Raw genomic sequence first — 288,358 nt, forward strand, 5'->3', positions numbered from 1 at the left:
CACAACAGAGAGTAAGAAATCTCAGTTTGTTTCCTGGTCCTCTTCCATCTGTACCTTTCATTACCACAAATCCTTTGGAATTTTATGAGAACAAAAATCTGGGGAATGGATGCACTTCTTTCCTTCCTTCCTTCCTTCCTTCCTTCCTTCCTTCCTTCCTTCCTTCCTTCCTTCCTTCCTTCCTTCCTTCCTTCCTTCCTTCCTTCCTTCCTTCCTTCCTTCCCTCACAACTTATTGCTTATCTGCTGAATTTCCTCTCTGATTCATGGATGCAGTTATTTATTTTTTTTAAGTTCTTCTTGCCATTTCAACAACTATATTTGTTCTCAAGCCTGGTTACACAGGTGAAATTTTTGTTTTCTTTTGTTTTAACAGTTTTGAGCCAACTGAAATTATTTCAGACTTTTCCATTGATTGTAATTGAATATACTTAATCTAGAGTATAAGAATCTTAATTTCTCATTAAATAGGCAGAGCAAAACTTTGCATTTGTAGTTTATTTGTATAAAGAGTTATATCTGTCTATGTCTTACAAAGAAATCTTTGTAGGGCCAAAGGTATGGCTTCAGTTAACATGTCTACACATCCCAGATCTTCTCTAGGGTTTTAGGAACTGGGAAAATCCTTCCAGTCCAGAGCAGCCAGCTTTGGAAGCAAGATTCTGTTTCTGAGCTAATCGTTTTCTACTACCACCTTTAAGACCAAAGAGTCATACTTTGAATTACAAATTTAAGGAAAAATTTCTCCTAACAGGATTGAATAGAGGACTATTTTGAAATTAAGAAAGTAAAAATTGTTGAATTTTTCAAATATTGGCAGACCAAATATTTATTTAAAACTAGTACAGGTGTCTGAAATTTTTTTTTTAAATTTTATTTATTTTTAATTAGAGAATCACCGTGAGGGTACAGTTACAGATTTATACACTTTTGTGCTTATACTTCCCTCATACAAAGTTCGGGAACCCATCCCTTCACCAGTGCCCATTCTCCACCACCCGTAAACCCAGCGTCCCTCCCACCCTCCCCAATCCCATCTCCCCCCCACCCCACCCTGCCACTGTGGCAAGGCATTCCCTTCTGTTCTCTCTAATTAGCTGTTGTGGTTTGCAATAAAGGTGTTCAGTGGCCGCTGTGCTCAGTCTCTAGCCCTCATTCAGCCCGCAACTCCCTTCCCCCACATGGCCTTCGACTACAATGTAGTTGGTGATTGCTTCTCTGAGTTGACCTTTCCCCGGAACGTGAGGCCAGCCTCGAAGCCATGGAGTCAACCTCCTGGTACTTATTTCTACAGTTCTTGGGTGATAGTCTCCCACTCTGTTATTCTATATACCATAGATGAGTGCAATCTTTCTATGTCTGTCTCTCTCTTTCTGACTCATTTCACTCAGCATGAAACTTTTCATGCCCATCCACTTAACTACAAAATTCTTGACCTCCTTTTTTCTAACAGCTGCATAGTATTCCATTGTATAGATGTACCAAAGTTTCCTCAACCAGTCATCCGTTCTGGGGCATTCGGGTTTTTTCCAGATTCTGGCTATTGTAAACAGTGCTGCGATGAACATACATGTGCAGATGTTGTTTCGATTGTACTTTTTTGCCTCTCTGGGATATATTCCCAGCAGTGGTATTGCTGGGTCAAATGGGAATTCAATATCTAATTTTTTGAGAATCGTCCAAATTGTTTTCCAGAAGGGCTGAACCAGTCGGCATTCCCACCAGCAGTGAAGAAGGGTCCCTTTCTCCCCACATCCTCTCCAACAGCAGTTGCTTTTGTTCTTTTGGATGTGTGCTAGTCTCTGTGGTGTGAGGTGGTATCTCATGGTTGTTTTGATCTGCATCTCCCTGATGATTAGTGATGCAGAGCACTTTTTCATGTGCCTTTTGGCCATTCGTATTTCTTCCTTGGTAAAGTTTCTGTTCATTTCTTCGCCCCATTTTTTGATGGGGTTGGATGTTTTCTTCTTGTAGAGTTCAACCAGTGCTTTATATACCATTGATATCAACCCCTTATCTGATGGGTATTGTGTAAATATCCTTTCCCATTCTGTGGATAGTCTTTGGATTCTGGTCAATGTATCTCTTGCGGTGCAGAAGCTTTTTAGTTTAATGTAGTCCCATTTGTTGATCTCTGTTTTTACTAGATTGCTTAGTTCCGTGCCACCTTTGAAGATACCTTTATCTTCAATATCGTGGAGGGTTTCGCCGACATTGTCTTCAATGTACCTTATGGTTTGTGGTCTAATGTTGAGGTCTTTAATCCATTTTGATCTGACTTTTGTGCATGGTGTCAGGTCAAGGTCTAAACCCATTTTTTTGCATGTGGTTGTCCAGTTGTGCCAACACCATTTGTTAAAGAGGCTTTCCTTGCTCCACTTCACATCTCTTGCTCCCTTATCAAAGATTAGATGGTCATACATTTGGGGTTGTGTGTAGGGATATTCCACCCTGTTCCATTGGTCTACGGCTCTGCCTTTGTTCCAGTACCATGCTGTTTTAATTGTTACTGCTTTGTAGTAAAGTTTGAGGTTGGGGATGGTGATGCCTCCCATCATCTTTTTCCCAAGAATTGTTTTAGCTATCCTTGGACGTTTGTTATTCCATATGAATTTAAGGATTGCTTGATCCATTTCTTTGAAGAGTGTCATGGGTATATTTATAGGGATCGCATTGAATCTGTATAATGCTTTAGGGAGTATTGCCATTTTGACAACATTGATTCTCCCTATCCACGAGCAGGGTATATGTTTCCATTTCCTCATGTCCTCTTTGATTTCATGGAGTAGCGTTATGTGGTGTCTGAAATTTTAATGAAAGTAAACAGATCTTTTTTTGGGTCTATATGTTTGTCTTTCCTTTATGTTTTTTTTTTAATTTGGCTGCTAGATAACATACTTAGAATTAATTACTATATGTTGCCAATTCATATTCTAAATTTAGAAATGTAATAATAACAAACCTAAAGGTTTTTGGAAAGGTGATCTTGATAATTTTGGTAAATAAAAGCAACTTTAAAATTCAGTGGTTTAGTTTGAAAGACCTATGTCTCTAAAGTTTTAAAATTGGGTTTTATACTTTTGGTTGTCCTCATTTAGTTTTGATTTTATTCATCATAATTAGCTTGTGTTAATCATGTAAAAGCTATAGGTCTTTCTGTGTTTAACCAAAGAAAAATATAGTAAAATATAAAAAGGATATAAAATATAAAAAGGATATAAAATATAAAAAGGATATAGGGGAAATAGAAAATCATGTACAAATATACAGCACTTCAAATACAAAGCACTACAAAAACAAAGTCCAGAATTACCAGAAAGTTTGGCCTATAAGTAATTAAGACTGACTTGGGGAACTAAGACAATGAGATGTAAAACATAAAGGAAAAGTTAAAGATAAACTTTAACTAAATTAGGGGTGCTAGCAAGGGCAGGATAAGCTTCTCTGGGAAAAGGAAAAGGGACAATTCACTGATGAAGCCTAGAACACTTTGGTTTAATATCCAACAATGGAACTTATATGGAATTGAACCCAGATCAGCCATGTGCAAGGCAGGTGCCCTACCCATTGTACTATCACTGTGCCCTCAGCTTGTTAATTTTTATTTTTTTAATTTTTTTGCTTTTTGGGTCATACCCTGGCGATGCACAGGGGTTACTCCTGGTTCTGCACTCAGGAATTACTCCTGAGTGTTCAGGGGACCATATGGGATGCTGGGATTCGAACCTGGGTCGGCCGCGTGCAAGGCAAATGCCCTACCCCCTGTGCTATCACTCCAGCCCCCTCAGCTTGTTTTTTTTTGAAACCAAGGATTGAACTTATTAAGTAGATTGTAACCTAGAAAATTGTACTATAACGAAGCACAAATAGAAGTTATGAGAATTTGTTAGCTTGTAAAGATACTGGTGCAACATAATATTTCACTTATGATTTGAAATTAGAAGTTAAGGTTTTAAAGTTTCTTCTTTCTAATAATCTTGTGAAATCTCCACCAAGGACAATAGCAAAAAAGAACTCTGATTATAAGACAGTAGTGGTATGTTTTAAGTAAGAAAGGTATAAAGAATAGATTTTTTTTTTTTTACTGAGAGAATAGAAGGAATTGTGTCTCAAAGGGAAAATATACCATGGGAACTAGAATGCTTCCTGAAATTTTTTTAAAAAAATTTTGTTGAGGGGCTGGAGAGATAGTACAGCGGGTAGAGCGTTTGCCTTGCATGCGGTTGACCCAGGTTCAATTCCTAGTATCCCATATGGTCCCCTGAGCACCACCAGGAGTAATTCCTGAGTGCAGAGCCAGGAGGAACCCCTGTGCAACGCCAGGTATGACCCAAAAAGCGAAAAAAAAAATTGTTAAATCACCATATGGAAAGTCACAATTCAGGCTTAAGTCTCAGTTATACAATGGTCGAACACCCATCCCTTCACCAGTGCACATATTCCACCACCAAGAACCCCAGCCACCCACCCACCCACCTGTGTAGCTGATAATTTTCACTTTACCTTCTCTATACTTTGATTACATTCAATATTTCCACAATTATTGTCTGGAGTTTCCCCTCCACCAAAATCAAACCTGCTGAAAAGGAAGCATTTGATAATTTGTTTCCATTGCTGAGTATGAAGAGACATGAGGTCAGCTATCACGGCAGCGCAGTTTTGGATTTCTGCATTCTAGCATTTTAGCAACTAAGTCCAGGGAAATCTCTGCCAGAAATTGCATTATTGCAAGCTCGTATCTCTTTAGTGGTGCGTATAAGATGGCAGTCGCCACACCTTCCCCTCCCCCGAAAGGAAAAGTGGAGAGAGAAAAACCTTTCCCCTCCTGGGGTGGCATGTGACTGTGGCTCAGTTCACAGTCTAGAGACATTTCTACAAGAAACTGCTAGTACCAAAAGTAGTTTAGCTGGCCTCCGGGATCATGGTCATTCAGCAATGGAGAGGCTGCACACATGTGGCCACTCAGGTCACATCTCAGCGGACTGAATTTTTCTAGTATTTTACTATGACTTTCCAAGTTAACATTTCAAGTTTTTCTTGTTGACTTGTATTGGATAAAAACTGATATTGTTCTTCTAAAAAAGAAATGCAAGCTAGAGATGAAGAGCTTCATAAAACCTACAGAAAGTGATTATACCTGGACAAACCCTGTGTTGTTTTCCCATATGTCTGAGGACATCCACAACACTGCAACCCAAGACAACCTGTCATCTGAAGCTATGACTAATATCTAGAAATTATTCTCCAATGGAAATTCTCAGAGCCCTTAACTGATTTTTGGTTTGCTCAATCCCTACCCCGCACCCCATTGAGAGACTGGTTCTATTAAATAACTTGTGAATTGTGGAATGTCTTAAGTTTTATTGAAACTTAAGAGGAACAAAATCTAAAGTCTGCAACACTTTGGAGGAACAAAATCTGCCACTACCTCCTCCCCCAATATGTCTTGGGTAAAAAGATGATTTTATGGATGAGGCCCTGAAGGGACATTGGAGATTACTCTACAAGAGAAACTTTCCCTCCAGCAGGTCAGTTTCTTCTGTTCAACCAATCTCACTCCCTTCCCCATTACAACCCTGCTCAGCAGGAAGTAGCCTGATCTGAAGTGGTGCCTCACTTTCTACCGTATTGTAGAACTATCTGACAGTGGGGACTTGAAAGAGGCCAAGAGGAATTAATAGCCGGATTTAAAAATTAAAACCAGAAAACTCCTCTGAACTTGGGACGGTAGAGAATGCAAAGAATGTTTCTCTTATCTTGTCTTTCCCCACAAAGTCTATACACGGTGATATTAGGATGAACTGTTAATCATAAATGCCTCAAAGGACCAACCAACAAGAGAATTTATTGACCGTACTGGCACCTACCAGTCTTCAACCTACCTGTTCCTAAAAATATACTTCTTGTTTTTTTCTTATTTTAACTGTCCCTTATGAGCAGGAAAAAGAGATGGCTCTTTAGAACATGAGTCTGCCAATTTTCAACTAATCTGCATGTTGCTAAGGACTACAATATCCCAAAAGAATAACAAATATCTTCCACTGATCTTAGCACTATCATTAAAAACAGTAAAAAATTACAGATAAGTCAATATTGAACTCAATATAGTAGAAAAGGGAAAAAATATGAATAAAACCAAACCAAATCAAGGAAATAAAAAATACTATGGGGCTAGAGAGATAGGACAGTGGGAAAGGCCCTTGTTTTGCACACAGCCAACCAGGATTTGTTTTTTGTTTTTCATTTGAAATTTAAATTTATTTTTATAAAGTTGTCACAATAATTTATTATTTTATTACATTTAATATTCCAATACAAATCTTACCACCATTATATCTTCCCACCACCATATTTTGACTGTTTCCACCCCGACTCGCAAAGCTTGCCCCCCAAAGCAGGATCTAATTAATTTGTTTTGTATTGCTTGTTATGAATAATCCATTAAAAATGATACAAAGAGTTTCCTTACAGGAAACTGTGTGAAGATTGTTGTATTTCACCTTGGATCAATTAAGCCCTTGTCTTGGTGGTATATGAGTGGTGTAGAGTATGAGATGTTGCTCCAGGAATTCAAAAATTTTAAATATGGTGATACAGCTGAGGTTAATTAATTTTTTTTAACTGAATGTATAGACTTTGGGGTCCAGAGGCATTTCTGCAGTGTGTTGCTCATGTTGCTCTCTTTCAAGAGATTTATTTCTGAGTCTCTAGATCAAGGCCATTAATGAGTTCTTATGGCGCCAGAGGAAGTTTGTGGGCATGACTGCACAGGGAAATGGGGGGAGATCGCCCATTCCCGACTCCACATGAGCCTGGAGATTTCAGTCACAAGTCCCACATATCTTTTTTTTTTTTTTTATCAGATTCACTCATGAATGTGGCTCATCTGAGCCTGTAGAATTTGGCTGTGAGTGTAGCAGTGATTGAGTTCTGGAGGTTTTTCTGCTACTGGAGCTCTATTGGGGCAAGTGGGGTGACTCATCTACTCCCTTCAAGGTTGCTCCCAACGCGACAGCCTGGCACTGGTCCAGAGGCATCTCTGCAATGTGTTCCTAGCCAGGATTTGATCCCTAGCACCATGTATGATCCTCTGAGCATAGAGCCAGGAGTAAGCCTAAGTATAGCCAGGTGTACTGGCTAAGTATAGCCTAAGTAGAGCCAGGTGTACCAAAAACAAAACAAAAACTTAATATAAGAGCAAAAGCAAAATATATATAAAAAAAACTATAGAGATAAACATTTCCATAGCTCTTTTTTCCTTTTAAATAGGCAGACCTCTAGCAGATGGACGCTACAAGTAGTAAGAATTAGAAATACAGATTTGGGATTTTCAAAAGTTCTTAAGTAATATCTATGCACTTCTGGCTAGTAAAATTGAAAATCTACATGAAAGGAAAATATTTTGAAATATCTAGTGAGCTGTTGAATATTTGTGTCTGGAATTCAGAAAAAATCAAGCAGAAAACTAAGTCAGTAGAAACAAATCATTATTAAGGTTTTGGAGGCAGAATTGATGACAGTTTCCTTAAGAGCATCATTCATTTTAGGAAAGAGAGATAAAGAGGAGCTGTGGTGGTGACCCAGGATAAACAGTGACACAGTAAAGAAGTTCGTGAGAGGATCCAAAAGACTCAAGAAAGACATGTCAGGGAAATGTCTTAGCAGCGGAAAAAGAGAAGCCCATGCAGTGTCACTTGAAAGAGACATTAGATGTTCCAAGGATAAAGTGCAAATTGCCCATTGGAATTGAATGGCTTGAAATGACCTTTCTTATAGCACAGCTAGTGCCACCGTGTGGCAACAGAGGCACTGATGTTAATCAGGGAACCTGTCAAAGGATAAATTGCAAACTTAGGTGGCTGATGGAGAGGACAATGTAGGACATAAAAGGAGGAGGACCAAGAATGAGAAGAATGAGAGCAAAGCAAAAGACAAGGATAGAGAAAGATGTGGTTTGACAACACAGGTGCAAGGGGAGAGACCCTTGAAAGGTGGATAAGATGCTTCCTCCTGTGATAATATGGGGAAGTGATGAGTCCAGGAGAGGCAGGAGATAAGTTGTATAGGGAGGGTACAGAAACTTGAGGGAATTCTGGCTAGAGACCTGATTTCCTGAAGAGGGGATGAGATGAAGATTCGCTGAGAGAAAGAGGGTGGGTCCTTGGATAGAGGATGAAAATAATTGCTAGAAAAATCAGAAAATGGGATTTTTGAGTGCAGGCAAGGGCATCAGGAGCCTTTTTGGCCCCTGCAGAACTAACACTCTCTGATCTGCACTACCACCAGGACCCTGGCATCTGATTTGTGGACATTTTCCTTACATTGCCATTAAATCTAGTTTTCTAATATTTTATGATGATTTCTAAAGATATGGCTAGTCAAACTTTGTCATAAAAGATAATCACTTGTATCACTTGTCATCCCGTTGATCTTCGATTTGCTCGAGCGGGCACCAGTAACGTCTCCATTCGTCCTGGTCACGTGCTAGTGTAGCCCAATGATATTTACTTGTTCCAGGAACAGGAAGAGCCTCAAACCATTCATTCAGGGTTTTGACGAAGAAGTCTGACCATCTCGTTGGTGGGCAGCCACGCAGTCTTTTGACATCCCATGAAATCCAGTCGGTAACAGCTCTAGTCCAGCGGTCGTCTCTGAATCACATTACATGTCTGGCCCATCTGATTTTGGACTCCTTGGCAAACGAGACAGCGTCCCTGATTCTTGACCATCGACGAAGGTTGGAACTCCGGATTCCTTCTCTCACTTGAATGAAACGTGATACTCCTAGCATTGCTCTTTCAATTCCTTTTTGGGATACCCAAATAGCCTTCTCATCCTGTTTGCGTAGGGCCCAGGTCTCTGAGGTGTATGTTAGTACAGGAAGAACGGTGGAATCGAAAAGATGTGCCCAGAGCCGGAGGTTTTTCGTCCTCTTAACCACTTCTTCGATGCTATTGAAGGCATAGCATGCTGCTCTCTGCCTCCTGCACAGTTCTGGCCCCAAGTTGTTCCTCATGTTGAGTTCTCGACCCAGGTACACATAGCTCCTTCATTCAGAGATGTTTGTTCCATTGAGAGCAAATGGAACATCAGGGACTAGTTCGTTTTTCATGAACATCGTTTTGCTGAGATTCAGCTGCAGTCTGACCTTTCCACACTCACAGTTGAAGTCAACCAGTATTTGTGCCTCTTGGCTAATGTTTGGTGTTATGAGAATGATGTCATCAGCGAAGCAGAGGTGGTGTAGTTACCGACCGTCTATCTTCACTCCCATTCCTTCCCATTCCAGTCGTTGCATGACATTCTCAAGGGTGGCACTGAAGAGTTTCATTAAAATGGTATCACCCTGCAGAACCCCTCTCTTTATGTCAATGATCACTTCTTTGTAGAATGGTGAGATCCTGGTGGTGAATCTGTAATACAGCTTGCAGAGGATCTTGATGTACTGAGTTTGAACACCCTGTTTGGCTAGGGTTTCGATGACTGCTTCACTCTCAACAGAATCAAAGGCCTTCTTTAAAATCAATGAACGTGGGGCTGGAGCAATAGCACATCAGGTAGGGCATTTGCCTTGCATGTGGTCGACCTGGGTTCAATTCCCAGCATCCCATATGGTCCCCTGAGCACTGCCAGGGGTAATTCCTGAATGCAGAGCCAGGAGTAACCCCTGTGCATCGCCGGGTGTGATCCAAAAAGCAATAAATAAATAAATAAATAAAATCAATGAACATTAGACAGAGCAGCATCTTGACCTCTTGTGAAACTTGAGTGAGCTAGCTCACTGTGTGGATATGGTCGATTGTGCAAAATCGTTTTTGGAACCCGGCTTGCTCGCATGGTTGTCCTTCGTCTAATGTTCTGCCTATTTTATTCAGGATGACTCGAGTGAACAACTTATAGATGACGGACTACGGGCAGATTGGGTGATAGTTGCCAATGTTGTGATATCTCTCTCTTTGTACAACAGAATGGTCCTCTGGTTTTCCATTGGGACGAAGCCTTGCATTCAAACAGGTAGCAAGTGAAGAGCCAAGCCAGTGTATTGACAAGTACTGGCGGCAGATTCTTCAGGTGTTCGGGTCTGACTTGTCTGGAACCGGTGCTGTACGCATCTTTACCGATGAAATGGCATGTCAGTTTTCGAAAGGGAGGATGTTGGGAACGACATATCAATCCTACGGAATTTGGTACCTGGGCAGGTGGACATGGCTGTCAAAGAGATCTGAGTAGAAGTCGTGAATATTCCTCTCCATTGCCCTTCTGGAAGATGTGATAGATCCATCAGGATGTTGGACGGCAGTCATCTTGGTCTTGTAGTTGGTGAAGGACAGGAGGGCATTGTGAATACTTTTCCCAGCTTCTGCTGCATCAGCCAACACTGCTGTTCTTCTCTCTTTGAGGTCTTCCTTTATCGTTTCTTTGCACAGCTTTGGGAGCTCGGACATTAGCTTGTGTTTGCCTGAGGCTCATGACAAACCATGTTGGCGAGTGAGCTCGAGAGTTTCCGAAGACAGGTGTCTGTTTTTGTGCACTCTTTGCACAATCATGGAGGTGCTGAACCAGTCGATCGTATTCCTCGTTGATGTTGTCAATGACAGCATCTTCCCACGTTGCCTCAGTAGTGCCAAAGAGCTCCCAGTTGGTGGTCATTCTGAGAGTTCTCTTCTTAAACTTAAACTTTGCAGACCTTTCTTCCCCCACTGTGAAGTAGAATTTTGCATGAAGTAGACGGTGGTCTGATCCCATTTGGAATTTTGGGACAACAGCAACATTGGTCAGGCAAAACCTTTGATTGAATATGATGTGGTCAATTTCATTGTGAAACTGTCCACTGGGAGACTCTCACGTCCAGCGTTTAGATTTGGCCTTCTGGAACTGTGAGTTACCATAGATGGTCTCGGTCGACATGATGAACTCAGTCTCTCAGCCTGTTCATTCCATTCTAGGTCATGGGACCAATGTGGAGTTCTTCAGGCAACCTTCTCAGTCCTATCTTGGCATTGAAATCACCAATAATGATCTTGTAGAAGGTGTGGTCTTCTTTATAGAACTTTTCCAGATCCATGTAGAGCTTCTCAATTTCTTCTTCATCGTAGTTGGATGTTGGTGTGTAGACGACAAAGATAGAAACTGCAAGCAGTGAGTCACATCTAATTCAAGCATAATCGTCTGATTCGGGTTGCTAGATATTCTAATGAATCAATGCTCATGGCCATTGACATGGACATGTTGACAAGGACACCGACGACATCGATGCCTCTGTTGTCACATGTTCTGAGGAACAGTTCTTCTCCAGTGTTGAAAATGGCATGATGTGATCGATGCCTTCTCATTTCGGTCAGACCAATGATATCATACTTGATCTTCTGCGCTTGCACCATCAGGTCCTCGATGGATACTTCTGATGCCAGCATACTTGTGTTGAAAGTACAGACAATCATTTTAGTCTATTGTTGTTTTGGTAGTCTAGTTCGTCCCAGAGATTTTATCAGCCTTTCTTTGTTTATCCTTCTTAACGCTGCCATATTGAGGGCTCTTTTGGTGTCAGGCAAATGCGGCCCATTGTTGTTACTGTTTTTGCATGTCGAATACGCCACGGGTAGCTTGCCAGGCTCTGCCGTGTGGGCGGGGTACTCTTGGTAGTTTACTGGGCTCTCTGAAAAGGGATGGAGGCTCTTAGGGCAGCCTCCAATTGCCCTTACAGGTTTTCCCATGGTTCACACCATATTTAAAGCCAAATATGGTGCGAAAATTATGGGAAAATGGGTATTAAGTGTCTTATGTGGCCACACGGTCTGGAAATTGCCTGGAGCGTGGCGGTGCCTGGGTAGTGGAGGTAGTGGAGGTCTGCTGGTGAGGTATTTATCTGGCTCTGGTAGGGTGGGTCGTCTGTGTTTGATCCCTGGGTCGGGATGCCGGAGATTGGGAGGAGGCAGACAGAGGATCTTGTTTCTGGGTCTCATTGAGCCTGGAGTCCAAGTTTGTAAAGTTCTGCTTTATCTGGTTTTTTTTCTTTTTTTTTGATGTTTTTATTTTATTTTTTATTTTATTATTATTATTTTTTTATTTTTGTAAATTCTTTTATTGATTCACCATGTGGAAAGTTACAAAGCTTTCAGTTTACCTGTTTTTTTGGGACTTCACTCATGCGTGAGGATCGGCCTGAGTGTCCGGAAAGAGGCCTAGAGCGTGGCGGGTGCTGGGTAGTGGAGGTAGTGGAGTAGTGGAGGTCTGCCGGTGAGGAATTTATCTGGCTCCAGTAGGGTGGGTCATCTGGATTAATAAACATAAGAATGACCTTTCAGTTATCCACATTCCTATATTAGTAAGGACATTCCTTTTTTCCTTTTCAGTCTCAAAGTTTTCATTCACTTGAATGGTAATTATTGAAAATCATATTCAAATTGAGATATGCTTATTTTGAACACATTCTATCTCAATTCTAATGGAAACTTATTCTGTGTCTTGGGACTAGAAAAGGTGTAGAATCCTTTCTGAATTTTGACTTCTACAATGTGGAATATAATATATTTATATATAACATATTTTCATTGTGTGTGCTTGGAAATTCACAAATTTATAACAGATAAACCAAATGGGTACAAACCATAATGCCCAGAGAGAGAGAGAGAGAGAGAGAGAGAGAGAGAGAGAGAGAGAGAGAGAGAGAGAGAGAGGTGCCTACCACTGAAGCAGGTGGGCCAGAAGAGATACTGGGGACATTGGTAGTGGAAAATATGCACTGGGGGACGGAATGGGTGTTGGAACATTGTATGACTGAAATCTAATCATGAATAGCCTTGTAACTGTGTATCTCACAGTGATTCAATTTTAAAATCAAACAAAAAACAATGGGGAAAGTTAAAGTCTACTACAGCGTAGGAACAATTACATTCAATAATTATATGAAAATAAAAGACCTAATCTTTATTAGAATTTGATGAATTGTTTAAACTTCTGATACCATTTCCTGTACATCTTATTTAACTCTGCCCTTTTTATTGAGGTGACATTGGTTTACAAGGTTCTATACATATATACATTTTTGGCGGGGAGTGGGGGAATTGCAGGTAGAAGAACACATCCACCATTGCGCAGGACTTATTTCTGGCTCTGTGCCCAGGTCTTACTCTTGTCTCCATGCTCAGAGATCACTCCTGGCAGTGTCAGGGGACCATGTGCAGTACTGGGACTGAACCCAGGTCTATCACATGTAAGACAAACTCCTTAGTCCCTGTACTCTAAATATCCTAGAAGTACACTTTCAAAATACACATTATCACACCTACCACTGAAATACCAGTATCATTCCTTATAGTCCATTAGGTTCCCCCTCTGCTCCCCCTTACAGTTCTCCTTCCCGTTCCCCTCTGGACATCTAGTTCTGTGGTCACAACCAGAGAGTTTATTTTCATTTGTCTTTATTTCCATTGTTGTTTCTTTATACCCTACATGTGAGTAAGATCGTCTAGTTCTTCCTCGTCTAGACCCCTAACAGTTCTCTCATGTTGTTGCAAGTCAATTTTTCATCTTTTCTTACAGCTGAATAGTATTCTATTCTGTAAATATAGTCTTTACACACTTACTGCTAGTGGGTACTTGGGCTGTTTTTATATATTGGGTATTACAAGAGAATTAAAGGAATATAGAAGTGCAAATATATCTTTGAGTTAATATTTTGGTGTACTTTGGATAGATACTTAAGGAGTGGAATTTCTAGATTTAATGATAAGTCTATTTTTATTTATTTATTTTTATTTTTTTGAAGTAAATAGATTTTATTCAGAGGTTTCTGAGGGAGGGAAGAAGGGAGGAAGGGATAAGTGGGAGAGAGAAAATAGTAAGAATAACGCGCTCATGAGAGAATGTAGGCTTCTCCAAGGGTGGAGGAAGCCCCTACACATAACCGAGCTTTAGACACAAAGGTCGGTTTGAAAGCATGAAAGTACACATCTCAAGAGGGGAGATGCAGGCGACACATGTGCTCCGGTGACACATGTGCTCGGCCACGTGGGCACAAGCAGCACATGAGCTCAGGCAGCATATGCACCGATAAGTCTATTTTTAATATTTTGAAAAACCTCCATACTATTTTCCATACAGGTAGGACCAACAGTAAACAAGGATTTTTTTTAACACCCCCACTAATACTAGTTGTTTCTGGCCTCTTTAATATAACTGGCACTCTCTATTTTTAAGAAAATATTTTAGAATAGTAAATTTACTATAATGTGCTAAGAAAGTACTTTCAAAGGAAGGGAAAACTTAAGCTAAAAGCATAATGTATTTTCTTAATGAAAGATGTAAATAACTAAAATGGAAAGAATTATTGTATCTTAACCTTGAACAAAAAATGTAGTGCAAGTTATTTATAGGAATAAGAAACTCCAGTGAAAATGGCTAATTATTTATAAAAGTGGGGAGTAAAATAAAACTTTGCCAATCTCCAAAAACTATAATATTAACAGATAATACTACATAGATATAAAACCATACTGTGAAACCTCACTAATCTTGAAATACTTATTTAGAATTCGTAACAATTCTGACAAAAGCTTAGCAGAAGTTTACCTTTTTGCCATTATTAATTAAATGATAGTACAAACAATATTCATAAAGTTAATGTTTAAATTACTTTAGAGAACAAATTATGTTCATCATACCATACTTAGTAACATTTTACATGTGAATTATAAACATTTTAATCTATTTATAAAGGTAGTTTTCTTTAGGAACTCTACTATTTCTGTACTTGTTTGATCTTAAGTAAAACTCTCTTTAAAGATATTTATCATTCAAATTTTAAATTAATTTTCTAAGCTCTTCTTTATCCAAATTTTTATTTATATAAAATAATTAAACATGATTAGTTTCTTTTGTTCAGTTTGGTCTTCTATTTTATCTTAAAATAGCAAACAGAAGAAATAAATCATGAGAAAAATTACAACAGTTTTTGGACTTCTAAGAAACAACTAATATGTGTGGCATTTAAAATCATTGTTATTCATCTTTTCCCAAATGTTATAAGAGCATATTTATTATTGTCATTATTTATCAGATGAGTAAAGAAATATTTTTTAAATGGCGGGGGGGGGGAACTTTTTTCTTTATAAGCAAAAAACAAACACCAGGCTGCCAGTGTAGCTCACGTGAGCAGAATTCAGTCCCGAAAGCTATATTGTTTGGGACCTGTAGCACCACAACAAAGGATACAATCTCCTGCCCCTCCACGCCAGGAAGTCAGAGGGGGTTGCACCTCAGAGGGGGGGTGGGCTGTTTCCCTCTCCGCCCCAAGCAGAGCCCCGGCAGCCGGAAACCTTCGGAACCCAGCCACAGCCATGCTCAAGGTCACTCTTCACACACTTGGAGGAGCCTCATCCATGAAGGAACCACAGAAGAACCCAGGTATGCGGAATCCATGGCTGAGATCTCCTAGCCTGCTCCCATCGGGACTGCACCTCCTCCACCCAGGTCCCCAGTTTTCCAGTAGCTTGGCAGCTATACCCACAAACTGCCGTCCCCCTCCTCCACCCCCACTCTATGTAATCTAATCAACAGCCAAGATCCAGAGACTATGAAACAAAGCTCCCGGAAGAGGGCAACACAGAATCTCGCAGGGCAGAGCCTAGCAAGCTACCCGTGGTGTATTAATATGCCAAAATAGTAACAATAATGGGCCTCATTCCCCTGACCCTGAACACGGCAGGGACGACGAATGAGATGTTACTGGCGCCCGCTTAAGCAAATCGATGAGCAATGGGGTGACAGTGATACAGTGACACAATGATTATTATATTTAGGTAACTTGGTTTTATTTTTTTTTATTTTTTTATTTTTTTTGCTTTTTGGGTCACACCTGGCGATGCACAGGGGTTACTCCTGGCTCTGCACTCAGGAATTACCCCTGGCCATGCTCAGGGGACCATGTGGGATGCTGGGATTTGAACCCGGGTCGGCCGCGTGCAAGGCAAACGCCCTACCCGCTGTGCTATCTCTCCAGCCCTAGGTAACTTGGTTTTAATAGTGTTTGATGTATGAAGTTACTGCACGCCTCACCATTAATGTGCCCAAATCCTCCACCACTCCATTTCTTCTCTAATCCATCTCTTCACCTCCCCCTGATCCCATCTTTCCTCAGACTGCTTGGTAACCTGAGTTTTGTATTTCAAGGCCGAGGGAAATACTATCTATTCCCTCGCTTATTTCTATGCTATGGTTGAATGAAATCATCCAGTATTTGTCCTTTTCCTTCTGACTTATTTTGACACTATAACTGGCACTTACATCCACATTGCAGCAGGATTTTGGAAAAGTTTCATTTATTTATTTTTAATAATCTCCCATTAAAATTATTTTATTTGCTTCCCAAGGTCCAAAATATGTCTGAATTTCTAACTTTCCTATTTTCTATGAATTTCATAGTTTTTATGTATCTATTCAAAACTACATTGTGCTTGCATTTCATGTCAGAGCTTTTGAGTCAAAAAATTATCCACTCTACAATATTTTCCTTAGGGGTTGGAGAGAGATTAGAGACTGTACAATGTTTGTTTGCTTGCAAACTGCCAACCCAGGTGTGATCCCCGGCATCCCAGATAGTCTCCCCCATACTGCCAGGAGTAACTTCTGAGTGCAGAGCAAGTAGTAACCGGAATAGAAATAAAAACTGAGCATTTCTGGGTATGCCCCCCAAAATAAAATGAAAATAAACCTTTTATTTTACAGCAATGATAGTTGGATCTAGAGATGTTAGAAATCTGCCCTCAATTAGACAAACCTACTAGCAAAACGGGAGTAGGGGAAAATTTTATTCATTACCACATTGCGGTTTTGCTCATCTCAACACACTAGAGTACAACAAAGCCATATGAAAGACGAAGCCAAAGTAAACCCCTCTTTTTGATGTCACTACAGAAGATATACATTATGCCTTGCAAACACCAGGCTGCCAGTTTAATCCCCAGTGTTTCCCATGTGAGCAGAATTCAGTTCTGGCAGCTCTATTGTTTAGGACCTGCAGCACCACAACGAAGTATACAATCTCCACAGCAGAGAGTCAGATGTGCAACCCCTGACGGGCAGGGGTGAACACAACCAAACGTGTGTAACACCACAACAAGCATGACAACCAGAATGTGGTTGCTGCATATTTCATTGTGAGAACATTTAGTTGTTGCAGAATGCTTAGTGGCAAGAGCATCACAGCTAAAATAGTGCAACCTTGGCAAATGTGCGTGAAAACACCACAATTTTATATACAATGCCCACGAGCACCACTACCAATTTTTCAAGAACCATAGCCAAGTGTATGTACAACTTTTGGTCATTGCAACAATGTCAAAGGGAAGAGATGGGGAAAGGGAGGGCTCTAAAATATTTAAAATTTTAGGTTAATGGTCTGAAATGTCCAGGTATAATACATCTGAAGTGTAGTAGGAAAACAATCCTTAATTTGGAAGAGAGGGGCTGGAGCGATAGCACAGCGGGTTGGGCGTTTGCCTTGCATGCAGTTGACCCGGGTTCGATCCCCAGCATCCCATATGGTCCCCCAAGCACCGCCAGGAGTAATTCCTGAGTGCAGAGCCAGGAGTAACCACTGAGCATCGCTGGGTGTGACCCAAAAAGCAAAATAATAATAATAATAATAATTTGGAAGAGACCTGCTGATCTCCCCAGATCATGATAAGGAAATTATGGTTTATCTTGTGGTGTGCCCAATTCCTCAAGCTGAGAGTCGGGAGCCATATTTCGATTTTCCTTGAGCCTTGTCTTTTCACTGAGCTTGAAAAGAGGCTCAGATATCAGTCCTGAGTGGTCTTGTAGTGGGCTAAAAGTTTCAGACTGATTCTCTGAGTCGTAAAACATCAAATAGAATAAAATGCTGACTCTGAACAAACAGAAAAATAGCTCTCAATCAGCATCCCCATTTCAAAACCATAATTTTGTTTAAATAGAAATACTGACAAAAACCATAACCTGTTAAAGACCAAAACTTACTTCTTCGTCCAAAAAACTTTTCAAGCAGATCTTAACGTATAATCACATCTTAGAGGATGGAGACACAGCACCTGGTGTCCATTACAACTTCATTAGTCTTTTTAAGGGATCATAACATTTTTGAGAACTTGCTTATAGCACAATGGTTAACTCAGGCAAGCAAGACTTTTTCTTGTCATTTGTGGAAGATCGTATGTGGAATATGAAGTGATTACGGTGACAGGTATAAAAGCCAAGATCCTTCTTGAAAAGCAAGATCGTGCTCCTGCCATATTCAAAGGCTTGATTTTCAGTTCGGGATACCGTCAATGTATGGGGATCTTGAGGTGCATTACATACAGTTTCTTTTCCTGCTCCCTTTGTAAGTATTTCCCTCTATTATTAACCTCCTTTCCTCTAATTTAGTCATTTATTGACTGCTAATTGCTAAGATTTTGTTACAAATATGACAACTAGACTTTTTCTTAAGAAATTCATAGTCAACCTCGATAATTCTCCAAGTTTAATGAGCATGAAAATCAGCTAGAGAGTGAGTTGAAGTGAAAAAATTCAAAACCTCTCCCTATAATATTCTGATTCAAAGGTCTAAGGTGAGGCCTCGTCATCTACCTCTACAAAAACATCTCAAATGATTCTGATGTAAGAACCCACTGCTCTGGAATAAAGAGCATGTTTTTCTCATTCACTAAAAACTTAACCATCCTTAGAAACTCTTCCCAATGAAGTTTCCTATGTTCATCTTTCTTTATCCATATCTCTCATAATATTTCATCTTAAATATACCATAGATGTTCCTGGAATGTTTCTGGAATGTCATGTCTCATCTATTAGGCACTTGGCAAGGGGACAGTATCTAACTTTCTGCAGTGTTAGCACAAAATAATTATGTAAGTCTTTCTTGCTGTTTCCTTATTTTTTTTGTATTATAACACCATGAATTAGCAAGGTTGTTCATAATACATTTGTTTCAGGCATTAAATGTTTTTTCAGTCCAGTCCCACCACCAGTGTGACAAAGAGGTTCATTTCTAAATGTAAAATTGACATGATAAATATGCTGACGTTATGGAGAAAGAAGTATCTTTGAAAGGTGAAATGCCAGGACCAAAGCTTCAGATTGGAATAAGCAAGTAACACCAAACAGCCTTGCTGAAATGGAGCAAGGGGAGCTCAAGAAAGAGGTGGGAGTGGGCAAAATGCAAAGTGCTGGTGGCCAGTACAGTTGTTGGGAGGTATTCTGACATAGAGCAAACCGAGATGGTTAGAGATCTAGGTATTCTAGCGTTCCAGTAAGCAATACAGTTGACCATTACTCTTCCAGTACCCAGTACTGCTTGGTTGGTCTTCCTGTACTCAGGCTACTCCCTTCCTGAAGTCCCCAAACTTATCCTGGGATCCTTTCTTGATATGACTGCTGGAAATTCTGAAGGCACTGAGCTGGAAAGACCCCAAAGTTTATTTATCTTGTTGTTTTCCTTTCTGTCACTGGTATTCCTTGCTACCCTGGATGTTTTATGTTGGAGCCTGGCATGGAGGAGCAATAGGGGACATGGGAAGAGACTTGGAGGAATCTTACAGATGGACTATAGCAGTCCTTACAGAATGGAGATGGAGGAACACAGAGAAATGTGAGATGAACATCAAAAATAGTAGCGAGTTTGGTAGATGAAGGGTTGAGAGAAAGAATAGAGGCAGGGGAATTTAAGTGGTTTCATCTGTAAAAAAGTGATATTAGCTCTATTATGGGATGAGGATGAAATAAAACAGTTCTTCTGCAGACTTATGCAATGTGAGTGCGGGGTACAGCAGTTGCTTCTGTGGACAGGGAGGTTGGTGCACAGTCTGGAGACTTGTTTGCCCAGTCAAGGCATCATCACCAGTACGATCCAATCTGTCTCAACTACACTTCCTCTTCCATACTATTTCCTTCTTCCCACAGCCTGTGTCAATCCTCAACTCCTCCCAGAATTGCTTATGTTCTGATGGGGGAGGGTTTGAGTGATGGGGAGCTACTTCTGGCTCTGTTCTGGGGGGTGGCTATCAGGAACCATATAGCGCCACGCATTGAAATAGGACCAGCTGCTTACAAAGCCAGTACCTTAACCCCTGAACCTCCGGCACCTTTCCAGAGCTTTTTTTTTGGGTGGGGGATCACACCTGGTGATGCACAGGGGTTACTCCTGACTCTGCACTCAGGAATTACCCCTGGCGGTGCTCAGGGGACCATATGGGATGCTGGGACTCGAACCTGGGTCAGCCATGTGCAAGGCAAATGCCCTACCCGCTGTGCTATCACTCCAGCCCCCCCAGAGCTTTTAACCAGAGAAATTCCTGTTAACAGATGATCTACTTATGACCACAACCTTCTGCTTTTGTATTCTCCCATATGGGTACTAGAGAAGGTGCTACGAAAGAACAGGATCATTTGGTAAATCCTGTAAGGGTTCAATCTGCACTGAAGGGGGAGGAGCTAGAATGTGATCTTTCAGGATCTCTCCTTAGAAGGGTCTTCTATAGGGGCACTGGGCTAGCTTTCTCAATGATGACAGTCTATGACTTTGGTGCATTATAGCTAACATTGTAAGTTGAGGTTTTGTGGCTTTTTTTTTTAATCTTGTGATACATCTCTTAGAAAATGCTTGTGATAAAATTCACATGACATAAAATTTACTGTCCCTGGAGCCAGAGCAATAGTACAGCAGGAAGTGTGTTTGCCTTGCACATGGCCAATTCAAATTTGATCCCCAGGATCTCATGTGGTCTTCCCTTAGCACTGCCAGGAGGAATTCCTGAGTGCAGACCCCAAAGTAACCCCTGAGAATTGCTTGGGGTGGTCCAAAAACAAATAAGTTTGTTGTCCCAATCATTATCCCTTACATAATTTAGTTTCATTCCATAAATGCACGTTATTGGCAACCATCTCTAGAACTTTATTTTTCAAACCAGAAAATCTGTAGCCAATAGACTACTGTAGCCAAGAGACTACTTAGTCTCTTCCCAGTCCAACCTAGTGTGACCCCGATGTTATCAACCCTGTGCTTGCCCATTCTGCTTTTTCTGTGAATTTGAATACACTAGGTAACTCACAGAAGTGGGATAGTGAATTTATCTTTTATGTGACCAGCTTACTTCATGTAGCATAATGCCACTGGAGTTTATTTCTGTTGTAGTATGTATCCCAATTTACTTACTCTTGAGGACTGAAAAATAGTCCATTGTTAGTTTATATTATGCTTTGTTTGTGTATTCATCTGTTGATGGGCATTTGGACTGTTTTCACTGTCTGTATATGGTGAAAATACTGCTATAAACCTATGTGTGCAAATACCTGCTCAAGTACTTTCTTTAAATTTTTTTTGGACTCTATACAGAGCAGAATTGCTGCGTCCTAATTCTATTTGCTTTTGGGTTACATCGGAGTGTACTCAGGGGTTACTCCAGACTTTGTGTTCAGGAATCACTCCTGGCAGGAATTAGGGGACCATATGGGATTCCAGAGATTGAATCAGAGCCATCAATGTGTAGGGTGACTCCAGTATTTTCTATCTTTTATACAAAATTCTAATAGCCACCCTAATGGGTATGAAGAGTCCTATTCTTTATTTGAATTCTCTTAGTGATTAATGTTGGCGAGCACAGTTCCATATGCTTACTGATCATTTGTATATGTCTTTGGAGAAATGTTTAGTCAAGTCATTTTCCTATCTTTGAAGTGGGTTGCTTTTTGGTAGTCTATAATTTATTTTTTATTTAATTTTTTAAAATCAAATCACTGTGAGATGCACAGTTACAAAGTTATTCATGATTGGGTTTCAGTCAAAGTTCCAACAACTGTCCTTTCACTAATGTACATTTCCCACCACCAATGTCCCCAGTTTCCCTCCTTCCAGTCTGTCTTCCCCACCCCTAGTTTGCCTCTAAGGCAGACTCTCTCTCTCTCTCTCCCTTTTGAGCATTATAGTTTGCATTACAGGTATTGAAAGATTATCATGTGTATTCCTTTACCTACTTTCAGCACTCAGTTCTTGTCCAGAGTGATCATTTCCAACTATTGTTGTCTCAGTGGTGTCTTTTCTATCCTCTTCCCTCACTTGCCGCAGGTTTCTAAATGTGGATAAGTCATCCTGGCCATCATTTCTACTTTCCTTGTGTAATAATCTCATGCTATTTTTTTATAAACTTATTTATTGAATCACCATGAGAACAGTTACAAAGCTTTTGGGTTTAAGTCTCCGTCATACAATTATGAAACACCGGTCCCTTCACCAGTACACATTTTCCACCACCAAAACCCACCAAATACCCCCCATCCCAAACCTTCCCCCCGCCTGTGTGGCAGATGATTTCCACAGTATTCTCTCTATACTTTGATTACATTAATATTTTGACACCAGACTCACCATTATTATTTGGGATTTCCCCCCAACACTCAGACCTGCTGAAAAGTCAACATTAGACAGTTTGTTTTATATTGCTGATTATGAATAGCATATAATGTCACACGGCCACGATAGAGGCCATACAATTTTGGAATTCTGAAATTTTAATAATTAAACCTGGAGGGATTTCTGCCAAAAGCTGCTGGGTTCCGAGTTTTGCTTGTGTGTCTCTGGGATCATGGCTGTTAAGCAGCTTGATCAGTATCGAGAGGGACTGTTAGTGGGTGGTGACTCAGGGGTTTCTTTGTGGTGGGGGAGGAGAAGGGCCTGCTCCACCCCCATCCCGTGAGGCCCTGCGTGTCTCCTCACTACTGGCCCATATCTGACTGTCTCATGCTATTTTTTTATATCCTACAAATGAGTGCAATCATTCTGTATCTGTCCCTCTCCTCTGGCTCATTTCACTCAGCATGATACTCTCCATATCCATCCATTTGTAAACAAATTTCATGACTTCATTTTTCCTGGTGGTTCTGTAGAATTCCATGGTATAGATGTACCATGGTTTCTTTATCAGTTTGTTCTTGGGCACTTTGGTTGTTCCCAGATTCTGAATATTGTGAATAGTGCAAATGGCATTTCTGCTGCATGTTTTTGTGGTCTATAATTTATTATATATTCTGGATACTAAGCCATACAGCCATTCATACTAAACCATTAGATATATAGCTTGTAAACTATTCTCTCCCAAATATAGGTTTCCTGTTCATTCTATAGATAGTGTCCTTTGATTCATAGTTAGCAATTTTGATGAGGAGCTGGAAAGAGATCACAAAGATTAAAGTGTTGCCTAATATGCATCTGTGACTCTGATTTGAATCCCAGAACTGCATTTGGAGCACTGGGGTAGCCCAGGAGAACCACCAGGTGTGCCTTCCCCCAAAGAAGACCAACAAAAGCCTCTGATGGAATCAAATTTATCTATGGTTTCTTTTTTGTATTTAAGGTATTTTTGATATTATATCTACAGCTCTCAAAAATGATTTAAATATCAAATACTGGAGCCAAATTTCCCCTGTTTGGTGTGGAAAGATGACTACCCAATGAAACTGATGGATTTATTAAGGTACTTGCCATGTGTTGCTCCTTGGCAAGTAGTAAAATCTCAAGCAAGATTTTACTAACCACTATTGGAATGGAGTAAGTCCATCAGAGCTGGAGCAAGTCCTCAGTGGAATTTCAGAAAAACCCTGTAGCTACATGGACCCGTAAAATGAAAAAATATGAAGTGCCAGTTTCCTAAGTTTAAAAAAAGTTTAAAAGTTCCCTCTAAGTTTAAAAAAGAACATTTTTGAAATGTCTGTAGGCTAACGTAGAACAAGTTCATTTCTGGGCGCTGTCTTTTACTAGAGCACAGCGTGCTGGTTTTAGAATGACTCAGTGAATGAGATACACTGTCTTTACCAGGTTCTGGGAAGAACTCTAAGGAGCTGCCCCCTTTGCCAAATTAGAATGCCACTGCTGGCAGTGTTATCTTTCATCTGTTTGTTTGTTTGGGGGCCACACCCGGCAGTGGTCAGAGCTTACTCCTAGCTGTGCGCTCAGGGGACCGACCATATGCGGTACCCAGGATGGAACCTGGTCAACACAGAAAAGGCATGCGCCACTGTACTATCTCTCTGGCCCTTTGATGTCATCTCTATTGAAGAAAATTCCTTTACTTCTCTCGCCACCCGGCTCCGTTCACCAGTTGGTTTGTGTCTTAAAGCAATAAAACAAGGGGTCTGCTCAGGAGGTTTTCTTCAAGAAAAGCTAAACACGGCTGGCCACAGGATGGGCCGCAATGAAAGGAACTTAGCAAACCGCCCCGTCGGTCAGCCTCCTCTCCTCTCCGCTTCTACAGCGGTGCCCCCCCCGGCCACAGCTCCGCGGGGGGTGGCGGGGGTCTGGACTGTCTCCCGCACGGGTCGTCGCGCACGCACCGAGCCCTGATTCTGCAGGGGCAGCGTCGAACGGTCACTTCGAACTTAGCGTCAGGGAAGCGCGCTAGGATACCCGGCGCGCCCACCGGCGCACTTGTAACTGAGCCCGGGAAAGTGCCGGCCCGTTTCACGCTTAACCCCGCACACCCAGGGGCCCCGGGGATGGGGAGGGAGGGCGCAGAGACCTTCTCACCTCGCCGCCCTCGCGCCGCCGCCGGCCCCCGGGCTCTGCCATCGCGGCCCCCGCCACCCGCTCGCGCGCAGCCGAGGCCGCGGGCGGGGCGGGGGCGTGGGCGCGGCGGCCGGCGCGGCCCGCGGCCCAGGGGGAGGGGCGCTGCGGCGGCGCCTCCCGCCGGCGGCCCCGGGCCCAGAGCGCCGAGCGCCGAGCGCGGGCCGGCGGCTGCCATGGGCGCACAGTGAGTGGCTGCGCAGCGCGGACTTCCCCGGCGGCGCCGAGCTCCTCGGTCACCATGAAAGGTAGGGCTCGGGGGGAGACGCGGCCGAGGCGCATCCCTGCAGGACCTTCAGCGGAGAGGCGCGCGGGGGGACCCGAGCCGACGCTTGGGGCGCTCGGGGGCTCCGAGCTTGGGAACGGCCGGAGGACTGGAGGTTTGGGGTTTGGAAGCCCGCGAGGAGTCTCTGCTCCCCGTCGTGCCTCTGCCAAGTAGTTTGAAGCTCTAAGTCGTTGTTTACGGATTCCAGTTTCCAACTTTTTAATTGGAAAAGTATGTGGAGGAGAGTGGAGACATCATCTCCCCCACTTCCCCCCATTACCCCAATCCTTTTTCCCTCTTCTGCTGCGCTCCCTCGCACCCCGGGGCTCCCTTTTCTCTCGGTCTCTGTGATTTCCCGGCCGGAGATGCTGACGTGCGGCCGGCCGGGGGTTTTCTCCCGGACTGGGGATGTTCTGGGTGCGCGCTCCCCACATCTGGCCTTGATTAGGTGCCCGCGGAGTTCAGCTGGCTCGAGCCGCGCGTTTGGCATCTTTCTCCATCAATCCTTCGCCTGGAAAACAACTGCTCTGGCTTCCGCGTCCCCGGCGTGTACCTGCCTGCGGACTTGGTTTGCCCACGTGCGTCCGGTGGGTGACACCGACCGTTCCCGTTAATCGTTCCCCGGGCGGTGCCCCCTGCAGGCGGGTTGGTGGAAGTGCCCGACGTGCCCGGCTGCGAGAAGGGCTTCGCAGGGCAGTCCAGTTCAGCAGACGCCTGCGCTTGCCCAGCGGAGTGCTCCTTTCTTTGTGAGATAAATGATTACAGCTGAGGCGTCAAAGGGAGTGGGCCAGCGTGGTGGTGTTTGCACTAGACTCCGTTCCTGGTTTGGAACTCCAACAACACGTTTCAGCCTCCGCACACACGCTGGGCTTAAGCGAGGGATGTGGGTGCGGGAGCGCTCCCCTTTCACCCTCGACCAGGGTGCCGCTGATCACTGTGCAGAGGTGATCGCTTCGACTTGGCAAGCGTTGCTGTCCCAGGGACGCACGCAGGAGCTAACTTGTGACTCTGTCGGTGGGGGCTAAATGATCTTGAAGTCCTACTCTTTCGTGCTTCCGAGGCATTTTGTCTCCACATCAGGAGACCCTGGGAAGCGAGGGCACTGAGCGCCAGGTGAAAAAAGTCGCCCCTGTCCCCGCGCCTCCCACCCTGGGAAGAGAAACAAAAGTTCAACTCCGGCTGGAGAATTTCAAAACGGGGCGCTGTCTGCTGCTTCTTGCCCCATCTCGGGTTCTCTTCCCTCATTTACATGTTAGGCAACACACAGGAATGAAAGGATCCACTCCAGAGGAAAAAAAAAAGAGTCCACATGCCTAAAAGTTACTCCGTGGCTCGGTTACCATGATTTTATCCAGAATTAGATATCTTATTGCTAGCTATTGAGGATACTGGTTTGGGGGCTCTTGGAAAGCCAAGCCAGCAACTCGACCGCGCAGTTCCCACGTGGGTACCTCCGCTCTGAAAATCTTGTTATGCTTTCGACTGGGTATTGCTGTCTGGGTACTTTTCAATGCTAATTCAGACTTGTAACAGGAAAACACACCTAAACGTTCCAAACATTTTTGTGCTATTTGTGCACTGGGTTCTGGATCCACTTGTAGGTTTCTTGCAGAAGGTTCCTTGCTTACCCCTGTGACCCTACCTGAAAGATTTTACTGGACTTCTGCTCCATTTGGGGCCTGGGGACTGGGAACTGTGGGTTCTTGGGGACTTTGAAGGTCTCTTTTAAAATAAAATATTCTGGGGCTGGAGAGAGTACAGCGGGCAGGACACCTGCCTTGCTCGCTGCTAAGTTTCAGTTCCCAGCCGCCCATATGCTTCCTCAGCCCAGCCAGGAGTGACCCCTGAGCACAGAGCCAGGAGTAAGCCCTGAGCTCCACAGATATTACCTTAAAAACACACACAAAAAAACAAAGAGATGAAATGCAAGCATGAAAATTTGTAAGTCTGTAACTGTACCTCACAGTGATTCACTAATAAAAAGTTTTTAAAAAAAGAAGAAAATAAACAGAGAAATATTCTGCTTCTGTAAGACCTTTGCCAGCCGACTGTTACCATGTAATTTGCATTCATTTGTCTGGTGGGTGGGGTGGAAAGGAGAGGGGACAGTAATGAGGTTTTGGTACTTACTGAAGGGCAATCTGTACTGTAGCGTGTTCAGACACTGTCTCGGGCTATCTTAAGTCTGTGGAATAGGTGTGGAAACTGAGTCTAGGAGGAACTGGAACTGGGAATTGGAGGATAGACATCTCAAGACAGACTCTGCCAGTTCCTCGGTGTTACTTGGAGAACCCTAGCATATCAGATATGATAACCTCTGGCACAGCCTAGAAGAAAAGGGAATCTCAGACAAGCAGATAGCCAAGTTACCCGAGGTTAGTTTTGCAGCCAGGAAGGGGTGGAGCTAAGAAACTGAACACAAGTCTTCTGAGACTCAGTCAATGCAGATTCTAGCCAGAAAGGAAAGCCGCCTTTACCAAGTGGAATTGGTTTGACAGTTTGCCATAGGTATTCCACCCAGAGTTTTTGCTATTATACCCCATAGCTATTAACTCACAGTAACTCAGAAAGCTAGTGCCTTTGAGTCTCAACATGATAGAAGTCAAAGAGAAGCCTTGCAAATGCTCAAAAATTTGTGTTCATCAAAAATATTCTTTAAGTAAATGGGAAATTAGTGGACATCTTAGAAGTTGCAGAAGTTTATTTAGCCAGGCAAAATTTGGTTTCCGTAAGAGTCAGATGCCTTTTTCAGTTCCTGCTTGACTTTGTAGTTCTGATGTTTGTTTAAACCTTGGGCTTTGGACAGTAATCCAGGCTTCCCAGAGTGATTCCACCGCCACAGCGCCATCTATTTGGTGTGTTCAGCAAACCTCTATCTCTGCTTTATTTCCTCTATCCCTGGAGTCATGAGTACCAAAATAATGACATCATTATATATTTTCCAGAGGAACATTGCTTTCCCTATTGCTGCAATACTTAAAGTCTTCCAAACTGTTTCAAACATAAAGTTGGTTTTAATTTATTTCCAGCTTTATATTCAGTTAGCTGTACTGCACCATAAATCTCAATATTTTGAAAAACTGTTCCTTTTTTTTTAAGTGAAGGAATCTGACTTCTCTAGAGTTAGTGTCACTACTAAACCACATTTCTGGTTCTGAAATTGGAAATTTGGGTGAGTCTCCATCAAGCAGCACATGTTGACTAAGAGACAACTGAAAACCCCCAGGGGCACACTGAATCTGAGACCAAGTGACCAAGAGTCTTGGTCACTGTGATGGTTTAACACAGGGAGAAGGTTGTTGCCATCAAAACATAGGGGTTCAGTAACTTATTTCTGTGTTGTTATATACAAGCATTTCTGAAAGGCTGTTTGGCAATAATACTTCAAAAATGTGCTAGTAAGCAGTGCATATTTACTGCTTGTTGTTTTTCTGCACTCAAGATCTCCCTGTTCTCCTGGTGTTGCTTTAAGATTGTTTGTCCTTCACAGGGAGAAACAAACAAGTCTGGGAGGGTCAACTGCATTTCACATGAAGGAATCATGTTTTCTACAGGAAAAGGCAAACAAACTAAAGCCTTTTCCCCTTTCATGATGTGGAATTGGGCTGCCTTTCTTTTGGGAGGCAAATTTACAATCTAATTATACTTTGGACTTTTCATTAGTTTGGGGATTCTTAACATTCTTAGTCTGAGGTTCAATTATTGCTAAGTATAGATCTTTTCTGCGGTCTCCTGTGTACTTTTCCAAGACTGTTCCCTCCCCGCTCTGCCCGCCTTCACCTCCACTGATAATGGTGAGAGTGGCGAAGGTGTGCAGGTGAGAGCTCTCAAGCTTTGTCAGAACTCAGCGTCTAATTTCCTAAATGAATGCTTTGTCTCATTAAAATATTTCAAAACATCTGATGAAGCCCTTGCCAAAGGAAGCTAAAAGGCTCCTGGAAGCATTAGTTTCCAAAGGGCAGACTAGATATTTAAATGTTGTGATGGAAAAGGCCTTGGGTAACCCTTTCACAGGGGTGGAGGTGCAGAGAGCCTGGCACCCACTTCTCTCCTTGGTGGGGAGAGCGGGAGGAGCCCCAGGATAGTCAGCTGTACCTGACTTCTGCTAGTATGTGGGGAGTTTGGGTCCCTATTGCTTTGGAGCTGGCTGGTGGGTCAGATTGAAAAGAACCAGCAGCCGAATCTGAGTGTGGAGATGGCATTTTTGTTCTCTGTGAAGAGCATCTCCCCTCCATTAGGGACTTGGCTCTGCCAGGTTGGCACCTATACCCTTTCTTCCTCTCTGAGGGCAAAAGTTCACTCAGCTGTCATTGGCCTTGAGACTGGCACAGTATCACGTAGGAAGATAGATGCCAGGGTCGAAGTGGAGCTGTACTTAAGATCACAACTTCTTCCAGATAACTTATGGGCCACTCACTGTCCCCACTTGTTCTTTTTATTTTAATAATAATGAACATTTACTAGATACTTGAAGACATGATAAGTCATCTTATCTCCTCATTTTACAGATAAGAGAACTTAAGTTTACAGAGGATGAGTTACATTTCTGAGGGCATTCAGTTAGACATGAGGAAATTGTGGTGTCCAAACTCTGGCAGTCTGACAGAACACACGTGTCACACTCCCTCTTTGCTTTACCCTAATAATTCACTCAATGAATAATCTTTTAAAAGCACCTACTGTGTAGCACGGAGTGAACAGAATAAATGGGGTCCTTACAATCTGGTCTGAGATTTAAAATAGTCTGGTCTTAAAGTTCTGAAGAATTTGATATGATTTTCAGCTAGCAACTGAAGGAGACTCTTCAGTCTGGAACTCTTGTAAAGGTGACGCTGATGCCAGGGTTCTTGATGTGTGCATCTCCTCAAAAGCGTTGTAAGCGTTACAGGGATAGTGAATGCTGAAGAGCCTTTTATTATTGCTGTCAACTTGGAATAAAAGCCCCTGTACCAATCTTGCTGACGGTTTTCCCATGATAAAATAAAACTTTGTCAGATGTTCCATTTTTAAGAACTGACTCTAACCACTGATAGATGCAATATGCTTTAATTTATTTGTGGTGCTGGTGGTAGGGGATTGGGACCATACCTGGAAATGTTCAAGAGCTACTCCTGGCTATGTGCTTAGGGTGTCATGTCTGGTGGTGCATGGACTGCAGTGCCATGGATCAAGTCAGGGTGGACCATGTGTAAGGCCACATAGCTTACTCTCTTTACTATCTCTCAGCCCCCAAATATATTGTAAACAATAGCTTTATAAAATGGTTCTTAATACAAAATTTTTATTCCTTACTGCTAATAACAATTTTATTCCTTACTTCTAACTACAGAAAGCATCCAAAAATTGGGAGAAGTATCTTTCAATCAAGCAGTGATTTGATTTTAGTTAAGTCAATGATATTTGAAGATACAGTACATTGAAATGGTCTTGCCAAATGATTGCCTCAGGGACATTTGTAATTACATAGAATTGAATACCTACATATGAATACCAAATTAAGATTTCCAAGAGATCGTAGGAGTTCTCTTACCCCCCAAATTTATCATGAATCAATACTGTTGCCCTGGTGACCCCAATCTCTGGTAGGGTAAACTTCTGAAGTTCTGGTGGCGTGACTTTTACTGACATTTCTCCATTTCTCAGGAATGGGAGACCTAGAGAATTCTAACTTAAATATGGAACTCTTGAAAAATTCTGCTAACCAGAGAGTGTATTTTGGGAAAGGTAAATGCCTTTGTAGATTGAAAAAAACAACACAGTATTATTTTTAAAAAAAGAAATGTGCTATTAAACAGGAGACATTTAAAATGAAATATTAAAATGGACTTAGATATATTAATTATAATTCCCTTAATATTCTTGAATGACTTGGGCTTATAATTCAATACTATATGATAATTACATGAGGTTGTATTGGACATCTGCTATTCTGGGTAAAAAACTAATTTGTCAGTGATTCTGTGGAAGAAACCAAACTTAATGAGGCCTCAATCACTTAATTGTGATATAAAACTGTTAGGAAGCTAACTTATGCTTATACTGGGATTAATTCTCCAAAGATAAACTAGTTCAACTTTATAGTTGATTAAATATACTTTCAAATATGGCCATTTCATAATATGCAGTGATAAATAGTAATCCCAGGAGTTGAACCTGTGATTTTAGTGTGATGACAAAGAATGTGGGGTATTAAAATGAGAGGGCGTAATAATTGAACCTAAGTAGACTTATTTTTTTTTCTTTTTGGGTCACACAGAGGTTATTCCTGGCTCATGCACTCAGGAATTACTCCTGGCGGTGCTCAGGGGACCATATGGGATGCTGGGAATTGAACCTGGGTTGGCCACAGTTAAGGCAAACGCCCTACCTGCTGTGCTATCGCTCCAACCCCCTAAGTAGACTTGTTTTGAGAGTTACAAGTTAGTATAGATTAGTAGGTTAGAATGGTGTCTAGCACTTAATGAGAACTTAAGACATTTTTCTGAGTAGACTACTCTATGTTACTTCCTCCCACCAGTAATGCAGTCACCAGTTGAGAACCACTTATGTTACAGTAATCAAGTGATATAGTTAAAGTCATGAAGGTAAAAGTTCAGTTTTGAAATGAAAGTAATTTTCCAATTACTGGTGTATTCACAGCTGACCTGAGAACTAGAAGGGAGCCGTGCTCTCCATGGAGTGTTAGTGTTGGCTGAGCTCCAGCTTCCAGCTCTTGTTACTGCCATTATTGTAACATAGTCAAAAGTCAGCTCTTCCCGAAATGTAGGAACCACATTTATTGTGAAGCTTATAGTTATAGTGAAAGGGTAACATTTTCTCATTAGTTATCATGGTGACATAAAATGGGTAAATAGTTTTTAATTCACCTAGAAGCACTAATTTCAGGGGTCCTCTATTCTTTGAGTGCCTATGGATGATAACATAACATTTTAAAATATTTGTATCTCAGATTTACTGTGCACTTTTATCCAGCAAGGATGTGACATCAATAAGTTAAAATCTAAAGCTAACTTGCCTCTAGTTAACTTTTAAGACAGATGTATGTGTGTGGATTTTTTTCTATAGAGCATCGTGGCTATTTCCTATGGTGATAATTTTCCATTAATCTGTCATATTTCTGTTTCGTTTATTTATAATTGGGTCACCAGGTCCTAACTAGCTTTTATTTATATTTATATAGCTTGTTATTTGAATATATTCAATATTTAGCCTCTGTCTGCAAGGAGCTTACAGTTTGCAAGGAGGGAGTCTGATTGGCTGGTACTTGGGATTTGAGGGAGAAGGTAGGAGGTGTCCTCTTTGAGTTTGTGACAAATGCTGCTAGAGGACCCAAGAGGAGAGGACAATGTGTCTAAAGACGGAGTATGTTTATTTGGAGGGGAGATGTGAATTATTCATTAACTTGAATTGTATTCCAGATGTTAGATCACATCACACAGCTCTCGGCATCTGTGGGGGATTGGTTCCAGGACCCCTATCAGTTTCTCAAGTCTTAAATAAAATGTGATTTGCATATAATCTTCACATACACCCCCATAATCTCTGAATCATCTCTAGGTTTCTCACAATCCTAAATACAATATAAATGCAATGCAATATAAATAGGGTTTTTTTATGATTTTGCTTTAAAAAAAGAAAGAAATGTCTAGACCAATTTGATCCAGATGAAACCATCATAGGACTCTTAGCACCATATTTGTATTTGATTGTGGCTGGTTGACTACAGGTAGAATTCGGATATGGGGAACCAACTCTGCTCTAACAGGATGAAGTACTTAAAGAGAAAAATGGTGCATCAGAGCATCCCTGAAATCTTCAGGCACAGACATTTTTAGATGAGAGAAAATTGAATTCAGTTTTCTCAAACTTTGTCTGCTTACATTAATTAGCTTACATTAATTAGCCCATCATTTATGAATTATATTGCTTTGAATTATAGTATGTGAATTATATTATTTTGCTTTGGCATTAGTTGTTTGAATAATCCAAACATGACAATTTTTAAAGATAAGAAGATGTAGCTATTTCATTGATTAGTTAATTTGAACCAAGATCATTTTGTGTGTGTTTTCAGAGACAGAGGAATTAGCTAGGTTCATTGTAAAATCTGAGACAGAGACCCAAGTCTTCATCCAGACTCTCTTATTATTAACATGACTACATGAATGTCCCTTTTGGAGGAAAGGAAAGCACATCTGCCCCCTGGAGTTAGCCACTGATAAAGGAGAGGTGGCCACAGTTTGGAGTAATATGATATTAACTTTTCTTCTATTTTAAGCTAAGGTTGGTTTCTGGGGAAATTTTTGTTTAGCCTTATTTACCAATTTTGGGGTAGAGCTAATAAAAATTCTTTTTAATTTTGTTGGGCTGTAAAGGAAAAAAGAAATAGGAAAAAATTATTTCTCTTTGTCCTGGAAGTAGGTAGCTTTAAGCATGAGAAATACAAATGTCTGGGAGGCAATCCCAATGAGAAAGCCACAGTTAAAGAAATCATTGCTGAAAAGTTCCCAGAGCTCGAACAGGCAGATGTTCAGATCCTAGGAGCCAGAAGGGTGCCAGCTAGAAGGGACCCTAATAAAAAGACTCCAAGATATATCATAGTCAGAATGATGGATGCCATGGATAGGGATACAATACTGCAAGCAGCAAGGTCAAAAAAAGAAATCACATACAAGGGAGCACCCCTTAGATTCACAGTAGACTTATCATAGGAAACCCTCCAAGCCAGAAGACAATGGTGGGATATAGTGAAAAAACTCAATGAAATGAACGCCTCACCAAGAATACTTTATCCAGCTAAGCTCTCACTGAAACTCGAAGGAACCATACACAATTTCATGGATAACCAACAACTAAGGAACTTCATAGACTCAAAACCAACCTTAAAAGAAGGACTAACAGGGCTTTTGTAAGACAAGGAAAAACCCTACAAGAACAACAAACCCCACAGAAAAATGACACAAAATCCCATGACAATAGTCTCTTTCAATGTCAATGGCCTAAATGCACCAATTAAAAGTTGGCAAAATGGATTCGGAAACAAAACCCAACATTCTGCTGCCTACAAGAAACACACCTGAACAGTCAGAGCAAACACAGACTCAAAGTCAAAGGATGGAAAACAATCCTGCAAGCAAACAACTCCCTCAAAAAAGCTGGGGTGCGGCGCACCTTCCGCCCAGAGATGAACCAAGAGCCGCGGCACGAGAAGCAGAGCCTCCCGCCTACTGACTGTGATCCTGAGGTCTCCTAACCCATTTTGGCACCAGAGCAGATTCTTGCAGCCATGCATTTTGACTGTGAACTGAACTATAACCTCGTGAGCCCGGGGAGGGATTTTTTCCCCTCTCCACCCCATTTTTCTGAGCGAAAATGGCGGCAGCGGCAGCAGCCACGCGGTGAGAGCCACCCTCTAAGACCCCTCCACCAGGAGGTAGGACTTTCTTTAGTGACGTAGCCTGTAGGTGATCCTGGGAGGGGAGGTGTTCCCGGCGCGCCTTCCGCCCAGAGATGAACCAAGAGCCGCGGCACGAGAAGCAGAGCCTCCCGCCTACTGACTGTGATCCTGAGGTCTCCTAACCCATTTTGGCACCAGAGCAGATTCTTGCAGCCATCCATTTTGAATGTGAACTGAGCTAAAATATTAGAAACCCAAAACCGCGCGGCCGCGATAGACTCAAAGTCTTCACTTTTACCAAAGAAGAGAAATTATTAGATGACGCTTATTCAGCAGGCCTGATTGTTGGGGGAAATTTCCAATCAACAATAGTGAGTTCTGTATGGAAATATGAAATGTACTCAATATATAGAGAGAATAATGGGAATATCATCAGCTACTAAGATGGGGGGTGGGGTGGGAGGGGGGTGTATTGGGGTTATTGGTGGTGGAACGGGTGCACTGGTGAAGGGATGGTGGTTTAATCAGTATTTGACTGTGACTTAAACCTGAAAGCTTTGTATTTTTTTTTCTTGTTTTCACGGTGGTTCAATAAAATATTTCTTTAAAAAAAAAAAAGCTGGGGTGGCCATAGTAGTATCCGACAACATAGATTTCAGGTTGAAAAAGATTAGAAGGGACAGCGAGAATCACTTCCTATTTATCAAGGGATATGTACAATAGGAAGAAATCACACTCTTAAACGTATACGCACCTAATGAGCGACCAGCTAAATACTTAAAACAAGTCCTAACAGACTTTAAGGAGGACATTGCTAGCAACACAATAGTAGTCGGAGACTTCAACACCGCCTTATCACCTCTGGATATATCGACAAGAATAAAACTCACCAAGGAAATACTGACAATGAAGGAAAAAATAGAAGAGGGAGACCTAATAGACCTATACAGGGCTTTACACCCCAAAAAGAAAGAATACACATTCTTTTCCAGTGCACATGGAACATTTTCCAAAATAGACCATGTACTGGGCCACAAAACAAACCTCAATAGAATAGGAAAAATAGAAATTGTATCAATTACCTCCTCAGACCAAGATGCGCTGAAGATAGAAGCTAACCACACACAGACGCAGAGAATCAAAGCAAACACCTGGAAATTAAACAGTTCAGTGTTGAACAGTGAGTGGGTCAGGAAGGAAATCAAGGAAGAAATCAAGAGATACCTCGAAACAAATGAAAATTAAGACACAAGCTACCAAAACCTATGGGACACAGCTAAAGCTGTGTTAAGGGGAAAATTTATAGCTCTGCATGCATTTCTTAGGAAGGAAGAAAGGGCCTACACAGATAGCTTGACTTCACAGCTCAAGGCCTTAGAAAAGACCAGAAAAAAGGAACGCAAACCAGAGCAAAGGAAGGAAATAATAAAAATTAGAGCAGAAATTAATGACATGGAAACCCAGAAAACAACCCGAAAGGTCAATGAAACCAAGAGCTGGTTCTTTGAGAAAATAAACAAGACTGATAAACCGCTATCAAGACTCACAAAGAAAGAGAGAGAGAAAACCCTAATAAACTGAATCAGGAATGAAAAGGGGAACATCACAACAGAAACCAATGAAATTCAAAAGATTATCAGAGACTACTTTGAAAGTCTATATGCCACGAAACAAGAGAACCTAAAAGAAATGGATGAATTCCTTGACTCCTACAATATCCCAGGACTGAACCAAGAAGACTTGGAATACCTGAATAGACCCATTAATATTAAGGAAATTGAAACTGTAATCAAAAGTCTCCCCCAAAACAAAAGCCCAGGTCCAGATGGATTCACTGGCGAATTCTTCCAAACATTTAAAGAAGACTTGTTGCCAATTCTCCTCAAGCTTTTCCAGGAAATTGAAAAAACAGGAACTCTCCCAAATAGTTTCTATGAAGCACATATATCCCTAATACCAAAAGCAAACAAAGACACCTCTAAGAAAGAAAATTATAGACCAATATCCCTGATGAACACCAATGCGAAGATCCTCAACAAAATATTAGCAAATAGGATCCAACAACTCATCAAAAAGATCATACACCATGACCAAGTGGGATTCATCCCGGGGATGCAAGGATGGTTTAACATTCGGAAAATAATCAACATAATCCATTATATCAACAAAAGTAAAGATAAAAACCATATGATCATATCAGTAGATGCAGAGAAAGCATTTGACAAGATACAGCACCCGTTTATGATGAAAACTCTTGCCAAAATGGGTATAGAAGGGACTTTCCTCAAGATAGTCAAAGCCATCTACCACGAACCTATGGCAAGCATTATCATCAAGGGGGAAAAACTAAGGGCCTTTCCTCTAAGATCAAGGACAAGACAAGGATGCCCACTCTCACCACTTCTCTTCAGTATAGTCCTGGAAGTACTTGCGATAGCTGTTAGACAAGAAAAAGATATCAAGGGCATCCAGATAGGGAAGGAAGAAATCAAACTCTCACTATTTGCAGAGATATGATACTATATCTAGAGAAGCCTAAATCCTTTACTACTTAGATACAATAGACTTGTACAGTAAAGTTGCAGGCTATAAAATTAATACCCCAAAATCCATGACCTTCCTATATGCAAACAATGAGACAGAGGAAAGGAACATGAAAAAAGCAATCCCATTCACAACTGTGCCCCAGAAAATCAAATACCTCGGAATCAGCTTAACTAAGGAAGTAAAAGACCTCTACAAAGAAAACTACAAGACACTACTCCATGAAATAAAAGAGGACTTGAGGAAATGAAAACATATCCCTTGCTCATGGTTAGGGAGAATCAACATTGTCAAAATGGCAATACTTCCCAAAACACTGTAAAATTCAACACAATCCCTATAAGGATACCCATGACATTCTTCAAAGAAATGGAACAACAAATGCCCACGGATTGCTAAAACAATTCTTGGGAAAAAGATGATGGGAGGCATCACCCTCCCAACCTCAACTTTACTGTAAAGTGGTAATAATCAAAACAGCATGGTACTGGAACAAAGGCAGAGCCTCAGACGAATGGAACAGGGTGGAATATCCCTACAAACAACCCCAAATGTATGATCATCTAATCTTTGATAAGGGAGCAAGAGATGTGAAGTGGAGCAAGGAAAGCCTCTTTAACAAATGGTGCTGGCACAACTGGACAACCACATGCAAAAGAATGGGCTTAGATCTCGACCTGACACCATGCACAAAAATCAGATCAAAATGGATTAAGGACCTCAACATCAGACCACAAACCATAAGGTACATTGAAGACAAGGTTGGCAAAACCCTCCATGATATTGAAGCTAACGGTTTCTTCAAAGATGACATGCAACTGACCAACCAAGAGGAAACAGAGATCAACAAATGGGACTACATTAAACTAAGAAGCTTCTGCACCGCAAAAGATACAGTGACCAGAATACAAAGATAGTCTACAGAATGGGAAAGGATATTCACCCAATACCCATCCAATAAGGGGTTGATATCAAGGGTATATAAGGCACTGATTGAACTCTACAAGAAAACATCCAACCCCATCAGAAAATGGGGTGAAGAAATGAACAGAAACTTTCCCAATGAAGAAATACAAATGGCCAAAAGGCACATGAAAAAGTGCTCTATATCACTAATCATCAGGGAGATGCAGATCAAAACAACTATGAGATACCACCTCACACCACAGAGACTGGCACACATCCAAAAGAACAAAAGCAACCACTGTTGGAGAGGATGTGGGGAGAAAGGGACCCTTCTACACTGCTGGTGGGAATGCTGACTGGTTCAGCCCTTCTGGAAAACAATATGGACGCTTCTCAGAAAATTAGAAATTGAATTCCCATTTGACCCAGCAATACCACTCCTGGGAATATACCCTGAAGAAGCAAAAAAGTATAGTCGAAATGACATCTGAACTTACATGTTCATCGCAGCACTGTTTACAATAGCCAGAATCTGGAAAAAACCTGAGTGCCGGAGAACAGATGACTGGTTAAAGAAACTCTGGTACATCTATACAATGGAATACTATGCAGCTGTTAGAAAAAATGAAGTCATGAACTTTGCATATAAGTGGATCAACATGGAAAGTATCATGCTAAGTGAAATGAGTCAGAAAGAGAGAGACAGACATAGAAAGATTGCAATCACATGTGGAATATAAAATAACAGAATAGGAGACTAATGTCCAAGAATAGTAGAAATATATACCACTAGGTTGGCTCCATGGCTTGGAAGTTGGTCTCACATGCTGGGGGAAAAGGCTGCTTAGATAGAGAAGGGAACACCAAGTAAAATGTGGTTGGAGATCCCGCCCGGGAAGGGAGATGTGCGCTGAAAGTAGACTAGAGACTGAACACAATGGCCACTCAATACCCGTATTGCAAACCACAACACCCAATTGGAGAGAGAGAGATCAAAAGGGAGTACCCTGCCACAGAGGCAGGGTGGGGTGGGGGGAGATGGGATGGGGTATACTGGGTTTATTGGTGATGGAGAATGGGCACTGGTGGAGGGATGTGTTTGTGAACATTGTATGAGGGAAAAACAAGTTCTAACATATGTGAATGTGTATCTGCACCCTCATGGTTATTCACTAATTAAAGAATAAAAAAGAATTCAATGGTGAGAAAGATATATATATATATACATATGTATATGTATGTATATATACATATGTATATATATGTATATATATACATATGTACATATGTATATATACCAACAGTATCATAAGCTCAAATGAAAGTGTATGATTATTATGTGAAATTATAAAAGCTGACCAAAAAAGCATGAACTGCAAAATTAAAAGAACACAAAAAGGAGAAAAAAAAGAAATACAAATGTCAGACATATGTCTTTATAAATTTAACTTAAAACAAAAAGCAACCTTGGAGAGAATGAAACTTTTAGTTGAAAACTTAATGGAGTGGATATACTTGTTGAACTGTGATGCACAGCTGAAATTTAGGGTTAATTCAAGGTTACCTAATATCTGTCATCAATTTTTACAGTCCCAAATACATTGAGACAAATATTCAGTAACAGATAAGCATGTCGGTGTCAACTGGTTGTCAACCAAATTGAACCCACATCATACATTGCTCTGTGACTAAATTAAACCTCCCTACTATTACCCTCCCCTGAATTCTCACTTTGGATAGTGACTTTATATCTTTTGAAACAGTGGTCTCTATGCAGACCTAAAGCTGTTCTGTATTTTATAGACATTCAGATCCTGTGGTATTTATTTTGTACTTCAAAGCTTCTATCACCACCTCTGCCCAGATACTCACAAAACCTTCCTGTTATTAAGTTCCTAGTATGTGTTGAGTGTTTTCCATTTATCAGTTCACTTTGCCCTTCCAACAGTCTGTAAGATAGGAATTAATAAGCCCCATCTTATCTGACATTGAGAGGCAGACAGGGTTTATACTCCAGTGCATTGGTAAAGTGCAAAACTTGTCTTGAATTACAAGGCTCTTGGGAAGGGGCTTCCCAAGTGGTGCTCAGGAGGCCTGGAGACCCCACCTGTGATTCTCAGCCAACCAGGCAGGTTTGGTGTGAGGGACTGAAGATGTAGTGCTCAGCTTCTGCTGTGCCGGGGATTGCCTAGGTCATCCCCATGGTGCTTGTGGGCCTCGGGGTTGCATATGATGGTGCTTGCTGGGGACCATGTAGTGCTGGGATCAAACCAGGTTGGAAGAATGAAAGCAGTGTGTTTTAACTTAATCCCTGTACTATTTATCTGGCCCATGTCTAAGTCTTTTCCTTCCAAAAGCCAAGCTTTACCATTACTCTGGCTTCTGACCTTGGGAAAAGAATTCTTCAAGATATCACAACTAAGGGGATGCCCAGATATTTCACTACCTTGGTGGCATATTGTGCAGGCCACAGGTCACACAGATTTCCACATGGAAGCAACACCTTAGCAGATCCCACAGATTATCAAATTGAACCTTGGATCTCTGGCCAGCAATGTCTCGTAGGAGACTTGGACCCAGGTGGCCCTGAACATTTGACCAAGAAGTATCAGGGCAGACTTTTCTGATTCTTACCACCACCCAGGCCTGTGACTGTAGGTAGTGGTGGCAGGGCAAGTCAGGACAATTTACAAGATTGCTCAAAGCAGAGGGTATTTCTCAGCCTAAAATTTTTTTAATTAAAGAACTGTGATTTACAAAATTATTGATAGGTAATTTTGAGGCATACAATTTTCCAACACTAATCCCACCACCAGTGTCAACTTCCCTCCACAAGAGTTTCCATGCCATCTTGACAGGCACGTTTCAGAGTTTGGTGGTTGTAGTTAGGTTTCATGATTTCATTGTTGTTGAGTGTGTGCTTTGGATATGTAGCAATACCACTCTTCCACATCAGCAGTACACCCAAAGCCTCTGATCCCTGTTCCCCCATTACTTCCTGTTCTTGCTTCCCCCGCCGTGAGTTGATTCCTTTTCCCAGCTCTTTTGGAAGCAATGACACACCTTTACAGTGGATTGGACATAAGTGTTTTGTTCTATCAGTAAAGGCCATTCAAGAGCAGAACTGCATCAGGGCAGATGCTAGATGGAGCAGCATATGGCTATTCAGTAGCACCAAGAACAGCTTGGAAGAAAGGTGGGAACTCAGTCTAGCCTCTGTCTGAAGTCCTTCACCAGACTCTTGGGAAACTCTGAATAAACTTGTTCTGTTCAATTTGTCATTTTCACTGTCAGTGCCAATATTAAAGGCTCCAAGTCCAAATACCTTTTATTTTGTTGTTTGAGATTGAAATTCTCAAAACACACACCCTTAGGAGCATGGAGTCTTTGCTGATTCTCAGGTTGGCTGCGTCTGTGCTGTCTTCTCTCTCTGAAAGTCTCTCCCTCAAACTTTGGCAGTAAATTACCTTGTTTTGTTTTACTTTGCTTCCCTCCCTGGTTTGGGGGGAGGAGGCACATCCAGTGTCACTCAGAGCTTACTGGTGGCTCTGTGCTCAATGATCATTCTGGAAGTGCTCAGGGTAGAAATTCGAGTAGACTGCACATAAGGCAAGTGTCTTACCCTTAGTACTCTCTCTGGACCATTTTACTCTATTTTTGATTGTTGTCAAATTAGAGATGAATATACTTGAAAGAGCCAAGGCCTTTCAGAGATTTATTATGAAAAACAGCCCTTTTCTCCCTGCCCTGCCATCATTTCACCATTTTCAGTTTCCCAAAGACTTCTTTACTTATTTTAAAAGCATTTTTATTTTGGCATTTACTTGTCTTTCAGTTTTCTTTCTTTTTTTTTAACTGAATCACCATGCGATACAGTTAAAAAGCTTTCATGATTGAGTTTCATGAAAGGATCAAACACCCATCCTTCCACCAGTGTACATTTTCCACCACCAATGTCCCCAGTACCCCTCCCCCCACTCTGACCCCACCCCCATACCCTGCCTCTATGGCAGACAATTTCCTTCTTATTCTCTCTATTTTTGACTATTATGGTTTGCAATGAAGATACTGAGAGGCCATCATGTTTGGTCCTTTATCTACTTTCAGCACACATCTCCCATCCTGAGTGATCCCTCCAACCATCATTGACTTAGTGATTCTTTCTCTATCCCAGCTGCCTTCTCCCCCAGCTCATGAGGCAGGTTTCCAACCATGGAACAATCTTTTTTTTTTAATTTTTTAAAATATTTAATTGAATCACCATGTGGAAAGTTACAAAGCACTCAGCCTTAAGTCTCAATTATACAATGGTCAAATACCCATCCCTTCACCAGTGCACATATTCCACCACCAAAACCCCAGTATACTTCCCCTCCTAACCCCCCACCCCCCGCCTGTGTAGGTGATAATTTTCACTACTTTCTCTTTACTTTGATTACATTCAATATTTCCACCAAAAAAACTCACTATTATTGTTTGGAGTTTCCCCCACAAAATCAGACCTGCTGAAAAGGAAGCATTTGATAATTTGTTTTCCATTGCTGAGAATGAAGAGATATTGCGGCTGCGTGGTTTTGGATTTCTGTATTTTAGTATTTAAGTAACTAAGTCCAGGGAAATTTCTGCCAGAAATTGCATCATTTCAAGCTCATACCTCTCTTTATTGGTCCTTATAAGATGGCGGTCACCACGGCTTTCCCCTCGGAAAGGAAAAGCAGAGAGAGAAAAACCTTTCCCCTCCTGGGTGGCATGGGGCCATGGCTTAGTTCACAGTCTAGAGACATTTCTGCAAGAAGCTGCTGGTACCAAAAGTAGTTTAGCTGGCCTCCAGGATCATGGTCATCCAGCAACGGAGAGGCCGTACACGTGTGGCCACGCAGGTCACATCTCGGCGGAGAGCCCATGGAGCAATCTTTCTGGCCCTTGTCTCTGCTGTCTGTGGGTGTTAGGCTTATATTATGCTATTTTATATTCCACAAATAAGTGCAGTCATTTTGTCTGCCTCTCTCTTTCTGACTCATTTCACTTAGCATGATACTCTCCATGTCCATCCACTTATAAGCAAATTTCATGACTTTATCTTTTCTAATAGCTGCATAGTATTCCACTGTGTATATGTACTATAATTTCTTTAACCAATTGTCTGCTCTCGGACACTAGGGTTGTTTGCAGATTCTGGCTATTGTGAAAAGTGCTGCAATGAACATACAGGTGCAGATGTCATTTCTATTGTGTTTTTTTGTGCTCCTGGCATGTATTCCCAGAAGTGGTCTTGCTAAGTCATATGGAAGCTCAATTTCTAGTTATTTTAGTAATGCACATATTGTTTTCCATAAAGGCTGGCTATTGGCATTCCCACCAACAATAAAAGAGTACCTTTCTCCACACATTCACACCAGCACTGCTTGTTCTTGTTCTTTTTGATGTGTGACAGTCTCTGTGGTCTGATATAAGATGAGGTCTGATATATGATATAAGATGATATATCATTGTTGTTTTGATTTGCATCTTTCTGATGATTAGTGATACAGAGCATTTTTTAATGTGCCTTTTGGCCATTTGTATTTATTTTTTGAGAAAGTTTCTGTTATTTCTCTCCCCATTTTTGATGGGACTGGAGGCTTTTTTCCCTGTACAGTTCTTCCAATGTCTTGTATACCCTGGATATTAACCCCTTATCTGATGGGTATTGGATAAATAATTTTTTCCATTCAGTGGGCTTCTCTGTATTTTGGTCACTGTTTCTTTTGAGGTGCAGAAGCTTCTTAGTTTAATGTAGTCCCGTTTGTTGATGTTTATTTCCACTTGCTTGGTCAGAAGGTTTCGTCCTTAAAGTTGCCTTTAGCTTCAGTGTCATGGAGGATTCTGCCTACATTTTCCATTTTCCTCCATGTATCTTATGGATTCATGTCTGATATGGAAGTCTTTAATCCATTTTGATCTGACTTTTGTGCCTGGCAGTAGACAGTGGTCTGAGTTAGTTTTTGTGCAGGTAGCTGTCCAGTTTTCCCAGTGTCATTTGTTTAAGAGGCTTTCCTTGTTTCACTGTACATTTCTTGCTCCTTTACCAAAGATTAAGTGATCATATATCTGAGAGTTGTCAGAATATTCAACTCTGTTCTGTTGGTCTGCAGGTCTGTTTCTATTCCAATACCGTGTGGGTGTGATATTTTTGGTAGCTTGTCAGGCTCTTTCGATGAGCAACAGGATGACAGTGACAGTGAATGTACATATAGTTTTCATATTTTTACTATCATGAATAATGTTGCCATAGTTGATCCTCTTATAAAGGTTTTTATATAGATATACACCTTACAGGTATTTTTCTAGGAGGGAAATTGCTGGATAATATTGGTAACTTTACGTCTAACCTTTTGAGGAGCTTCCAAGCTCTTTCCCAAAGTGACTGCATCATTTTCTTTTCCTACAAGCAGTATATGAGAATTCTAATTACTGCATATCCTCGATACTTACCTACCTTTTTGACAACAGCTTTTTTTTTGATGTAGCGGAGCCATACCCAGTAGTGTTTGGGGCCAGGTGCCACTTTGGTGCTTGAGATGGTTACTCCAAGAGGTCCTTGGGGGCTTCATGCTCTCCTGACAGACAAACCCAGAGATTCAGCAATCAGAGCCTGTGATCCAGACATTTAACTACCTCCCTAGCCCTTGCAGCTGCTTCTTGAACATATACTCGAGGAATCTTTCGTCAGCCTCACCTTTATTCTCCTTTCTAGAGTGACCTGTGTTGCAAATTCCTGAGCCTTTTTTTTTTTTTTGCTTTTTGGGTCACACCTGGCAATGATCAGGGGTTACTCCTGGCTCTGCACTCAGGAATTACTCCTGGCGGTGCTCGGGGGATCAGTGGGATGCTGGGAATCGAACCTGGGTCGGCCGCATGCAAAGCAAACACCCTACCTGCTGTGCTATCTTTCCAGTCCCACAAATTCCTGAGCCTTTTCAGGGTTCTATATAGTAAACCATTGCTTTTTAACTTTCTTGCTGGCACAGGCTTCAATTTCTTGGGTTTGTGGGTCCAGTGACCATCATATGATAGAACTTGAAAGCTCCACTGGTCTGGATCTGTGCTCGTGACCTAACTATTCACAATGTATGAGATGTTGAGTCAAATTATATAACCTCTCTGAGTCTCAGTTTTCTCATCTGTGAGACAGAAAAAAAACTCAATGAATGGGAAGTACTTGATGCTGAGTATGTGTTGACTCTTAGTAATCTCCCCAAAATATGGTGGACAATCAAAAATAGGAAGATTTATGGGCTGACATGATAGTACAGTGGGTAGGGCATTTGCCATGCACACAGGTGACCCAACTTTGATCCCCGGCACCCCACTTGTTTCCCCAAGCCTACCAGGAGTAATCATGAGCTCAGAACCAGAAGTAAGCCCTGAGCATTGTCAGGTGTAACCAAAAAAAGATAGAAAGATTTAACTTCTTTCTTTCAGGAATTCATGAACTAGTGGTAGACTCAGCTTAAGTTCACTGTCTTTTAATGCCTATAATGTTCCATAAGATTACTGTTATTTAGGGTATGGTGTAACAGATTTTCAAGTGGTTTCCATCTGGTAGAGTGACAGTAGAGCAGGAATATAAGCAGACAGAGCTCAGTGTTTTCACACCAATACAAAGCAAGCTCTGGGGTGATAGCAACAATTTGGGCCACAGATTGAAATTTTGTTGTTGTTTTTTGGCCTTACCCAGTGGTGCTCAGGGATCACTCCTGGTGATGCTTGGGGAACTCCAGGTGGTACCAACGTTCAAACAAAGTATGGCCGGGTACAAAGCAATACCTTACCTGCTGTACTATCTCTCAGCCCTAACTGGAAAATTTTAATATGTATGACTCTTGACTCTCTAAGCCAAGTAAACTAAACTTCCCTTGAACTCATGGAACTCTGAAATATCTCAGAGAATAAATCAGCAGAAAAATTCTGTTCAACCTTCTCTATCACAAAAATCTCTGGCCAATGTGGCACTGTGCCAGTTGTCAAGGAAAGTAAAATCAAAATCAAAATCATATTTTGAACTGTGCAAGCGAATATAAAACTCATGTATTAAAAGGAAGAATGAGAAAGTAGGGCTGTGGGAGCCAAGAAAGCACAAGCCTGTGGATACGAATCTTGACTTAAACACATTTTGTTATACAGTAAGTTAGGGTTACTGCTTCCTTGAATACAAAGTATTCTCAGAAGCGGGGATCAAGTATGACCACCCCAGAACTTAAAGACTCTAATTCTTAACCAAATCCTTGCTTGTGGAATTGTGTGGCTTTACTGGTATCAGAGTTTCAAAAAGTGACAGGTTGCTAAGGAGATGGGATATTTTCTAGTGATGATGCCCTTATTTGAGTGTTTCATCTTTGCTAAACCTGGTGCTCTAATCAAGGGCGATGTCTCCATTGTATGGAGAAGGTTTTGAGAAGCGAGTATAGCCTGGCACACAACATCTAGGCAGTTTGTGTTCCTCAAACCTGTCTTTAAATCTTTGTGGCCTCAACATAGTCTGGCTCTCTCAAATATTTAGTGTTAGGCTCACCCTGCCTCTCAGCCACTCTGTCTCGCCTCTCTCCTCACGGGGCTCGCCTGAATCAGGTCTGCTTAAACGTTTCCTGTTCACATTCCTTTTTTTTGCCCCAGAAAATCACCAGTGGTGAGCATTGTCATAAACAATGCTCAGATTTATTATGCTGTTGACTTTGAATTAAGTTTTGGTTGTCAGAATTTTTGGTTTTGTTCAGAAACATTTTGCTGTTGTGAGTTTTTGTACCCCCCCGCCCCCCAGTTCAGCTGTGTGGTCTACCACCTGGGTCACAAGCCCAGGTTAAGAAAGTTGGGACAGTGTGTAGGGCTCTTGCTTTGCATGCAGGTCACCAGTGTTTGATCCTGGCACCCCTTATGGTCTCCTGAGCTCACCAGGAATGACCTCTGAGTGAAGAAATAGGAATAAGACAACCCGAATAGCTGGGTATGCCCTTCCACTCACCACCCTCCCCACACACACATACACACACAAAAGAAGTTGTGACCTATACCAGTGGGTTTTCAACCTTTTTATTTATGCCTAAAAACTAGCGGTTGAAACCCATAAGCTGAATGAGAAGGTCTAGTGGATTTCAGAGGTTTTTTTTTTAATGCCTATGGACTGGCATCAGTTCTTGACCCAGCATTTAAAACTCCTCATCTGTGTCAACATAAACCTGATCATGCCTTCTCTATCCATAGTCTGAGCTGACTGTTAACTGGATGGCTGGTGAAATTTGGCATTGAACCCAGGGGAACTCCAGTACTTATAAAGAACTGTATTTTCAGTATCACCTGCCCTACCTCTACCTAGCTTTCAAGACTATAAAAACATGATTCTAAAGTCAACATTTAAAAACACTGAGTCAAAAAAAGTTAAACAGGTTTTGTTTTTCTTCCTTCTCTCAGCATTTCTTAAAGCCTATAATAGTTCAGAAAACATTCTGAATTTCCAAGAGTGGGATATAGTTTTGGAACTGTATATTTTGCAGTATTTTCAAGATTCTTCTCTCCAAAAAATCATTAAGATATTAAGATTGATTAGAGAGAAAGAGAGAGAGCACGCTCAAAAGGCTGGGGCTCTATGCCTGGTGTGCAGGAGGCCCTGAGCTTAGTTCCCTGCACCGAGTGGCCCTGAGCACCGCTGGCTGTGGCCCTGGTAACCTCCAACACTGCTGGGCCCAAGCAGCTCTATATTACTGGGTTCAAGCATCGTAACTGGGCCAAGAATTGTTGAGAGTAGCCCACTGGCCCCCTGAAAACTGCTTTGGAGGGCATACTCTACCCTCCTCCCCACCACACCCAGCCAAATTAAAAATTCTTTGGGGATGAGGGGTTAAGAGAGTAAGTAGGAGATCCTCTGTGAGTTCTATCAGGGGTCTCTATTAAGCCTTTGTTTTCCTAAACCCTATTAGGGACTTGAGCATATTCATTTGGAGGCAGAGCTCAATTGCTTTATTTTTAATTAAAAAAATTTTTTTTGTCTTTTTGGGTCATACCTGGCAATTCTCAGGGGTTACTCCTGACTCTGTATTCAGGAATTACTCCTAGTGGTGCTGGGGCAGTGGGGTGAGGGGGTGGGGGCGGCACATATGGAATGCTGGGGATCGATCCCAGGTCAACCACGTGCAAGGCAAATGCCCTACCTGCTGTACTATCACTCCCGCCCCAGACCGGAATTCCTTTAATAACGAAAATATGAGATATCTGATGTCCCCAGGGAAATTTCAGGAAGGAGAGACTAAATTCTTAATGGGAAAAAAGATCACAGGGAAAGAAAACAAACAAATAAGCTAATGGTAGGCCTGCTGTAAAAAAGCTTGGGGGAGGGTAATAAAACTTCTAAGGGGAAATTTTAAGCTATTTTCTGTCAGAGGTGCAATATAAATTCTTTGTTTCTGGTATGAAATTGTCATTGATCATCTCTAGCTGTCAATGTTTTCATGTGATTCCTTTGCAGATGTGGCCCTGGGGAAGGGGAGGGTGGGGGGGAGGGAACTGGCAGGGAAGCTGGTCCTGAGCACCATGGTTACTATTATTCAGGGCATCAGCCCCACTGGGCTGAAGCAGGTATTTGCTAAATGAATAAATAAATGGTTTTTAAAGCAGAAGCAACAGATAAGGATTTCTCTTTACCTGAATCAAACATATTCTCTCAGCCATTCCATAACACTCCCTAACAAACTAGTGTTCCGAGGCTCACCCTCACATACTATTAATATATAATAGTTTAATTTTCTATTACATTTCAGAGATCAGCACTAATTGTTGAAAGTTGATACAGAGACTTTTTCGCACCCTCCCCAATCCCTGCCTGCTATATCCTCTTTTATGAAAGCCTGTCACCTTCTGAATGGAAGGGACAATTTCTCACCTATTTCTGAAGCTCTACTGCTGGGAAGTCTGAGAAAAGGCAATTAAAATCATTTTTCTTTTATTTCTCTTTTTGGTGGGGGTTGAGGCAGACACGCATGACAGTGTTCATGACTCATTCCTGACTCTGTGCTTAGGGCTTGCTCCTGGCTCTGTGCTCTGGGGCCTATTGTAGTGCTGGGGATTTGATCTGGAGTTGGCCATATGCAAGGCAAGCACCTTAACTTCGGTACTATCTCTCTCACCTCTTTCAAATCATTTTTTTAAAAGATTTTATTTCTTTTATCTTTTCCTTCCTTCTTTCTTTCTTTCTTTCTTTCTTTCTTTCTTTCTTTCTTTCTTTCTTTCTTTCTTTCTTTCTTTCTTTCTTTCTTTCTTTCTTTCTTTCTTTCTTTCTTTCTTTCTTTCTTTCTTTCTTTCTTTCTTTCTTTCTTTCTTTCTTTCTCATACCGGCAATGCACAGGGGTTACTCCTGGCTTTGTACTCAGAAATTACTCCTGGCGTTGCTCAGGGGACCATATGGGATGCTGGGAATTGAACCCAGGTTGGCCACGTGAAAGGAAGATGCCCTACCCTGCTGTGCTATTGCTCTAGCCCCTTTCAAATCTTTTTGACTGAACTTCTGAAATAAAGCTCAGGTTCTATGCAGTAATTCTGACCAACTCAAAAATAATTGGTCAGAGTTCCCTGGAAAAGTCAGACGTAGACATATTCACTTGTCAAAAAGTCTCCTTTATTTGCACAATACATTGCTAATTCATACCTAGCAGAACTGTGAAATGAGAGGTTCTTTAGCAACATGATAAAGAATTGCACTGTGTCCCTGGGAGCAGTTGAGTCTTTTCTGACCCCACTCTTCTGGCCCCCTCAAGCTTATCGTGTATCTTTTTTTCTCTTGTAGACGACTTCGCAGAGGAGGAGGAGGTGCAATCCTTCGGTTATAAGCGGTTTGGTGAGTTCTAACAAAGCTCTTTTCCTTGTCAACTTACCAACAAGACCATTGTTGGACCTTTGAGGCAGATGAATGTGGCTCTGAGTCCCAGTGTTTGTAGAAGGTTGAGTTTCTGTATAATAAATGGATGATTTCTCACAATGTTGAGGGAAGTGAAATAGACCTGTGCCCAGGAGTGGGGGAAGTTGGGGGAAGTGATGAGGTGTTACAGGGCGGGTGGGAGTGTTCCAAATACAAACTGGGTAATTGGTAAAGGTGGTGGAGAAGAAAATCGGGACCAAATCCTGGGATTTCTGGAATATTTTAAAACAAACGTTTTTACTGTAGGGTTTGCGTTTACACTGGTGGATTAGTGAGAGGAAGACTTTTTCCCCCAGGAACCACAAAGACACAAGGATTTCAAGATAGGCTGAATGATGCTCCCCTCCCTTCTCTAACCCCTCCCCCCCACACACACCTGAGTTGTTCGGGTCCTCATTTCTCAAACCTGGATCTTAACATTTTAAAGCAAAATGGTTTTGCAGATCTCATTAAGTTAAAGAGTTTGAGACAGAGTGATGGTCCCAGGTTACCCAGTTGGACTCTAAATAAAGTCGCAGATACCCTTATAAAATGGAGGGAGAGGAAGTTTGACTACCTAGAGGAGATGGTGATGTGATGATGGAAGCCAAGGTGAGAGGGATGGACTCTGAAGATGGAGGAAGGGGTCACAAGCCAAGAAATATTGGTGACCACTAGAAGATGGAAACGGCCAAGAAATGGGTTTCCACTCAGAGCTTGTTTAGCGAGTGCAATCCTGCCAACATCTTTATTTCCACTGACTGAGCCTACTTTCAGACTTGTGGCCTGTAAAATGGGGAGACAAGACATTTCTTTGTTGTTTTAAGTCATCCTGTTTATGGCAACCTGTTAGAGCAACCCAGAGAACTAGTAGGTACATCTCTGCCTCTTCCGCTGAGGCATCTGGGTGTTCTCTTTGGGATCGTGCTTTTCATACTTGGCAATTTGGCTTTGAACTGCTAGTGGAACATTCCAAAGTTTCCAAAGACAGTTCAAGGGAAAGGGGAGATGAAGAGGGAGAGAGAGGGAGAGAAAGAAAATGAAAATGAGAATGAGTCTATTTCCTGTTGTTTAAAAAAAAATTCTGACTGGACTTTGATTAAAGTTAACAACCCCCAGCTGCTCTGGCTCCCTCATCGCTTTAGCATTTTTCCTTCTGGACACACACTTCTGCATTACTTTCACAGGGAAAAATAGGACTTTGAAATGGGAACGCAACAGCATCAAACTCATAGCTCCCCATTTAGATGTGGGTAGAGTGGCTTATACTCAGGATACTTTTTTCCCACCTTGGTACTTCTGTTCTTTTGTCTTCACAATTATGTGTTTCTGAATTGTTTACTTAGTTGTACTGATTGCCCAGGAGGTTTTCTCTGAAAGTGATAGAAATGAAGACCAAAAATTACAAAAGAAAGGATATATAGAACAAAACCAATCTTGAGATGCAGAAATAAAGAGAAAATCAAATTTGTAAGATTAAGATAAAATTAATGTTGAAATGACTATGTATGTTGGGAATTAGTAGATTTAAAATATGTATTTGAAAACCAGTGCAACTCTACTTTGGAAATCAGTAGAAATATGGAGAACCAAGAGAAAAGTTTTCTTTAAAAAAAATATTTGAGAGTGGCTTGGTTGATAGTATAGCAGGTAGGGTATTTGCCTTGCACATGGCCTGATCCCTGGCACCTTATGTGGTCCCCTGATCCCACAAGGAGTGATCTCTGAGCACAGAAAAATAGTAAGCCCTGAGCACATCCAGATATGGTCCAACCACCCACCCACCACCAAATTTTATAAAAAAGAAAAGGAAAAAGACACCAAGAGAATTTTTATTCAGAATTTTATGACTGATTCGTTAGATGAATGGAGATTTGGTGAAAATACACAAAAAGTAGTAAGTTGACAAAGAGATAAAATTTATGATGGTTAAGTTATGTGTAGAAATCACAAACTGATGACTGAGGAGACATGATAACTTACGAATGCTGGAGAGTCTAAACAGAGGCTTGTGGAGAATGATACTGACTGGTACAGATAGAGAAAGGGAGGGAATTAATGGGAAGTCTCAGAATAGACTATCAAAGAGATAGTTTAATATTGAGAATTTTTAATCCAACTTAAGAAAAGTGATAGATGTCCAGGTTAGAGTAGAATTTTGGCAATGGAAGAGCCTTTTCAGTGACTTAAATCAGCCTTTACTTTTATAGATGGAAAAGGGGAGGCCCAGACAGATTGAGTACTGGCCAAATAAAGTTAGCTAAGATTTCAAAGAAAGCTCACTCTTCTGACACCCAGTCTAATGCAATTTAAGAAAAAGCCCTTGAGATTGAGGTGACCTTTCAAGTAGAGGATATTCTCAGCTCTGGAAAACCAAAGTAGGCTGGGCAGGGATTTGGCCTCACTACTAGGCTCTGTCATTTTTATGGTTCTTTGAATCTGGATTTATAAAAGGTAAGTGGGCTTTTGGTTCCTACAAAGTGGTCAAAACTGATTATTGAAAGCAGAACCCAAGAACTCATTCCTTGGTATGATTACACTTGCACCATTAAAGGGAGACAAAATTGGTTAAGGTCATGGGTGGGAGTTGTTCAAACAAAAGACATGGCTTTGGCCCTTTTTGTACTCTCAAAATTTGAAACCAATCCCTTAAAATTAGGGGTCTCAGATGCTGTCTCTGACTATTGAAACACTATGGCATCTGCCAAGATAGTCAAGTCTCACCAAACTTTGATGAGACTAAAGCATGCCAATAGAGTAGTGATATGAAGGTCCATCCCTATTAGAATGCAAGGTGAGTAGGTACACTGATGATAGGTGTGGTGTTGAAATTTTGTGCATGCATACCGCCATTAACAGTATTATAAGTCACAGAACTTCAATCAAAAATAAAAGGTAAAAATAAGATATTTCATTTTTAAAAATGCAAGGTAGAATTATCACTCTTCTACAATTTGAAACATGGCAATTTGGTGGATTTACATAGTCAAACATCAAGGGTGACAAGTCTAAATCCTCATTTTTGAAATATAAATTTGTGATTTCCTCTGAACCTGGAAAGACAACATATAGAATTTAGTTTCTGTATGATTTTATGTATGTCTTATTTATGCAAGTCCAGTGACTACAACTTTAATTTAGAATATAGATGAGCCAGGATTTAATTATCCACAAGACAAAGGGACCAGTACCCTAGCAGACTGTTATTTGGTGGGTTGTTTCCAAAAGTTATTCGTGAAAATTTTTCAGCAGTATTTGCTATATGAAGTTAAGGCTGTTTACAAAATAACACTGCACTTTACTTCAAATTTATCAGAACAATATAGAGCAAAAAGCTTGATCTCCAGCAATCATCGTCCCATGATTCATTATTCTTTATTAACCAGTAGCTTCCCACATGCCCACCAGAGATGCACAGTTGTATTTTGGTGTCAACCAGGATTTTGTTGTTGTTTCATTGTTTCAGTTTCTCTGTATGTCATGCTTATAATCCACTTTCCCAAGATTCTGATAGGTCCCTGGGGAGGACAGAGATCGAATCTTACAGGCTTGCCTGTTTTTTCTCTCTATGAAAAGTTTCCTTGAGGAAAATATTTGAAAAATGAAGTGACCAGTATCAAGCTTTAATCAGACCCAGAGGGTCAGTGCTTCTTGGCCTCAGCATGTAGTGCTACTGATCTCAGGATGAAACTAAAGTTATGATTTAGCAGTGTTTATTCTCTACGACATAAGATACCAGTATATTAATTATTATGCTATTTAGATAAAGTGTGACTTATACCAGAGTTTCTTAAACTTTTCCCACTCACAATTCCTTTTTCCTCTGAGAAATACAGCATAAGTGAGAGCTGTCTGAAACACCTTAGATTCATTACACAATTGATTTTGAATTAATTTTTGGTCATTGTAGGTTCAGAAACCTTTTATTATTGCCAAAATGTTTTGTTACCCTCACTTTCAGCCATGTAACCTATACTTTAAAAAACGAGAATATTTCTACAATGACCATCTTACCACGAACTTCAGTTATTTTCTTCCAAAATACATTGCTTGTGGTCCTAGAATACTTTATTATTATAGTTAGTGAAAAATTATAAATGATATTCTAAGGGATTTCATTCTATATTTTAGAATTTGTATAAAATTGGTTTAAAGAAATATCTTCAAAAAAACCTACACTTCTCATATCATTAACATGAATGCATTTGGTTTTGTTAAAATAAATTATTTTTCATTAAATGATATATGGAGTATGTGGAAGAAAAAACAATGTCATTTCAGTTCCAAGGGATTAGTGCATCAAGATTCCATCAGAGGAGGGGAGAGGTGTGGGGAAATGGTGAGTTCCATATCCTGCTTGTTAACCTACGTAGAAATGATCAAATAGATACAGACCACACTTCTATGTCACTTTCATCTTTCTTAAGAGCTTACGAACTTAATTTTTCTTCCCAACAAGTCTGTGAGGTCAGCAGACCAAATGTCCTCTTCTTCATTTTATGCCAAATTTTCATCTTTCCTGGAAGCAGTGGGCTGTAGTGACTAAGTATGTACGAGTTGTAGGGATTAAGTATGTAAAAGTTGGAGCCATGTGTGGGTTTAGATTACAGTTACACCACTCGCCACCTTGGGCCCATTATTCTTTAGCGTTATGAAGTCTCTACTTCCTCACTACAAAGTGTGGGTATGAGTGGAGCCCATAGAGTTGTTGTGGAGTGAAATGTGATGCCCCTTTATTTAGTATCCATTCTTGGCACAATATGAGCATGCCTCAAGTGTTGCCCATTATTCTAGCATTAGGTTCCTTCCCCAACTTTTTGGTCCTATTGCTTTGGGAACAGTGCTTAGGCTATAGAAGGACTCTGGAACTCTGGGTGAGAAAACCCAGAACAGTGACTCATTGCCCCAAGCACCCTTTGCAGGCACTGCCCTAGATGTTGGGTGTCATGACTTTATTCCTGTTCTGTCCTGGTAGCAGATACTAGATCTTCTTTGTCTTGTTGGTTGCCTTCAGTTCCCTTGTGTTGTCTTTGAAATATGACTTGGCGTCATAATAGGACATCCAACATTTGGAATGTTGGAGGAGCATGAGATGTATGATTCTGCCTGTGAAAACATGGGTAGATCTTTGGATTGCCACTGAGCAACTGGGGACAGCTAGAAACATTTGTTGTTTGTGTATTGACAAAACAGCGTTCTTGGGGGGCTGAAAGGGAGCTCAGTATAGAGATTACTAATAGCTACAAGAGTGAAAGATCTGAAACATTGCAGACTCTGACAGCAGCAAAAGGTGAAGAAAGCGTTCTCTATCAGTGGAATGCAGGTCTTTTGTAAAACACCAATTTTAACATTAAGAGAACTAACTGAAAAATCATTTAGGGGCTACTGCCCCCAAAGAGACATGTGATGCCCTTTCCTAAGTTTGTTTCCTAAGAATTGTTCACCCATGACGTGACAGGCCCTCTGATACCTCTGGTTGCAGTCAAATTGGGCTTTTTCTTTTCCCTTTCTCCCCTTGACAGATAATTTCAGATTAGCAAGATTTTTTAAAGGCAGTTTAAGTTGTGCTGGGCATATTGAAGCAGCATGAGAAATATTAATCAGTTGAATAGGGCTCTGAGGATGTCCTGTATTCCTTCACCCTCCTGTCCCTTCCCAAAATTATCTTCACAGTGACAAACATGAAACTTGAAATTGTTTTATTTTTTTCCCACTTTTTTGGTGGGTGAGTTGAATATCTAAAGGTAGAGAGGAGTAAGCCAAGAGATCATTTAGCAGTTGGGGCTCACTGCCCAGGTTTGATTCCTCACATTGCAGGAGGGTCTCCCACCAAGCACTGCTGGGTGCTGCCCTGGAGGTCCCTGCATTGCTGATGTGGCCCAGGTATCCCCCAGCATTACAGGGTCTGAACCACATTGCATTCTCATCCAAACTCTCAGATTGATTGAGAGTTTCCTGTGGGAATGCTATGTCTCCTGAGAACTGCTTAGAAGCTCCCCCAACCCCAATAAATTAAAGTATAGAGGATTATTTCATTTTCTGAAAAACAGGCAATCCTATCTATACTTTTCCCAGTAACCCAAATGAAAGATTTTCTCTGGGAAACATGGTGGGTTTCTGCTTTCAATGAAGTGAGGATCAAAGAGTTTTCTAGGAAGAGGAACAGTCTTGGGGAAGCCGCCCATTGGAACATTCTGTGTCTGTTGTCTTGGACTTTGGGGACCAGGTCGCCTGTCTCTCCTGTCCTGAGACTCTTCCCAGAAGCCTTGTTCCATCTTTGGATCTGAAGACGGTGCCACTTTGAAGTCATCCGTCTCCAAGAACAAAGGAGAGAAGCACGCATGCTCCTGACAGTCCTTCAGATCAGCACTGACAGGATCTTTTGCCCCTGTCTCTGATAAGAATGCTAGGAATTCCCATAATTTCCTGTGGGGAATGGCTCTATAAGCCCAGCATGAGCCTGTTCTTTCAGCAGCACCTCTTCCAAAAATTTCTAAATGGAAAGGGCACAACTTCAGGCCAAGGACTGACCCTGTCCGGAGAGATAAGTTAGGGGCGGGAATAAGAGTCCAGCTTAGTAACCCTCTGGGATGTCTGTGGAATGTCGAAAGTCATTTACATCAACGTAATTGCATAGAGCAATTTCGCCCCACCCCCGAAATCTACCTTCTTTAAATTTCGAAACAGAAAAGCACTTCCCTAGTTGTACTGGAAGCTGCTGGAGCAGGTCACTCTGGCGCCCCCTGGGTGTGGCATAACTCACTTTGGGAAATACTAACTTGGGAGGGTTTTATTTATGTGGTGTTGGAAATACTAATGGAGTTGGTAGTTTTGATTGCATATAATTTTGACATAGGAAGGAGTAGGTGGTGGTGGGGGGGGAGATGGCAGAATCACCTTGGGGGAGCGTCCCAGAATGGCTCACACAGCATCTGCCATCCTCTGTCTCCAGTCTGGCAGCGGTTCCTGAGACCTGAGCAAAGGGAGTCCACCAGCCATTGCTATTTTTTTCCCTTTTTTGGGGGGTTACACCCAGCAATGCACAGGGGTCACTCCAGGTTCTGCACTCAGGAATTACTCCTGGAGGTGCGGCGGACCATATGGGATGCTGTGAATCGAACCTGAGTTGGCTATGTGCAAGGCAAATGCCCTACCCGCTGTGCTATGGCTCCAGCCCTGAGATTTCTAAACTTTTACCATGCTCTCTGGCCAACAATGTTTTTCCAGGTTTCATTTCTTCTCTCATCTTACTGGTTAGGCTAGATTATCAGTGGAAAATTGTTTAACACAGTATTCCCATCTGATTATGATTATAATTTGGGAGTGGGGGCACCCAGTTTAGAGACCCACAGGCCCACTCCATAGGATACTTGGCATTGTCTAGTGGGTCAATGCTCTAGCCCAGTGTGTGGCCGCCAAGACTCCGCCATTGGTAATTGGGTGTGATGGGCACATGGGATGTCAGGGACCAAATAAAACCTTCTGAGTGATTTTCTTGGTCCTGATAATGATGATGAGTATTAGTTATTATTATTACTATTAGCATTTTTATTGGAAAGAAATTATTAGGCATCTCTGCTATGTATTAAGTGGCTTCCCACTTTAATTCATTCAATTCTTCCAGAAAGTCTTGGAGAAAAAAAATCGCCTGCAGTTTCCAAATGATGAAACTAAAGACCTACGGCTGAGTGGTGACTTGACTTCAGTCCCTGCTGTTGTATCCCTTCTGTGTGAGGCTGACACAAAAACTGCTGTCCATTCTCAGAACATCCTAATATTTTCATGGAAAAATAAATGTTCATGATATGAATAAAATCCAGAGCAGTTTAAAGACTTATATGTCATCATTTCATAATATGTGCAGATTGAACACTTGAGCTCTGAATTTTTAAACCATTTTAAGTCTGACTCCTTCCTCCCTCCCCCTTCCTGGTTTTCATTCACTTCTGAATCCTGGTAAGGGTGTTGGGAGGGAGAAGAGGAAAAATATTTTGTTTTTCCTACAGTTGGGTTAAAGTAGAATGTGGTTTGTTTTTATTTTTGGAAAAACTGAAGAAAATAAAAATCTATGTGGCCATTTTTTTTCCTACTAAGACAGCATGAAGACATTAGGTTGTTTCCGATGTTTGGTTGTGGGGGTAGGGTGGGAAAGAGTTATTCCTTAACTCCAAGCAACCTAAAACAGATGAACTCTGAAACTTTCCTTGGGAGATCTGGGTGGTTCATTTGGAGGCCTCTTTGGGCCTCTTTCATTTTGAGGGGATACCGTGGTCCCCAGCAGCACTGTGGGGTGGTGTTTCCTTTTTCCTCTCACTCCCTGCTTGTGCCTTGGGTGTTCAGGGCAATTTCTTCTTGCCCTGAATTTCTTCTTGAAGCAAGAAGCTTTAGACACAGAAAGCCCTGGTCCATATTCATCTGTGAAATGGGAATGGGAATGGCAAGAATATCTTCTTCTCAGGATCAATATAAACTAAAATAATTGATCTGAGGGACAGATCTCTTATAGGTTCGCACTAAACTGGGGCTGTCATGGAACTACTGAATCCCCAAAACCTTCTTGCTCTCTTCTCTTCCCAGACCCCCAAAGCCTTAATGGCATTGTCTCAACTCTCCTTTGGCGAACACTGATTATTCATCCTCGGACACTCTGTTCATTCTTCCCAAGGTCTCTGCCTCCATCTGACTTATGCTGCTGGTTCACTCCTGAGTTCTCTATCTGTGCTGTACCAGTGAGCTTGATCACAAAGGAGTTTGTGTTCTAAACAGGGCGCAATTTTCTTTTAAGTTTTGGTGACCACTTGAAAAGAAATACATTATTTTTATTGTAAAATATACACAACATCAAACTTAAAATATTAGGTTTCAGAATGAATAGTACGGGAGGTTCGCATTTGCTTTGCCTGTGACCGCTTTAGACCAACTCTGGTTCACGACTCCGCCAGGGGTCACTCCTGAGCGTAGAACTAGGGTTCCACCAGGTGTGATTCAAAAACCTAGAAAAAAACATTTTTTAAGCTGGTTTTATTTGTACAGGTTTGAAATTCTAAATTTCAGAAATTTGTGGCATTAAGCATGCATTGTTGTGCAACATTTACTGTAAAAATCTCCACTCTCGCACGCGCGCGTGCATGTGCGCGTGCATGTGCGCGTGCACGCGCACGCACGGAGCTGTGAAAATCCCCAAGCACGCGCACGCACGGAGCTGTGTAAACCCCTCAGGCGCCGGGGATGACACGTGAAAGGATGTTCGCGGACTCTCCGGGATGCTCTCTCGCCACCCGCGTTCGGCTCTCTCGAGCCGCTTCTCCACCCGGGACGGCTGTTGCCTTGGACGAACGAAGGAAGAACGAGAGCCAGGCTGGTTGCTGAAGTTGCCGTTTATTCGATCTCCCGTCTCTCCCAGGTCTCTCCCGCCCTCTCGGTGTGTGTGTCTGTGTCTAACCGCGCGATTCCTTCTTCCCGCTATATCCGTCACCTCTATCTCTCTCTGCGTCTCTCCCTCTCTTCTCTCCTCCTCCTTCAATCCTTCTTCAATCCATCAATCCATGAATTCATCCAACAATCCAGCAATTAATCCAACAACAATCCCCTTTCTCCCCGCAGCCAACTGCTCTTTTAATTCCCCGCCCCCCCACCACGCCTCCCCTTGGGAAGTGCAATCAAAAATGTTTTTCCAGACTTCCCGACCACCTGCAGCCCACAAGGGCAAAATAGTCCTTAAGGTGTGTTTCTCCTCTCCTTAGACCTGCAACTTAACTAGCATCTTTAATTCTCCTTCCTAATATTTACCATTCTGTATGGACACAGTAATAGACACTTTTAGGCTTGTAGGGTGACTCTCCTGGGGACATCTTACCACAGGCTCAGACTACAGTGCTCAGGCCAGATCAATCATTCCTAACCCAAACAGGGTACAAATTTAGTTAGTACTTTTGGTTCATGACAGAATTTGTCCATGACCAAACTCTTAACTTATAGTTAAGCATTAGGGCACTTTGGCCAGCCCATTTTGATGCCAGGGTCGCCTATAGCTCACCACTTGCCTGGTCCATTCAGTCCCTCATCGGGACCCTGCTTTGGGGGAAGTAAGGACAACTGAGGTTTAAGTTGAGAGAGTATGGGGGACAATTAGCAAACACAAGCTCCTAGTAGCCAGGAAGGAAGGGCAAACCAACTTTATCCTACAATTCACAACCATCCTAGATGAGATACATACAAATGGTAAAAATATAATTGACTGGAGTTCTAGGTTGCATTTTGTTTCAGAAAGGGAAGTTTGTGTCTCTTGATCCCTAACATCCATTTTATCCACCCCTGAGCCCCACCATTCTAACATCTGTTCATCTATTGATGGAGAAAAGAATACATTTTTTAAAATATATATCTTTTTCTTTTTTAGTGGTTTAGTCTGCCTTTTATTCAAATCCACTTTCCTATCAATTGCAAAACATGTTATATCCTGAGAATTAAAATTACTATATAAAGCAAATTAGTTGGAAAGAATACCTTTTAAGGAAGACAGCATAGACTGATAGCTAAGACAGTTTTCACAGAGGAGTGATACAGCATCACAGCTAAGATCATAAATGCTGGAACTGGACTTTGGGATTTATTTTCCAACTTTTGTCTTTTACTCATTAGGTACTTGAACATTTTGGATAACCTCTGAGTGCCTCACCATCCTTTAAAAAAGTTCAGAGGTAGCTATAAAACCTATCGGCAGGGACATTGTAACAACCAAGTGAAAACAGAGCAACACCTTGTACCTGCATTATGAGTGTGGCTGTGACAGACAGAGAACTGTCTCTTTCAGCCATGTCGTGTTACAGTGCCTTCTTCTTGAAGTAAGGACACTTTCCTTGAAAGCCTTCAGTAGATTTGTCTTCATGTGTCATTGGCCAATATTGACTCACTGGTCTTTTCTCAAATAATTATGAGCAAAGGGAACAGTCTAGTTCTGGTTAGCTTGGGCTAATCTTCATGGATGAATTTATGGTGAACAATTAAGGACTTTCACCACCATTATGAGTAACAGTAATATTCATCATATGCAATATGGCTTAATTATATTTTATAATGCCTAATACTGTTTTATTTATAAATCAGTATTAGAAAGTGATTAATAATTAAATGAAAATGTAACCTAATTATAATATTATTATACTTATTTTAAAGTTGTCCCACCTATGAAATTATCATGTTTACATGACACGCTGAAAAATTGTTCACAAAAGTACAAGTTTTTTATTTTATTATTTTATTTTAATATTTTAATTTTCAAACCATATTTATTTAGGTCCTAGGATTTGCAATATTGTTATTCAGACTTTTCATGGATACCTCATTTCCAACATCACACCCACCACCTAGAGAGCCTACTTCTCTCCACCAGTGTCCCAAGGACCCTCCCCACCCATGTAAGCTTAGTTCTGTAGACAAAATCTTCAGTTCTGATGACATTGACCATTTGTTTTTCCTTACTGTGTTTTCCTTTATCCCATATTTGGGATAGATCTCTCCCTCTGTCTCTGTCTCTCTCCTTTTTTTAAATTATGGAGGACATGACACATACACCCATAGATGAATAAAGCTAAAGTCCTAGAATTTCACAAAATTGTAAATGATAAAATATTTTTTAAAACTATATTTTATTAATATGTAAGTTAATGAGTAATATTATAAATCAATAATCATTTTAAGATTTACATTAATAGATAAATCCTACAAATGTAAAGTTCAATATGACTGATGTAGTCTTTTAGTCAAGAAAAATTAAAGAGACGAATCTCAATAGGCCTATAAAGAATAAGTGTGTTTTATCCTAAGAAAAGAAATATTAGCTTTATGTAAGAAAATATTACATATGCTGTTTAAGTGTCTACGTTAATAAATAATGGGTTATAATAAAAATTCCTATGGATGTAAAAAAACCCGATCAGATGTATAACATTTGATACAAATGAAGTGTTAATTTGTTATTGCAAATGTATAAAATCCCCTAGCAAGATGGGAAAAAAAATCTTTCTTAATCTAGTAAAGGGCAGCTCTAAGCCCCAAGAGTATATGATGTGATACTCAATTCCCATTGCTGAGAAGTTTGTCTTGCTTTTTAAAGAAACTCCTTTAATACTCCTTGTAATACTAGTTTCAAGGCTATGGATTCCCCATGATGTTGCCTGTTCTTGAAGCTCTATCATTCCTTGAAATCTAAATGGTAAACTAGTGGGATAGAGTACTCTTGGTGATATGTTCAGTTCATTGAGTTTTTGTATTAATCTCTCCATTCACTTCTGGCTCATGGAGTCTCATTTGATAGATCTGCTGTGAATCCTTATGGGCATTCCTCTATATGTAAGTTGCCTTTTTTTGATTTTGCAGTTGTCAATATGCTGTCTCTATCTTTGGATTTTGTCATTTTGAATACAATGTGTTCTGGAGTTTTCCTAGTTGACTATTTTTGCTGGCACCCCTTGGGCCTCTTGGATCTCAGATCCTGTATTCCTCAATTCTGGGAAATTCTAATCTATGATTTCTTTAACTATTTTTTCTTTGTCAAATTTGTCATCCTGTTCTTCAGGGACTCTGATGATCCTTATACTTTTCCTCTTGAACTTACCCCATAGCTTTCTGGTGTGCTCTTCATTTCTTTTCAAACTATTTTTTACCTTGTGTGTTTTTTTTTTCTAGCGGTTTTCCCTCATTTCATTTTGGAGCTCCTTTATCTTTTCCTTAGCTGCTATTATTCAGCTGCTAAGAGCTTCTATTGAATTCTTTATGTCACTTACCATAAAGTGACTTACCATAAACTATTCATTAATGCTTGTAGTTTTCTCATTTTAGCACTCATACCCTTCTATAGTTTGTTGACTATCTGTGCTGTGGTTTCTTTGAGGTCATTAAAAATCCTTACAATGGTGTCACTACAGTCATTATCTGAGGGTTTACTGAGCTGATTGGTGCTGGTTGAGCCTTCTGTGTTACTGTTTTCACTCAATGAGCTTGGTGGTGCTAAGGGCGACTCTTTGTAGTTAGCACCCCTGACACTTCTGAGGAAATAGGCTGGGAGTTGCTCTTTTCTTTTATTACCTCTCTTCACCCAGTGACAGGAAGTATAACTGTGAGCAGTGTAAAGTTTGATGAGGCACTTTCTGGAGCTGTGGAGCTGGGCCTTTTGAAATGGTGGAGATTGTGAAGGCTACTGGGGCCGAGCTGGAGGGGAAGGGAAGCCACCCTCCCCCAGCTTGGAAAAGGAGTTGTCAGCTGGAGATTGATCTACTGGTAGGGTGTGGCAGTGAGCAGACATTGAGGAGCCATGGCGCTGAGCCTCTTGAAATATGCAAGTTTGCTTTTAGTTGATTTATAATTTTTTTTCACAAATGGAGCTGCAAGGTGTTGAACTCATGTCTTAGTTTATAAAAAGAGAAAACTTAAAAGAGACATTAAAAAATAAAGAAGAGAAAAAATGAATGAACAAAAGTTACTTTTGCTTTCTGAAACTTAATATTGTCAATAGTGTCCAGCATATTTTGAAGAAACATTATTTTATTTTTTTCCTCCAGAAGAGGAACTAAAAAAAGAAAAAGAAAAAAAAAAGGAGAAAGTTCCAAATCTCAGTGAATACAGCTCTTGCCACAGGAAGCATTGTGAAATTGGTCTCCTGGTATGAGTCATAACCAATAAACACTTTTTGCTTCTTCCAATGTTTCATTTTTATCCTTTTAAAAAGTTTTTTTAAACTGATACTTTTCCCTGATTGAAGCAAGTTTCTCTTTGTATGTGCTAGGGTAGATTTCTTTTTTAAAAAATTGGAATGAATATTCTCACAGATGAATATCTTTCACATGCTGCAGAAGATGAGTTTAGAATTGTCAGAAAAACAGGAAAATTGAACCAGAAGTTAGCAAACATTTGGACCAAACTCCACAATAAGATTATATTCCAAACAATTAAAGATGTTCTATATTCTCTTTTTGAAATAACTTCTATAAATGTTTTTCTTGTTCTTTGAAGCAGAAAAATGCAGAAGTAAATCAGTTCTAACATTAAAGCAATTTTTTAAATCTAAGTTGTAGTGGGCTGGAGCAATAGCACAGTGGGTAGGGCGTTTGCCTTGCACCCGGACGACCAGAGTTTGATTCCTCCTCCCCTCTCAGAGAGCCCGGCAAGCTACCAAGAGTATCTTGCCCACAAAGCAGAGCCTGGCAAGCTACCATGGTGTATTCTACATGCCAAAAACAGTAACAACAAGTCTTGAAGTGGAGGTGTTATTGGTGCCTGCTTCAGCAAATCAATGAGCAACGAGATGACAGTGACAGTGACAGTGACAGTGATATTAAGTTGTAATATTCATAGCAATATTGGTTACTATAACCCTCCCCCCATGCATTTTATTTTGTATTTGCAAGGGAAGGTCCTCATGATATCCCAATTTGTCATTGATTATTTGATAAGCAATGTCAAATTACAGCAATTACCCAACTTCACATTTTACATAGAAATCTTACTGTTGAATCACTTTTGGAAATAAGGGAAAATAAAAATATTTTATAATCACTATTATTTTCTTGGCACAAGAAATATTTTATGACAGTCAAGTATTGTATGTGTTATACCTTGTTAATTGGGTTCCATCTTGAGTATTAAAACTTGTTTTTCAGGCCAGAGTGGAAGTACAGTGGGTAGGGTACTTGCCTGGCACATGGCCAACCTGGGTTCAATCCCCAGCATCCCAGGAGTAATTCCTGAGTATATAGCCAGTAATAACCCCTGAGCATCATCAAGTGTTGCCCACCTAAATAAATGAATAAATAAATAAATAAAACTAGTTTTTCTTACAGAATGGAACTGTTTGTAAATAATATATACATTTTTAAATAAAAATTTTATTTTAGGCACCATGGTTTGCAAAACTGTTATTAGTAGGATTTTGTGCATAAGCATTCCATTACCACAGTATTCACTAGAGTGTCTGCTTCCCTCCACTGTTGTCCAATCTCCCACATCCCTGCTATGGTAAGCTTCCTACTGAAGACCAATTTTCAGCTTCTGTTGTCTTTGGGTATCTGTTATTTCCTTACTATGTTTCTTTATATCCCAAACATTAGAGAGATCATTCTGTCTGAGCTTCTTCTGACTAACTTCACTCAGCTTGATACTCTCCATATCCATATATGTAGCAGAAAAATGCATAATTTCATATTTTCCCCTTTTTGGGGGGGCGGGGAGCTTACTCTGGGCTCTGTGTTCAGGGATTACTCCTGGCAGGCTCAAGGGATCACTCGGGGTGTCAAGGAACCAAACCCAGGCTGGCTGTGAGCCAAGCAAATAGCTACCTGCTGTACTATTACCCCAGCTCCCGATTTCATTTTTCTTACTGTCAAGTAGTATTCCACTGTAAATACATACTAGTTTCTTTCTTCAGTCATCTGTTCTTGAACATTTGGGTTGTTTTCAGATTTTGGCTTTTGTGAAGAATGCTACAATGAATGTTAAGAGTGCATTTCTTCAAAAGAAATAGACCAAAATACAGAAAGAGCCCACAGAATGGGAAAGAATATTTTCCAAATACTCAATCTGATAAGGGATTAATATCCAGTATATAGAAGACACTAGTAGAATTGTACAAGAAAGAAACCTCCAACCCCATCAAAAAATGGGGAGAATAAATGAACAGAAGTTTCCTCAAAAAAAGAAATACAAATGGCCAAAAGGCACATGAAAAAATGCTCCACATTGCTAGTCATCAGGAAGATCAAATAAAAACAACAATGAGATACAATCTCACACCACAGAGACTGGCACACATTCAAAAGAACAAAAGCAACCAGTGCTGGTGTGGACGTGGGGAAAAAGGGATGCTCTTTCACTGTTGGTGGGAATGCCGACTGGTCCAGCCTTTCTGGAAAACAATATGGACAGTCCTTCAAAATCTAGAAATTGAGCTCCCATCTGACCCCGCAATACCACTTCTGGGAATATATCCCAAGGATGCAAAAAAGCACAGTAGAAATGACATCTTTACCTATATTCATTGCAGCACTGTTCACAATAGCCAAAATCTGGTTATTGTGAAACCCAAGTGCCCTAGAACAGATTACTGGTTAAAGAAACTTTGGTACATCTACACAATGGAATACTATGCAGCTATTGTGGGAAATGAAGTCATGAAATTTGCTTTTAAATGGATAGACATGGAGAGTATCATGCTAAGTAAAATGAGTCAGAAAGAAAGGGACAGACATAGAAGGACATACACTCATTTGTGGAATATAGAATAACATCACATGAGGCTGATACCCAAGGTCAGTAGATATAAGGGTCACAAGGATTTCCCCATAGCTGGAAGACTGCTTCATGAGTGGAGGGCAGAAGGCAGCTGGAATAGAGAAGGGATCACTAAGAAAATGATGACTGAAAGAATCGGTCGGGATAAGAGATGTGTGCCGAAAGTAGATAAAGGACCAAACATGATGGTCTCTCAGTGTCTGTGTTGCAAGCCATGATACCCAAAAGTAGAGAGAAAGCATGGGGAATACTGTCTGCCATGGAGGCAGGGGGAGGGTGGGAAAGGGGGGTATACTGGGGATATTGGTGGTGGGGAATGTGCACTGGTGGAGGGACGGGTGTTTGATCATTGTGTGATGGTAACCCAAACATGAAAGCTTATAACTATCTCACAGTGATTCAGTAAAATTGAAAAATAAAAAAGAGTGCAGTTGTCATTTCTGAATAGAGTTTTGGGGCCCTTAGGGTAGATATATATGCATATATTTTTTTCTGACAAAAAGCCTGTAATTGTCACCATATATTAAAATATGTGAATAAAAATGTGAATGATTATTATTTTACCCTGTTTAATATGAAACAGCTTCTCTCAAAAATTACTGATAATTATAATAAGCATCTATCGATTGAGAGAAAATAAAACAAGATCTATAATCTTGACATTTTTGTTAATGATCATCAATGTCTATAACTTTTCATTTTTTTAAATTTTCCTAGAAAAAAGTTATAAAACCTTCAAGAAAATAAAAATATCTTTCTAAAAATGTCCATACTAGATATAGCCTAGACAATAAACTTAACCAAAGGCTTCCCTAGAGGACTGCCATTTTGTATAGAAGTGATATGAACCTGATTATCAGGAATTCATATAGGAAGAAAAGAGTAGAATAGATGGGAGTGAGAGTAAGTCCATTGACCCAGAGAAAAGGTGAATGAAACATAGAATATGCAGAAGAGATTCAAGCATGGAAAACTGGCCTTAAACAGAGTTGTTTTCTTGAGAAGTGTGTGCGCTTTATGAGATGCACTGAAAAATAGAAGCAACCAAGATTCATGGGAAAATGTCATTCTTAGCCAATACAATGTGAAAATGATGAGACATTTATTAACCACCAATAATGTGTTGGGCATCATGCACAGTAAAGAAAGAAGACAAGGCCTTTTGCTTTGGGAAATTGCAGATTTAATGGAAAGCAGACAGTTTTCCATCAGTGGGGCATTTGCATAAGAGAAAAAAATATTAACCAGCTCTACAAATTGCTTCCCTCCCACCCACAGAGTTTTTAAAGGCACAATGGAGGGCACCACATGCAGGATGGAATGTCAGCCGCCTCTTTCTCTCTGTCTCCAGGGTTGTGAATTCAGTATTGTCAAAACGTCAATGGTTTTCAGATAGGACACTTTGCACCTGCCAGTCCTGTCAGTGCAAGTGAAGAGGGCATATATGGAGTCCCTTCCCTCCGCCTCACAGACAAGGCTCGGACAAGGTGTGAGAATCTGTTTGATAGCAAAGCCTGTGAAAGAAGGTTGGGAGGTACTTTCTATCACCATATGCGGTATTAACTATTGACCACATCTGTTACAAACTGTTGACATATAAATCCATTCTACTTATTAGCAGCAGCTATGATAGTTTAAACACAATCCAGAAAGTGTATAAAAATAATTAAATTTGGAAGATCTCAATTTTTGTTCTACTGAGAGGCTAAAATGAACCTTCTATGAAGAGTAAAGAGATAAATAAGGAATCAGAAGGCCCTGGTCAGTTTAGTTGAACATGAACATTTAAACTACCAAGCCTTCATTTTCTTGTTATGGAAAAGCGGATAATAAGACAACCTATATTTCATGGGCATTGTGATAATTACTTAATGTGAGTATGTAACACAATGCTTAAATGAGTGCTCACTATTAATCACAAGATTGAGAGGGGAAGAAGTGGATTTTTAAGAATTGAGTATTTCATTTGAGTTCTCTCTTGTCTACAAACACACAGATACACAAGTATGTGTGTACTATCTACATAGATAGATAGATAGGTAGGTAGGTAGATAGTTAGATAGATAGATAGATAGATAGATAGATAGATAGATAGATAGATAGATAGTGCTTAGGGCTTACTCCTGGCTCTGTGCTCAGGGATTACTCTTGGTGATGCTGGGGATCAAGACCTGGCTTGGCCACATGGAAGGCAAGGAACCTACCTGCATTATTATCTTTCTTTCCAGCCATTTTGAATTCTTTTCATAGACATGGAGGACTCTGTTCCCTCCAATATTCATAAAACTCAGTGGGTAATTATTCACATACACATTCCTGCAAATTTACTAAAAAGCATACTGTTTCCATTAATAATCACATGAAAATCTGACCGTTTCTCTGAATGATCTGTTTATGTTTATCATATTATGAATTTTTCTTTGTGCTTCTTGTGTTAATGAAAGGCATATTAAATTAAAACATAAATCCACTAATTATTAACAAAAAGAAAAATAATTTTTAGCTCCTTATAGGGATGGGCTGGAGGGATAGCACAGCGGGTAGGGCATTTGCCTTGCACACGGCCAACCCAGGCTGACCCGGGTTCGATTCCTTCATCCCTTTTGGTAGCCCAGCAAGCTACCAGGAGTATCTCACCTGCATGGCAGAGCCTGGCAAGCTACCCATGGCATATTCAATATGCTAAAAACAGTAACAACAAGTCTCACAATGGAGACGTTATTGGTGCTCGCTCGAGCAAATCGATGAACAACGGGACAGCAGTGCTACAGTGCTACCTTGATAGGGATGAGGCCTCTGAGGACCTGTGACCTTCTCACCTTCTGGGATTTATTGACCAGAACTAAAGTTAAAATTCGCAGCTAGCCTTGTAATGTTTAGTAGCTTTTTTCTTCCTCTAAGATTGAATTTAACAGCTTGTGAGTTAGTCTTTGTCTCAGCTGGGAAGTTACTAGGTCAGTTCTGTCTCTCATTGCTCTTTCGTAAATCATTAAACTCACTTTGAAAATTGTGACTGAGCCAACATTAGAATAAATGGAGATGGAAGTATGGAGCAGTAGCATGAAAAAGTCTTAAGTACTACCTTATTTTTAGGAAGGGGGTCCCCCAAGCTGTGCATAGGGGGCCCAGGGACCCTTCCAAGCAGTTCTTGCTCAACCAGACAAGTAGTTCATTGCAAGGGTCACAACTTGTGAAGTGCTGGTTGGGCTCTGGTGCGGGGAATTATCATGGTTGCCCCTGCAGTGCTCAGGGGACTCTGCAGCTGTGCCCACTGATGCTCTAAGGACCATGTGCTGGGGATGGAACTGGGGTTGACTGCTGGCAAGGCAAGTGCCTTAACTTCTGTGCCATCTCTTTGATTTCTTAAGTAGTGCTCTTATGGAGAAATGGGCTGGGTTTTGTACGTAGGAGTGAAATCTGTACACACCCACATGCGGGGATGGTGCCCTCTTCCCGCAGTGGTTTTCAGTCGTAGTCATGAAATGCTCTGGCAGATTCAGAATAGTCAGTCCTGGGCACTGTGCTCAAGATGGTTGTGTGAAAGTTACTCACATAAAACAAAGTCAGTAGATCAGTAGGGATTTGTGGTAAAGATGAGCCCAGTTCAGAGGAAATCCAGAAAGGGAAAGGGAAAGGAAATCCATTGCAGTAGCTGGGGACCTGGGTGAAGAAAGGCAGGATTTAGCTTGTGCATGTGGGGATGGGGAGAAAAGACACTCAGAGTCAGAAACAGAAAACATTCCTGGAACTGAGGTATGTACTGGAGGCAGGGAAGATGGGGCCAGGCTAGGGAATTGAAAATCAGGCAAAAGAATTTAGGCTTGAAGGATTGAAGAGATAATTAAGGGCCTAAGGAACATGCATTGCTCGCAGCCAATCCTTGTTTGATTTCCGAATTTACACGGCTTCTCAGGCGTTGCTGGGTACAGGTTTGAAGAATGGTCCAGGTGATGCCTAGAACTGTAGGGCCTGAGCAGTGCCACATCTTTGAGACTTTGCATTGGTCTGCAGCCAGGTTGCCTGAAAATTGACAGGAACCCTGAATTTTATTTTTTTCATTTTATTGATTCACCGTGAGATATAGTTACAAGCTTTCATGGCTGAGTTACAATCACACAATGATCAAACACCCATCCCTCTGCCAATATCCCCAGTATACCCCCACCTTTTCCACTCTCTCCCTGCCTCCGAGGCAGAAAGTATTACCCACACTCTCTCTCTACTTTTGGGCATTATGGCTTTCAATGCAGATACTGAGAGGTTATCATGTTTGGTCCTTTATCTACTTTCGGCACACATCTCCCATCCCGACCAATTCCTCCAACCATCGTTTTCTTAGTGATCCCTTCTCTATTCCAGCTGTCCTCTCCCTACCTGCTCATGAGCAGGCTTCCAACTATGGAGTAATCTTCCTGATCCTTCTATTTACTGCTCTTGGGTGTCGGTCTTGTGTTACATTGTTTTATACTCCACAAATGAGTGCAGTCCTTCTATATCTGTCCCTCTCTTTCTGACTGATTTCACATAGCATGATACTCTCCATGTCTATCTACTTATAAGAAAATTTCATGACTTCATCTCTCCTAACAGCTGCATAGTATTCCATTGTGTAGATGTATCAAAGTTTCTTTAACCAATCATCTTTCTCGGGCATGTGGATTGTTTCCAGATTTTGGCTATGTGAACAGTGCTGCAATGATCATGTAGGTACAGATGTCATTTCTACTGTGCTTTTTTGCAGCCTCGAACCCTGAATTTCTTAGCACTACTTAGAACCCTGTCCCCTAACCAAAAAATAAGTTCAGCCTGTTTCAATGCAAACAACTGGTCCCCCAATGTATTATAACAGTCCATGTGGCAGCTGTGATATTGAGAAAAACTGGTGTGTTGTTAAAGTAAAGAATTAAATAAAAAGAATAAAATGTGGAAGCTAGGAAGCAGAGAAAGGCCTATAGCCATCACCTGGGTGAATAAACTGATAATAGATTCATGACAAACAGAATGAAGTGAGAGGGAAGAAAATAGGAAAGACATGACTATATCTGTGTCTCCAAGATGTCTCTTACTCTCACTGTGGTCACTCAGTGCATCAGCTGGGAGGGGAAGGTGGGGAGGGCATGCAGAACAGGGGCCAGGGGGGAGGGGAGATTCAAAGGTCAGGGGGGCCCTAGCATGGGCACTGCTGTTCAACCCAGGAGCTCTCAGCATTTTCAGGAGGAAAATGTACACTGTGTGCCACACATGCTGCCACCTTTAGTTGCATTGGGACATGTGTGTGTGTTCACTTTCTTGATTTTGATTAATCTTTGGGTTTGGTTGGTTATTGCCACAGGCCTTTAAAAAATGTAAAATCACACATACTATCAAGTAGCCCAGAAATAGCATCTGTTGTTTTAAGGGTGTGCCAAGTGGTGGTAGAAAGACTTATTTAGGAGTCAGAGCAGACAGAACAACAATAAACCAAGCCTAAAACAAAGCATTGTACAAAGAAGTCTGAAACTGGATATCAACAGGATTGGGACTCTGCCAAGACCAGGTTTCTGAAAAGCTCCTCGGGTCACTTTCTGGAAGAGCTGATGCTGAAGATGTGTCTAGGGTGGAAGTCACTTTAAGACTGAGCCCAGAAAGGACTTAGGGCTGAGCTGACCCAGATACCAGGTGAGCTTTGGGATGGCAGGAGCTAGCAGGCCACACATGTTGAGCCCATGTTTCTGCAAAACTTGCCATATCTCCACAAAAGCACAGCTCTGGAAAGATCTGTCTCTTCCTTTGTGGCTAGTGAGGACCTAAAGCTGAGTTTGTATATTAGACATGACACACTCTGACTAAAAAAGTATTAAACTAGAACTCATCTTCTTTACCTTTGCAAATAAAAAGAGCATACAGGCTTCCGCTGTCCACCCTGGGTTGTAGAATGTCTGGATAGACACATTTGGGGTCACTGCCCAGTCTTGAATGAACTCCTGCTGCAATATGTGGTGTGTGCAGGTGCCTGGGCATTCAGGAAGCTCAACTTCTTCACTATTGTATTTTTAATCACACTTTTATTGACTTAATTCAAACACCATGCACTTCACTGAAGTATATAATTTAATATTTTTGGTGTATTCGGAGATGCATACTCACCACCACTAACTTAGGATACTTTTTTTTTTTTTTTGCTTTTTTGGGTCACACCCGGCGATGCACAGGGGTTACTCCTGTCTCTGCACTCAGTAATTACTCCTGGCGGTGCTCAGGGGACCATATGGGATGCTGGGCTTTGAACCCAGGTCAGCCGAGTGCAAGGCAAACACCCTACCCGCTGTGCTATCACTCCAGCCCCATAAATTAGGATACTTTCTATCACCCCAGAAAGATATCTTATACCCTTTAGCAATTATTCCTTATTTCCCTCCAACTCACCCAACTCTTACCCTTCAGTAACCACCAGCCTACTTCTGAATCTATGGATTTTGCTGTTCTGGACATTTTGTATAAATGAAATCATATAATATGTGGACATTTTTGTCAGTTTTTTTTTTTTACTTGCCATGATGTCCTGAGGGCGCATCTACATTGTGCATGTGTTAGTCTTCATTTTTTTTTACTGAGTATTATTCCATTGTATGAATGGTTCACATTTTTTAATTAATCCATTTATTGATAAGCATTTGAATTTTTCAGCTTTATGGCTGTTATGAACAACACTGCTGTGTGCCAAATTTTTGTGTGAAAATATTTTTTCACTTCTCTTAGAATGAACCTAGTGGAATTGCTGAGTCATGGGCAGCTCTGTCTGCTGGCTGCTTTTACAAAGCCACTCCATGACTCCTTCATGGAGTAATTCCACTTTTTGTACTCCAAAGGGGGGAAAATGAGCTTGAATTTTTTTTTATCACGAGGGATAATGTATATTAAATTTTAATAAAAATAATAAAATTATTTTAATAAAAATAATATACATTTATTTCTTTTTAGAAATAAAATTAAAATAACCTGAAAGTAGTCATAGCTAGAGTGAAATTTTTTACAGTTCACTAATTCTATATTCTACCCATTTAACAGTCAAACTCTCCTTTTCCTAATATCTCATTTTAAGTCAGTATGGGTTTGGGGTGATGCTATACTTGAACTTGCCTGAATAATATCTAGGAACTCCCTGTTGTTAGTTATGAAAACTTACTATGAAAGGATATAATTATATCATACTAATTTTTAGATGGCTGTATGTTAAAAAGATAGATCTGTAGTCTGTTGAGTTAGATAAAATATATTGTTAAAAATAAATTCACTTGTTCCTCTTTACTTTTTCTAACATGGAAGAAAATTTTCAATTACTTTTGTGTCTTGCATTATATTTCTGTGAGATAGTACTATTTGATACTATTTTCATATCTTGCTGTGAGAGAAAAAAAATTAACTGTCCTGTTGGTAAACTCAGATGCTTAATTGCACATCTTTTTATCATTGGAGAAAGACCAGCAATCCATTTGCTTCTTGAGTGAGAACAGCAAGTCAAATGAATGCCAGTCAGTTTTCAGCAATAAGATGTTTTTTTATATAGCTTTTGGGCCATTTCTGCCTGTTCTCAGGACTTCTGGCTCTGCTCAGGGATCACTCCTGACAGGGTTAGGGAAGCATATGAAGTGCTGGGTTTCAAACATGGGTTCACCAGGTGTAAGGCAAACACCCCTTGCCATACTCTGTACACTGTACTCTGTGGTCCCATCAGCAATAGTTTGTCAAGAGACTGACCAACCAACTTTCCTTCAAAGTTAATCCATCACCTCATCCAACAAAATAATACAAAGCCTCTATAGATATAAATTTGACCGTAAAGACATTCAAATAGCATCACGTGATTGTTTAGTTACTTCATTGACCCTCCCGGTAATGGGATGATAAGAGACAAACCTGTGAGAATGACCGATTCACATGGCAGAGCAAAAAAATAAAACATGGGAACTATGAATCAGAATGTTAGGGAGAAGTTGGAGAAGGATGGTCACTGGTCATCTTTCAACTAATGCATGAACAGGACTTCCTGATAAACAGAAGTTGACTTTAGGCATCTCACCTGCCTTTTTGGTTGAAAGTCAGTATTTAATTAACTATGGAAAGAAAAGCTATGTTGAAGGTATAATATACTTGGCAACCCTCTTTTTGTAAAGTTCACATTATGTACTGGTGTTTTTAATCTGAAATATTTAGACATAAGGTTACCACTAGTGATTTCATGATTCAAAACAGAGAACAGACCTGTATTTTGGCAACATCCCCAGGTAACATAATTTAGCTTGACTCCAGACTTTAAGACAGATAAATTCCTGTATTTCTTTCCAAGGGGAAGGAAACGTCCCCTCTGGCTGAGGCTTTTGCTGATGTGTAAAATGAGACTGGAGTGATTGTGGGTGAGGGTGGATTCAAAGGTCAGAAAAAAAAATCATAAAACTTTAGGCATATAGTAAATGGATCACTCTTGTGGTCAAGTGGCTAAGGGAAAAAATAATTAAAATAGGTAGGAGCACACCAGGATTTTATTCTTGGATGACCGCAGAGAGACTCCATGTGCATTGAAATGATGGCTCCTATCAACAGCATTCTTGCTGTGTTACTGATGTTGCTTACTTGAGCTCATTGCCAGCTCAAAATAGCTGAGTTTGTTTTCTTTATTCTCTCGGTGAGATCTTAAATCTAGTCAGTCCTCACTCATCACTTGCCCATTTTAAAGGAAGAACCTGGGGGCAGTACACTAAGAAAGGACTGAGGTCATTATGATTTGCTTTTTTTTAAAAAAAACATAATTAAGAGAGTCTACACTATGGTTCAATAAACTAATTTGTGTATTGGACACATTTGTTTTGTTTTGTGGCATTTCCAGACAGATTTCAGGGTCAACCTTATAAACAGTGGTCCTCCTTTGAGAAGGTCCTCTGCATCCTTTTATTTATTCTCATAGCTGAGAGACATGGAGAGTCCGGAGATTGTATCCAGGCCTCGCCTACACTTCCACCATGAAGCTTCTGGAAGGTAGAGAAAGGAATAAACAAAAGCATTTCAGCATGTGGAGGACACAGGCTGTCCTTGACATGCAGCGAGCATTCATCTCCTGGACTTAAAACTGTAGGTAGATAGCATCATGAAAATACTTCTTAGATCTCAAATCCTTTACCCAGTCTGTATCTTCCAGGCTTTATTCCTATTTATTCCCTGAGCTATCATGTAGGATGAATGTCTGATATTTAATTTCACTTGTAAATTAACTTAGCATTTATGTACCGAGCACTATGCATGCTTCCTCTTTCAAGTGATAATTTAAAAATAATCTCTTGGGGCTGGAGAGACAGTCCAGTAGCTAAGGTGATTGCTTTGCACATGGCTGATCTAGGTTTGATCCTTGGCATCCCAGTTAGTCATCTGAACCCCACCAGGAGTAATCCCTGAGTGAAGAACTAGGAGTAAACCCAGAGCACCACTGGGTGTCACCCCCCAGAACTTCCCCCTACACACTCACTTTTTGACAAGGTACTGTGTGACACCAAAGAACACACAGCAGGTAACTTTCCAGACTAGTTTTTTCCAGGGCATGTTTTACTGGTAACTTCTAGTTTAATGAAGAAACCTCTGCATGTACTGCAGGGGTACCCTGACTATAATCAGTCCAAACGCCTCACTGAAGTTTTGGGGATCGATTCTCTCTACCAGTCATTCATATGGCAAGTGGAAACTCTCGGAGTATTCCCTGTGAAAAGGGAGTATTCTAACAGGTGCCGTAGCAGGAGAGAGGGCTCTGGGAGAAACCACTTCATTTAAAAAAGACTAGTGGAGCAGTCATCTGCGAAAGAACCAAGAGCTCATAAATCTGGGTTGAATAGTCATTTAGAAGCAAGATGCCTAAAATAAGGAGGGGCTTAAAATTTGCAGGAGAGTTTTTGCTCCAGTGCTCAGGAATCACTCCTAGTAATGCTTAGGGGACCATATGCAGTCCCATGGACTGAACTGAGATCACCTCACTCCCTGTACTATGTCTCCAGCTCTAACAATTTTTTGAAGAAACTTTAGTTTAAAACATCCCATGGGTTTCAGATGTATGAAATTAAGTCAACATCTGTATATACTATATTATAGTCACCAACAAAAACATGTTTTCTGTTTTTCACTGTACAGTTGGCCCCTTTAACCTGATTTACCCAACACCCTTCCTACTTCTTCTGTGCTGGTAAAGTACTATTTTATTCTCGTCATTCAAGAATTTTATTTGCTCCCTGCTTTTGTTTTTTCCCACCTATGAGTCAAATCATGCAGTGTTTGTCTGACTTATTTTACCAAGCTTAAATACCCTCAAGGTCCACCCATATTGCTGCAAGTGTCAGACTTTTTTATTTTTTACATAGCTTAGTAGTATTGTGATTTATGCATATGTCACATCTTCTTCGCCAGATTACCTGCTAGTGAACACTTAGGCTGTTTCTAATGCTTGGCCAATGTAAATAACACTGCAGTTAACATAGGGAGTTATGTATACATATGCACATATTTAAATTTATGTTTCAATTTATATTTTTATATTCTGTGAAATAACTAGCTCATAGGAAATTTTTTGCTTTAATTTTTAAATTTGGAAACCTGGGAGCCACTCCTGTTATTACTTGACCCGGCCATGCCTGGACTGAGGGTTCTGCCCTCAGGCCCATGATGGGGGCTCCAGGACTACTCCAGCAGTGCTGGGGGAGGAGGGGAAGGGAGCATCATGACAGAAAATTGAACTTGGGCTTTATACATGCCAGTATTGCCCTCTGACCCTTGATGTATCCAGGAATTTTATTATTATAGTTTTATTAATTTATTTTTTAAGGAATAGCACTCCAAACTTCTGCACTCTCTCTCTAGCTGTTTTTATTTTTTATTTTTTTTTGAGGACTAGGAGGGCACATTTTAACAGGTGGAACTGTCCAAGAGTGATTGTAGCTGCTGCCTAAGTCATCACTAGCCTTCCTGCCTGCAGTGCCAGCTGTGCACAGAAATGAATGCTCGCCTTCAGAAGGTTGGTCTGTGCAGCCAGTAACAGCCATGTGAGGAAGCCTGGGGTTGGCATCAGGCAGCATCTCCTGCTCCCTCTGGCTATGACTCACCATCCTATCTTCTCACTTGTTTGGGAAAGTCTACAGGCTCAGGTGGAGAAAGAATTATTCTAAATTTCCAGAAATCGCTGTTCAAACATGAAGTCTACTCAAGAGCAGTTAGAAAATGATCATTGCTTTCTTAACCTGAAAAACAAATATGTGTTCTAGTGGGATGTTTTGAAGGGAAGTTAAAAAAAAAATTAGGGATCATGTTGGTTTGGTAGGGCCAAAATCACTTATTTTATGCATCAGGAAAGTTCAAGCAGTAACATGACTGCAAACCAGACCCCAAACTAAAGAGCACAGGCAAGCTGGACATTTTCCTCTTTTTCATACTTGGACTTGAGGTTAATCTGCATCGGATTTCCCCACCTTCTGGTTTGAACACTTTCCTGGGACAACGGAGTCCTCCCTTTGCCACAGAGAAAATGTGGTGCCTCTGACAAACCACATCTTTATGCAGCCTTAGTCATATTTATGTAACTCAGAAGAATTTAAAAATATAAATTTCCAGTGCTACAAAGTTTTTGTAACTATTGAAAAATGGCCTGTCTCCTGCTTGTAAGATAGGCCTTCCCCTTAATCATAAGCTCCCGACAGTCAAGGATCCCGTTTCTGTTGGCAGTGATGTCCAGAGTCGCTGAATGGAGAGGGCTTGTTTGCATTCAGCCACAGTGACTGAGTGGAGCAAAACCTGGAGAAGAAATAAGAACTCCATGACTATCAGAACAGGCAAACCTGTGTGCAAGAATCCAGTGGACTTCACCTTATTTTAATTAAACAAATGCACATCTTTATGGGTGTTCATTTCCCGACGGCACAGCACTCTCCACCAAAGGGTTTGATGGATTTTCCCAGTTTCCTCACCTTGACTTCAGAGATCAGGAGCTGTAATCAACATAAGTAGGGGCCACTTTCTGCGTATGTGTGCCTTGCTTAATTACTGCCCTCCTTTGCTCCATCAGCTGGAACACGTGACATGGACCTTCTTCAAGGCAGGGTTAAAAACATCTGCAGCCTAGAAATCAGCAAGAGTTCCCTGGGGAGGGTGTCGAGTCCAGAGTGTGCTGATCTGTTTCCTGTCTTTGTTATGATTTCTTCACTGTAACTGAATCTCCTTTGGTGCTCCAGTAACTGGGTACTTGGGCGCAGCTGTGTCAGCAGGCCAAAGACCGTTGGCTTCGGGGGCTCTGTCAGCGTTTACACAGCTAGCTTCCATCATCCCAACCAGGCCTGCTCATTTACAGGGCAAGCCACTCCTTGTCTGCAGGTCCCAGGGCCTCACGGTGCAGTCCGTGCTATTAAACATAATCTAATTAAGACTCATTAAGAGGAAGAACAAATCACCTCACTCTGTGCCAAGAGAAAACTGGAGGGGACATGAGCGAAACCACCCTCCTTGCGAGGTGCCTAGGAAAGCGCTGTGGCAAAGCAGTGGGATACTAAGAGTGGAAAAAGCCTTTCCATCATCTTGGGAAAAGTAGTGAGTCTGAGCCGTTAGATGGAGAGTGGAAGCGAGTCTTGGGGTGCGCAGTATGTGGGCATTGCCTGCACGCTCCTTCTCTACCACCTGTATTTGATTTTGCCTTTCTGGCTGGAAAGCTGACCTTGCTGTCCCCAGCGCCTTTGATCCTCATGTGCGTTCTTTCCAGAATCCAAATTGCCAGCAGCCAAGGGCCTACTGCTGCCCACAGCCCACAGCTCAGACGCTGCTCTTTGTTGGAAGAGAAAATGTGCCTTTTTGGGAATCTTAAAGATGACATCGTTTATTCCCAAAACACCACATCAGCTGCCAGTGGGTTTCCAGTAAATTGTGAGAGCTTAACCCAAAGTGGGTTGTGATCTTGTTGAGTTGAGGTGTGGGAAAGCTCCTATAAAGTGTGGAGAACAGATCATTGGGAACCCAAAGGGAATTCTGTTCTTTGGGGCACAGTGTGGTGAGTCCAGCCCATACTGAGTATTTCTTCACAGAAAGCTGGTTTCTGGGCAGCTAGTACGTCCTGGGCAGTTTCCTCTCTGTGAACCTGACTTACTAACACAAGTTGCTTACAACACACTGTTGCACCAAGCTCCCAGTTGCTCCTGGCACTCAGAAGCTAGTGAATCCAATGAGGGATTTTATTTGAAAGGTGTGGAACAAAAAAAATGAGCAAGACAAAAATCTAGATTGTGGTTCTTAACAATTAAATACAATGTAACACCACAATTGTAGATCTGCTTTGACAATTTGGACTGAGCATAGTTTTTTTGTGGTATGAGTGTTGGATGTTCAATGTATGGTCCCAAAGATGTGGTGCTGCACAGGCCATGTGGTGCTGGGGACTATTTGTCCTGTCCCTGCAGGACTCAGGGACCTCCCAGGCTGCATCTGACAGTGCCCACAGGACCATGTGGTCTCAGGGATCAGACTGGGGTCAGCCACAGGCAGGCACACTCCTTAACCCCTATACTATCTCTGTGGCCCCATGCCTGTTGGATTTTCATGCTGCCACACCCACCTCAGTGGGTTAATGAGGAAGTCAGATGGTTTTCCCCAATTCTGTGACGAAGTTCAATTAAGGAAAGTAGTAAAATGCTCTATATAACATATTGCAAAACCCTCTTAAACTACTCAGCCTTCATCCACGTGCTTTGTAACCCCACCTGAATGCGGACATATGGTTTAATTTCACACCCTGCCTGGCTGTGCCCAATACACTTAGGTATTGTGTCATTTAAAATGTGCTATTTTTATAACATTATGGCATCATGGTGCCATTTCTTTCTATTTATTTCCCAGTGTAACACTCTGTTCAGCTCTCATATGGTCATAAAATGAGAAGCTGCTTTTTAAAAAATACTGTTTCTGACTGGCTCATGGACACCATCTGAAGGACTTGTGGTCTGTGATCATAAAAGGTGACCTTGCTGATGGGAGTTTGGGAATGCTTGGACATCAATAAGATTTGAAACATATGGATCTTGAATTATTTCAGCCAATATATATTCTTTGTCTATTTGAGAATAAAGTAAAAATCTTGTTTTAGAAAGCCCTTTCTCACTAGTCTCAGTGTCTGAACATTTATTTATTCAGGCATTTATTGAGTATCAGCAATAAGCTAAACTGTTTTATGATCTACGAATGCACTCAAGAGCAATATAGAAGGTATCTGATCTCAGGCAAGTGAGGATCATAGGTAATAAACAAATTTTTAAAAGTTCAGATAGTGATAGGTGCTCTGCAGAAAAAATCTGGGATGAAAGAGTGATGGAAGTGAATGATTATTTCAAATAGAATGGTTAGGAAAGATCTTTTGAAGAGGATTGAAAACAAAAGCAAGAAGAGTGGAAATGGTCTTGAGTGCTTTAGGAAAACAACTAAAATAGATATTGCTAGAAAGGGTTAAAGGAAAAGTGAAGGAATGTGGCCAAGAAATGAAGGACAGACCGACAGGATAGCCCCATGAGTTGGAGTGCCTGATTTTCATGGGGAAACTCCAGGCTCAGTCCCAGCTCTGTATGGTCCTCTGAGAACTGCCACAAGTAATCTTGTACTCTGAGCTGGGAGTAGCCCTTGTGCACTGTGAGAGGAAAGGGAGCGATAGCTGAGTTACTTATAGGGCTATTGTGAATGGAGAGTCTGCAAGTCATGTTGTGTTCAGTAGATTAAATACAAAAATAATTGTATCTCTAACTGGAAAATAGTCCTTGAAATGATCAGAAGTGATAGGACAGGGGTGTGTTTAGGTCTGAGATGGCGGGGCTTGCAGTGCTGGTGCAAAGGAAAGAGTGGGGCAAATGCTTATTGAATGATGATTCATTTGTTCTGATTGAGAGGCCTAAGGAGGGAGCACAGTTGGAGTCTCTTAAATTTACTAGTTTGGGATGCTTATTTATATTTCCATTTGGATGTAGTTACTGGAACTGGAGCCTGGAGCTCAGTGGAGACAGTCTGGCTGCAATGAAAGTTGGGACCCTGTGTCTGGAGATAGTACAGTGGATAGGGCACTTGGCTTGCATGCAACCAACCCAGATTCGATCCCTGGCACCCCATATGGTTGCTGAGCACTGTCAGGAGTAATTCTTGAGTGCAGAGCCAGGAGAAGCCCTGCCATCACCAGGTGCACTAAAAAAATTTTAATTAGACTCAAAAAATTGGGAGCCTTCAGCATAAAACCCAGGGACCAGAGTGAGGAAACGGAAATGTTGTCTCTTACTATAAAACAAAACAAATGTCCAAAAAGGCTAAATCTGGTGACAGATTAATGACCAAAAATTTCTTAAAACATAATTCCTAACAAAATGGAAGTGGGGAGTATAACAGTGAATTTAAAATAACTATCATGAAGAAAACCTATAAGATACATCAAATGCATAGTAACACAGAATCAAATATTAATGAAAAAAAGGAAAGGAAATGTAGGAGCAGGAGGAGCGCTTTGCCAAAGAGATTGAAGCTATAAAACATTTCAAATGAGAGATGCTGAGTGTGAGAACATAATGAAAATCTCCATGGAAAGCATGACAAATAGGCTAAGTATCAGAGAGGAAAGAAAAACTAAAGTTAAAGATAAATTCTAATAATGACTTAAAATGGAAGCATATATTCCACTAAATACTTGGAAAACATAGAGAGAAACACCTACAGAGCCATCAGACTATTTTAGAAGAGAAAACCAAAAAAAAAAATGGATATACCAGAAAGTGAAGCTAGAAGGGAACAAAGTGCCTATTCAATGATATGATAGCTGAAAACTTCATAAACCTAAGGAAATAACTAACCATAGAACCACAGCTTGCTGGTAGAATAGCCCAGTTTCAAAATGCAAAAAGACACAGGGAAAGGCATAAAGATCACTATTAATTTATCAAAAAAATATTTTTTAAATGTTAAAGGCTCCAAAGGAAATAATGACATACATATGACATAGAAAAATACTTCAGTCAGCCTACTAACCAGATTTCTCAGCAGATACTCCACAAGATAGTAGTGTGTGGAAAGACATATCCCTACTTTTAAAAGATAAGAGCTTCTGGCCAAGACTAGGATGTATCCTCCATGGTAGTGAGCTTACAAATGCTTGCATATTATTTGCATATGCAAGGCCCTGGATTTGATTCTCAGTACTTGAAAAAAAAACCACAAAGAATACTGCGTCCTACAAAATCATCATGCTTATATGATGGAGAAATGAAGAATTACTGTCTAAATCGCTAAACAAAAGCTGATGGATCTTATTTTCATCAGACTATACTGCACAAAATATTGAAATGCGTTCTAATATAGGAAAAGAAAACTACATAAAACCTTAATTCTGGTGATAAATAGTAATGCAAAAAAATTGCAAACATAAAAACAAAATGATACAACAGCAAAACATCAAAGGGTGAAGGAGAACAAGACAAAATCTCTTTCAAGGCGTTCAGTTGATTCCAGCACGAAAATGACTGTTAGAGACAGGAAAACTGATTGAAGCCTTGTGGTAGATACAAAACAAGAATCTAATGCAGAGGCTTTTAGAAGAAAAAAATAAATAAATAAGAGAATTACGAGCGAATATTATCCAAAGAAAAAGTCAGATAAAACTCCTGAGAAAAGATGAATGAAGAATATAAAACAACCAGAAAACAAAAGATAAAATATCAATACTTAAGTCCCATATAGCAATAAATGTGAGTGGGCAGAACTCAAAAGAGACTTAATTGCTGTGTAGTGTTTTTAAGTAGGATCTAGATGTATTGTAAATACAAGAAACTTAATTTTGGAGGTGAGGATGGGGTTTGGGCCATATGGTACTCAGAGCTAACTCCTAGCCATCTTGGCTCTGTGCTCAAGGACGATTCCTCGAGAGTCTCTGGGGACCAGGTGGGGTGCTGAGGATCAAACCCCAGTCAACCAGATACAAGGCAAGCCCCTTCCTGCTTTACTACCTCTGACCCCAAGAAACTCAGATACTAGGACAGATTCACAGTGAAAGGCTGGAGTAAGATATTATAAGATAATGATACAGAGAAAGAGGCAGAGTCTGATCTACTATATAAGGAATTTGTGTGTGGAATACTACTAAGCTATTTTAAAAAAAGATGAAGTCATGCCTTTAAAGATAATATGGATAGGACTTGAAGTGATTATACTAAACAAATTAAGTCAGAAAGTAAAAGACAGTTGTCATATGGTTTCACTCAAATGTGGTGTATAAATAACCCGAAGACTGGAAAAATTACTCCAAACTCTGAAAAGCATGGCAGTTATCAGAAGTAAAAGGGAAGGGGAATGTGGGAATGGATAGAGTGGATCATTATCATAATGTGATGGCATTGGAATATTAGTGCTGGGTGTAGTGAGAGTTGTCCACATAGGAGGGGAGGCTGTGCTCCCCAAATCTTCCAGTATTGTAAATTTAGAGTAAAACAAAAGCTTATTTTAAAAAATGATAATAACCAGGATTTCTTTTACTTTTTTCTCTTTTTTTGGGGGGGTGGGGTGGAGTTCAGGCCACACCCACTATGCTCAAGGGTTACTCCTGGCTCTGCACTCTGGCTCTCTGGCTCTGCACTCTGGCAGTGCTCAGGAATTCTGGGATTCTGGGGATCAAATCTGAGTTGGCCACATGCAAGGCAAGCACCCTTGCACTATTTCTCTGAACCCCAGGATTTCATTTTTTAAAAGCACTCGTGCTTAAGAGAGAAAGAGACAATATAGCTGGTAAGGCACTTGCCTTGCTAGACTGAACCAATTCAATCCCCAGAGCCACATCTTGGTCCCCCTGAGCACTGCCAGGAGTGATGTCCAAGCACAGAGTCAGGAGTAATCCCTAATCACCCTCTGGGGGTGGCCCACAAATAGAAAAACTAAGCAGGATTAAATATGGAGTTCAAAGGAAAGCAACACCCAAGGACAACTCCAAGGCTTCTGACTGAATCAGTGTCACCATGGATTCAGTGTCATCTCACAAATGAGTTACAGGAAGATCAGCTTTTTTTTTTTTGAGGGAAGATGAAATTTGACAAGTTAAATTTGAGGTCATGGATTTACGTATGTGCACTCCAAATACTTAACTCCTCCATCACCTGCACATATAACCTTATTTAGAAATTGGTTCTTAGCAAATTAAAATGAGGTCATTAGGTTGGTCGTAATCAGTATGACTGGATTCCTATAAAGATGGGAATTCAAACATGTACACAGGGAGAAGATATCCTGTGAAGATGAAGGCAGAGATCAGGGTACAACAGGGTACAACAACAAAAGCTAAGAAATGTCATAGATTGTCAGAAAACCTCTGGAAGGGGAGGGGATGGAGGAGTTTCTCCCTCGTGGCTCTCAGAAGGAACCAACCTTGCAGACACTTTGAACTTGAACTTCTGGTCTACAGAACTAGGTGGAAATATATCTGTGTTGGTAAACTCACAGTTTATGATAATTTTTTTATAGCTGACCTAGGAAATTTATATAGTATCCTGCCAGTTTCCTTCAGCTGCTTGGTTAACAAATTACCCTACACTTGGCTTAAAAAAACAAGAATTTATTCACTTATGAGTTCTCAAGGCTAGAGCACAGGATGAGCTTCACAGAGCCTGAATTTTGTTGTTTTCTTCTTCCAGCTTCTGATGTATCCTAACATTCCATGGTTTTTAGCACATCACTCTACTCTCTGCCTCTAGGATCACATTGTCTTCTCTGTGTGTTCAGCTAATCTTCTGTTTTTTTTTTTAATAAGGACATTTATGAATGAATTGAGTCCACCAGATAACTCAGGATATTTTCTCTCCCCAAATCCTTAATTTAGTTGTTGGGTGTTTTTTTGTTTGTTTGTGTTTGTTTGTTCTTTGGCCACATCTGGCTGTGCTTGATGCTTATTCCTAGCTTTTAGCTAAGCGATCTCTCATGGTCATGCTCCTGGAGCCAGGGGTCGAACCTGGATTGGCTGCATACAAGGCAAGTGCCTTACCTGCTGTACTCTCTCTCTGACACGTTTTAGAATTTATTTTTTAAATACTTTTGGTGTTTGGGCCACACTCACCAGTGCTCAGGGCTTACTCTTAACTCTTTGCTTGAGGAACCATATGCAATGCTGGGAAGGAAACTTGGATCAGCTTCCTTAATCATGTAATATCTCCTTGGCCTAGGAGAATGACTACTAAAGGTGGTTTAGTGTCATTAAGAAGTAACTTGAGCTAGTGCCATCACAGACTCACTCTCTGACTGAGCAGACTCAGGACTGCAAATCTCCAGAACATTGGTACAGATCCCAAAGGGACAGTGGCAGGAGATTATAGCTGGTTTTCTCTGGAAAGAGGAGCTGAGTGTTGCACCTTGGTGGGTGCATAGTGGTTTTCCCCAAACTCCATAAAGGCATCTATGGAAACAACTATGAGAACTTGTTGAGGAAGCTTCAATTTGCCGACTTGTGAGACAACAAATAGCATTTCAGAGTTTGTCTATATGATATTACAGGAAGCCTTTAAAACAAATGCTGGTACGTTGATGTTTGTCTTTAGAGTATAATCAAAAGCAAGAATATATTTTCCTTCAGCCCAACCTCAAAGAAATGTCTCACTCTGGGTTTGTTTTTTAATTAATATTTTTTCCTACGGGGGCTGGAGCGATAGCACAGCGGGTCGGGCGTTTGCCTTGCATGAGGCCGACCCGGGTTCGATTCCCAGCATCCCATATGGTCCCCTGAGCACTGCCAGGAGTAACTCCTGAGTGCAGAGCCAGGAGTAACCCCTGTGCATCGCCAGGTGTGACCCAAAAAGCAAAAAATATATATATATATATATATTTTCCTAGTGATTGAAATAATTCAAAGTTGCTATGACAGTTTAAACATGTGTTATACAGCTAATTAGAGAGAGAGAACAGAAGGGAATGCCCTGCCACAGTGGCAGGGTGGGGTGGGGGGGGAGATGGGATTGGGGAGGGTGGGAGGGACGCTGGGTTTATGGGTGGTGGAGAATGGGCACTGGTGAAGGGATTGGTTCCCGAACTTTGTATGAGGGAAGTATAAGCACAAAAGTGTATAAATCTGTAACTGTACCCTCACGGTGATTCTCTAATTAAAAATAAATAAATTAAAAATAAAAAAAATGTGTTATAAAATCACCCCCAGGATAATAATTCTTAAAATGTATGTGCATATTTTAATTTTATTAAAATATTTTATTATAGTATATAGACAAGTATGCTCTCAGAAAAAGAAATAAATCCAAGTAAATCATAATTATTCCTTCTTTCTTCTTCCTTTTTGGAAGCAAATAATGCTCTCACTCTGGACAAGAACCGAGTGCTCAAAGAGGTAAAGAGAAATTCATGATATAATGATATACATCATAGGGGCTGACGTGACAGTACAATGGGTAGGGCATTTGCCTTGCATGTGGCTGACCCGGGTTCCATTCCCAACATCCCATATGGTCCCCCAAGCACCGGCAGGATAATTCCTGAGTGCAGATCCAGGAGTAACCCCTGAGCATCCCTGGATGTGACCCAAAAGGCAAAAAAAAATTATGTACACATAATAATGTCTCAGTACTTACATTACAAACCATAGTGCCCAGAAAGGAGGAGGAGGAGGAGGAGGAAGAGGAGGAAAGAGAGAGAGAGAGGGAGGGAGAGAGAGAGAAAAAAAGAGAGAGGGAGGGGGAGAGAAAGAGAGAGGGAGGGAGGGATGAGAGGGAGAGAGAGAGAGAAAGAGAGAGAGAGAGAGAGAGAGAGAGAGAGAGAGAGAGAGAGAGAGAAGAAGAGTGCCTGCCATAAGGGCAGGCTGGGGTGGGGAGAGGGGTGGGAGGGAAACTGTGACATAGGTGTTGGTAAATGTACACTGATGAAGGGATGGTTTTTCGAACAATGTGTGACTGAAACCCAATCATGAACAAGCTTGTAACTGTATATCACATGGTGACTCAATTAAAAGAAGGAAAAAGGAAGGAAGGGAGAAAAGGAGGGAGGGAGGGAAAGAAAGAAAAAGAAAAAAGAAAAAATGAAGAAAAAATACTCTTTTTAAAGAAAAATTTGGCCATTAATTCATTTTTATTGTTTGAGACTGCTCTAAATATGCATTGTTTCTCCAATGACTAACTTTCAAAAAGGGACTGCAGCTATAGTATAGCAGATAGTATACTTGCCTTACATGTGGCAAATCCAGATTCAGTCCACAGCATTTTATAAGATCTCTTGAGCACTGCCAGGAGTGATTCCTGAGTGCAGAACCAGGAACAGCCCCTGAGCATCGCTGGATATTACCCAAAAACCAGAAAATAAAATAGGAATTATAGAATTTATACCTCTACACATGATAGCAAGACTTTTTAAAAATTTATATTGGGATTAGGTATAGATTAGAAATAGAAAAATTCTTCAACTCATGGAAAATGTCATTTGTACTGGTAAAATGGAATCTGCTTTTAAAATTCCCCCATAAATTAATTTTTATTATTTTTATTTACTTAATAGGTCTCATCTGTGCTTGGACGGTGATAGACATTGACAACCTAATTGACATCATAGGCATCTCATTTTATTCTAATTCCCCTGTTAGTTGAATATTCCTTTTGGATACTACCAGAATTTGGACAGTTATTGTGATGTTTGGCAAGGGTCTTGGTCTGTTCATATGTGATGAAATATAGAGATGAGAAAAATCACACATCAGGTTAATTTGGCTGTACATGGCATAGTCTATGCCTTAGCCTTCATTCATCACATGTCCATTAAGGGTTTTAGGAAGTTAGTCTGTTTACACTGTATCTTAAGTCAAGGGTCCTATTTTCACACAAGGTCTGCCAAACTGAGTTATACTACAGTCATGTCTTGCCAACACAAAGATTACAGGATCAGGTCCTTGGTGAGCACTCATTTGCCAAGCACAGTCAGTCATGTTTTATCTAGACAACCTCCACAGTTCATTTTGGAAACTATTGTGTTTATTCCGTGATGATGATAAAGTAGTTTAAAAGTACGATAAATACTACACAAAGCAGTATTTTCAAGAGGGACAGAGGCATTGATAAAGACAGACTTTAGAGAAAGACAAACTTTGTGGCCAGCACTTGGGTATTTGAAAGCAACAGAATTGTTGTTTTTAGTCTCAGCAGTACCGCATTTCCCCATTGAATTTTCTAGATATATATTTTTATGTGCATTGTTTCCAAAGTCCGATTCCCTCGGCACTCCTTCAAATTGTAATTTACCTTGATGCCTGGCTATTTTAAAATTAGAAATTATCTAAAAATATTTGATAGCAAAATGAATTCATCATTTTTCTTCTCACACAATTATATTATTGACTTTTTTATGCATGAGGAGGGAAAGGTGATCTGTAACTTTATACTTTGTACAATATGATAGGGCAGCTTATAGTTTTACCTGTTTAATACAGTAGCAAAAGATGCAAGCATAAGAAATTACTTCCTCTTTTTCGGAGGTGCAAATTTTGGAAAGAGAGAAACCTGGATAATCTCCTCCCCCTTTAGACAGTGGCATGTAAAGAGTAGTGATTCAGATTCTCAGCATGAAAGTAAATTCTGCTGTTTTCCTGCAGTGTCTCTGTGGTGGATCTATTTCACTTGGTCTGGAGAAATCATCAAATTCTAGTCATGAAGCCAGACTAGTGGCCTCCATTTAGCATGAACTGTGAAGTTCCAAAACGGAGTAGGCTGATCCGCCACTACTTCCAGGAGAAAAAGAGAAGGTTCATTCTGCCCCAGGGGAAGTAGAATGGCTTCTGATGAAGTAAGATCCTGTTCAGAGAAGCAGTTTTCCTAAGTAGGAAGAGGCCACTGGTTTCAGGCTTTCTTTGGTGGTACAATCATGGCAGATCCTGAATTGTGTGTAAAAAAAGAAATACAGTTTTGAGGGCTGACAATAGTACGGGTGTTAAGGACCTTGCACGTGGCTGACCTGTACTGCATATGGTCGTGAGCACCACTGGTGGTCTAGGTCACCAGCAGTGACCCCTGAGCACAGAGTTAGAAGTTATCTGAGTACTGTGGCCCCCAAACAAAACTAAACAAAACAAAAATAATATTTTTGTTGGTGAAAAGGTCACGAGTCAGGGAAAAGCCTAATAGATGTTTCACTTGCTCATTGTGAAGTCATTCTAAAGTAGAGATTCGACTTGGGGCTACCTGACTTTAAAGGTCTTCTAACGTCCAGGCTCCCCACTCCAGTCACATAGTCAGAGAAGTCAATAAATAGTGAACATTTTGACCCAAGAAAATAAATCCAGGGCAAAAAGAGTTTTGACAATATTATTGATGAAAAAGAGTTTTGACAATATTATTGACCACTAAAGGAGAATTGTGAAGAGAATAATGTCGATGTTTTCTCAGACACCCCTTGAGTGGCTTATGTATTCCAGTATTCTGTATTCTGAAGATTAATGGGTAAAATACTCCAGATTGCTTAGGGGGAAGTCTTATGGAGAATATGGCTGAAAATTTTTTTTTGGGACCACAATTGGCTTTGCCACACCTAACTTTCTTTGGACTCTGTGCTCAGGGATCACTCCTGGCACTGCTTGGGGGTCTGTATGTAGTGTCAGGGATTCAAACAGGGTCAGTCACATGGAAAGCAAGCACCTTAACTCCTGTACTATCGCTCCAGCCCTTTATTAAAATAATTTTATTATTTTAAGAAGAATTTAATAATACATGGGGGCTGGAGTGATAGTACAGTGGGTAGGGCATTTACCTTGCATGTGGTCGACCCAGGTTCGATTCCCAGTATCCTATATGGTCCCCTGAGCACCGCTAGGAGTAATTTCTGAGTGCAGAGCCAGGAGTAACCCCTGAGCATTGCCGGGTGTGACCCAAAAAAAAAAGAAGCATTTAATAATATAGATGAATGACTGGAAAACAGTTATAGTGTACCCTAAGAACAATTAAACTTACTCTAATAAGACAGTAATTTCCAGCTAACATAACAAATATATTATACAAATGGTGTGAACATTTTGAAAGGTTTGGAAATTGTTTTAGGAGAGGTGGATTTTTTTTTGGCATGTCACATTTGAATTTGAATTTCTGGTAAATATCAGAGCAGTGTGTCATTTCCTCCAGAGCTTGAACAGATTTTCCATCTGACCCAACAGTTCCACTTGTAGATATGAAATCACAGTGTCGATGAAAAATTTGCACAAGACTCTCTATGACTTATGTGACTCCAAAATGTGAAAACAACTCAAATTTTATCAACTATTTAATGAATACATAAAATGCAGTGCAATCACAAATACAATATTATTCAGTCATAAGAAGCAAGTTCTGTTATATACTAGAATATGGGCAAACCTTGAAAGTATTATGTTAAATGAAAGAAGCCAGACACAAAGTGAGTCTATTTCTATAAAATGTCAGATGTGGAGAATCTATAGAGACATAAAGTAGATTAACAGTTTCCAGGAGCTGGAAGATAGAGGGCATGGGGATTGCTAATGGGTTTTTGGTTTCTTTCTGTGGTGATGAAATGTTCTTAAATTGATCACAGTGATGGTTGCACAAATCTACAAATATATTAAAACCATTGGAATGAACCATTGGAATTCAATGAGTGAATTGAAACAGTATTGTGAGTCTGTCTTGGTAAACAATATTCAAAACTTCTATGTGTAAAAAGAATATAAAACTGGGGCTGGAGAGATAGTATAGCAATGTGGCACTTGCCTTGCTTGCAGCCAACCTTGGCTCAATCCCCAGCACACCATGTGGTCCCCCGAGCCTGCCAAAGGTGATCCCTGAGAGGAGAGCTAGGTGTAAGCCCTGAGCACCTCTGGGTATTGCCTGACATTCCCCCCAAGTAACAATAACAATAAAAAGTAAAAGAATATAAACTGATTAACGATACCTTATTCCTGTTCTTTTAAGCACATACTAGACAATTTGTTGGCTCTTCATATTTTAACTTTTTACTTGCTTATCCAATTTTAATAAGAAATTCCATAATAATAAATGATTACGGACTAGGTAAGTAAGATATAACATTATAAAGAAGACAACAGCTACAAGTTTAAAAAGTGAAAGCTGACAAATGATGGCTATCCCCTATGGAAGACAGATTTTTTTTTAACCAGGGTACCCTGAAATTTCACAAAATAAAATTGCTAAATTTTGAGCTACACATAATTATATGCTTTGGCACTTACTATTTTTCCATAGATAAGTATTCCTCTGGTCATGTTTGTTTCCTTGTTAGAGGCTCACCTCAATACAAATATCAAATTGGAAAAACTTTTTTCACCTGGAAGAAACAAATTGTAAATGTCCTAAGAATGTGACCTCATTTTTAAAAATAATACTTAAGGAAATATCTTAACTGAGCTGGAGAGATAGTACAGCAACTGAGGCATTTGCCAGTAGCAATCCCTGAGTATCACTAGGTATAGCACCAAAACAAACAAAACAGAAAATAAAAGAAGAGATCTTGATTTAAAAAAAATAGCTTAAATTTATAAAGTAAAAACAGGGTAACAAATCAAGGAGTATTTTCCAAGATCTGGAAAAGCATCATGTTTTATCACACCAAATATACTGCTTGAATCAGTGGGTCTCAACCACTGATCTGCAGAACAGTGTAAATGTGCAGGTGTGAAATGGTTGAAGAACCACTGAATACGATAATTGAATTTACTGTGGGTTTGAGATCCAGTAGGATTACTCCAATTATCTGACACTTCTAAATATCTTGGTTTATGGAAGAAAATTAATGAAACTACCATTTCTATCTAATTTACTTATTTGTTTTAAATAAAAGAGCTTGCACATAAGGGAAAGACAATTTTCTTATTTTTATACCTCTATTTAGTTTAACTTCTATGAAATTTAACTTCATAGCTCTTTACCTGTTTACTCCCCTCAAAATATATTTTGAATACTCATTCAAAAGGATACCTTATTCATTGCTGAATTTTGTATCATGTGTAAGATATGGGATCAACTTAGGTGCCCAACAACAGATGAATTGATTATGAAGTTGTGGTTTATATATACACAATGGAATACTATGCGGATTCAAGAAATGATGAAATCATGCAATTTGCTACAATCTGGTTGGAAATGGAATACCGTGTTGAGTGAAGTAAGCCAGAAGAAAAAGACAAACAGGATGATCTCTTGTCTGTGGCATATAGAATAACTGGTGAAAAAATATATAGTAATAAAGGGAAATTCCTGGTTCACCCATGACCCCAGAGTTTAGAGAAAGAAAGGAGGGAGTAGGAAAAACGTTTTAGGGGAGGGGAAGGAAGAAGAGAAAAGGAAGTAATAGGTGAACAGGGATTGGTCTTCAATTATACAGGTGATGTAGGAGACTTGTATAACCATATATTTAAAACACCACACTGAAAACATGAGCTCTAAGCTACAACCACTGAATTGTATAATGTGCCTATCAAGTTGACAGGTGACAGGGAGAGTGAGAAGTGTGAGGTGGGGAGGTAATATGAGAACACTGCTAGACTAAAGTTGACACTGGTGGTGGAATTGGTGTTGAAATATTATATGCCTAAAACTCAGCTATGAATAGCTTTGTAAATCATGGTTCTTTATTTAAAAATAAAATTATTAGAACATATTTTCTCCCCAAACCCCATTGAGTTTGAAAGCCAGTTCTAAAATATCACATCTCAAAAAATTAATTTCATATCAAAACTGATTCTATATTTTTACACTAAAATGTATATAGTGACTTATGTTTTTTTACTTGTATTGCTTTATTAACTGTACATATGGCATATTATTTGTGGGTTTAGCTTAAACTATGTCAACATTTTCAGCAGTTCTGGACCAACTCATACCTATGGATTCTGGGCTCTACCCCGGGGATCTCTTAAAATTTGGTAGAATGTTGTTGCTTTTTAATTAAAAAAATACATTTAAGTTATAATACTATTCACTATGTACAGCACATAGTATATATAATTTATAAATAGAACACCTATATTGAATGATACTTGCTCATCATTTTTTTTTGGATAAAGGATATTTGATGATATGTTTGGGGAGCATTCTCCCTTTTTTTTTGACCTCTTCCTTATTGTCATAATAAACATTTATCTCTAATCTCTAGCCCCTGATCCTTTTTCATTGATACCCCTTTCCTTCCTAGCACTTTTAGGCTAACAGAACACTGACACATGTCTGGAGCCAAGAGTACCTGAGTGTTTGTGAACAAGCACACATCTTGTGAAAGTCTAAGACAGTCAGTCTTCCAGAACCAAATATCTACCCAGGAGGATATTTAAACAAAAGTTAGAATGGTTTCACTCTACTAACAAAAAGATATGAAATGAGATGCAAGCAGGAAAGGCAGGATTTCTTCTTCTATATTTGTCATTGGATTCTTGGTCCGTTATTGCATTATGATGTTTAATTTATTGAATGATGGCATTTGTTACATTTTGTGTTCTGTTGGCTCTGTATAATCTGAAGGGAGAATTTTGTATTATTCATCTTCATCCCCAGGATCTGAACAGAGTAGGTGTTTAATAAGTGTTTGTTCAATAATTGTCTTTCAATCCCATATTTTCCTTTTTTGTACAAATCATGGAAAGGAAAATTCTTTGTTTTCAAATCATAGCAGTAATAAAATTACTATTTTAAATATAATACTAGGGATTTATTTATTTATTTATTTTTAGCACCTGAAGGTGCTCAGGGCTTATTTCTGGCTCTGTGCTTAGGTATCACACCTGGTGGGGAACAGGGGACCGTATATGGTGTTGGGATCAAATCTGGGTCATCTGTGTGAAAGGCAAATGCCTTATCCACTATATTAACTCTCCAGCCCCATATTTTTAAAAGTATTTGACTAATTACTTACATTAGATGAAAGACATTAATACATAGATATCTATTCATCTGGGTATAACTACTAAAAATAAAAATACTTTTGGGCTGGAGCATTAGTATAGCTGTTAAGACATTTGTTTTGCTTGTGGCCGAACTGGGTTTGATTCCTAGTATCCCACATGGTCCCTTGAGCACTGTCAGGATCGATTCCTGAGTGCAGTGCAGAGCCAGGAGTAACCCCTGAACATCTCCGGTGTGCCTCCCTCAAAATAAAAGGAAAAATATTTAATAATTAGTGACAAAGGGAATTCTTATTGGAATACACTCACTGGCACAGGAAAACATGAATATGAGATATAATAGACATTACTTTGGTGGGAATAGATATTTGGATGGTGTCCTCTTATGTCCATTCCCACGAATACCCTAACAACAATCTGTTTATTATAAAGGTAAAGAGCATGTCTGCTTTGCTCATCATTATATCCCCACTGCCATATAATTTGACAAACATTTCCAATAAACACATTGATTAATTTTAGTATTTCCAGAGTATTATACTTAAAAGAATATCTAGATTTAATCTTATAAATTGCCTCTTAATTATGCCAGTTAAAAATAATTGCATATATTTTTTATAGTAGTCAAAATCTGGAAACAACCCAAGTTTCCAAGAACAGATGACTGGTTAAAGAAGCTCTAGTATGTATGCACTTTGGAATACTACTCAGCTATTGAAAAAAAGAAGTCATGCAATTTACCACTGCTCAGATGAATCTGGAGAATATTATGCTGATTGAAGCTAGTCAGGAGAAGGATAGATTTAGAATTTTTCAAATGTGGGATATAAAGAAACATAGTAAGTAAGTAACAAATGGACAGAGGCAACAGAAAATTAGAACTGGTCTACAGAATTGAGCTTACCACAGGGGATGGTGGGTGTTACAAAAGGGTGGAGAGAAGCAGAGGCTCTGGTGGAGGGTGTGGTGTGGGAATGTTGTGTGCATGAGACCCTGTCATTAACAATATTGTAAGTCATGGTGCCTCAAGTTTTTTTCTTTAATTTCAAGCCGCTATCACTTTATATATAAACTGTAGGAAGCTTGTTTGACTCAGTGTGACTCGATATTTACCTGGATCATTTGTGATTGTTAATATTTTAGTCTTTCCAAAACTCATATCTGAAATCTCTAATAGGAATAATAAAATATATGCCATATAACTTTAAATGTTAGAGGAATTCAGTGTATTAACATATGTGGAAGATTTCTTTATACTATAATCAAATGTAAGGTATTAGTATTTTCCCTAATTATTATTACCATATCCACCGCTTTCCAATTAGTATGTGAGGTATATCTAAAAAAAATTTTATAGCTTTAAGAGTAAAACTGAAAAAATAAATAAAAATAACATGCTTTTTGTGGGTGGGTAGGATAAGGCCACACCTCCTAGCTCTCAGATCACTGCCAGGACTACAGGGTCACTTCTGGCAGTGCTTGGGGGACCATATGCAGTGCCAGGGTTTGAACCAGGGTTGCCTTGGGCAAGACAAGTGCCTAAACCTCTGTACTTCTTTCCATTCATTCATCACAAACTTTAATTAAACACTGTACCATTTGGGTTGGTATGGCTATAAGGACCGTGAACATGAACATCAATAAAAACTCTTAAATTAGTTCATGATTTTGAGGAAATGACAGCCATGAAAACAGCTAGCTAGAAAATAGAGGGAAATGTGCGATTGTGGAAATATGTACCAAGCAAACTGGGTTGCAGTTCTCAGAGCAAGGTCATGATGGCCAGGGGAAGGTAGGAAGTTTGGAAAAGTTTCTAAGATAGACAAGGCATGTTAATTTAGATAGAGCCAGCTTCTATCTAAAATAAATATTTCCTTTTCTATTATCATTCCTTTAGCTTTCCATAATCATGGCCTTGTCCCTTTCTCCAGGCCAAGTTTTCATTCTTCTATGGCTATTCAAAAACATTCAGCTTTAAAAATTCTACATAAAGTGAGGTTCTATAAATATAGCTGGACAATTGTGACATTTGGAAATGAGATATTTTGTTGTTGTTGTATATCCCATTGTATAAGTTTTTTGATCTCCCATTGTATAAGTCTTATTAATGAAGTGCAGCTAAACTTTTTATATCTTTCAAATAGATTCAATGAAAATTTACAGATCTGAGGTGACTGGATCTTTTTGGAATGAGAATTGTTTTTAATCTCACTTATATAGTTTCTCTTCTATAAAGTACAACTAAATTTGATATATAAATCTTAAAATATTGAAAATAAAATGACAAATGCTCAGTTAAGATTTTAATATTCTTAAAAATAAAAAGGCAGAAATATATTAAACTTTATTTTAATATACATTGGCAGAGTATATTAAAAGTTTTAATAAATTTAGCTCTGTGAACATACCACTTTATATTTGAGGCTAAGCTGTCAACTTAGAAGAAAAGAGGTGAATTAATCATTTACTTTCTTATAAGCATAGTTTGCAATAGCATGAGGTTTATGTTGGCATTCCAACTTTACAACATCTGAAATTACTTATGTCTGTGTTTTGTATTTAGTGGTATCTCTATGACCAGATTAATTCCTTTTTATACATTACAGAATATGGATTTTCTGTGACAGGCTAGCACACTTTTTCTCTTACCCTTTTAATATATCTTTTAATGCCTTTTAATATATTTTAAACTCAAAATATATTCAAGAGTTAAGAGCTGAAGTATAATTGAATGTATGTAACATATGTTTGTAAACTATAATTCCCTAATAAGTATATTCCTTCAGAAATATAATGAGATGACAGATAAAATCTTGAAATTCTAGTTTCCTTAGTCAATTTTTTAGTAGTCAGAGAACTATTTTGGAATCTTTTCTCCCCTCCACCAAATATGTAGCTCATACAATCTATTTCATGAATCAGGAGATGTGGAAGAGTTAGAAAATTATCAGGCACTTGGTAAGGATTCAGTAAATCAGAACTGTTGTCATTACTGCTATTTCTCCAATGACTTTTCTTTTAACTCAAATAGTGTCTCGTGAAGTATTAGCATCTGGGTTGACTCAAGCCACTTACCAAGATCAGAATAAAGCTGTTAACCCTGGAGTCATTTCCTGTCCTTTCTAATTGTACTTAGGAATATACTAAAGAGAGATAACTCATTAACTGAACAGATAATTGCAAATTCCTGTTTGTGTGTGTGCGTGTGTGCGATTGCACACACATGGTGGGTGTGCATGCACTCATTCACATGTGGAGATCACCAATGCAATGAAGAAAAACCTTAGAATATGAGAGAAAGGGACTACAGAAAGAGACTTGAGAAAAACAATCTAGTTTAAGTGGAGAGTCCTGGGGCAGGTCAAAATGGGCAAGGAAAGGAATTTTCGAGAAATGAAAATGCTGTGCAGGTGGCTACCCTGCAGCTTAGCTTGGGTCATCTATGATCCTTTCCAGCTGTGAACATGTGCACTGTGGCCTAGTGGCCCAGATGTTCTTCTTGTTCTTTATGTTGCATAGCCCATAAAATTAAAACAGTATTGGGATTTAATTCTAGACCTTCCATTAGCGGTCCTATCATCAATATTTAATGTAGATGTTTTTCAAAAATGTTGTCCTCATAAAAGAAGACTGATTTGGGCCAAGACAACATACAACAAAGGGCCTATAATTTATTCTCAGTTATGTCTGCCTTTCCTCTCCTCCCCTCACTCCATTTCTAGTTTTTCTCCTTTAAAGTTATTTCTACCTTAGAAGTTACAGAGACATATGATTGTGTGGTTATTTCTACTTATGAGTTAAAGATACCTAAAAAAAACAAGTACTAGTTACATGTGCTAGTTACCTGACAGCAAAGGCAGTTCATTGAAAATAGATATGGAGCATATGCTGGAAGTTTCAACATTGATGATACTATTACTCATGAGGATATAGATAAAATATAAAACATGGTATTTGGCCTCCAGAAACTTGCAGCCTTGTTATAATACCTGTAGAAAGTTAATAGAGATTTAAATAGAACCATTGCATTGTGTTTTGGAGGAAAAGTCCATACTTTCTTCTGATGTCTTTCTCTGGTTTTGACCTTGATTCAGGTGACTCTCAGGGGGACTAGAAATAAGACTTGAAAGTCCAGTTGAACACAGAGAAATAAATAATGGGTAGAACAAAATAAAATTTTATCATTTTGGACCTCAAAACTAAGTTCCTAAAAGTCACCTTTTCTAATTTTTTTTGTTCTGACCTACAAAATAAATATTTCTGGCTGAGAAAGGGCATTTTTATCTACCTAGTGCTCTATCTGGCAAAGCAATGCCTATTTTATTCCAGTCACTAAACAGGGTGATTTCATACAGCCAAATAACTAAGATGCAATATTATGACAGAGAGTTGATGGTTGACTGGAGGTTACTTATTTTGTACCAATAATCTGGCTGACATACTATGCACATTACTCACACATTCGGACTTAAATTCTCTCCAAAGACAACACAGACACTTAGAAGACCAAAGTGTAGAGGTGAACAATAATGAAGATTATCTGACTGCAAGGTACAGAGTCTTTTTGTGAACATATGCTGTGAGTAGTAGATAAAAGCTAGATTTTAATCCAAATTTCTGTTGTGTGTTGTCAGAACAACAGTAACCTTAATGAACAGGAAAGTGCTTAGAGGGGCGAGATACGTAAGTATTTGAGTTTGACAATCCACTGGCCATGCTTAGCAAGCTGTGGTAGCATGTGGTGAGGGATTGTGTTACACATCAAACCCTATCATTGACAGTATTGTAAACCACAATGCTTAAAATAAAATTTTTTTTTGAAAAATGATGTGGTGGGCAGCCTGAGTAGATCAGGACAGTGAAATAGACCTGTTCACAGGAAGAGAGGCCACATAAGGCCTTATGGAGGAAAGGCTAGATTGGATGTGGCCGGTGATCAAAGCACTGGTGACAGAAATATGGATACCAAGCCAGACCTAGTGCATATGAAGGCATATGATTATGGAGCAAAATGATAGTTCCAGTAATAGAAATTTGTTATAAAAATGACATACTAATAAATTTTATATTCTTGGAATATTTTTAGTGATTATTGTGTTTTTTATTTGCAATTTAAAAATTATAATTTTTTTCCATTTCTTGCTTGTGTTTTAAAGACTATGAAAGGTAAAAAGCTTATCTGGGAGAGATATAGCAAAGTTATGCCGATTATTAAATTTTAAAATGTTGTGAATACTGTCATCTGCTGTCAAGCACAACACTGATTTCAAAAAGAAAATCACCATGCCATGGTAAATCAGGTGAAAAAAGCCACAGGCTATGAGAAAAGTGAAAGGAGAGGCTCAAGACTTGATAATGTCACCAGTGATATATAAATATGTGGATCTGTGTATTTAAAAACAAAAGAAAATATCCTGAGGAAAAAATGTTAGCACAGTTTTACACAGGATAACATTTTAAAGAATAGATAAATATTGCTACAGACATGATGCTTCACCTTGAAGTTTTAGCTTAAAGATCTAGGTACGAGGCTTGTGAATTTTTGTGAAGGCATTAAAGGTAGAGTGAAGATGATTAGAAATCAGATGGGAATTTCTAGTACCACATGTGAATGGATATGGCTCACAATATGTGATCTGTAGTATGATTTTTGTCTGTGTATATTTTATATTTATACTCCAGCTCAGCTGTAAGACATTTTTATTGTCACTTTTCACAGAAGAAATAAAACACATAAAATTAATGTAATGTTCAATCTTTCCTCTAACATACCGAATGGGTTGGAAAGAAATTGTAATTTCAAAATAAAGGTTGTAACAGAATGAACTGCAATGTTACCCTTATAGATTCCTGGTCTCCAGGCTCCCTTTGCAGGAGTATGTACCATATTGTTACAACTTTAGCTATATTTTCCAAGTTCTAGATATTTTTGTTGTTCGATTATAGCATTATTTTAGTAATTAACTGCCTTGATGTAGATCTCAGAACTAGCTCTTGTAGATGCCAGGAATTAAATGTATCTGGAATTAAATATACATTTGATAGCACATCAGGTAGGGCGGTTGCCTTGCACACGGCCGACCCGGGTTCGATTCTTCCATCCCTCTCAGAGAGCCCAGCAACTACTGAGAATATCCTGCCCAGCAGAGCCTGGCAAGCTACCCATGGTGTATTCGATATGCCAAAAACAGTAACAAGTCTCACAATGGAGACGTTACTGGTGCTCGCTCAAGCAAATCCATGAACAATGGGATGACAGTGCAACAGTGCTACAGTGAATCATTTAATGAATTTAATGGATGGACATAAATAATCAATCCTAAATTCACTATGGATCCAATTCTAGACCTGAGTGGAATGGAAGTACAGTGAGTGGAAGAAAATTTAATATTGAAATACTGTCTCCTTATACTTCTCAAATCTTCTTTGGTTGGTTTGGACTTTAATAAAATGATTAAGAGTATGGAAATAGAATTGTCCATGGATTTTGTAATGTGCCTGCCAAGTTGTCAGGTGAGGGTTGGGATGGGGAGGGAATCTGGAAATACTGGTGGAAGGAAGTAGATGCTGGGTGAGGGATTGGTGTTGAATTACTGTATGCTAAACTCAACTATCAGTGACTTTGTAAATCATGGGTCTTTAATAATAAGAAAAATACTACCAGAGTCTCAAGTGGAAGAGCCTGACAAGCTACCTGTGGCTTATTCGATATGCCAAAAACAGTAACAATAATGGGCCTCATTGCCCTGACCCTGAATGTAACAGGGATGAATGGAGACGTTACTGGCTCCTGTTTGAGCAAATTGATGAGCAATGGGACGACAGTGATACAAGTAATACTGCTGCCTAGCTCATTGAATTTTTTCTAACAGTTATATGAAGTCATATACAGAAAATTCTTAGTACAGTGCTTGGCACATGCCAATGGTTTAGTATTGGCACTTTTATCATTGCTTTTGTTTTTATCCATCATTGCCACTACAACTAATCCTGTTGCCGGTACTTTGCCAGCATAGTCTTTGGTATATTGAAGGAAACCAAAAATTAGTGACTGTGAGAGAAGGAGACCTAGTACTTTTGAACTTCAGTTAGTTTTCGCAACTACTTAGTGAACACGTCCATCTATGTATGGGTATATTCTAACTCAACATGTCCAAAAGAAGATTCATCATTTTGTTCCCACGCTATTCCTTCTCATGAATTTTCACTGTCATTAGTATTATCATAACTTACCGAAGCTGGAAATCTCAATTTTCTCTTTCTTCCTCTACATTCTATAGGTCTTTTATTCATTCAACTATGATTTTACTGAGAGCTGGGTGCCAACCCCTTTCCAAAGTATTTCAAAAATAAGCATGACTAATATGTCATCTTTGTTTTTAAGAATCTTTGGTATAAGGCAGATATGTAAACTATGAAGTACCTAAAAATCCTTATCAGTAGAACTACTACAGTAAAATAGGTTGACTGACACTTATAGGAGCTGAGTTAAAAATTATATTGTTATTATTCCTATATGTAGCACCCACTTAAGTGCAAAGTGGACTTTATGTGTAAAGTTGATGAAGGCTATAATTATTGTGTTCATTCTGCGTTTTTAAATTTTTGGCTTGGGTTAACAAAACGTCTTTGTCAGGAAAATTACTGTTATACTTATTATTTTCATTTTGAATGCTAAAATATGTTCTTTCACATGACAGTGTCTTTACAGTAAATATTTTTCTATTCAGAAAAAATATCCTTCAGTTGGGTGTGTGTATATGTGTGTGTGTGTTTGTAGAAGCGAAATAATTTGAAATTGACTTTAAGTTTAAAATTTTTCTACCCTTCAGTTTGGATTTATAAATTTAGTTAAGCCTTTACTCTTAGTAATTGTGTCTCTACAAATAAAACCTTTATTTCACTATAAATTTCAAATTTCCCAAATAATTGTATGGGAAGATAATTTTCAAAATATTCCATCAATAAGTTAGTGAAGAGCTCAGGAAAAATAACTTTCAAAATAGGGTTAAAGGATAAATTTATCTAGGAACAGAGTCAAAGATTTATTCATTCTTTCACCAAATATTTATTGAGTACCTTCCCCTGCCAGACTCTGATCTAGGAATGAGAGAGGCAGCAGTGAGTAAAATATAGTCCTCCCTGAGGCAGCAGATGCTTTCCTGGGAGAAAGGAAAAGAAATAAACAATTAGGCAGCAGGAAGAAGCCAGGCAGCAATAAAATCTCAAAAATGAATTAAAATAAGGGCAATAAGGATGAGAGTAAAGGATGTGACATTAGAAAGATGGGGTGGTGGGGACTTTTCGTTTTAGTGAGGTTGGCAGTGAGACTTTATTAATTCTCATAGTTCTGGACACAGACACTTGAATCCACATCCCCTGTTCTGCACCCAACCTTCCCTTTCACCCTACAGCACCCTCTTTACGAGGTTGTGCTGGTAATGGACTGGATGAGAAAATAGCTTTCATTGATTACTATACAGTCAGCCACGTGTGGAGATTGTCTAGTGTGGTACACAGTGTTGTAACAATAGTTTAAATACTTTGCAATCGGCATCATTATCGAGGGGGAGACAAAATGCTTTCTTTCAAAATCAAGCACCAGCACAACCAGAGCACACTGGTTGGCTTAGCATCTCCAAGTGAGCACATTTTTATCTTACATTCTGTGATCTCATGATCACAAAGAGATTTTCCTTTTTACTGTTTAGGAAAAATTACTCCCCACTCCATTTTTTAAAAAGTTGAAAATCTCACTTGGATATTAAGAATATTTACTTTGGCCTATTAAATATTTATGTTACCCCTCCCCTGAAAAGAGAGATTTTATGACCTTTTGCATTTTTAAAGTAAAACCTTCCATCTGGTTAAAAAGTCTCTTTTTTAAAAAAAAATTCCCTTGGAGTGTTTATATTCTCTGGTAAATGCAATATTTATTCCTTAAAAAATTTGCTCTAGGGTGAGTTCATTTTGACCTGATGTAATTCAATCCAAAAGGAAGTCCAAAAACATAAGTTAATGAAAGCTTAATGGAAAACCATTATATTTATATGTAGTTTAGTGCCTTAATATTCTCCTAAATTGTATGACTTATGATGTTTAATTTGTCTTTTAAACATACAGGTTTTAGTTACCTAACTCAATGAGTGCTGCTTCATTTGAGGGCAATCCTTTATTGAAAGCAACTCTTTTATAATTAGCTCCCACAGACACGTGTCTCTACATATCAGTTGGATATGATTTCTAATCAGTTAATTTTTTAGCCATAAGAAGAGGTTGGTGTATAATCCATGGCTTGGGTTCCAATACATCGGATTCAGTGTTAGTCTGTGAGTAATGTGAAGTACTCAATTACTTAGTATTTTCAAGGGAACAAAACTGATTTCTGAGACCAGAGATATATCTGAATCAAATCCCCTGCATGCTCTAGACCTTCAGTTCTATCCCTGATATCACATTACCAGCCCCCACCACTGCTAGGGAGGCCCTTGGGCATCACCGGGTACAAGTAGGGTCACCTTGCCCTGTCTGAGCTTGGAACTGTCAGGCCTACACAGCCCATGGCTCTTACATGTAGTTGTTCCAGGGTTCCCTCACCTCTGCTTGGGAAGCCCATAAAATCTGATTTATTCTAGTTTTTGAAAATGGTAGATACCATAGAATCATAAAGAAATTTATCCTTTCTTTCCCTCATTTAACTTACTCCAGAGGACATGAACGATACTAATTTTAATTGCTTAGGTTTTTTTAATTTGCTTATTAAAAATTAAAACAAAATTTATAATTTTAAGTTTTATCATGCAGGGTCTTTAAAGTTATTTTCCGTCTTTATTAAGTGTAACTGACAAAGAATAAGATATTTTAGTGTACATTTGATGATTTGATATATGTACATATTGAGAAAGGCTTTCCCTTATTTAATTAACACATCTGTCCCCTCACATATTTACCCTTTCTGGTGTGTGTAAAACCTGGGTCTGGAGAGAGAGTGTAACAGGTGGGGCACTTACCTTACATGTAGCTGACCCAGGTTCAATCCCCCAGCACCACATTGGGTCCACAGAGCCCTGCCAGGAGTGATCTTTGAGTGCAGAGCCAGAAGCAAGCCAGGTGTGGCTCAGAAACAAATGTTGTTTGTGGGGGCACGGGGGGGGCAGGGTGGAGGGGACCTACTCTCTTAGCAAATTTTATTTTTTAATTTTTTTTAGAAAACTTTAATTGCACAATAAGGAACTCTCGAGTGTATTCATCATGTTATACATTAGATTCTCAGATTTTATTCTTATAACTAAAAGTATGTATACTCTTAACCAGTCTCTCCTACTTCCCCCATCCACTGGTCTCTTGCAACCACATTTCTGCTCCTTTTTTCTATAAAAGAGGTAGTTTTTGAAAAATTCCATGTATACCGTGCAGTGTTTGTATAGTGTGTCTCTAATATAATGTCATCCATATTGTTGTAAATGGGAGTTATTTCTTTCTTTTAAAAAGGGTGAATAACATTTTTTTAAAAATCAATTCATTCATTGATATACACTGAACTTTTCAAGACATTGACTATTGTGAGTAATGCTATAATAAGTATGGAAGAACAGATTCTCCCATGAATCTTTCTTCAAGATTATTGTTTCAGGGGCCAGAGCGACAGCAGATAAGACAAGAGCAATAGCACAGCGGGTAGGGCGTTTGCCTTGCACACGGCCAACCCAGGTTCGATCCTTGGCATCCCATATGGTCCCCCAGCACTGCCAGGAGTAATTCCTGAGTGAAGAGCCAGGAGTAACCCCAGTGCATAGCTGGGTGTGACCCAAAAAGAAAAAAAAAAGAGAAAGGCTATCCTTCCCCATTGTATATCCTTGGCCCTTTTGTAAAAACGTAATTGATCATATATGCATGGGATTATTTCTGGGCTCTGTTCTACCTTATTTTCTGTTTTTAGACTACTATTGTACTATTTTGATTATGATAATATTTTCTTAGCAATCTACATATAAATGAAATCAGGAAGAATCATGCCTCCACCTTTGTTCTTATTTGTCATGATTGCTTATCTCCTTCTGCCATTCTATCTCACCCTAAGGTGCAAATAAACTATAAGTGATCAGAGACTTGTTTTATCTGTTTTAATTCAGTATATAGAACAAATCATAGTTCATTGTGTGTGTTGGGGGGGAGATCCTTTTCATCTTGGACAATAATTACCAGACATGTGGTAAGTGCCAAATAAATGTTCACTGCATTAGTTATTCATTTAATGGAATTACATTCATGCGATTAAATGCACATTTGAGAGCAGTTTTTAACTCTGCAATTTAAAAGTAGAAAAATATAAGTAAGACATATTTTCTCCTCTAGAAAGTAATAAGTATATAGGTGAGCTTCAGATCTTTTGGGAGAGGTGGTTGAGCCACATCTGTTGGTACTTGGGGGCTGTTTCTGGCTCTGTGCTCAGGAATGAGTCCTGGTGGTGCTCAGGGAACCATAATTGGCAGGGGATTTGAACATGTGTAACTGCTGCTACAGATACATGGAAGACATTTACCTTATCCTACAGTACCATCTCCCCAACCCAGCCTCAGACCTTTTAGTTCCAGTGATAGCATTTTACTTTTCTTCCGAGAAAGCTGACTTCCTGAGCCACTCCTAGGAACCCCAGAAAGATACCATGAGAGGGCACCTGAGACATCAGTGGATTTGCTCTGCCCAGCGGGGGCAAGTTTTGAACACGTCCACCTGCATGACCTGCTCCCTTACCAGTGTGTAATGAGGATTTTCTCTGCACTCCTACCCCAGGGCACAGATTGAATGATTATAAAGGCTGGGACTCAGTAGTGATGCTTATCTAGTCTGCATTTGGGGTATGGCTGAATTTACCTCCTACTTGCTGGTGCATTTGACCTTCCTCACTTTACAGAGGACAAGTAAAAGAAGGTTCTCATTTATTTGTCAGTAGGAATTGGGCAAGAGTGTACATTGTCTCGAACTTATTCCTGACTCTGTACCAGGATCACTCCTGGCAGTACTTGGGGGACCATATGGGAGTGCCAGGAGTTGGCTGTGTCCCAGGCAGATGCCCTACCTGCTGTACTACCTCTTTAGTCTGCAAAAGTGTGAATTTTCTCATTATGAGGCAGTGCTATTTCCAAGACATAGTATTTACTCAACTCATGGTTGGACAAGATGCATGACATCAAGTGCAACCCAAATATTCTGTCATCTGGGTGCCGATTAGCATCAGGAATGAGAACAATTTTACCTTTGTTCATGAACTGCAGACTGACATCCACATTGCTTAATAAGGACTTGCATGTCCTCTTCTGTCCAGGACCTTGCCACCCTAGTCAGTTAATTATTTAATTCCTGATATCAGAGGACCTAAGGGGAAATCAAGAACCATGGCCTCAAAGAGGAACGAGCGGCCACTCCCTTCACTGCAGACTTTGAGACCTTGAGCTAGTTCCTTAGTGTTTCTGAACTTCTGTCTTTATAGACAGCAGATGATAAGAACACTTCCCTATGGTTATTGTGAAAATTAAATGTAAGTAAATTTCTTAGTAAGAGCTTATAGTGAATATTAGCATTTGTTAAAGGATAATTATTTTTAAAAGATGAAATCCTAACTCTTTACAAATATCAAAAGAATATGTGTCAAGGAGCAGAAGAGATAACCCAAAGACTAGTGTGCGTATTTTGCATAACTGGGAGCCCGGCGACCATATTGTTTCCCAAGCACAGCTACAGTGTGACCCTGAACTCTGAGCCTGAGCACTGTCAGATGTGGCAAGACAAAATGAAACAAGAATATATGTCCAGGACTTACTTAACACATTAATGAGAGTCAGTAAGGGGTGAGTTCAAAGGAAAATCCAGAGTAGGTACATACAAAGGCAATCAAGAATGATATCATAGAAATTTTCATAAGTTTGTAACTGTAAAAATTTTAAAAATAAATAAATAAATTAGAAGGGATGTTGATTGTACAAGCATAAAATTATTCAAGATTTTCTAACAAAAAAAAGAATGATATCATGAATTTTCTCAATAGATGCAAAATTACTTTCTTTCACCTGGAGAGGAAAATGAATTGCTCTTCTAGTTGACAACATTACTTTGCATGCTTATGGGCAAAAATCACTTACATTGCTCTTACTTCAAGTTGTGAAATAGCTAAAAACAAAAAACAAAAAAAAAAAACCCAAAATCCAACAGTGCAGAGACCTGATAGAATTAGTTATTCTGGAAAGTGAACTAGGCAAAAGCTAGTTTTTCATTAAAAATATTTCTGGTCAGTCAGGTAGATAGCCCAGTGGTTATAGTGTGGGGACTTGAGTTCAAACCCTAGCACCATAACATATTCTAAGCACCACCAGGTGTAGACCTAGAGGCTTCTGAGCATCTCTGAGGTGACACTGTGGCCCTAGCACCAAAAGGCCCAAGCAGCACCTCCTTCTCAAGCTCTAGTGATGGATAGTTCACCAAGTATCACCCACCAATAGTGGCCCTTGAGACCTATAAGCAGTGTTTGGGAGCAACCTCTCCTCATGTATATATTTCTGAACTATTCCCTTTTATCACAATTATTTCCTAAGAATATTTTTTGCCAGTGGTTCCTTTATTACATGATAGGATGTTTTGAGTACCAGTAAAATAATGGGGAAAGTTGCTATATAAGCTGTAACAATTTGTAAATAGCTGAGAAGTGAAATTCACACACAATGATTTGATTCCTACATCTAATACTTTCTACATGCTATTGGGTAAGTCATTTAATGTCTTTGTGCTCCTGCTCTTAGCTATGCTAGTGTATTTAAGACTCACTACACAAGGTTATTTTAAGAATTAGAAAAGGTAATATGTAGAAAATTACTTTGGGAAATAAAAACTGGTCTATAAGAATGAGACGTGATTTGATTATGGCTTTCAGCTTGGATTTGGGAGTCATTTTTCTTTAAAAAAAAACTATAGAATAGGAGATAGAGTGGTGAGTTCTTAAACTCACCTGGTCATTATTACTCCAAGTTATAAATCACATGGAAAGGTCTTTAACTCAGTACCAATGATTTACGGTTCTTCTGCTAACACAAAAGCACTTCTTCAGTTTTCACCCATCTGTCTTCCTTGCTCCATAGAGAAGGCAGTGGTGCCAGGGCTGGTAATGATGATCACGGAGACCATGTGTCCCTAATTAAACCTGTAAGGACTGTATTTTACTCTCCCCATCCGCTTCCCTAGGCTGTCATCCCAGAGTCTCCCCTGGTTATCATGTTTAAAAGAAGACCAGAAAAACCACTGATTCAGCCAGCCTGTGGAGACTCCAAGGAATTTTCAGGAATTGGGAAGGAAACCATTGGCCCAGCTCACTCCGCCCTGGTCCAGTTCTGGGTTTTGTAATTGACAAGGGTTGAAGAGGGTTTGGCGTGAGTCCAGGACATGACATTGAAAGCACTGGAGGGAGAGAGCCCTTGAGAGGGAGAGGATAGGACCACAGAGCCTGGAAAAGAGGGGACACGTGCTCTAACTTCCCTGAAGACGCTTCCACAGAGGCCAGCTTTCCAGCAAGACGAGTGCGAGAGGAAGTAACCCCAACAACAGGGCTAGGATTTGGGTTATAGAGGCAGAGGAACTTTCTGCCTACGTTGGTGAATACCATCACATTCAAGAGGTTTGTACTAGACTCCTCTAGAGACTTTTAAGAACAAGAATGGATCATTCTGAAATTGTACGAGAAAGGGTTTGCGTTCCCCTAGTGACTGAAGCCTTTCATATTTGAATACGGGACACAGTAGGATAGTACATCTTCTTCTCCTTGTTTATTATGAGTTAACTTGAGAAGTGAAGGTAGGAGAATTTGAGCATCTGAGTTGGTCTTCCTGTCTACCCCATCTCCTAACTTGTTTCCTTTGAGATAAGCCCCAGTACACCACACTTTTCTCTACCAGAACCTCCATGGCATCTGCCACTCCACCCTCAGTTACCAGTGAACTGACTGTCTCTCTGTGGACTGAGCATCTCCAAGGCTTGGTTTTTCAGCTCAGTGGCCACAGCCCCCAGAACAAGTCCTGCTACATAGTAGGGCCCCACAAATACTAGTTGCCTAAATGTATTAGTAAATGTCTCCTCGAGGAGCTGAAGTCAGACAACAGAGACCTCACTGCCAGAGACACTGACAGAAATCTCATTTAAAAGACAGTTTAGTCTGACAACCTTTGGACTCCAACTCTGGTTCATCATAAAACAGTAAGAGAAGCTGGAGTCCAAATTTCAGCATTCATAGTGAGACTATTTTCAGCTTTCTCAGAGACAGCATCTGTAAATAATCAGGCAGAAGTCTTTTATAAAACAACATAGAAAAACCTCAAAGACTATTCTAAGGCTGCAACATTTAAACAAGATTTTTAACCCATGGGGCCGCCAAAATCAACATGGAGCTTCCTGCACATAAAAGCCTGGAATTTCATAGCAGTGTGGGGGCAAACGCTATGATCGCATTTCCCCCTTTCTAAATTATATGCTGCTTAGTGTTAATGTGAGCAGAGGGCTGGGATGGAGACGGGCCTGAGGGTTACGTAAGTCCCACTACAACCTTCATTCCTTCTGTAATACAGCATCTGTGGTGACAGTGATTGAGGGAGCCACCAAGCTGGCTGGGCTGATGGAAAGCAAAAGGTCACTGGTAGGTCATGCCGTGATCTAAGTATCCCCATCTAATTTGTAATTATACTTTTACTCCACATAGAAAAATGATCAAGGACATTTGCCTTGTGAGTTTTTTCTCTAACTAGATGTTGTTCTTAAAACTGAGTTTAGTAGCAGCTGTAAAACACATCTGTGGCACATTCCAGAATCATTTTCTTTTCCTTCCCCTTTGGAAGAAGGATCAAGAGCCTTATTCTCAAATGAGAAGCAAAGGATGGCATTATTGTTTGAAATCATATGATCACGTTATCGCCCTCAGTCTGATGGATTACGTCTCAAGAGGAGAGAGCGTGTCTTCTGTGTCTCTGGAAGGGGCCACAGCACATTCTGACCAAGCCAACCTCAGTCACAACCACGTGGAACCAGAGTGCTCCCAAGTCCTTCTTTCAGGCAGGCCAACCCTATGTGTGTGGCCAGTCCGATATGAGAGCTGCCAAAAGTTTCTCAAAATACCTGAAAATCACTTAGAGGATCTTTTAGGGTGACATTTATGGCTACTGTGTTATCATATTTTGTACCTGGAAAAGCTAAAATTTGAACAACTATCATTATAGTTCCTATAGATTATATACTTTAAAAAATATATAATTAATGAGCAGGTGTGGTCCCACAATCCAAAGAATAAAAATAAAGGATTCATCTGGATTGCCACTGCTCAACTGCTCAACTTTTAATTTTCCACCATTAAAATCAAAACTCCCCCAAATTGGCTACCTAGTTGCTATTGACAAATAATATAGGTTTGATCATAAGTGTTCCTGTTTATTTATTTATTTACTTTCCGAACAAGGGCCAGTGTCCTTTCTGGTAACAAGGTCACCAACCCTAATAATTAGCTTACTTGAGATGTAGAAGTGTAGAAGTGTACAGGTGACAGGTGTAAAAGTCTAAAGACATTTGTGTCCACAACAAGCAGCAACTGGTTTGCTCGAGCATAGCTAACTAGTGAAGACATCCTGGGAAGAAACAGCAAGGCAGTTGGTTTAGCCACCAGCAGTTTGCCTGGGTTAACCAGATAAGTTTGACTGGTAGTTTATGTCCAAAAATTGACATGATGAGTCAGAACTCAATTCAGCTGGCATAACTCAAACACACAAAACTCATTCTTGGCCTCTTGTTGAGGAAGTGAGTTGGCAATATTTAAAACTGCTTCAGTGGCTGTTTGGAGTCTATTTGAAGAAGCTGGTAGAAAGACCCCAATGGCACTGAGGCCTAGATAAGACTTAAATCTGTGGCCAATCACTGGAATCAAGTACTTAAATATTTTCAGTGTGTTGAAGAAAGTGCCACTCAGCTTCAGTCTGGGTGGCAGAATCTTTTAAATGTGGCTGCAGAACAGACTTTCCGCACATTACTCATGCTGTGAAGTAGGTGATTTAAGCAATTGACTGCCCAAATTAAAGGCACAAAAAGGCAGACGTGTAATTCTTTTAATTACACCTCCAGATTTCTCCTACATTCCTTGGAGTCATTTGTGTTTGCTCCTTGCTTGATTAGCCTAACAGCAAAGATGAACAATACTGAGTATAGAAGTTCCATAAAGGAATAAAGCACCTCATTTCATTTGTTTCATCGTAGCGTTTCCTAGGAAATAAATAAAAGAGGCACCAATCTTAGAACTTGAAAAAATATGAAACCTGATTTTGATCGATTTTAGAAAATAGTAAAGCCTTCAAAAAATGAGTCATACCTTTGTACATTCTTGGCCACTTGCTCCTGTGATGGTTCTTTATATATATACATATGTGCACATATGTATATATATGTATATATATGGTTTATATCAACAGGCAAGAAGATTTCTTTTGGGTTGCACCCGGAGATGCACAGGGGTTATAAATATATAAGTGGACATATATATTTTTGTTTGTTTTGGGGGCATACCTGGTGTTGCTGGGGCTTATTCCTTGCTCTCTGCCTAGGAATCACTCTTGGCAGGGCTTACGGGACCATATGGGATGTCAGGGATTAAATTATGTCAGCTGCAAGCAAGTCGAGTGCCCTGCCCAAGAAACTACTTCCGCGGCCCCAAGACCTGTATCTTTTAAAGTTAGGTCCGTGTTTTAACATTTCAAAATCATTTAGATATAAAAACTAGTTGGAATAGATGTTTTTAAAACTACATGCTTTTTTCCCCTGCTAGATTACATGTAAAACTGGATATTGGAAATTAATCATCAGATTCCCTCGCTCTTCCTCCTCTGTCCTTCTTTCTAAGAAAGATGACGTGGCTTATCCTCCCTTCACAGTCAGAGCTGCAGGTTCCTGTCCTTACCCTGTTGGGAGTCATGCACTGACCCTCTGCACTTCTGCACTGGACCTCACAGAAAGTACTGCACTGGTCAGAAGGTTGCTGGGTCTTGGGACAGAGAAATAGCTCTCTAGGAGTCGTAAGGCAAACAAGTTTAACTTTATCTGCACCAATTCCTCACTAGCTGCACTTAACTTCAGCTAAGTCTTTCGAGTATGTAACGCTGATGAGAGAAAGGATATGAGAACATTCACGTTTCACATGTACACTAAGGCCACAGGCTTTGTTGGCATTTCCATGGGGGAAAACAAAGCAGGATAAATAGAAAGTGCTCGCTTGGATAAATTCAGCAAACTTTGGACTCTGGGGGTGGTCTGAAGTTGCTTGGTACCTGGGGAGGATAAAGCAGAGGAATATTGTAACCTGGGTGTTTGGAATGAAGAGGACGCTTGGCTGAGTAGATAATTGGCATTCTATGGCATGCCCCCAGCTGGGCTCTTTCTTCCCACCCCCCCAAAAAAAAAAAGTTTTGTGGGATTTTTTCTATTTTTTTCTTTGTCCGTTTTGGTACTGGGGATCCAAACCAGGGTTCACAATTCTACCACACTAAGCTACATTTCTAGCCCTGGGTCCTTTTCAGTCTTTAATAATTGATGATATCTCTGGAGGAGCTATTTCTCCCTAGCTAGATGGTTGTTTTTTAAGATGCAAAAATATAATATGTAAAAAGTAAAAAATACATACCATACAAAGAATTTGTTTTTCTGCATCTTTCTTAGTTACCATAGTTACTCTGTGAAATTACACTATCTTTTGCCAAATATGTGCCAAAAATTTGTCTCTAGAGCTTCATTGAATTTTGGATGCATGGTCAGGGATTTATATAGACCTTAAGTTATTTTCCAATAAGAAGCTTAACCTTGACTATGAAGGTGAATTCTTCCCCCTTCACTGAAACTTTTTGAGGACTTTGTGTGGACATTAAGATCTTTTCTATTATATTTCTGCAGAAGAGATTTATCTTGCAAAGGTTCTGTTGCTTTACAAAACTTAAGGCTTTCCCCCTTTCAGTGTACTTGGAAATATTAGGTAATAACTCATTTTCTGTAATTTCTCTGATGTTTCTGGCAATGACTCAAAGGAAACTTTCACTGTTCTAATATCAAAGAAACTTTGGGACTGAAATTTTAATTTAGTGGCACATGCTTCCATAAATTGCCATAAAATATTTTATCAGTTTATATGTATATGATTTTCCAGTTATCTATTGCTCTGAAACAACTTACCCTAAAACTTAATGCCCTGAGGCAATTTATTATTCTTATATCTCTAATCCTGTGTGCCAAGCATTCAAAATTTCAGCAGATACAGCTCACATCTGAATCACCATCCTGGGATCTGGGATGATAGGTGTTTCAGAGAACCCAAAGACATGGTGGGGCGGTCAAGCTCTCTCCCTCTGATGATGGGTTAACTTGGGCTTCCTCAGAGAATGGTGGCTGCAGGGTCTAGTCTTTATATCTGAAGCCTTCAGATTCCGATAACAAGTTTTGCAAGAGCTGGCAGAACCGTACAACTTAGATTGGATATTGGCATAGTACAGCTTCATTTCTGCCATATTCTTCTAGTGGTTAAGGTTTCACAAAGACTGGTAAAGCACTCAAAAGCCTCCAGTCTACCTGAAATACCTAAGAGAGCATATAAATTTCACCTCGAAGTGGAAGGAATAGCACAGAATCCCTGGTCATCTTTGTTCTACCATAGATGATAAGTCAACTTCCCAGAATTTTGCATACCCGCAGTATTTATCTTCTTTGTACTCACATTAAAAACTGCTGTTTCAGGGTTTTTCCAATATAGAAATTGTTGAAGACAAATAATTTTGTCAGCAATTTTTTGCCTAAAACTCAAATTATGATTCCATTATCATCTAAAATTTTGCATATTTTTCAGAGAATTTTTGTAACATCGGATTACATTGACTCTTTCATATTGTCATCTTCATTTTGTAGATGGGAACACTTAATTCTGAATGGTTTAAGTGGTCCAGATCACATGACCACAAATAGCCCAGAATTCATTTGGATGTCTGCCTTCACTGATGGCTTCCTTGAGTTACTTTTTTGTAAGTAGATAGTACAGAGGGTAGGGTACTTGCCTTACATATGGCTGGCTGACCTGGGTTTGATCCCTGGCACCTTATATGGTTTCCCAGCCCTGCCAGGAGCATTCCCTGAGTGCAGATCCAGAAGTAAGCCCAGAGTACCGCAGGTATGACCAAAACAAAAGCAACAACAAAAAAGAAGAAAGCGGAATATCAGAACTTTTAAAAATACATATCGTTTGGAATCTGTATTCTGGAATGAAGAAAAGATGGCTTGCTTCAGGGAAATACTTGGTGTTTGTGTGACTCATATACTTAAAATGTACTTTCACACCCATTGTCTGCATCTACATTCTGATCTCAGAGAAGAATGAGTAGCACCATTCTTTCAGATGAGGATATAGAAGTACAGAAATTTAGCTGATTATGGGTCACATGAATAACTGGTAAAGCACTCAAAAACCTTTCGGGGGAGGAATGTCCAAACCCATTGATGTTCAGGGGTTGATCTTTGCTCTGCACTCAGAAATCATTCCTGACAGTGATTAGGGGACCATATGGAATTCCAGGGACCCAAACCCAGGTCGACCTTATGCAAGGCAAGTGCCTTATCCACTGTACTATCTCTCTGGCCTGAGAATCTTTTGTTTTCCATTATAGTTCAGACAATAGGGTTGCAATAGTTTTTTGAGTTTATAGTATTAATGTACAGAGTTTCTGAGGTGCCAGTGACCCTCCATTCCTGTCCCTATGTCACTTCTCGTTTGACCTTCCATTCAACTTTTTGTTCCCCCATTATTTGTTGCTTGACAGTTAAGTTTTGGTGCATCTTATTATCTCCCTTAGCAACCACCCATGCTTCTGTGTTATTTTGCAACCTACTCATTCTCATCACCACCTCACTCTAAGCTGGGCTGTGATCCAATGTCCAGTGTTTATTATTGGTATTGTCCGTACCCTTGATTTACTTCTCTATATGCCACAGTTGAGTGAGGATATCTTATAATTGTCCTCCACCTATGACTTATTTCGCATAGTATGATACCTTTCAATTCTAATCAAGTTGCCACAAACTACATAACTTTATCTTTTCTGTACTTTTCCATTTATCTGTTGTTGGGTATTTGGGTTACTTCAATAACCTGGATATTGTAATAAGAATTTCAATGAATACGGATGTGCATATATAATTTTGAATTAATGTTTTTGTATCTGGGGGATACTAGAAATAGAATGGCTGGGTCAACAGGAAGTTTTATTTATATTTTGGGGGGAAATATTCATAGTTTTTCTCCACTGAAACTGGAGCAGATGACATTTCCACCTAAGTGAATGAGGGTTCCTTTTACACTACGCCCCTTTGAACACTTTTTCCCCCCTGTTTTTCCCCTACATGTCATTCTCGTATCATGCTGTACTTCACTATCACTGTGATTTGAGCTTCCTTAATACTGGGTACTGATAAACAGTACTTTTATATGTTTATTGGCCATACATATATCATTTTTCTATCGTTTTCAGCTTTCTTTTATTTTAAAAACGTTTTTCATTTTGAATTCACTATGGTTCACTATGAATGAAAAAGTTATTCATATTTGGGTTTCAGGGATACAGTGTTCGACACTGACCCATTCACCAGTGTCCACTGCCCTACACCACTGCTCCCCCTACCCCCTGACTTCCCATTCCCCTCATTTCCCTCCCACCCTCCCGCCTGCCTCTATGGGAAGCTTTATAGAGAGAGAACTTCTGACACTGTGGTTTATATTGCTGTTGCCAACAGGGATTTATGCATAACCCTTTACTAACTTTCAGCCCTCTCTCCTCTTCCTGTTCCTGGTTGAACACTTCCCTCCTCCCTTGTTGTAGTGTTCTCCTCCCGGTCCAGATCCCCCACCTCCAGCCCCAAGTGGCATGCCTCTTATCAATCTTTGTTTCTGCTGTCATTGGGTGTTTGTTCTGTCACTGTCACTGTCATCCTGTTACTCATCGATTTGCTCGAGTAGGCACCAGTACCGTCTCCATTGTGAGACTTGTTGTTACTGTTTTTGGCATAGCTTGCCAGGCTCTGCTGTGTGGGCAAGATACTCTCAGTCGCTTGCTGGGCTCTCTGAGAGGGGCGGAAGAATCAAACCCGGGTCGGCCGTGTGCAAGACAAACGCCCTACCTGCTGTGCTGTCGCTCCAGCGCATTATCCCACATGTGAGAGAGATCATCCCGTGTCAATCAGTAGGGTATTTTTTTCTTAATTTTAGCCCAAGTTCCTTTTCCCAAGACAGAAACTTTTTAACTTGCTTATTTTTGTTGTCTTTGTGGGTGGGATTAGGATGTTGAACACACCTTTGAGGTACATATCTGACAGTCTGCCTTTGTTTTCTTCAGTATATTTTATGGGTCTGGACTAGACCAGAACTTTAAAACTGGAAACCTATGATCATTATTCTTTCCCTGATTGACACTGCTGATTTCTTGGCCCTATAAGATGCAAATGACTTAGTTATATCATGTAGGGCCTTTTTCATAACCAAAAGGCTAGGTCTTGGAAGACAATAATCCAAAATGGTTAAAAAAAGGTAAAAGATCTGGGACATGTTAACATCATTTAAGAAAATAGGGAAACTCTAATCACAGGCAGTTTCTGAATTGTTTCCAGGGAAAACTGGTACTTACTGATTTTTCCTAATATATGTGAAATTAGTTGCTACAGAAATGTCCAGTTTCTTAAAACTTGCTGACAGCAGCAGGCCCTTGGAATGAAATTTCTCCTGTTAATCATGCTTCTGATTCTAATCATCTCAATTAATTTGCTATGCTATTTCCCAAAGTGGGAGTCTGCCCCTGCCCTGGGATGGGGTGGAGGGATGATCCAAGCGGTGGGAATAGTCAGTCTCCAGTCCATTGGTGGGGGGGGAGAGGGGGGCTTTTTCTGTTTGTTTACTTTAAAGAAGACAGATTTCCACAGGGAAGCTGAAAGTTTTGTGAAAAGGAGGGCATTAAGCCCACTAAATTTGGGGACCTCTGCTCCACCAGATCTACTTTCTGTCATTTTCTTGTCATTATTTGGAGATCATTATTCATGAAAGAAGTTGACAGTGGCCTTAGGGTAATAGTTAAAGCATGGGGGTATTCCAAAGAAGGGGCTCCAGGACAATGGCAAGGAAGACATGGTGGAGGTTTGGAACCCAGTTTTGAACCTATATTGATTTATATTTAGGTAGCTCTGTTATGTCATAAATCTTGGTAGCACTCACAATATTTCTGGAAAAGTTCTATTTTTATTTAGATGTAAGCAATATTGCTGAATGTTAGCAGTAGCTACAAGGCACATTTCCTAGCACCAAATTCCTCATTGCTATGCCAGTCCTTTTTCTCAAGTCCCTTTTTGCATCTGGAGTTTTTCACCAATGTTCTTGGTGTTAATTGGCTCCTTATCATTCAGCTTTCAGTTTAGTAATTAACTCCTGACTTCCTTGAAGACTCAGTCTACAAGTGGCCACTTTGATTCTCATTTTTATACTTAATACTATTATTGTCTTGGGAGTGTGATGTTCTTTGTGCATCTCTCCTCCACCCCTTTATGCCCATTTCAGTGGAAATTTCACGAAGGCAGAGACATTGTCTATATTGGTCACCACTATATTATTAGAACACTATTGGCTTGAGAGGTAAAAAAATACATAAAAATGTAATTATACCAAGTTACTCTCCTTTTTTGGTAGTTATTACCTTCAATATCTGCTCTGTCTCAATTTTAAACATTGGTATACAAAAGTATAAATGCTTTTAAATTTTAGTACCATATTATCTCACTACACCTACCCAAAGGGCCCATATCCCTAATGAGCATAGGATAAAGATGCCCACAAGTGCCCATATGACCCTTCTTGTTCATGCCCCTAACCTCCTTAATAATGTCAGTTCTGTCATTGTAGGCTAAAAGTTTAATTTCACTGGACATTGTTTTTTTTCTATTCCTTTTTTCTTTATTTACTACATATGAGTTAGATTATTCAATATTTATCTTTCTCTTAACTTAGTTTTTTTTCACGATACCTTCCAGTTCTATTCATGCTATTGCAAAATGTAATACTTCATCTTTTGTCATAGTTGAGAAGTGTGCCATTGTATACCATAATTTCCTATTCACTCATCTATTTGTCTATTTATTGTGCTAAATTAGTGTTTTTGTGCTACTTGGATGGGAGTTGAATCGCTAAGTCATAATATAGTTCTATTTTTTATTATTTTTTAAGTCTTCATATTATTTTCCACAGAAGCTGAACCAATCTACAATTGCATCAGTGAATGAGGGTCCTCTTGTCTGTATCCCACCAGTATTTTCTGGGTTTTTGCTTGTTTGTTTGTTCGTTGATTTTTGGGTCACACCCTGAGATGCTTAGGGATTACTCCCTGCTCTGCACTCAGGAATTATTCCTGCAGTGCTTAAAGAACATATGGGATGCCAGGGATCAAATCCAGGCCAACTGCGTGCAGGCAAACTCTCTATCTGCTGTACTATCCGTCCAGTCCCATGCTGTTTTAAGCTTTTTTGATGTAGGCCAATTTTCACTGGACTGAGGTGTCACCTCATTATCATTTTGATTTACATTTCCTAGATAATCAGTGATGAGAAGTGTCTTTCATGTGCCTATTGGCCATTTTGTGTGCCTTCTTTGAAGAAGTATCTGTTGAGCTCTTCTCCCCATTTTTATGAGTTCTTAGTTATATTGGTTTTTTGTTGTTGTTGTTTGTTTTTTAGTTGTTGAATTTTTTGAGTACCTTGTCTTGGATATAGCTTTTTGTCCAGTGCTTGCTATGTGACTATTTCCTCCCATTCAGTGGGGTGTCTTTTTTATTTTACCAATAGCTTTTTTCATAGCACAGAAACTTCTTAGTTTGATGTAGTCCCATTTGTTTATTTTTGCTTTTGTTTTCCTTGCCTGTGAGGTTAAATCCCTGCAGACACCCTGAGGCCAATATCCTGAGTGCTTTGTATGTTTTCCTCTACGAATTTTATGAATTCGGGGTAACATCTGGGTAATTAACTCATTTGGGGCTAGCTTTTGCCATGGTGTGACTAGCAATGCTTTCATTCTTTTGTATGTAGTTAACCAATTTTGACAACACCTTTTGTGGAAGAGGCTTACCTTTCTCATTTTATGCTATTGGCTCATTTGTCATAATTCAGCTGTACACATATATGAAGGTTTATTATCTCAGTTCTGTTTAATTAGTCTAAATATCTTCTTTTAGTCCAATACTGTTTTGATTTAAAGCTTTATGGTATAGTTTAAAATCAGAACAGAATACCTCCTGTCATCATTTTTCTGAAGATTGCTTTGGCTATTTTGAGTGCTCTGTGGAACCATACAAATTCTGGGATTTGTTCTTGTGTTCTTGAAGATTGCCATCGGAATGTTGATACAGATTGTATTGAATCTGTATAATGTATTGGGTAGGATTATCACTCAATATCAGTTTTCCAAGTTCATGAGCATGGAATATTGTCTTCTATATCTTTTAATAGTAATTTATATTTTTAAAATATAAGTCTTTCTACTCTGTTGATTCCTAGGTTAATGAAACATAATTATAAATGGGAATTTTAAAATTCTTTCTCTTCTAGTTCATTTTCTTCTTATAGAAACTCAACAGATTTCTTGTAATATTGATTTTGGAGCATGCAAAACAATTGCATATGGTTACTGTTTCTCATAGATTTTTGGTGGGTTTGTTTCTAATTTAGAGTTTTCTGTGTATATTTTTTGTCATCTGAAAATGGTGATAGTTTAACTTCTTTTCCAAATAAAATCCCTGTAATTTCTTTTCTTCTTGACTATTGCTATGGCTCAGACATCCAACACTGAGTTTAATATTAGTGGTGAGAGTTGACATCCTTGTTTTGAGCCTGATTTTAGAGGAGAAAGTTACAGTTTTTTGCCGTTTATGTAATGTTTGTTGTAAGCTTGTTGTATTTGGCTTCTAGTTTATTGGGATAAGTTTCTTCAGTTTTTGTTGAGAGTTTTTTAAAAATTCTGAATAAGTGCTGAATGTTGTTGAAATTCCTCTCTGCATCTAATGATCATATGACTTTATTTTTCTTTTTCCTAAGGTAGTATGTTCCATAAACTGATTTGCATATATGGAGCCATCCTTGTAATCCTGGAAAGCGTTCCAATTGGTTATTAATTTACGTGTTCCAATTGGTCTTTAATTTACGTGTTCATTATTGTTTTGCTAAGGATCTTTGTATCTATGTATGTATGTCCATCATGAATATTGGTTTATTATTTTATAATTTTCTTTTTTAGTGGTGTTCATATCAGCTGATGGTTTCTGTGTAACATTGCCCTTGTGGAAAGTGTTTGGAAACTGGGGGTGGTTTTTATTTCCGTATTTTTTGTCGAGTTCTCCGTCAGACTGCAGCCTACTGCTCCATGGGAACTTCTTTCCTGGAGCCTTTTCTTTTCTCTGACTCTCCCTGACTCTGCCCCTATCTTAGAATTCCCTTATGTCCTGATCGATGAGGACTCAGCCAAGATTCAATCGATGAATACTGTTTAGGATAAGCTTTTGCCATGATCACAGAAGAAGGCTGACAAAATATCTCTTTCTGCCTTCCTTTGAACATTTCCTACATTTATCTGTGCTTTCGAAGATGCTGGAATCTCTACCTAAAGTGCCCTTTATCTTCACATTCCTTTTCTATATACTCCTAATTCACGTGACATTTCACACTATTCAGAATTTAGGGAGGAAATGAACCTTGTAACTTTCATGTTGTTAAAAGGTTCATTTCCTCCCTAAATTTATATTGTTGTTAACATTAAATACAGAGACCTACCAAGCACTGATCTAAATTGGTGCTGTCCCTGATCCCCCCAAGAAACATGTGAACAATGTTCCTGCTGTATGAAGGACCACAGCTAGGTGTGGAAGAGTCCAGCATATTCTCAAGTGATAGAAATGAGTACATAGGGAAAAGATAGAGGCACAAAAGCTACTTATACTCTAGGGTTATGTTAGCAAGTCAGTTAACCTAAGTGCTGAAGATCAGCTGGAGAGAACGGCAACTCATTGTAAGGTGACTCCTCATTGCATCTCTTTTCAACCTCTGACCTAATTTATCTTTCTTTCCTGAACGTTAGATAATCACATTACCCCAGTTCTGTTTTACATTTTACTCACCTACATCGTCACAGCGATAAGTGGAAGGTCTAGGTACAGGTGTGGAAAGGAAGAAACAGAGTCCAAGAGGAGAATTAGGCTGAAATGAGGTTTATTGAAAAGAGAGCACTCCCGGACAGAGCTCACAAGCCTCTCGGAGGCTAATGAGGATCATTCCCAGCTGTGTTTGGGGATGGGTTTATATATGGTAAAGGAAGCCTGGGGCAGAGGATGGTCAGCAGGCACCGAGGTCTGGTAGGTAGTCTTTTGTTGTGGGTTTCAGGGGTTCTGAGATCGATGGGGCATCGGGCCTTCCTGCATATGCAGGTTTCAAAGTGTCCTTCTCTGGGCTGACCCAACAATAAGTAGTACAAGTCTGTGCAATTTGCAGTTCGTTTTTGTTTTGAGGTAACAACTCACAAGTTTACATATTTGTGGATCAACTCATAACATGTTGAGTTTAATTCTGATGTTGCATCTTTTAGTTCCTTAAGCAAAGAAGAAAATAGGGACTGGGCAGTACAGAGAAGGTTTTAAAGTCCACTGTTGACCTCACAAATATTTCATCCACTCCTCCTAGCATGATGATAATTCACTCAAAGACATTTAAGCCCAGTAGCCTGACCAAGAACTAGTGCTAGTGGTTATCGTTTCTCATTATTTTTCTTCGGTCTAAACTCATTTTAAACCTAGCAGAGTATTGAGTAGTTGAAAAATGACAGACTTGAATTACAGTGTAATTAAGTTCAGATGTCATTGTGACATTCAACAAAATAAGCCTCCATGTTATTGTACATTTAACCAAAGAAATTGTGCTGTTGATTTAATTTCCCTTAGATCATAAAGAGCTCATTTGTTTTCCTCTGGTGACACAAAACTGTTTAGTGTTGACTGGGTGTAGAATTTGGTATAGAACTTTTAGGAGTCTACATCCAAAAACATTTCAAAAATAAGATAACTCAGTGTATGTACAGTATTAAGAGAGGCAACTCTCACAAATAAATCACTTTCATGACTATCATTGAATGGGCTTTGAATATTAAGACAAATTTGTAAGACTTATAATTCAGTTAGCCACCAAAAAAATAAGAGTAAGTTGTGCAAAATGATTTGGTGGTACAGAGAACATCTTAAACTGGGGTGCTAAGAATTTAGGCCTAACTTGGAGAACAGACAGTGGACTTCATATCTGAAATGAAGTTAGTTTTGCAGAGACATAGGTACTAACTCATCCCTAGGGCTGAAAGAACAGAATATCACACAGTATGAGGAAAAGGCCTCAGTAACAGAAGATAGAAAATCGAAGTAAGAGCCTTAGTTCTGCAGTTTTCTAGCTTTCTGCCTGGGTTGGTGATTTTAGTTTTATGAAGTCTTTGTCTTAGTGTTGGCTCTTCTGTATGAGAGGTAGTAAGTCACACAAAATTATTGCTGTGGCCGAGTAAAATTACCAACGTTAATATGTTAATAATAGGTTAATAAACTGTAAATCTCTATAAATGTCTGGTGTCCTCGCTCAGCTGAAATGCACAGAATGAAATGAAGAGAAATATTTATAACTAATGATTTCAGACCAGAGTTTGCAGCAAAACTATGGCCACACTTCTGTTCATAACAGTAGCCTTACTAGGTCGAGAGAAGCAAGGAAAGAATGTAAATGAGATTTTCAGTGGTCAGAGAAGGAAGTAGCTCCTGAGGTTCTGCCCAGGAGAGTCACAGTGATGGTATCTATGTATTGTGACCTGCAAACAGGGTGCCTGTAACCATGCATTCTAACATCACAGAGTTCAGGTGAGTCTCTACTGCTGAGCCTTCATTTCCCAATTTCAAAGTAAGAAGTCAAGCAAATTAATTACTGAAGACTTTTATATCTCTGAAATCTACGTTTGCGTTAAGAGTGTTTTTGTTTTGCTTTTGCTTCTTTACCAGTTTTCTGGTCACCTTTGGGCATCAAAGTTTTAAAATTTTATTTTGAAATCATTACAAATTTGCTGTAGAGGGGTCCTATGTATACTTTTCCCAGCTCACCCCAAAGAGTGACACTCGCAACACTAAACTTCAACACTAAACTACAATATCACTGTCAGGATATTAGTGTTGATAAAATCAAGATACAGAAAATGTCTGTTATTTCAAAGTCCCACTTGTTTCTCTTACGTAAATAGCCATGCTTTCTTTCTTGTGCCTGTTCCTTAATTCCTTACATTTGATGCCCACCTCTAGAATTTTATTTTAGAAATGTTCCACAAATAGAATTATATATTAGATAACTTTTATCCCCCCCTCACCACCACCTGTCACTTAACATAAGTCTCTGGAGATTCATTGAGATTGCTGAAGTCGGTGGATGGTAGATACTCAACTGAAAAGGCCTGGAGTGTATGCCTGACAGCGGGAGGCCTAAATTCAGTCTCTAATGCCACGTGATTTCTTGAGCACCACCTGGTGGAGCCCCGGAGACTCCACCCACTGCACGGGTCCCGACACCGGTGGACCCATACAGACCACATCGCCTGAACCTAGCATGAACCATCTGACCCACTCAGCCAGACTTGGTACCCCTGAGAATGCACCTGGAGCTTCCTGAACATTGTGCTAGAGGCCAAAAATACCCACCCCTGTTGTCTATAACAGTGCTTCATTCATTTTTACTAGTGAATAGTATTCATTAATCCATTGAAGACATCTCATTGTTTTCAGTGTGAGGTTATTTTGAATAAGACAGCTATAAATATTCGTGTACAGATTTTTGTATGTACCGAATTTATTCTTTATCTGGAACAGATATTCAAAAGTGTTGTTAGTGAGTAATAGCTGCATAGTTAATTATCTAAGAAACTGTCAAACTGTTTCCAGGATGATTACATTTCCTACCAGTAGTACATATGATCTAACTTCTCCACATCTTCACCAGTATTTGGTGATGTCACTTTTTATGTCCATTTGATAGGTGGGTAGTGTTATAATCATTGCAATTTTATTTTACATTACTCCAATGACTATTGGTGTTGGCTCTCATCTTTTCTTTCATGTGCTTATTTGCCATCCTCTATCTTCTTTGATGAAATGCCTCTATGCATCTTTTGCTTATGTTCTAATTGGATCATTTGTCTTTATTGAATATATAGTTTACAGTTATTTTCTCTACTGTGCAGCTTACCTTCTCATCTAAATAGAGCTTTTTAAGAAAGAAAGTTTATAAATTTGATATTCAGTTTACTCTATTTCTCTGTCATGTGTTGTGCTTTTGGTGTCAGTTTAAGCACTCTTTGCAGGACTCGAGCAGTAGCACAGCAGGCAAGGTATTTGCCTTGCATGCAGCTGACCCAGGTTCCACGAACAGCATCTCTTTTTTTAAAAATTTTTTTTAAATTTTATTGAATCACTGTGAGATAGTTACAAGCCTTCATCTTTGGTTTACAATCTCACAATGATCAAACACCCATCTCCACCAGTGTACATTCCCCACCACCAGTAACCTGGGTATACCCCCCTTTCCCACCCTCCCCCTGCCTCTAAGGCAGACGATATTCCCCATATTCTCTCTCTACTTTTGGGCATTATAGCTTGCAACACAGACACTGAGAAGTCATCATGTTTGGTCCATTACCTACTTTCAGCACGCATCTCCCATCCCAACTGGTTCCTCCAGCCATCATTCTCTTAGTGATCCCTTCTCTATTCCATCTGCCTTCTCCCCTCCACTCATGAAGCAGTCTTCCAGCTATGGGGAAATCCTCCTGGCCCTTGTATCTACTGTCCTTGGGTGTCATCCTCATGTGATGCTACCCCACACTCCACAAATGAGTGCAGTTCCTCTATGTCTGTCCCTCTCTTTCTGACTCATTTCACTTAGCATGATACTCTCCATGTTTATCCATTTATAAGCAAATTTCATAACTTCATCTCTCCTAACAGCTGCATAGTATTCATTGCATAGATGTACCAAAGTTTCTTTAACCAATAATCTGTCCTAGGGCACTTGGGTTGTTTCCAAATTTTGGCTATTGTGAACATTGCTGCAATGAATACATAGGTACAGATGTCATTCTACTATGCTCTTTTGAATCCTCGGGATATATTCCCAGAAGTGGTATTGCGGGGTCATATGGAAGCTCAATTTCTAGTTTTTGAAGGACTGTCCGTATTGTTTTCCAGAAAGGCTGGACCAGTCAGCATTCCCACCAACAGTGAAGGAGCATCCCTTTTTCCCCACATTCACACCAGCAGTGGTTGCTTTTATTCTTTTGAATGTGTCCCAGTCTCTGTGGTGTGAGATGATATCTCATTGTTGTTTTGATTTGCATCTCCCTGATGACTAGTGATGTAGAGTATTTTTCATGTGCCTTTTGGTCATTTGTATTTATTTTTTGAGGAAACTTCTGTTCACTTCTTCTCCCCATTTTTTGATGGGGTTGGAGGTCTTTTTCTTATACAATTCTACTAGTGTCCTGTATATCCTGGATATTAATCCTTTATCAGATGGGTATTGGATAAATATTCTTTCCCATTCTGTGGGCTCTTTCTGTATTTTGGTCACTGTTTCTTTTGAAGTGCAGAAGCTTCTTAGTTTGATGTAGTCCCATTTGTTTATGTTTGCTTTCACTTGCATGGTCTGTGCTGTTTTGTCCATGCTTTTAGCTTCAATGTCATGGAGAGTTCTGCATACATTTTCTGCTATGAACCTTATAGATTCATGTCCCAGCAGCATCTCTTATGGTCCCTGAGCCCCTCCAAGAGTGAACACAGAGCCAGGAGTAAGTCTTGAGAACCACTAGATATGACCCAAACACCAAAAAATAAAAAACACCTCTTTTTTTATTATTGAATCACCGTAAGATATAGTTATAAGCTTTCATGTTTGAGTTACAATCACACAATGATCAAACACCCATCCCTCCACCAGGGCACATTGCCTACCACCAATATCCCCAGTATATCCCACCTTTTCCACCCTCCCCCTGCCTCCACGGCAGACAGTATTCCCCATACTCTCTCTCTACTTTTGGGCATTATGGTTTGCAAAACAGATATTGAGAGGTCATCATGTTTGGTCCTTTATCTACTTTCAGCACACATCTCCCATCCTGAACAATTCCTCCATCATTTTCCTAATGATCCCTTCTCTATTCCAACTACCTTCTCCCCCCACTCCCAATCCCTTGCTCATGAGGCAGGCTTCCAACTATGGAGCAATCTTTCTGACCCTTGCATCTACTATCCTTGGGTGTCAGATATAGAAGGCCTGCACTCATTTGTTGAGTATAAATTAACATAACATAAGACTGACATCCAAAAAACACCTCTTAACTGGATGCCCTACAGATAGTCTTCCCCCACCCACCCCCTCACATACACAGATTTTTTTGCTTTATCTTTAAATATATGATCCATATTAACTCAAATTTTATAAACAGTTTGAGAATTACCTGTGAATGTATAATTTCTCTAGCAGCATCCATTGAAACAATTAAAGCATCATTTCCTCTACAGAATGACTTTCATGTTTGTCAGAAATCAGTCATGTGTATGTGGGTCTGCATCTGAGTTCTCTGTTTTTAATTGTCTACATTCTTGACTGTTGGGGTTATATAATAATATGTCTTGAACTAAGCTAATTCCTCTAAATTTACTCTTCCAAGATTATTTTAGCTATTTTAGCCCTACTTTTCTATGTAAATTTTAGCATGATATCTGTGCCATTATCAAATGCTTTCTTTTCAGTAGGGCTGTTTTTTTGGGGGGGGGAACTACAACAACAATAGTGAGTTTTGTGTTGAAATATGGAATGTAATCAAGGTAAAGAGAAAATGAAGTGAAACTTATCAGCTACGCAGGTGGGGGTGGGGGTGGGAAGTATACTGGGGGTTTTGGTGGTGGAATACGGGCACTGGTGAAGGGACGGGTGTTTGAGCATTGTATAACTGAGACATAAGCCTGAGAACTTTGTAACTTTCCACGTGGTGATTCAATAAAATAATTTTTTTAAATATTTATACTGGATTAGTTGTGGTAGTTTGAGGGGGGCTTTAATGTATTCATTTCATAAAAGTTGATAAAAACACTTACATAGACTTGTTCTTAGTACACTTAGTAGTCTTTTAGTCCTCTTTTGATTTCTGAAGAGTCTGTAGTGATATTTCTTGTTTAATTCCTGATGTTGGTAATTTGGTCTTTTATCTTTTTTGTTCTTCTTTTTAAAGACTTGTTGACTTTTTTGTTTTTGCTCTTCATTTCACCATTTCTCTATTTTTCTATTTTACTTTTCATTGGTTTCTATTATTATATTTCCCCTCCTATAGATTTGTCTTGAATTTCTTTTTATTTGTAGGTGTTTATGAGAAAACTAAGTCATTGATTTGAGACTTTTGCTCTTCTCTTATGTATGCATTTAGTGCTTTTAATTTTCCTCACAGCACTGATTTTTAACTCTGTTCTATTTGTTGTATTTCCTTTTCATTTAGTGGATCTTATTGAAACCTTCTATTTTAATAACAAGGATTTGGTACAGGAAGGGTGGGAACTGCCTGAAAATTGCTTAAGTGGAGGCATAGCCCAGGTCTCCCACTCAGCTTCCACTGACATATGAGAGAGGTCATTATTGCTTCTATCATTGCTCATTATTGAGCATTAAGTAATCATGCTTAATAGCGTCAAGTAATAATGCTTAATAGTGTATCTTGGGGGCTGGAGAGATAGCACAGTGGGTAGGGCGTTTGCCTTGCACACGGCCGACCCGGGTTCGATTCCCAGCATCCCATATGGTTCCCTGAGCACTGCCAGGGTTAATTCCTGAGTGCGAGTCAGGAGTGACCCCTGTACATCACCGGGTGTGACCCAAAAATTGGGAAAAAAAATAGTGTCTCTTGGATGTTACATGTAAATGGCTTATAGTGGGGCCCGGCTTTGGCTCTTCTCCAAGTGTTCTCTATCACCACCCTAGTGAGGGTTATTGGAGAACCTCATTATAGCTTCAAGTGTTCAAGTGCTGTACTTGGTTTTTTGCTAGCATGCATAGAATACGGAAAACAGTTTTGTTTTGGAGAGGGAGGCTAGAGCATAGTATTTATTCTTCAAGTTGACAATCTTGCTAGACTGCCTCTTTCTTTGAGAGAGCAAGATTTTATTGGGACCTTTGAGGGGGGGAGGCATGTTCTTTCATCTGTACTCTAATTGTTGGTTATTTCAACACATTCCTACTTCAGACATCCTGCTTAAACAAAGTAAAAATTTGTGACATAAAATAGAAATAAGAACCATTCACCGTTCTATTGTTCCATAGGTCCTAAAATCTCATGCTAGTCATTCTTTTCCATCTTCATAATCTTAAGGTTATTTTTATCCTCTTTGTCCAGAGTTTTTATTATACTCAGCAGGGGAAAAGGGAGAAAGTATGTGTTCATTTTATCTTCCTAAAGTGATCTTCCTGGTGGTAGAAGTCCTGGAGCTCTTAATTGTTAATGTGGTTTTACAACTTAAATATTTTATAAACATGTGGCATCACTTAACAAACCAAAAGGACATCAAACCACCTGCAGAAAACATTTATTTCTAGGATTTTAAAAAGAAAAGTGTCTGTCATATGCTTGGTACTTCATTCATAATTTTACTTAATCCTCAGATAATCCTATGGGGAAGGGTTATTTATTAATCCTGATTTATAGAGGTGAGAAGTGAAGCTCAGAGAAATTAATACCTTGTTCCAGAACAGCCAGGATTTGAAGTCAGTTTTGCCCACATTTTTATTTCATGCCACAATCTGCTTGTGAGCTTAACTAGGACAGAGGGGATCTTTCCTGACTTTTTTCCATGCCCATTCCTGGTATGTACCATGCAACTCCAAATCAGTTTTCAGTAAGATGGAACACTCATATATATAGGTAAGATTACACATATAAATGTAGATTTACCTATACATTTAGTGAGGAATCCTATACTTACTATAGGGAATTATAAATAGCTGTAGGGTTAAATTAATGTCATGTTCATATGTTCTAGTATTATTCTATAACTATGCCAAAGATGTATAGAATACATAAACAAAGATTTCAATTATAGATAAATAAATACTTATAAAATCTGATATAATGGAACACAGTAATTTCCACATTGAGGCATTTTAACTTCTATTTACTATGAAGTAAGTTATGTCAAAATTACTTCCTATGCTTCTATATACATATTCATGAATTTAGACCTATTTCCTCCATATGAAATTTGACTTAAAGAAATATTTGATATATTTCCTTCTTTCCTTGTACTTTTCTCAATATTTAGCAATATTTGAATTTCTAGTTTCCGTTTGAGAAAAATATGAATAATTCAATATTAAATATACATAAACTTCTGTCCAAGTTCAAAAATCTGACATTTTTTTTCTTTTATTAACTACCGGAGTTTCTGGTATAGATAATAGGGGGGGAAAGACTATTAAAGGAAGTATAATATGTATTATTTATTTATAACATGGATTTGGTGTTTTTTTTGTTTGTTTGTTTGCTTGCTTGCTTGCTTTTTGGGTCACACCCAGCGATGCATAGGGGTTACTCCTGGCTCTACACTCAGGAATTACCCCTGGCAGTGCTCAGGGGACCATATGGGGTGTTGGGAATCGAATCCGGGTCAGCCGCGTGCAAGGCAAACGCCCTCCCCACTGTGCTATTGCTCCAGCCCCAACATGGATGGGTTTTAATCATGAAAAACTTTGTGTATCTCACTGAGATTAAATTAAAAAGTAAAATAAAATAAAACATTAAAAAATTTAGTACTTTCAAAAAAAATCCCATGGATGGGTTTTATCATGTGACAAGGATGTCTCTGATTCTCAAACTTTACTACTGCTTAAACTTTACTGAGTTAGAGGGAAATACTGATATTGGCGGTACTCTTTCAGGGGCTAGGCATTATGCTAACCTTTGAATAATGTTGGCTTAGGTTTAATTATTATTAGTTTACCAACTCAGAAACTGGTTTTGAGAGGTTAAATCACTGTGTGATGATGGAGCAAAGATTAAGCCTAAATCTTTCAGATTTTAAGTCTATGATCTTTTCAGGACACCAGGCTGAAATACTCTTTTATGTTAAAAACCAAATAAATTGACTTGACCTCCTGCATTATGAAGATTTATTAAAAATTTATTACCTGGGTTAGCACAAGTAACTGAATTCCTTCTCTTCATCAGTCATATGTTTAGCAATTTATCATATTCCTTCTTTGTAGTCCAGAGTTTCTCAGTTTTGACAGCACACCAGAACCATTATAAAGGAACTTTAAAAAGAATTTCAGGTGTCAGGCTTTATTGCACAGAATTTCTAATAAATGGCCTGAAACAAGGCCTAGGCAGCTATTTTTAAGTGCTCAAGTGAGTCTGATATTCTGTTGTGATTGATACGTCAAAATCTCATCACTTCCTCTCATCTCTAACATTGCTCCCTATGATGGTTAATTTCCCATGTCAGCTTGGCTGGGTCTTGGATTGCCCAGAACCAAACATTCTGAGTATGTCCATGAGTGTGTTTTGGATTAACATTAGAATCAGTAGACTGTGTAAAGCAGATTGTTGTCCCTAATGTTATTGGACCACATCCAGTCAGCTGAAAGCCCCAACAGAACAAAAAGATGAAACCTCCTGCAAGTAGGCAGGTTCTTCTGTTTGACTGCATTGACTCGAGGGCATTGTTTTTCTCTCTGTGTCAGATTGAATGGAAACGTTGGCTCCTTGGGGGCTTGAACTCCACTGTATTTCTGATTGGAAAGACAGCAAATTACACTATCAGTACTCCCAATTCTCATGCTTTCCCAATGGGGAGGTGATTGCCGAAAGAGATAAGAGAAAAATGAATCAAAAAGGCTTGCAAGCCAGTCTAAGAAAACCTTGACAGACAGATCAGTCCAGAGGGAAAGCAAAAACTGGAGGGTGGGTGAGGCAAATTCAAAGAGTCAGAAGCTCAGGAAAGTAACCAGAGGAGGGTAGAGAGGTAGGGTGAAAGGAAGATGGAAAAGAAAACCAGAAATCCACGTTGCCTAATTGTGGAACCATGAATGAAGTAGCCGGGTTGAAAGGCCTGTGTTGGACTGACTGGATTCTTTCTCAGTCAACTTATACTTCCCATCCTTCATCCTATTCTGAATTAATATGTGGTGCAAACCTGAATATTTTGTTTTATTTAGTAACAAAAAATCATGACTTGCTCAGAAAAGTCTTAGTTTACAATACCAGTTCCCCATAAATTTCTATCACAGTGATAGCATTTTTAAATATGTGAAAAGGCACTAGATTCTGTATTGTTGGAATAAAATTCATTTTTGTGTCTTATAAATAGTAGAGAACTAATATTTTCATGTGATCAGGTGTTTTCTTCCCTACACTGCTCACAACTTTAACAATTTTTAATAAAACCACAGGAGTTCTCTAAGTTCAAGAAAAATAAATCAATTTGAAGAAATCAAAAGTAGTTGTCAAAGTTTATCTACTAGTATTTTCACTGTAATGTATTGTATGAGTACAGTGGTGTTGCCACCACAGTAAGACAAAGACATCAATTTCAATTTTATACTTAATTGTCGCATTATTTTACAATTTTATTTTATCTAAAATCAATCAATAAAAAATTCATCCAGAAATATATTTGGAAGCTCTAGAGCAGCAGGAGAAAGGGAAATAGCTCAGCGACCTTGAGCACATGCCGTGCTTGCACAAGGCCCCAGAGTTCAATCCCAACATCACATTGTCTCCCTGTCACTTCCTCCCCAGAAATGGTTGACTGAGTGTCACCAGGTGTAGTCGGTAGGCCTCCTTAGCATTACTAGGAAGGCCTTCAAATAATAATAAAATGGAGCCAAGAGGCAGTGCAGTATGTAAGTCTCTTGTCTTGCACCCTGCCAACCCTGAATTCAATCACTGACACACCATATGGTCCCCTGAGCACAGTCAAAGAGTGATTTCTGAGCAGAGAACCAAGAGTAAGACCTGAGCACAGCCAGCTATAGGCCCCAAATCAAAAATACTAATACTAATAATAGTAAAAAAAAATTATATTAGAAAAATAAAACCTCTTCCAACATCCCCTACCACTGTCATCAACTTTTTTGTTTAGTGCCATAGATTTCTGAGAACAAAGTTAAGCCATCCCTGTTTCAGTTAAATTTGGTTTCAGGTGAATCAGAAGGATGCCCAGTGCCTCAGGGAAAGTGGTTGTGAAAGTAGTGTGAATATTTTAGATAACTTTTTAGTAGAAGTCAACTGATCTTAATCAAAAATATATATGTATGTATATAATATATGTATTAGCACACAAGGCTCAACCTGTATTTAAAAAAGATAACTTTTTAATATTCCCTTTGTCAAAACTGCAATATTTATTTAGCTTTACACTTTAGATACCAAATACTAAGAATATTGAAATAAGCCTAATAGAGTAGAAATTGGATTATTGGGTTATGATCAGAAAACATTCATATATAAGACAAATTCTACATTTCATTAGCCCTTACCTGCAGAAACTCTAAAGAGATTGATATTTCCAGGTAGACATTTTCCCCTCAAGGAAGTTAAAGTCTGTCACCTAATTGGGAAGGGACAGTGCCAAACTGGCTGAGTAGGGAACTGCATTGAACAACTTCTGTGATCACATACAAGCAAAACTACACCAAAACTTGGATCAGTCTACACAGAAATCACTTGAAATGGACAAACAGCTTATACAATGTGGGACAAAAGGACAACAGAGAGATAAGAAACAGAGGGAGACTCTCACCGAGACGGAAGCCCCAGTGGGAGCCAGAAGATAGTACTGCAGTTAGAGCATGTGCTAGGCCTGTGTCTGGCTCAGGTGGATTTCCAACACCACATGTAATTCTGAGCATTACTGTGTACAGCGCTGGAGTCTCCTGAGCACTCTGAGGTCACACAATGTATCTTCATGCCCTTGAGCTGAGCCAATGGCTTGGTTAGCCAAGAATCAATGATAGGGCCCCTGGACCTTTTGAACACCACCTAGGAGCTCCCCACCACCACCACCAAAAAAAGAAAAGGAAAAAATAATACGATTATAGCAACGGCTGCAACTGGGAAGAAATTTCTGAGGTGCAGAACTTTATCCTGGGACGTAGCAGGATGGGACATTGCGCTGAACACTGGGTCTACAATTATATACTTACAACACTAGAATAGGAGGCTAGAAGCTATAGGGTATAAACAGGGTCAAACAGACTGGCAGTACCACCTTGGTAGCCTCTTGCAGCCGCCTGATAGCAATACTGCTACCAAGCAGAATCTCATTCTCCATAGTAACAGACCCAGAGGGTAGATCCCTGAGGAGAGCTCCTCCACCTACCCCTAGCAAATATCTGAGCTAACTCGAGCTGAGAGGCAATTATCAACAGTATTTTCTCCTGGCAGAAAAGAGACCCAACCTCTGCCAGCCCACACTTGGCTGCTAGCAGCAAAATGTAGCCTGACAGCCAGAAAGCATCCTGCAGATCTTCTAAAGCATGGTCAGCTAGCAAGGACATCCACTACCAGCTGTGCTGTCTTGCAGGCCCGTGGCCAGATAAACTCTACTTCCTGCCAGCACTGGAACATGCTCTCTTTTATCCACTGGTACTAATGCTCCAGCTTCCTTTCAGATCTGCCCACACATGGGTTCCCCCAGCCCCCTGCCCAGGTCTCTAAGCCTGTGGCAACCCAATGGTTGCCAGACACTAGCAACCTTAAATCTCTGGTTGCATTTCTGTATGCAAACAGTAAACTAGAAATAGAGTTCAGTACCTCAGGAAAATTTTAATAAAGGGAAAGACTTGTACCGAAAACTATGCCACTGTTAAATAGGACAAGAGAGTCAAAAAGATAGTACAGTGGATAAACTTGCACACAGCTGACCCTGGTTCAGTCCCTGGTACCACATATGGTCCCAAGAGCCCCACTAGGAGTGATCCCTGAGCACAGAGCCAGGCCAGGGTACCACCAGGTTTAATCCAAAAAAAATAATCATCATCATCATCTTATCCAGAGCATTGTACAGAGAAAATTCAGTCCTTATTAAAATTCTTACAGCATTCTTCAAGAAAGAGAACAAACTTCTTCGTATGGAACCACAAGTGGCACAGAAGACCAAAAGCAATTCTGAGGAAGGAAAGCAAGAATAGTGATAGCATACTTCCCAGTTCTATATCTCTAAAAGCTATAATAATCAAAATAGTGCGGTATTGTAATAATAGTAGTTGTAGAGATCAGTGAATCATATTGAGAACCCATGAAACCAACCTTCAGATACATGCATCGACAGTTAACTTACCACAAAGTTAACTTACCACAAAGGATTCAGATCATAAAATGGAAAAAGGAAAATCTTAAATGGTGTTGAGGAAACCATATAGTCATTTGAAAAAGAATGAAATTGGGAGCTGGAGACAGTACAGAGGGTTAAGTTCATCATTCCTTGCACACAATCACCCCAGTTTGATCCCCAGTATCACAGAATCTCCTGAGGACTGCTGAGAGTGACCCAAACAAGCACTGAGCTAGGAGTTGCCCCTGAGCACCCCCAGGTGTGACCCCACCCCAATCCCCACTGAAAAAGAAAAAAAGCAGGGGAACAGAATCAAAGGAAAACAAACCCTCAGACTCTAACCACAGAACTGACTTTTCTGAAAAGAAACAGAATTTGTAAGGTTGGAGGCCTCCAACAAACTGGTAGAAAGATAATGACATTTTGGCGGGAGAGGGGGGCATTGTGTGGAGACATTGACTCCCTTAAACATAGACAAGCTTGTGATCCATCCTTACCTCAGTAAAAATGTAAATAAATAAAAATAGCCACCCCTACAACTCCATTAACTAATCTAGCCTGTTTTCACTAGGGATAAAGAATGCATCTTAACAAAATAAAAAAGGAAAGTTTATTTTTCAGGAAGCTGGAACCATATGTTTCCAGATGCTGCTTGCTTCAAAACTTAGGGAAAGATGGGTTAAGCCACTTCTTTGAGGGGAAAAAAAATCTCAAATTGTTATTTCTTAAAACAGAATAACGAGCCCTCCAAAATAGTAAATGTTACCAGAACAATAATAAATAATGGTACAAATGCCCATCTTCAGAATAGCAGCCAGTCACGTCTCCCATTGCACAACCGACAGGCATTTCTTAGATGATTGAAGACACATTCTGAGTTATAAACATCCGTCAGATTCCAGTGTGTGTCTCAGGATTCCACCACCACGGTCAGCCAATGGTTGAGATCACTGCAAGGTCTGTGGGTTAGCACTAGACAGCTGAAATACTACTCAGTGAAAGAAAGTACCTGGGGTGAAATAGCCCTTCAGGAAACCTAATAAAGAAGAAAGGAAATGTTCCATTTAAAGCCAAAATTGCTTTCCTGAAGCATGGTCAAATTATAGATGAAATACAATGGCCCTTCCGTGCCAGAAGAATAATAGTTCATTTCCCTTGCATGCCCGCTGCACCCTCTTTTTCTCTTAAGTTTTATTACATGTTTAAGTACGTTATTGGTCATTACAAGTGTGTAAACTTCTGAGAAACTGAAAGGATCATTTATCCTAGAACTATTGAACGTGCAATTGGCACAGGTTGGACGCAAAGCTGTTTCAGTGTTTGGACTCCGTCGCTCAGGAGCCAGAGATCATCCTGATAGAAATTTGTCTGGGTCCTTTCCATCTTCCGGATACTCACTTGCCTTTGTCATTTTCCAGTTTTCATTCCTCCCAAGCAAAGCCACCAGAATTGGAGATGAAAGGGGTTAACCACTTATATATACTAAGAGAAATATGAAAGTCCTTGCAAGACCTGAAATGGGATTTCCTAGAGACTGAAGGAATAGCACCTCTCTCATCACCCTGCAGCACTTCACAAACATTGCTTGAAGACTGAGTCAGGAGCAGGGGTCTGTTGGGTTGGTCTAGCTCCAAGCAAACTGTGAAACAGATGAAAAATTAATTTCCTGAGTGCTTCACCACAACCCTCCCCACATATCTGCCCCCGTCTGCAGAAGGGGCCTCCTCCTTCCAAGTATCCAGCATTAGCCCAAATTTTAATACTCTCTTAACAGCACATAATGACCCAAAGTATGATTCCACCCCCTCGTGCCTATATTTTAACAAGGATGAGAACTAGAACAAGCCACCTGCCAGAGATAGAGAAAGCCTCAAATGAAGGTGGGTCTGTATATCCCATCAGGTGTGCAGCCCCAGGGCCTAACCCTTGGGAAGAGTTCAAGAAATGCTTATTAAGTGGATGAATAAATTAGTGGATCACAGGACAACATGGAATGTCAGTGCAGAGCTCATGCTTTGAGCTGACTAAACAAGAAAGGTCTCCAGCTAGTAGAGCGGTGGAGGGCGGTGGGGGACAGTGGAAGGTGGGGGGGTACGGACAGGACAGAGAAACTGAGCACCCTTTAGAGTGAATCATTCTCCTGGTCCACATCCCTGTCATACAACGCCAGGCCTGTCACACCAGTGGTCCCTGCTAGGGGACTGAAATTCACTCTATCAGTACCATCTTTCACTTGGCCTGAACTTAGCAAGAGAGAGAATGCCTCAGACGCCAATAGTGTGCGTTTTCTGGGATGGCGTTTCAGGTTTGGCTTTTTGCTATGTTTCCTAAGTCTGTTTGGTTCATTTAAAAAAAAAAAAAAAAACTATGCCTTGAGCTACTGAGAAGCAGGCTATTGTACATGGGTGGCTTGAAGTGTTTGAAATTATTTTGATCTGCTCTTCTGTCTTAAATTGGTAACAAGATCAAAGGAGTTTGGATATGTTTAGTTTAAGACTCAGGACTGTATATTACATAGACTGGCTACTTTCCTTCCTCCCTTCCTCCCTCCCTCCCTCCCTCCCTCAGTCTCTTCCTTCCTTCCTCCCTCCCTCTCTTCCTTCCTTCCTTCCTTCCTTCCTTCCTTCCTTCCTTCCTTCCTTCCTTCCTTCCTTCCTTCCTTCCTTCCTTCCTTCCTTCCTTCTTTCCTCTTTTTAGGCCACACTTGGCTGTACGCAGGGCTTACTCCTGGTTCTCTGTTCAGGGATCACTCAGCAGGGCTCTGGAGATCATACAAGGTTCTGGGGATTGAACCCAGGTCAACCACATACAGGGCAAATGTACCTATTACTCCTCTGGACTAAACTGGCTTTTAACTTCTCTGTTCTTCTTAAGTTCACAGACACTTGGAATCAGCATATAAACACCCCCAGTAGTATGAAAAGAGGCAGAACATGGAATGTGAGGTCAAGGTTGTTGCTTCATCTCATTTCTCCCGCCCCCAGCACACCCCTCCGCTAAAGCCTAGAGATTTCAGATGTCTTGGCCTACATCTTTACTTGACCTCAATGTCAATTTCCTTCTCATCTTTAAAAAATATGATTAATGATTTTTCTGAGCAATGTATGGACCCCACTGACTCAGAGAGTTCAGTGTAGCCATTAACTTATAGTTAACTTGTGCTCTCATGGCTTTAACTTTTCTTCTCTGAGAGAACTTCTTCGCTGCTGTCAGTGGCCCATGTTCTCTCCAGATCCCTGTCCCTCTGGTGGAACCTGGGCGGTGTAGACAGTGGCCTCTGATCTCAGGTAGAAGCTTGGAGGGAAGTTTTCACAAGAAGCTCATGAGAGGAGACCTGGGTCAGATGGACCTTGGAGAAAAGTCTTCACTGGCAAAATTGGTAACATTTGCTGATCTTGTGTTTTTTCCATGCCGTAGGTGGAAAGGGGAATTTGCTGCTAGTTCCTTTCATCTTGACGGTGGTTGCTTTTCTTGGAATGAATAGCAGCATTCCTCTAGAAAGAGAAATTGTGGCCCTGCAATTGAAAATACACATGACAGGGATAATTTTTTCAAACCCCCAGTTGGCTGACAAAATCATTTTACTGATGGAGATGCTCTTCATGGTGAAGGAGTGGCAGTGTGGACCAATGGAGGGCGAACAACAGACTCCTGCCAGTGGCCTGTAGTTTCCGCACATGGAGGAAGTGCAAGAGAGAAAGATGTGTGAAGATAGTCCCTTTTTGGGTTTATTTTGGTGTGTACTGAAGCAGTGTTCTGGGGGCCCAGAGAACACTCCTTGTGATGCAAGACCAGCTCTTCAGTACCAGGGCTGTAGGATGCAGTGCTGCTCAAGCCCTGTGATACAGGGGTCCCCCAGGCTGCCAATGATGCTCAAGGACCTCCAGGGCTGCCTCTGGCTATGCTTGGGAAGCCACAAACCTTTGCTTCCACCACCCCCCTCTGTTAACCTAGGCAGATGGGCCTTATACCTTCCATCAGTGCTCTTCACTGGTCCACAGGGTTAGAAATGTTGAAACCACTGGTCTGCCCCCTCGGATACAACTGCTGCTCTGTAGACTGGTGGGCAAGCCCGCACATACAAAACGGTTGAAGGCTAACCTTAACCAAAAAAGATTAAATGCTTCCTTTTATAGATATAAAAGGCATCTGAACAGGTTTATCACCTGTAACTTTCCTACTTTTCTTTGCTTACTAAAAGGTGCTACAAGTCAGGGATTAACCTTTTGCCACACACGACCTTTTTTCCCCAAGAAATGCAACATGTATGAGCACTGCCAGAAACCCCTCGGACTTAGTACATGTTTGATTTCAAATTAATTTTTGATCGTTGCACCTTATTATGTTGAAAATTTTTGTGACCCTCCCCATAGGGAATAGTGACCCACATTTTAAGAAGCTAGACTCCAAACTACAGATACTATTGATATGAATCAGCTGTGAAGCTATCATTTTCCTAGAAACCCCCAAACCATAATTTTTCCTGGCTGGGTAACTTGAATCTGATGAATGGACCAGTCTTTTGTCCCTTGTCTCCAGTTTCTTAAATTTAAAAGCAGAGCATATTCCCTGCCTGGTTACGTGTACCTGATGAATGGATTTACCAGTTGGATTATCTGGTTTTAACCTTCACAGAAATCAAGGATGGGAGAGAGCACTCTTAACAATACAGGCTCCAAGAAAACCAAGCAAAAACTGCAGAGGTTGTACTTTTACTGCTCCTACAATAAACTGTCACCAAAACTTTAATGTTACAGTTGTAAGGTAGAAAGAGTGGTAATCAGCACTAATCTAATTTGACTTTCCAATCGGCAAAAAACAATTGCTATCAGAATTATTAAAATACACCCCTTGCAGCTCAGTGAGAGTGTACATTCCTTACACATGTGAGGCCCTGGGTTCAATACCAGGGAACCACAAAAGTTAAAAAGAAACAAAATTGTTAAAATATCACTCATGTTATTAAAAAGAAAATACATCTGTAAAATTTTTACAGGTCTGTTTATTTTGTATGTTGAATTATTAATAATAATAACCAACAATTTATATTTTAACAAAGAATAAATAAGAAAATTGGTGGATATGTATTTAAAAGACATGGAACTCTACTGTCCTAGCAAATGGTCTCTATTAAAGTTGGTGTTCGTATTAGATGATCTCACTCATCAGTGATATACCCAGAAACAAAACATGGGACACACAATATCAAATGGTGACAAATCCTGGGCCTGGGATTACAAAACTCAGATTTTCAAGCAGTGGAGGAAGAGAGTGTGGGAAATGGATAGTTGCACTAAGGTAACATAAGACAGTAGAGTGAAGGGTCATTGGTACTTTGAGGTAGAGTAACTGTGTACATCGAAATCATAAGTATTTTTATTTTTTTTTCTGAGATGGGTATTCCAAACTCTTTTATTTTTTTTATTACTTGTATTATTATTTTTAATTAATTTCAATGCTTTCAATATATTTTATTCTTGTTTTAAATTATGGAAGTAATAGTAAAAAGAATTAGAAAATCACAAAAATTTTTAAAAGAATGTTTTTAGTAGTTTAAAAGGAATAAAATTCAGGTGAATGAGCAAAGAAAATAATTATTTTTTCTAAACAAAATTAATAAACACAAAAAGTAGTTAAGACTTGTCACAATAACCTGAGTCAATGGTAAACGCTATTTAAAATAGAGCTTCTAAAGAAACATATGTTTCTATAGGAAGGAATTTTTATTTCTTATTTTTTTATCTTAAATAATACAATACATGCTTTATTAAATTTATTATATTTCTAAGAAAATTAAACATGATTTGAGGCTTCACTGAGTCATGGATTGTTTGCAGATGGGGATTGTTGTCTCAGTGTTCCTGGCTGTCGACTAATCAGGCAATTGTCCTGAAAGTACAGTGTGATTTCTTTTTTTTTTCCCCTGGCTCTTAAAGTATTTTTAAAATTATAACCCTGTTACCTAAACTTTAACAGTAAGAAAAGAAATTCTGTAATAAGAATTAAACTGATGTTAATTCACCTGTTTTGCCAGTAATTTGTTTATTTAGGGTTTTTTTGTTTTGTTTGTTTTTTTTTAGTTACCGTGAAATTACAAAGTTATTCCTGATTGGGTTTCAGGCATACAGTGTTTCAACACCAGTCCCTTCACCAGTGTCCACTTCCCTGTATAAATGCCCCCCGGCCCCCTCTTGCCTTCACCCACCAGTCTGCTTCTATAAGAGATGCTTTTTATTTTAAATAAGATTTTGCATTGTGGTTTATAGTACTGTTGCCAATAGGACTTTACACAGAACACTTTATCACCTTTTAGCATCACTTCTCCTTGTTGAACTCTACCATAGACTTTGCCCCCAACCCCTGCCTGTTTCCCAGCCCCCTCAGGTGGCATGTTTCTTACTGAATTTTGATTTTCATGTTCTTTGTTTCCATTGTCTTTCTATATCCGTTATTCTACCATTGTGTTTCTTTAAATTCCTCATATGAGAGAGATCATTCTGTGTCGCTCTCTCCCTCTCCAACTTCACTCAGCATCTTGTTCTCCACATCCTTCCATACATGAGCTCCCATTCTTTTTACAAGCACACCTCAGAGCTATTGCAGGCCCAGATCCAGACTACCACCACAAAGCGAGGCATATGAATTTCCTGATTTCTTAGTCCATATACAATATATCTACACCGTAATCTATTAAGCATGCAGTTGTACTATGTCCAATAAAACAACACACATTAATGAAAAAGAATTTTACCAGCTCCCTCCATGTTGCAGCAAATTTCATGATTTTGTCTTTTCCTATGGTCAAATAATACTCCATTGTGTATGTGTATCATACTTTCTTTATCCAGTCATCTATTTCTGGACATTTGGGTTGTTTCCAGATTTCTGGCTTTTGTGGAAAGTGCCACAAGAAGCATAGGGGTGCAAATGTCTTTTCTCCATCTTGTTTTTGAGCCATACTGCCAGTAATTTTTTAAAAAACAGTAGTTATGAAGCTTTGACTATGTGCTAAACTATATGGAAAACAGAGATATTCATATTCTACAAATGAGGGGAATAATCCAATAACTGTCTTTTGCTTTTTTATCTCACTGAGTCTGATCACTTCAAAATCCTTTCATTGATCCCACAAAGTACATTGTTGTTTTCTGTGGCAGAATGGTATTCTACTGGATATATATGCCAAAGCTTCTTTTCTCAATCATCTGAGGAAGGGCATTTGGGTTGCTTCCACTTGGTTTTAACTGTTGCAAATAATGTAGACATGCACATCAGGGTGTAAGTGATCCATTTGAATTACTGTTTTCATATCTACAGATAAATGCAACATAATTATTTCCATTTTACAGATGAGATAACTCATTCTTAGAGAAAAAACTTTTTACCTTTGTTATGCAACAACTGACAGAGCCATGAATTTGAAACCAGATACTACCCAGAGCCCTGCTTGATCCAGTGTGTCACTCTTCCCCTTAGTAAATAAAAGTTACAATGTATTCAGCAGATTTTATTAAATGTTCAATCCTTCTATGTGTAGAGAAATCTAAGATTAGTCTTACTCTCTTTGGGTTGGTTTTTGTGTGTGTGTGTGGTTTTGTTGTTTTTTTTTTTTTTTTTTTTGCTTTGTTTAGTTGGTTTTTTGGGCCACACCCCATGGTACTCAGAGATTACTCCTGTTTCAGCACTCAGGTGGACTCAGGCCATCTGAGGTGCCAGATTGAACCTGGGTCTGCCACTTGCAAGGCAAGTGACTATTACTTTGGTTCCAACCTTATTCTCCTGAACAAGTGGGAAAGCCAGGCTTGGAGAGATTCATTGTGCGTGACCACATTTGGGGGGGGAAATTGTTTCCTAATACCTTATTCTTTTCATCTAAAAATTAAATAATTTTGACCCACAACAAATTTTGCAAACATTTTATCCTAAAAACAATGAAATTCAGTTGATGGTCAAAGGTTGATGGGCACAGGCAACAGACCTACCGGCCTATAAGTCTGAGGGATGATAAAAGCCATTCTACTGATATGAACAGGACTGGGAGGGCTTACTAACCTGGGGGTCAGGAATCTCCCTGTCTTTCCAGAAATATGCAAAATTAAGAAGGACCCAGGGAAAGTCACACAAACTCACCAAAACCAAGAAGATCAGAGAAGGAGCTGGTTCTGGAGCAAACAGTATAGTAATCTCAGCCGGCCAGATGGAGGCCCATCTGGTGTCCATAACTCATGCCGGCCTCTCCCTCTGGGTGGCTCAGTGTCAAAGAACACAAGCAGGTGGATGGTAGGTTTTGGTTTGAACCTTTGACTTCTTGCATTTAATCATCCTACTGTGGCTCTTTCCAGTTAAGGCAAACAAACTTAGTTTCCATTACTTTTTTGAGGTTTCTGGAAAGAAAGGTCTCTCTTGCCAGGGCCATTGCACACAATTATGCATGTTTTGTTCTGCAGAAACCCCCTCCAAAAGGTTGGTCCCCCTTTATCTATTGCATGCAAAAGCACCTATGTTGATGGCCTTGGTCACTGCTATGGTGACAACTTTGCCATGAATTTTGGCAGGATAGTGTCGATAGAGAAAATGGAAAAAAAATCTAGGGAACAAAAATGTTATGTTTGATGAATCTTCCCTTTTCAGCCCAGATTGTGGCCTTGAGTAGGTCCAGGTAAATAGGTTCCCAATTCACTTGCCTTCAGAGTTGTTAGAAAAGCTATCTGACATTGGATTAAGTCATTTCAGATCAGAAAGCCCTTCAAAAAATATATTACAGTTATCAGTATCCATCAGTGAGACTTTGCAGGGCTTATGAAAAAGAAAGAGCACTTCAATTTTGTTTTGTGATCAAGAATTTCTGAGTTTTGCTCAGAAAAGCTATTTGCTTCCAGGACTTGATGAACTGTGTGATTCTCATTCATTAATTGCCGATTCTGTGAAACATGTAGACTTTGGATTCATCATCCACAGGACTGGCTGAGAAGGAAAAGGGTTAGCTATGAGGTGACAGGATTGCTCGGGAGGGAAGGGTGTCATCTCTGTTCACAGAGCTGATAGCAAGTTAGTCAACTACGCAGTCCAAGAGCCCAGCCAGCTCCTTGGCAGTTGCCTCGGCCCTTGTGTGTGCTGGGTTGCAGAGGGCCCCTAAATTGCACAGTAATGGCTGGTTCCTCAGCAGGAATAAACATGTGCTTTGAGTTTTCCAAATGAGTCAGACACACGCTGCGAGATAAATGCTGATAGCAAGCAGATGTGACATGTGCTTTTTCAAGAGGGACAGGGAGGGCGATGAATTGGCATCTCTCAAGTCCTTTGAGATGATGACCTGACATGAGGGGCCTGGTTCTATTTTTAAAAAAAAAGCAACAAAACACCAGGTGATGCGTCACTCTCCACTCCAATGCCCCCCAACCCCCACTCCTCACTCCCAACCTGCCTCTTGCTTCTTTCCTTAAGAGGAATCTACATTTTAAGTCTTAAAATGTAAACGTGTTCTGGCTCCAATTTGTCGGCTGCCTCTAATCGCCTCGGAACTTATATAAACTCTAGGTGAGTGATTTCCCCAGGAACAGTGCCCCCTTGGAATGCATGTGCTGTGAACTCGATTAAACTTTTAACCTCACATTTTTTCTGGAAAGGATTATAATCCATGTTTTTATTGTTTAAAAAAAAAAAAGCAATCAGAAACTTAAAAATATCCAATGCACTTTTTTTGTGGGTGAGTTGGGACACCTTCTTGTGAGCTTTTCTTTGTGTTATGTGTGCCCAGGGATTGTACACATGTTGTGGCAGAATTTAAAGAAGGTGCTGACTTGTTTCAGAAGCCCGTTGTCACTGTTTATAGGGCCCTGGGCCCTCCAGCCCCACTAGAAAACCCCTAAGTGTCTTTAAGCTGATAGAGGACACTTCCCAGTCGCCATGTGACACCTGTAAACGACACTCACAACAAATGGCTCCATTGTCAGCAGAGCATGAGGTCCTAGATTTCTGCTGCATTCTTCCATACTTGTCTTTCATTTTCACCTCATCTTCCAGCTCTAGGCTTTAAAACTCTTAGGTTCTCCCAGAGTGTTTGGCAGAAGCAGTCCAGGATGCCAAGCCTGAGATATAGCATCTCCTTGCAACCTCAATCCCCTTCCCTGTCCTCACTGATCACTTCCTCAAACCCTCAAGGCAATTTGTTAGTTCTTCAATACAAGAACTTTTTTTTAACCTAGTATGACACCAAGGAAACAGATGAACTGACTTATTCTCTCCCAGGAGTTTCTGGTTATTTATACTTCGGGTTTTTTTGTTTGTTTGTTTCACTCTTAAGGGCAGCTAGCATCAAAGATATCCTGGGAAGAGAGGCAAAAAAGTATAGTCGAAATGACATCTGCACTTATATGTTCATTGCAGCACTGTTTACAATAGCCAGAATTTGGAAAAAACCCAAATGCCCTAGAATGGATGACTGGTTGAGGAAACTTTGGTACATCTATACAATGGAATACTATGCAGCTGTTAGAAAAAAGGAGATCATGAATTTTGAATATAAGTGGATCGGCATGGAAAGTTTCATGCTGAGTGAAATGAGTCAGAAAGAGAGAGACAGACATAGAAAGATTGCACTCATCTGTGGTATATAAGAATAACAGAGTGGGAGACTAACACCCAAGAATAGTAGAAATAAGTACCAGGAGGTTGACTCCATGGTTTGGAGGCTGGCCTCACATTCTGGGGAAAGGGCAACTCAGAGAATGGATCACCAACTATAATGTAGTCGAAGGCCATGCGGGGGAAGGGAGTTGTGGGCTGAATGAGGGCTAGAGACTGAGCACAGTGGCCATCAACACCTTTATTGCAAACCACAACAGCTAATTAGAGAGAGAGAACAGAAGGGAATGCCCTGCCACAGTGGCAGGGTGGGGTGGGGGGAGATGGGTCTGGGGAGGGTGGGAGGGATGCTGGGTTTACTGGTGGTGGAGAATGGGCACTGGTGAAGGGATGGGTTCTTGAACCTTGTATGAGGGAAACATGAGCACAAAATTGTATAAATCTGTAACTGTACCCTCACGGTGATTCACTAATTAAAAATAAAAGAATAAAAAAAATAAAAATATATAAACAAACGAAAAAAAAGATATCCTGGGAAGAAGAGTGAGCTGACACTCAGGTATTTGTTCTTCTGCTAAATCATTGCAGAGCCTTGGGCAAGTCATTATGTCTGACAGGCCTCAGCTTTTCCTATTGTAAAATGGAACTGCTGGATTGAAACAGTAATCCCAATAGAGTTACTGTAAAATTTTAAGAAAGCTATACATTCTGCCCACCCTGAACCAGAGAAAGCTCCTTTTAATTTTCTCTTCAGGTTCTCTCTCTCTCTCTTTCTCTCTCTCTCTCTCTCTCTCTCTCTCTCTCTCTCTCTATATATATATATATATATATATATTTATATATGTGTGTGTGTATTTGTACATATATACATATATATTCATATATATATAATCTATCTGATTTTCCTTTTTGACTGACAACTCTGAAACCTAATAAACCATTGCCTGGGCCCCATTAATACTGTTAGCCTGCGAGTTCACTCCCTTACATAGGCAGGTCCCTGCCTCGGCCAGCCAAAAGCAGTTATGGAAAACAGACCCTCAACAATGTACCCCTTAAGCATTTCCAGTGGGAGTAAATATGTAGGGAATGTTACAGATAGATGGGGGCTGGTAATGAGCTTTTGAGAAATAATGAAAGAAGAAAATGTCTAGTTCTGAGTAGCCCTAAGGCTTAAGCAACACATCCCTTTGAGATGCAAATTCTGGACTCTTTGGAGATGCTTAAACTGAGGCACCACCCTGAGAGTGGAACTCCTCAAAAAAAATGTAAAGGTCACAGTCAGAATCTGAAAAAACAAGCCAGAATCCAAAGCTTTTCCTGTGACAACCCCCAGATTAATTTTTATGTGCATACAGCACCTTGGATCCAGACAAAATTGTATATAACCTTCCAAAAGTTATTCTCTGCTTTTTCCATTCTGGAGAAACCTGTATTATTTCTTTTTTTCTCTCTCTCTCCCTTTCCCCATTTCTCTAAGTAAATTTTTTTAAATAAAATGATTTCACTTCATAATGTTTAGCATGTTTAGTGATGTTAGCAGTGCCTAGTTAACATGCTTGCTGCCCCTTTCTGCTATAAACACTAGGATGCTAGTTTCATGTTCTGTTTCCTTTATCCAGTGGATATTTTAGATTCTTGAACCAATGGACTGGAGCAATAGCACAGCAGGTAGGCGTTTGCCTTGCACACAGCGGACCCAGGTTTGATTCCTCCATCACGCTTGGAGAGCCCGGCAAGCTACTGAGAGTATCCCGCCCACACGGCAGAGCCTGGCAAACTACTGTGGCGTTTTTGATATGCCAAAAACTGTAACAACTAGTCTCACAATGGAGACGTTACTAGTGCCTGCTCGAGCAAATTGATGAACAACGGGATGACAGTGCTACAATGCTTGAACCAATGAAAAACTATTCTGGAACTAAAAGAACAAAAGATGATGTAGCATCATCATTTTCTCTCCATTTGGGAAAATGACAGAGTTATTGGTTACTGGAGGTATGCACATTTATTTCCTTCATGCCTCCACATTCATTTCCTTCATGCACCCAGAATAATCCATGTTGCTTCCCACCCTACACTCTTTCTGGGCTTTTCTAATCCGGGATCAGACAGAATCAGTGCATCTTTTTATGTTCCTATTTCATTTGATTCATGTTTATGGATATGCCTAATCTATGGCAGACAGCTGGAATTTGACCCTGTATCAGAAGCTTTAGGCACATATTGTAAGGGGAAAAGCACCCAGTTTCCTGTCTCTAGAAAATGTTTGAGGCTTAGGATCTTCTCTGAGATAGAAGTGAGCCAAGTATTCTGACTCTGACTCTGCAAGACAATGTCCACTGTACCTGTGCCTCCAGCAATCATTACCACAAGCCCATGCAGATACTTAAAATTACATTATTGTTACCAAGGTGGATAACTAAATGTCAGGGCCCGTTCATTTACTTGTAGTTTTACAGACATTTGTTGGCTTTCTGGAACTGTGGTTTGACAGTGGAAATGCACAGATAAATGCTAAAAATAATTCTTTTAAAGAGATTCTGACCATGTAAAGGACTTAGAAACATCCTTTAGAAAGCAGATTGGATCTCAGAGAACCTTATATGAGGCCAGTGTGCTAAATATATTTTTGTTCTCAAAGATTCAGAGAGGTCTACTGAAACACAATACAAAAAGAAGAAATTAAAATGCAGGAAATGATAAGAGAAAAATATATATAAGATGATGAACAGTTATTTACATACAATTTATTAAACAGTTGTTAGTGGGGAAAAAAATGTTTGTCTTTGGTCATCCAAGATATCATAACAAATAGGGAAATGTGGACTTTGCTGTATCCACATTTATTTATTGGTTTTTGGCGACGCCTGGCATTGCTCAGGGGTCATTCCTGGATTTACACTCAGGAATTACTACTGGTGCTTGAAGGACCCTGTGGGATGCCCAGCTTGAACCCAAGTCTGTTTGGTGTAAGGCAAGTACCCTACCTGCTATACTGTTGCTTCAGCCCCAAGCAGATGTGTCACATTAAAAAAAAAAAGTCAGTTTCTCAGGAGAAACAAGCTTTTGTTAGCATGAAGACAGGGAACCTCTCCATGGATTTTAATCAAAAACTCTATGTGGAGATGCAGTGGAAATATCTTCAACAAAATCCCTACCCTAGCAATTTTTATAGGACTGTTTCTTGTGATGTCCATCAATGCAAGACAGTGGCATGCTGCCAATGTGTAATTCAGTCAGAAGAATTCTACCCAGGGCCAAAACGAGTCAGCTGAAGTCTGCTGCTTTTTGATGGTTTGGCGTGGTGTGCGGATATAATTTCAGGTATCTTGAGGAACAGGAGTCCTTCATATCTTTTAGGCAATCATCCACGAATATTGTTTCTTACAACGGGACCCTTTGAAAAGTATTGAACCGCAGGCAGTGAACTTGTGCTTCTCTTCACTGGCAAAGATGTCAATAACAAGGGAGTGTGAGCTCTCGGTTATGGAACAAAGGAAAAGTGCCGAGATGTATAATCAGGGAATAAAAGGAATTGGTTATTCAAATAGAACTATTCCAGTTCAATTCAGACTAACCTAGAAGTGGAACTAGGTGGCTAACTGGACATCCCTAACCTCGTAGCTCATATCTAACTGGGAACTCCAGGTTGGAGGTGGAAGCATAAAATTCCCTTCCACTATAGAAAGAAAGCCATGGAGTAATTAGCTTTGAGATTTGACCCTTTTCCTTGGCTGCTGAAGCAATTGTATGAAGCAGAAACTGAAATTTAAGAACTTGGTGTGTGCATGTTTTATTTTGATTTTATCTCAGGAGGCTTATGGCATTCACCAAATAAAACCTAAATTAATACATCCTTATGATTCCCACTCAATATCTAAATTGAATTGCACAAAATATAAACTTTGAATAGTATCTGTCCTATTGTACATATTAGAACTAAGTCTTGATCAAGTTGGTATGATTGTAGAGTGGAGAACCAGAAAAGTTACTTAGTTCCTTTTCATTTTTAGTTGTTTTTCTACCTGACCAGGCTCAGCTGGCTTATCCAAAGGAATGGTGAATTGTAGATTAATATAACATGCCCAATAACATCCAGTCCATAGTAGCAACTGTTGGGAAAATTTCCCAGTGTCATGGGTATCTTCTTGAATTAACTCAGAAAAAAATCAACTCCTTAGCAGGGGTGCTGAAGTGATACATCTGTTCATAGGAAATAAACATTCATTAGTTCCTGGATCCAATGGCTGGTCCCAGGTACATGCCAACTAGAAACAATCCAAGGATTAGTTCTTTTAGTCTTCTGTTCATCATACAAATTATTGCTACATTTAAATGGGTTGATGTGAATATACTCCATATGATACAAGATTTCACATTCCCAAACATTATAGAAATTTCAAATAATCATACCTGTTAATATTTAATACTAACAAATCTTTCCAGTGATACTTACTGAAGTTAGAGGAAGATCTTGACCTCCATTTGTGGCAAAAGTTGCTTTCCTTAGTACTCAGGTAAAAATAAATTATTGCCACCCCCACCTACTTTTCATTGATGATAAAACACTGTGTACTTACTTTGGTGTGGAGTGTATAATTTGTAGGTATAGACTGTTTTCTCTCGGTTTTCCTGAAATGCAATAAGGGATAAAATTGGACAGTCACCACTGACACAGTGCAATAAACTGTAAACTGTTGTCCCATACTCTAAACTGTTCTCCCAGTCAACATGAGTGCTTAAAACCAGAGAATCACAGACTCTCCAAGAGATTATCTCAGTATGGCACCCCAAAGCTCCTATTTATAAATGAAGGGATTCCACATCTCAATAGAGTAAGCAGTTCTGGTGACTCAGTATGAGCTCTTTTTGTGCTAACAAATTGGGACATTGATGCCATTATTTGCCCAAGTTTCCAAAAGAAATCTGCCCCAAATGAAATAGGGTAAACTGTTCCAGAATGTTCTTTCCTGTTCTCCATTTGGCACACCAATTGCCACTTATCCCTTTCTAGTTGGCATCTTCACATAAATTGAATATGAGAGGATTTCACATCTTCTAAGTTTCTTTCCGTTCAAAATATTGGTAGAAACTGGTGAGAAAATAGTTACACACCTAAGAACCTTCTCTTCATTGTTAGAGATAATTTTATGGTAAATCATTGGAAGTAAAACTGTTTGACAACCAAAACCAACTGTTTTGACAGTCCCACTGTTTAAAAGAAGATTTGCAATAAAATTGAAATATTTTGTATTAAAAAGAAAGAGAGGGTCAGAGAGATAGTACAGTGGGTAATGTGCTTGCCTGGCATACGGCCAACAAAGGTTTGATACCAGCATCCCAAATGGTCCTCCAAATCCGCCAGGAGTGATTCCTTAGTGCAGAGACAGGATAACTCCTGAGCACCATCAGGCATGGCTCAGAGAAAGAAGGAAGGAAGGAAAGGTAGGAGAGAGGTAACCAGCAGCCTGCTAATAAACCAGTGCCTGCGGGCATTAGCATATATTTTCCTGATAAACATTGGTTTGCTGGGGAAAAAATTGATTTGTCAGCAAAGCAGGCCTGGAGTATCCAGGGCCCTATGTGGCTGCTGCTAGACAGTAACATTAAGAAAACTGGGCCTTCTTAATTTCTGGGGATTACAAACACCGCACCAAAAGAGCCATCATCACTTCTATTATCTTTTAATCATTTAGCATTGAAAAAAGTCTTTTGCTGAATGATCCAGCATTTTGATCCCTACTGTTTTAGGAAGGACTGGAGCGATAGCACAGCGGGTAAGGCGTTTCCCTTGCACATGGCCGACCCAGGTTTGATTCGGAGAGCCCAACAAGCTCCCGCACTGCGGAGCCAGGCAAGCTACCCATGGCGTATTAAATATGCCAAAAACAGTAACAACAAGTCTCACAATGAAGACGTTACCAGTGCCCACTTGAGCAAATTGATGAGCAACGAACGACAGTGCTACAATTTTGGGAAGTTCCATGCCCACTTCTAAATCAGTGCCCCACAGGAGTTTCTGCTTTGAAAGATTCTAGTCCAAGTCTATCATCTCTCTCTGCCTTCTGTAACAAACCAACCTTAGAGCAGCAGAACTGGCCTCCCTTCCCAGATTTTGGGAGTACCTGGAGCCTGCTCCTGGAAATATGATTGGGTTAAATTGGCATCCTATAAATTCTCAGTGTGTTTGTTCACATTTGCTTTTATATATTTATGCTCTTAATGTTGAAAATCAATCTGCAAGAGTCTTATCTTCAGCCTTCCAATTAGAACACAAGCCAGCCATCAGAAAGTTGTAGATGAGGTTTGTGTATACCACAGCGGAAAATGAATTTGCATTTGTGGCCTGATCTGTGAGTGTGATTTTGACCACGAATGAGATTTCCACACCCCTTGGTCAGGCTCAGGGATTAACAATTTTTCAGAGTGCTGTGCCAAGTTTCCAGCTCCGTTCTTCAGATTCGAGTCTGTGGGTGGTATGGAGTGAAACTGTTTCAGGAAGCAGGGGAGGAGGAGGGATGAGTTTTCTGAACTGGTGGAAGAAAAACAGGGATGACCTTACAGTTGGATTTAAGGAGCTCCTAAGAGATTTGCTTTTACAGTATCTTGGAGAACTTCCATTTTAGTACAGTAGGTCATGCAATAACAAATGCATAATGGAGTCATTTCATTTAACATTGTTCCATTATAAAACTGATGAGAAGAGCTAGAGACATGAATGAAGTGGTAGAGCACATGCCTTGGATGCGTGCGGCCCTAGGTTCAGTCTCCAGCACCACCCACCATCCTTCTCAATGCAGACACAGCCAGATGTAGCTCCTATAGCTACCAGCATTCAAAACAAAAATAAACCCACAAAAGTAATTCCAGCCAGTATTAAAGAAAACAATGTAATTTCAGAGTTGCGCTCATTATACTGTATTTTGCTTAAAATCACAGTTTCTAATGACCTATCAATAATGACAATATCTATGACAGTAACTGAAAACTGTGTTGTGTTTAATTACAAGTTCAATTTTATCATAAGTGCATCTTTTCAGTTGTGGCAGACTTGGGGTAAATTTCTTTATTTTCACATTAATGTGAATGAGAGAGTCAGGATGCACTGGCTTAAAAACACTGGCTTAAACAATTTCTCAAGCAAAGAGTTTTTTGTTGCAAAAGGAAGAGGTAATTGGAACCAAGGAGAATTGACAAGGAGGGTATTGAATGAAGGATTTCTGTTAGCTGGAAGAAAGAGTGTCAGGAGAAAGAAAAGCAATGCAGATGGGGAGATAGAAGGGTGTTCAAATATAAATCAACTCATCCTATTTAGGGGGATGAAGGTGTGTGTGTTCTCCCAAAGTTTCTTTGGCCCAAAAGAGAAGGAGAAGTGGTATATAAGGATTGAACAAATACTTTAAAAATTATATAACAATAGTGCTCTTCAGATTTCTCTGTAGCACCAGATTTTGTGGCAAAATCTGATTTTGATGCTATCGTAATTCCTTGGTATTCATTCATTGCTAGAAATATCTTTAGTTCTTCGCCCAGTATCTCTAGATCATATCTTGAACATGTGTGATCAAAGGTGGTAAATAAAATGGCTCCAGAGATTTAAAACTTGAATTTATAAATTTCGTTGGGCATGTGGTTGACATTTGTGAAGATCTATATAGATTCAAAAGCTTTCAGTGAATCTCTTCCAAAAGAGTCAGTGGATGGTGCTAAGCCCTAAAGCTGTGTGGGCATGCACAGTAATAATGCTGTCACACTAATTAAGACTAATGACCAAAAAGAGCCATTGTAGATAACCCAGTCAGGCAGATTTAGAGATTATACAAATAACTGTTTTTGAAACATCAGTCTAGTTTAATTTTACAAGGTCTTTATTTTAAATGAGGTTGTCTATGATAAAATAATATAAAAATAGCTTACCATTGTGGAAGCTGAGGATTACTCCTTATATGATTTAAACATACATTTTTTTCAAGGACCAATTATATAGATGTGTATTACTAAGTCACTTTTGTTCCTTATCCCTCCTGCTGTCCACTGGAGACTTTTACAGATCAACCCCTTGATTTAAAGATAAAATGAAAGAAGTTTTACAAAACTCCTATCAACTATTTTGTGTGCAAGCTTCTAAAAACCTGTATGTTCCTCATTAATTAAATTCCCCTCTAATTCCCTCGATCCCAGTGTTGTAAAGAGCTAATAATTGAACTGACTTTTCCTAAGTAGAAATAAAAAGTAAAGTCATTAGAATTCTACTTTATGTGATATGAATTTTGTCATATGTAATGAAAAATGCTTGATAAACCCAGCAAAATCTCAAAGTTTTTATACACTGATTATTCTCGGGGGCTGGAGAGATAGTACAGCGGGTAGGGCGTTTGCCTTGCACGCAGCCAACCCAGATTCGATTCCCAGCATCCCATATGGTCCCCCAAGCACTGCCAGGAGTGATTCCTGAGTGCAGAGCCAAGATAACCCCTGAGCATTGCTGGGTGTGACCCAAAAAGCCAAAAAAAAGACAAATTTTGCTTAAATGCTATCAACAAATATTTTTCATTTCTTGGGATATATTATTCTGAAGAGCTATGGAAGTAGAGTCAGTTGTACTAAAATATACAGTCAGTTGTATTGATCAGTTCTCAGACATTGCACAGGAAAACATCTGAAGGACTGTAGAATAATAGCACAGAAACCTACAAACAGTTCCCTGGGAATTTATCGGTGGAAATTTCATCATGGGATTTAGACTAGAAGCCAGTGTGCCCTCACCTCTTAAGGTCTGGGTCTACTAGGAGAGCAACAATAAAGAGGGCATGAGAAAACTAAGAGCAAGTGGGAAAGTCTATGCTGTTGCCTCTGTCAACTTTTTGCTTTTTCTCAGGCTCTCCTAGCTTCTGCCATGTGGCTCATTCTCAGGCATGCTTCAGTTTCTTGCCCTGATAGAAGAGAACACCGTCCTAAAGCAAGACATACTTTATCCCCCATGGAAACAGAAATAACATAATTAAGACCACTGCTCGCAGGGACACAAGTTTATTGGCAATAAAAGGCAGCTGTGCTGACAATGCTACCAATTAATCTGCCAAAAGCCAACTTGTCACTGTGCTAGAAAACAGGAATGGAAACATCCAGGGATCTATATAAAACATAGACAACAGTCCGAGGGCAGCAGCAAAGCATCCCACTCTTCTCTGCATGCAGTTGAGTTCTGCATTCATTGCCCAATAAAACTCACCACTTGGAGCGTGCCTTAGGTTTGAGTCAGGTGTTCTAGCACTGAGCCTCCTTTAGAGAGGCTCAGCAGAGGTTCCTAGGAAGTGTCAGTGGTAACATGGGGAAGGGGATACAGAGTGGGGGAGGGAAAAGAACTTAAATTGTTTGGGCACCGGGGCATTTGAGCTATGCTATTTCACTGAGTCTTTGTAATTATCCTACATAGGAAGGACAGCTTCCTAGTTTCCACAGGAGGAACTCAAGACACAAATTCAGGCCTCCTAGTTCCCCATCCATACTGTCCCCATAACAATATGTATTTTCAGATGCTGCATCAGGTAAAGTTTGTCCTAGATTTGGCTGATAATGAATTTATAGTCTAACTGGGTAAGCCACTTCACTTCCTTGGGTCTCAACTGTCACTGTCACTGTCATCCCGTTGCTCATCGATTTGTTCGAGCGGGCACCAGTAACGTCTCTCATTGTGAGACTTATTGTTACTCTTTTTGGCATATCCAATACACCACGGGTATCTTGCCAGGCTATGCTGTCCGGGCTCCATACTCTCAGTAGTCTGCCGGGCTCTCCGAGAGGGGTGGAGGAATCGAACACAGGTTGGCCACATGAAAAGTGAACGCCCTACCGCTGTGCTATCGCTCCAGTCTCAACATTGTATCTAATAAACTATTCTTTTAAAAAGAATAATTATGTAGATGCAGAATGATCTCTCTCATATGTGGGTCTTTAAAATATACAACAAGGTAACAACAGAGGGTCAATAGCAACACAACAGGAAAATTGATCCACAGAATTGAGTTGGTGAGGAGAGATTGGTGGGATGGGTGTTGGGATCCCTGGAGGAGAGAGGTGGAAGTGCGTATGCTGGTGATGGGAGTGTTGTTGCAGTTATATGCATCGGAAACCATCATTAACAGTCTGGTAAATCACAGAATCTCAACCAATAAAAATAAATCTCTCAAATTACAAAAATATATCACTGTGTGTGAGCGCACGTGAAGTGTGGTATGGCGTGGTGCTGGGGATTGAGGAAACTCAAACATAAGAGACACACACACTCTACCACAGAGCTACCTCTTAGTCAGAACTAATCATACTTTCACCATACAAGCCAGCAGTTACATGCCTTGATATTTACCACAGAGAGGTTGTAAACTTTTTTTCTGCCCAGAAATCTGCACATGAATGTTATATCCATGGTCTTTCTTTACAATCACCATTACAATGACAATTTGTTGACAATCAATTATAATGCTAACTTTCTCCACAGAGATATATTTGCCCTAACTCTTCCCTAGCTCATTGACTTGACTCAAAATTAGATTAACCTTAAAGAATCTCTTTAGGAAGCATCTTAATGTTCCAAAGATCACTCTGCTCTCCCCCCAACCCCCTACCCCCTCTCTGTCTCTCCCCCACACTCACTCCTGGCACTTAGTCATATCAAGTTTCTTCCTCCAGGCCAACAGCCCTCTGTTTAGGTAATCAGCAGCAGTTTGTCCCCCTCCCCCCACCCCGTTTACAGTAGCTCTGTAACTTTTCCCTTATGAAGTGATAGCTACTACTTTTAGGAATGGCTACAGCAAAAGTCAGGATTTTCATTTTCTCAATGAGGAAACATATTCCAACTCAAGACCAAAAATATGGAATGAATTAAAATTTCCTTTCCTTTCTATCTTAAAAAAAATGCCACTTTAAGCCACTTGTTTAGAGTTGGCTCTAATTAGAATGCATTAGAAATAAGGGCATACTGTGCTAAACCTATTTTTTTAATGTATTTTTTAAATCTGATCTCTTCTTATGCTCAAAAGGACAGCATTGTGTAATTTTGTGTGAATGTCAAGGGACAAAAGCAGTTCAAAATATTTGACCTAGATAAACATATTACCATTCACTCCATCTGAAAATATAGGGATAATTAACTTAGACAACCATATAAACAGCAGGGGTCCCCTCCAGGGTGTCGGCCTCCTTAAGTCAGCAGAACCTCCCCAAAGTTGCTGTTGAGTGTGGCTGCCTTTATGGCTGTGTTTTGAATTGTTCTACTGAGTTATATACTATTGTGGAAAGCACTTTTGGCGCATTTGGCCCTGCCTGGATTTATTCCTATGTCCCAGACTTCTCATATTTATCCACTTGGTAAGATTTATAATGGATTTGTTCTCCTAAATTTAAAAATAATCTTCACTGTGCAAATTTGATCACTTATTTAGTCCTTACAAGCCACTGAGATCCTGGACTCACACAGCATCTGAGAGATCAGCCAACTAATCCCTTATTTGATGCTTCATTTCCCCCTACAGGCTCCACCCAAGGGGGCCTCATGCCGGTGGGCTGCAGTTATAGTTGTCAGGCATCAGTTGTCTGTGCCCTCATAACCTCCTGTTCTTTGAAGAATTCATCCTTAAGAAAGCTCGTCCTAAGAATGAGCTGAAATTGGTCAGGAACAATAGCACAGTGGGAGGGTAGGGCACTTGCCTTGCATGTGGCTGACCCAAGTTTGATCCCCAGCACGTGGAATCCCTGAGCACTGAACCAGGAGTAAACCCTGAGCACTGCCACGTGTGGTCCCCCAAACAAAATAAAACAAAAGAATGAGCTGAAATCATTTCTTTCTAGTTCCTGACTTGCTTTAATACAAGGAAAATAATAATTTTGTTTTACACAAAAGGGAGCCTCAGATCACTTAAATCCTGATTAATAAATAAACCTTAATCTTACCAGCAGGGGCTTGCCATGCAGAACAGAGCCAAGAATAATCCCTGAGCCCAGCCGGGTATGGTCCAAAAACCAAAAATAAATAAATGCATTTTATTTGTGTGTGCATGTTTGGGTTTTCATTTATTATTATCTTTTTTTTGCAGTGCTCAGGGCTAATTCCTGGCTCAGTGCTCAGGAATCACTCTGATGGGCTTGGGGGACCATATGGGATACTAGGGATCAAATCCATGTCAGCCTCATGCAAGGCAAAGATCCTATTTGCTGTCTTATCCGCTCTGGCCCCATAAATACATAATTAAAATAAAACCTTCTGAGATACAGCAAATGTACACAAGACTTGGAATCACTGTTCTGGAGTCTTCACTGAGATGAGACATTGCTGCCTGCATAAGTTGCGTGTAGAGGTGTGGGTGGGGTTGGACTCAGGGTAGGTTGGAGTCGGTTGAAGCTACTGCCTGTTAAGTTGATAGGTCTTTACAGAACCTAGAACTTGTTTTATTGTTTAGTCAGTAACAACAAGTCTCACAGTGGAGACGTTACTGGTGCCCACTCGAGCAAATCGATGAACAGGGCGACAGTGCTACTTAATCTTAAACTCTTTTACATTGATACAAAACCAATAAAGTTTTGATAAGTTTCAAAACTGAGATAACTGAGCTCCTGGTTCCATGTTTCATGCTTTACCATGTTCCAGCAGATAGCATTTTATTTAGCTCTTGGGGATTGTGGGCATTGGGATGTGGGGTAATAGAGTGCGGCCTCCTGAGCTGTCACTCCCTCCCAACCTCTCTGATCCTTCAGATTGCACATTCAGCTGCACCCATCACTAAATCATATTGGATTTGCTCATCACATAACCTCCTAGATCTCTTTGTCATAGTGCTGCTACTAAACTTTTATCTCAACAATTCTTTTTTTCTTTAATGAAAACTTCACCACTGGTATTGTGAACAGTGCTGCAATGAATGTATAGGTACAGCTGTCATTTCTGCTGTGCTTTTTTGCATCCTTGGGATATATTCCCAGAAGTGGTATTGCCGGGTCATATGGAAGCTCAATTTCTAGTTTTTGAAGGACTGTCCATAGTGTTTTCCAAAAAGGCTGGACCAGTCTACATTTCCACCAACAGTGAAAGAGCATCCCTTCTCCCCCACATCCATGCCAGCATTAGTTGCTTTTGTTCTTTTGAATGGATCACACCCCATTGTGGTCAGCTCATAACTCTGCTTTGGGGGACTATATGGTGCTTGCAGTGCTGGGGATCACACAGAGCACTTTTACCTGGATGGTCTTTCTGGCTCCCAGCTCTATACAGGGTAAATACAGGGTAAAGTAGTGCTGAGAGGCAATAAATTGGTCGTTGACATCATGATAATAAAGGACATGCTCTGACAATAATTTCATTTGTACTTTAGCCCGCCCACACGGCAGAGTCTGGCAAGCTCCCCATGGCATACTGGATATGCTAAAAACAGTAACAAGTCTCACAACGGAGACGTTACTGGTGCCCACTCAAGCAAATCAGTGAGCAACGGGATGAGAGTGACAGTGACAGTGAATGAAAACGTCACATGATGCAGTGATAAGACTCAGCAAGAGAACATGGCTTTGGGAACAACAGCAGTCAATTCCCAGGCCTGGGTTCCAGAATTAGCCACACCTTCTGCAAGACTAACACAGCGCTGGGAAACCCTAGATTCCCATAGAGCATAGAACCAGAATACATACCCCCTAGTTGCAGGTAGACCCCTCCAAAAGGGATTTGTCTGAAATCCCTTTGCCTGAAAAGAAGGGAAGAGAGAGATCCCACACATAGGCTCACTGTGTGCCACCATCAGTGTATCCATTGTGAATGCACAATCACACTTAATCTGTTTAGTACTATGAGGTGCACTCACTATACCCATTTTACAGATAAGGAAATAGAACTCACTGGGACTAAGGGCCAATAAATATGGCATCAGGACAAAAATAAGAGCTGTAGGGCTGGAGCAATAGCACAGTGGGTAGGGCGTTGCCTTGCACGCAGCCAACCCAGGTTCGATTCCCAGCATCCCATATGGTCCCCTGTGCACTGCCAAGGGGTAATTCCTGAGTGCAGAGTCAGGAGTAACCCCTGTGCATCTCTGGGTGTGACCCAAAGAGAAAAAATAATAATAATAAAAGCTGTGCCCTTCCCTACTGCTAAGATGGAAAAAGACCTTTAGAGTTTCAGCCTTTCCAAGCCCTTCTGGATCCTCTACCACATGCTAAGCATCTGGTAGGTTAGAAAAACCTGCTCCTCTGGGAGGAGATGCTGGACACCTAGAAGACATCTCTCCAGTCTTCAAGCTTTATTTGCTAGATGCAGGCAGAAGACCACAATTTGTGAAACTAATTGAGCCTATTTTCTTAACTTTACATGAAAAGTAAAAATGTTTTTGCCATTCATGTGTATGAAAGATTTATCTATGTAGTGCCTGACTTAGAATAAGAATGTTTTATATGGCAGATATTTGATCATTTAAAGGCACATTTTGCCCTAAAAATAATGTTCTCTTCTGGTCAACTGTAGTGCCCAAGTAACTCACTTTGTGTATGGTGTGTGGTGATGAAAATACTTTTCCAACACCATCACTAGTGTTTTCCGGTTCTCAGAGCAGCGCATTGCTGATTCCTAATTAAAGTCCCTATTTTCCTGCTTTGGCGGCAGTAGTTTTTGTCATTATTCATTAGGCCATCTACCTGGTACACTTGTTTAACAGGCACAAATAATGAGCCCTTGGCATTAGTCAACGCAGCAGTTATTTTTCTGTTATGGATGAACTGCTTTAATAAAACACAAATGACACCAAGTACCTGAACTGTAGAACCATCACAATTTAGACATCTCTCTCTTCTCCTGTCATTTTTGTGCCAGTTCAATGAAAATTGAGATTTACAGGAAAATTATGTCTTAATAGAATAACTATTTTAACAGTTCCTTCAGACATAAATATTTCTGCATTTTTCTGCTCATATTTTGGACTGCATGATATCCCTCCCTTCCTTTACCTTTCTCTGATTTGCATTCTGCTGGCTTAGACATTTATATAAGTCTCAACTTCTTTCCTCAGTACCTTTGACATTCTCTGGCTCTTTGGAAAGGGGCCAATAATAATGGAATTTAAATTGGCAGAAATAATATATGACTTTATATAGGAGTATGTGTCAGCTAGTTTTCCAGGGACTGAAAGGAGATGGAATGATCCTGTATCTTTCTTTCTCTCTATTCTCATTCACTTTGATTTCCTCTCCTCTCTCAGGCACATACATATGTTGTGCCTGAGTTGAAAACTGAGGCCTGGTGCATATGTGGGCTTTTTATTTTTATGTTTTAAATTTTATTTTTGAGGTATCACCCACTCTGTTCCAGTCCATGCATCCTGACCGTGGTGCATTAGTTAGGGTCCTAGCTGGGACTCACAGCTTCAGAGATGCAAGAGGTGGTGTGCGTGTGTGTGTGTGTGTGTGTGTGTGTGTGTGTGTGTGTGTGTGTGTGTGTGTGTGAGACAGAGAGAGACAGAGACAGAGACAGAGACAGAGAAGAGAGAGTGGCCATGTATATCTGTAGAACTAAATGAATGCTATGTGAACAGTCAGCATACATTTTGGGGCACTTCCTTTGTGCAAACCAGTCAATGATAACAAAGAAGACACAGTTCTTCTCTGGACTGTGGAGGATTAATTCATGTAATGCGATGGCATTTGGGTGCAATGAGCATCTCAAAGAGGGAACCTCTTAGAAGTTGGGCTTCATAAAAGGAGCTGGAATTTTGAGATGGGTGATAGAGGATAAATAAAGTCTGTGCAGGCAAGCCTGCAGAGATGTTGCAGACCGAATAGAAAGAATATGCTAGGTAAGTGTGGGACAGGATCCTACACTCTGGAAGAAACAGCTTCTCTGAGGTTGGAGTTTAGGGATGGAGAAAAAAAGACAAGGGGAGAATTAAATGGGGCCCTGTACACCATACTTTGGAGTTTATGTTTTACACCCTTAGCAATAGGAAGTCGCTGCAAACTTTTAGGCTGGAAGAAGTTATGGCCAAACATACCGGGCATGAAAGCTGAGGCTTGTCTGCTAAAAATAATCCAAATCAGAAGGAAGTAGCATTCTTTCTTCATCATTGGAAAAAAAAATCAAATAAAGCTCTTACCTCAGCTCTGGGTAGAAATCTTCGCTTTTTCCTCCGGAAATACAGCTCTGTCTTCTCCCTTGTGGTTTCTGTGCTAGCGCTTTCTTAATCTGCTCTTGCAAGCAAAGCTCCCAGATGGCCACAGCCCTGCCCGCTGTCCCGCATACACAGATGTCTGAATTGATGAATGGACTCCTCCCTTGTACGTCTGACCTTTGTCTCGCCACCTTCCCAACTGTGCAACTCTGGACGGTCTCAATCAAACCCCCTCCCATGGGGATTCATGAGGCCCCTTGGGAGCTGACCACTTCTCTTAAATCACTTGTCACAGACACTGAGAGGCCGCTACTTAGTGGAACATTAGAAACAGTTTTAGTATTTTGAACTTTGACCCTGAACAAGTTGTGATGATTCTAGAGTCCAATCTTTCTCTTCTGCCCCTTGTTTCCTCTTCTTTCTCCCCCTTTCCCTCCATGTTTCCTCCAGTTCTTTCTCTTATGCAGACTGTTTTCATTGTATGGACTTAGTGTGGAATAAAGAAAGCTTCTTCCATCTTTTCCACTTTTTCTTCAGTGAAAATCAAGTGATAAAAGAGTTGAGCAGTTTGATCATTCCTGCTCCATAAATGGCGTGATGGGAAGGAGACGGGGTCTCAGGGCCCAGCCTGTACGTGCCCACCGCCTCCCACTCTATCCTTCCCCAGGAGTGTTTAGGAAAAGGTGTTACTGGCAGTTTGAAGATACGTTCTTGAGATAAAAAATAAAGAACTAAGAGAAGAAATAAAGCTTCTAAGAATGGAAACGGAGGCTGGGAGAGTTGACAGTGGAAGAAGAAAGGGGACATTGGGGTTACCAATCTAGAGGTGAAAAGGAAAAGGGAGAATAAATTGTGAGGAACTACATCATGTCAGAAGACTCTTAAAAATACAAACAATGGGGCTGGAGCAAAAGCACAGGGGGTAGGGCATTTGCCTTGCACGCGGCCGACCCAGGTTCGATTCCCAGCATCCCATATCATCCCTTGTGCATCCCATATCATCTGGTGTGACCCAAAAAGCAAAAGAAAAAAAAATAAAAACAAAACATGGTTCCCTTAGAGTATTCTTTAGGAATCAATTTCCCAATGGAGAAACGAATAGATTGTCTTGTGTCAGGAGCTAGTTGTTCACAGTTGTGTGCTTTGATGATATAGGGCAGGAAATCAGCTGCAAAGATCTCAATTTTAAGTTCCTGGAGGGTGAGACTTGGGTGCTGTTTGCCTCATTCTCTCCTTCACTAGTCACTCTGCAGAACTTGATGTCATCCTGCAGAAGGATTTGTGACGTGTGTGTGTGTGTGTGTGTGTGTGTGTGTGTGTGTGTGTGTGTGTTTCACAAAACAATACACTTGGGATCTTTCTACATGGTTTCACAGGACTTAGAAGGATATTCTCCAAGTGCTGGCACTATCCTTGCAACAATTTTCCCTAAACAGTGGAGCAACTTAAAATAACCATCCATTTGTCTACTTCTATAGCAGTTTTGTTTTTAATTCACTCTGGGGCATTGAGTCCGTTTTCTGGTGTCCGGACAGCTCTGTGTGGCCAGGCTACACGGAGCAGAGTGCTCTCCAGGGAAAGTGCCAGGCAGCAGAAGTCAACACCAAAAGTCAACAGTGGAAAGTGTGTTGGCTGCTCCAGAATATTCCACCCACAAGTGATTTCTGTGGCATTTGTTAATGTTTCTGGCAGGATATTGCCAGAGCCGATATTCAGCTGGGGGTTGCTGTGATATATCCCTCCCTACTGATCAGTGCCCTGCAATAGCATTTATTAAATACTTAGACTTCCTACCACCACGCCCCCTCCCAGCTATGGACTCAGGCTGAAGATGTGCACAATCATACATTCTCCCTTCCATTGAGTGAGTATTGAGGATCCTGGGATGTTACAGTGCCTAAATTGAACCACAACTCTCTCAGTAGGAAGAAGTGGGCAATAGGCCCCATACCACCCAGTTTCCCCATTCCTTGGCTGGCCAGGGAATCAAGCCCAAGAGCAAAGACTTGAAAGAACCCCATGGGTGGTGCCACTCTGAATCCACCCCTGGCCCTGGTGCTTTCTTTGGAAAGCAAGTGCTCTGAATTCAGGCTCTGAATAGACAGAGGATTAAAGTCCTTTGAAATCAAAAATAGGTCTTCAAACATTGTTGGCCATGGCTAAAGGGTTCCCTCCACTACAGCATAGGTCCAAAATCGAGCTCATGTCTTCCAGATGCTTCAGAAAGCTCATTTCCTTATTACAAGCAGGGCTGTGCTAACTATGGATGTCAGACTTGGATGCTGAGGAGCAAATATTGCTGGAGGAGAAAAATGACAGCTTGTGTGTCCACCGAGACACCAAATGGAGGGGAGTGCCCTTAACAGGATATCCAACCATGAACCCAAACTTGTTGGGGTCCAATTCTAGTTCCTTATATTCCATAAGTTCTTTATGGCTCTCAACCCAACTGATGGACAATAGAGCCCTCCAGCTCACATGTGCCGAGTGCATCATGTGCTGACCACTCTCTGGCCATCTGGAAGCCATTAGTGTTCAGCTGCTGGCTCCGTGCTTGGGTTGCAGGAGGCACAGCCCAACCCAGTGCAAAGCCAGGGAGTTCTTAGCTTCCGGTGAGATTTCCAGTTTAAAACCCAGGGAAGCCCTACCCTCCAAGCCACCCTTAAGTCCCCTTCTCTCCTCTCCTTTCCCTTGTCTCCACCAGGTGCCCTGTAAGCAATTGCACATCACCATGGGGGATCCATCCTTTCTTCATTTCTTGTCTGGCTGTAGGTTTGAAGGGAGGGGTGCAGTTAAGCCACTTTCTTCAGAAGCCCCTGGGAGAGGATTTGTCCTTTACCCTCTCTGCTGAGTGTTTGTAAACTGGACAGTCTCAAGAGAGCCAGCTCCCAGAGGAAAGCAGGCTCACCCCTAGCCATCAGAAGTCATCAGGATTACTCCACCATAATAATCGCTGCCACTAGAACCCAGAAATGTGCTAGGAGCTATGTTTGTCTTACTCTAATCCTCATAATAGCCCTTCTGACAAGGACACCCTGTCTCAATGCGTTAAGCAGCTGATAAAGGAAACATTGGATTCTAATCAAGGTCTTTGTGATTCCAAAGTGCAGAGTCTGTCTCAGTGAGCTTGCATCCTACTACCTCCACAGCACTCCCCCCTACCCCCACCCCTGCCAGCCCCCTGATTTAGGCCCCGCTGAAGGGTGGAAGCCCCAGGAGGACAGAGGAGCAAAAAAGGAACAAACATCTGCAGTTCACACTAGATAGTCCAGTCATGGATTTTTCTAAGGAAGCAAAATGATCTTTCGAAAGGAAACTCACGCTGTCTGTCAGCTTCTTGCCAACTCTACTACAGTACAATCTGCCAAAAACAGCCAAACCTTGTTTTGGGTATGAAAGCAGCTGTTATAATAAACTCCTCTGCTCTACCTCTTTTTCCTGTTATGGTGGAATGTCTGTTTAAAGTAAATGTCTCCAATACATGGATGTTTGGGGGGTCATAAAAACATTTTTTTTTTAATTGGCAGGCTCTTTCACATTTTTTGGTGAAGTTGGGAAGTAAACAGAATGCCACACACCATTTCAGATTCATGTAGTATGAAAGTTGCTGGATTCTGGAGCTTTATTCCCTCCCACCACCCTTGTGGACCTGAGCCTTGTCTGTTTTTGACTATGTTCCAGAATGAATGAATTTCTGCCTTTCTTTTTTCCTAGGACTTCCAAAGCAGAGCAAGGGATGACTGCACCGATCTGGGTTGATCTGAGTCAGTTCGGTCCTGATTCGGTCCACCACTAATTTGTGACATCAAGTAAATTACGCTAAGCCTTGATTGTCTGTATCTCTAAAATGGGGATAGTAATAACTATTGAGTGAGTTATTCATAATATAGTAGCAAAAAATTGAATGATTCTTATTAAGGGCTCAGTGCTCTGCATGTGTTTACATGTATTTACATATATTTACATATATTTACTCATTTAATCATCTTAACAATTCCAAGGTGTACATAATCTGCCAGTCAAGTCAAACCCCCTGTATAAATAGCAATGCGTAAAACTGAAGGAAATGTCTGCCTCAGTGAAACTTTATAAACTTGTTTTTAGGGGAAGTCAAAAAATAAATAAGATCTTAAGTGGTGATACATGATATGAGAAAAAGAAGAAGACAATAAAGGGATCTGAAGAATGATTGTGAGCAGTCTGCAATTTCTTTCTCTTTGGAGTGGGAAGTCCTAGTAGCGCTTGGGCCTGGCATGAGGTTACTTAGGGTCCACCCATCCTCCACTCTGCAGTGCTCAGGGTCCATGCAGAACCAGGAATCCAGTGCATAGCTTAGACTATACACTTGAGTTATTGCCCAAGCCCTAGAGTTTGTAGTTTCCAAAAGCAGGGAAAGCTGCGCTGACTTAGTGGCATTTGAATAAATTTTTTTTAAAAATCTAAAAGACAAGAACAGGGTCCAAAGTGATAGTACAGTGGGTTGGTGCTTGTTTTGCACATGGTCAACCCGGGTTTGATCCCCAGCATGCCATATGGTCCCCCGAGTTCCACCAGAAGTAATTCCTCAGTGTAGAGCCAGGAGTAGCCCCTGAACATCACCAGTGTGGCCCAAAAATAAAAATAAAGGGTAAGAACAGTGGGGAGAGTCCTAGGCTGAGAAATCACAAGTGTAAAGAAAGGCCTATGGCTGCAGGGCTGGGGTCTCAGCCCGAGGCACAGCACCCAAAGGAGGAGGATGGAGGGGCACAGTGGGTGAAGTCAGCAGGTGGGAAGGCAGACAAGATAATGGAATAGTGCACCTTGGTTCTTTGTCTTGGTGAGATGAGAAATTACCAGGAGGCCAGAGCAGAAGAGGGTCTGATTCTAAGATATATCTATTTAACAGATACTAATACAGCATTTCCAAGATAAAGAGATAAGTTAAGGTCTCTTTGAAAGTGTAAAATTCATTTCTGAGGACATCAAGGTATATTGTCAGTCAAGGTCTGTTTGCCTCTTTGCTCAGTGAGTAAATCACTAGGAACGTGCCGGCTGTATTAGATCATTTATTCTCATCTGCTCCTCATTGCCTTTGAAACACCTCCAATTCTAGCAGTGCTTTACAGATATGCACTTCAACCAAGTGGCTTAAAACACCAATCTAGGTCTTCAGTATTCAAAAGCTCCCTCCCTTCTGCATCTTTTGTGTCTTTCATGGAACAGGCCCATATTTGAGAAGTCCAAGCCCAGGGAGAACAAAGAGAAGAAGCTAACATGGAAATGTAACATCTTCTCAAAGTACATTGAAAGAAACACACATTGCTACTGTCATTCTGGCATATCCCACATCTCCTGGTACTAAAGATGATGTATCTGTTGGCTTATGCTCACTTACTCCAACTCAAGCCTTTGTGGGTCTAGAAAGGAACACCCCAACAGAAAATTCAGCTCAGGGTGCTGTTTCCCCTGGTATAAAATTTCTCCATAACAGCCATGTTCCACCCAGTTCAGAGAAGTGCTTGAGGGGTTCCTAGCTGAGACTTAGAGAAGCCTGCGAAAGGGTTTGTCAAGAATCACAGTTCTCATGTCCTGGAATGCAACCCCCATCCTATTTATGATACATGATTATATACGGTAAACTATAATGGACACAGTTTCGAAATCAGGCTTCAGTTTGTCCATTCTAAGGTATATAAAATACCTTCTTTCATGTGATAAAACAGTTCTGGTCCTGCCTGGATCCATTTTCACATGTCCATACTGCCTCTCCTAGTTTGTTCACTCTCATGTCTTTGGGACAAGAAGGCAGACAGAGGAAGGACACTTGCCTTGCATGTAGCCAACCAAGGTTTGATACTTGACATTGCATATAGCTACCTGAGCCCCACCAGAGTAATCCTCCAGCGCAGAAGTAAGCTCTGAATACAGTTGGGTGTGACCCCAAAAACAAAACAAACAGAGATGTCGAAGTCAGACACGTGATTTAGGGCATGGAGGGGAAGTGTGGCTATCAGAAATAGGATCACCATAAATGTAGGCCCATAGAGATCTTATTAGGGGTTAAATTGTTTGCCTTCCTTTGGGCCAACAACCCCAAGTCATTCCCATTAACTGCATATGAGCATTTCCAGAAATGATCCCTGAACTCAGAGCCAGGAGTAAGCCCTCAGCATAACTTGATTATGGTTCAGCCTCTGTCCACAAAACCCATAAACGTTAACAGTATTGTAAGCATGTCACCTAAACAATAAATTTTGTAACAAAAATTTTGGCATAAAAAAAGAAATAGGATCAAATATAGTTCACACTTTATGGATGAGATCAATGATATATAACAATATATAAACACAAGTCTATTCAGTTGTTCTTGAATTGCATTGAAAATTAATGTTTCACCATGATGGGAATTTAAAAGAGAAAAATTATAAAGTATGCTTGCTGTAGATTCATTCCCTCTTCCTATCCACCACCACCATTTTGCCCTGGTCACAGATGATCTGTAGGCTTTGCTCTTCTCTAACTTGAATATACAGTAAAAATTAAAATAATAAACTGAGGCATCTGAAGAAATTTAAGAGTTTGACATGAATTGCTCAGATTCAGCCAGCACCAAACCAGAAGTGGCCAGAAGTGCTGCTACCACAGGAACTAGGACAAGTCTCACACAGAGGAAGAATGGAAGCACGGAATTCTTCCCCTCCCTCTTTTTTTTTAATTGAATTACCTTGAGATGCAGTAACAGACTTACAGACTTTCATGATTCATTTCAGTCATACAATGATCAAGTACCCATCCCCCCACCAGTATCCATTCTCCACCATCAATGTTCCCAGTATCCCTTCCGCCACCCTCACCCCTTCCCAACCCCTGCCTCTGTGGCAGGCACGTTCTCTCTTTCTCTCTCTCTCTCTCCTTTTGGGTGTTATGGTTTACAATACAGGTACTAAGAGGCCATCATGTTTGGTTCATAGTCTACTTTCAGCACACATCTCCCATCCTGAGCGATCCCTCTATCATTTACTTAGTGGTCCCTTCTCTATCCCAGCTGTCTTTCCCCACAGCATGTAAGGTCGGTTTCCAAGCCATGGTGTGATCCTCCTGGCACTTATTCTCTCCTGTCCTTAGGGTCTCCTATTATGTTACTTTATATTCCACAAATGAGTAGTCATCCTATGTCTGTCCCTCTCTTTCTGACTCATATCACTTAGCATGATACTCTCCATGTCCATCCACTTATATGCAAATTTCATGATTTTTCTAACAGCTGTATAGTATTCTACTGTGTAGATGTACCAAAGTTTTTTTAATCAGTCATCTGTTCTCAGGCATTCGGGTTTTGTTTTGTTTTTTTTTTCCATATTCTGGCTATTGCAAACAGTGCTGCAATAAACATACAAGTGCAGATGTCATTTCTGCTGTATTTATTTATTTATTTATTTATTTTGGATCTCCAGGATATATTCCCAGAAGTGATATTGCTGGGTCATACGGAAGCTCAGTTTCTAGTTATTGGAGGAATGTCCATATTATTTTTCAAAAAGGCTGAACCAGTCGGCATTCCCACCAACAATGAATGAGAGTACTTTTCTCCCTGCATCCACTCCAGCATTGCTTATTCTTGTTCTTTTTGATGTGTGGCAGTTTCTGTGGTGTGAGATGATATCTCATTGTTCTTTTGATTTGCATCTCCCTGATGATTGGTGATGCAGAGCATTTTTTCATGTGCCTTTTGGCCATTTGAATTTCTTTTTTTTTTTTAATTTCATTTTTGAGGAAGTTTCTGTTCATTTTTTTCCCCATTTTTTTTATGGGATTGGTGGGTTTTTTTCTTAGAAAGTTCTACCAGTGTCTTGTATATCCTGGGTATTAAGCCCCTATCTGATGAATATTGGGTAAATAATTTTTCCCATTACAGAGCACAGAATTCTTTGACTATAGCTTAAAACTTTGCTAGCTTGTTTAATTTGGTTCGCCTAGTGTTTTAATCTTATAATCTTGAGGCATTTACACACTAGGATTTATGTGTGCTTAGGAAGAATTTCCAGTATGCAAGTTGACATGGTTGAATGACCTTCTTATTTAATTCACTTAACAAATTAATTTCACAGTGTCTCTGTGGGGGTCATCATCCTTTGCTCCAGCACTGTAATCTGTTTCCTTTAACATGTTGATGCTTACTACAAGTGGCTCAAACTTGAATATGATTTGATTACACAGATTGCCACACCAGCTTCAGTGTGTTAAAAGTTTAACTTGTTTGGCCAGAGCTGTTTTTCTATTAGTAGAACAGACAAAAAACAATTCTAAGGCATCAAAACCCTTCTTAGTGACATAACGTCAAATATCCCCATGGCTAAAGGCAATTTGATGTACTCTTAAATCGCTAAAATCTCATTATTGAGTGAACTGTGTTCCTCCCTTGGTAAATAACAGTTTCAGGTGTTCTACAACCTAGGCTTCTTAAACTGTGTGTCACTACCAAATATAGGATTTCTTAACTTTTTAAAAATTTGTTTTAAGACAAATTTCTTTATGATTGTCAGATATTTTTTGTATACTTATGTCATACTGAAAGGTACATTTTATATCAAAAGGTACATAAAATTTCCCAGGCAAAAAAGGGTCTGAAGTGGAAAAGGTTTCAGAAAACTTTCCCTACAAATAATATAAATAGGAAATGATAATCTGCATCTGTTTCTGTTTGTTCCAAGCTGTAGCTCAGGGACTTAACCTGTACTAGAAATGAGACAGTTCAGTTCGAGTCCACAGAGTTGGTTCTGTGGAGTTTTCTTACCTATTTTGTATTTTGTGAGAACAAATGAAGAGAGGGAAGTTGAGACTGGAGGAAATCCAAGATGTGCTGCCATTGTTGGATCATCACATAAACACTTCTGTTATGTGATTTGTACCCCATGTGATGCTTCTGTTATGTGATTTGTGCCCCATGTGATGTGTGACTGGGAAGTTAGCTGGAGTGGAAACACTCAGGTCTTCCCATCAAGCTCAAAGTCAAGACGATTTCTTTGTGGCAGTCATCCTATAGATAAAATGTATTGAATAATGCAATCGGTCTGTCATTTGGGGTTCTAGAAGCCATAATAAATTAGTGTTTCTAATTTTATAAGCACTGTCATAACCACAGTTGTAAGTGGGAGTTTTCCCTTCACTTTAATATATGTTCCTTTACTTTACTAGGTGTTGTTTATTAGGTGGTGTTTCCCCTAGTGCTATATAAAGTGACAGATTGTTTCAAGGAAACCAGTAGGTTGTATTTACAGGGGTTGGTTGTCTTTACTGGCTTTGCTACTTTGCTAAAACTGCTTTCTAACAGGAAAGAATATTCATAGTAGCTGGAGCTATTAAGTTCAGGTTTCATTTTATTCCTCATTTAGGAACAAGCATTTTATGAATCACTGAGTTCTTCTTTTTCAGTTCCTCTTCAGGGCTATGTTTGATGTGAAGGGAATGAAGCAGGACTGTCCTTGTGTTTGCAAGATGATAACACTGTTGACCATCAGCATTAGGGCTGAATCACTGCAAGACTTTTCCAACTGGGTTGGGAAAGAGTTTGCTTTGCCTTAGAAGGAAGAACACCCACCCATCCAAGAACACCCACCCATCCAAGACCACCACCACCATCACTGCCCAGGCCACATGCTGGAAGTTGTGCACATCTTTGGTTTTCCAAACCAAACCCAAACCTGCCATCGAGTCCACTGTGTAGCACCCACCTAAAACAAGTATTTCTTCCTAACTGAGGGACCACAGAATTAACAACAAACTCACACTGTGTTCTTAGCTATATATGTATCACTAGGAACTGAGGTAAACAAATAAATGCTGCAAGTTAGAAATAAAATAAACAAATAATGCTGCAAGTTAGAAATAAAATACACAAATAGTCAAGGATTCTGATAGAATTTGAAATCCCCACTTGGGATAGTAGAAAACTACTGAGCCAGGCTTGGGCTAGATGCTGTTTAAACCTTTTCTTTCAGCTTATTTAATCAATTTACATCCTGATTCAGAACTGTTTGGTCATTTTTAGAAATAAAATTCATTTCTTCCAGCATGAAATTTAAGTGATTTATACCCTAAGAATTTATTACCTCATGCAATTTTGTGTATATTTTCAGAGTGGGTATGGCCCTGACAAAATTTTTCAATTCTCGGCTATAAGAGGTCAAGTTCCAAAGATATTCTGCATTCACTCTGAGCTGCTCAGCTAGTGTAATTCTGATTTTCTTGTTTCTATTTCTGGATCTGATTGTTGTTGTCACCAGTACTTATATATCTCATGAAGGTACAGAAGCTTCAAGTTCATTTGGATTCTGATTATATTTTTCTACCTGACTGATGAGGTTTTAATTTCTGCCTGATTTTAAGACCCAAAGGTGGGGCTGGAGCGATAACACAGCAGGTAGGGCATTTGCCTTGCATGTGGCCAACCTGGGTTTGATTCCCAGCATCCCATATGGTCCCCCAAGCACCACCAGGAGTAATTCCTGAGTGCATAAGCTAGGAGTAACCCCCGTGCAATGCCAGGTGTGACCCAAAAAGCAAAAAAAAAAAAAATCCAAAGTTTTTTTGAAATCCTTTCCTCTCTAGTGATTCCTTTATCTCAATTCAAGCCTGTCCATAGGTTCTTCCATCCACATGTCACCTCTAAATATTGCCATCCCATTTCAGATGGCTGACTGATCAGGTGTTCTTCTTTGCTTCATCTGCTTATAAGAAAGTAATGTTCTTTCAAGATGGTTGGTCCAAGTTAAGGCAAACATATGTCCATGCTATGAAGCTAGCAGACATGGAGACTCAACCCTAAATATTGTCAGCTTCACTAGGAATCTAAAAATTACCCCCACATCACAAAGAATCTACATGACTGTTTTTTTTAGTTTCCATGAACATTTTTAACTCTAAACACCTACTGTGTAAAATATCTCTTATAGGATTTCAGATAAGATCTCAGTAAACCTGGGATAGAGAGATAGCACAACAGGTAGGATATTTGCCTTCCATGCATCTGACATGGGTTTGATCCCTGATACCTCATATGGTACTCCGTGCATAGCCAGAAGTGATCCTTGAACACAGAGCCAGGAGTAAATGCTGAGCACTACTGGGTGTAACCCCAAAACTAGTAAAACAAAACAAAATCTCAATATCCTGGAAGGAGAAAGAAGAAACAATAGTCCAATATAATCTCATCCAACTTGGACTGTGCCAGTTATCCTGAACTTTTCAAGCAAAAGGACAGAGCAGTTTTCTGGTTTTTGGTTTTTGGTTTTTTTAATTTTTTTATTAGTGAATCACCATGAGGTACAGTTACAAACTTATGAACTTTTGTGGTTGCATTTCAGTCATACAGTGATCATTTACCCATCCCTCCACCAGTGCCTGTTCTCCTCCACCAATGTTCCCAGTATCCCTCCGCCACCACTACCCCATCCCACACCACCCCACCCTACCTCTGTGGCAGGGCATTCCCTTTTGTCCTCTCTCCTTTGGGGTGTTGTAGTTTGCAATAGAGTATTGAGTGGCCATCATGTTCGGTCTGTAGTCTACTTTCAGCACGCATCTTTCAACCCGAAAGGACAGAGCAGGTTTTTTTTTTAATTTATTTTATTCTTAAATTAGTGAATCACCATGAGGGTACAGATAGAGATTCACACATTTTCAAGCTTGTTTTTCCCTCATACAATGTTCACAAACACATACCTCCACCAGTGCCCATTCTCCACCACCAATAAACCCAGTATCCCTGCCACCCCGCAATCTCATCTTCCCCCCGCACCCTGCCTCTGTGGCAGGGTATTCCCCTTTGATCTCTCTATCTCCAATTGGGTATTGTGGTTTGCACTAGGGGTATTGAGTGGCCACTGTGTCAGTCTCTAGTGTGCTTTCAGCACGCATCTCCCTTCCCGCACTGGATCTCCAACCACATTTCACTTGGTGTTCCATTCTCTATCTGAGCTGCCTTTTTCCCCAGCATGTGAGACCAACTTCCAAGCCATGGAACCAACCTACTGGTACTTATTTCTACTATTGCCAGAGCAGTTTTTGATTTGTTCAAATGTAATGAGCCAGTAGCACTAGCTTAAATTGTGTGCTGGTATATGTATAATAGTCAGCTTTTCAGGAGGTAAATTTCTGATCTGCAGCGTTTACCAACTTTCATAAAGTAAATACTACTAGGATTACCAATTTCAAATCACCAATGAAAAGTTTCAACATAGGTTGGGTGGTGGGGGGAAGGGGAACTATGGAGGATGGGAAAAGGGGAAAAAAAGTTCCAGCATAGACTTCAAAAGAAAGAGCAATAATAAATAATTATTATAAATAAATAATAGATAAAACAGTAACTAATTTTATCTAGTTCATGTAAGCTGGCCCCAGCAAACCTGTGAGAAATCTATGGGAAATTTTAATTTTGCTTAGGAATCTTTGTTTATTGGAGAGAGAGCAGAGGACCCCCCCTCACCAGCCATGCCTGGCAGTCTGAGGAGCGACTCTTGGTGACTCTGCTGCTCAGGCCCATTACTGGAGACACTGAAGCTGCAGCAGTGCTCAGGGAGCCTTCTGGTGTAGGATGCAAATGAAGGGACTTCGGGTCGCAAAGCAAGTGCACCAGCCCTTTAAGCTGCCTCCCCAACTCCAAAAATCCTCTTGCGGGGAAATATCCTTACTGTCTAAGAAAAGTTACTTGTGTGAGTGCATATTTACACGAATGCACAAATCTAACCGTACTTTCATCTAGTTATTTCACTTTACACAATTTTTCATTTTCAACCAATTTAACTCATTTGTGAACTCTTTACAAGACTTGAAAAGTTTATTAAGCATACACTTTCGCACTTACTGTACACTATTATCACTTGTTGCATGTCTTCTGATTGTTTGGCTTGTTCACTTTTTTATACTAGGGATTGAACTCAGACCTCGGGCTTGTGAGGCACGTGCTCCACCTCTATGGGAGCCCCAATCCCAACCCAACCCCATCCCATCCCTCAGGCCTCCTGATTTATTTATTTTTTTTTGTAGAGCGGTTTTCACTTTTATTTTTCAGTTTCATTCCTTGGACCTCCATAGCCATATCTGTCCCCTGAAAAGAGTTCTTGCTCTCTCCTCTGCATTCTGTTTAGATAGAGAGCATGAATAGCAAGTGGTACAGTGGTACGTGGGCTGCCCTTGCTAAGTCTGGGCCCGCCCACCCCGCAGGCTGTGTGGGCAGGCGGTCTGTCACTCTCCCAGGGATTTGTTTGCCAACTTCCCTCATCTGGGTCATTTCAAGGCGGCAGACTCATTTGCCATCCGGGTCCAGAACTGAGGCTCCATTCAGTCTGAGTAGACCTTTGAAAGCGCCGACAATGACATGAGCTGCTCTGCCTGGCTCACTTCCCTTTCACTTCAGTATCCTCAAGTCTAGCCTTCACTTGAAGACACTACAAAGCACTTATTCACAGAGGAATTCACGGAGGAGTGTCATGGGACAGAGGGGTTTTTTTTCTTACATTAAGGCCTCCCTTTTTCATTAAAATACTAGTTATGCTTTTAAAATTTATTAAGTATGTGAGAGATAATAGGTTGAGAGTTTTATTGGGAGGTGGGGGGAGGGAGGGACCATCTCCAGCATAATGTCCACATGACCAGCCATAAAACAAAATAATTATCAATAGAGACATACAAACTCCCAACAGAAGCTAATCCTATTAGCTTCCCAAACCACAGTTCTTAAAGCAGCCATGTCTAATGCACGTTTTGTACTGGGTTTGTTCCTCTTTGCTTTGTCCAGTGAGATTGAGTTTGGTGAGTGCCGAGAAGCACAAACATGCTGCTTTAGGATGTTGGGTTGGTTTTTTGGGAAGGGGGTTTTGGAATCACCGGGAGATACACAGTTATAAAGTTGCTTGTGATTGTAAAAATGATTGCGTTTCTGTCATACAGTGTTTCAACACCCATCCCTTCACCAGTGTACATTTCCCACCACCAGTGTCCCCAGTTTCCCTCCCAATACCTTCCCCTTGCATCCGAATCCCCTGCAGCCTGCCTATGTGGCAAACACTTTCTCTCTCTCTCTCTCTCTTTCTCTCTCTCTCTTTCTCTCTCTCTCTTTCTCTCTCTCTCTTTCTCTCTCTCTCTCTCCCTCCCTCACTCTCTTTCTCTCTCTTCCCTCTTGAGCATTATGGGTTTGCAATATAGGTACTGAAAGAATATCATGTTTGTCCCTTTTCCTGCTTTCAGCACTCAGTTCTTGTCCAGAGTGACCATTTTCAGCTATCCCTGTCATAGTGGACTTCTCTATCTTAACTGCCCTCCCCCTTACCACTTGCAATAAGCTTAGGATGTTGGGACTTGTTTCATTTGGGAGGACCCTAAACCAATATTTGTGGTTCTTTGATTAGGAAATTGCACTGAGCTCCCTATCACTATGACAGAAATAAGAAACTCTCCATGCCTGGGATCTTGGTTGTTTGGGAGGAAGAGCTCAGAGTGTCTGTGCCTGAGACACTGTCAGTCTCCGAGCTGAAATCCTCCCCCATGATGTCTACACTCTGGCCTGCAAGACAATGAGAGCAGCACCTCAATCATTGCCTCGAAGGCTTGTCACTAAAGATGGGAAGTGAAGGCAGGGTGGAACGATAGTATAGTATGGACCTGGGTTCAATGCCCAATACTCCATATGATCCCCTTATCCCCATCAGGGATTATCCTTGAGCACAGAGCCAGGAATAAGTCCTGAACACTGCTGGGGGTGGCCCCTAAAACAGAATCAAAAGAAACAAAGTGGGGGTATGGTGACACCCAGCAAGTCAACTTATACCTGCAGGGCAAGCGCATCAGCAGCCTGATGGTGCCTTCAGGCTTCTTGATACCCCCAAATTGCCGTTGTGCCTCTGGCCAGACCCCAACAACTTGGAACCAAGTTTTACCAAGATATCGAATGGCCAAAAGTTAGGTATGTGGGAGCCACACCCACAAACCACCTCCAGCTCAGCTATACAAGCTCATTTATCGGCCTTATTTCAGAGACCCATAAATCTCAAAAGAGATCAAAATCAGGGCATTGAAGTGTATTAACAGCCATGATTCAGAGACTCACAGATGAATCTCAGAAGAGAGAAGCGTGTCGCAGAGATGCCTTTGGACCCCAAATATTTAAAAATTTTTAGAATTCCAGGAGTGCTTAGCTGTTTTTGTGGCTGCACAACATCTCATATTATTCATAACAAGCAAAACAAAATAAATTATTTAACATCTGCCTTTGGGACAGGCTTAGGTGGTTGTGGGAAAATTTGAAATAATGGTGATGGGATTGGTGTTGAGATGTTGATTGTAAACAATTATTGTGAATAACTGTGAAAATAAAATTTAAAAAGTAATGAGGAGTTCATGCCTGCTTCAGTCAGCTTAATCAGTGGATGAATAAATAGCAGTACTCCTACCTTAGAATAAAAAGAGACGAAGTTGGGAGTGGAGATTATGAAACAACCACATCCTTTCCCTTAAGAGATGGGGACTAAGGAAGTGGGTTGTCTTAAAATAATTTTCCATAGCCAGGAGCTACTCTCAGTGGGAATGTGCTTAACTCTGTGACCTGCAATAGTAGACAGTACTGGTTTGCTTAAAGAAATACCAGAGTGAGACTGGAAGAAGCTACCAGTGCCATCACACAAACTGATGATTTATAAATAATATTAGAAGTCAATTCTGACCTGTTATGTCAGCTCGTTCCAGCAAACCTCCTGAGAAATCTATGAGAAATTGTGAAGTTTGAATTCTTTCCTTAAAAATCCTATTTTAAGCAAATATCTTAATGATACATAAAGAAGATGGTAGATCTGATATTGGCACTGAAATTATAAGAGGAGGAAAAATACATAAGATGAGCATAGATTTTTGCAAAATGAATCATGTAGGAGCTGAAAGGACTGGGTCCAGCAAAACTAGTTAGGAAGGGATTGACTGAGGAGAAAGTTTTGGAGTTAAGTCATTGGAAAGATGAAGAATATGTAGGAAGGTGGAAACTCAGATCCAGGGGTGCAAGGGGCAACACTGCAGGAGTGAGCAGCTAGCCCACGTGTGCTGGTGTACCTCCCATACTCCAAGCTCCTACTTGAATGTTACTCTTTGAAGCCCTCTCTGACCCTCTGTTTGGAATTGCCATCTTGTCTCTCACATTTCCTTTATCCATATCTAGCTTTATTTTTCTTAGTAGCATTTTGTAAGGTATTTGGGTTACATCTGGCAGTGTTCAGGGGCTACATCCCAACTCTGTGATTGGGGGTCATTCTCAGTAGTGCCAAAGGGACCATATGTGTTACTGGGGGGTCAAACTAGTGCTGGCCACATGCAAGGTAAACACCTTACCTGCTGCATTGTCTTCAGCTCCTCTAATAGCATTTGTCACCTTCTAGCCTATTAAAACACATTCCCACTGGGCACATTCTCTATCTTGGCTAGTTGCCACATCTCATTTCTCTAAATAAAGCCATTTTACTTTTAAAAATTCTCCCACTGGAATATAAGTTCTGTAAGCATGCTTTGGTCACCCTTATACCTTGCATATGGCATATATTGGCTACTTCATATTTATTTCTTGAATAAATGGGACCTGGCCAGAAGGAAACAGAGTGAAGTAGTCAATGTTTTGCAGTCTGAAGAAATTTGGCAGAGTCTAAAAACCTGTGTGCAATACCAATCCACTTCTGTATGATGGAGTGAACAGTGGCATGCAGTAGGTGAATCTCTAGGCTGGTGATCTAGATGTTGACAGAAATTTCAGCTAACATTCTTCCTGAACTGTGCGGCTGGGAACTGCATAGTCAGAGGATGCCAGCCACTGAACATCTTAGAATTGACTTTGAGCGTCCTGGAGCTGTTTCTATGACAATGAATAACTACTGTGGGTTTTCAAACTATGGGATAAAGTAGGTATTTGTAAAAAATAATTGACTTGGTTCATGTACTCAGGCATTTTTTTTTTCTTTTTGGGTTACTCTTGGCGATGCACAGGGGTTACTCCTGGCTCTGCACTCAGAAATCACTCCTGGAGGTACTTAGGGGACTATATGGGATGCTGGGAATCAAATCAGAGTTGGCCACGTGCAAGGCAAATGCCCTCCCCGCTGTGCTATCACTCCCTCCAGGCATATTTTTAAAGGGCAGAATTAAGCTACTATAAAATAAATTTGGTATGCCATATGATACATACTTCGTTTACCTCCTTCCTTTTTGCTAATCTGTGTCACCAGCACCTACGGGCTGGAACATGGTGGCAGTCGTTTTGGTCCATAAATGAAGGAGTCTCTAGAGACTGGCTTTTGAGGCTTCTATTTTAAATGAACTTCTTTTGGATTCAAGCTTAAACTGAGCAGGGCTTTTGCATGTCCCATAGTCTGCCTTAAAATTATAAAGTAATGTCTCTTCCTGGCTCACCCCATTCCAAAAATTCCATCACCTTCCATAATTTCCCTGAGGGATAACAAAACTCCGCAGCCAACCCTTTTGACCTCTCACAGAGATAATGAGCATTTATTTAGGGTGAAATTAAGTACGTCACCACAGAATGGTAAGAGAGAAATTATAGCCTGTTCAAGTGTCAGGCCTGTAATAGTTAACTTACTGGTGCCTAAATTCCATGCTCATTTTTGAGAAAGATGTGTTTATCAACATTTGCAAGTATATTTTAGCACCCCTTTATTTTGACAGAACACTTCTACAGGCCTGACCTGTCAATTTATTACAGTTTATCTTGACTTGTTTTATTTTCCACTTCTGAAAGTCAAAAAGCTTAAAGCAAAGATAAATCTAGGTTCAGCTGCATAGCTCTGCTGCTCATTTGCTTGACTCTGCCACATCTTTGAGACACTCACCCTACCCCGCCCCTAATACACTCTTCTAAAAATGATAAAATTAGGGTTAGAATTCCTGCTTTGAAGGACTTTGAAAGTGTTATAAGTAATGAGAAGAGGATAAGCTGGAACCTGGCAGTGCCCGCCATAATGGCATTGCTGTCCTTAGTCATCCATATATTTTTCCCCGCCAGCCTCACCAGGAGTGATCCCTGAGCACAGAGTATAGAGTAAGCCCTGAGCATTGTGGGGTATGGCCCAAAAAAACAAATGAATAAATAATGTTCATATTTAAAGGACTAAAACCAAGAACCTATAATGTTCTTCCTTTCTCATATATATAAAAATTTTCTAATAAAAGCATCAGCAGCATCACTGTCATCCCATTGGTCATTGATTTGCTCAGTAACATCTCCACTCATCCCAGCCCTGAGATCTTAGCAGCTTCTCTTTACTTGTCCTTCCCAATGGTGCCGCATTAGAGGCTCTTCAAGGTCAGGGGAATGAGACCCATCATTGTTAATGTATTTGGCATATGAATACGCCACAGAGAGTTTGCCAGGCTCTCACCCATATGGGCAGTAAACTCGAGGTAGCTTGCCAGGTTCTCCAAGAGGAGAACTAAGCTATCAGATGTTGCGCAGCCGCATCTTCCAGGAGCTTGGTTTTATAGTCTCTGGATGTTGGCCATTGATGGGATTACAGAGCACCGGGGGCAGTTTCTGGATATGACTGCCTAGCTACTGGAAAATTGGGTGGAAGAGGCCCAGTCCCGAACGAGCAGCCTTGGAGATCTCAGCCTCAGGTCCCGCACACCTGGGTTCCTCTGCCGGTTCCTTCATACATGAGGCTCATCCAAACATGTGGAGAGTGGCCTTGAGCATGGCTATGGCTGGGTTCCGGAGGTCTTCAAAAGCCAGGGCTCTGCTTGAGGCAGGGAGGGAAACTCAACCTGCCCCTTCTGAGGGACCTCAGTGAAAACAGCCAAGCACGGGGGCAAGAGATGTGATAAATAAAAACATACCCTTGGTAAATGTATAGGATATTAATATAAACCTGAAATTAATGCCAATTAGTTTTAATTCATAAAACACTTTTATAAATAAATTTTGTTTGAATACCTCTTGAAAAGTACAGAAATCCTAAGAAGTCTCATTTATTTTGCACAGAACACCATTTTTCTCAAAGTATTTTTATTGCTGATTCTTGCCCTGCTTACATTTTCATCATTCTCCCCATCATAGGGATGGGTACCCAATCATAGTATGACTAAAACACAAACACGAAAGTTTGTAAGTATGTAACAGTTCCCCACGGTGATTCTCAAATAAATAATTTTTTAAATTAAAGAAAGGTTAAAGAGGGGCTGGAGCGATAGCACAGCGGGTAGGGCGTTTGCCTTATACGCGGCCGACCCGGGTTCTAATCCCAGCATCCCATATGGTCCCCTGAGCACCGCCAGGGGTAATTCCTGAGTGAAGAGCCAGGAGTAACCCCTGTGCATTGCCGGGTGTGACCCAAAAACAAACAAACAAAAAAAGAAAGGTTAAAGAAACTTTGGTACATCTATACAATGGAATACTATGCAACTGTTAGACAAGATGAAGTCATGAATTTTGATTATAAGTGGATCAACATGGAAAGTATCATGCTAAGTGAAATGAGTCAGAAAGAGAGAGGCAGACATAGAAAGATTGCCCTCATCTGTGGAATATAAAATAACAGAGCAGAAGACTAACACCCAAGAATAATAGAAATAAGTACCAGGAGGTTGGCTCCATGGCCTGGAAGCTGGCCTCACATGCTGGGGGAAAAGGCAGTTCAGATAGAGAAGGGAATATCAAGTGAACTGTGCTTGGAGGACCTGCTCAGGAGGGAAGATGTGTGCTGAAAGTAGACTATAGATTGAACACGATGGCCACTCAATACCCCTATTACAGACCACAACACCCAATTGGAGAGAGAGAACAAAAGGAAATGCCCTGCCACAGAGATGGGGGTGGGGGATGGGATTGGGGAGTGGGAGGGATACTGGGTTCACTGGTGGTGGAGAATGGGCACTGGTGAAGGGATGGGTGCTTGAACATTGTATGAGGGAAACACAAGTATGAAAATGTATAAATCTGTTACTGTACTCTCATGGTGATTCACTAATTAAAAAAAATTTTAATTAAAAAAAAGGTAGTATTTGTTCATGCCCCCCAAAATAATAATAATAATGGTAATAATAATAATAATTCTCCCCATCATTTAGGAAATTTGGCATAATAAGGTGTCCATAAATGAGAATGTATTTGGAGAACTGAATTACTCATTTAAAAACTTTTTTCTTAAAAGTTAAATCCATATCTCATCATTTAGTAAATGTTCTCTTTAATAAGGAAAAAATAATGTCTTATGAGTATTTTATATATTCCTGTTTTGTGATAGTGCTATTGTATAACGTCCAAATAACTAGAATGTTAACTCTTACTGTTTTGTTGCTTTTGAGGGCACTTTAATTATAGGAATGTATCTGAATCATCAGTTTTACTGTTAGAGCCAAATCCTTCTCGTGGACTTATGGGAATAGATGCCACCAGGCAGTAGATTAATAACTATAAAAAAACCACATGAAAAGGTCACTGCAAATCTCAGATCAAAACCTGTGGTTTTCTGGATTTTGCAACCTACCAGCTTTTTGAAGCCTTCTCTGGTAACATGATCTTTATGGCAACACCACTGAGCTATAGAGCCTTCGAGAATGAAGACAGTTCCAACGTGCTCCTCACTTACTCACAGGCTGGCTTTTCCCTAATGAGATGGAGATTGAACAGCATGAATCCGCTTTGACAGATGAGGCCTCCCTGGATGACAAAAAATATGATAATCATGGAGAACCTTTTGTTTTCAAAAAGGTTGGAAAAATAGACTGGATTGGAGCCTGGACCACAACACTTGGAGGACTCTTTATGGAGAACCACAGCAGAAAGGAATTCCCTTTGCTGGTGAAATCTTCTGAGCCTTTGCAGAGTCATTCCTGCAGTATTTAGATTATTCCCGCCAACCAGCTAACCGCCTCCCACCAGCAGCCCCAGCAGACCCCCACACTTCTTAAACACATGTGATTAGAAAAAGGGCAACACAAGGAACTTGGAGTTTGGGCACTGGGGACCCAATTGTCGGCCTATTCTGAACTTCCGTGGGATACTCAAGGAGTTAACCTGAGTATTCCAGTTGGCTTCACTTAGCCCTCAAACTTTTTATATAATAAAAGCTTGAGTATTAGAAAAATACATTCAGAACCTGAGCCAAGAATCAAGTTCAGCTGGAGAGAGTTCAAGAGGAATAATCAATGGAAAGGCCTACATCTTATGGGCACATTTTCTCTGTGGCCTGCTGAATTACAAATGTGCAATTTGGGCCAGAGTTGGGTATTATTTTTTTTGAGATAGCTAGATCTCGTGGTGGCAGGAAGCAAAATTGCTTCATTCTTTGCACTAAAATCTCTTATCAGCATTCTACAGATCCGTCCCTACTCTCTTTCCCCTATCCTGCCATTCGTGTTCCCCATGGGAATAAAGTCCCTCGTCTCTGAAAGTAATGCTAAGAAAACAGATACTACAAAGGCTGGTAACAGGGGGATCGCTGTCTTGAATGTTTTCTGTGACCATCTAGGTTCAGGGGGGAGGGGGCCCACAGCTACACGAACCAGCGGGATCTCTTTGTAGTAGGTATTCATCTGTTTGGCCAGATGGCCTCCCAGCGGAGGGCAGAGAGGGAAAGATAAAACAGAATTCTTATTAAAAATAAGTCTCATGGGGGAGAAAAAACAAGGCAGAGAAAAAATGTCCAGTGAAGAAGAAGGCCAGGCAGTGCCATCTGATATTGATTAAATGCTGATATACTCAGCAATGAGAAATGCATGTCATGAGGAAGTGACCCTGCTCTTCAGAATGGGAACCAGTGACAACTGTCTGGGAGCAAATCTCATGAAAGCCTCATGTTGCAGTAAACACAGTGCTGGAATACGGGCAAGGATGGTATGGACAGACCCCCGTCCGGGGAGTTGCTTTCCCATCAATAGAACAATGATGCTTGGGAGACCTCTAACCCTGGCACTCTATTATCTGCAACATTCCGCATCCTGAACAAATCCTTTGTCCACCTAGTGAAGTGTAGGAAATAGCTTGGGGAATGGGAAAAACTCACCTGCAGCAATCTTAAAATTTTTAAAAGAATTGGTGAAATATATCAAAGTGTCCCTCAATCTTTCCACAGAAACTTTCCTGCACCCTGTATCTGCTATCCCTCGTCTTACATTTGCCACTAAAGCAAGTTTATTCTTTCTAAACACATAAGGTGGCATATACTGGGGTCTACCTATACTTCCCCTTCCCCCAATTCCAAAGATATTTTCACTCTAAGTAAATTAAGGGGTTTTTGTTTTATTTGAAAGAGCCAGATTCGAGAGCCCAAGAAGTATGGATGTATTTGCATGTATCCTTTAATGATCCCCTGAAGATTTGGTTTCTTTGGACCTTGTCATGAGAACCACATAGGTAAGGACAGATTATAGTGTGAATGGAAAAATGAAAGGCTGCCACACTAGAATAAGGGCAGGGAAATGGAGAGGCAAGAATGACAGGAGACTTCGCATAGCAGAGTGATGAGGACAAGCATTTACAATCAGATCAACCCAGTTTGGAATCCTGGCTGTGATGTCTGTGACGTGTTTCAGTTCTCACTACTATGTGTTTGTTTATGAAGGGTTATTATGTGAATTAAAGACGTGGTATATAAAAAACCTAGGTCAGACCCTGGTACAATGTAGGTGGTAAATGAACATCAGTATCTGTACATGAGAGGATCATGATAAAAAATATCCCACAGGATGATTAGCAGGGCCTGGTGAGTAAGTACAGGGCTTAGAGAGTAAGTATCAGACAAAGCTGCAGGGTGTCTTTGAGCTAAACCACCTGGGATTGAGATAATAGTACTTGGGTTGGATAGAAGTAAGAGTTTTAGGTAGAAGTTGGAAATCTGGTTTGACAGGGCTGGTTTTGGACATGAGAGATGGAACTGAGACATTCACTTGACAATTAAAGGGAATAGAAAGGGGAAGGAGTCAAAGAAATGGGAAAATTAATGCAAAAGAAGCTGACATTTTCTAGGGCTATTTGAGCCAAGAGTCTGATTTTACATTTAAATTCCTCAAGGTATTAGCTAATCAGAGTTTAATCCAGCATAACTGTTTCTTTTCCTTTCCTTTTTTTTTTTTTTTGGCTTTTGGGGTCACACCCAGCGATGCTCAGGGTTGCTTCTGGCTCTGAACTCAGGAATCACTCCTAGCAGTTCTCAGGACACCATATGGGATGCCAGGGATCAAACCCGGGCCGGCCATATGCAAGGCAAACGTCATACCCTCTGTACTATCACTCTGGCCCCATAACTGGTGTGGTTTTGGTTTGGTTTGGTTTGGTTTGGTTTGGTTCTGTTTTTGCTTTTTGAGTCATACCCAGCAATGCACGGAAGTTACTCCAGTCTCTATACTCATGAATTATCCCTAGAAGTGCTTGAGAGACCATATGGGATGCTGGGAATCGAACCCAGGTCGGCCGAGTGCAAGGCAAATGCCCTACCCACTGTGCTGTCGCTCCAGCTCCCCATAACTGTTTCTTAACTAAAATTGGTATTCCTAGAATTTTTGTTGTCTTGTCTTGGTGTCTCTATAGATATTAGCTATGATGCTGTGAATACGGTCTCTTTGCATGGTGGCTGTGCGGTGTGGCTGTGGCCCCCAGGGTTTCTGCAAGATGGCAGGGACCCAGCCCGCTATCCTCCCAAAAGCACTCAGGATTTTTCAGTTAGAAAATCTAGACCTCAAAAGGAGCTGTCTACTCCAGCCAGACATCACCTGCACCTTGTTGGAAATGCTGAATCGAAGCTCCCATCTCAGACTTGATGAATGGGAATCAGCAGTGTGTCTTGCAAGCGTGACATAGTTCCAGAAGCACAATTCTAAATCATCATCCCCAAGCTAATAGCATCAGTATCACCGGCGAATTTATTTGAGATCCAGGTTCTTAGGCACCCCCCTTTCCCACCTCCTGAAGTACAATCTGTTTTAATGAAATCTTCAAGTACTACCAATATACACCAGAGGTTAAGTAGCACTGCTGGAAGGCATTGAATAGACAGCCCACCGGCCCAACAGAACGATCAAACCTGAAAGTCAAAACTGACTCATTGTTCTAAACTGTTTCTCTCATCATTTTGCACTAAACACAGCCAAAGAACTCTTCTCACTGAAAAGCGGCAGTGTGTGTAAAACTACAAAGCAAGGAAAGAAATTTCAGCTGTGGCTTAATCCTCACGATTTACCCATCAAAAGTTACTGAGCACAGTTAAAGGAGTCTTTTATGCGCTGTTATAGTCCTTTAGTCACTGTTACTCTTCGGGGAAGTTACTAGTAAGACACACAGAGGGGAAGAGGTAAAGGAAGGAAGTATATGCTGTAAGGGTACTTCTTACAATGTGATTTTCACATTAAAATATCCACAGTCTTTGTCTTCTGCATTTCTAATCAAATCAATAAATGGAAAGTTGCCTTTTTATGGGTTAGCTCTGGAGTCACTTAGAGAAGTGTAGTGATTTACCCTGGACTAGAGTGTTTTTCAAAAAATTGAACTGTGAGCAATAAAAATTTATCTCCATTCCTCAAAAATGTCTGGTTTGTCTAGTTATTCCGTGGATGTTTTTCAAATCACCATGATAACTTCAAGATATATATCTGTTCTTATATATATCATTCACAAAAATAATTATATATGATTTAGTAATGATTATATAATTTTATCATGGTCATAGTCATAGAATTACCTACATTTTCTACTAAAGAGGAGAGTCCATTACAACTCGTGGCATGTCGGTTAACCAGTGGTGGGAAAGGATGGTCATCACGTGTGATGTTTGCCAATTTCCAAAGCTTAAGTACTTCCTCCAGGATTGACTTCAGGCTAATAGCAATTTGACATACAGCTCCCAAAATTCTTATGAATTGAATGGACTCTGGCAGGCCATCAGAATGTACTTGCAGTACACTGGTGAAAAAATACTTTTTTTTGTTACGTTTGAATTGTTATAAATAGGTCCAACAATGGCTGAAACAAATAGATTTAACTGGATTTAAGTGTTTTATATAATTTATCATAAAAATTTTTATCAAAAGTATCATTGTAATCAACATAATGGAACTTAATTTGAAAGAGTGAGACACAGTGTGTAAGCTATGTATGTTCAGATCATATTAAATACAAGTGTAAAATATAATGATATTCAAAGTATCTATTTGCTGAAAACGTATGCTTGATTTTTAAATGTCACTCATTCTATAGTAAGGTATATGTTAAAAGTATTCTTAAGTATTCTTTGTTACAGAATTTGAACCAAAATATAAAAAAGATACTTCTGATATGATGCTTTTGGCTACTGTTATTAAAACTTGACTTTTCTTCCATTTTTCTTATAGGTATTCAGGAAGGAACTCAATGTACCAAATGTAAAAATAGCTGGGCACTGAAGTTTTCCATCATATTATTATACATTTTGTGTGCCTTATTGACAATCACAGTAGCCATTTTGGGATACAAAGGTAAGTACTCTTTCCTTTCTCCCTTCAAATAGCAGACTTCCAGTTATTAATTTATATACAAATAAATATTTGCAAGTATAACGTGTCCAGTTTAGATGCAAAAACTCAGCAACATAGCAACACTCTGAGCCCCATCTGTGTCTTGAGCTTTCTGTCACCATGGGACCCTAAGCAGTGTGTTCATGTGGGGAGGGCAGGAAGGGAAATGGAAACAATAATCATGGTTCAGGGGCCCGAAAAGTAATACAGCTGGTAAGGTGCTTGCCTTACATGCAGCTGATCTGGGCTCGATTCCTCACACCCCATATGGTCCCCTGAGCCCACCATAAGTGAGCCCTGAATGAAGAAAAAGGAGTAAGCTCTGAACGCTGTCAGGTATGAACTCCCCCCCAAAAAATCATGGTCCTCCCTGAGTTATAAGTACTTTCCTTTTTGTTGCTATTCTCCACTTATTTCTAGCTACTCCCTCTTGTTTGTCTTTCCCCACCCCCAATCTTATTTTGAAGAGGCCCCATAAAAAGCCAGGAATCAACACACAAAAAACTAGATTGACAGACACTAAACCAAACACAGGATCTCCAAAGTAACAATTTACTTCACTCAGGGTTTAGCCAACTAATTCCCTTTTTCCCTCTTTAGCATATTTACTATGGCTACTATTGTTTATATAGCCCCGTTAAAAATAGTGCGTTCTAGAAATTAAACACAGAGATAGCACCTCAACTGTACTTTATGGAATGTTAGACATTCTTTCAACATGTCTGGTTTAAGGTCAGCGGATTATTTTTGCCTGAATCCTCCAGACTTGCAGACTAATGGGTTCCCCTCACCCCAGCTTTGTCCCAGACACCACAGGTAGAAGGTGTCATGATTCAGAACCACCAACTATAGAAGCCCTTTTACAGAGAACAGCCGTGGAAGCCTTCCTGTCAAAGACACAGGAGACAGACATGTCAACTGTTTTTCAGCAAGAGGCAGATGTGGGGATCTGCTGAGCTTCAAAACCTTCACTCAGCTGCCATCTCAAGTGCCTCCCACAGAACTGACAGATTAACAGTGAAGAATTTCTACACTTCCCGTCTCGGTTCCTTGGCCCATAGTCTTGACCTGAGGAGACAGGGATTCGAGCTGAATTCCTTCCAACTTGGAACTCCTCCCACTTCTCTCCCAGTGTTTCATGGTTTCTTGAGGAAACATCATGTATTGGGATGAGAATGAATATGGATCCAGATGATCATTGTTCAACGCACAGTTCTGCCTTTATTAAGTAATTTCTGGCATGCCAGGCATCTGAGTGCTGTGTAGCCTGGATATGAATCACAACCTCCTAGAATTTTATTTATCTTAAAATGGCAATAATAATAGTACCACTTTTCCGGGTGATTGGAGATGAGCAAAGATGATACCATTGATATCATCTTTATCTGTTATTCATCCCAAAAGATAGTTGCTGTGATCCTTTTGTTCCTTCATCATAACTACACTTAGATGGCCCTCAGAATGATGGCACATGTTGTATTCCCAGTATTGCACTGGTACAGCAGATAGGCATTTGCACACAGCTGACTCAGCACCCCAGATGGTCTGCTGAGACCACCAGGAGTAATTCCTGAGTGCAGAGCCAGGAATAACCCCTAAGCACCACTGGCTTTGTACCTAAAATAAAGAACAACAACAACAACAACTTTCAATTTAGGGCCAGGTGTACCTCGGTGTACAGCACTTGCCTTGCAAATGTGAGGACCTAAAATCAATGACTGGCACCACCACACAGACACACAAACACACACACTGCACACACACACTATATTTATCTATATCTGTACATACAAATATATATACACACATACACACATGCACACATGTAGATAGATAGATAGATAGATAGATAGATAGATAGATAGATAGATAGATAGATAGATAGATAGATAGATTCTATGCTTTTAACTACCACCTATAAGGACAGAGAGGGTGGGTGGGAGATTATGTTCATTCAGTAGTACACTGACTGATTTGAATTCAAGCAATGAGAATGTGGGTGATTACCAGATTATTACTTTATCCATTTGTGATGATTGCGCTAATGTAGAATTAGTCAGGTACAGTGTATTATAAGAGGATGAGGGAAGGAACCTCCCAGGTAATTCAGCTTGTTCTCTTTCTTTGCTATATGACATCAGTATCTTTGTGTCTCAATTCTTTGTGATTTTTTTACAAGTAAACCCAGATAAAGAGGGACCTTGAAGTCAAACAGCCACTTAATGTGACTATTAAAACAGGAACTGGGGCTGTCCTGTTTTACTACAGGAGCAGAAGGCATGCTCTCCTAACCATCAAGCTGCTGTACTGTACCACACTGACTTTTTTTAAATTCCATTTTATTTATCATTGTCACTACTTTGTCATCTAGATGTGTGAAGCCTTCACTTGCTACCTCTCCTTGTCACTTTATCCTTGTCCCAAGATTGCCTATTCTGCCTGGGGATGGTGCTAGAGATTGCACCCTGCAATGCAAGTTCTCTTCCCTGCCCCCAACTTCCAGACGATTCTTTATTTCTCCTTTCCTGTCATAGAGCTGCAAATTAGGATATAACCAAGTTCCTTCTGCACAATTTGCTGAACAAGCCAGAGCACTGCTGAGTCACCCAGATAGGGCGGTAATCACAGCAGTGATCATGAGGCCTGTCAGCTACCTCAAAAAGTGTTTTCCTGGAAAAGTACAACTTGGTGCATTCTCTGCCCTGGAATGTTCAAGTTCTTGGAGCTTCCATTGCAAAAGCCATCTGTCTAAATTCCAATGGATTGTGAATTCCCCAGGATATTCCTTGAACAGGAACATTCTACTAATTTATCTTCCCTCTCCTCAGGCATCCATCTCAAGGTAATTAGCAATTAGAGAAAGACAGAAATCCTAATCTTTTCCTATAGGACTTTCCTCTGACTCAGCATTCCTCCTCCTAAATGTGTAACTTGCTACTAAGCTGTGCTGAAGTTGATAACGATATAAAATCAAGCTTTCAAATTTTTAATCAGTTCATACACTGCCCCAAAGCAAGTTGGCAGTGATCTTGAAATGGCTTTTGTGGGGAGGGGAATGATGAGCATTGGTTTTAGGGAAACACTTGGCAGTACTCAGAGCTTACTGCTGGCTTTGCATTTAGGGATCACTCCTGGTGGGGCTCTGGTGACCTTTTGGGTGCTGGGGGTGAAATCCAGTTCAGTCACATGCAAGTCAACCACCATAGCCACTGTACTATCTCTCTGACCCCTGAAAATGGTCTTTAAATCATAATTAAATAGCTCCTAGCTCCTGTGTGCAAAAACAAAATATACTGTAGCTCTTATGAGAATAACGCCCTCCACCCTGCCATCAGATATTCTGTGTTATTTGTTGCACAAGGGGGACTCATCCTAAAAGGTGCTCAGGGGGCCCAGGTGCCACTCGGTGATGGATGGTCACCTGGCCTGTGATTCTGAACCAAGGAGAGGTGCTGCCCTGGCCCTGTAGTGCTAAGGACCACAGGGCCACTCCTAGTGATACTGGGATCAGGGGGCTCTCTGTGGCTCTGGAGATCAAACTGATCAGGCTCATGCCTTATACTAGCCCACAGCCCATTTTTGTGTTTTTCTATTGAAATTGAACTTATCATGTTAAAGGGAGAAATGTTCCTGCTTCTTTCTGTGGGAATGTTATTGGTATTTTGGAAAGTTCCCAGAGTCAACAAAGGACTTTAATTCCCATTCATTCTTATAAATCATCTAGTACAGACTCTCCTGAGTATGAGGCTGGAGCTCTCTACTCTGGTCTTATCCTCCGTTCTCAAATGCTAAGAGCAAAAGCTGTATCTTTTGTTCTTCAATGTCTAGACTTATGTTGCTTATGATATTTTTATTGGAGGAAAATAATAATAATAAATGAGAGAAATTGTAGAATTATTGAGAAAGCATGAATTTTGTGGTAGATGGGTGTGGGTGCTCTACAAGCAGTGCTCAGAAGCCTCAGGGGCCCCACCCTGGATTCTCAGCCAACGGTTTGATGTAAGAGCCTGTGGATGAGAAGAAAGTCAGACTTTTGTCTATAGAGCTCTGGCCCGATATCCCACTTGGATGTGTATGAACTGTGTGGTTCTGGAAAAGTTCCTGGACATTTCTGGGCCTCAGCTTCTTCATCAGTAAAATAGGAGCCATCAGGACTCACGGTAGTGTTGGTACGATGCACCTTGCACAGAAGAAGCATTCAGGAGAGACTGTCATGATAGCACTGCTGAGACAGCCTGAGCTGGTGTGGTTTGGACACGGACCATCAGAGAAAGATTAGCATGAAGTGATGATAAGGTTTGACATGGCCCTTCAAGACTTCCACCCCAGGAAGACGTGGGGGTATGGTGCTGCCAACAGGTCAAATTGTACCTGTGGGGCGAGTGCATCAGCAGTCTGATGGTGCCTTCAGGCTTTCTGACACCCCAAAATTGCTGCTGTGCCTTTGGCCAGACCCCAACAACTTGGGACCAAGTTTACTAAGAAATTAAATGGCCAAAAGTTGTGTATGTGGGAGCCACACCCACAAACCACCTCCAACACAGCTATACAAGCTCATTTATTGGCCTTATCTCAGAGACCCATAGATAAATCTTGAAAGAGATCAAAAGGCACAATTAATCTTGGACCTGCGCATTGCTGAACAGACTGGGGTAAATTGGAAGGGGGCGAGTTGGCCTGGTGCCCTGCTGAAGCAAAGCCCCCAGCAGCCACTTGCATCCACAATCCAAAATCGCCACTATACCCCCAGCCTGAATCCACCGTCTCAGGACAGACCTCACCAAGATATAATCTGTTGAAAATTCTGTTATACAGGTTTTATGACTGAAATCTCCAGGCTTTCTTGGAGTTGGGGTGGGCTACCTCCCCCCACTTCCCAGTACTCAAGGAAGCACTGGCAGTCACCCCCACAAACCAACTCCACCACCACCATGTAAGGTCTACTATTGGCCTTGCTTTAGAGACCCATAAATAAATCTAGAAAGAGATCAAAAGCCACAGTTAAGCTCAGACCTGTGCAAGGCTGAACATACTGGGGTAAGTCGGAGGGGGATGGGTTGCCCAATCAGAGCCCAAAGCAGCCACTTGCTTCCACAATCCAAAATTGCCGCCATACCCCAGACCTGAATTCACCGTCTCAAGACAGACCTCACCATGATATAATCTGCTGAAAAATTTGGTATGCGGGCTTTGTGACTGAAATCTCCAGGCTTTCTTGGAGTCAGGATAGGCTACCTCCCCACACCTCCCTATACTTCCAGAAGCCTCAGCAGTCACATCCACACCGCAAAGCTTCCACCCAATTGAAAAGCGACTCCAGATTTACCATTCCAATAAAAATACTGAATGCCCTGAACAAACACCATGACCTCTTAGCACCTATATTGCAAACCATAATGCACAAAAGGAAAAGGAGAGAGAGAGCAAGAAGGAAAGTGCCTCCCACAGAGGGAAGCTTAGTGAGGGTTTGGGGGATGGTGTTGGGGAAATGGGGGACATTAGTGGTGAGAAATGTGCACTATGGGGTGTGGGTATTGGATCATTTTATGACTGAAACCCAATTATGAACAGCTTTGTAATGGTCTATCTCAAGGATATCCAATTAAAAAAATTTTAAAGAAAATTAATGTGGAGTTCATGCCCAATTCAATCAGCTTAATCAATGGCTGAATAAATAGCAATACTCCTACATTTAAAAACAAACAAAAAAAAAAGGAGGGCAGTGTGAGAGGTCAAGAGATACTCTCAAAGCATTTTTCAAGAAAACTTATTGACAGATTGTCCTGAAGAGCAAGGCTTTGTATACTTTGGTTTTTGTTTTGTTTTGTTTCATTTGCTTTTGGGCCATGCCTGCTGATGCTCAAGGGTTATTCCTGGCTCTGCACTCAGGAATAATCCTTGTGGTGCTTGGAGAACCATATGGAATGTCAGGGGTTGAACACATGCAAGGCAAGGCAGTACTCACTGTACTATTGCTTAGGTCCCAGCTTTGTGTACTTGAAAAAGGATAGCTCTTCAGGTGTAAAAGCTAAGGCACTGGTCTATGGAAGAAAATCTCTCTCTGTTAAGTTTCCAGTGATGGGGAGCCTGTGAAAGCACAGAAGACTAATGTTCGTTTTCTCATGTGAGAGAGAGCTGACAAACTGATATCCACGTATGTGGAAACTGGGACCTTCTGGGGGTGAGATGGGAGGGTTTTGCCACTGTTTCCCAGACTGATTTGGTACTAATACATTAAAGACAGTGCAATGCTATGTGCTATGGCAGCACGTGTTGGTTCTGGGTCTCTGTCAGTCCAGTATTTCATGCTGGAGCAGCTCGAAGCATGGCAGCTGTCTGCCCACATCCTATTTTTACACACAGACGCACAGGTCTAGTCCAGGACTAGCTCATTAGCATGTTGGGCAAGGCAGGTAGGAACTGTGATGCAGAGAAGTGAACTTGAATAGGTTGTTAGTTTAATGAATATATGTGATCCTTTCATCTACACCGGCCTAAAAGATGGCTCCATGACAGTCTTGTGTTTTTGTAGAAACTAAAATGGAAGAAAAATTAGAGAGGGTAGAGAATGACTGCCTGCCTGCAGGGTTAGCGGTTTCCTTGGCTTCCAGGGGAAAGGGCCTGACGTCGAATCCTGTGTGCGGTTTGAGAACAGTGAGGTGTGTGTTTTGATTTGAGGATCAAAACTAAACCTAAACTTGTAAACATTCCACATTTCACTTTTTTAAGTCTCACTTTGCTAAAATGTAGATGAAACATTTTCTTCTTTAGTGTTTCCAGGGATTTAGGTGGAGGCATGCCTCTCAACCCGAAAACACAAATTATAACTACACCTCAGTGTCTACACAGTCATTTAAAATAAAAAGACAGTAATTATTCAGCAAAATGTCATACTCCCTACCGGTTCTGAGGTTTCCCAGAGGGTGTTGGTTTGTATGTTCATCTCATGACTCTAGCGCGGCCAGTGTTTCACAGGCCTCAGCAGCCCATATTTTCATTTATTTGAATAAATGGGTTGATGATAGGTATGTAGTTAACATGCCTACTCTGTGCTACACACTGTGCCAGGAGCTGGAGATAAAACAAAACACAAATGTTCCAGCCCTAAAGGACCAAATAGTAAACAAGCCACGGCAACACAGAGGTCAGCCCTGTAATCAAGAAGTGCTTGCCAAGAAAACTCTGATGATGCACTTAGCAAATAATTCCCACGGTTGGCTGATGAGCAGAGTCTGGGAGAGCAGAGAGGGCTTCACTTGGTGAATAGGCCAGGGGAGAACGTGGCAGGAGAGAGAAAAGCACATAGGAAGGTTCAGCTGAAAGAACATTCAGGGCAGTGCCCGCATTTCATTATGGTCAGACCAGAAGCCTGAGAGAGAGGAGCATGACAGGCTTCTCCAGAGAAGGTGCCAAGATCCACGAGCTGGTTCACTTTAGGTCAGACAGACACTTAAGGACTTCTGCTTCCTGGTAGGGGCCAAGTGAGCTTCATACAGTCATGCATGGTTAGAATACTTGATGAATGAAATGAGTCGCATCTGTTGGCTCACAACTAATAGAGAAAAAGTATTCATGCTTAAATAATAAAGTCATTATTTAAAAAGCTGTGATACAAAAGACAGTCTGATTTCCAAGATGCTTTGACGTTGAATCTCACAAGACTCACTTTTGGAAAAATACACTTCGATTGAACATTTCACAAAGAGCAACATGACTTTATGACAATAGAGACAGTGCTTTCTGAGAACAAGTAATAATAAAAGGTTTTATTTAATATTATATCATTAACATTTCTTATCCTATGCTATCAAGTAATGCTTGTTTTAAAAGTCTCGGTTGGGGAAAGAGGGATAGTACAGGGGTTAGGCACTGGCCTTGCATGCAGCTGACCTTGGCACCCAATATATAGTCTCTTGGGCACCCATACTACTGGGTGTGAAAAAGAGAGAAAAATAGTGAAAGTGAGAGGGGAGAGAGAGAGAGAGAGAGAGAGAGAGAGAGAGAGAGAGATGAATCTAAATTTGTAAATATTGGGCCGGAGCGATAGCACAGCGGGTAGGGCGTTTGCCTTGCACGCAGCCGACCCGGGTTCGATCCCCGGCATCCCATATGGTCCCCCAAGCACCACCAGGAGTAATTCCTGAGTGCAAAGCCAGGAGTAACCCCTGAGCATCGCTGGGTGTGACCCAAAAAGCAAAACAAAAATAAATAAATAAATTTGTAAATATTCCTTTTTTAAAGTTTCATTTTGCTAAAATGCAAGTAAAAATTTTTCTTCTTTGGAGTTTCTCAAAGAAAAAAAGTTTCTTTAGAGTTTCTCAAAGTCTTTAGTAAGTGATGCTTGCAGGCCTCTTGAGAAATGATGAACTGCATCACTTGTTACTAAGGAGAAGCTGGTCGTCAGCTCTAGCCGTGGAATTCACAGCAGATCATGGCAAACACTCTTGATTCTCTCCATTCTGGAGCAATATTGTGCATAGACTGAAGTTAGGTGCTCTACCATAGAATCTTCTGGAAAAGTGAGTCCTCCCTCCCAGGAATAGTAGAGAGTCTAATGAATGACAAAATTTTGGAAGTGATAACTGTTCTGCCTCCACCTATGGAAACTAATATAGAAAATCTTCCTTGTGTAATATAGGAAATCATATAGATTGAGGATTTCTATAATACATAAAAATTGATAAATTATTGGACTGGAAAGATAGTGCAGGGGCTAAGGTGCTTATCTTGCATGCAGCCAACCTGTGTTAGATCCCCAGCACCCCATATATTCCCACAAGCCCACCAGGAGTGATCCCTGAGTGCAGAGACAAGAGTAATCTTGAGCATCACTGGATGTGATCCCAAAACAAAAAAAAAAAATTGTTAAAATTTATAAATTAGTTTCTAAGAATTTCTAAAATATCCAAGACAATGCAGACCCCCAAGGATAATTAAGGATATACAACTCAAGCAAATAATAGAGAAGTTGTGACAAGTTGATTTCTAAAAGGATCACTCTTTCCAGGGCCTGAGAGGTAGTACAATGGGTAGGGTGCTTGTCTTGCACCCAGCCCCATCAAGAGTAAGCCCTGAGCACAACGGGGTATGTCCACCTCCCAAAAAAGAATAGCTTTTTTACATACTTAATTTCATTGGTAGTCTTTTTGTTTCCATGTTTCTTTTGTTCTGTATAATTTTATCTCTTGTTGAAACTGAAAAATAATACATATGCAGATGTATATTAATGCATTCATTTCCAAATCTCAGTTGTAGAGAAAATGGACAATGTTACAGGTGGCATGGAGACATCGCGCCAAACCTATGATGACAAGCTCACAGCAGTGGAAAGTGACCTGAAAAAATTAGGTAACCTGCAATGAGACTGAACCATAAAGTTGAATCCCTGACTCAATTTTGTTTGAGTGTCTGTATGTCTTTAGAGTAATAGTGCTGTAAAATTGACTTCATCCAGGAAGAAATTAAATTTTTGTGTTGTGTGTTAAATCTTTCCTCATGGTTTCATTCAAAAGCTTAAAAATATTTAAGTTAAGGAGCACTTTGGGAGTTGAAACTCACCTCACACTAACCCCTCCCCACTCCCGATAAAAACATGATTTTGTACTAAATAAAAATTACGGTTATTTCTCATCAAATTGAACTACAAATGCCCATTTGTGGACATTAAGTGCTCAGTAAATTCCTATTTAAAATATTTCAAACTGCTTTTAATTGTAAAGGCCAATTTTTTTAAATGAAAGATTTTAGCCTAGTCTAGCCTTTGATTTTTGTTTTCTTTTTAAAAGGAAGTTGGTGAGTTTAACAAACAGTAGATTATGTCCTTCTTTTTTTTTTTTTTTTTTTTTTTTTGCTTTTTTGGGTCACACCCAGCGATGCACAGGGGTCACTCCTGGCTCATGCACTCAGGAATTACTCCTGGCGGTGCTCGGGGGACCATATGGGATGCTGGGATTCGAACCCGGGTCGGCCGCGTGCAAGGCAAACGCCCTACCCGCTGTGCTATCACTCCAGCCCCCGATTATTTCCTTCTTGACACCATGCCCAGAACTCTAGAACTAGGTAAATTCCTCTTCCCTTATTGAGAAAATTTTTTAACTAAATCAATTGGTTTTAGTGCTCATCATCTTTTCAAACTCCTAAGGACCTAGACTTTATTGATATCTTGGTTTTATTAATACAGAGAGGTCTGAATAGAAGACAGGTTCTTTTAACTGAAATTCAGTAAATATCAATTAAGTCTCTTTGGGATTTTAACCTCTCCTGGACTCTTCCCCAGTCCAGCAATTTAAACAATAAATGTGTCTAATTTCAGGAGACCAGACTGGGAAGAAAGCTCTAAGCACCAATTCAGAACTCTCTTCCTTCAGATCAGACATTCTGGATCTTCGTCAACAACTGCATGAGATTACCGAAAAGACCAGCAAGAACAAAGATACACTGGAGAAGCTACAAGCAAGTGGGGACGCACTGGTAGACAGGCAGAGTCAACTGAAAGAAACTTTGGAGAACAACTCTTTCCTCATCACCACCGTCAACAAAACCCTCCAGGCCTATAACGGCTATGTCTCGAATCTGCAACAAGATACCAGCGTGCTGCAGGGTAACCTCCAGAGCCAGATGTATTCTCATAATGTGGTCATTATGAACCTCAACAACCTGAACCTGACACAGGTCCAACAGAGGAACCTCATCTCTAATCTGCAGCGCTCTGTGGATGACACAAGCCAGGCTATCCAGCGAATTAAGAACGACTTCCAAAATCTGCAGCAGGTTTTTCTTCAAGCCAAGAAGGACACCGATTGGCTGAAAGAAAAAGTGCAGAGCTTGCAGACACTAGCTGCCAATAATTCTGCCTTGGCCAAAGCCAACAACGACACTCTAGAGGATATGAACAGCCAACTTAACTCATTCACAGGTCAGATGGACAATATCACCGCAGCCTCACAAGCCAACGAGCAGAACCTGAAAGACCTGCAGGATGTACACAAGGATGCAGAGAACAGAACAACGATTAAGTTCAGTCAGCTGGAAGAACGTTTTCAACTCTTTGAGACAGACATTGTGAACATCATTAGCAACATCAGTTACACAGCCCACCACCTGCGGACGCTCACCAGCAACCTGAATGAAGTCAGGACCACTTGCACAGATACCCTGACCAAACACACGGATGACCTGACCTCCTTGAATAACACGTTGGCCAACATCCGTTTGGATTCTGTTTCTCTCAGGATGCAACAAGATATGATGAGGTCCAGGCTAGACACCGAAGTTGCCAACTTATCGGTGATAATGGAAGAAATGAAGCTGGTGGACTCCAAGCATGGTCAGCTCATCAAGAATTTTACAATACTACAAGGTAAGTGAAGATTCTGAATTTCTGTTTGTGTTAATCACCTATTGGTGTATAACAAATTATCCCAGAAGCAAGCAATTTAAGACAATGAACATTTGTTATCCCATTGTTTCTGTGGATTAGAAGTGGCTTAGTGGTGGTTGTGATTCAGGATCTTTTATGAGGTTGAATTTAGATGTCTAAAGGGCTCCTGGAATCTATCATCACAGTGACTTGTCCACACAGCTCTGGGTAAAAGGTTTTTCACATATTTTTTCTATTGACAAGAGGCCTCAGTTCCTTACAATGGGACTTGGTTACCTATAGAGCAGGTGGTGCAAGAGCAAAAAGGAAGCCACAAGGTCTAACTTCAGAATTCATGTCCCATCACTTTTGTCATGGTCCAGGCTAGTTCTTTTCAAATAAGTCTATAAAAGGCTGGAGCTATACAGTGGGTAGGGCGCTTGCCTTGTACTAGGCTGACCCTGGTTTGATCCCCCAAACCACATACAGTTCCCTTAACCGGCCAGGAATGATCCCTGAGTGCAAGAAATGACTAAACCCTGAGTACCACCAGGTGCAACCCCAAAACAAAACAAACAAAACAACAAAAATAAAGTCCCAACAACAACAAAAATAAGTACAATCCACACTCAAGGGACGAGAATTAAGCTTCTTGTATTTTTTATTTAATTATATTGCATTATATAATTGCATTATAACATTATCCAAGTTTCTGATGTCCATTGTTAAAAATCAACATGAGGATATATTACATTAAGTTGATCACTAGAGTCCAGTTCTATCAGACCCAGCTCCACTATATAACAAGTGACCCCTCTTGCCTGGTGTACCCATCTCTCTTCTCTCTTATTCATTTCCTCTAGTAACTACTAATTGGGCTGGTACTCCCAATGTTTATTTTTGTTTTTTAAAGTTCTTCTACTTCTTTTATTTCTCTGTATATCACACAGGAGTGAAATCATACAGTGTTTGTCTTTATTTGACTTACCTTATAAGCTTAATATCCTCTAGGTTCATTCACATTGTAAATGGCAGATTTCATCTTTTATTATAAGCTTTATTCTTGAAAGAAGGAAGTATAGCTAAGAATTTAAAGACAGTGCTCCAAGGCTCAAAGTCCTCCAAGCACTAAGTTCAATGTTTGTTGGATGAGTGGTTGGTCCATTTGGATTTGCTGAGTGCCTGACTTTTTTTCTGAGCCATTTTAATGCTATCCCCTGAAATAAGACTAATTCTTTTAGATCACAAAATGATTAAAAATCATTAAAATATTCCTGTTTTCAAGAAATGAGTGGCTGACCGCTTCAGTTGCAGAAGAAGAAAATTATGTATAAGATCTGATCATATAAAATTGAGTTTTACTCTCATCTGGGCCCCTCATATCAAAGTCATTGATTCGGTCTATGCAAATTTGTAGCAGCTGTACATTAATTGTATTTCTAGTCATAAGTTATTACCATGGGTTTTAACTTGAAAATGCTGTGTAGAAGATGCTGTGTACTGTCCTCTAGTGTCTATAAGGAAAACCAGATGGTCTTTGCCCTTAGGTTACTTCAAGCCAAGAGTATTTTAAGGCATCAAAAGATCAGCTGTAAGCAAAGGTAACCCTGATTTTTTTTAAAGGGGCTAAAGGCAGATTCATCACACTATGTAAAATGGAGAGTTTGTCTTCAAGTCCAAAAAAAAGATTAAATAAGAAATTATTAAAAGGATAACGCAAGCCTTCAGGAAAGCTGATTATCAGATGCATTCTCTAAGATGCAAGCAATGACCCACTCTTGTTTCCTTACACCGAGTTAGTAAATGTTTGAAGCTGAGAGGATGAAGAACCGCCTATCGAGATTTAACCAAAGCTTTTGGCAGGGAGATTTTTTTTTTTTTTTTTTTTTTGCTTTTTGGGTCACACCCAGCGATGCTCAGGGGTTACTCCTGGCTTTGCATTCAGGAATTGCTCCTGGCAGTGCTTGGGGGACCATATGGGATGCCGGGGATCGAACCCAGGTCGGCCGCGTGCAAGGCAAACGCCCTACCCGCTGTGCTATCGCTCCGGCCCCTTGGCAGGGAGATTTTAAAGCAAAAAAAATGGGGGGAAAGATACTGGATTGCCACACAGTGAGACGGATCTGTGGATGTTCTGTATTGCATAGCAAATTCCTACAGATTTAGCAGCTTGACACGTCCATTTCTCTTCTCGTAGTTTCCGTGGCTTAAGAATCTGAACACACATTGATGAAGCCTGTGCTCAGGGTTGCATGGAAGGGCAATGACAGGGGACAGATCCATTTCTGCACTCTTCCAGGATCTTGATCAAATCTATTTCCTTGAGATATTAATATGACGGTTCCTCTTTTCTTTTGGTGGGAGACTGCTTTCAGCATCCAGAGGCCACCCACAGTTCCTCCCTCACCCCTGCAGCCTCCTCACAGGCAGCAGGCAGAGTGGAGGCTGACATGTGTACCTAGTCAAGAGAATGACATCCCCACACCTCTGCCATATTCTGTTGGTTACAAGTACACTCAAAGGGAAGAGATTACGCAGGGGCCTGAGACACACCCTGGGATATGGCTGTCACCTTGGTTGAATGGCCATGTCCAGGCATACCTCCTTTTTATTGTGCTCAACTTTATTGTGATCTGCAGATACCCACACACAGGTCATTGTTTACTAGAAACTCCACAAGTGAAAGGATTACAAATTACAGCTGGGGAGTGGCACAGTGGTAGATCACTTGTCTTACATATATAAGGCTCTGGGATTTGATCCCTGGCACCACATACATGCAAAGAAATTAGAACTTGCAAGAGGTTTAGATGATGGCTATTAATTTTTTTATTTAAAAAAATACTTATTAATTTTTTAAAAATTTTTACTAGTGAATCACCGTGAGGTACAGTTACAAAGTTATGAACTTTCATGTTTGCATTTTGTTTACATCCCTCCACCAGTGCCCATTCTCCTCCACCAATGTTCCCAGTATCCCTCCCACCACCCCCACCCCAACCCCCACCACCCCACCCTGCCTCTGCAGCAGGGCATTTTTTGTTCTCTCTCCTGTTAGATGTTGTAGTTTGCAATAGAGGTATTGAGTGGCCATTATGTTCAGTCTACAGTCTACTTTCGGCACGCAGCTTTCAACCCAAGTGGGTCCTCCCAACATTCTCTACTAGGTATTCCCTTCTCTATCTCTGCTGCCTTTTCCCCCAGCATGTCAGGCCAGTTTCCAAGCTGTGGGGCAGATCTCCTGGTTCTCATCTCTACTACTCTTCGGTGTTAGTCTCCCATTCTGCTACTTTATATTCCACATATGAGTGCGATCTTTCTATGTCTGTCTCTTTATTTCTGACTCATTTCACTCAACATGAAACTTTCCATGTTGATCTACTTAAAAGGTTATTAATTTTTAAGCAATAAAATTATTTTTCATTAACGTTTGGATTGTTTTGTTGGACATAGAACTATTGCATGCCTCATTGATTACAGTGTGATGTAGATATACCTTTGACATGAACTAAGAAGCCAGGAAATTCATATGCCTCACTTTGTGGTGGTCGTCTGGATCTGAACCTGCAATATCTCTGAGGTGTGCTTATATAAGGAATAGGAACTCAAAAAATGCTAAAAAAGAAAAATATTAAGAATGGAAGTTTAATCAAATAGAGTCTGATGCAGAGTGAAGTCAGTCAGAGGTAGAGTGACACAGAATGATCGCTCTCATATGCAGTTTATAAAGAAAAATTATGGTGGCATAACAAATACCCAAAGACAGTGGAAATAAAGAACACGAGAACTGGTATTCAGTAGGAAACCTGCCACTTGAGGGGACTGGAGGATAGGACAGGGAAGGGGCAACCTCCATGGTGGAGGGAAGCAGCCAACCAGGAAGAGGAGATGGTGCTGAAAGGTGGTAACATCTTATGTATGAATCCCTATCAGTAACAGTACTGTAAACCACAGTGCAAAAGTTTATATTAAAAAAGAGAGTCTCTCGGGGCTGGAGCGATAGCACAGCAGGTAGGGTGTTTGCCTTGCACGCGGCCGACCTGGGTTCTAATCCCAGCATCCCATATGGTCCCCTGAGCACCGCCAGGGGTAATTCCTGAGTGAAGAGCCAGGAGTAACCCCTGTGCATCGCCGGGTGTGACCCAAAAACAAAAAAAAAAAAAAGAGAGAGTCTCTCATAGAAACAGACAGGTGGGTGGGATGCAAATGGGGTTGGGGAAAGGTATAATTGGAAGAAAGTGGGCAATGGTGAAGGGGTCAGTGCTGAAATATTGCATACTTTCCCAAAATCCAATCTTGAATGACTTTGTAACTTCACAGAGACTAAATATAAATGCACCATAGCACTGTAGCACTGTTGTCCCATTGTTCATCAATTTTCTTGAGCGGGCACCAGTAACATCTCCATTGTGAGACTTGTTGTTACTGTTTTTGGCATATTGAATACGCCACAGGTAGCTTGTCAGTCCCAAAGGAACAGTCAAGAAGTATCTGTTTGCTGTAGGTATAGTGGATTGTATGAGCAGAAATTGAACACACAGTCTGTCAGGATTAGCGTGTGTGCTGGACAGTGCTGATGAATGGGTCTGAGGGGTCAGAGAACATTAAGACACATGTCTTCTGAGGTTTTAGCATAAGAATGAGGTGGACAGTGATGCAGATTCAGAAGGTACAGAAAAAGAGAGGCTCATGGAGACAGATTCATGAATCACGAATCACGAAATCCCGTTAATCATCGATTTCTTGAGCGGGCTCAGTAACCTCTCATTCGTCCTTTCCCTGAAATCTTAGAAGTCTCGATCGACTCCACTCGGCCCTTCAAACAGTGTCACACTGGAGGCTCTTTCAGGGTCAGGGGAATGAGATCCAGCTTGTTACTGAATTTAGCATATGAATACACTATGGGAAGCTTGCAAGGCTGTCCCATGTGGGCAGGAAACTCTCAGAAGCTTGCCAATTTCTCCCAGAGAGAGAAGCAGGCTACAAGATATCGCACCACCGGCCGCTTTGCAGCCACGTGCTTCTGGGAGCTTGATTTTAAGTCTCTGGATGTTGGCCGTTGATGAGATTACACACACCTGTGTTTCTCTGCCAGTACCTTCATGCATGAGGCCTGTCCGAACATGTGAAGAGGGGCCTCGAGCATGGCTGTAGCTAGATTCTGTTAGTTTTCAGCCGCTGGGAGCTCTGCTCAGGGTGGGGAGGGAACCTGGAGCCCATCCCCTCTGAGGGGTCCCGGGGAAGACAGCCAGGCGTGCGGACAAGAAACTCTCTGGAGTCTCTTGCCCGCACACTCAAGGAGACAGATTAAGTGAAGAAATCTATCAGAATGAGGTTTCTCACTCACTATTTATTTTTCACATTAACTTTTCCCTATCACATTTATCCTCGGCCCTGTTGTTCCCTGCACTTTCTGTGTGTGAGTTGACCTACAAAACTTCTCAAGGCAACCCAGCAACCCCCTTCCTATTCAGCCGAGTGTAGAGGGCAAAGCAGGACAGTGAATAAAGCAAAGTGGATCAAGTACAGGCCCCCATTTCTCTCATTGCCCACTCCATGCCTTCTTGCTGCATTTTCCCAGATAGACTGCTGTCTGAGGTCCTGTGAGGGCAAGCATTCCAGGAAATAGAAGCAGATATGGCCAATTGATGACAGGTATCACTGTATTACTGTCATCCCGTTGCTCATCAATTTGCTCAAGCAGGCACCAGTAATGTCTCCATTGTGAGACTTGTTGTTACTGTTTTTGGCATATTGAATATGCCATGGGTAGCTTGCCAGGCTCTGCCATGCGGACAAGATACTCTGCCATGCGGGTAAGATACTCTCAGTAGTTTGCCCAAATCTCCAAGAGGGACAGAGGAATTGAACCCAGGTCAGCTGCATGCAAGGCAAACGCCCTACCTGCTGTGCTGTTGCTCCAGCCCTTTGGTGAGAGGTACTGATTAAAAAATACCCACTTATTCTGGCCTGGAGAGATAAGATAGTACAGTTGGTTAGGCACTTGCCTTGTATGTGCTCAACCCAAGTTTGATCCCAAGAATTCCATAAGGTCCCCTGAGCACCACCAGGAATAATTCCTGAGTGTAGAGTCAGGAGTAACCCTGAGCATTGCCGGGTGAGACAAACCCTGAAAAAAAAAAATCAAACCATTTGTGGGGCTGGAAAGATAGCACAGGGTTCACAATCACCTTGCATGCTACTGAACCTGGGATGATCCCTGGCATCACTCGAGATGATCCCTGAGCATAGAGCGAGGTATGGCCCCAAAACAAAATAAACAAACAAAAAAAATTGTATGAGTATTTCCATGACTTTCTAAAAGCCTGTTTTAAACATGAGGTCAAGAATCCAATTATTTTCAAAATAATTGTCAAAATAGATTTTTAAATTTCCCTTTAGTTTGTATGTTCCTTTGCCCCTCATAGAAGCACAATGACACGTTGACACTGTTTAATAATGTTTAACAGCTATCAATAACTGTTACAGATATTTAATAACTAAAATTTTTAAGAAGAAAAATATGTCAGAAGATAAAGAAGATAAGTTTTTCTTTATCTTCCAGCCTTACCACTAGCATGTCTTATACTGAGTCTTGGACCAGAGCCATAGCATAGCAAGTAAGGCTCTAGCCTTGCACGTGGCCGACCTACTTTTGATTCCCGGCATCCCATATGGTCCATCAAACCTGCCAGGAGTAATTCCTGAGTGCAGAGCCAGGAGTAAACCCTGAGCACTGCAGTGTGACCCAGAAACAAAAACAAATAATAATAATAATAGCAAAAACTGAATCTCCAAGATTTTGAAAGGAGTAAGAAGGTGGCTTTCTACTTCTTTTTAAGCATCAGCAGCTTTGTTGGGGAAAAAATTGTAATTTTTTCTTCTAAGTAGAACACAGAGCTGGACATCTACACCGCAAAGCAGAAATGGTGTAGTGATGCAATATTCCGTCCACGTCCAGATCCTTGCTTAGAGAATGTTGTACTCAGGGCTCTCTGTGGGTTCTAGAGAGCAGAAGGCAGGTCTTGCTGGCGTGCGGGCAGAGACTGCTTCGATTCTGTCTCAGTTGTATTGGAGCTTTTTGCAAGTTTTTGATGCCTTTACCAGCAACGTGGTATGCTGGCATTATAAAACACAACCAAAGAACCACCCACTTGGTTTTGAAAGCAAGCCTTAAATTTATTCTACTTGTGAATTGCATGTGCTCCCACGAGTAGTATGATCATTTTCCTCCACTCAGATTTCAGGTGGTTGTTGCTCAGGCTCATAAATGTTCCTGTGTCGTTTATACCAATGTTCTCAGTTTGAAGGTCACTCAGGTAGCTGGTGAAAGTGCTGGACACTCGGCATTAGCTCTCAGTACTGTATGCGCCCCAGAGCACAGCAGGAGCAAAAACCCTTCTCCCCAAACCCAGTGCTCTTCATGGGATAAGTAGTCCATGAGCACTGCCAGGTGTATTTTGATTTCAAACAGGGCAATAAATATTTTCTTTGCATTTCATTAATCACCCAATAAAAGAGTCAGGTCAGTAGAGGAGTTCAGTATTTCCCTTGCACGTAGCCAACCCTAGTTCAGCCACCAGCACTGCATGTGGTCCCCTGACCACTCTCAGGAGTAGGTCCTGAGCACTTTTGTGTGTGCCCTTGCCCTGCAAAAGTGATTCAGAACTGCATACAGCTTGGGCTCATCCAGATGTCATTTAAACTATACTTTTTTGCTTCTCCGGGATATTTTCCCAGCAGTGGTATTGCTGGGTCAAATGGGAGCTCAATTTCTAATTTTTTGAGAAGCATCCATATTGTTTTCCAAAAGGGCTGAACCAGTCTCCATTCCCACCAGCAGTGTAGAAGGGTCCCTTTCTCCCCACATCCTCTCCAACAGCGGTTGCTTTTGTTCTTTTGGATGTGTGCCAGTCTCTGTGGTGTGAGGTGGTATCTCATGGTTGTTTTGATCTGCATCTCCCTGATGATTAGTGATGTAGAGCACTTTTTCATGTGCCTTTTGGCCATTTGTATCTCTTCCTTGGTAAAGTTTCTGTTCATTTCTTCGCCCCATTTTCTGATGGGGTTGGATGTTTTCTTCTTGTAGAGTTCAACCAGTGCCTTCTATACCCTTGATATCAACCCCTTATCGGATGTGTATTGGGTGAATATCCTTTCCCATTCTGTAGACTGTCATTGTATTCTGGTCACTGTATCTTTTGTGGTGCAGAAGCTTCTTAGCTTAATGTAGTCCCATTTGTTCATCTCTGTTTCCACTTGGTTGATCAGTTTCGTGTCATCTTTGAAGATACCTTTAGCTTCAATATCACAGAGGGTTTTGCTAACCTTGTCTTCAATGTACCTTATGGTTTGTGGTCTGATGTTGAGGTCTTTAATCCATTTTGATCTGACTTTTGTGCATGATGTCAGGTCGAGGTCTAAGCCCATTCTTTTGCATGTGGTTGTCCAGTTGTGCCAGCACCATTTGTTAAAGAGGCTTTCCTTGCTCCACTTCACATTTCTTGCTCCCTTATCAAAGATTAGATGCTCATACATTTGGGGTTGTGTGTAGGGATATTCCACCCTGTTCCATTGGTCTGCGGCACTGCCTTTGTTCCAGTACCATGCTGTTTTAATTGTTACTGCTTTGTAGTAAAGTTTAAGGTTGGGGAGGGTGATGCCTCACATCATCTTTTTCCCAAGAATTGTTTTAGCTATCCGTGGGCGTTTGTTGTTCCATATGAATTTCAGGATTGCTTGATCCATTTCTTTGAAGTATGTCATGGGTATCCTTATAGGGATTGCGTTGAATCTGTATAATGGTTTGGGGTGTATTGCCATTTTGACAATGTTGATTCTCCCTATCCATGAGCAGGGGATATGTTTCCATTTTCTCATGTCTTCTTTTATTTCATGGAGTAGCGTTTTATAGTCTTCTTTGTAGAGGTCATTTACTTCCTTGGTTAAGCTGATTCTGAGGTACTTGATTTTCTGGGGCACAATTGTGAATGGGATTGCTTTTTTCATGTCCCTTTCCTGTGTCTCATTGTTTGCATATAGGAAGGACATGGATTTTTGTGTATGATTTTATAGCCTGCAACTTTACTGTACAAGTCTGTTGTTGACATCTGCACTTATATATTCATTGCAGCACTGTTTACAATAGCCAGAATTTGGAAAAAACCCGAGTGCCCTAGAACAGATGACCAGTTAAAGAAACTTTGGTACATCTATACAATGGAATACTATGCAGCTGTTAGGAAAAAAATGAAGTCATAACTTTGCATATAAGTGGATCAACATGGAAAGGATCATGCTAGATAAAATGAGTCAGAAAGAGAGAGACAGACATAAAAAGATTGCACTAATCTGTGGAATATAAAATAACAGAGTAGGAGACTAATACCCAAGAATAGTAGAAATAAGTACCAGGAGGTTGGCTCCATGGCTTGGAAGCTGGCCTCACATGCTGGTGGAAAAGGCAGCTCAGATAGAGAAGGGAACACCAAGTAAAATGTGGTTGGAGACCACACGCAGGAAGGGAGATGTGCGCTGAAAGTAGACTAGAGACTGAACACAATGGCAACTCAATACCCTTACGGCACACCACAACACCCAATTGGAGAGAGAGAACAAAAGGGAATGCCCTGCCACAGAGGCAGGGTGGGGTGAGGGGGATGGGATTGAGGGGTGGGAGGGATACTGGGTTTATTGGTTGTGAAGAATGAGCACTGGTGGAGGAATGGGTTCTCGAACATTGTATGAGGGAAACACAAGCACAAAAATGTGTAAATCTGTAACTGTACCCTCACGGTGATTCATTAATTAAAAAATAAATAATTCTTTTAAAAAAAGAGAGAGAACAAGATATCTCCAGGATGAAAAATGAAACAACAAAACTTGGGCTCATCCAGATGCTAATATGACTCTGGTATATTAATGATTAATGTATTTCCTGTTAGGTTTTTTTTTTTCCTATTAGGGTTTTTTTTTAATTATTTTAAAAATTTTTAATAGTCTTCCTTAAATTTATGGGGAATCAGTGCTGCCTTTTAAAATGGTTTTAGGGGCCCAAGCAATAGTACAGTGGGGAGGGCATTTGCCTTGCACGTGGCTGACCCGAGATCAATCCCCAGCATCCCATATGGTCCCCCAAGCACCGCCCACTAGGAGTAATTCCTGAGTATAGAGCCAGGAGTAACCCCTGAGCATTACTGGGTGTGACACAAAAAACAAACAAACAAACAAAATAGCTGAGGAACATAAAAACATATACTATGTTTTTTTTAAAAAATGATTTTAAATCTTTTTTATGAAAAAAAATTTTATGGTGATTTTTTTAAAAAAGTAAATGTTTAGGTTTTAATGAGCAAAGTGTGTGAGTGTATAGATACTCTGTGGAGCACACAGAGCGAGGGTCACTTTGCCCAGCAGCTGAGGGCCAGGCTTCCTGCCCTGCTCAGCAATGGTTTCCCCAAGGCTGGGGCAGCTGTGAATGAAGACACAGACAGTAGCGGTGGCATGCTGGCCAGGAGTTTTATCTACAGCCAGGAACAATATGCATGCTTTTACTCAGAGAGTCAGAGAGATGGGGATGGGGTGTGGCAGGGAGGGGGGAGGAGAATTCATTGTTTAACTCATCCAGCTTAGCAAGACATCACCAGTACATAGACTTTCAGACCTTTATCAGAGGCAAAACTTGCTTCTCCTCTTAATATCTGTTCCCTTCCTTCCCGAGAACTGGAGAGGGGCGGCTGTGGTATTTTGTGCTGACTATAGAATCCACTTTGGTGTTATTCTTAAAAATAAGCCACATCCTTTTCTTGGAGTAAGTGAGGATATTCAGGAATTGCTTTCAGTCAGGAGTGGAATAACTGAACATGACATACTGCCTGACCCCAGAAAGCAATAAAATCACCGTTTCCTTCTGCCCTCCCAAACCAGCATGCTCCCAGAGATGTGATGTCAGCTCTCTGAAAATACCTTGATATTGTAAACCAGTGCATTGATGGAAAAAATGTCCAAAAACAAAAGTAGAATATTCCAATTTGGTATGGCTTGGTATAGTGGAGGAGGGTGTCAAGGGTGGGAGGATAGAGGGGTGTGAAACTGGCAACACTGTTAGCATTCATTTTTATGGAGCGGTTAAGTATTCCCAGACAACCCCCAAATAAGCCATCCTAGTGAAAACCAAGTAAAACTTCTGCTTTCAGTTAGGGGGGAAAATGCAATGAAAAGCTGTCGCCAGGTAAGAGAGGTGTGAGGTTCATGTCAGGAGGGAAAGAAAAAGGCATGTGTGTTGGGAACTCATCAGAAGCCAGAGCTAGGAATCTGGAAGAAATCCATTTCCCACTGCAAGGTAGTCGGATCAGGAAGATCAGACTCTGGACAATCACTCGTTCAGGGTCTCGCTGTTGTATTGTGATCCCAGGTGTGAATGATTAAGAAATCTGATGGTTGGCAAGCTCCTGAGAGATCACAGAAAGCATTTCAAAAGTACTGAAATTTCAAATACACTTTCATCGTTATTTGGGTTTCCGAGAGTAAACATAGATCGCAAACAGAACAAAAATAGTTGAGGAAGAAAGTGACTTTCATCTTTTGCTCAGTTCAAACACATTAGAAATCTGTTTCAGTTTATCATCAGTATCATTTCACGCGAGTCTTCATCAATATCTCGCCAGGGCACGTGCCACCATCACAACTATGAATCCTGTGCCACTGTTTCAGCCACAGCAAGAAACTTAGTCCAATTTAAAAAATGTTTCCCTTTTGTTGCTGTTGATGCCGTGACCAGAGGTCACACATTGGGTGCAGTATCCACTGATTGGCAGTGTTCCTCAGCCACACACTTTGTAGTGTACAACACATGCTTGCACACACGTGTTGTAGAGCAGGCTTTTGTGGCACAGTCCTTCCAGGTGGCAGTGTCACCAGGATTGCACTCTGCAGATGGGATCTAGCTTGTGGCTTCCCGCCCAGCTGTCTACCTCCCCTGTTTGTCCTAAATAGCCTCAGCTATTTAACGAGCCAACTTAAGTCAAGCAGAAGTCACTCAGCCTGTAGAGGCCACTGCATGCTCAGTGTGAACCAGGAAAGACGATCTCCCCTGATCTTCCCATAGTGACCACCAGTGTCACCCTGACTCGGCAGAGGGGTACTCACAGCAGAAGGGAAATGACACAACAAGGGTCGCTGTTTTCCTCTCTCCTGGGCCCCAAAGTGTTAACAGTAGCACACACTGCATGTTGACGTAGGATACACATTGATTTGATGAACACTCAGTGATGCTCAGCACCAGACCCTGCTAGCTGCTAGATGGAGACGGGTCCTTGAAGAACAAGCAAGGACTAAGTGATTGGAGAATGAGGAAAAGCTTCCATCCGGAGTGACTTGGGAGGATTACGTGGTAGGAGAATCGGGATTTTTCCAGATGGATATAGGAAGCTGGAATTCTAAGTGAAGCAATGTGCAGAAGTGCAAGGGAGGATGGAATAAGCATGGGTGAGACCAGATCATGAAAAGCTTGGTACTAGATGACCAAGTAGGGGCTGAATATGCAAGAGCAAGTGGAGATCAGAGTTGTGTATTAAGAAAAATGTGGGACAACAGCTAATTAGAGAGAGAAAACAGAAGGGAATGCCTTGCCACAGTGGCAGGGTGGGGTGGGGGGGGAGATGGGATTGGGGAGAGTGGGAGGGACACTGGGTTTACGGGTGGTGGAGAATGGGCACTGGTGGAGGGATGGGTTCCCAAACTTGGTATGAGGGAAGTATGAGCACAAAAGTGTATAAATCTGTAACTGTACCCTCACGGTGATTCTCTAATTAAAAATAAATAAATTTAAAAAAAAAAAATTAAAAGACTGTAAAAAGGTCCCCTGTAAAAAAAAAAAAAAAAAAGAAAAAGTACTAAACAGTCCTACATTAAATTTGTCCCTAAGCTAAGCAAAGTAATTTAGCAACCAGAGCATTTTACTTTGTGGATCTATAAATGTAATTAATTGGAAGAAATAATTCTATTTCCTTCTCATATGAAGAGAAAGCATAACCATCAAACAATGATTAATTCTCTGTTTCTCCTTCAAAGTTTATATGTACAAAGATATTTGGAAAGATCCAATAAATACATTAAGAAATAAAAAAAAAAATGTGGGAGAGAAGCAGAGTAGGATGAATGGAGAGAATCAGCTAGATTAAATCGCAACTAAGCAGGTATGTAATGATGTAGAAAAATGACAGAGGAGAAGTTTCGAAGACAAGAGCATACACATGGGGGGTTGTGATGGTGTGGTGGGTGACGAAGGGAGCCAGAAATAGCAAAGATGATAAGGTCAGTCTTAGGCATGCAGGTTGGGAGATCTGACAGACATTTCAAGAAAAAAAAGTGGATTGTTGAACTAGCAGATAAAATTAAGGATCTAGTACCCATGGGAATTAATGACAGAGAACCTCACAAGAGCTGATGGGCAGGAGTTGATGCGATGGGTTCAGGGGGAGAGTGCTTCTTCCTAAAGTCTTCTCTAGCCTCACTTAGATGCGCCCAGAAGGAATGCACCTGACGCCGGCCACAGCCATTAGGATAAACTCTCAGAGCTCAGAGGAGGGTCCTGCTAAGTAAATCCCTGGGTGACTCACCTCTTGGCTAGCCTCAGCTAAGGAACGCCAACTCCAGGGCCTAGGTTAAGAGGCACAAAGTCGGGGTTTCTGAGAGAGACCAGAGATGGTGAGTTGTTTTGGGGCATGGTGGTATGAGGGGAGTGTGGTGTCTCTCGAAAGCTTTGGGTAGGAAGGAGCAGAGAGAGATCCCTGTAGGAAGGTAGGAAGCATTACCAGTGAAGAGAAGGAAAGACTGATATAATTTAGGTGTGGGACCAGGAAGATAGAGTCCAAGCATCCAGGGCATCCAGGAGAGGGTGACTGCCTTGCATATGGCCAACCTGGATTAGGTCCTGGCACCCATGTGGTCTCCTGAGCACCATATGTGATCCCTGGGCGCAGAGCCAAGAGTAATCCCTGAGCACAGGCAAATGTGCCCCCTCCAAAAAGAAAACTTAGATGGGGGATTAGGGAGTTAGGTGAGAGGGCTAGAAAACATGACTGGCATGCACAGAGCTCCAAGTTCAATCCCTGGTGCTCTGTGGCCTGAACACTGACCCATCAGGCCCAGCTCTGCTCAGCCAACTGGACTGCAGGTTCCCAACCACTGCTGAGGAAGCCCCCACCGCCGCCCCACGACCACCAACCTCTTCTTCATGTCCCCAACACTTCTCACCTTAGACTTCCTGCTTCTGTAAAGAAGAGTGGGCCTTTTTCTTTTTTCTTTTTTCTTTTTTTTTTTTAAATTTTAATGAATCACCATGAGATGCAATTACAGACTTTGATGATTGTGTTCCAATCAAACAATGTTCAAGTACCCATCCCTCCACCAGTGCCCATTCTCCACCACCATTGTTCCCAGTGTCCCTCCCCCTGTCCCACCCCTACCCAGCCCCTGTGTCTGGCAGGCACTTCCCTCTTACTCTCTCTCCTTTTAGGTGTTATGATTTGCAATACAGGTATCAAGGGGCCAACATGTTTGGTCCATAGTCTACTTTCAGCACGCATCTACTATCCCAAGTGATCCCTCCAACCATCATTTACTTAGTGCTCCTTTCTCAATCCCAGCTACCTTTTCCCTCAGCTCCCAAGCCATGGGGCAATCCTCCTGACCCTTATTTCTACTGTCCTTAGATATTAGTCTCCTGTTATGTTACTTTATATTGAGTGGGCCTTTTTCATTCATGCTTGCAATGGTAGTTCAAAAATGGAGATTATGATGAGCTAAATAATTGAGAACCGAAACCTCTGAGATGCAGTCACCTCACTGACGTTAATGGAAGAAGCTGAGTTCTCATCCCCACACCACTCTGAGACAATGGCTGCCGTGTGGTTGTCTCCGAGGTCTGACTCTCTGGCACAGCTCAGTAACCCTCAACAGCGAGCTGAGCATCTCTGCTCCCAGATACTCTCCTCAGACTTGGGTGAGAGAACAGATGGGGAAATAGCTTGGAAACGAATCCTACAAATTCTGGTGTGATGTCTTTGGATGATGCTCCATGATCCCTGAGAGCATGAACTTTTTTTATGCTTTGGGAAGGGATGAGCAAATATTTTCTGCCTTTGCCATCCCTGCCTCCATCACCACTATTTTGTTTGGTTTTGGTTTGGGGATCTCACAATGCTCAAGATCACTTCTGGTGGTGAACAGGGGACCATATGGAATGCCAGGGATAGGACACAGGTCAGCCACATGCAAGGCAAGTGCCCACCCACTGTACCACCTCTCCAGCTTCTAGAGAAAACTTTCATTTTTTTGCTGCTTTGATGGAAAAGTGCTTTCTCCCCTGCAAAGGGGAGAGTCTAGTCCTGGTTTTCTCTCCTCCTACCTCCCTTGCCTTTCCTATTTGCATAATTAGACTAGAACTGGGAAAATTCTTCCTGCTGGTTCTGGCCTAGCAGTGCTACCCACAGGGCCCCTGTCCCCCTGAGCTGGTACACTTAGCATAGGTGGAAGGGATAGGTGCACCAGTGAGGTGCAGCTTAGGGCCAGGCGTGGTGTGATGAGGGAAAGGTCCTGCAAGAAGCTCAATGGTGTTGGGAGGGTCTAATTCCACTCTGTATGCCAACACATGCATGATGCAGTGTAATAAGTCATCAATACGCCTTTGTCAAATCAAAGAGGAAATAAGAGGGAATCCTGCCCTGAGCTGTACAGCCTTCCTGCCGGAACAGAAAGGGCTCCGTGAATGGAGAGAACTTCAAGTTTGTTGTTTCAATCGATATGATTTTGTTTTAGGCACTGTGACTTACACTGGGATAATGATAAGATTTCATGCATAGAATGGTCCATCATCACACCTTCCACCAGTGTCCCCACTCAGACCCCGCCCTTTGTGGTAAGATCAGTTTTGTAGACCAGTTCTCAGTTCCAGTGTCTTTCGCCATTTGTTATTACTCTATAGTTTCTTTACATCCCACATCTGAGGATGATCCTTCTGAGTCTCCTTCTGACTCATTTCACTCGGCAGGACAATACTCTCCGGATTTGTCCACATGGCAGCCAACTCCATGATTTTATCTTTTCTTATAGCCAAGTATATGTGCCAGTTTCTTTATCCCATCATCTGCTTCTGGTGGACACGTGATTGTGTCCAGATCTTGGCCAATGTGAACAGTGTGTATCTCTGTGCAGCTGGCATCACTGTCCCCTTCCCTCAGACACTCCCACTCACTAAAGAACTTTGCATCATTCCCATTGATTCTGGTGTCTTGGTGCCCGAAGACTGAGCTTACCAGAGCAACCTCTGTGTGAAAGAATCCCATTAGGGGCTGGAGCAATAGCATAGCGAGTAGGGCATGTGCCTTGCACGCAACCGACCCAGGTTCGATTCCCAGCATCCCATATGGTCCCCCAAGCATCGCCAGGGCAAATTCCTGAGTGCAGAGCCAGGAGTAACCCCTGTGCATGGCCGGGCGTGACCCAAATAGCAAAAAAGAAAAAAAGAAAAGAAAATGAATCCTGTTAACAGTCCCGTGGTTGCCAAGGTGAAGTCGTCCTTGATTCTGCCCCTCTGTGGGATTTGTTGTTGGAGATTTGCTAAGATTCTCTGTCACTCACAGTGGACTCCGTGTTAATTGCCTTTTCCTTTTTGTTTTTGCTGCTAGGTCCTCCTGGTCCCCGGGGTCCCAAAGGTGACAGAGGACAGCAGGGACCCCCTGGTCCCACTGGCAACAAAGGACAAAAAGGAGAAAAGGGAGAACCAGGTCCCCCGGGCCCTGCTGGTGAGAGGGGTCCCATTGGGCCTATCGGACCCCCCGGAGAGCGCGGAGGAAAAGGCTCCAAAGGTCTACAGGGTCCCAAAGGCTCCCGAGGGTCCCCCGGGAAACCCGGCCCTCAGGGCCCCAGTGGGGATCCAGGTCCTGCGGGCCCACCGGGCAAGGACGGACTTCCAGGTCCCCAGGGCCCTCCTGGTTTCCAGGGGCTGCAGGGGACTGTGGGGGAACCCGGTGTGCCTGGACCCAGAGGGCTGCCAGGCTTGCCTGGGGTGCCAGGCATGCCAGGCCCCAAGGGCCCCCCAGGTCCCCCAGGCCCCTCAGGAGCAGCGGTGCCCCTGGCCCTGCAGAATGAGCCAACCACAGCACCGGAAGCCAATGGTGAGTCTGAGCCATCACCTGCTCTGGGTATGGGGCGGGACATGGCAGGGCCAGGTCCCAGCAGGCAGCCCATGTATAGCCTACACACTCCCAACCTGTTTAGCAGCACCATGGAGACGGGGGTGGGGCTGGAGGGGGGTGGGCACACAGCCCCTGCACATAGCACCTGGCCCTGTCACAGGCCCAGCCTCTCACTACACTCTCCAGCCCTGGCTGATTTAGTTAAACTAGGCCTGTTGCAAACTTATCCCCATTTCCCAGGCTGCCATACAGGCCCCTCAGGGGACATGCAGGGAGCTTCTTGTCACTGATGCCAAATCACACTGGGCTTTTTGTGGTGGCTTGGAGGACTGTGGTTCTCTGGGATGTAGCTCAGCCTCCTGGCTGGAGGCTCAGGTCCCTCTTCTGGAAACCTTGCTATGTCAAGATGAAACCCAGGGGCCCGCATGCAAAGCGGTACCCAGCCCACTGAGTGCACGCCACCTCCCCAGCCCCAAGTTCAATTCTTTTTGAGAAGGTATTCAGGCATCTTTGAGAGCTTTGATAATAAGTTTTTGCTAAGACCTCAGTGTTGGTTAGTAAAACAGCCTGTTCTCTATCCTTTGACCCAAACTAGACTTCTCTTTTAGTATGACTTGAATATCTCTGTAGTTCTGTGAAACCAGTTTGGGCTCTGAGTTTTCATATCTGGTGGACTATTGGTTCCATTTGATTCCAGACTGAGTTTGAAAATCTGTGCCTGCCCTGATCTTTGAGATTGTCATTTCTGCCATTATAAAGACTAATCCAGGCTCAGAGGAACAAAGGCCCAGGAATACATCATTTCCAGGCCATGGAGCGTTAACAACTGTGTATTCCTGCAGCCACCTCCCTGTCTGCTCCCACGTCAATATAGAAAAGCAGGGCCATGGCTGTAATATCTAACATAACTGGTAAAAGTCATAGTGCTCTGTGTGTGCATGTGTTTTAATCAAAGTTTCAAACCTTTGCATCATTAGGCTGCCCACCTCACTGGAAGAACTTCACAGATAAATGTTACTATTTTTCGGTGGAGAAAGACATTTTTGATGATGCAAAACTTTTCTGTGAAGACAAGTCTTCACATCTCGTCTTCATAAACACAAGAGAGGAGCAGGTATGTTTTGGCATACTTGGGGAAAAACTATAATTTAAGGATAGTTTACATCTGGAAATTGCATGCTTGCTGAGGATTCAAAGATATCAAAAATTCATGGTCACATAAACATAAAAGGCTGCATTTGGAGATTTGGGCCTTATCCAGTAGTGGGAAGTATTCATGGGAATTATGGCCCGATGCTTCCACCTGGAAGATGGTGCATCTGCCTGCGTTTGCTTGGCTCCTCCCAGCGGCTACTGTGAGAGTTGGAAAGCACAGGAGAAGCTTGGAGAAATTGTGGGGTCAGGGTACAAGGTTATGACTTGTGTCTCAACAGGATCTGGAAGATTATGGGGGAAGATCCCATGATCACATGTGATAAGGGTGGCAAGCACTTATTGGACCTTTAAAGCTCAAAATCACCCTAGTGTTTTATGTGTATTTTTACTTTTATTTTAGAGATAGAAGGCAGCAGCAGGTTTAAATTATTTATTCAACAAATAAATGCAGGGTGGAAGCTGAAACTAAGATTCAGATCTTGTGTCTTGTGACAAATGACAGATACAAATACTTTTTTTTTTAATTTTGGGCCACACCTGGCAATGCTCAAGGCTTACTCCTGGCGGTTCTCAGGGGACCATATGGAGTACCTGGGTTTTAACCTGGATTAGCTGTGTGCAAGGCAAACACCCTACCCGCTGTACTATCATTCCAGCCCCTACAAATATTTGGGAGGGACACATTCAGCAATGCGCAGGGCTTACTCCTGGCTCTATATTCAGGGATCATTTCTGGTGGGCTCAGGCGGTCATGTGGAGTGCCAGGGATTGAACCCAGGTGGACCATGTGGAAGGCAAATGCCCTACCAACTGTATGATCACCCTGGCACCTAAAAATGCTTTTAGATGGTTTCAGGGTCTTCCTTTTAAGCAGCTTACTAGAAATGAGCAGTTAGGTCTGTATATTCTAAAGCTCAGGAGTCTCAGTGTAATCCCAACTCAACCACACATTATCTTAATTGCACAAAATTCTGGTTGTGATCCCTGGTTACCACCCACCATCTGAAAAAAGACTCTTTGGGGCCAAAGAAATACTACAGTGGGTAGGGCACTTGCTCTGCATGTGGCCAACCAGGGTTCTATCCCTGGCATTACCCCCATAGGATCCCCCAAGCACCACCAGGAGTGATTCCCAAGTATAGAGCCAGGAAAAAGCTCTGAGCATTTTCCGGGTGTAGCCCAGCAACACCCCCCTCCAAAAAAAAAACACAAAAGAATATTTGGGTGGGACACTGGAATTGTTCAGGGGAGGACTCAATAAGACCATAGTTATTCCTGTGTCTAGAAATTAGGAGGCAGGAGTGGTAAAAGGGGCTGGATGGATTTTGTTGGTTGGCTTGAATAGTCAGAAGATATATATATCTTATATATATATGTATATATATGTATACATATTATTTGTATGTAATATTTAATATAAAATGTATATATTATGTATAAATAATATGAATATATAAATATATAAATGTATGAATATAAAATGTATTTATATATTATATATGTTTATATTATATCTGTATATCTTCTGATAAGTCACAGAAATATCATTTGTATGTTTACAAGTAGAAAAATGTCAACTTTAGGGGCTGGAGAGATAGCGCAGCAGGTAAAGTACTTGGTCTGCATGCAGCAGACCCGGGTTCAATTCCTGCCATCCTATATTGTCCACCAAGTACTGCCAGGAGTAACCTTTCAGCATCATCCAGAGTGGCCTTCCCCCAACCCCTTCACGCCGCAATAAAGACAAAGGCCAAACCTTAGACATCGTCTTTGAAAAATAGTTAACTCACTCTTAATGAATTTTCAGCAATGGATAAAAAAACAAATCGTCGGGAGAGATAGCCACTGGATTGGCCTCACAGACTCAGAACATGAAAATGAATGGAAGTGGCTGGATGGAACATCTCCAGAATTTAAGTGAGTACTCAAAAGCCTTCAGATTGCCGCACACAGTTTCACTGTAGTTTTTCAACTCTTGCCCCTCCCCCTACAGTTTCTTCCTTAGATATTTTTCAAACTGAGGCTCCTGGTACCAGTTACATATTTTGTGTAGGGAATTGTGATTGAGAACTGACAAGCTCTGGAGTTGAATTTTTCTTTTCTTGAAGAGGAATTTTTTCATTTGTGTCAAAAAAACAAGATCCATAGCATGACCGAGTGTCCATGATAATGCTATCTTAATGCTATTATGAAGGCTAAGGAAGCCAGCATGATCTATAGCACAACCAGGCTTCACTCTGCTGCTGGCAAGGTGTGTGGGGAGACACAGTGTTGGCAGAGGTAACCACAACAGAGAGAATGAAAGAAAGGTACTGACCCCTCGCTTGTCTGCCATAACCTTCCAGGGAAGTACCCAAAGAGATCAGGACTCTTAAAAGTCTGGTTGAGCCTCTGCACAGGTGAACAATAAAGTCCCACCACCCTCACAACAGCAGCCGGCTAGTTCTACTGATAGTCACGTGATCTTTTCAGTTGGTCACTACCACTGAATTTTCAGGGCACTGTGGTTCTCAGACTGAGGTGAGGTTACACTCTTAGCCTAAGTTAGCCCTGACCACAACCTAGTTCCCTAGGTTCACCATCTGTTCTTGCAGAAAGGAATTTTAAGAGAAGACTAATAATGGAGCAAATAATTTTACTTAGGAAATATTAGTGGATGAGAGCCCTGTAAAGGAAAGAAATTACACGCCCTGAGCTGGGATATCTGGGCAACTCCAAGAATGGCTCTGCTATACATGGGAAGGTCAAGTGTAACATGAACAAAGGTTAAGTATCTGTTAAATATCTGATGAAGGTTTGAAATCCGATGTGTGCTATGTGACCTGAAGTTGATAAGGGTGACCACAGAGAAAGGGGACACACATTATTTTACTCAATTCACCCCAGATCTGTGAAGATTGACTTTCTGGAAGCACCAGTCTACTCACTGGTCTTTGAGATGCATGACTCACACTGGCATGGCATGATAAATTTTAGTGAATTATCCTGGAACCTTCATGCTGTCCTGGAGAATCTTTTCTACTATGTCATGCAGGAACAACAACAAAAGAGGTGCTCTTATACTGCTAACGTTTTAAAATCTGATTTCTAAAACTCTGACACAATAAGACAGACATACCACTTCTAAAACACAACAAAGAGCAGGACTTCCAAAAAGGGTCCAACATTCTTCCCTCATTAATCAATGTTCATGGGAATTTTACCCAACAACTACAAATACATATTATTTTCAAGTGCATGTGGTATGTTTACTAAAATAAAGTAAGTTGGCCAAAAACATCTCAATTTAGTGAACTAGAGAGTTCACACATAGAGAACATTTGTAAGCAATGATCCGGGGTCCTATCCCTAGCACCATATATGATTCCCTGAGCACCAGGAGCAGAGAGCCAAGAATAATCCCTTGCAACTGCTGGATGTGCCACCCCCACTCAAAAAATTAAAAAGTCTCAATTTAAGATAACTGAGATCATGTATAGTATGTTCTCTGACAAAATTAGAAATAAGTAACAGAAAAATACCTATAAAAATCACCAAACATTTTTATTAAAGGACAGACTTCTAAATAACCCATGGGTCAAAGAAGGAATCACAAAGAAATTTTCAAATGTTAAAGAAAACAGAAGCACAACATCATCAAAATTTGTGTGTTATAGCTAACCCAGTGTCTATAAGTAGGAATTTGATAGCTTTAGAGTAATTAGTAATTTTTTTCATTGAAAAGCAATGGCTCCTACTTCAAGTTTTGATTTCATGAGAGTCAAAGAGCAAATTAGTCACCAAGTGAATAAAATTAAATTATATTCATGACCAGAAAACAACAAAATAGAAAAGACAAAGGAGGGAGAACATCTAGGAAAATGAGAACATGTCAGAGCTGATTGTTCTACTTTTTGATGGGATAAATGTATGTCATTTGGCAAAGATCATTGCTGGGGCTGGCGTCCTGGTCAGGCTCAAGTGGAATATGCTGTTCCCTGTTTAGAGCAGAATTGCAAATAGCTTGTTGATGTTTTCTTGATCACTTTGCTTGCAGTTGTCTGTGTTAGAATACCAGAGTTGGAATATTCTTCCTGAGATTTCCCAAAACATGTTTAAAGTGTTTCTGCTCCTCTTGTCTACTTTTTTGAGCCTCCACACTGGACATCATTTTGTGGCAATATGCTGTCAATTTATGAGTGACAACTCTCGATGTCTATGTTGCAAAGATAAAATATGGGTTTCCTTTCTGTCCTTGCAGACTGATAATGATGCATACTGTGCATTTCAACAGAGACCCAAAGGACAGTAGAGACCAAAAAGGGAGTGTTTGGTATATGCCAATGCAGTAGTAACTTACAATGACCCATGGTTCATGTTTCAAAGAGCAGCACTAGCATAGGCCACTAGAGAGAAAGCTTCCACCATGCAGACCTTCTCAGCTGAAGAAAATTCCCCAGCAGAGAAACACCTCTCTACTAAGATTTTCCGGTCTTGAAGCCAAGCTCTTACCAGCAGAAGTTTCTTGGCTGTGAACCCTTATCCCGTTTTGTGATGGATGAGAGAGTACTAAGTTGTGAGGCTGGAGAGGGTTATTCCCAAAACAGTGCATTTGTTCTCTGTCTCCATTAGGATAAATCCCAAATCCTGTGGGTGGTTCACACCCACTAACTGTGTGTGCTTGTGTGTTTCCAGCTCACAGGAACAGTGAGTCCAATTCCTCCTGAGGTCCCTGGAGTACCTAGAATATGCAGTCCAAGTGAAAACATGTGTTTCTGTCCAACACTTCTGTGACATGTGTGTTTAATATGAGATTCAGGAGTTCTCTACTCCAAAATCAACTGTTTCTTTCAAAACCTATCTGTGAATGAAGTTAAGATACTATTTAGTCTTTTTCTTTTATACATATATAATTTGATATGTTCTATTCCTTGTATTATAAGCATGTATACTAAGGGCAGTGATACAAATCCTAAATTCCATGGATTTTAGCTTTTCCAAAGAAATCCTTTAAGAATTTGGATGCTCAGTCTAAAAGACAAATTGTACCTTCAGCCTGACTTCAGGCCGCCCCCACCACTCAACTGCCATCACTGCTCCAAGCTCAGTTATCCCGACCATGGCCACACAGAGCATTCCACCTCTCTTATCAAAGGTTGAACACTTAATATGAAGAATTCCAATGACCTTCAAAAACAATGAGAACGGTGGTAAATTATAAGATTACCTTTTCACTTACCTTAAAATAGCAAGGGGAAGTACTAAGTAGGCCTTCTCTCAGAAGTCACATTTACACAATATCTCAGTGAACAGAATAGAATATGAAATGTCTTCTTATGCTACATTCAGGTATGACAGATCCAGATTCTCTAAACAAAACTGAACTTAACCCCGCCTGCATTTGTGTCAAAAACAATCTGTATACATCAAAAAGTCACACCACTCACCATTTCTAGAAGGTTCTTGCAAGCGGAACAGAAATACATTTGAAAATAAACAATCTTCCCTTCCAACTTCATTTCCATGATCACTATGACAGCCTAAGAGTTTTCATTCATTTGTTTCCTCCTTAGTAATGTAAGAAAGTCATAAGGGTGAGACTTAGGTGGGCTGTCGATTGCCTAGAATTATCCTTGGCACCAAGTGTATGTTCTCTGGACACCTGTTGCATGGATAAGTGACAAATGGACTATTTTTTTATTCTTCTCCTAAGTATCTAAATTATCACTACTTATGTGCAGTTACTTTTTACTTGTAAAAAAAATCAGAAAATAAATCCTTGGTGTGGGAGAGTCGATTCTACCTTGTTTCCCTGCTCTTTGCCCATAAACACTATTGGTCCTTTTCACTGGCCTCTAGTTCTGCCCGTCTGATCATCACAAGATGAAGAGCAATATGGCCTCTGTCCTTGGGTGACCCTTGGACATCCTATGGCTGATGAGGTGATGAGTCACATTTGGGGGAAATGCCTCCTACTCAAATGTTTTTTCAGCCCCTCCACTGCAGGGAAGCTTATCCTCTCAAGTAGTAACCACAGGCTCCTGTGTTGTAAGACCTGCTCCTTGGAGAAAATTGAACTTTCAAGTTCTGAATCTTGGAAATATGTCTAGTTTACTGCATGGAAATGGTGTCAGAACAGCAAACCCTGGCAGAGAGCTGCACTGAGCGGCAGCATCCAAGTTAACCACCCCCAAGTGAACTCATCCTAAAGAAAACTTGTTTTTAAGAGTCTTGATTCCAATAAAAGGCAGTTAAACATATGAGTCATTTTTTGGTAAAATAAATTTTTTATATATAAAGCAGTCAACTGTCTACTACATAGCCAGATAGCTATAACAAAGTGCTATAATTGTAAGTTCTCATAAATGTTTATCAAGGACCTCTCACATTCTCTACCTGACACTTTGACCAGAGACAAGCTGTTGAAATGTCCAAGCATTTGGGAATGGAAAGTAAGGGAAAGCAAGAGAATTTTGGCATTCCACTACACACTAAAAATTTGTTCATCTAAAGTTGGAGAATGACAAAGCAGCTCAATGAGTTGGTTTCACTGTGGCAAAGAACAAGTTTGAGGGAGATGTATTCTGTATTCTGTATTCTGCACTGCTCTGAAAAATAGCTGCTGCTTATTCTGAAAGCGAGTTTCTAGCTTTTTGACCCATGCATTTTCATTCCAGGACAAGTGACAAGATATGGTCTTTTGTTTTTATATTTCTTTTATATTTTTCTGCTGCTCTTTGATAAAGAAAACATCTGAGGGACTATACAAGTAACACTCAATGTCCTTTTTTGTTCAAAGAAATTGGAAGGCGGGACAGCCAGATAACTGGGGTCATGGCCATGGGCCTGGAGAAGACTGTGCTGGGCTGATTTATGCTGGGCAGTGGAATGATTTCCAGTGTGAAGATGTCAATCACTTCATTTGTGAAAAAGACAGGGAGACAGGTAAGCTGCAAGCTGTAGGGTTTGAACTCAGAAGCACAGAGCTGTCACGGACAGGGAGGGGTGAGGAGACTCAGGTCTCAGAACTCGGGCCTTGCAATTGGATTCCAGATCTGGTTCCTCCACTCTCTACCTGGGCAGGCTATTAATTTCAAGAGAATAATAATAAAAATCCTCTTCGTTGAGTTGTAAGGACTTAGATACATTAGAAAATGTGATCAATGTATATAGTGAATACTCACTATTAAACCAACTGGCCTAGATTATCATCATAGAATATCGATAGTTGTTCTTTGTGTTTTATTTAGTCCTATATATTTTATTTTATTCCAGTGGGGGGGAAGGCCACCAGCCAGCACATTGGCCAGGTGCCAAGCAAGGGAGTGGGGCAGCCCTGCAGGGTGGGTGTCACAAGGCCCCAAGCCTCTCACTGGAGCAATAGCACAGTGGGTAGGGCATTTGTCTTGCACACGGCCAACCCGGTTGATTCCTCCGTCCCTCTCGGAGAGCCCAGCAATCTACCAAGAGTATCCCGCCTGCACAGCAGAGCCTGGCAAGCTACACATGGCGTATTCGATATGCCAAAAACAGTAACAACAAGTCTCACAATGGAGATGTTACTGGTGCCCACTTGAGCAAATTGATGAGCAGTGGGATGACAGTGATACAGTGATGCAGAGATTTCTGGGTGGGGAGACTCCTAAGCAGTGCAGGGAGCATTCCTAGCAATATTCAGTCAATTGGGCCACATGGTTCTGTGCTAATTCCTGTGAATAAAGGGTTGCTCAGGCCCTGCAGTGCCAAGAAGTCTCAGAGCCATGTTAGGGGGCTCTCAGGGGCCTCTGGGGCTACACCCAGCAGTGCTGGAGGCAGGAGAGTCTTGTGATGCTGGGTTTGAACTAGGTTCCCAGTGGCCCAACTGCTGAACCATGTCCCTGGCCCCAAGTTAATTGTTCTTTAACATATTCACTGATTTTTATGTCTTTTTCCTAGCATTTATAATGCAGATAGTGCAGTCAGCCAAAAGTTGAATTTGAGAGGTGGTGGGGATGGAGAGAGGGAGGGAGGGGGGGAGAGAGAGAGAGAGAGAGAGAGAGAGAGAGAGAGAGAGAGAGAGTCACTTATAAGCTTGTAAATCAAAAAGGGTTTTAGAAAATTTATTTTAGTTCAAAAGATACATAGCTAAAGCTTCACCTAATATATGACACTCTTCAGAAAGGAGCTCCTTAGTTTTATTCATCAGAACCAAACTTTAAAATCTATGGTGAAAGAAAGAGGAAATGCAGAATAGTGCTAGTGGATGGCTCGAGCCTTTTCCAACCATTGCTCTCTTCTGGCCTTGTTTCATTCCAGTGGTCCCCTCCACCTCCAGTTCTACCAGTTGCACCCCAAATCCCATGCTGTGGCCATCTCCATTTAATCAGTTTTCACCTGTGGCCCCCTGGGAATGTTCTGGAGGCCACTTTGTAGCTATATAGCCCTGATTGAGAAACCCTGGGTTAGGGGGCTGATTTGGGGAGTGCTTAAAAATATCCTGAAATCAGAGTAAAATTATTGTAGAGGTGTCGGAGATGGACAGTGGGTAAGGCGCTTGCCTTGCATGCAATTGACCTGAATTTGATCCCCAGTTCCTCAAGTACTGCCAATAATCAGGAGTGCTCCCTGAGCACTGAGCCAGGAGTAAGCCCTGAGCACCAACCAGGTGTGGCCCCCAAATCCAAAATAAATTAATAAAAAACAAAATTAGAGTAGACCAAGTTTGTGATGATACTAGAAATTGTTAATTTAAAAGAACAAATTATATAAGTAATTTGTATTTTAAAACTTTATTTTAAACATTGATGGCAAACAAAAACCTCAGATATATTTTTCTCAAATTATTTTTGGCAGTAACAGCACAAATTATATAATCATTCATCAGACATGTATGGAATACCCTTGGTGTTTCAGGCACTGGCTGAAGTGCTAGAGGTTCAGAAACACCTAAGGAGCTCTCAGTCTAGTCGGCTGCAGGGAGTGGTCAGAAATATCTAAACAAGAGATTACAATAGAGGGTGACAAGTGATCCAGGTTTGTCATTTGTTTGCCTTGTTCAACTATGTGAGCTGAAATTGGGATGGGTATTCCCAGAGTAGACCCCTTCAAAGTGAAGTTCTCTGGGGCCAAAGCTATCGTACACTAGGTAGGCTGCTTGTCTTGTGCCCTGCTGACCTGGATTTGATTCCCAACACCCCATATGATCCCCTGACCCCCACCAGGACTGACCACTGAGTACCTCTGGTCCTCAGTTAAATACCAAAAAAGTTAAAAAAATTTTAAATGAAGCTTATATGTGACTTAATTTGGATAAAAACACAAAGCTAAAGATATAATGCAAGAGTTAAGACTCTTGCCGTGTACATGGCTGTCCCCTGCTTGGTCTTTGACCCTACATATGGGTACCCTGAATACTACCAGGAGCAATACCTGAGCACAAACTAGGAGTAAGCTCTGGGTGCCACCCAGTGTCCCCAAAACCTGGGGGTGGGGGGGAACTTACATAAACTTCCTTGAAAAAATTAAACATCTAAATTTTACAGTAATATTATTTTTTAAATGAAAAAACTAATTCCCAACCGTTTTTTCCCTTTCAGTTCTATCATCTGCCATATAATGAACTGAGGCAAAAACACGAACAAATGTTTGGACAGTTCTCCAGGACAAAGGATACTTCTTTCTGATGCATTACCTTTTCACCAGATGGGGGAGGGGGGAAGATCAAAGCACTGAAAGCCAATTACTGAAAAAAAAAAAATTGACAGCTGTGTTCTTTACCATCCACCATTACCCAAGGACTTGGGAACAAAAATGTTGCTCAGCATGACGTGATTTTCCGTATGCACAAGAACTGAACTGCAGAGATTTCTCTCCGCCAGTAACTACACAATTATGCAAATACTGCCTTCCAAAGTATAAAATGCTCCAGTCAGAAAAAGACTCACTGCTCGTTGAGCAATAGCAACTTAAAACATACACTGTGTAAACAGTCCCTTCCATTCTAAAATCCCAAATGTAGGAAGAATATGCAGACATACAAATATATAGGCCAACTCTTAGTAATAATATGAAATATACCTAAAGAGCTTTTAAAACTTTTGTATTTTTGTACAAAATATTTGCCTTTTGCAATTTTTTCTTTCATTCTTCTTTCTTGTTGTTGTTATTTTACAATTATAATACATGGAGCCAAAGAAAACAGTAATGGTACTAATAAAACCTCAATGGGTTTCTGTCAAATTTAATTGTACCCAAAGAAGTTTTTTCAATTGTTGATAAAAAGAAGTATGTGTATGAATATATATTTAATGTATCATTTTCTCAGAGAAATCAATCACTTGAAGTATCTAGAAACATCCTTGCAGTTTTTGCCAGTTTAGATCAAGCCTGAACATACATGCATGGCTCATCCAGGTGGGTCATACACTGTCACCAGCCAGCACTCTCACTGCGTGCCTGGCCACATCCGTAGGAGGTGGTCGACTTGAAATGTGCCTATGCTTTTTTTCGGTGGAATCAGGGATGGGCGAGGGGTTTCTACTGGGAGGGGCAGGGCACTTGACTATGTAGAAGGTGGCTTGAATATGAATGAATCTACTTGATGTCAGACTCCTGCCTGCTACATCTAAAATTGAACCATCAGGAAAGTATGGTACTGCATCAGCCAAAGGCTGAGAAAATACAATGGAAAATCTGTGTTCTATCATGAAAGATTATGTTTTCTAAGTCAGATCCCCAAAAGTATAATTCCAAAGCAGGGTATATGATGAGATACCAGAATGAATTTTTGGCTCATATGGTGAACTCTTACAAAGAAAGAATTTTTCCTCTAATCCCATCTTTCTTTTCTTTGACCTGCCACTGAAAACTTTAGCACAAAACATCCTAGTGAGAGGCACTAAATAGCACCAATGTTCAAAGACTAGATTTCAACCCAACAGATTTCCTCTTCTCCATCCCGTAAAGCTTCCTGGGCAGTGCTGCTACCTATCCCAAATAAAATGGTAAAAGAATAAAGACAGAGTTTTGACTTTCACGCCTGCAACTGTGTGGCCTTTGTTCCTTGTTTCTGGTCCCATTCCTGCCATCTTTGAAACTGGAAACGTCATCAGATCAGCCACTTTACACCCCACTGCCCTGTCCATGCAGCCCCATCAGGCTGGTGGGCTCTACTGTCATCTGAATTGTTGAGGTCCTGTGATGCAAGGGAGGGACTGGCCTCTGGTTTCTCTTTAGGTTCAAGAGCTTTTACTTCATTTTAGTTCAGTTTTTGGCATTCCAAGCAGTGCTCAGGAAACCCAAGGGCCCTCCCAGCAATTCTCAGCTGATTCAGAGACCCTGGGGTGCTAAAGGATTTGTACCAAGGTTTAGACATGTTCCATGACTCCTGAACTAGCTCTCCAGCCACTCAAGAGTTTTTATAGTCTAGGGGCTGGAGTGATAGCACAGCGGGTAGGTTCGTTTGCCTTGCACATGGCCGACACAGGTTGGATTCCCAGCATCCCATATGATCCCCTGAGCGCCACCAAGAGCAATTCCTAAGTGCATGATCCAGGAGTAACCCTATGCATTGCCAGGTGTGACCCAAAAAAAAAGTTTTTATAGACTGAACTCAATCCTCATTTTTTGCCATCCTGCATGTTTCTCAATTAAAAATCATGTCAAAAAAATTAAACAGCTGAGCCTATCAATAGAATAGTGCTAGATCCTATAGCTGAGTCACTCCTCACCCAGTGTTATCGAAGTCTCATGGTTTATTGGGTCCTGTAGAAGGTATTTTAGTTAGACAACATCATGTCATTCCCCAATGCCTTCATGGCAGGCCTTTTACACTCTCCATTTATGAAAAGGATGAGCTAAGGGAAGTGATATGATTCCAGGACCTCACCTTCATGCAGGACTAAGACAGGATTTTGATTCAAACCAAAAATGCTTCAGTTCTGAGACCAGAGCAATAGCATGATAGGATGCCTGCCTTGCACATACTGGTCTGGGTTCAATCCCCAGCATCCCATATGATCTCCAGAGCCCACCAGGAGTGATACCTGAGCATAGAGGCAGGAATAAGCCTTGAGTACCACCAGGTGTGGCCCAAAGAACAGCAACAACAACAACAACAACAAACCCCTTAGTTTTCTTTAGGAACCAGGATTCTTTTTTAAAAACACAGTGAATACAATCACGGAGGGGCTGAAGTAATAGTACAGCAGGTAGGCGCTTGCCTTACATGCAACTGACCCAAATTTAATCCCAGGCATCCCTTATGATCCCCCATGTACCATCAGGAGTGATTCCTGAATGCAGAGCCGGGAATAACTCTTGAGTATTGCCAGATGTGTCTTCACCCCACAAAAAAATAATTATAATGTGATAATCAGTGAATATCACATTTTATGATACCGCATTCACACACTCCACTGTGTTTAGTGATTTATATACCATATTTCTGTGACCTCATAATTGATGATTCTCTGGTATCAGAGTTTAAGCAAGAAAAGGTATTCAGGCATCTTATTTGCTACATGCTATGAGAAGGTAGGAAACATTTATTTCTAAATAGTTCTTGAAAGAAGAATGCACAACTTGTGAGGGAGGTGCTCCTTCTTTCTTTTCCTCTTTTGTAATTCATGTTGATCAAGCTCCCCACTACGCATCCTGCTTATCTGTAGCACTTGAAGATTTAAAGCAGAAAGAAATAGTGATGTTTGTGCCCATTAAAATGTAACAGAGCCAAGGCTAAGGAGATGGCTCAACAGACTAGAAAACAAGCTTCACATGCAGGAACCCAGGGTTCGTCTCCAGCACTACATGGTTCACTGAGCATCACCAGAAGAAACCCCAACCCCAACCCAAGCACTGAGCAGGAACCAGATCCTATGCACCACCAGTGTGACTCCAAAGACAAAATAAATAATAACAACAAAGTGGCCCCTGAGGAGGATAGTGCAACATAGCACCTGCCTTATAAGCATGAAGTCAGTGATATTCTGCCAGTCAGTCCCACACACTGCCCCGGTTGCCAGAGTAGGAGCTATTAGGAGTAGTTAATTATTAGCCAGAGTAGTAGCAGCTCTGCTATTTGGAGTTTTCGGCAACACAACAAAGTCTGTGGTCTGAGACATCATAACCAAGTGTGTGTGAGCAGGACAACCAAGTGTGCAACTCCTGGCAAGCAATGCAGTAAAAAATGTACATAAGCAGACAGTGAAAATATGTGAACACCACAAACAAGTGTGTGACACCCCACACACACATCCCCATCCCCAGCAAACACCACAACCAAGTGTTTGCCTCCCCAGTCATTGCAGGAACAACCTCCAAGGGAAGATAGTAGGAGGGGGCAAAGGGGAAACCCATGTTCAAGGAAGCAGAAGGTTATAGAAATCAAATAATTGTACATTTTACCATGAATGACAAATAAGATTGTTTCTGGGAAAAGTATATATGATAACCCATTCATAAAGAAGTTACATGATAATAATAGCTTAAATACATTTAGCACTTTGGGGACTGGAGAGATAGTACAGAGGGAAGGCACATGCCAACCCTGGTTTTGATCCCCAGCCCACTTGAATTGATCACTGAATGCTGCCCTGGAGGCTCTAAGCACCACCAGGTCTGGCCTAGGAGGACCTGAGTACTGGAAGGGAGGCTGAGTCATCCTCATCCCCACAGCACCCAAGTCACACCACATCCTCAGGCCTAGCATCAAACCCCCAGCCAGGTAGGCCAAGAATTACCAGGATTGACCCCCAGGCCTCCTGAACACTCTTGGGAGATCTCAAATAAATAGGAATATATTTAGCCCTTCCATATACATCATAATATATATACATACATATATACATATATAAATATAGATGAATGGCGGGGGGTGTTGTTTATTTTTCAGGGAGGGGATTGTGTCACACCTGACAATGTTCAAGGGTCACTCCTAGCAGAGCTCAGAAGACCATAAGCTGCTGGGGATCAAACCCAGGCTAGCCACATGCAAGGCGGGTGCCCTACGCACTGTAGCATCTCTCTTGTCCCATATATATTATATTTTATATAATAAAAGTTTCTAAAGTCTCAGGGCTAGAGCAATAACGCAGCGGGTAGGGTGTTTGCCTTGCACGCGGCCAACCTGGGTTCGATTCCCAGCATATCATATGGTCTTCTGAGCAATGCCAGGAGTAATTCCTGAGTGCAGATCCAGGAGTAACCTCTCTGCATTGCCAGCTGTGACCCAAAAAGAAAAAAAAAAGTTTCTAAAGTCTCTACTTTAGAAATGAGGAACTAGAGGCTCAGCTTGTCTGTTACCTACTTTCTTGTCACAGTTGCCTTCAAATATGCAAGTCTCATGAGGTTCTGAATTCTCATTTCCTTAAATCCAAGTCCTGGATATTTTCTGAGTATGGCCCCAAAATCTAATTTTACAGAACCCTGCTTTTAAAAAAGGGGGGCATTTACACACCATTCACTTCTGTATTTAGTAAAGTAGTTAAGATGTGGAAACAACCCGAGTGTCTAGTGACAGATGAGCAGATTATAAAGGTGTGGTATATATACACAACGGAATACTATGCAACTGAAAAGGATGATAAATCATTCAATTTGCTGCAACTTGATGAAACTGGAGGAAATTATGTTAAGTAAGCCAGAGGGACAAATACTGGATAATATCATTATCTCTTGTATATTGAATAACAGGACAAGGGAATGGAAGGTATCAAGGGGGGGGGGGAGGAATACTTTTGACCCTGTATCACTGTATCACTGTCATCCTGTTATCCATCAATTTACTCAAGCGGGCACCAGTAATGTCTCTATTACACTCAGCTCTGAGATTTTAGCAGCCTCTCTTTACTCATCTTTCCCAACTCTTTCAGGGTCAGGGTAATGAGACCTGTCCTTACTGTTTTTGGCATATCGAATACACCACAGGTAGCTTGCCAGGCTCTGCCATGGGATACTCTTGGTAGCTTGTTGGGCTGCCCGAGAGGTATGTATATATCTTGTACTGTATTTTGGATATAAATATGCCATGGGGGACTTGCAAGGCTTTCCTGTGCGGGCAACGGACTCTTGGTAGCTTGTCAGGTTCTCCAAGAGGGAGAACAAGGCTATTAGATGTTGAGCAGCTGCTTTGCGGCCAGGCACTTCAGGGAGCTTGGTCTTGCAGTCTCTGGATGTTGGCGGTTGGTGGGATTACACAGCGCCGGGGGCAGTTTGTGGGTGTGGCTGCCATGCTACTGGAAAATGGGGGGTCTGGGTGGAGAAGACCCAGTCCCAATCCGAGCAGGCTTGGAGATCTCAGCCTTGGGTCCCACACACTTGGGTTCCTCTGCCCGTCCCTTCATGCGTGAGGCTCGTCGGAACATGTGGAGAGTGGCCTTGAGCATGGCTGTGGCTGGGTTCCACAGGTCTTCAACTGTCAAGGCTCTGCTTGGGACCGGGTGGGAAAGGCAACCCGTCCCCTCTGAGGGGTCCCGGTGAAGACCAGGCGCGGGGGGCAAGAGACTGCATCGCTCTCTTCCAAGAGCTTGGTCTTATAGTCTCTGGATGTTGGCTGTTGGTGGGATTACACGGTGCCAGGGGCAGCTTGTGGGTGTGGCTGCCAAACTACTTTTGGCCCTAGACTATAAAAATATGAAGGGCAGGAAAGGAAAGAAATTGAGTGAGGAAGAAGAGGCAGCTGGGAGGTAACGGTGGCAGGGCTCGTGGATCTCAGTCATATCAGTGGTGCAGAGGTGCAGTATATGCGTATGTCTAAACCACGGGGCGAACAACAGTATAAGCAGGATACCTAAACTACTGTAACCAAACTTAACGTTGTGCCTGTTAAGGAGGCTGGCTGGAGGTAGGAGGGAACAAGGGCATTGATGAAAGGAAACTGACATTGGTGGTGGGGCTGGTGTTAGAACATTGTATGCCTGAAACTATTATAAACAAATTTGCAAACCATGGTAGAAATTGCAAGAAAAAAAAGGAGTAACCTTTGAGCACCACCAGGTGTGCTCTCCCACCCCCCCAAAAAAAACCAGAAGGGTGAGAAAAAACAAGCAGGAGACATGAAAAGTTTCATATTACTAATAATAGGTTATTGTACATACATATGCAATAAACATACATATTTATATAAAAGTGAATGAAAAGTTAAGTTAAAGGAATCAGCTAACAAAATAGATTAATTCACTTAGCAAAGTGGGTGTTCCACCCCACCCTAGTTAGGGAAAAGGCTTAGAAAATTTTTGTAACCAGTGGTGTGAGAGAGAGCCTTTTCTTATTTGTACAGTCAATTATAAGCCAGATTCTCAGTCTTGAAAGGTGTTTCTCTGTAGAAAATTAGGATTTTCTGGGAAGAATCCCTTGGACATGATATCACATTTATTTTATGAAGCACACACAGATGTTGAAAAGATTTTGTTCCACTTACTCTTATTCCTGTCCTCCAAAATATCCTGTTCAAATAAGCATAGAGCATGCCCAGGTTATACAAGGTGGGCCAAAGTCCAGAGAAAAGGAGTCTTGGGAAAGCCAACTTTAATTCTCTACAGGCAGAGCACCTGGGTTTCAATTTTACAGTGAATGGGTCTGTGAATGAAATAGCTCTGTCCACCACCAGGATTGTGTTACAGTCTCAGCTTCTTCCAAGGACTTTCTGGCCCTGAATTTGCAAAGTATGGATGTAACTTGGGCAGCTACCTGTGCAAATTCCTGCCAGCATCTCTTCCAGACAGGTTATTACATGGACTTAAGCACGGGGTCTTCATTTAGTATTGGCCAGGGATAAAGGCTTGGCCTTTGGCCAGAGTTTGCTGTATTCTATAGCGTTACTCATTGCTCACCCACTAACTCATGCCTAAGGACCTAGACCAGACCCAATATAAACAAGCATAAAGAATTGACTCTCTAGTAGTATAATAGTGCCTACATGGGTTAGGAATTTACACGTTATCTCCAGGTTTGGATCATAATCCTAAATGCCACTAATCCTGATATTGAAATCCTTAAGTCTAAAATCCTGAAACTCACAATCCTGAAAGATCAAAATCCCAAAATAAAATTTTGGAGTACTAGCTGTAAAAATTCTTTAAGATGTTAAAAAAAAGAGTTTTTGTTTGCATTCTTTGATGGGGATTGTTTGCAAAGCACTATAAAACACACTCTGAGCCACTTCACACAGTAGAACAGAAGTCAGGAGAAATTTTGACTTTCACAAATGGAAAAGTTCAAAAATGATATCCTGTGGCCTGAGAGAGTGCAACAAGCTGAGAATGTGCTTTGCAAGGAGGCCCAGATTTGACCCCTGGCACACTATGGTACCCTGAACGCCAGGAGCAACCCCCAAACTCACAGTCAGCAGTCTACCCAGAGCACTGCCAGGTGTGTCTCTCCCTCCCCCAATCACCACCACCCCCACGAAAGGGAGGTCATATTTCACTAGCCTGGAGATGTACCCACATCTTGATTTGAGATGTATGCTCTCAGTGAGTGCTCTCCCTACCACCCCCCACCCACCATTTCTCTAAATAAGGTTACTATTTAAGTTCACTATTTTACCTCTCCTGGAAGGCAACAGTCCTGGAAAATCTGGGCAGAAATTATAACTGACTTTCCTTTTCCTGGAATTCCTCACTCCAGCCTGAGTCCGCAGCTCCCAACAAACTTACATGATGGAGGACCAGTATTCACATCACACTGACCAAGTGAACTTCAGGCACAGCTTGACAGCTGCCTTGTGGGGCTGGTTGGATGCTAACGTCTGTACTGCATGGGCACTTAGTAGACTGTACCAGTCCTAACCCAACCCAAGGACTTCCCAGGGTCACTGAGGAGGGTCGAAGAGAAAGTAGAAGCACGCTTCTTAGACTACATTTCTTGCTTCCTCTTCACCCAAGAGACCTGCAACCCTTAGAAGAACCAGGAGTCCAGTGACCTGAAACATTATTTGCAAGCCACTCAGGGCCCCTGCTTCTTTTTTTTATATAATTTATTTATTTTTAATTAGTGAGTCACCGTGAGGGTACAGTTACAGATTTATACATTTTTGTGATCATGTTTCCCCCATACAAAGTTCGAGAACCCATCCCTTCACCAGTGCCCATTCTCTACCACCAGTAAGCCCAGCATCCGTCCCACCCTCCCCACTCCCGTCTCCCCCCACCCCACACTGCTACTATGGCAGAGGGCCCCTGCTTCTTTGGGGGAGACCTACTTCTCCCACCAGCTGCAACATTTAGCAAGCCATGGCCAGGGAGATAGGACAGCAAGTAGCTGGGGATGCTTGCCTTCCATGTGGCTGACCCACGTTTGATACCCAGCATCCCATATGGTCCCCCAAGTCCTTCCAGGAGCACAGAGTCAGAAGTAAGCTCTGAGAATCACTGGGTGTTGATCCAAGAAAACCAAATGACCTCAACAACAACAAAAACATGTCACAAGCTATTCAAGAGAAAAGTGTAGAAAATTATGATAGAAGGGAAGTAACATCAGGAAAATGCAGCTTGCTGCTACTAATGATCCAAAAACAATGAGAAATTCAGCTTCCTCCGATAAAGACTTTGCTCTTGGGCACTTATTAAAACACTGGAAGGTCTGTGGTTAAACAGACTACAAAGGGGGATGGGAACCAGCAAAAATGACATCTTCATTGATTGAGGACATTTTAACATCTTATACACATGTGCAATGCTTGCACATAAAGTCAACAGTGTGATAATGAATAATGAGCTTTTACAGAATCAACTTTACACAGGAACAGAGTGATAGTAATGCAGGTAGGGTACTCGTCTTGCATGCAGCTGACCTAAGTTCTATCTCTACCATCACATATGGTCCCCTGGACACCACCGGAAGTGTTTCCTAAGGCCAGAGTCAGGAGTAACCCCTGAGCATCGCAGGTATGGCCCCAAAAAACAAAACAATAGCACACACACACATGCACACGCACACATGCATGCAAAGAATCAACTTTACACACACGAATTAAAGCTCTCTGAAAATCTTCACGCAATTTATACCTTCAGTATTGAAAGTGATGCAATTGGAATGCATAACATAGCCATCGTAAAAATATTACCGATGATCTAAAAGAATGAGAACTAAAAAGAGTGAAAGTGAAAAAAAACTCTCCCCCAAAAGCTTAAGTGATGAAAATATGCATTACAGAAATAATTTATGGGCAGTTCATGAAGGTAGTAATTTATATGAACTGGCCTGATTTCATGATCATTAATGATATTTTTGAAGTCTTGCACCATGAAGAATAACTGCTTTTTCTCTTTTAGGACATGACTGTCCTAGGAGAATACATTCTCATTCATTTTCTCTGTGGCACTGCTCTTTCTCAAATTCTTCCATGATTCACTGTATACCAATTTATGCATACCTATTAAATTTTCCCATCTTCTGTGTCATGCTTCTATGTTGTTTTTGGATATGCAGAAATTCATTCCACATGCACTCATATACAGACTACAGATTTGGCAGAAACAATCCTGGTGAACAAACACCACCACCACTGCATACTCATCTTCCTTTTCTACCATGCACGTAATTAATTTCAAACCAGTGAGTAATGTCGCTGGCCTTCTCAGGCAAATGTAGCTCTACTTCATTCAAAGCTCCTGGAATTTGGGGCTGGGGATATGACTCAGTGGTAGAGGGCATGCCTCGTATGCATGAGTACTTGGGTTTGATTCCTGATACTTTAATGGGGGAACAGAGTGGTGGGAAAAGAAAAGAAAAGAAAAGAAAAGAAAAGAAAAGAAAAGAAAAGAAAAGAAAAGAAAAGAAAAGAAAAGGAAAGAAGGAAAGGAAAGAAGAGAAGAGAAGAGAAGAGAAGAGAAGAGAAGAGAAGAGAAGAGAAGAGAAGAGAAGAGAAGAGAAGAGAAAAGGAAAAAAGAAAAGAAAAGAAAAGAAAAGAAAAGAAAAGAAAAGAAAAGAAAAGAAAAGAAAAGAAAAGAAAAGAAAAGAAAAGAAAAGAGCTCCTGGGATTTCATCAACTGGAATGAATGTTAATGCAGATAAATGACACTTTTAACCAAAATAATGCTATAGAATATGATAAATCCACTGAGCTGAATCATCTGTTAAATATATTTGGCAAAATGGAATAAAAATTATATCAGCAAAACCTGGAAATTCACTTGAAAAAGCCTTGATGACATCTAGTTCCAAATTTGTCATTTTGGTTTAAAGGATTCAATTGAAATGTTTTCTTCTGCAAAATTTCAAAATAATCATTCATAAAGTGCTTCTTTTTTTCCAGTCAGTAATACACAAACAGATACATTCTGAAATTTTGGGATTCAACAGACATGAATTGTAAACAGTTGATTTAAAAGACAAAAACAATGGGAACAGTTTTGAAAGTACCATCCACTATCCAAAGTAAAATGTATAGTTCTTCTAAACGGTGTATATAAGAAATCTAAGGGCCAGAGCAATAGCACAGCAGGTAGGGAATTCCCCTCATATGTGGCTGACCCAGGTTCGATCCCTGGCATCCCATATGGTACACCTGTGCACTGCCAGGAGTAATTCCTAAGTGCAGAGCCAGGAGTAACCCCTTAGCATCACAGGGTGTGACCCAAAAAGCCATAGAGAGAGAGAGAAATCTATCTTTATAACCAAAGCCCAAATCAAGACTGTTTCAGCATTTAATGTTTTGTAATATACCAATATATTGCAAACACATTACAAACATATAAGGACATCTATGTCATTATGTGTCTTTAGTTCAGAAAGTTACTGAGCTCCTGATTTTTCTTACATTCTGAAAGGACATACATTGGTTTGTGTTGTTACTGTTTGATTTGGAGTCACACTGACAGTAATTGTGGGTTCCCAGCACCATCGTCAGGGTCGCTCCTCAGGGTGCTCTGGGGACCACATATAATTGAGGTTAAACCTGAGGCCTCCTGCAAGCAAAGTATATGCTAAGCCCTGTGATCCATCTCCCTGACCAGTCAGGATTTAGTTTGAATGAAAGCATGATACTAAGTTTGAGGGGACAGAAGTGGCACGCGATTGTAGAATTTGGCAGAGAAGATTTCACTCTAATTTTCCTAATAACTTGGGTTTAATACCATAAACACTCGGCTTCCACCTACCCATGCTGTTTTCTACATTCCAACAATAACTTTCTTGAAAATTGGGTTTTGGCGTTGCATTTTATTCTCTGCTACAATAAATTAGAGTACAAAGACTACTGAAGAGATAATGCAGTGATTTCAATTTTCGCACTTTGATAAAAGAATTAGAACATATTTCTTCATTGTTTAAGAGAAAAAGGCAAGAGTTGATTTGGTCCCAACGCAATGAATAGCCAGAGGTTGGGTTTGGAGATACACCTGATATTCTCAAGTAGCTGGAGCTCCACAAGTTACTGACATAATTCACACAGAGTGCAAGATAGGCTTTAGAGAGGCCAAACAGGCCCAGATTTGAATGTTGCTCTCTATCCCCTAGTAATAACATATTCAAACAAATTGCTCTTTCCCATTTTCCGCCTTTTCCCACGAGGCATCTACTCATACATAGCCAGTCCTGTCATTGCTTGTCCCAATAGCTTTATGGAGACTTTGCCTTGACAATTAGTTGATGTCATAATGCTCCTGTTTAAAATATTGCACAGAGGTGACGTGGGGGAAGGTATCATATAATGAGTATGATATTTCACACTCATTCTCCCTTAGAAGAGGAAATATTAAGAAAAAGAGTAATGTGTCCCGTTTTCTTTGTTACCCCTTTCATTGGGTAGCAGAGCAGAATCCCTAACAATTTGTGTTCATTATAAATTCGTCTGCTAAAATAGAAGCCCAAAGTAATGACAGACTAAAATGGACACTTTTCCCCTCGCATCTAACTTTATGTGTCTAAGAACGCCAGAGGGCCACCCTCCTTGTCTCTTCTTTGCCATCCCAAAGCTAGCAACCATTTTCTCATGGTCCAACAGGGCTCAGCTCCACACCCACATTCCAGGCAGTAGTCAGGAGGAAGACGTGAAGAAAGAAGTTAATCCACTTCAGGGTAAAAATTGCATAAGTTACTTATACTCACATCTCTTTCAGCCAGAAGGACAGCACAGAATTAGTCTTTCACTGAGAAATAGAACCAGGCATTAAGCTAAGAAATTCTATTACAGTGCAGTAGGTAGGGTGCTTGCCTTGTACATCGCTGACCCAGGTTCAATCCATGGCATCCCATATAGTCCCCAAGCCCCTCCAAGGAGTGATCTTGAATGCAGAACCAGGAGTAAGCCCTGAGCACTGGCTGGGTGTGGCCCCCCCAAAAAAATCAATTACAATTAAAAACACAAACAAACAGGTACCAGTGGAATTCTACACAGGTGCCCCCTCCAGAACTTCCCACCCCTGAACAACATGCTCCACCTCATCCTCCTCTGAAGACTTTCATAGACTGAAGTACTGGCAACAGTTCTTCATTTCCCAGTTTCTATCCTTTCTCTGCAACCTAGCAATTACCCCATTTCTCTAGGAAGCGAAACTTTTCCACCCTTCAAGTTGGGCTCAGCCACGTGACATGTTTTAGCTAATACTGGTGGGGTATGGCATCACCAAGCTCAAGAAGCACTAAGGTAACTGGGTTCACCTGCTTGAAAATCTGCAAAAGAAGGTAAATATCCTACCTGCTGTATCATTGGCTGCTGCTGTAGCCGATTTAAGGGAGAAAAATGAAAAAAATGAACACTCAGGGACTAGAATTCTGGAGTATACTATAATTTTTACATCAATGATCTAAAAAGCAATTTAAAATATGTAGAATTAGCTAAAATTTTCCCTCTCGGAGAGCCCAGCAAGCTACCAAGAGTATCCCGTCCGCACAGCAGAGCCTGGCAAGCTACCTGTGGCATATTCAATATGCCAAAAACAGTAACAAGTCTCACAATGGAGATGTTACTGGTGCCCACTTGAGCAAATCCATGAGCAGTGGAATGACAGTGATGACAATGACAGTGATGTAGCTAAAATTTAAAAACTTCACTTATTTAACAGCCAAGATCCAGAGACTCATAAATGAATCTCAGGAGATGGCAGGTCACCACAGAGATGTTGCTGGACCCTGTGCCAAGCTAATTTTCCCGGGGCGCCTCAGATGGCCCAGGCATTCTCTCTCTCCACCTACTCCAGGTGAACCCCAGTGGCCACAAACCTCCGGAAGAAAATCCCAGGCATCAGGACCAGTGACTGAAAACTCCATGCCACATGGAGGGGGGTATGGGCCGTCCCTCCCTTCTCCCCACCCATCCGGTGTTCTGTCCATCATGTCGTGCCCACAACTGCCTCCGGGCACATTAAGGCCAAGATTCAGAGACTTCTGGATTGGCAGCTCAACACAGAGATGTCTCCAAAACCCAATTATTTAAAGTTTTAGGCATCCTATACTATTCACAACAATTCAAAATAAATTATTTAGCATCTGTCTGTGGGTCAAGTTTTAGTGGTGATGAGAAAATTCAAAATACTGGTGGAGGGAAGGGGTAATGGTGGTAAGGTTGGTGTTGAAATATTAAGTGTATTTACAGTGAACGACTTTATGAAAATAAAATTGAAAAACTAAAAACTCCACTTAAAAAAAGAGCTCAGTGATTGTGGGAAGAATAAGCATGTCATACAGCCAGTATGTATGACATGAGTCCTGCATAACGGCCTCCACTTGGGCTCAAAACCTGGGACAGAGGAGGAGAAGAGGGAAGCTCTGAAGTTCCTTGGTCTGGCTTCTCCCGGAGGGGCTTTGGAGGACCGGAGCCTTATGAGGAAACCTCAGCTTCAGCATAGCCCCAGACGCACAGTTCACTAAGGACTGAGACATGTCCTGCTGGCACGAACCTCAGGAGAGTCTCCGAGAATCATAAGTACAAGGTCCCTGTGAGGAACCCCCAAAAACGAAAATGACTGAGCACAAACCACTCTCCCCAGGGGTGGGTAGGTGGCTCAGTAGTAGAGCACATAACTTGGGGCCCTGGATTTGATCCCTGGCAACATACACACACACACACACACACACACACACACACACACACACACACACACACACACCAAAAGAGACAATGCTTGAGGAAAGACCTCACAGAGGTGATAGGAAACAATAAGGACTAGGAAAGATAAACCTCTCCCGAGAATGCAGCAAGCACACTGCCCTCTGAAACTTCAGCTCATCCTCAAGACAAGAGGTGATGAGAGGAAAATGGAGTCTTGCATTAGTAGAATTTAAAATGGTACTATTCCATTCAAATCCAGAAGACATTCAAATCTTGAGGCGATGATATTAAAGCTCTGCTCTTTGAAATGTCACGACTCGAGGGGGGAAATGTATGTATGTGGAAAGCTATATTCACTAACTATAAAATCTGAACTTGGCATATTTTAAATAGGTATACTAATATCTATGCCCCAGGATTATTATATATTTTAAAGAACTTGAAGTATAAAAAGCATTTAACGTCATGTCTGGCTTCTAAAATCTTAGGGCCCTTCCTGTCCTTGCTCTCTCTCACAATTCCCAAGTTCAGCTAAGGAAATAGCAGGGTTTTAGACGTCCCAGACACCTAATAATATGGCCTGGATGTGTGAGGAGTGGTTTTGTGGATAGTAAGAGTGGTGGTGGTTGAAAGAGTAGTGTCGGCTCAGTTCACAGAGATGATGAACCCCAGAAGGAAAGCAGAGAAGTGGCTGTGTTTTTTTAAAGAGCTGATCTACCTAGAAACCTTGCAATCTCTGTGAGTCAAGACTCAGTACATAATTAAAGTCCTCCTTGGTGCTGTATTTGGAAGAGAATTCATGAGGAAGGGAGCAGAGAGCAGTTTGCATCCTTTTATGCTTACATGGCCCACTGTGTTTTTTTAATAAATAAAGTTTTATTGGAACACAACTGTGTGTATTTTTTATATGCTCTATTGATGGCTTTGGACTACAACAGCAGAAATGAGTAGTTGCAAGGAATTGTAGAACCTACAAAGCTAAAATATTTGCTATCAATCCCCATTTAACCACGTTTTCTAGCCTCTGTAGTAAATAGAAATAACTTTCCCTATAGTTCCTATAAAATGCATTATTACATTTCTTCCACACAAAAATCTCTATGGCTATGAAGTCATGAACTTTGCATATAAGTGGATCAACATGGAAAGTATCATGCTAAGTGAAATGAGTCAGAAAGAGAGAGACATACATAGATGAACTGCACTAATCTGCAGAATATAAAACAACAGAATGGGAGACTAACACCCAAGAACAGTAGAAATAAGTACCAGGTTTGCTCCATGGCTTGGAAGCTGGCCTCACATGCTTGGGGAAAAGGCAGTTCAGATAGAGAAGCGAACATCAAGTAAAGTGTGGTGGGAGAACTTACTTGGGATGGGAGAGGGGTGCTGAAAGCAGACTATAGATTGAACATGATGGCCACCCAATAATACCTCCATTGCAAATCATAACACCCAAAAGGACAGAGAGAGAACAAAAGGGAATGCCCTGCCACAGAGGCTGGGTGGGGTGGGGGGATGGGATGGGAGGGTGGGAGGGATGTTGGGATCATCAGTGGAGGAGATCGGGCACTGAGGGAGGGATGGGTACTCAAGCAGTGTATGACTGAAATACAAGTACGAAAATATGTAAATCTATATCTGTACCCTCACAGTGATTCGTTAATTTAAAAAAATAATTTTTAAAAATCTCTATGGCTTATGTTCTTTCATCAGGATTAGTATCATTGTATTGTTATGCTTCCTATTTTGATCACTAGCTCATGAAAATAAAGTAATTTTATCCCTTTGCACATGGCTCTCATATTGTTTTTCATAAACTTTTCATCTCTATTCTCCTTTTTACATCCCCATAAAAGTTTTCTATATGTGCCAAAGATGAAATTAATTCCTTGATCAATATTTGATTACATGTTAGTAATGGGCTTGTAAAATGCCACACTACTGTATGTTAAAATAGTTAACATATAAGTTACCAGTTAAGAACTACCAGTTAAGGACTGCAGACCCAAGGGTCCAGAGTGATAGTATAGTGGGGGTAGGTGTTTGCTTTGCAAGTGATTCACTCCAGTTTGATCCCCAGCAACCCATAGGGTAGCCAAGCCTGCCAGCAATGATCCCTGGGTACAGAGCCAGGAGTAAGCCCAGAGCACTGCCATGTGTGACACCCTCCCTCCAAAAATGGGCAACAGATCTAGCTAGTTATGATGATTTATGAGAAGAGAAAGTCTGAGAGTTATTAGTTGTGCTCAGAGACGAAGAGATGCTGTATACTCACATAAATCTCTTCTCCTGTGGACCAACAAGCCTGTCTAGGGGATATCAGGCAACTAAAAGAACAAAACATTGAAAACTTATGTTGACTATGGCTTCGACTCAATAAAACTGTAATGAAGATCACTAATATACTTTGAATGGCTTCTGCCCAGTTGAGAAGCAAATCATTTGTCTGACTTAAGAGGTAAGTCTATACTCCCTAAAGCGTTATACAGATTCAATGCGATCCCTATAAATATACCCATGACATTCTTCAAAGAAATGGATCAAGCAATCCTAAAATTCATATGGAATAACAAACGTCCAAGGATAGCTAAAACAATTCTTGGGAAAAAGATGATGGGAGGTATCACCATCCCCAACCTCAAACTTTACTACAAAGCAGTAACAATTAAAACAGCATGGTACTGGAACAAAGGCAGAGCCGTAGACCAATGGAACAGGGTGGAATATCCCTACACACAACCCCAAATGTATGACCATCTAATCTTTGATAAGGGAGCAAGAGATGTGAAGTGGAGCAAGGAAAGCCTCTTTAACAAATGGTGCTGGCACAACTTGGCAACCACATGCAAAAAAATGGGTTTAGACCTTGACCTGACACCATGCACAAAAGTCAGATCAAAATGGATTAAAGACCTCAACATTAGACCACAAACCATAAGGTACATTGAAGACAAGGTTGGCGAAACCCTCCACGATATTGAAGATAAAGGTATCTTCAAAGGTGACACGGAACTAAGCAATCTAGTAAAAACAGAGATCAACAAATGGGACTACATTAAACTAAAAAGCTTCTGCACCGCAAGAGATACAGTGACCAGAATACAAAGACTATCCACAGAATGGGAAAGGATATTTACACAATACCCATCAGATAAGGGGTTGATATCAATGGTATATAAAGCACTGGTTGAACTCTACAAGAAGAAAACATCCAACCCCATCAAAAAATGGGGCGAAGAAATGAACAGAAACTTTACCAAGGAAGAAATACGAATGGCCAAAAGGCACATGAAAAAGTGCTCTGCATCACTAATCATCAGAGAGATGCAGATCAAAACAACTTTGAGATACCACCTCACACCACAGAGACTAGCACACATCCAAAAGAACAAAAGCAACCGCTGTTGGAGAGGATGTGGGGAGAAAGGGACCCTTCTTCACTGCTGGTGGGAATGCCGACTGGTTCAGCCCTTCTGGAAAACAATTTGGACGACTCTCAAAAAATTAGATATTGAATTCCCATTTGACCCAGCAATACCACTGTTGGGAATATATCCCAGAGAGGCAAAAAAGTACAATCGAAACAACATCTGCACATGTATGTTCATCGCAGCACTGTTTACAATAGCCAGAATCTGGAAAAAACCCGAATGCCCCAGAACGGATGACTGGTTGAGGAAACTTTGGTACATCTATACAATGGAATACTATGCAGCTGTTAGAAAAAAGGAGGTCAAGAATTTTGTAGTTAAGTGGATGGGCATGAAAAGTTTCATGCTGAGTGAAATGAGTCAGAAAGAGAGAGACAGACATAGAAAGATTGCACTCATCTATGGTATTTAGAATAACAGAGTGGGAGACTAACACCCAAGAACTGTAGAAATAAGTACCAGGAGGTTGACTCCATGGCTTCGAGGCTGCCCTCACGTTCCGGGGAAAGGTCAACACAGAGAATCGATCACCAACTACATTGTAGTCGAAGGCCATGTGGGGGAAGGGAGTTGCGGGCTGAATGAGGGCTAGAGACTGAGCACAGCGGCCACTCAACACCTTTATTGCAAACCACAACAGCTAATTAGAGAGAGAAAACAGAAGGGAATGCCTTGCCACAGTGGCAGGGTGGGGTGGGGGGGAGATGGGATTGGGGAGGGTGGGAGGGACACTGGGTTTACAGGTGGTGGAGAATGGGCACTGGTGAAGGGATGGGTTCCCAAACTTTGTATGAGGGAAGTATAAGCACAAAAGTGTATAGGTCTGTAACTGTACCCTCACGGTGATTCTCTAATTAAAAATAAATAAATTTAAAATTAAAAAAAAAAAAAAGAGGTAAGTCTAAATTGCCCCATTTACTATCCTATCTCTGGGGAGAATTTTGTTTTGTTGTCCTGTTTTGTTTGGGGGCTTTCAGTGATTTGGTCGAGGGGTGAAGGAGAGTAGGGAGTTAGTGTATTATGTTATATTTTTTTTAATTTTTTTTGATCATTGTATGGTGCCAGGGTCTGCTACATGCAAGACAAGTGCCCTACCTGCTGTACTATCTCTTCAGCTCCACTTCTAAGCAATTATTAAAAATGCTAACCACATAAAGGTTTACACTTTATGCTGTAAAATTCTATGGATTTGGGGCCAGGGAGAACGCTTAAAGGGCTGGAATGCAGACTTTGCTTGCTGGAGTCTGGGGTTCAATCCCTGGCACTGCGAGGTACCCCAATCACTCAGTCAAGTTTTCCCCAATTCACTACCAGGTATGGCCCCCAAACCAAAACTAAAACAAAAACAAAATAAATAAATAAAACCCTACTGGTTTTTACAAATCTATAATGTCACATACCACCATGACAGTTTCATACAGTTTTACTGACCACTGGGCTCCATGTACTCATACTTTTCCCCTTTTACTGCCCCCTCCTGGAACCACAAATCAATGAACATATTTTTATTGTCCTTCAGTTTTGCCTTGTTAAAAATATTAGAATAGAAATCTTGAAGTATGCTAATTTTTGGGGTTAATTAGAGTCATAGAGCAGATAGCCTTATGCAACAATATGCATTTTTGTGATTTAGTATCTCAGTTGTTTTGGTCATTAAATGATATTCCATTGCAATGGTGTACCACAATTTGTTTATCCATTCACTAATTTAAGTTCTTATTTGTTCCCAGTTTGGCTCATTAAGCTGCTTTAAAAAATTATACCAACAATTCTTTTCTTTCCCACTGACTATAAATATATATCCACACCTTATGTATACTGCCTTGAACCAGTTTTTCCATCCTGCTAGTTCCCTCATGAACAACATATGCCCATGCTATATTTAAATGAGGATTATGTTTTTAACCTTCTGACTCTGGCCTGCTTTGACATGCTGTTTCATCAAATGTTACTAGGATGGGGGTTGGAGTGATAGTACAGCAGGTAGGACATTTGCCTTGCACATGGCCAACCCAGGTTTGATTCCCAGCATCCCATATGGTCCCCCAAGCATCACCAGGAGTAATCCCTAAGTCCAGAGCCAAGAGTAATCCCCGAGTATTGCTGTGTATGACCCAAAAAGAAAAAAATGTTACTAGGATGATGATAGCATAGCAGGTAGGGCATTTGCCTTGCTTGTGGCCAACCCGGGTTCGATTCCTCCATCCCTCTCAGAAAGCCCAGCAAGCTACCGAGAGTATAATCCGCCCACACAGCAGAGCCTGGCAAGCTCCCTGTGGCGTATTCGATATGCCAAAAACAGTAACAAGTCTCACAATGGAGACATTACTGGTGCCCGCTCGAGCAAATCAATGAACAATGGGAGAACAGTGCTACTAGGATGATGTGAACATTCTGACTACAGTCCAGCACACATGCCCATGACCTCAAGACTAACCACTAGGCTCACCCTTCAAGCCAATGTTTCCCCATGATCGTGGATCTCACTTGTCTCTAAGTATCTTTGGTTGCTTTTTCCACTCTAAGTTTCTTTTTCCACTCTAAGTTGATGTTCTCTCTTGAACACATATTTCCTCTCTTTCTCTCCTCTCACACCTTTCTAAGCAAGTTTTATTCAACAAAAACTATCATGCTCACTTTTTAAAAAATATCTGGCGACCAGCCTTCTCTCCTTCTTTCCTATAGTCCATAGACCTTGATGTGTCCCTGGCCAAAGACCACTTCTGAAAGGAGGAACATCAGATCTTGCATGCAGCCAACCACAGTTCAGTCCCTGGTGCCAAACACAGCCAGGGATCACTCCTGAGTGCAGAACCGGGAATAGCTCCTGAGCTCCCCAGGGTATGGCCAAACGCCCAAATAAATAAGTAGAAGAACATTTCTGACTAGCGGGGCTGTTGTTGGTAACCTCTTACAAGAATTGCTGGCAGAAGTTATACTTTGCTTTTAAAGCTCCTCCAGATGAGTCTGTGCTCAAGTCATATGTAGACTCCAGTTATTTTATTGTTGTAAAGAGAAAGGAGGAGAATGGATGTAACATACTGGTGTGGGGCCACTTACCTGACTCAATGCAACTCAGTACAGATACCTGAGTTTTGACTTCCTCGTTTTGTAAATGCAGTGCATGAAGCATACATTCTACCACTGAGCCACATCTCAGTTCTCATACGTTATCAGGCCAACAACAAAAGCAAATTTTATGCATACTTACACATGTAAAAGACTAAGTGCAAAAGGCTTCTCAAAAAAACAACTTAGGGGGACTGGAGCAATAGCATAGCGAATAGGGCATCTACCTTGCACCGGCCTACCCGGGTTCGATTCCCAGAATCCCATGTGGTCCCCAGAGCACCACCAGGGGTAATTCCTGAGTGCAGAGGCAGGAGTAACCCCTGTGCATCACCGAGTGTGACCAAAAAAAGCAAAAAAAAAAAACCAAAAAACAAAAAACAGGCTAAAAGTGGTTGGTGAATGAGACAATAACTGTGCATTGCGTTCATAGATACCAGAAGCCAAGTGTTAAACTTAGAAGCAGTAACATGGTCATTTGTTACTTCATCATTTAATGTTATTTAGAATATTTGTATCTCTTCAAATATCCACCAGATTCTTTCCTGTAACCATGGACTATAAATACAAAATTAAAATTGAGTATCACTGAGTGAAACTGTCCAAAGAAAATGAAAATAAATTACCACCACTAACAAGAACAATAACAATGGGAGGGGCTGGAGTATTAGTACAGTGGGTAAGGTATTTGCCTTGCCTGCAGCTGACCCAAGGTTTGATCCCCAGACCCCCAAGTCTGCCAGGAATTATCCCTGAGCATAGAGCCAGGAAAAAGTCCTGAATACAGCCTTGTTGGGCCCCTCACCCTCAAAAATTATAGGAATAGATTAAATGTTAGATTTTTCTTCACATATCTACAAATCTGCTTTGCAATGAAAAACAAGACACAATATTTCCAGGCCCAACAGGTCTTCATTACCTTTCAAGAAGCTAGCCTATAATGTTGTAGAATTCATCTCCAATCAACTGATCCCAAAAGAGAGAAATGAAGGGGTAGATGGAAAGCAATTTTCCATCTAGCTGAGCCTTAGACCACAGACAATGCTGCAATTATACTACACTTGCTGTTTATTTTTGTAACTTATCAGGGTAAGGTACATGGGATAATCTGAAAACTAAACTCATTCAGGCACTTACAAAAACATTCAACCGGTTTATGTGTGGACAATAAAGTGTAAAAGTGACACCACATCCAAATTGTAGCCATGTGTGACTTGGCTTTCTTATTTGGGGGATAAGAAAATGGTGAAGTCTTAAAAGATTGTATTTCTCTTTGTCACTCTGACTCTGAAGGAATAATGAGTTCCTGCTAGTGACACAGTGGCTTGGGGAAGGCAAGCAGAAAGGGGGTCTGGTATGCTTCCAAAGCTGTAAGGGAACTTCCCCACCAGGCTAGCTTCTTGGGAGGGACAATTAGTGGACCTTGCTGAGATGAGGATGTGCCAAGTATTAACATACAGACCTTCCCCTGAGAATGCTAAGCACTTCTTAAACATGCATTGAACTGAGCACCATTATTACAAATCTCAGGGCAAAAGTTATTCATTAATTGATTCACCAAAGATCCCTCTACTCAACTGTATAAAGACTTCTAGTAAATTCAAAATCCTGCAACAGGGGCTGGAACTATCGATAGCACAGCGGGTAGGGCATTTGCCTTGCATGCGGCCAACCCGGATTCAATTCCCAGCATCCCATATGGTCCCCCGAGCACCACCTGGAGTGATTCCTGAGTGCAGAGCCATGAGTGACCCCTGTGCATCGCCGGGTGTGACCCAAAAAGAAAAGGAAAACATCCTGCAACAAATGCTGAGATCTCATGAGTTCCAGAGAGCAGAGGCCAAGCTTGAGATGCCGTGTTTCCCTCTCCACTACCATTTTAGATGACACGCTTGCCCAGTAATCCTGCCTGAGAGGCCAACCCAGAACCTCAGCACTGATTCCTTAGCTGCCTTTACCTCACCAAGCCATGGTTGTGGTAACCACCTATTTGCTGTTATCCTGCCCTAACATGGAAGCACTTATGGATGTTCCAGTGAGTCCTCTGGGTTCCAGTTAACTCCATGTATGTCCGTTATGTAGGAAAAAACCCTACTCCTCATGGTAATTCAGATAAACATTGCCCACCAATGTTATTTCCTTTTTTCATTCTTTCACTGACAAGAATAATCTGTCATTCTTCTTTGAATCTGTCAAAGAATTTTGAGAATACTGCTCAGAAACACAGTTTCAGACTCAATAACTGACTGATGTTTCCCTGGTAAGGGAACCAGACCTTTAATGTTGCCAGCTTCGGAAGCTGTGATTGGGAAAAGATCCATACCCAATCGACCTCTTAGGGGCTGGAGCGATAGCACAGCGGGTAGGGCGTTTGCCTTGCACGCGGCCGACCCGGGTTCGAATCCCAGCATCCCATATGGTCCCCCGAGCACAGCCAGGAGTAATTCCTGAGTGCATGAGCCAGGAGTAACCCCTGCACATCGCCGGGTGTGACCAAAAAAAAAAAAAAAAACAATCGACCTCTTGCTTCCTGTACCTGTGAATTCTAGTTGTTTGGGGAAATAATGCACACATTATTTCAGTATCCTACTCTACAAGGATTGTCTCAAAGTTAACTGAGTCTTTAACAGACATTTTACTATACATTAAATTCGCAGCTTCTGACTAGGCCAGATATCTATTGATACCAGTGATCATGTCGGGTACCACAGGCTATGCAGGACATCAGGCTGGGAACTCTGAGAGTCCTTGAATGGTGGTGACAGAAGTTCATCCTTATGCCTCTTCCTTGATTGCTTTGTCATGGATCTCTATTCTTTTTTTTTTTTTTTATCTGAACCTTGATTAAACAGTTGAGAATTAACCCTTGCCCCAGGGTTCTCATCGAGCTCTCTCTCAGGTTGCTTCTCCTTCACGACAGGGAGGGAATCACCACGCATGTTTGTTGTATCTCTGCCCACTAGGAGAACTTCCTTCACCGCTTCCTGTTAAGATCACCCTGTAACACGGCAGCAGGCCACTTCCCGCAGCATGGAGCTCTTATGCTCGTTCTCTTCATGTATTGGTCCCATTAGGCTGGGACGTAGCTGGCTCACTTTCTTGCTGAGGAAAGTTCTGAGCAGAGACGTGATGTAAAGTTGTGTGAAAGAGCTCTCTGGAAATTAAGTGTATCCTTTATCTTGGTGACAGTAGTAGTGAGCAGGAAACCCGTGGGCTCTCCCTTAAGTCTCCAGGCCAGTAGTCAACCACTGCTTCTCCAGTGATCAGAACAAGACCCCTTCACACACAGAGAAAGCTGCGTGACAGATACCACTCTGCCTGGGGTGCGGGTAAGAGGACCACACTTTAAGACATGCTTGTTAATACCGTTTTAATGTCATTTCGATAGAAAGTGAAAAACCACAATTTGGTTTGGATCAATCCCTGCTCTGGAATTGTGTTGCAGCCAGCTGAGATTGGCATTCCTAGGAGAATAGAAGTTAAGAAATCCGCAAGAGCTCTGCCTTGTGTTGATTTTTCCAAGGATTTAGCAGTTGCTGGATGCTTCAAAGTACTGAGTGACTAATTTCCCTTCCTTTCTTCTAAAATCTCACATGGTAAGCATTTATTTAACAAAAACCTGCCAAAAGTATAATTTTTTTCAGACTTGGAATATTATTTTAAAATGTAAAATGAAGTCTTGATAGCAAATATTTGGCGCTTGAATCTACTCATAGCAAGTATCACCGTCTTTTGGTTGAGGGTTTGGGGACCTAGAACTTTCCAAGTTTCAGAAGTATTTGTTTTTTTTCCTGCAATTTAGCCTTGCTTGTTGGATGGGAATGGTGAATCCAGCACTTTTGGAAACCCCAGGTTAAAATGTGCCTATGACCTGTTTTCAGTTGGATTATTATTCCTTTCAAGTCAAGGGTTGCAGATTGGAAGTATCCATTAGAGAGAAAACTGAATACCTTTAGGGAAAACTTTAGAGAACTGAATATGTATTAGATAGGTTGTCAGACATAGTCTGAGGCAGAGTCACTTTGAAAATGGCCCAGGCCCCATCTTCAGGACCATTGTTTACTTGAATCAGCTCTGGATTGGTCTGTCTAAAAGCACTTACAGATGCTGGAGCCAAAGGAGATAGTAAAGCAATTCAGGTGCCTGGCTATCATGCACTCAACTCTGGTTCAGTTACCAGACCAAGTGGCTCCCAGAGCATCACATCCTCAGGCCCTTGCTTTGAACTGTCAAATCAGTTGGCCAAATCACTGATGGGGGTCCCAGGTCTCCTGAGCACCTTTTGCGAGGCTCAAAACAAATAAATAAAATGTTTCTTATTAAATCATAATTTAGGTTGGAGAAGTGATAAAATCTTATGGGAACCACTACCTACTTTTTTCCTTTTAATGAAGGAGTAGATCTTTTATTCTAGAACACTATTGATTAAGGTATTTGGGGGCCAGAGAGAGGTAAGAGGCTTGCCTTGCATGCCGACAACTTGGATATAATGCCTGCCACCACATGCGGTCCCCATGTCTGCCAGGAGTGACCCCTGAGCACAGAGTCAGAAGTAAGTCATTAGCATAGCCAGCTATGGTCTCCAAACAAAAACAAACAGGATTCCATCTTACCCACCCTCACCCTCCTAAAAATTTGAAAGCAGCTAAGCTTTACAAAATACCTATGTGTTCCATCATGGATATACAAGAACTGTTCTACTTATGATAACACTAGCTACAGTTTCTTTTAAAAAAATAATGTATACAATAACTCAAGTCAACAAAAGAACATTTGGGGGGAGGGCTGGAGCAATAGCACAGTGGTTAGGGCACTTGCCTTGCACGTGGCCAACCCAGGTTTGATTCCCAACATCCCATATGGTACCCTGCACACTGCCAGTAGTAATTCTTAAGTGCAGAGCCAGGAGTAACCCCTGTGCATTGCCGGGTATGACCCTAAAAAAAAAAAAGCAAAAAAAAAAAGAACATTTCTTGTCTTAAATTCCATGTCCTGGTTGTTTGACTCTTTTCCATGTGGTGATTTTGGAACTGAGGCCCTAATAATTGTGTGGTCATGCCATAGCCTAAGGGTTTGTCATCTTCTGCATCTATCTCTACACTGGAAGGGGCATAGTAATGAAGAGGGCACAAATGCATCTTTAAAATCCTGGCTCTATTCAATTAAGTCTAGCATAGTATGATTCCTTGAAATCTCACAGATCATTGTAACAAGAGTATTAAAAGAATTGCAATAACAGAATCCCAGCTAAACCAATCAGCTCAAGCTCCTTGTATATAACAAACACTTCTAAACATAGGTCACAGAAATAGAAACTAACATGGCTCTCTAACTATGAAACCAAATATCTTTTATTTGATAAGGGGAGAATTTAACCATGGACAAGACAGTGAGAACATTTTAGTCACTGGAATCTCCGTCCATTATAAATTACTGTTAGAAATCTCTCCCTTCACGCACAGCACACTATAACCACACATTGTGTTATGGTCATAAATACTAGCACCGTAGTTTTTTTTTTATCCTAGGCCTGAGATTTTATTTATTTATTTATTTATTTATTTAAATTTTTTATTGAGTCACCATGTGGAAAGTTACAAAGTTTTCAGGTTGAAATCTCAGTTATACAATGCTCGAATACCCATCCCTTCACCAGTGCTCATATTCCACCACCAAGAATCCCAGTATAGCTCCACCCCGCCCCCTCACACCCCTAACCCCCCCACGCCCCTAGCCCCCCCACCCTAAGCCCCCCCCCGCCTGTGTTAATTGAATAGTGCACAAATGTTTAGGGAGGGTGATACTCAACATTTGTTTATAAAAGTAGGTACAGTTTTAGCTGGGTCGAGTCAGCAAAATTCAATGATATTAAATTATTCATAATATCAAAAAAAAAATAAAATCCTGGCTCATTATATACGTGAAGTGGAGCAAAGGAAGTCTCAACCAATGGTGCTGGGAAAACTGGATAGCCGCATACTAAAAAATGATACACAAATGAAAATATGCACCAGTTTAATAAATAGAACCAGGCCTCTTTAAATTTTTACTCTTTTATTCACAAAACAGGAAAACCTTGCCAAGTGGTTAATTGATTTCTAAACTTTTTTTTTTTTTGGTATTTGGGTCACACCCGGCGATGCACAGGGGTTACTCCTGGCTCTTGACTCAGGAATTACCTCTGGCGGTGCTCAGGGGACCATATGGGATGCTGGGATTAGAACCCGGGTCAGCCGCGTGCAAGGCAAACGCCCTACCCGCTGTGCTATCGCTCCAGCCCCTGATTTCTAAACTTTCTTAATGTTCCTGCATATATCTATAAAACTCTTAGTAATTCCAATAAATTTCAATAAGCTCTTAAAAATGATACACCGTATCTCACACTATTTGCAAAAGTTAACTCAAAGTGAATTAATCTCGAGATTAGACCAGAATCCATAAAATACATTGAAGAAAACAGGCAGAAATTTTCAGGAAATGAACATCAGGGGTGTGTTGTATGAGCTGACCACAGAAGCAAAGAAAATAAAAACAAAGTTTAAGTAAAAGGAAGTACATCAAATTAGAAAGGATTTGTATGATGAAAACCACTCAGGCTAAAATAAAAGACCCAATTTTGTTGTTGCATCAGGGAAGAAAATAAATTTAAAATAAAAATATGCTCTCCTGAATGGGAGACAATATTTTCATACAATACATAAGGTAAGGCTAATAGCCAAGATTTATAAAGTGCTCACAAATCTGAACAAGGAGAAAATTTAGTAACTTCATCCAGCAATGGACATAAACAGACACTTCCCCAAAGAAGACATACCAATGATTAGCAGGCATGTGAAAAAGTCCTAAGCAAGATTCTCAAAAAATTAGAAATTGAGCTTCCATTTGACCCAGCAATACCACTCCTGGGAATATATCCCAGAGAGGCAAAAAGGTATAGCAGAAATGACATTTGCAGCGCTGTTTACAATAGCCACAATCTGGAAAAAACCAGAGTGCTCAAGAACAGATGACTGGTTAAAGAAACTTTGGTACATCTACACAATGGAATACTATGCAGCTGTCAGAAAACATGAAGTCATGAAATTTGCATATAAGTGAATCAACATGGAAAGTATCATTTTGGGTGAAATGAGTCAGAAAGAAAGAGACAGACATAGAAAGATTGCACTCATATGTGGAATATAAAGTAGCAAAGAGGTATAAGTTTGCAATGATGCCATTTCTGGCAGAAATTTCTCTGGACTTAGTTACTAAAATACTAAAATACAGAAATCCAAAACCGTGCGGCCGCTAGTGCAGCCACTTGACCTCATATCTCTTCATTCTCAGCAATGGAAAACAAATTATCAAATGCTTCCTTTTCAGCAGGTCTGACTTTAGGGGAGAAACTCCAAACAATAATAGTGAGATTTTTGTTGAAATATTGAATGTAATCAAAGTAAAGTGAAAAAAAGTGAAATCTATCAGTTACACAGGCGGGGTGGGGGGCTGGGGAGGTGGGGGGGGTTGGGGGGAGTTATACTGTGATTCTTGGTGGTGGAATATGTGCACTGGTGAAGGGATGGGTGTTCAAGCATTGTATAACTGAGACTTAAACCTGAAAGCTTTGTAACTTTCCACATGATGATTCAATAAAATAAAGTTTTTTTAAAAAGAAGAAAAGAAAAAGTCCTAATCAGCAATTCTCAGGAAAATGCAAATCAAAACATTAGTGAGATATCACTTCACACCATTGAAAATGTTATATATCAGAAAGTCTGGAAAGGACCAGTATTGGCAGGGATGTGGTAAGAAAGGAACCTTCATTTACTGGTGATGGGGATGTTAGCTGGTTCAACCACTATGGAAAGCAATATGGAAATTTCTCCCAAAAAAAGGAAGAATAGAACTACCATAAGCAATATCACTTCTTGGCATCTACCCCAAAAATAGTAATTCAAAATAGATGTGCACCCTTCTGTTCAGTGCAATACTTAGTCCAATAGCCAAGATATAGAAACAACTTAAATGTCCAACTATAAATGAATGGATCAAAAAGTTATGGTACACTTATGTAATGAAATATCATGCAGCCATAAGAGAGAATGAAATCATGCAATTTTTCACTACATGCTTGGAACTAGATGGTATCATGCCAAGTGAAGTCGGTCAGGAGGAGAGGCCTATAGAATAATCACCCTCGTATGTGGGATATAAAGATAGTAAGGATCAACAAATGGTCAAAGACAACATAACAGGAGAGCTGATCCACAGAATGAATTTTGTGCAGGAGGAGGGATGGGAGGGTCTTTTGGAACATAGATGGAGGCAAATGGGTACCCTGATGCTGGGCATGGTACTGGAATGATGCATGCACGAAACTCAACAGTGTTGTAATACACATGTGGTGGTGTGGGGGGTGGGGGATCCTGAATCTGAATCAGGGCTAGGATATAGCTTTGTGGTACAGCACTTTCACTGCATTTGTGAAGCTCCTCATTTGATTCCAACACACACACACACACACACACACACACTGTCTTAATTGGGGTGGGGTGTGTGGCAGAAGAGGTAGCTTAAAAGGTGGAACTCATGCTTTTACATGAAGGAGGCCCGCCTTTGTCCCTGGAGTGGCATGGTCCTCTGAGCACTAAGCCAGGAATAGTCCCTGAGCACCAATCACCAGGTGGGCACAAAAAACAAACTAAAAATAATCACTGATTCAAAGGGACATGCAAAATGACTACCCATAAACCATTGCTGAAAACCCTATCATTAACAGTATTGTTATACTAAATTATAGTGCTTGCAAGTAATTAATTTTTTTAATTTGAAAATAAACTATTGCAGGAATTGTTATGTTCTATGCCTATCTGAAAGAGCACAAGAAAGATGGTCCAGCTGCATGTGTCCCCTGCATCCCCCACCAAATATTTCTTTGTTTTGAGGTTATATTTGTGAATGGCTTGGCATCTGCTTGGAAGCAAATACTTTATTCGTTTCTGCATGAGTGCCTCCTGTTGTTTATTGCAGGGTTTGGGTGAACATTCCGGAAACAAATGAATGCTTGAGGAACTCTGAAAGCATAGTAATGATAATGATAACAATAAAACCCATACTATTGAGAGCTTCTTATATGCACCTGAGTATTTTCCAATATTACCTTATTTAGCCCTTTGATTTTCCTGTATTTTTAGGGGAAAGGAAACTGAGACACAGAGAAATTAAACAATTTACTTAAAGTCACAGCTGGCAGCTGGATTCTGAATTCAGATTCTGTTGAGTTTTTTGCTTGTTTGTTTGGGGGCCACTCTCGATGGAGTGTAGTGCTTACTCCTGGCTCTGAACTCAAGGATCCCTTCTGATGGTGCTTGGGTCACCATATAGGTGCCAGGGATCAAACCAGGTCAGCTGAATGCAAGGCAAGTGCCATACTTAATGTATATTATTCTAGCCCCAAGATTTTGTATTTTTATCTACAATGGTTTCTTGCCTCCCAGCGTGTAACTTTTAATCACATGTTTGAATTTGTGTACACGAGAAACCATCTTTAAAATTTTTATATTCCAAGCTCTAACATTATATATCTAATATATCTGAAATTGGATTTCTGGGTGGGGTTCACTGAGTTCATTATGCCAATTCTTCAATTTTGAGTTTCTATTATAATGATAAACCTCAAAAAACTTAACATGGAGGATATGAATCTTCATCTGTAAATTCATATATGGAGACATTATTTAACTCTCTACAATTAAACTAATTTTCTTGTGTTGAACCCACCAGTCTACCACACAGAAGACAGAAATACCTAACTAAAGGGCCAGAATGATAGTACAGTGGGTAGGGCAGGCTGACCTAAGTTTTGATCCCCAGCGTCCCATTTGGTCACCCAAACCCACCAGGAGTGATCTTTGAGTGAGGATCCAGGTGTATACCCTGAACACCACCAGGTGTGGCCCAACCTCACTCCCCCACCGCACCCCTGCCCAAGAAAGGAATAGTGTTTCTCTTATTTGACCCTTCCTGTTATACAACTCTGTAATAATTTGGACAAGAGCCGTTGCTCCCTTCTTCCAAGTCTTTTGATCTCTACATTTGCAAAGGCTCAACATTCATTTCAAGTTTATTGAAGTACAGCTGCTCGTTTGATTTGAAAAAGGAAATACGTTTTTCTGTTCTCTTGGAACTTCAACTCTAACTTGGGGACTCTGTCTTGAAACTTTAATCTCAGCTTCAAACAGTATTCTCTGCTAGTAACTTTATCCCAAGGCCAAAATATATGTTATGATCATCCTCCGTTTGTAAGGATCACTTCCTCACTGGGTTCAAGCTAAAATCAGATTTCCACACTGCACAGAGCAATGTTTTCTCCTACTGTCAGATCAACAATTCCCTTCCCAGATAATCTGCTATACTCTACTACACATGTTCTAAGAAAAACTACACAAAACAATTACTCAACTAAGAGCAAGGGCAAGCACATAGATCAGGGAGGGTCAACCACAGCAGGTGAAGAGCAAACTAAAGCTCAAAGAAGAATTTGATGAGATCATAACAGAACAGAGGCAGAAGAGATAGTACAGTTGGTAATGCACACAATGCCAAACCCATTTTCATCCCCAGAACTACCAGAAGTGAGTGATCCTTGAGCAGAACCAAAAGTAAGCCCTGAGCACATTTGGGTGTAGTGTAAAAACCAAAACAAACCAAAAAGCATGCCAGGAAGAAGCAAACATGTATGCAAAATTAATCAGACATAAAAAGGACAGAAAATAACTCAGTCTGAGGGCAGAGTATGTGGGTGTGAGGAGAGGCAAGATGACTTTAGAGTCATATATTCAGGGCCTGGAGCGATAGCACAGCAGGTAGGGTGTTTGCCTTGCATACAACCAACCCACGTTCGATCCCCAGCATCCCATATGGTCCCCTGAACACCGCCAGGAGTAATTCCTGAGTGCAAAGCCAGGAGCAACCCTTGCGCATCGCTGGGTGTGATCCAAAAAGCTAAAAAAAAAAAGAAAAGAAAAAAAGGAAAACAAACAAACAAACAAAAAAAAACAGAGTCATATATTCAAATTGTGCACAGAGTTTTTGAGTTTCTTTTAATTTTTGGTTTCCTGATTTGCAAACAATATATCAAGAAGAATAAATGAGAGGCTGGAGAGATAGTACAGCAGGTAGGGTGTATGTGTGCCTTTGTATGCAGCCAACCTGGGTTTGATCCCAGACATTCTTATGGTTCCCCGAGCACCTCCAGGAGTGATTCTTGAATGCACAGGAGTAACCCCTGAGCATGGCCGGGTGTGGCCCCCCCAGCCACCAACACAAGATAAATAAATTAGAGCACATAAATAGGAAAGACAATGATGGTATATGGTTTCAATTTAGCATTTAGAAATTATTATTATTATGACTACACTAATAAATAAGGCTGTGATGGACCTATGCAAGGTCAGATGAACAGTTTTAAATGTGGAGCTAATTCAAGCAACACTTGAAAGCTATTTAAAGCACATGAAAGATTTTCATCTGGGAATAGACTGATCGATCAGGTTTCTGTTTTACAAAGCAGTGGAGGCGGACAAAGTACTTGGGGAGGTAGTTGAATAAAAACACTACCTAGATTTCTGGTCTCTATGCTAACTTCAAGTCAGTAAACGTAACTACTTTCCTTCTACAGAGGGGGTGGGGGGAAGTGGGGGGGAAAGTCTAACCAAAACCAAATGGCAGAACACTCCTTGCCTTTGGGGCAAAACGCCTTTTCCTTTTAAGCGGTATTAATAGTCACAAATTCTCAAGAACTGATCATAATTTAGTAATTCCCTCTGATGGAGGTGTCACTTTTTTAAACTGACAAAAATAGTCATTAGAGGAAAACAGAAACCGCGGTGTTGCTCAAAGCTAATGAAAACTAAGCATTCTAACAACAAAGTGTAACATTTTCTCTAACAGTATTCTACGTAAAGGACATTTGAGAGTAAGACCAGAATCCACTTTATCTTAGAATTCACATAAATACAAAAAGTTCAGTTTTTTAGATCCCGTCTATTTATTTTTATGGGCGTCACACCTCCACCCCCCACCCCAACTATAGCACTTTGAAGGAACTATTTCCAGGCTAATACTGACCCCTTGTGGTTAGAATTAGTTACTTCAAGGAAGGTATCAGCCCCAGGAAAAGTCGATTTAATTTGTGTTATGAACAGTAGGCCAAGGTTAAATGATCACATTTTGTGGTGGTGCAATGCTTCCTCCCAAGACAATGCAGAGTAGTGCCATATAAGTGATCATACTTCTTGTTAAATTTTTTGTTGAATATCCCTGATAGACCATTACAAAGCTGTTCATGATTGGGTTTCAATGATCCAACACCTATCCCTCCACTAGTGTACGTTTCCCATCACTAATGTCCCTCATTTCTCTCCTGCCATCCCCCAACAACCTTCCTGCCCGCCCCCACAATGCATCTATGGCAGGTACTTTTCTTCTCTCTCTCTCTTTTTCCTTTTGTGCATTATGGTTTGCAATACAAGTACTAAGGAGTCATCGTGTTTGTTCAGGGCTTTTAGATTTTTAATGTGAAGGTAAGGCTGGGGTAGCTATTTCAACTGGGTGGCAGCTTTGGGGTGTGGACGTGACTGCCGAGGCTTCCAAAAGTGCAGGAAGGTTGGGGGTTGTAGCACATCGTGGCCCCTAAGAAAGCCTGTAGATTTCAGTCACAAAACCTGCATACCCTAATTTTTCAGCAGATTATATCTTGGTGAGGTCTGTCTCAAGATGGTAAGTCTGGCCAGGTCCTTGCTGCAATTTTGGATCATGGAAGCAAGCAGCTGCTGGGGCCTCTGCTTGGGCGGGCACCGGGCTCACCCACTTCCCTCCGATTTACCCATCTATTCAGTCCTTGCGGGTCCCAGATAATTATGACTTTTGGTCTCCTTCAAGATTTATTTGTAGGTCTCTGAAGCAAGGTCAGTAGAAGAGCTTACATGGTGACACTGGGAGTTGGTTTGGGGGTGACTGCTAGAGCTTCAAAAAGTATAGGGAAGTGGGGGGAGGTAGCCCATCCCAACCCCCAAAAAGCCTGGAGATTTCAGTGCTTGTCCAAATTTTCAGCAGACTGTATCTCGGTGAGGTACATCCCAAGATGGTGGAATCTAGCTGGGAACATGGCAGAGATTTAGGGTGTGGGAGTAAGTGGCTACTAGGGATTCTGGTTGGGTTGACACCAGGCTGACACACCCCTCCAATTTACCCCAGTCTATTCAACCTTGTGTGGGTCTGAGATGAGCTGTAGCTTTTGATCTCTTTCAAGATTTACTTATAGGAGGCTGGAGCTATAGCACAGCGGGTAGGGCATTTACCTTGCACGTGGCTGACCCGGGTTCGATTCCCAGCATCCCATATGGTCCCCCAAGCACTGCCAGGAGTAATTCCTGAGTACATGAGCCAGGAGTAATCTCTGTGCATCACTGGGTGTGACCCAAAAAGGAAAAAAAAAAGATTTTTATATAGGTCTCTAAAGCCAGGCTGATAAATAAGCTTGTGTAGCTGAGCTGAAGGTGGTTTATGGGCGTGGCTCTTGGCTGTTTAATTTCTTGGGTGTAGGGAGCCATCTTACAGAGCTTGGCTCTTATCGTCTAGTCAAGCGGAGGCTGCTTGGGATTCCTGTGATCTTATCATTTCACCACTTGTCTCACTAGCCAACGGCCATGCCTGATCAACATTTTACTATTGTTCCTGTGGGGGTCCAAGCATGCATACCACCCCCTCCCACCAAGAGGTATAAGTATTGTAACTGCTGTGAATAAACTCTCTCTCTCTCCTCCTCCTCCTTCTGGCTCTGCGTCTGTTCATTTGGTTACGTCCCCTCCTTAGCCCCACGAAGGGTCCTCCCTGCGGGACAGGATGATGCCCGCAGGGGGGACCCCACACTTGGGAAACTCGGTCCTGAATTGTTGGGGTACAGTCAGAGGAACAGCGGCAATTTTGGGGTATCAGGAAGCCTGAAGGCACCATCAGGCTTCTAATGCACTCATCCTGCAGGTACAGATTGACTTGCTCATGGCACCACACCCTTAGAAATCAGATTTTAAAAGTAAAATTTTTCAACCAAAGTTATTTTTTTGGAAATCCCTAGAACTTTCTTTCCCTCTTCCATAGACTTTCTTATTCTGGTTTTTACATTTCTGTTGAATATGATAAAGTAAAACACGATCAATCTAACCCACAAATTTATACCCACAAACTAGGTCTTTTATTTTCATACACTCAAATATTTTAAAGTTTATTTACTAATTTAATGACATTTAAAATTTCCCATTCTCAGCATTACCAACAGTACCAAAACACCCTTACACACATCCCTATTTACAAGTTCAAGAAATCCTAGTGTTTACTCCTAAAGTTGCTGGGTTGTAAAGTATTAGATCTTCAGTCTTGATAAAGTGCAAAATTCTTTTCTAAAATGATTCTACCAGAGTACATTTTCAGTCCTGCTCACACTCTTAGAACCTTGAAATAGATGGAAGAACATCTCAATATTGTTTACACAGTCCCTTCTTGAGATTAATCATGCTTTTGTATTTTCTCTTCCATATGGATGTCATTTTTGTTATTTGCCATTTTAATGTGTATATATATGAGCTGGAGCGATAGCACAGTGGGTAGGGTGTTTGCCTTGCATGTGGCCGATCCAGGTTCGATTCCTCTGCCCCTCTTGGAGAGCCTGGCAAGCTACTGAGAGTACCTCACCCGCATGGCAGACACTGGCAAACTCCCTGTGTTGTATTTGATATGCCAAAAACAGTAACAACAAGTCTCACATAGAGATGTTACTGGTACCTGCTCAAGCACATCGATGAGCAACGGGATGACAGTGACAGTGATATATGGGCTGGGGTGATAGCACAGAGGGTAGGGTATTTGTCTTGCACAGGGCCGACCCAAGTTTGATTCCTCTGTCTCTCTCAGAGAGCCTGGCAAGCTACCAAGATTATCCCACCCACACAGCAGAGCCTGGCAAGCTACCTATGGTGTATTTGATATGCCAAAAACAGTAACAAGTCTCACAATGGAGATCTTACAGGTGCCCGCTCAAGCAAATCAATTAAAAATGGGATGACAGTGCTACAGTGCTTTATGTGTGTGTGTGTGTGTGTGTATATATATATATATATATATATATATATATATATATATATATATAGTTTGTTTCTTGTGTGTGTTTGTTTGGGGGCCATACCCAGTGGCGCTCAGAGTTTACTCCTGGCTTGCACTCAAGAATCACTCCTGGCAGTGCTGGCACACCATATATGGTGCCACAGATCAAACCCGGCACATGATTCCAGGCTGTACTGGAAAAGGTCATTCCCAGTGGAGGTCATGGGACAAAGTGATGCTGGAGTTTGAACCAGGGTTAGCCGCATGCAAGTCATGTGTTTTACGTTCTGTACTGTCTTCCTGACCCAAAGTTAATTTTAAAGTAACCAAAATTATCAATCTTTTCCTTTAAGGTTTTTTTCCTATGGTAATTCCTCCCTATCCCTAGGCTACAAAACATTCTAAATAATTCAACTTTGCATTCCATACTGTCCACCTGGAATACTTTTAAGTATTTATCATGGAGAGAACATGGTTATAACAGTGCTAATGTTGATGCTTTTCCTGCTTCCCACCACTGTCCTTGTATCTCTATATAATGAAGCATTATTGACTATAGTCATCAGTATGGTACAATGGATCCCCAGGGCCTATTCATCTAACAACTGGAACTTTGTGCCCTTTGACCACCTCTCCCATGCCCCCAAAACTTTCAACAAGTAGCCTTTTATGAGTTTGATTTTTCATACTTCGTATTTTGCGTAGTAGTTGTCTTGTATTTTGTCCATTTTAGTAAAAGGTCACAAGTTTGACCTCTGGTTCCAGCCATCACATGCATCAAGCAGGTACCTGGCAGCTCTTACTGATACCCACTGCAACATTATGTTCAGCCACAATACATCCATATGTGTACAAAGCCAACTAACGCAGTGGAACTTCATAGTGAGTTTCACTGAAGGACATGCAAGCACCCCAGTGCTGGGGAACAGCCCCAGGTGAACAGGCCTAAAACTGGGGCACTACAAGGATTAAGAGACAGAAATAAGAGAGAAAAAGCATGGGATCAGGAGCTAACAACCTCCTAGACTGAGAGCCCTGACTGTCGGCCATAAACAGTATTTATTGCTTAGAACCAATAATCATTAAAAGGAGAAGAACAGCATTCTTCAGTTCGGTGCCTAACAATCTTGATCAAACTGGGTTAAAGACTAACATATCCTAGGGCATTAGTTTATTGGGATAAACATAAACGTAAAGAGCTTTTTTAAGGGGGAAATTCGAGGAGCACTCCAGGGCAGCATTTCATTTCCAGACTCCAGCATTCTGGATTCTGATTCCCAACACCCCAGAAAGTGCAAGGATCTCCAAAGGATGCCCCAGCAAGTGCTTGAACTCTGCTGGCACTTCCAAGAGTACTATGACCAGAATATGCGTGAGTACCCACAACTAGAGCACAGTCCTTGGTGAGCACTTTGGCAGGTGAGTACCACAGTGAGGAGTGCTCAGCACCCAACAACCATCATGATGAAGGGAAGGAAAAATTAAGTTCCACAATGATTTCATTTTAGGGGCACACCTAGTGATGCTCAGGGATCACTCCTGAGGGTGCTCTGGGTATGGCCATATGGGTAGGGGCCAAAGCCATAGTAGAATGGGTAGGGTGTTTGTCTTTCATGTAGCAGATCTGGTTCCATCCCTGGCATCCCACATCCCATATAGTTTCCCGAGCACCACACAGAGTGATTCCTGAGTGCAGAGCCAGGAGTAACCCCTGAGCATAACCAGGTGTAGCACAAAAACAAAAAACTAAAAAGTTTTAGGTTTTAATACAAGATTATACAGAAAACAAATACAGCTACAGAAAACAGACTGATGGTAGTCAAGCGTGAGGCAGGAGTTGGGCAAAGGCAAAATGAAAATGAGTGAAAATGTACAAACTTCCAGTTATCATATAAAGTCAGAGAAGCAAATAACCGTAGAAAATGGTCCGCAGTTAATACTATTACTATACTGCACCCTTAAGTCAGGAGTAACTCTTAAATAATGAGGAAGAAAAAAAAAAGTATGACTGTAAGGTATGTTCATAATATCACTGAGATCATTTCACAGTACAAACATGGAATCTTTTTTTTCTAAAGTTCACGTATGTTTGATTGTACTTTTTTATTATTATTGTTATTTTGTTTTTTGTATCACACCCAGTGATGTACAGGGGTCACTCCTGGCTCTGAACTCAGGAATTACTCCTGGCAGTGCTCAGGGGACCATATGGGATGCTGGGAATTGAACCCGGGTCAGCCGCATGCAAGGCAAACACCCTACCTTCTGTGCTATCGCTCCAGCCCCCAAACATGGAATCTTGTTGTACACCTGAACCCAATATTATGTCAATTATATTCGAGAAGTAGATTCTATTTACCTCTCCTCTCTAAATGGTGCTCCAGATAGTTAATAATCTGTAATACTAATCTCATTATACCAGCCACATTAAATCACTTCATTAAATCAGCTTGCCAATTCAGGATATCAAGTTGCCACTAGGCTTCCTATTAGTCACATCTCTGTGAAGACAAATGGAGGAAATTGCTGTGTAGCCATAGCTTGTCCCAATTTTTCTAACTAAGGAAAAGCACTGTGTTCTTCCACACTCTTGTTCTTTCCTATAAATCATCAGTGAGACTCGGGGCCGCAGCGATAGAACAGCAGATAGGGCGCTTGCCTTGCACGTGGGTGAGTTAGGTTAGACCATCTGCACCTCATGTGGTCCAGTGAGCACCGCAGGGAGTGATCCCTGAGCACAGAGCCAGGAGTAAGCCCTGAGCACCGCTGGGTGTGATCCCTGAGCACAGAGCCAGGAGTAAGCCCTGAGCACTGCAGGGAGCGATCCCTGAGCATAGAGCCAGGAGTAAGCTCTGAGCACCGGAGGGTGTGGCTCCAAAATGTTCCTATCTATTTTGACTATTAGGACTAAATAAAGGCTCACATAGCTACCGGGGCTTGTATCTCATTTTATTTGCGCTTTTCAGCAACCCTGGGGTCACGCTGGGACACGCGAAGAGAGAACTGCTGCTCCTCGGCCACCGTGCCCGTGAACCCAGCACACCTGGCTCAACACACCCCGCAGAAGTCATGGATTTGGGGACAACGACTTGAGCCCGGCCACTGCTCTATTCCCCCGCCAGGGCCTGTCCCTGCCGCCGCCCCGCCGCGCCTCGGATTCCCGGGCAGCGACCATACTCCGCGCCGCCCACTGCCACCTACCCCGCCCTGCCCGAACCAGGAAACCACCGCCAGTGCGTCGCACCCAGGTTCCCGCCCGGGCGCCGAGCGCACAGGGCTCATCCGCCGTCAGTCCAAGGGTCACCCTCTTATAACAGAGGCCTATTAATCCGAATTAAACTACCGCGAGGCGGGCCCACGTTCCCGCACCCCGCGCGCCCGCTCCCCGAGGCCGCTCTAGCCGCGAGCAGCGCCCAATCTCGCTGCTCCGGTGACGTCATCCGCAGGCGCCGCAGCGTGGTGGCGGGCACGCGCAGCCTAAAGATGTCTCCTACGCCGCCGCTCTTCAGTTTGCCCGAAGCGCGGACGCGGTTCACGGTGAGCAGACGAGGGGTTAAGGTGCCTATGTGACCCGGGATGAGCTCGACCCTCCTGCCCTTGGCGCCCCTCGGGTTTTGCCGCGGTGGGGCGGGCGCCGCGCCTCGGGCCTCCGGAGCCCGCCCCGCTTCCTCCCCGGGGTACCCGGGCTCCGCGGCGGCCTTGCTCGGCCGGGCCGTCGGCGGGATGCTGGCTGCGGGCGGGCCTGGCTCCCGGGAAGTGGCGGCGGGGGGGCTCCGGCCGGCCGGGCGCCACACCTGCAGCTTCGACAGCAGGAAAAAGGGACAGGGCAGGGGTGCCAGATGCTTTTCGTCTTCCCACGTTAAGGAAGCGGGTTTGTGAGCGTTTTGGGAGTCCCCCTCACGGCGCGTGTCGCTTCGCCGGTTTATAACCGAACGGCAGATGCTTCCGTCCCTGGCAGGTGAGAGAGAGCGAGAGGTTCTCTCCCTGCTCAAGCTGGTGGTTTCTTTGGCTTGTCGGATTCTTACCCGGTGTTTTTATGTTACACCTTCCGCGCCCCCAGGATGGAGAGTCCCGTTTGAGGCTGTTTGTCATTAACATTTGTACCAGTATTTCGAGCCAGGATTCAATTTCTCAGATATTCGACTGTGCTTCAGTAGTTCCAGCGATGCCATAATGAAAAGACGGGGGTGGGGGGCGGGGGAATCTGTTTCTTTATAGACTTAATTTTGTTTGCGGGAGCCATTTTCCCCCTCCATTGTCGGGTTTGGGTTTTTTGGTTTTTTACTAGATTGTATCTTGTTATTTCGTTATCCAAATCTTGTGTTGCCTATGTACATTTTGCTGTAATCATTGGTGCTCTGAAATTCTGAAAACAACGCTTAGAAATATCCAAAATCACGTAAGAGCTAAAAAAGGACTATTTAATTAGAGGTAATTTAGCGCACTGCCTGACTCAACAGTGTGTGGAGGACCCCCGCCCATCTCGTTAAATGTAGATTCATTGAGTCTGTAAAATGAGCCCTGAGATTTGCAGGTTGTTTTTGGTGGGGGCTGTGCTGAGGGATTATTCCTAGCCCTATGCTTGGGGATCACTCCTGTCAGTGCCCAGGGGACCAGATGGGATGCTGGGAATCAGCTCCAGTGCCTGTGTGCAAGGTAAGTGCCCTACCTGCTCTCCTACTGCTCTGGCCACAAGAGATCCCCATTTCTAGCAAGTCCCCAGCTGCCCCAAGGTAGTTGCTGGTATAAGTGCACAACTGTATGTGAAATTTTACAGAATAAATGACTTTGCAGTATCTTTGTCTTTGAATTATGGCTAAGACAGCAGAATTTTATTCCAGTACTTACCTGTGGAACAAGCTGCCTCGAAGAGGTAAAACTAGAAGAGCTGAGCCTTGAAGAATAGATTGGATTTGAATGAGCAGGTGGGAAGAAGAACAACAGGAATATGTGACTACGCTAGAGTGAGCTTGACTAAAAATGTAGACATATGAGTGGACTTAGTGGACAGTAAGTTTTGAAAGATTGAGTGGAATAACATTTTCAAAACCAAAGCATGTAAAGAAAGATTCGCTTTCAGATTTTTTTTGAAAGTAGAATACCACAGGTCCTTACATAATCTTCCTGAATAACATCATGTCATTATAACATGAGAAAAAAGCTCCTTATCCAATAATTGGAGGGGCCTACTTTACTATAGATTCTCCTGCCTAACTTGTAGGACTCTTATTGATACATTTAGAGATAGCTCACTGTACCCCGGGAATGTGATACAGAGATGGGAAGAGGTAAAACCTGAAATAAGGAAGTCTACTTGGGGTGTTCTTATGCTCTTATCAGACTGAAAGTGATGAGAGTCTGTAATAGAAAATAGGCTTGGAAGACTTTACTAATAGAATGGTCAATAATTTTTTCCAGGTCTAAGCACTTTTAGTTAAACATACCATTCAAGAGTGATGTTTTTCAGCACATAATAAACAGAATCATTCCTCTTATTAGCTGTTTTTATTTTTTCAGAAGTCTACCAGAGAGGCCTTGAACAACAAAAATATCAAGCCATTGTTAAATACCTTCAGCCAGTTACCTGGGAGGTAATGCATTGATACTCATGAAATATATGCCTCTTTATAATTAATGTGAACTCTTTTAAAACTGCAAGTGTCTTTTGTTTTTAATAGTGAAAATGAAAAAAAATGTACCCTTGACCAAGCTTTCAGAGGTGTTCTAGAAGAAGAAATTGTAAGTATATTTTTAATTGTTAAAATTTTGCTGGCAAATTAAACTTATTTTTAAAGTTGCTTTTATTGTTAGACTTGATATTTAAGTATTTTTTCACAGTGAGCTTACAATCTTGTGGGGAATGCCTTGATCTTAATATTGAATGTAGGTAATAAGGATTTTGGAAATAGTGTTATTTAAGGATTTGGTTTAATAAATGAAAAAATCCATGGCCCAGAGATAGTACAGTGGGTAGGGCACTTGCCTTGCATCAGCCAACCTGGGTTCGGTCCTCACCCAGCACCCCAGATGATCCCCCAAGTTGACCAGGAGTGATTTACAGAGCCAGGAGTAACTCCTGAGCGCTGTCAGCTGTGACTCAAAAATCAAATTAATAAATAAATTTTAAGAAGAAAAAAATCCTTCTCCAAGTAAGTGACTGATAAAAAAGGTGACCATGAGTCTTACTGAGCAGAATTAGAAGTTAAAAGATGAGCCTTTTTATTTTACTATATAAACAGGAATTCATCCTGTGTCTGTAGTGGCATGAAAAGTCCTATCTACGATGTTCAACTTTTGAATTGGAATTAATTCCCTAACTCCTCTACATCACCCTCATCAGTGAGCATACCAGAATAGCTAGGTTTTGTGCAACTTAAGAGAAATTTGAACATGAGCAATCTGTATTTATTTGCCATTAGTGTGATTACTGAGTGAAAAGTTCCAACAGTTCATTAGAAGGCTAGGGATCTGTCCTCTCCTAATAAGCATAATACTGAAGTTGTTTTGGGGCTGGAACAATAGTACTGTTAGTGGGGCACTTGCCTTGCATTCAGCCACTGTGGGTTCGTCCCCTACACCCCAAATGTTCCCCTGATGCCTGCCAGGAGTGATCCTGAGCACTACCTGGTGTATTCCAAAACCAAAAACTTACATATATAATCTCCCTAGTTTGTTTTGTTTCAACAAATCTGTAACAGATCTCATTGCTCTTTAAACCTTTTGTGAAGTAGTGGACAAGCTGCTTTGCTTTTCTGAACTTCAGTTTCATTTGTGAGAAGGGAAATACAGCGTTGTATAAAACTTACTGATTACTCAGTAAATGCTATTTTTTGTAATGCTATCGGGTTTCGGCATAATGTTTCAATATGGCTCTCTCTCAAACATTGATGCACCAGATTGATAATTCCCCTAGTCCTTTGACATGTGCCATTGATTTAGTTATGACCTCAGCACTTCTGTGTTTGATTATCTTAAGCCTTTATCATGCTAGTGGAACCATTTCATAAAACTTGGATTTTGTGGGCCACTTGCTCATTATTCACTTGATATATTTCATGGTTCTATAATATATGTAAGTTCTATAACTTATTTTTTACATTTTCATCTTAGTAATTTTGTCTTCTAAGAAATATTATGTTACCCAAGAATAGTAGAAATAAGTACTAGGAAGTTGACTCCATGGCTTGGAGGCTGGTCTCTCATTCTGGACAACTCAGAGAAGGGAACACCAAGTAAAATGTGGTCGGAGGTCATGCAGGGGAAGGGTGACGCGTGCCGAATGTAGACTAGAGACTGAACACAATGGCCGCTCAACACCTTTATTGCAAACCACAACACCTAATCAGAAAGAGAGAACGAAAGGGAATACCCTGCCATAGTGGTAGTTTGGGGTGGGGGGAGACGGGACTGGGGAGTGGGAGGGACGCTGGGTTTACTGGTGGTGGAGAATGGGCACTGGTGAAGGGATGGGTTCTCAAACTTTGTATGGGGGAAACATGAGCACAAAAATGTATAAATCTGTAACTGTACCCTCACGGTGATTCACTAATTAAAAATTTAAAAAAAAAGAAATATTATGTTATCCCACGTTTGTGATAATCAGTTTCATGGCAGTATTATATTTTTACCTAGTCTGAACTCTGGCCCCTAAATTGTTTTCTCCTCTGTTGGTAGATAAATCATTCATCATGTGAAAACGTTTTAGCTATTATTTCTCTTGCTATTGGGGGAGTAACTGAAGGTAAGTGTTTTTTTTTGTTTAATCTTGGACGTGATGTGCTTTGTTTAAAACGTACTCTCCTATACCTCTCCATCTATCTGATTTTGTTCATTCTTCAAATTCTGACTCTCATCTTTACCAAGAAGTCTCAGTGATAGTACCTCTTTCATCTCTATTATGCAGCAAACATTGTGACACTTGACTCTCTTGTTTTATTTGGTTACTATTTATTGAGCATCTACTATGTGCCTGGTACTGAACTAGGACTTGGCGATTCAATGGCAAATAAAACATATTTCCTGAAGACTCTAGTGGCATTTAAGTGACTCTAAATTTCAGAGTGGAAATTTAAAAAGCAAAGCTACCATATTTATTTGACCTGTGACCCCCACTTCAAAAATTAAAAAAAGTAAAAGTCATGATACTTCTCTAGAAATCTGTCTTTGTTAAATGAAAAAAACAGAAAGCACTCCCCAGTTAAACTTAAGGTTACTACCATACCCCTAGATTATTCCACTAGAAGGGGAAAGGCAGTAATGCCCACTTTGGAAAACACTGGGTGGAAAGGAATTTGGATAATGAATTTGTCATGCAAGTTCAACATAAATAAAGAACTCTTGTGGAACACAGGAGAGAGGTGATATAGTAAGGAAAAGTTGAACGGTAGACTAAGATCATTTGTAAATGGCTTTGTGTGCCTTACTAAAGAGGTGTTATGGAGGAAATTCTACTGGGAAAGTCTTGTGAAAGACTGAGTAGGAAAAAAAATGGGGCAATAAGTGATTAATTTTAGGAAACACTTTCAAAAGCACGTATTAGGAAATAGAAGCTCTAGCCTTGCATGTGTGAGGCCCTGGGATCAATTTCTGGAAACACAACATGCTCAATAGGAGGAACTCACTAAATATTTTCAGAAAGAAGCAATGAAAAATTAGTCTGTCAGTGCTCTTTCACAAGTTTGGTCAAATTACTCATTTGGTTAATTCAGATAATTTTTGTGAAAACTGCCTTTTAATCTAAGGCATTATGCACGTATTAATACTTATTTCTACAAAAGCTAAGAATATTTAAATTTGAATTCTACAGTGCTGTGTCCTTTGTGCAGCTTTTGCTCAATAGTTTGTAGCAGAAGTTAGTTCAGTGATTAACTTGATGTTGCTCTTACGCTCTGGTAATCTTTACCACATGCAGATGGGTAATCCTTAACATTTAAAGGTATATTATTATATTTAGAACTTTCATTTTACTCCAGAAAGATGAGGTCTTAGGCACTTAATTAAACCATAAAGTCCTAAAATGTGTTTTAACTTTTCAAAATTTATTTTTGTAGTGCTGGCAAATTGAACATGGCCTCACACATGCAAAGCATGTGCTCTAAAATTGCCACATCTCTGATCTTTTTTATTTAATTTGACGGCGAAAATTCATTTTTGAGGGACAGTGTTCCTGTTACTGTTTATGTGACATGTTTTCAGATTGTCCATAAGTGTTTTGTTAAATTCAACTCAGCATGTATTGAGTGCCAGAACCTATACTAGTTAAAACATACAATATAGCTACTTTTTAATTGCATTAATGCAGCCAATTCCCAGCACCACAGATGGTCCCCTGAGCACTGTCGGTGGTTCCTGAGCACCGAGCCAGGAGGAATAACTTACCTTGATCATCACAGGGTAGATGACTCAAAAGTTAAAACCCCCAAGCCCCAATATGCCTACCTTTTAAGCAGTTCACAGTCTACATGGACAAAGTTAAACAGGATATGATGATTACTATAATTTACATACAGTGTGCTTGGCAAGCATGGGTTAGTTGTCCTGCTCAAAGGGGTCAAGAGGACTTGTTTTGATTAGCTGATACTAATGCTTTAAAAGATGCTATAGTACCAGAGAGATAGTACAAGGGTTTAGGCACTTGCCATGCACACAGCCAACTCCAGTTTGATCTCAGCACCACTTACAGTGCTTCAAGTACCACCAGGAGTGATCCCTGAGTACAGAGCCAGAAGTCTTGAACACTGCTGGGTGTGGTCCAATGCCCCCTCCAAGCCCCAACAAAGATAGAGTAGGAAATCCATGTGCTAGGCTGATGACTGGGTAGGGAAAAAGTATTCTATTGTTAAAATATGAATTATGATCATAGCAAGGTATTTGAGAACTAAGGAGGGCATAGCTATGGTCAGGGTTTAAAGTAAAGCAGAGTGGTGTAGAGGCTGGACATTATTCTGAAAGTTGTAGGGGATGATCACCAGTAAATTTATTCTATATGAAGCAGCCATGCCCTAGCTTAGTTTTACTGAATCAAAATCCTTGGGAGTGGAATCTAGGTAATTTTCTTAAGTTCTATAATTACAAATGAAGGGTAACTTATGCCAGACTTCACTAAGTAAGAGCAGAGAGTATGCCTCAGTTCTTGTATGTATAGGGCACATCACAGGAAATTAAGTGCTGAAAGAGAGTTAACTAGTCTCATCTCTAGCCTTGCCTACCTGTACTCCCTGTTGTAACATCTTTCATTGACGGACCTCACTGTGTGGTTCCTGTTAAACAGTTCTGATGATCAGTTTGGCTTCTATTGGGTTGAAATCTTTTGTTTTTTTTTCTTTTTGGGTCACACCCGGCGATGCACAGGGGTTGCTCCTGGCTCTGCACTCAGGAATCACTCCTGGTGGTGCTCAGGGGAACCCGGGTAGGCCGTGTGCAAGGCAAATGCCCTACCCACTGTGCTATTGCTCCAGCCCCGGGTTGAAATCTTCTTAAACCAGCTCTCCTGTCATATGACATCCCAAATCTGTCCTACCACTGCAGAGTAAATATGTTTCAGAGCATAGTTTATCAGTGCATTGTTTGAGCTTGATTTACTTTTGCGTGCAATGTTTAAGTGGCTATTTCCTTTTTTGGGTTTTGGTTTTTGGGCCACACTCACTAGTGCTATTTTCTTAACAATTGTACTTACTACCTTAAAATGAAGGAAGAATGAGCAAAGACATAAAACTGTTTTAGCTAGCTGTATTACTTTAAAAAATTCTTAACTGCTCTAATAAGTTGAGGTTTTCTTAATTTTCAACAATCTTTCCCCTCAACAGTACAATTATTTTAAATATTTAATACTAGTTGAAATCAGTATTATACCTTTTATCTTTTTTTGAAGACATTTCAAAATGACAAAGACACTAACAACATTGCAGAAGTGAGAGAAAGGGCAAATACTAGTCATGATTCTTCTACTTTAAAATTACCATTTTGGTATATGGTTTTAATTTCTTTTTAAAAATTATTGTAACTTATGGTCCCCTGAGCACTGCCAGGGGTAATTCCTGAGTGCAGAGCCAGGAGTAACCTCTGTGCATTGCCGGGTGTGACCCAAAAAGGAAAAAAAAAAAATTATTGTAATTAATATACATATAGTTTTGAATTCTGCCTTTTTCACTTAACATTATATCATAAGCATTTTCCAAGTTGAGTTGTAATAACCATCGTTTTTAATTGGCTGCATTATATTCTTTCGAATAGCTTAGTGGTGAAGAAAACAGACTGTGGAGCCAGACTGCCTGGGTTCGTATCCCAGCTCTACCACTTACTGGCTCTATGATCTTGGGCAAGTTACTTAACTTCTCTGTGTCTCAGTTTTCCCTTTTGATAAACTGAAGATAATATTACCTACATAGGTTTGTAAGGATTAAAGTATTAGTATTTGTAAAGCAGTGTCCCTGACATATAGTAAATGCTCTAGCATTTTTTATCAAGATACCATCATCATTGTTACTAAATACACATACAAAAACTTATTAAGTATGTCCTATTTGAGGATTTATTTGTGCTACTTCCAGTGCTTGTCTTAATAAAGCTTGTATTGGCAAAAAGTACCTCTATGATACTTTTCAGAGTTATTTTTGCATGGGCTATTTTACTAGACAGTCCTTTAAACCTTGACTTGTGCTCCACTTGAAGGTATTTGTACTGCCTCTACACCTTTTGTATTGTTGGGAGATGTTTTGGACTGTCTTCCTTTGGATCTCTGTGACACAATATTCACTTTTGTGGAAAAAAATGTTGCTACTTGGAAGTCTGTAAGTACCTTGTATTTGTTGTTTTGGCTCATCCTGAAGATAGTATTTTCTATAGCTTCGGAGTCCTTTGGATAGAAATTTTGCTTAAATTTCTTAATATTGTTGATTGTCAAAAAAAATTGTTATTATGAACAATTGTATATTCTGTTGGTGAGGGTGACTAAATCATAAACAAAGGTAGAAGTGCAAAAATCTGAATAGTAACAAGGTTAAAATGTCCACTTTCGTGTTTATTTAACCAGTATCAAAATTTGCTACCATCTGTGCTCAGGGTATAGATGCAGGGGTGCCGGGGTGCCGGGGATCAAATCTGAGTCATCTGTGTGCATGACAAGCATTCTACCAGCTGTCCTGTCTCTCCAGCCCCAGTTCCTGGAAATTTCTAACTAGAGCCTCAGTTTCTTCAGCTCTTCAGATGGACATCAAGAAATGGCTCAAAGGGCTGAAGCACATGCTTTATATTTGGGATGCCTGGGCTTGATCCCTGGCACTGCAAGGAATTCACATTCCTAAGCACCTCCAGCAGCAGTCCCTGACATTGAGTAGCCCCAAGCACTGTTGGGTGTGGTCCTTTTTAAAAAGGGACAATATCATTGTGTGTGGACTGGAGCAATATAGCACAGCAGGTAGAGCCTTTGCCTTACTCGTGGCCAACCTGGGTTTGATTCCTCTGTCTCTCGGAGAGCCTGGCAAGCTACTGAGAGTATCCCGCCCACACAGCAGAGCCTGGCAAGCTCCCTGTGGCATATTCGATATGCCAGAATCAGTAACAAGTCTCAAAATGGAGACGTTACTGGTGTCTGCTCAAGCAGATCGAATAACAGTGGGAGGAGTGCTACAGTGCTGTATCAAAAAATATTTTATTTTTTGAAAATACTCGATAAACATCAGAGTGGCTTAGTAGATTCTCAGTCCATATAAATGTTCTTTCATATTTTACTTTTACTTCCTGTTACCGTTGATGGATGTACAACATAATTTCTGTCTTAATTTCAGAATACATTTTATTCTGCTGGGAAAAACTATTTACTACGTATGTGCAATGGTAAGTAGTTGTGATGAAATTCTTTTAAAATACAAATACAGCCAGAAAAACAGATGGTAAATGAAGCAAAAGTGATTAAAGATAATTTTTTAAAATTTTTTCTTATATATATATATATTTATTTTTCTAACGTAAAAGCATTTTGGGGGGAAAATGTTTTAGGAATAGCGTTATCCACACCACAACTCCCCTCCCACTCCCCCTCCGACCACTGGTCCCAGCCCATTCTTCTTTCATGGTACGTAGAAGCCTTGCTGTTCACTCCTTCCGCCCTCATTGGTAACTTCATCTCATCTGAGGCTAAGGATTTGTTTTGTTTTCATTGATGTTGTCTAGTCAATTGAAAAACAGTTTTTAACAGTTTAGTTTTTTGTGTTACTGGGAATTTTACCCATTTCCTCATACATGAAAGACTTGTGCTCTACCACTGAGCTTGAATCCCCAAACCTAGTTATCTTTGTTCTAAATATTTATTAAAACAGACTTTTAATGATATGTCCTATTCTGGAGGGGTTGGACATTATGAAAATTTTAAAAATTTAGTAAAGTCTATGCTGTTTGTACTCAACTTGTTTTACTTTCTAATTTCTATTTATTTTTTTGGTGACAATAGTTTCTAGTCCCATTTTGATAGTATTCCTTTAAGAAAGTTCTTTTGAGAGACTGGTTAACAACCTGGAATGATCTCATAACCTTCATTTGCATTTATTGGTAGATCTCCTAAGAAGATTATCAAAATCCCAGAATACTGTCTTCTGTGGACGAATTCAGCTCTTTTTGGCCAGACTTTTTCCTTTATCAGAGAAATCAGGTAAGCTTTTATATATTAAATAATAATGTTTTGCAGGGAAATCTTTAATAGATTAGAATGTAACAATAATGGCCATAGAAGTGATTTTAAAATAAACATGTATAAGTGCCACTTAATTTTTTTTTCACTTACTAGTAAAATAGTAATGCTAATTATTAATAATACTCATTCTAGTGTATAATACAGGTAAGTTTTTTTAAAGGTAACTCTTAAAGACATTGATTTGTTTTTAAGTACAAAACTTAGAATATATTTTATAGCTAAATCACATTAAAATGTGTAAATGGGTCACAGAGCCATCATGTTGGTATTTCATCTGTTAATTATGTGCTGATTTTTCTGCTTCTATTTTCTTCCTCAGGCATATTTGCCTATGTCATATTTATCTATGTCAACAATTTTTATTGTGAAACATGGTAGAATCTCTATGATACAGAGAAACATACTTGAATTAAATGTATAATTATAATGTATACTTCTGTAACCACTCTCTAGGTCCAAAAGTGAAACGCTTTCAGTTCTCCAGTTTTTTTACAATTTATTCAAATATAGATCTTATATATTTTTAGTGCCAGGAATTGAACCCTGGCCTCATTCACGCAGAGCATGTGCTCTGCTGCTGAGCTGCATCCTTAGGCACATCTTATTATCTCTGTCTCAGTGTTCCTTTGATTAATATCAACTAATATACCATATGTTCATGTGTTATGAGGAATAAATGAATTAAAATATGGTTAAGAACTTAAAACTGTATGTTGGCCATGATTTTTATGTGTGAAGTTTTGTTTTGGTCATGTTCAGTGCTTTTTTCCTATTTATCTGATAACGGTCAGAATTAATTTACATTTATGATTTTCCTACTAGTATCACTGTATCACTGTCATCCCGTTGCTCATCGATTTGCTCGAGCGGGCACCAGTAACGTCTCCATTGTAAGACTTGTTACTGTTTTTGGCATATCGAATATGCCACAGTTAGCTTGCCAAGCTCTGCCATGGGGATGAGATACTCTCGGTAGCTTGCCGGGCTCTCCGAGAGGGGCAGAGGAATTGAACCTGGGTCAGCTGCATGCAAGGCAAACATCCTACCTGCTGTGCTGTCACTCCAGCCCCCATATTTCTAACTTTTGATCTGTGATCATCCCCCCCTTTTTTTTTGGTTTGTGTTTTGTTTGGGGGCCACACCCAGTGATGTTCAGGTTACGCCTGGTTCTGCACTCAGGAATTACTATTGGTACTCAACCAATAGTAATTGAGGATTGAGCCCGGGTAGCCCACATGCAGGGCAACACCCTACCCCACTGTACTATCCTTGTGTATGTATCCATACATGTGTACATATACACATCATAGTTAGGTCTTATATAACCTTTTTAACTTATCACGAAAAAAATTCTTTGGCACTCCAAATACATTTTTGAAATCTAAGTTTGTTACTTCTTGACTTCACCTTTTTCTTGTGAATTTATTAGTTTTTATATTTTGGGGTTATGTAATAACAAATTTACACCCAGCCCCCAGATTTACATTATTTCAAACAAATTTTATATGATGAATTTCTTTTGAATCTTTCTTTTAAATAGGTCTTAACTTGCAGAGCCAATTTAACCTGGAAAATGTCACTGTTTTCAATACTAATGAGCAGGAAAGCACACTGGGTCAGAAGGTAAGCCTTATATGTAAAGAACATATAAGTTTATTAAGATCATACATGACTAGGACTTCTAAATCATCAGAAAATATAAGGACCATGTTCTGCCTTCCTTACAGGGTTCTTTATATGTACTTTTATTCCTAAAATGAGATTCTGTGTATACTATGTTGAAATTCACATTTGTGGGGGGGGGGGAGGGTTGGTCCACACCCTGCTGTGTTCAGTGCTTACTCCTCACTCAGTGCTGAAGATAATCCTAACGGTGATCAGGACAGGGGTGCCAGGGATCAAACTATAGTTGGCCACAGGCTGGGCTAAGTGCCTTAATCTCTATACTACCTCTCTGCCCCTCACTTTCATCTTTCAGACATAAAATGGATATATTTCTGCATCTGTACATTTTAATGCTTCATAAGTCTTTAAAAGTCTTTAAAATCACAATCCCCTATATGGGCATACAGGTAGTGAAAATGAGCATTATAGGAAAAGTATCGTGGGGGATGGGATTTCATGGTCAAGTTAGTATTGGGGGGGGAACTGAATTAAATTCACATTAAAATTACTGTGGAGCTTAGGAGTTACTGTGATCATTTTATTGATATTTGTCTAGCAGTGTGTAAACATCTTTCTATGTTAACAGCACAGGCTTTACCTTGTTTTAATTTGCAGCACACTGAGGATAGAGAAGAAGGGATGGATGTAGAAGAAGGTGAAATGGGAGATGATGAAGCTCCAACAACTTGGTAAGTTCTTAGAAGTTCAGATTTCGTGATTTATAAAGATAATGCCTTAACAATCACTTAGCAGGTGTTGAAGTGAGGTGTAGATAAGAAAGTCATGCTTATCTTTTTAGTTTTTATGTATCTACTTTTAAAATCACAAATCTTAAATTACTAGATGACTGATTCAGTTAGCTTCTGAATTGCATGCAGGCATTTTGCCACATAGGCAGTTTGTTACTTACAGAGTCTAGATGGTTCTCTCATTGAAAAGTCAACCACTGGTGACCTAGATACCTCTCTCCTGCCTAGTCAACTTTGTGGACCAGTACCCATGGGGATTGGCTGTCTGTTGTTGTCGTTGCTGCTGTTGTTTTGGGGCCTTGGGGCTTACTCCTGGCTCTGCATTTATGGATCACTCCTGGCAAGGTGCAGGGGACCATAAATGGTAACTGAGATTGAATCAGGGTTCTCCAAGTGCGAGGCAAGTGCCCTACCTACTGCACTATGTCTCTAGTCCTCTGGGCTGACTTTTTAATGAAGTGGGGAAGATAAGAAACTTCCTTTCTCTCTTTACCTCTAAATATCTTATTGGTTTTTTACCTCATCCTCCTTAGCCCTGTGCTTCCTTTCAAATAATATATTGAGGCTGGATAAATGCAGTGAGAAAGAGAAACAGGGTGTGATGAAAGAAAACTCACTACCTCTCTTCCATTGTCTTAGATGACAAACTTCCTATTTCAGTTAGAATTATAAGAATTTCCTGAGGAGAAATTTTGGGGCTGGAGTAATAGCACAGTGGGTAGGGCGTTTGCCTTGCACGCGGCCAACCCGGGTTCGGTTTCAGCATCCCTGAGCACCACCAGGAGTAATTCCTGAGTGCAGAGCCAGGAGTAACCCCTGTGGATCGCCAGATGTGACCCAAAAAGCCAAAAAAAAAAAATTCCTATTTCTGCATGGGGAGATACATTCTGATTTCTTCCAGATTACCCAAAGAAATACAGAAAGTAATGTGGGTTCCTATATTTCTTTAGATAATCTGGGAAAAATCTGAGTATCAGAATTCTTCCAAGATTAGTTTCAATATTTCCTTTGCATAACTTCACTGAAAATTATGTTAAGTATCTGTAAGACGTAGTAATGCCACCTCAGTTGGAATGGACTTAATCATCAACTTCTTAGTTGGAATGGATTCAGTGATCAGCATCTGTTGACTAGAGGTGGCCTAATGGGGCAATTATTATTGTTACCTAGTATTAATATATAGTAAGATATATAAAGTACCCAAAAGTCTTTTCATTAAGATATACGAAATACTCAGATGTTCTTCATTATCCAGTAACTATTTGATTTGGCTTTCTTTTTTTCTTTTTTTGAGACTTGTCTTGAGCTAAAGTAGGCTTTTAGGGAATTGCTGCATGCAGTGTGACCACCTTAACCCCCATACTACCTGGTCCCTTCATTGGCCATTTTTAATTGATAATAAAGAATTATTAAGAGTAAACCCTGAGGACTGCCCAGTGTGGCCCAAAAACAACACCCCTTCCCCTCCAAAAAAAAATCTCTTGGATAAAATCTAAAATGTTTAACATTAGCTATTAAAATTCTTTATAGTTAATGATTGCTTATCATTTTTAAAGTTAAAAGACTGGTTTCTCACTGTAGTTTTGTAATGTAATCAAATTAGAATTTGAATTATAACCTTAAAGACACTAAAGAAAAGGCTTATGGCCAGGAAGATAGCTCAAAGGGCTGAAGCACATGCCTAGAATACTCAAGTTCAAACCCCAGTACCACCCCTCTTTCTGTGTCCCAGCATCACTGGGTGTTCCCTGGCGGCCCCCAGCACCTCCAGATTCATGCAGCACTGCCTCAACCAGCCCTGGCACTGAACTATTAGTAAATGCTGAGTATATCTGGAAGTGGCCCCTGGGGCACTTCAAATATCACTGGAAATCCCCAAAAAATGAAATGATTTTTTAAGGAAATGACTTAAGTCATTAAGTCTTTTTATCCCTTACATTTTTGTTTCATACTCGGGCTGATTATGTCTTTTAGTATATGATGCTTATGGTTTTTAAAATACATTCAAATTCACACTAATAAATGGCATAGAAATAATTTCTTATAGAAAAGTTTGTAGACAAGAGGTGAGAATACTTGTCTTCAGGGAGGACCCACATTCCTTCTCACTATTCTGTCATCTGTTAGTTTAATCTTTTTCCTCGGGTCCAAGATGGCCCATTGTCATATCTGCATGCTAAGCAGCAGAAATGAAAAATGGAAAACACAGCCATACCTAACTCAAAGGGCCTTGGAAGGCATTACTTCTGAAACAATTGAAATAGTTCGTTTCTGGCCAAAATTTAGGAATTTCACTACAGAAGATAAAAAGGGTTTGGGCCTATGAACCCCTGAAACTGTTTCAAATTTTACATGAATATCAAAGAAAGCACACTTTTCTTGGAAAAAGATCATAGCTCTCAGCAGCCACTTTTTTGTGGTAGCTGTTTTGGGGACACACCTGACTCTGCACTCAGGGATCACTCCTGGCAGTGCTCAGGGGATCATATGAAATGCCAGAGATCAAAAGTGTGTTAGCAAGGCAACCGCCCTATTTGCTATACTTTCAATCCATCCTTCTCATCAGTTTCTTAATAGGGTTTTGTCACCCAAGAAAACTTACGTGCGCTTAGATATTTGTAGAACTTAAATGATTTGTTCAATATATTGTATTATTGATTTTTTTTTTTTTTAGCTCCATTCCAATTGATTACAACCTGTACAGAAAATTCTGGTCACTTCAGGATTACTTCAGGAATCCTGTGCAATGCTACGAGAAGGTTTCCTGGAAAACTTTTCTCAAGGTGAGGAAAAAAATTATTGATTACTGAAGCCCCATATTTACAGATAATGGCAATGCCAAACCTTGACACTTCCCAGCTGTTTTCCATATTCTGTGTTAATACCTTTTTAATTGCAGATGCTACATTGAGAATATTTAACTGATTTTGTATATAAGTTTGCTGGTTACATACTTAATTTCACAGTAAATGTCTGTATTCTCAAAAGTATTTCTTTTCGTTGCTTTCTCCTTTTACAACTTACGTAAGAAATCACATTTCTTCTGAAATTGTTCCTTCTTTTACAGTATAAATGACAATTTTGCCCTCATTTTGCTATACGAACTTTTCTTGCTTAATGTGCATAGTTGTTAACTAGAAGCTAGTTTCTATATATTTTCATAGAGAAGAGCACTAAACTGGTGAAAATAATGCCATATTAAACTAATTGATACTTTTGCTTTACAGTATTCTGAAGAAGTTCTAGCTGTATTTAAAAGTTATAAACTAGATGATACTCAGGCTTCAAGGAAAAAGATGGAAGAATTAAAAACAGGAGGAGAGCATGTATATTTTGCAAAATTTTTAACAAGTGAAAAGGTAAAAATCTTTCCTGTTAAACATACAAGAAATTTTCTTTAATTTCTGTAATAAGCATAACCTGAGCCACTAAACAAAACTTGAATCTAATATTTTTGTGTTTATATGTGCTTGTTTAGCTGATGGATTTACAACTGAGTGACAGTAATTTTCGTCGTCACATCTTGTTGCAGTATCTAATTTTATTTCAATATCTCAAGGGGCAGGTCAAATTCAAAAGGTAAGTTAATATGGACAGTAAGTGACTTCTTAATAGCAAAACATGTTCTTTATTGATGTGTTTTTCTAGACTCTGTGCAAGAACACATCAGTAAAACATTTTGTTGCCACAGTATTAGATAATCAGAGGCTTATGTTTTCATCACTGGATATAGGACTGTTTACTCCAAAAGAAAACACCTGAATCGTAGTTCCTGTGAATGAGTCTGTCCTGTAGAGCAACATTAATTAGGGCGTCCTGGGAGTTCTCAGGTGGCTACTGAGGGCTCTTTCCTCCTGATTTCATCATTCCCTTTTCATCTCACTCAGACCCTCTCAAACATTGTTTGCAAACAAAGTCAAAAACACTTCTCTCAGGCCAGGGAGAGAGAAATGTAAAGGAATGGCCTACATGAGGCCCCAAGTTCTACCCCCAGTACCATCTGCCTTAAGCACCACTAGGCCCCTTTTGCTCCAAAAATGTCTTACAAGAGGTGGCACTGTACACAGGCATCAGTTTGCAACATAAGGCATTCCTGTTTCTGAGGGCATTCAGCACATGCATATAGGACTCTGGGGAGCTCTGCCTGTAGCAGAGACTATTTCCTCTTGTCCTGTCCATAGCTAAGTCTGTAGAGCTCACTGCTTCATTGTGAACTTGGGCGAATCACTTTAGCGATTTTTACCTCAGTAGTCTCTAAGTCACATGTAGTCTTTATGAGAGGCAATTTTAAAAAGCAATTAAAGCAGTTACAGTGCTTATATCCTGACACAATAGTCTATAAACATTATTGACTAAATATAAAAGCACATAAGGAGAGCAGAGTTAATGGCAGTTATTAACAAGTTGAGGTCTACCGCAGCCCTCACGAGGGATTTAGTCATTTTGTATTTTAAATACATGTTAAAGGGGTGCAACATGCCTTGTCCACTATCCAGAAAAATGTTAATGTCCCGGAGGCTAATATTGCACATTAAGCTTATTTTAAGAAACATTGGAACTGGAGTGATAGCACAACAGGTAGGACATTTGCCTTGCACGCAGCCGACCTGGGTTCAATTTCCAGCATCCCATATGGTCCCCTGAGCACCACCAGGAGTAGTTCCTGAGTGCATGAGCCAGGAGTACCCCTGTGGATTGCTGGGTGTGACCCGAGAAAAAAAAAAAAGAAACATGATTCTATAGTTATATTATTAATCATTGAAGGTTTTATTCTTTACCTTCATGTCTTTGACTAACCCTTATATAGAAGATAAAGTATAATAACCCTCATGTATAGTTGATAAAGTGTAATAATTTTCATAATGACTATTCCTGATAGTTTTGAAACTGTTTACAACATGGATAATTTGTGTTATACACATCATTTTACTTTTCAAGACAGTGTAATAAATCTTAAGTGTATATTGCTGTAACACACTTTACTGTTTTGTTTCTCTAGTTCTAACTATGTTTTAACTGATGAACAATCACTCTGGATTGAAGATACCACAAAATCAGTTTATCAAGTAAGTTCAACATGCAACAAACCCATGATTGAACAAAATGGAAATTTAGAATTTTCTTTGTTTCAGCCCCAAATAGGAAAATAAGGATAAAGTTAAGCTCAGGTACAAGACCACAAACACTTCTTGGTTCTCTGCCTACAAACCACTCCTATGATGCAGAAAGTTGTTGAAAGCTTAGTATATTCTTTCTAATCACAGCTACTATCTGAAAACCCACCCGATGGAGAAAGATTTTCAAAGATGGTAGAGGTATGTAAAGCACATAGTTTCATACTCTCCTTAGCACCACATTTTAAAAGCCTTTCATTTAGCAAATGTAATGTCTTTGGTTTTTCCAGCATATATTAAATACTGAAGAAAACTGGAACTCATGGAAAAATGAAGGCTGCCCAAGTTTTGTGAAAGAGAGGTAAATATAGGGGCTGGAGAAATAGTACAGTGGGCAAGGTGCTTACCCTGCATGTGACACCCAGGTTCAGTCCCCAATGTCCATATGGTCCCCTGAGCACCACCAGGAGTAACCCCTGATCATTACTGCATGTAGCGCACCCTCCCCCCTTAAAAAAATAACCAAATTAAACTTAATTTGTGATAAGCCGTGTGAAAAGGTTCAGATTCTCCTCTGACATTTTAATGAAGCACATGAGTTGACTTCTAATATCTAACCACATTAATATATAGCTGTGGTCTTTCAGGGAGTGTGCATTGGTTTTGAGGCCACACCTAAGCAGTTTGGGGGTTACTTCCAGTTTTGAGCTCAGGGGTCATTCCTAGAAGTGCTTGGGATACCATGCACTGCCAGAGGTCAAATCCACACTACCAGTATGTAACAGCATGTGCTCAGTCCATGGAGCTATCCTCCTAACCCGTATGTCTGAGTTTCTTATATTTAAAACTGTTTCTGAAACAAATTGATTACGGAGGAAAAAATACTCGTTCTTTGTCATTTGTTTTCTAAAGTATTCATTATTTTTAAGGGGGGAGGGCGGCAGGGAGAAGCTGACAATAAATTTTCTTCCTAAAGGAGGAAGCCAGTAAGTTTTGAATAGTAGTAAATAGGGCCAGATAGCTTGTCTTGCAGATGCCTGGCCCAGTTCTCCTGTCACAGCCTGTGACTCCCTACTCCCCCAAAGCACTGCCAGCAGTGACTGTTGACTACCACCACTGCTCAAAATGTAACTAAATGTTTTACATTAAACACTTTCCATCTTTGCTGTTTTGTAATTTCTGCTCTTTCTGCACCACAGAACATCCGATACCAAGCCGACAAGAGTAGTACGGAAGAGAACAGCACCAGAGGACTTTCTAGGGAGAGGACCTAACAAAAAGATTCTGATGGGAAAGTAGGTGACTTTTTTTCCATAATAGGATGTATCAGTCACGTTTACATGAAAATGTTACTATAGAACTCACCGGTTTTTGTGGTGTTTCAGTTTTATGTAGTGGTATGTACAAAGATGATTAAAGCAAATCACACCCCATCGACCCATGGATTTGTCTGAGGTTCATGCAACTGCAAGACTTTCATTTTTGTTTCCTTTTATAATCCGGAGCCCTTGGCTGTGACATTTTTCCAGAGCATAGATAGTTGTTAAGACTCATTCAGCTACTAGTAGTTCGGTCCTTGAATCTGTGACCTTCCAGTTTCACCTCTGTACATATAAATTTGAATACCAAAGATTAAAATACATCTATTAGCACCCAAAGATTCACCGTTGTCTTTGCTGTTTTTTCTTTCTGGCTTTAGGACATAAAATGTCTTTAAAAATAGGAACATTCATTAAATGTTTGTCTATTCTACAGTGAGGAGTTAACAAGGCTTTGGAATCTATGTCCTGATAATATGGAAGCCTGTAAATCAGAAACAAGGTAAATTTTAAATGTTCATGTGAAGAATTGCTTTTATGAAATGTTCTACAAAGTAGACTAGAGCCTTTTGTGAAATACATATTTATACAGGGATGACTATAAAATGATAAATTTCCTATTTGTGTGTGGGTTGTGGAAGGATGAAGGCCAGTGTGTGTAGACATTGATACAGGTAGAACAATATTTACCTAGCAATGTCATGGCAAAGAAAGGTTAATTAAAATACCAATAGAATGGTTAAGTTGTGGCCATGTTGATATAATGAATTGTTTACATTGTACATTAAAAATTACCAACATAGGTTTACTACAGAAAAATCAGACTTAAAGATACGAACAGGATTCCATTAATAGAAAGTTTGGCAAAGATTCAGAAAGATGTCTTTTGTGTACCTTTCTGAAAAGTGACCCTAGAAAGGAAAATATATTTAGGGAATGGTACACGGGCACTCTCAGCTATCTAGGATAAGTCACATTTACATCTGATATTCATTGCATTAGTCCTGATTGCTTGCAATATGTATTTAAAACAAGAAAATGGTTAAAATACTTATAAAAATCTAGTGCAAAAGTTTTTGTTTGTTTGGGAGCAATTTATAGCAGTGCTCAGGGCTTACTCCTACCTTTGCACTCAGGAAGTACTCCTGGCGATGCTCAGGGGACTATATGGGATTCTGGGGCTTGAACCTGGGTCAGCTGCATGCAAAGCAAACACCCTACCTGCTGGCTGTATAGCTCCGGCCCCTACAATTCCCTTTGGTGGGGAGGAGAGAGAGGTAAATTATTGATCCCCTAGAAATTCATGACTACATGTAGGGCTTTACTGCTCTGGAACATATTTCTCACTTAAGAAAACCTGGACTAGTGTGACATGTATATACATGCACAAGATACATTTTCAGGCCTATGACATTTACCAATTAAAGAACGTTACTATTGTAATCAAGTTTGTAAAACATAATGCTTGGCTTTTTTGTCAAAGATATCTTATGAGATTCTTAGATCTTATTAATTTGCTTAACTATCAACATTTTACATTTCTAAAAACAAATTTCACAAAGATGCAATTAAAAACTGACCATAATAATTAAAATGAAGTGAAAGTTAAACTCTTGAAATTTCAAAGTGACTAGTTATGAATTTTGTTTTTTTAATTCTGGTTTAAGAAGGAAACATCCGTACAGGTAGACATAATGCAGAAATTTCTGCCTTGCTGGTGACATTTAAGTACTATTCTGAACTTCTGCCATCTCTGAGCATTAACACTGCCATGTAGTATACATTGCCCCACATCTAGCGTATGTATGGTATAGTACCAGTTGTATCCCCTCCAAACATTTAGTTTTAAGTCATTTACCTCTTTAAGATGAAGAATTCCTAAGTACTATAACTTGTGTGGGTAGCATTATAATTGTGTACTGTCACCATTTTGAATATATTAAGAACACACTCTTGTCACTGCTTTGCTTCAGGGAATATATGCCAACACTGGAGGAATTTTTTGAAGAAGCCATTGAACAAGCAGATCCTGAAAATATGGTTGAAAATGAATACAAGTAAGTAAAGTCTCTAATGTTAATTTTCTCCAGTACTCTTAATAGTATTGTATGTACAACAACTAAAACACTCATCAGGGAGTTGCTAGTTAGTTGTTGCTCCCGCACATTCAATCACATCATTGCAAACCCTCATGTCAGTGGCCATTCCCATTGATTGACCAGCATGTGCTAGCACATCTTGTAAGTTAATGAGGTTAACCGTGGGGGCTTTTCATGACATGCAGAAACTGAGACTGAATAAATGTATGCTTTGTATCCTTCTGTAGCTCATCTGTTTCCACAGCATTATCTTAAGAGCTTCTCTAAGTTCACTTATTACTCTTAGAACTGTAGAAACTATTTTACTTTTGGAACCAGTTCTGCCACCACCCCTCAGACCCACCCCCTTTGGGGGGCATTTTTAGTCACTGAAGTTGTATTGAGTCTTGGTTCAAGTGTTGCTTACCAAAAAAAGTATTATAGAAACACGGTGAGAAACTCGGTTCACAAAATAATCTGAAATTCATATCCAAAGGTAACACTGGCAGTATTTCAATTTATTGATCACAGTGGGGCTGGTGCGATAGCACAGTGGTAGGGTGTTCACCTTGCACTCGGCCAACCCAGGTTCGATTCCTCCACCCCTCTCAGAGAGCCTAGCAAGCTACCGAGAGTATCCCACCTGAACAGCAGAGCCTGGCAAGCTACCTGTGTATGCCAAAACCAGTAACAGGTCTCACAGTGGAGACGTTATTGGTGCCCGCTTGAGCACATCGATGAGTAATGGGATGACTGACTGTGACTGATAACAGAGAACCTATTTTGATTTTAATAGCGGATTCCTGTCCTACACATACTGCATGTAACCAAAACTGACTTTGATGTGACTGACACATACTTAGTCAACTTTCAAAATGTGTTTGCTATTCTGAACTGCATACTGAGGAATTCTTTTAAGAATTGGATCATGATGAAAAGAAATGGTGCTTTGAAGGCCTAGGATTTGGTTTGGCAGTAAAGCCACTAGCCTTGCATGTATGAATGAAGCCACAAATTTGACATCTGGTGCTGCCCCACATCGTCAAAAGACTGTGTTCTAGTTTAAAAGTGTAGATGCTATACATTTTTAAAAGAGAAAATGGTGTGTCTACTTACCTTAGAGTTTCACGTGGAGAGTCATACTAGCTAGAATGGAATGTAAAAGTAGAAAAACTAACACTGACTTCTTTTATAGGGCAGTGAACAATTCCAATTATGGCTGGAGAGCCCTGAGACTGTTAGCACGAAGAAGTCCTCATTTTTTCCAGCCAACCAATCAACAATTTAAAAGTTTGCCAGAGTATCTTGAAAACATGGTAATAAAGCTAGCAAAGGAATTACCAGTAAGTAATATAGATCAGTATTTTCACAGCTCTTCATTGATGTTGTTTTTAAAATTGCCATTGCTGGATTTTTAAATTTTTTAAATCCAGCATGTGTTAGTTAGGTGCTTGCCTTGCATGTAGTTGGTGTGGGTTCGATACCCAGTATCCCATATGGTCTCCTAAGCACCATGCCAGGAATAATACCTGAGAGCAGAGCTAGGAGTTTCCAGGTGTGGCCCCAAAACAAAACAGTTGTGATTACCCTTTAAGGAAAAAGCCAAGTTTATATCTTGACCATATTAAAATTCCTCACCCCCACATTTAGAGGAATTAACTTACCAATAGCAACTTGACCTCTTTCTCATGTTACCTTTCCCATTAGTTTTGTAAATTGTGCTAATGTGAAATAGTAATATTGCACATAAAACTTAGAAAGAATTCAAGAAAATTGTAACATGGTTCTCCTCAGTCTTCCCTCAAACAATGTCCATTGACAGTCCTTACATTCACTTTAACACTCCAGGGTAAGTCTGGCCCCTCCACTTGGACTCTCATGACCACCAAAAGTACTCCAGCTGTCTTCAT

General features: G+C 40.8%; 2 protein-coding genes across 4 annotated transcripts in view; both read left to right on the forward strand.

The window, feature by feature from the left end:
* The first annotated feature begins 24,704 nt into the window (after positions 1 to 24,704).
* On the forward strand, positions 24,705 to 227,238 carry COLEC12 (collectin subfamily member 12). Of its 3 annotated transcripts, XM_055126971.1 has the most exons (10): positions 24,705 to 24,833; positions 49,510 to 49,560; positions 186,372 to 186,494; positions 195,783 to 195,881; positions 196,846 to 197,892; positions 214,581 to 215,069; positions 216,068 to 216,204; positions 218,053 to 218,162; positions 223,024 to 223,169; positions 225,800 to 227,238. In XM_055126971.1, the coding sequence occupies exons 1-10, from the start codon at positions 24,827 to 24,829 to the stop codon at positions 225,817 to 225,819; spliced, it is 2,229 nt and encodes a 742-aa protein (XP_054982946.1). In that variant the 5' UTR covers positions 24,705 to 24,826; the 3' UTR covers positions 225,820 to 227,238. The 3 variants fall into 3 exon arrangements, with proteins under 3 accessions (XP_054982946.1, XP_054982948.1, XP_054982947.1); XM_055126973.1 differs by lacking the exons at positions 24,705 to 24,833; positions 49,510 to 49,560 and adding an exon at positions 58,850 to 59,023; XM_055126972.1 differs by lacking the exons at positions 24,705 to 24,833; positions 49,510 to 49,560 and adding an exon at positions 146,776 to 146,883.
* A 37,999-nt stretch (positions 227,239 to 265,237) lies between these two features.
* The window catches only part of THOC1 (THO complex subunit 1), a 24,236-nt gene continuing 1,115 nt past the window's right edge, over positions 265,238 to 288,358 (forward strand). Inside the window, exons 1-19 of the mRNA XM_004606009.2 lie at positions 265,238 to 265,373; positions 267,354 to 267,427; positions 267,515 to 267,575; positions 269,511 to 269,577; positions 273,507 to 273,625; positions 274,622 to 274,670; positions 275,386 to 275,481; positions 277,064 to 277,146; positions 277,804 to 277,877; positions 280,612 to 280,720; positions 281,165 to 281,296; positions 281,416 to 281,516; positions 282,937 to 283,003; positions 283,202 to 283,252; positions 283,342 to 283,412; positions 284,251 to 284,346; positions 284,807 to 284,872; positions 286,344 to 286,427; positions 287,644 to 287,791. Of these exons, the coding sequence (XP_004606066.1) occupies positions 265,320 to 265,373; positions 267,354 to 267,427; positions 267,515 to 267,575; positions 269,511 to 269,577; positions 273,507 to 273,625; positions 274,622 to 274,670; positions 275,386 to 275,481; positions 277,064 to 277,146; positions 277,804 to 277,877; positions 280,612 to 280,720; positions 281,165 to 281,296; positions 281,416 to 281,516; positions 282,937 to 283,003; positions 283,202 to 283,252; positions 283,342 to 283,412; positions 284,251 to 284,346; positions 284,807 to 284,872; positions 286,344 to 286,427; positions 287,644 to 287,791 (1,602 nt within the window). The 5' untranslated portion in view covers positions 265,238 to 265,319. The remainder of the gene's footprint in view (positions 265,374 to 267,353; positions 267,428 to 267,514; positions 267,576 to 269,510; positions 269,578 to 273,506; positions 273,626 to 274,621; positions 274,671 to 275,385; positions 275,482 to 277,063; positions 277,147 to 277,803; positions 277,878 to 280,611; positions 280,721 to 281,164; positions 281,297 to 281,415; positions 281,517 to 282,936; positions 283,004 to 283,201; positions 283,253 to 283,341; positions 283,413 to 284,250; positions 284,347 to 284,806; positions 284,873 to 286,343; positions 286,428 to 287,643; positions 287,792 to 288,358) is intronic.

The sequence above is a fragment of the Sorex araneus genome, chromosome 2 (assembly GCF_027595985.1).
Source record: "Sorex araneus isolate mSorAra2 chromosome 2, mSorAra2.pri, whole genome shotgun sequence".
Lineage (NCBI taxonomy): Eukaryota > Metazoa > Chordata > Mammalia > Eulipotyphla > Soricidae > Sorex > Sorex araneus.

What these genes read in the sequence shown, in the direction of transcription:
- COLEC12 (XM_055126971.1), top strand. An exon ending in GAATTTTACAATACTACAAG is followed by an intron (nt 197,893 to 214,580) that starts GTAAGTGAAGAT and finishes TTTTGCTGCTAG; the next exon opens with GTCCTCCTGGTCCCCGGGGT. An exon ending in CACAGCACCGGAAGCCAATG is followed by an intron (nt 215,070 to 216,067) that starts GTGAGTCTGAGC and finishes TTGCATCATTAG; the next exon opens with GCTGCCCACCTCACTGGAAG.